General features: G+C 44.3%; 1 protein-coding gene and 1 pseudogene across 2 annotated transcripts; both read left to right on the forward strand.

The window, feature by feature from the left end:
- The first annotated feature begins 14,283 nt into the window (after window positions 1-14,283).
- WDR86 (WD repeat domain 86) lies at window positions 14,284-237,181 on the forward strand. Of its 2 annotated transcripts, none has more exons than XM_085632021.1 (7): window positions 14,284-14,677; window positions 30,590-30,939; window positions 31,801-31,942; window positions 55,221-55,641; window positions 164,022-164,157; window positions 198,459-198,562; window positions 235,535-237,181. In XM_085632021.1, exons 2-7 carry the CDS (start codon window positions 30,684-30,686, stop codon window positions 235,748-235,750), a joined length of 1,275 nt encoding a protein of 424 aa, XP_085488147.1. In that variant the 5' UTR covers window positions 14,284-14,677; window positions 30,590-30,683; the 3' UTR covers window positions 235,751-237,181. The 2 variants fall into 2 exon arrangements, with proteins under 2 accessions (XP_085488147.1, XP_085488146.1); XM_085632020.1 differs by lacking the exon at window positions 14,284-14,677 and adding an exon at window positions 24,771-24,792.
- On the forward strand, window positions 162,700-162,971 carry LOC146789696 (high mobility group nucleosome-binding domain-containing protein 3 pseudogene; annotated as a pseudogene).
- Window positions 237,182-243,793: the final 6,612 nt, after the last annotated feature.

A 243,793-nucleotide genomic window follows, 5' to 3' on the forward strand; every position in this document is an offset into this window, starting at 1 on the left:
GCCACACCTCTAGGGTGGCCACAGGAGCTCTGCAGAAGGAAAGGAAGGTTCTGCCATCTGGGGTTTAAGTTAAGAGGGACGCTCTGGGATTGTTTCCAGAAGGGAACACCGGAACCACAGATTACTTCTGGGAACTTTTTTACTATTGGTTACGGAGGGGCCAGGAGCGTCCACAGGCTGAAACAATCATGTGGGGTGGACTATCCACAGGCTAGTGGCAATCATAAATGTGCCACCTCTGCCATCCTCTTTAGAACACTACTGGACCTGTGGAAGACAGAAGACGGACTGCACCTGCTGTTGAGACCTATGAGGAGAACCCTAAGGGCTGACCTACTCCCACTTGTACTCAGGACAAAGAAGTGGACTCCAAGATCAGTTTCGCTGACCTCCATTAAACCTACAGAGACACAAAACTCCAAGAAGCCCACTTTCTCTAAAGCCCAGCTGACCAGTTTCAAATCGACATGCTCTGGACCTGCTGGTGTTTTCTGTAGAGTGAGTTCTAACCCCTAAGTGCTGGTCCCGAGGTCCTGGAACCATTGGCTGGTGTCAGAGTGTATTCCTCCTGCCTAAATGAAATTTCTGGGACTTAGAAATGTTTAGCTAACTTTTTGCCAGGAGAACGTTGTGGTACTGGGACCAATCCGACAGTCGATGCACCGAGGGTGCATCACTGGTGGACATGACTTCACTGCATCTCCTGTTATATTGTTTGCTGCAGTAGCAAATCCAAGTCAGCGGGCCCAATGCTGACCGGCATCTGATGATGTTGAACCCTTTTCAACTTCAGCCTGTAGGCTTGCTCAGTGAAGGAAATCTGACTTCCAGATGCCAGCAGCATCCGATCGACATTGAAAGCTTCCTTGGTTGAAACTCCAGACTTTCCTGACTTCACCGTGACCGCGTCCTTCATCAACCCGCAGTCAACAAGCCTGTCTTCTGAACTAGCCCACAGCCTTGCCCGCTCAGGACTCCTGCTCCTTGAAAATGTTCTATGTCGGAAGGTAACTCTTTGACCAGGACCAACCTGGTCTTCGTATTCGACCCACACTCCATCACGGTCCACCTCAAAGTTTTGTGCTATTTTTATTTGAAACTTTAAAATTTCATATCTCTGGTTCCCTTTATACGATTTTTGTCATTTTGGTGTCTTTTTTCTCATTAAAATAGTCACTATTTTTATAAATTTGAGTGGAATTTTTATTTTGTTGTGTTTTCAACTTTTTAACTGTTTTGGTACTTCTAAATGCTTGACACGTTTTCTTAGGGTAACCTCTCCCCAAGTTAAAAGCTGATCACCTGAGATGACACGTGCTGCCTATATTGACAATTCACACGTATTTCGGGGCTGAGAGGGAGTTCAAAATTCATGGCAGTGCCACTTCAAAAGTAGCTCTGACAGACAAAGGAGGGTATCGCTCAAGGACGTTAAACAATTACAGGGGGAACGTGTCCGTGGTTCTCAGCGAGATGCAGTTGGCATGGCATGTGCATGGAAGTTTCGAAGTGGCCAATACTCGCTTAAAACAGGAAGGATTAATAGAAGCTTGTCGACAGTGTGACGAGGGCCATTGAGATAAAGAGTTACTCTTCCACATATCCAGTTTCAAACAGGGTCGGATTGGTAAGGCGGGCACTTGGGCAATGGCTGAGGGGACGGTATCCAAGTTCTAGCTGTGGGCTGCTTTTTTGGGCAGCCGGGGGGGCGATTTGAGCAGTGTCTGTGTTGTTCAGCTGCCACCAGCTGCCCAGTGGGTGCCTGAGTGGCCTTTCTGGAGGCAGATGGGCATCCATTACCTCCCTTTTATCAACGGGCAGAGGTGTCACTCCCTTTCTCTTGCTGGGCCGGCCCATTACTGTATGCAGATTGCCCGGGGCAGGGGGGACTGGGCAGAAGTGGCCTCACTTGTATTCAGGGCACAAGTCAAGGGTACACGCGGGTGGACGGCGTCCACCCACTATTTTCACAGGGTGGATGCCGTCCACCCTGCCAAGAAGTTGGGCCCCACTGAAAAATATTCTGAATTCGTCCCTGTGTAATTTGCAAACACCAGGACACATTCAGCAGTGCCTGCACATTTTTGTCTGCTTTCGATCCACAACAATGTGCAGGCGGGGAGGGGCTTTCTTAGTTCAGACTCCTGCTGGGCCCATAACAAAGGTCAAATCTGAGGGGTCATCAGGCCTCCTTTTTTAGGTCTCGCCTGGGCCAGCGCTTTAGCGCTGCTCTGGCCAGAGCTTTAGTAAACGGGGGATTTGGAAGTGCAAACTAGTGCTTTTCAGGCCTCCAAATACAGTGCATGTGCACCGGGCGCGCGCACCATTTGTCAGCCTGCTGATCACTTTCGCGGCCGCTTTGATGTTCTCAGTGAGCCGCACGGCCACTGAGAACATCAAAGCGGCCGCGAAAGTGCTCACCATATGCCAGCCTTCCCTGTGTTGCTTTAGCACTCACCGCCCCCCTCCTCCCCCCTTCCATGTTACCCGTGTGGCTCACTTTCTCTTTCATGGCCGCGCGGCATTAATTTCTCGGCCGCGCGGCCATTGCTTGTTTCTCAAGAGGCCCGTTCTCTCCTCCTTCGCGTGAATGCAAACGGCTGCTGTCTGTCCCCAGTCTCCCACTATACAATGCAAACCGTGCAAATCTAAAGTCTGCCGGGGGTTGCTGCCTCCCAGAGGAAGGGAACAGGCCATTCCCACTGCAGTCTCATGTTTTCTGACTTTTCAAAATATGATGAGCAATTACCACAGGCCACAGACCCATCACTGTTGATAACTACATCCTTGAAATCATGAAGTGCATGGCACTTGCTAAGAACTCTGTCCTAAAGCCCTCTGGTACCCTCTGTGGTGAAATGAGAAATACTTTTCCCGCCAAGACGCCTCAGTGAATTAAATGCTCAATGCTGTCAGCTAGTACTTTGCTGGTAATTAATTTGAATCCAGTCAGGGCAATCCAGGCTTCCCTACCTCCTAAATCGGTAAAATGAGGACCATTAAATTGGATAATACCTAAATCTGTTTTTCCCTCGCAGAGAATTTACAGCAGTGTGGTAAGAATCACTACATAAAAAGGCTATTATTTTCAGTTAACACGCGCAGAAACAAATTTTCTTCGGTCCACGTTATGAAAAGGTTTCTTCATAATGGCGAATTCGAGGTAATTGATACATTAATTTTTTAATAGGAAAACGAAACTTGTTCTGCCTATATATCGCTCGTTTAAGAAATACATCAATGTCAAAAACAATCTTTGGTCCGAAAAATTGAGAAAAATGTATTTGCGCTATTTTTGTTAGCGAATACAGCAATGTTGTAGAATGTTAGTTCACTTTTAAAAGTGACAAAATGATGTACCCATTTCTTGTTATGCAAGAACATTGTTTAATTTTGAGAGAAGCTTGTGTGTGTCCCATTCCATTCTGTGGAAGCACCAGAAACCATGCCTCATGGGAAGATGATGTGGCTAACAACCAGAGCGCCGAATTTAGGAATTGGGGAACAGGGTCTCGAATCGGCGTCGGCTCAACATCCTGTTATTCTGGGCAAATCACTTAATCTCCCCGTGCCTACAAAATATGAATCTGTTATTGTGTAATGTAACTGGTGCTAGTACAACTTCTGGGAGCTGTTGTTATGCAAATCGGTTAACTGGTATAGCGAGCCGCTGAGCGTGGTATATTGACTAGCAAAGGCGTCACAGCATACCCACTGGTAATTCCAACATCATTAGTAAGGACAGACTGGTTACTCTAGCGACAACTCCTTGAATACAAACACACAACCTCATTCGCCACCTGTTTTATCGTGGCAGCACTGGGAGGATGGCAGGCGCGTGCAAACAGAAACACACATCGATGAGACTAGGCAGATAGCGCCACTATTCAGGCTCCTAAAAAGAGACATGTAAGTCACACCCTGAAGATTGTCAAAATTCCAAAGCTGGACCAACCTCTTTGCTTGAAGATCTGTATTTACATCTGATTTACTTTTCAGAGGCCATTTTGGCAACCCGTGACTTTGGCCAGTTAACACCCAGCAGAGTCCAGAGCCTGATTACACACACTAGCCAGGTGGCGCTGTTTTTGTTTGGTCTCAGCTGAATTGCGCAGTTTTTATATCTAGCAGTATATTAAATATTTGAAACTGTGTGCTATTTTGTCCTATTTTTATCTCCAATAATCAGTGCTGGGAAGCAGCAGAAAAAGTAGTGCTCGTATTTGGTCTATGGTTCATCAAATATAAGAATAATGTATTGTGCAACCGCAAAACACGGTGTCCTAAAACTAGTTGATATCTTTAAAATGAATAAATGAACAGTAAAAGGAAGGGCATTGTCAGTCACCTCATTTAGAAGGAGGCAGAGAGAAGAAGGGACAGAGATTGATGGAAAGTAGATTCAAAAGGCCTTCTATGCTCGGGATATATACCTAAAGGCTGAACATGCCTATGGAGAGCCATTTTGGATAATGCTACCTATGCGCCTGGTCCGGATCACAAGGTGTATTTGCACTCCAGTGTTAGCTACTTGGCCAACATTGTCTAAATAGGTAGATATGGCTTTAAAAAAATCTATTTTTCATTGCCCGCATTTCAAAATGTCTGCATACTTTCTGCACCAGTTAAAAAATGACAACAAAGTAATGCCCAGGAGTAGGATGGCCTGCTCTTATAAGTGGAAATAACTCTTCTGATGGCCATGGATAAAAGTCTATTTCTTCCTAAAGTTACTTCCCCAACTTCTCAAACAAGACACTGTTGTTGCTTTTTGTAAATTCAGTGATAGCTTTCGATGTCTTAGGATAATTGGTGCTAGGGTATGTGAAACATTTAACTCGGATCACAAACCAGTGACAAATACATTTTTTTCTGACTGATGTAGGTGAGGAATTATCTGGGCATCGACCACATTTATGAATATTCGATTTCACAAAATACCACAGATATAAATTCACCAAACCCACAACTCTGGAGACTGCAGCTTGATATCTCGTTAGCAGGTGGAGGCTAAAATGTGTTAGATTTTGTTATGCTCCTCTTCATACTAACAGGGTCAGGCAAATAAAGAGCCTAAGACTTGCAGATGCCAAACTTGCTGTATTTGACCAAAATCTGGTACTGCCCACATATGAAATCACATGGCAGTTTAGTCTTTTATTTCTTATGCTTAAAATCCTGGATTTAGCATTTCACATTTTTTACAGCTGATAATTCGGCAAATCTGAGGGGATGACCTGGAAATTAGCCCCGGCAAAAATGGTCAGACCACCTTCACCACTCAGGATTCCACAGCTAAAGTGGGAGGAATGTGGGCATGGGGGCATGTCAGTTATTAGAGTCCCCCCTGCTCTAAAACCAGCCACTAGCCAGCAGCCCACAGACTGCCAGCGTTGCCAGTCCTGATTACCATATCAACAAGCATTGGCATAGCCAATAGGTCTCGCCTTTGGGACCTTATAAGTGCTTAGTTATCCAGCACAATAGCCTTCGTGCAACAACATCAACTGTTGCATGGCTAAACACTTATAAGGTCCCAAAGGCGAGACCTATTGGCTATGCCAATGCTTGTTTTTAAGAGTCTCCTGTCTGGCAGCAGTCAGGAGCCTCACACCTAGACACAAATGCAGCAGAGGGGAAACAAAGGCTCACACATTGTTAGCACTTCACACATCACACATACTTAAGAGAGGCAGCTTTTCACTTTGTTCAGGCTCTGTTTAGGAGAAATGCATGCACTGTAAGAATGTCAAATGTGTGGGTCTTTCCCAGAATTTACACAAAATAAATAGTATTTATATAGTGCTTACTACCCCTAAGTCGCTGTTGTTTTAATTTAAATATCACTATTTTTTCTTGTAAAACACTGTGGGTAGAGGAAGTTTACCCTGACAAAAGGCAATATTGTTCTATGTGTAGCTTACAAAAGTATGAATCTTCAGGAGGGTTTCTCTATATACTGGAAATGTGCTCCAATGTACTCATGATAGACATGTTAAACATGTATGTGAGGGCTTAAGATCTGATGTCAATTCTTAAGTTGCCACTTCCTGTGATGTCACGCGCCGTGATGTCACTAACTTACTAATTAACTAGGTTAGTTCCCCCACTTCTTTTTTTAGGACTTGTGCCCTGCTTGTAAGCAGGTGTGTTTCACCAGTGTGAACTAAGTGCATTTTTTTAAATCTAAGTAAAGTTTAGGAAACATGCCTCTGTCAGAGGCCCGCCCCCCCTTCTTTTTATAAAAAAAAACTTCGCCGAAGCAGTGTTTTGCGTATAGGCAAAATGCAAATGTGGGCCACTGTTCTTTTAGCGTGCCCGGGCCGATTTTTAATCCCAGTCCAAACCTGGTTTTTAGAAATGAGGGAAGACAGTCTGTCTTCCCTCATTTCTAAACAGAACATCTCCTACGATGAACTGTACCCTACATCCCGTGATGTCACGGGACATGAAGATGAGCTCGGGAAACGTAGTTGTTTTTCTTGGGGGAAATAAAGGAGCTGCTGAGAAAGGAAGCGGAGTACTTGCTACGTCATCAGAGGCTAAAAATTATTCTAAAAGTGATGCAACTTAGGAATGTGCAAGTCTAGCAACCCGTGCAATGTAAACCCAGAAGGAACGGCAATAAAGCATTACTGTTTTATTAGAAGAAATTCAAAAGTGATTGGGGAGGAGCCGAGGAGGGTTCTTAGGGGAACCTTTAGTTTCTTCTGTCCGCTACTTTAAAAGAGCTGCTGGCCAAAGGTCGCCATAGCAACGAGCACTCTAAAGGCGAGGTGTAATTTTCAGGTGTGAGAATGCGCGAGGACAAGAACCCGTCCTTTACAACACGCAGCTGTACTGGTGTGAAAAGGGCGGGGGTGTGACGCAATCACTTGTTATCCCCCTCAAACACATACCATGACTGGCCGTATGTACATAGACCGGGGAAATGGGCATGCATGTCAATGAGGGGTTACTGCGTCATTCTAACTATTAGGTAAGACATTTATTTCTGCGGTTTATTCGTCGCTTAAGGATCGTGCCATTCTGCTGTCCTGGTTTTCTCATGTTCTTGACCAAAATGATGAATAATTTTTTTCGAACAGAAAGAAGTGATATATCTTTAATAAGAAGGTAAAGTACTCTTTATTGAGACGTTATAATAATTAATAGGCAATACAATTGCTTCTAAGCAGGCGATTAATGCTTTTAATGAAGCAATGCTTCTAATTCTCAGCAGAGCTGCTCTCATGTTAATGGAGGGCACTAACACACTAGGAGGAGCCGGGCTGCTTTACTTTTTAATGGGGCCGCACCAGCACTTCAGGCCACAGCTATAGTTGTATATGTGTCAGCAAAGGCTGGTTTACTTTTAATGGGACTGTGACAGAACTTGACACCGGGGCTGCATTATTTTATTGGTGCAGGGCAACACTTTCGAAGGGACAGGGATACTTTTAAAGTGCCCGCACAATCACTTCTCAGCAGGGCACAAGTCCTAAAAAAAGAAGTGGGGGGACACTCCAAGTTAGGTGGTGTCACCGGAAGTGACCTCACAGCCGGAAGTGACGTCACGAGATGGAGTCCCCACTAATTAACAAAGGTTAGAAGGCGATGGGGGCAGGTTCAAAGGGAAAAGGAGAATGTTTACGTTGGAATTAGTCACCTTATTGACACTCAAAGGAACGGGGAAATTAAAGATGCGCTTGTTCGGTGCGTATTTATTGCCCACAGTAAATTTGCCGGTCTCCGTCTGAAATGCATAAACACATACTGACCTTTTCTAATATACGGCCACGAGCGCCCGTCTGTCATACTGAACGGCTCCATCAACGTGAAACAACTTAAAGAGCTCTGTTCGCCCTCTCTCGACAATAAAAGGTTAGGTTTGGTGAGTGCTGAGCGCGCGCGCAGGCTCGGGTACCGGCTCCATCTTTTGGGCAGGGTGGACGGCGTCCACCCGGTAAAAACCCGGTAAAATAAGCGGGGGGATGCCGTCCACCCGCGTGGTACCCCGACTCGAGCCCTGCTTCTCAGCAAGGCTGGTTCACTTTATGTGATAGTGACAGAACGTATAGTGTGGAGTACTATATTTTGGTGAGACATTCACAAGAGATCGCAGCAGGGATTCTGTACTTTAAATAGCAGAGCACATCACTTTTCGAGCAAGTGGGTGTGCATTTAATGTGCCACCACAGTCATTTCCCATCAAGGCGAGTTCACTTTTAAGGAAGGGTGGCTGAACTTCTAAGAAGGGCTTGTATACTCTTTACTGGGCATTCCCAGAAGCTGGCTGTAGTATCCAGCCGGATACGTTCCTAGTGTTCCACCGAGGATGTAACCCACACTATTCACCCACCCACCACAGGCGTCACCGGTCAGGTGACCCTGTCAATAAAAGGGGCCGGGCGCACGTGCCCTGGGCCAGTTATCACACCATGTAACGGAGTGTCTGTGTCCCTACTTCAATTACCATGTGGTCCTGAGGCCCAACATCACACTGGCGACGAGGCAGGCAACCTACCCCACGTGCCCATCACTCAGCGCTCCCTCGTCCCTCGAGGAGGAAGGATATGCGACCCCGCCCGCGGCTGCAGCGAGGGGCAAGCTCCGCATCGTAACACAGCCCCGCCTTTGGGGATGAGAGCACAGATGGTGGCTGTCTCCCGACCACATCGGGTCCGAGAATAAAGGAGGGCACAATCACCCCGACAACAACAGCCACCTGCACGTCATCGGAAAATGTGAGTCTCCCACCATGCATACGACATAGCCACCGCAGTACCCAGGCACGGACAGCCGCACCTAGGGAGACCAGCCAATCTCACTACACCGCAACCGTGAGTGACCCCACTACGTTGAAGCTAGACACAGCTCTGCTGGCGGCGCTCCTGCAATTTGCCGCAGTAAAGAAAGGCGCCGCGTCAGCCCCAGCCCTGCGCACTCCGCGGACCCTGCAAGAGCTATTAGACGGCAGGATACCTGAGTCTACGCCGTGCCGATGGCGTTGTGACCAGCTAGAGAAGGCCCGCAGGAGGCACACCATTAACCACGGTGCGAGACCAATTCACACCAACAACGCGAGCGTGCTAGCTGCCCGGAAGCGAGGGGAGAGTACGTCGGCTCTGCAGCTGCGCCTGCCCGTCCCACAAGTGTCCTGCGCACCGGCGCGGTACAGAGTCACCGCACTCACCGAGGCATCTGAAAAAAAAAACCCTATCCGCCAGGCACTCCCGCCCCACCTCCTGTAAGGCTGCATCAATCCCTCGGACACGCCCAGACAAAAGCACCCGCAGATCAAATACAAAAGGAGGCACTTGCCACCATCACAACACCACCACCCGGACCAAGTGGTCTCCCGGCCCCTCTGCCACGCGCTGCCCTGGACGACCACTCATTGCCCCCTGAGGGAGTGAGACATCGAAGTACCGCCAGCAGCGTGAGGGCGTGACATCCGCCAGCACAAGTGCATTCATCGGACGGCTGCCTCCCGCTGTGTCTCCCTCCCTGTCAACAAACCCCCAGCTGGCTGCCCACAGCAGGAGGAAAAGGAAGGGAGCACCTTCCTTGCCCCTAGCGGATCTTCGCACCACCTCGCCGGCCTTCAGACGCCCGTGAGAGCGGCTCAGCAAGTGCCGTAGGACAGGCCGGTATCGTCACAAAGTGGTGCGCCATCTGGCGGCCCAACGGCTCACCACACCGATCAGCACTTCCCGCATGAGTTCGCAGCTCTGAGAGCAAAGGAAACTATACATGAGGAGGGACCACAGCACCACCTTGCGGCCGCGTTGTGCACCACACCCTGCAAAATGACTGCCACGAGCATGCGCAAGCCTGAAAGAGTCTTACACAGCTGAGGACATGAGCCTGGCAGCATTACAGGCCCATGCTAGAGAGGCCTTAATGCAGAAAACATAGTTTGACCACACACCTGAGGATCCAACCAGAGGCCACAAAGACTGCCACCAGCCCAAGACTGAATGCCACAAATGCTCACCGTCTCACTCGCCACCTCCCAGAGTCAACACACAAAGCTGACCAAGGGCGAGCTGCACTGAAAGGCCTAGGACCCCCACACAGTCTTCCCAGCTCCTCCACAGTGACCTCTGACAGACAGCCACTACAAGGAGCTGTACACCTTCTCGTCCAGGTCCCAAAGTCTGCAGAAATCAGGGCAAGCCACTACGACGACCTCAGCACCACCTGGCAGCTTCCAAGATGCCACGCACTGAGGGATAGATATACGGCCCGGCCAAAGCGGACAGCTGGCGTACCCCTCGACCGTCAGTCCTAGCAGCACCGGAGGAGGCACCCTGACACCACACTACCACGCAGGGAGTGACCGGATCAGTGAGGGAAAATTGCTAAGTGATCCAAGTAAGGGAATACACACCGGCACACCCAAAGAGCGGTCTGGCACCCCAACTGCCGCACCACAACAGATGGCAGCAATCCAGGGACAAGTGTAGCTGTACTGCACCCCCACGGGCTAGCAGCAACAGCAGTCAACAGATCCCAGAGTGCGCACCGCCACCACCAGGAAGACTGCCTGCCCACATCCAGTGACCGAGGCGAACTACACCAGGCACAGCAAGACGGGCCCTCAGAGAAGAATGTTCACAGAGCTGCCCTCTGCACCCAGCAAGCGAGGGCAGGAAGGACAGTAATGCAGGACAGCAACGTCTCAACGTGGCTACCCATGCCAAGCGGTAAAGGAAACCTGGGGTAGACCACTCACCACACGTGGCTGCCCAACGCCTCCACCGGCGAAGAGGTCAAGCCCTTTGCCCCTCCCGGTGTACAGCCATAACCACAAGTTACGGCACAGGCACGCCCAATGCCAGAAGGGGGTGCCCAAGGAGAAGACGGAGCGCACCACGTGATATGTGCGCAGAAAGCATTGCCAAGGAAGCCGACGCACGGGCAATCGCCCAGTAGACAGATATATCTCCACAAGGAAGCACTGCTAAACGCAGGTAAGGGAGCGTCCACGTCTCCACCGCCCAGCGAAGCTCTGCAGTGGGCCGAAGACCACACAGTGTCCTCCCTCGCACTGCCTCAAGACGGAGTCGTCAGGGTCCCAAGACAGCAAGAGAGGAGTCGCACACCCCACGTAGCAGGCCGCCACAGCAACAGATGCTCCAACTGCACAGCGACACGTGACCGGACGTCACAGCGCACAGCAACAAAGGAGCCTTTCACGCAGAGTGAACAGTCCGGACGAGCGCACCAGAAGACAGGAAGAAGCAGCCGCCAAGACAGCGCAAGCACGTAGCTCCTCAAGCGAAGAGAAGAGGGACCCCGCGAAATCCCTAAGAAGGGGATGGTGCCACGGGAAGTCCCCAAGAGGTACACGCAAGTCCTACTAACAGGACAGGCCGGCAAAAGGCCCGCGACAGAAAAGAAGACCGTCACAAGAGCGACGCGACCAGATAGATGTCCATGTGGAGCAAGCATGAGGCAGGTGGCAGGACGCCACACCCAAGAGAAAAAACTTGGTCGGAAGAAGGAGAAGAGCGTGGCACAATGCCATTCCGGGAAGGAGGAAAGAACAGTGGCAGGACGCCACAAGGTAGACAACCACCACAGGCACGCAAGATGGAGAAGAGCGACAAGACCAAGGACTCGCACCAGCACTGAGGAAGGTGTTCATCCACACAAGCCAGCCACCGGGGTGCAGAGACATCACTGGAGACAGCTCCGCTGAAGGACCTACCGTAAGCCGCTAGCAGCGCAATCTGCGTCCTAGCCCCATGCTTCGCAGTTCGACTGTCCTCTCACCTGTCACCGGCTGCTTGGTATCGATAGCACCACACCTCGCAGTGCACCTGCCTGCAGACAACGGAGCAGTGCCATGAAGTCCCTCAAGTCCTCCTCACTCCCTAATGTCATCCCGACAGAAGATCGCCGCCGGTCTGCCCACTGAAGAAAACGAAAATCCTGTTGCCACCTTCCAGGTGCATCATCACCAAGGAGCATCACACCACCCGAGTGAATCCACACACACACCCTGAACAGCCGGAGTTCAAGGAGGCGAATCACACAGGGACAGTCTGTGCACCCCGTCAACCTACAGCTGGCCGAAGTCGAGCACACCCAGCCATTGGAAGATCCGCCCTTGGGGACTACACAAGACTTGGCCATGGCCCTGTCGGGAGTTCTGCAGCAACCCCTAAGCGTGGCCTACGCAACGTCCTGCACAGCCCACGCAGTCATGTGGCAGTCCAGGGGACAAGGGCCTCAACGGAGTTCCCGTGCGAAGGGAGTCCGAGTAGGAGACATGCGTTGGCCGCAGCTCCACGTCATGTGCAGGAAACACGAAGGTCATGGCTGAAGACTGGTCACCCACAAGATCGACAGAGGAAGGCGCAGAACCCGAGTCCAGACGGCGAGGACGCCCAGACAATGACACCACCCTCGGAGGCTACATGAGCGACTTGGCTGTGAGTCCGTTGGCAGTCCCCCAGCGACACCTTCGCGCGGTTCACACGAAGCCCCGCACGGTCCACACGGTCCCATGGCAGCCAGCAGGAAAAGCCCTCCAAGAGGCTCCAGTGGCAGAGGAGTCCAGGCGAGAGAGGCAAGTCGGACGTCGCCCAGTAGTCAGGAGTAAGGAGAGTCACCAAGCACGCCACCTCCGAAGGAAGGCCTCACTCACAAAGATCGTCTCCGACACCAAAGTGGATTTCACCACAGCCCTAGATGCACCAGCACTGAAACTCTGTACACAGACTTCAACACTGCTAAACCAGGCCGGTCTGAACCATACCGCTGAAGTGGAGTTGAGCGTCTTCACCTTGCGGTCCAGAACTCTAACACTGCTCAGCAGACGGCCTGAAGAGACTCATTTGGTGGTGATTTTGCTTAGTTGTTTTTCTTACAGGTTGGACTTTTGTTTGGTTCTTTTCATTAAAATTTGGGAGGGATGTAGTATCCAGCCGGATATGTTCTAGTGTTCCACCGACGATGTAACCCACACTATTCACCCACCCACCACAGGCGTCACCGGTCAGGTGACCCTGTCAATAAAAGGGGCCGGGCGCACGTGCCCTGGGCCAGTTATCACACCATGTAACGGAGTGTCTGTGTCCCTACTTTAATTACCATGTGGGCCTGAGGCCCAACATCACACTGGCAGCAGCGCTTCTACACTTTAATAGGACATTAACTTCACTTACTTGGAACTGAGCATTTCAAACACAGTTTTGAATATGGCAGAAGTGGCACTCTGAGGAGGTGCAGCTGAAACTGCTGAGGATTGGAACATTCTATTATCAGGACGTTCCCTCAAGTTCACTAGCATTATAGGGCCTGTACTTACCTTTAATGGAATTGTACTGGAGGTGGCTGAGCCACTGAAGGCTCTGGCCTGGCTCTGTCTCAGCTCGAGGTCCTGTTTGACCCCGAGCCCAAAACGAGCTAAGTTTTTATGTGGCTTATGACTGCCACCTACTCCTAAACCTCCTGCACTAATAATTAAAGACAGACATTAACATTTGATGTTAAACAGGTGAGAGAAAGAGATTCCCATGTAGGGGCTGCATTGCACAATGTGAGACCAGAAGGCCTGTGATCAATCCCAGCTTCCCTGCTTGACCTAGCTGTTTGATCCTAGGCAAATGTTTTATTTCACTGTGCCTCCATTATCTTCGTTATTGCATATGAGAACATCTTGAAATACCTGAATTCAGACTGTGCGCTGCACAAAAACGTCTCTTGTCTTTAACATAATAGACTATTGAGGGTTCACGTTTACAAGTGACTTGCCTATTAGTTAACTAATTACATTTTCGTTGGATGCACATATGTTTCAAGTTAATGTTAAACAAACATCACTTTTAATAAATCCCTATGAATGCAGTGATACAATCTGATGTATTAAGGTGAATCGCCTCCACTTGATAAGGAAATACTCATTATTTTGTTTCTTAATAGATTTTATCGTATTTCCACATGATTTACATGCCAACACATTCTCATGGCTCAGCTAATGCTCGGTCACTTGGAGTCAGTTGGATCAGACCCATAACTTGGGTTTAAATCGACTCTTCCTGTTAATTTGTTGGCTCGCCCACCTGTGGATTGTACAACTAGTTGCATTGATGCAACACTATGCTACATGTAAATACACCAATGTCTCGGCGGGGCGTCTGAAACCTCTCCACCCCACCCCCTGCTTCCAGCACTGAACCACTCGACTTATTTTAGGACCCAGTGGAGGTCCGGGGGGTGTGGTCGGTCCCCAGCACAGATGACTGACAGGCCGGCCAGGCTCTGCGGCACAGCCATTTAATGAGAACCAGGGAACATCCTCAGGGAAGTTTCAACAGGGGAGAGAAAGTATGTGCAGCGCGAGCAGAGTGAACCGGGACTGCTGACGGCCAGACCCCAGCCGGAGCCCTCAGCTGAAAGCAGCACTCGGACCAGACAAAGGCCGTCCCTGGGAGGGGTGCTGGCGCGTGGGCCGCTTTTATTCTTTAATATTGACCGTGGAGTGAGCTGGATTTTTTAACGATGCCGATAAGCCTCGGGATGATTTACCCCCCAGAGTACCCCCTGCAGCGCCCCTTCGGATCCTTGGTTCCGTTGTACCTCGGGTGAGCAGCAGAGCGCGTCCTGAGGCTGGAGCTAAACCCCTCCACGCACACCTTTATATCTCCAAGACACATGCTCTATGATCCGGACAGGGACGCAGGTAAGGGAAACGTGTTTGATATCATCAGTAGCGTTTAAATGTATAGTATGCTATTGCTGTGCATTGTCACGGCAAGTTAAGCTGTGTTCATATGGAAAAGAAATGAATGTGTCCGTCCGTAATGTAACTGGTGCTCATGTAAAGCGCTCTGATACCTTCGGGTCGTGTTCGCGCTATATAAAACTTTTTTTTTTTACTAGCCTTTTTATAGCACATTGATGGCAATTTTAGGGCTCGAAGCGTCTTGTTATAAAGTTATGGTACCAGAATCCATCTAGTCTGAGTAACAGAGATATCAGAATTATTAGACCCCACAGGGCTGACGCAGTCTTTCATCCTATCAGTGCATGTTAAATTCATATCTTTGCGTTTGATAATCGTTGGGTAAAGTCGAGCCGCTTATAGCAGCAGCACTTGGTGGTCAAAGCTTGTCAGTGTAATATAAAACATATTGCCGTTTTTGGAGCTTATATGCCAGTTAAGGTCACACCGGAGTGTTGGGAGTCAGTGAAATCTTCGAAGCGGGAAGGAGACGGGCTCTCTGTGAGGCTGGATTTGAACTGCGACAAAATGGCACGAGGCAACTTCGGGCCACTGCAGGGAGTAGAGTCCAGAGGAGCGGGGCTGATGTATTTATTAATAGCGAGTATTTAAACGCACATTTTGGGCGACTTTGGAGCTGGGGAACCAGGTTCGAGTCTCTGCGTCAGCTCAACATCCAGTGATTCTAAGCAAATCACTTAGGGGCATATCAGCAACAACCGGCGATAATTATCGCTAAGCGCACTTAGCGCTAGGATAATTATCGCCGGCTAGCGTGGATTTTTATCGTTGAGATAGCGTGCTATTAGCAACGCTTATCTCAAAAGCGATAAAAATCCTCACGCTAACTGCCTAACGTGAGATTATCGCTGGAAACCCAGTGATAATTTCACGCAATGTGGTGTTAGTTTGATGATAGGGACTCACAAACTTAGCCATGATATCCACCTTCCATAGGATATCATGGCTAAGTCAGTCCTGAAGCAGGCGTAAGGAAAGTAGCGATAACAGGGGTTATTGCTACTTTTCTTACCGCTATGCTCCATAGCGTGGGACTTGATGATAGGAGAAATGTCGCTTAGCGACATTTCTCCTGTCACGTCAGGTCAGGAACGCCCACTTTGCATCTCATTAGAGATGCAAAGCTGGGCGTTAGGAATTCCTACGCTAACACAAGTTTTCACGCGTTAGCGTGCTAATTAGGCGATAAAATTATCGCTGCTTTTCGGCCGAACACGCCCCATAATCTCCCTGTGCCTACCAAAACATGAATATATCCTTGTGTAATGAAACTGGTGCTCATGTAAAGCGCTCCAATACCTTCGGTTAGAGTTCGAACAATGGGGGAGGGGGGGGGGGGCGCAAACTCCGCAATCACTTAATTGGACACTAGAGGTGGGCAAGCCAAAAAATGTACAGGGCAAGCCGAGACAGATCCGAGCCAAGAGTGTGGCTTGGCTCTAAGAGCCAGTGCATGAGTTGGCATGTATATTATGCAACAAACATCGTATAAAAATATGATAAAGTCAATTCGCTATATTTCATTAACATGCGGAAGCGTTTCCCCTTAGTAAATCGGATTATATCAATACATCGACAGGCAATTAATAAAAGTGATAGGTTTCATGTTTACCCACCCTGACATCAATGGCACTAGTGCACTAAGAGACAACTCAATTACTATTTGAACCCTATATGTGGCCTAGATTCTGTTTGCCCCAAACCAACTCTTTAGTGTATTAAATCAAACACACACAAGAGGTTTTTGTAGGCTGCACAACCCTAACTCACGTATTTGAAGGTGTTCTCATAAGTGACAATGAAGAAAAAGAAGACTTGGTGAAGTGAAATAGTTGTGAAGGATCACACAGTTTGGTGAGGAGAGGAAACCAGGTTTGATCCCAGGTTTTTTGGTTGCACATTGTGGAGTTCAGTCTCTAAACTGATATCTCTGTCCAGTTCTTGATGCAGTAAGGTTAGAGCATGGTCACAGGCAGAAGCCACACAAGGGTTTGTTTCGTTTTGGGGTCGACGATCAAACAGAACCTCAAGCTGAGCCAGAGCCAGGAATCTGGCCCGAGCATGACTCGAGCTTCCACTGTCTTGCCTACCTCTAGTGGGCACCAGACACTGGCTACAGGCCAAATCCCAACACAGTCATTAAAACTGAGGGGGTTTGAGCATTTTAGTTATAGGTGACGTGATACCCAGGGCCCTTCAACAAGTTATATGTTGGGCCAGTCACTGGTTAAATCATCAGAACTCCTCTGTCTATCATATTCATGTATAATATTTCCCCTCCCCAGAGTACTGTCAGTGAAATAAGTATATCTCTCAGTCTTTTGAGTCTTAAAGGAGTGTGAGATAGAGTGATTTTGCAGAGTGACCCCATTGATATCATTAGAGAATACACCATTTAAGGATGGTGAGGAACGTCTTCAGGGTGGGTGATCCCATTCAAGTCAATACGTAGCATTTGGTTATTTTGAGGGTGAAGATGAGTCCTCAGAAGGTGACTCATACTAAATGTACAACATCTATTTTAGGACATCCTCCATCCTCATCTCTACTTGCCATCCCTATTTCTCATCCATCATCCCTACTTCTCTGCCTTCATCCCTTCCTCTCATCCATCATCCCTACTTCTTGTCCATTATCTCTGCTTCTCATCCATCATCCCTGCTTCTCATCCATCATCCCTACTTCTTATCCATCATCCCCACTTCTCACCCATCATCCCCACTTCTCACCCATCATCCCTACTTCTAATCCATAATCCCTACTTCTCATCCATCATCCCTACTTCTCTTTCACCATCCCTACGTTTCATCCCTACTTCCCATTCATCATGCCTACTTCTCTTCCATCATCCCTACTTCTCTTCCATCATCTCTACTTCTTATCACTGCTTCTCATCCCTACTTCTCATATATCTGTACATCTCATCCCTGCTTCTCATCCATCATCCCTACTTCTAATCCACCATCTATACTTCTTGTCCACACTAATCATCCCTCACCCCTACTTCTCACCCCACTCCTACTTCTCATCCATCTTCCTTACTTCTGAACCATAATCCATACTTCTCATCCATCTTTCCTACTTCTTATCTATAGTCCTTACTTCTCAAGCATCATCCATTATCCTTACTTCTCACCCATCAATTATCATCCCTACTTCTCATCCTACAGCCCTACTTCTCATTTATTTTCCTTACTTCTCATCCATCATCTATACTTCTCATCCCTACTTCTCACCCATCATTCATCATCCGTATGTATTATCCCCACTTCTCATGAATTATCCATCATGCCTACTTCTCAGCCATCATCCCTAAATCTCATCCATACTTCTAATACCTCATCTGTCATCCCTGCTTCTCTTTCCTCATCCCTCAATCCTACCAACACACTTTCAATGTTGTGAAGCACACCTTAACACTGATTGGTTGGTAACAGCCAATCAGAGTTAACAGAGAGGGCTGCATTCTATTGGTCTAGCCACTGAAAAAACTGCTTTCTCATTGCACACTGAGCGGTTTGCTTACAGTGAATCAAAGGCTGTACAGAATTTCCTTTTATTTAAGTGCTTTGCTATTTCCATAGGCCTCTGCAGAAAGCTGATGGTCTGGGGGAGACAAAGGGCTTTAAATCATCCTTGGAGACAGGGGTATACAGGCCATCAGAAACCATGTCTGGGTTCAGTTTAATGTTGTAACAAATAAAATGTTTAAAATCAAATCTTGGAGACAAGGTAACACGTTCATCAGAAACCTTTTCTGGTTGCAGTTTTATTTTGCAACAAAGACAATTTATTAGTCTGAGTCTGCCTTTAGATCTGAGACCTGCAAGATTTTCTTTCCTTGCGGTTTCTAGATTTCCGGGGCTGGACTTCAGTTGTGTAGGAAACCAGGAAGAGCAATGACTGGACAGAGTTGTTACACATGAAATTGAAACCAGAAAAGGTTTCCCAATGAATTATATAGCCCTCTTTCCAAGTGTTGATTTATGGCCCAGGCTGGAGGCCCTGTGTCTTCTCAAACCCCTCAGAGAGCTTTCCACAGAGGCCTGGGCAAACAGAAAAGCACTTACTTTAATAAAATGAAATGCTGTACAGTGCAGATTCACTGGAAGCAAACACCCTTTGTATTTCCTCTACTCTGACCTGAACCACCAAGTGTATTGAGAAGGCTATTTTTTTAGTTGCTAGACCATTAGAATGCAGCCCTCTCTGTTTACGCTGATTTGCTGTTAACAACCAATCAGTGTGAAGGGGTGTTTCACAACAGTGAAAGTGTGTTGGTATGACTGAGGAATGAAGAATGAGAAGTAGGGGTGATGGATGATGGATGAGGAGTAGGAATGATGGATGAGAAGTAAAGATGATGATGAGAAGAAGGGTTGAGAAGTAGGGGTGATGGTTGAGAAGTAGGGATGCAAAGTACGGATGATGAATGAGAAGTAAGGATGATGGATGAGAAGTAGGGATGAGAAGTAAAGATGATAGGTCAGAAATAGGAATTATGGATGAGAAGCAGGGATTAGGGGTAGGGATGATGGAAGAGAGGTATGAATGATGGATGAGAAGCGGGGTTGATGAATGAGAAGTATGGGTGATGGATAAGAAGTAGGGATGAGAAGCAGTAAAAATGGATGAGAAGTAGGGAAGATGGATTAGAAGTACGGATGATGGATGAGAAGTAGGCATGAGAACTAGGAATGAAAATTAGGTATGCTGAATGAGAATTAGAGATGAGAAGTAGGGAAGATGGATAAGAAGTAGGAATGATGGAGGAGAAGCAGGGATGAGAAGTGAAGATGATGGGTGAGAAGTAGGGATTATGGATGAGAAGTAGGGATGATGGATGAGAAGTAGGAATGAGAAGCAGGAATGAGAAGTAGAGATAATGGAAGAGAATTAGGAATTATGGATGAGAAGTAGGGATGATGGATGAGATGCAGGGATGATGGGTGAGAAGTAGGGATGATGGGTGAGAAGTAGGGATGATATATGAGAAGTAGGTTTGATGGATGAGAAGGAGGGATGAGGAATGAGAAGTAGAGATGCAAAGTAAGGATGATGGAAGAGCAGCAGGAATGATGGAGGAGAAGTAGGTATGATGAATGAAAAGTAAGGATGATGAATGAGAAGTTGGGATGAGAAGCAGGGAAGATGGATGAGACGTAAGGATGATGGATGAGAAATAGGAATGAGAATCAAGAATTTGAAGTAGGGATAATGGATGAGAAGTAAAGATGATGGATGAGAAGTAGGGATGATAGATGAGAAATAGGAATGAGAAGTAGATATGATGAGTGATAAACGAGGATGTCCTCAAATGCATATTGCACAAATGGTGTGACTTGGGAGGCATAACAATGTGGCAATTTCAAGCTGGTCACCTATGATCAGGGCCACTTGAATTATGCAGAAGGGAGGACCAAATTATGTAGCAGGGTTGACTAATTTATGTGTCACGAAAAGGCAAATTATGCAGTGAAATGCAGCACATTTTGTGCTAGTATTTTTTCAGTATTTTATCATTTTTACACACTGTTTGGGCAAATGGTCCACCTCTTTAGTACCAGTTTGACACCCAATAAAAGCAATAAGCAGCAGGAAAGTGATCAGTTAACCTTTGCGAAAGACCTTCCACTTGGAGGCAACATGTCGCTTTGTTTTCAGTAACCTTTTTTGATCAATTTGAGCTAGAAACAACATTTCTTTTGTTAAAATCAACAGATTATGCATCAGAAGATGGAGTTGGTGGCAAATGCGGCAAATGTATGATTGTGCAGCAAACACCCTTTCTCTGACCATAATGCCACCCAATGTTGTCTCGCTGGTTGTGTCATGCTGCTGTTCAGAATGTTGTGATGTTCATTTCTGAGCTCCATCTGTATGACAAGTGGCGAGTACATGAATCCATAAGATAGTTCAGTGGAGTGAGATTCCAGTGCACCTATGTCCACAACATGCAGGTCATGTTCAAAAGCTTTGTTTCATTCTTGTGAAGTAGGTAGCAGGTATTGGAATTTGCTTTTGCGTTGTAGTTAAAGGTGTACCTGCGTATTTGGTAATATTAGCATCTATTATTTAAGCACCTAGAGGCAACTCAGATTGTTGTGTATGGTACACGAATGGCCCCTAACTCAGTGAAATATTAATGTTAGACCAGCAGAACATGCAATATTTATTTTGCACTAATCACATTGCTGCATTTGTATGCAGACATAGACACAGTACTTTTGTTTAACTCAATAACACTACCCAACTCTGAAGACCACACAAACAGAATTTCTAGTTGGCATTCAATTGATTAAGCAGGTGATCTCATGATACAACACAACTGTTCTATTTTTTTAATCAGGCTCAGAACGACGAAAAGCCTATTCAATCTCTCTGTATTAGGAGTACATCCTGTTGAATTATGTTAGTAACGAAATAACTTGCGCACTCCATTAATCATCAGCAGAAAATTGCAGTCATTATTAATTTCCCACAGTTTCATGGTTGAAATTCAGTTTTCAACTGAATATTATATTTAATATTTGTGCTGTGCACTGAATACTTTTGAATGATGCACAGTTATTTTGTAAGACAAAAAGTGTTCACATTTGTCAAAGGAGTATATTGCTCCCTATGGAAGAACAGACTTTCAGATCCACTAAAATCCACCAAAAATTGAAAACATCTTCCCTTGTCAAACAACCCTTCACGAGGGAAAGATCTAAAACATGGATGCCCGCAAATATTTTACTTGGGCCCATAAAGGTCTGTGGTGTGCCCAAGGGCCACATTGATGCCAGTTGGTGGGAGTGGTGCTTCTGGGGGAGGAGAGTGTAAGGTGAGTGTAGCATGAACATGATGTGTGCAGAGAGTCATGGAGCTATTTTAAGGGTTTGGTTTCACACTGCCTTCTAAATTAAGCCCATAGTCTCTCAAAGTGTCATAGATCAGACAATATATGCTGCATCTGAATCGCTATCCGTCCACCGCATCTTGGGGCAAGGCCTCTCTGCTTGTAATTACTTCCCTGGGAGAGGCAAGTGTAGAAAAGGAATTAACATGATTATTGAATTGGAATGAAATAGAATTGCAGAATGTGAAACCAGAAAGCACGGATCAACCCCTGCTTCCCCACTTGTCCAAATATTGTGATCCTAGGCAATTGCTTTCTTTCACTTTCCCTCCTTTTTCTTCATTATCACATATGAGAGCACCTTGAAATATGTGAGTTCAGGATGTTTTGTGTCTTGTCTTTGATTTAACAAACTATATTTTTGCCCCTCTATAACAACAACCCAAAGGAGTACACTTGACAACTGACTTGCCTCTTAGGTCACTATTATTGTCAATGTGGAAGTAGGCATTTGCTAAGTTCATATTTGAAAAAAAATGACTTTTAAAACATACTTCTCAATGCACTGATATAATCTGATGTACTAGGATGAAACGCTTCTGCATGCTAAGGAAATACACCTTTTTGAATTTTGAAGAGACTTTATCAAATTTTACATGTTTGTTTGCTTCTTTTCTTTTACTACAGTTTACATGGTAATAAATGCTTCACCATATATTTTTCTTTCTGCATATGTGTGCTCTCAAGTAAACAGCAGCTCAGCGCTGGTAATCACATGTGAAGGTCAGGAGGGCCGCAAGCCACCCTCAGGCGCACTTTGAGTATTACTGATATACACTCATGACCAGTTAAAACATTTTTCTTCACAAAATACATACATTTAGTAAACTAATTTTGCTATGCAAACATTCAAGTAGGCCTCCTGCAAAGGGGAAACTTGTTTGAACAAGTTTCAGCAAAACTATTAGGTCTGGGTTTAATGTGCTATCGCATGCCATGCCTCGTTGGAGCATGCATCATTAGAGCATCACTGGAATGCTTTGGGTGAATTAGAGCAAATAGCATGAGAGGGAGATAGCAGGTGCAGCAGAGATGGCTATGTCCATAAAGTAGTCCTCCATGCATATTAATTCAAGCATTGAAGAGTAGGTAGAAGGATACACTCAAACAGCCAATAACGTTAGGTGAGAGATGAATTGTCCATTAGGCTGAACCTAGACAGGATTGAAAGCCTTAAACTAATGGCTAAAGAGGTTGGTCGAAGAAAGTCAATGGTTGACAGGGACCCAAAGCCGCTCTCTTTGTTTATTGTCAGCAATAACTATTTTTGACAGCTGCATTACCAAAGCCCAGACCGAAAAATACACTTTTAACGTTTCAACACCCACCTAGTGGTGAAACGTATACTTATGTATTACAGTATTTGCTTACAATGAGAAAAACACCAGAATACCTCACAACTTAATCAAACTTTCATTTTACAGCCTGATGCATTTTGGGAGATGTAGTCCATGTTAACCTAAAGTACGCTTCATTTTCGATGACAGTGGTTTGTCTGAGCAAATCTTTCATTTTATTAGTGCCAGTTTAACACTGAATACAGCTTTCAGCAACTGAAAGGTGACCAGTGAAACTTTACAAGCATGTGGTCACTGTGTGTCACCATGGTTGGAACTTTTATTTTAGTACATTTCTATCCATTTAAGATAGAACCCCTTGAATTGTGCAAATTATGCAGCAGACGACGGAGTAGTGGAAAGTGCATTAAATCGTTAATTATGCAGAAACACAGCAGCCTCAGATTTGCATAGTTCCAGTTCAGCTAGTGTGGGTGAGGGAGATGCAAAAGTGTATGAGGCAACACCAGACGGATTGGGACACAGAGCGTCCAGGGAATCCGTGTTTGCTGGAGTGTAGAGTAGATGGAAGAATACGAATTGGGTGAGGAGGCCCTAAATGTGTGAGGGGGCACATAGTGTCTGGGCAAAGAGCAACCGAGGCGCACAGTGTGCAAGGGAATGCTGTGGGCCGGTATCGGAGTGCCTCACTTGAGCACCAGTTATAATTTGGAGTGGGAGACGGTTCCAAGAAGGGTGAAATGAGAGTGGGTAGAGGGACATGTTAGTTACTGAGTGGCACTAAATGGGTGAGGTTCACAGAGTTGGTGAGGTGAAGGCACATAATGAGTGAGGGGGCACATGGGGTATGGTGTCAAAGACTGAGTGAAGGGTTTAAAGGGAGTGAGGAGTATAGAGCTGGTCAGGTCGCACAAGTGTATAAAGGGACACATAGCAAATGTGGTCATGAGGCACAGAGCAGGGGGGACACAGAGTGAGCTGAACACATAAAAAGTGGGGATAGAGTAGTTAGGGGTACAACGTGAGCATCTTTGAAGTCATAAGCAGAGATTGGTGATCAGAAGTACTGAAGCCAGCAGGCGTGAGACCAAATGGGTAAACGGGCAGCGTTGCACCCTTGACGAATGTGTGGCCACAGGGACACAACCCCGTCCTCCTGCCATGTCGCTCAATGAGCCTTGACATAGGGGAGCAAAAGGTCTTCCTTAAGCAGCAGGATAGTATACCTGTTTGTTTCACATGCTTTATAGTATATGTTAAATGTTTTGTCTGTCTACAAAAGTTGATCTAGTTAGGGGTACGGATGATCCGGGCCATCTTTCTCGTCCTGATGAAAGCACTAGAACCCTTAATGGCTGAAATCCATTGGCTGAAACATGTCAACAAATGAATAGGGTAAGAGGGTCATTGTTCCCCATTGTTACCCATCATATACCCTTTTAATCAAACCTGAGCAACCACCAATAAAGGGGATACCTGGGTTCCTTAAGGTATTTTTAGTCTTCACAGACCCCGGCTGCTATTCTCCAAAGTGCTCCCTGGTTGAGCCCATCCTTGTTTTTAGGGACCAGGATGGGACCCAATGATGAAGCAAGCCACTACTAGAGTGATTGAGGGTTTTAAAAAAGAAATACTCCTATTTCTGAGCAGGCAGTGACTGGTCCGATTGGCCTGACTTAAGATAGCAGGTGAGGATACCCTTGTGTATAGATATTTGACATTGTTGTGAGAACGTATCATTTTCCCCTAATCGAATTCTCTTGCCCCTCCTGTGGGACACCCACGTTTTGGTCTGCTGTGTTTGTTCTAGGTACTGGAGAGAGGGGCGAGAGCTCAAGAAGGAAGAAGATCAGGTAACAATAGCAATGTTCCGCCACATTAGAAAGTGAACAATAGGGACGTTTGTGTCAGTTGGGACCAGCTTATCAGTTTCTACTGCAGTGTTTTTGGCACTATAATTTTATGTGAGGGGCAATAATAATAGTGCATTCAAAGCTTCTGCTCTCAGATTAGGCTTGATTGAAGCGAGGATTTTGTGTGGAGGGTTTGGAGAACAACTACAGTAAAGGAGAGAGTGAGAGACGGAAGAAGAAAGAAGAGAGCAACTGAGAGCGAGAAGTAGAAAGAGGGAAAATAAACAAGCAAGAAAGAGACAGACATAAATGCCAACCAGATTGGATAAAATATGCTAAAAGAGTGGCTGTTAAGATTGTTGATTTCAAAGAAAAACGACATAGACTTAACTTAGTACATATCTTTGAATTAAAGTTACTTTTATAGTGAAAATACAACTATGTGCCTCTGTTAATGTCTAATTTATGAAGCCATCTAAGGGGTTTAAAATGCACTGTTTTTTCTAGTTTATAAGTATGATATACTTTAGTAGGTAATTGTAGTCGACACCAACACTCATTTGTGAGGAGCGAACATTATTTTGTATGTATAGTCTTGGACCCAGAGCCAGAGAGAGGGGAAGGAAGAAAGAAAGAAACAGGAAGAGAAATATAGGAAAAAAGTGACAGCGGGAGAAATCGGGAATGAAAACTAACCTGCAAGAGCATGAAAGAGACAGAAAGTGAACAGTGGTGGAAGGAAGAGGCAGGAGGTGGAATCGAATCTAGGCATTCTTGACATTCTGCAATCATGATTCTCGTCCCCTAAGAACCTCTGGGCACCGGTATGCATTTATTTTAGCCAGTGAAGCACCGCCTAATGGTAAACATGGGTGTAGTTTTAAGGTGAGATGGTGCACTTTTGCTTTAGTTAGCAGATCCACTTTTACATATTTGTGTATGATGGAATTGAGAGGATTCACTCCTCGTGGTGTATTTGGAAGTGGGAATAGAACCATTTCCTCATAGGGTTTGTTAGAGTTTGAGGTTTTTTTCCCCATTAAGGCCCTGATTACGATGTCGGTCGGAGTTGCCTCCAACTGATACCATTTTGTTTAGGGAACCCCCCGACCATAGGTCGGCGGTTATGAACAACTGATTACAATGTGACCACACATGGTGCGGTGTCAAACTCCCATTTTTCTATGGGAGCTTGTGCGGCAGGCAAAAACCACCCGCAGCACAAGTTCCCATTGAAAAACGGAAGTTTGTGAAAATCCTTGCACCGTATGGCAGGCACAGTGCAGGGATTTTCAGGGGCGCCTCATAGGAGGCAGATGTGGAGGGCCAGGGAGCAAGAGGTCCCTGCTGTGGTCCCCCAGTGTCGCTTTCTGACCGCCTTTCCATGTCGGAAAGGCCGACATGGAAAGGCTGTCGGAAACAGACATCATAATCCCGACAGCGGAAATGCCGTCCTTAAGGGATTATGAGGAGCTTCCGACAGACCAACGGGCTCCATGAGCCCATAGGATGGCGTCACTTGGTCCTTTAGACTGCTACCTCTGACCACACACATCCTAATGCGCTGTTCGGACAGCAGCAGTAGATGCAGTTTGGACCGGTTGTGGTCCGAACCGCATCTTAATGAGGCCTTAAGTGTAGATAAGGGGTCGGAAATTTGTCTATCCCAAATAATTATGTGTAAGGTAAGAGTATTCACTTTATCTAAAGGTGTCTTTTGGATACAGTCGAATTTAGTTGTAGCAAAAGGATCTATGTGAAAATGAAAACATTTTATAATGAAGAAATGCATCCATGAAGAATACAGAATTCATAAATGATAGTGACAGTTTTACCACTTTGCATAAGGTCAACCCCATTAGTGAACCCAAAACAAATAATGACATAATGGCGAAAATATGACATCCCTCCTAACCATAACTCTACCATTCGCTCTCATCCTAACTCTTACACTAAGAATATTATTACAACTCCCATGGTAATTTGACTGAGGCGCTAAGAGGAGTCTGTGTCTGAAGTTGGATCATGAATTTTGCGAAATTACCATTCTCCAGTGTTGTTTTGACCGGGCACTTTTTGCCCAAAACAAGCCTGGTGAAATTTGCATGTGGAAAAGAAGTCAGAAAAAGGAAAAAAGAGTCATAATTAGGTACACAAACTCAGATACCGCATGTTACGACCTTTTACCAAATTCACAACTCTTAATGCAGCAGTGATACCGCACTTAAAAAAATCCTTACCTTGCATCAGTTTCCACAAGAGTTCTAATAAATTAATTACCCTAATTTTTGGGTTGAAATTCTTTTGTACAACTCTAACCCAGACTGTTACCCCGACTCTTACTTTATCCTAACATCACCTCTAAACCTAATCCTAACCCTATTTATAAACTTTACCCAAACCCTAATTTCACCCATTACCTCTTTTTTTTAAAATGTAATGTCACATTGCTGGTTGAGAGATTTAAATTATTTCAATATTACATTGTGTGCATTATCGCACAAAAAAATATTCATTTTCCGGGTTCTGCATTTTAAACTTGTTGTTTATAGCATTTCAATTGTATTCCTCCTTATTTTCAGATAATGCCACTTTCATGACATATGTTGTCAGAAATCCTTAGCCTTATGCCCTGATATGATGGAAGGTGGAAGATTACATCCCCCTGATGGTGTATTTAAGTAGTGATAGAATTTCTTGTCGTAATGATTTTTGTTGGAGTAGAAGGACTCCTTTTCCCTTATATGTTTTGTATGAAGATTGGTGGGAGGATTGACTTTTTGTAATGGTGTATGTTTGAGGTACAATAATACGTTTTTATGTATGGAGTGTGCTCGAGGAAGAAATAGTCACTTGTACATTTTTGTACATTGAGGCAGAATTTTCGCTTTCTTTCATTGCGTATATTTGAGGTAATAGAATGAACTTGAACTATTGGTGTTTGTTGAAGGTGGGATGGATTCTTACTCCACCAGCCACATGCTATTGTATTAGTTCATTTTTCTCTGTTTGCTTTGGTAGAGTCATTTGAGGAGTAATCAGGGTACACCTAGCGTGGTTCCATGATTAGCCATAAGGAAAGTAGGGTTCTAGGACCACGACGTATGGAAATGCAGTTTGTGTTAGATTGATGAAAGTTGTAAGGCAAGGTGGCTCATCTGATTATCAATGTTGTTGTCGTGTTTAATTGCATATAAGTCTGAAGTACAGTGATGGGTGGTGAAGAGCTTCCTATTAAATGCTTTATGAGGGTTGAGAGTTTATTTGATGGTGTTTGATGATGGAAATGAAGAAAAGGATTCCTCAAGGTAGTGGTGGTTCAAAGAGAGGTTAATCATATAGGTACAGTGTAGGGTACTCCCCAGCCCGAGTACTCACCAATGACTATGCCACACATGGAGCTTAGTTTAATGCATCCTTATTCTTCTGCTTGTAACCGTGAACTCAACATTCTAAACCTGCATTCACTTAACTACACTCTAATGTTTACGTCACAATTCTACAGAGTCCATCAGGAGCCACTCGGGTTCCGTCATTACAAACTCACATGACACTACACGTCTTAAATACTAACCTGCATTGAGGGACTGATCTCTAGGTGGTCTGTGGGTTTACAAAACATCCTTTAATTTTCATGACTTATTGCTCCACCTATGGGTTCTGTAGAGGTCAGTTCCAAGGGGAAGAGGGAGATTTTCCTCTATCAGTTCATTTTCCTAGATTTTATTGTACACAAATGGATTTAGGTAACCCACAGCTCTACCAGTATCCCAGAAAGCTCTATGTAGTTTGCCTCTGAACTAGGGCATGTCACACTCCTAGGGAAGTTTGCCTCACACTTAGTGTTCACTTCTGTAGAGTAGAGGCATAACTAAGAGGAGTCCAGAAGTTGACCCATGCACTAAAGAGAGCGTGCCGGTGGTCATATACTGCTCCTGTTTCCATTCAAGGAGGATGGCACAGGGTCCTGTGTAGGAAAGGTCCCTTGGCTGATAGGAAGACAATCTTAGGCCTTGGTTTCAAACAGGATGAAATCCAAAATAGAAAGAAAGAAGGTAGGTCAGTCAGTTCTGATTTGTGTTTGATGTTAGGTGATCTCCCCTGATGTCACTGGATCACCCATCACCCGAAAAATCCATGCAAGGAGCTTATTTAGTTTAACACTTCTATCACTGGACAAGGTATGCTGCCTTGAACTGAAAATGGTGCCTTGACAGGGCTGAAAAAGTGTGCATCTCCTCTGGAGGCCTGAATGCTTCCCTTGCCTGCGCCAAGAGCCCATAAGTCTGTCTAGAGGAGTGAAAGTGGCTGGGACGGTGCTAAGATGATGGCCACTGCTCCTGCATCTCTCAAATTATCCAAAACCCACCAGGTTCCCCCATACAGCATGTACTGTTGTGTATACTGCCTTGCACACCCTACCTGCAGCCTGAGCACATTACTAGAAACGAAGGGCCTGATTACGAGTTATGGAAGGTCGGACCATGAGGGGACCGCTGCAATTGTTGGGGATCCGTGATCCCTGGCGGTGACGCGGTGGTCCTGAGGCTGCAATATGCTTGGCGGTGCCGCTGCGGCACCGCCAAGCATATTACAAGTTTCCTCCCCTTCTCATTTTTCATGGCGGTGAGCCCACAGTGAAAAGGGAGGCGGGGAGGAAACAAAAGGGGCCCTAAAGGGCCCCCTTGTGCCTCTGGGCTTGGGGATACATTCGGGGGGCACATGTTGTGCCTCCCTGTGTACATGCACCCCCTGTTCCTGCACGGCATGGACTTAACAGTCCATGCCGTGCAGGAGCAGCCTTTGATGTTCCCATTGCGGTGCCTTTTTGAAAGGCACTGCTGTGGGAATGCCAAAGGATTGACCGCCAGACTACAAAAATATTAGTAACCTGGCGGCCGGCTGGCAGTGACCTTTGGCAGTGCGGGCATCATAAACAGGCCCTAAGCTTTATGATGCCCTTTTCCTCACCTGCAGTTCATAAAGGCTGGCTTGTGTTTGTCAGCCTGATCAATCCGTCATTATTGCAAAGGTTACTGGCTGACTCCTCTTAACAGGGCGGGATTCACTCTAAGTCACAGTCTGCAACACTGCTGTACAGTCGTTCTCATCTGACTCAAGGGGTCTCAAGTTCTACATATAAGCCCAGTAAATCTCCTCTCTCACCAATTGGCACAAATGGGCATCAACATGCCTTGCCCATTAGTGCAGGACTGAGTACACTGGAAACATATTTATTGTGTGATTGACAGCTATAACAATTTTACCCTTAGGTATAGGGTTTGAAAACGTGTGTTTTTATCCCCCTGTTCATAGTATTTCTATACTGCAAAGTTCATAAAGTGCTGAATATTTTAATGGACCATTATGTTATCTGTGTTTCTCCTAAATCCCTGCTGCAGATGCCTACCTCAAGTCCTTATTCTATACCACTGAACCATGAGGATCAGAGCCCAAAGGTATCAGCACACTCATCCCACGCCAGGGTGGGGAATCCTCTTTAAACTTTCCTAGACGCATTGCCGTCATCCCTCTAATAAAGAACCACCTCTTCTATTACACAGCTCACCCTCAGCATAGCAGGATTCATCAACCCCATGAGACTAATAAGAGAGGATGCCTATTCAATTACTTCCTTTCCTCCCAGTGCCAAAAACCCAGCTACTGGTCTAAATCATGGTTTGGTTCATCAATGACTATTGTCGATGAGGTAGATAGAGGGTATTTCCACAGTGTTCTATGGTGCTGCTGATGAATGCCAATTCTGATTTTCTTCACCATTTCTTGTATGTTGCAGACACAGCAGATATGATGTCCCAGTGCAAATGGTAAGAAGAAGTGATAGTGGTCCAAATCCTCAGTGCTCCTGTGGGTAGCTCTGCTCTCGTCTCATGCATCCACCTCCATCCTCAGCCCATTTTTCTCCTTCTCCTGCTGCCGCTCATGCCGGGCCCCGGAGGATGGGGAGCGGCGGCTCCACCTGTCACTCTACCCGCTCCCCCCTGCTCAAGGTGTGCTCTGACCACCGTGGAGGCATCAACTGGCTGAGCCTGAGCCCGGACGGGCACCACTTGTTGACTGCCAGCGAGGACTGCACAGCGAGACTGTGGAGGACATCAGACAGTCAGAGCTGTAGGCTCCTGCAAGGTATGGCACCACCTACCGTCACACCTCTTCCTTATTGAACTGAAAGCTAGTAGTAATATCAATATTTTTAATCCTACTCACGAAGGTTCTCTTTGTATGCCTGCATTCTTCCTTTGGCACTGTTTTTGTATGTTTTCCTGCCTCTTTCTCCCGTTTCTGCCTTTCTCTCTATTGCTCTGGGCCGAAGTCTGACGATGAAAAATAAATCCTGGTCTCCATAAAACAGTGCAGGTGTTAGCCACCTGTAACCACTCACAGAAATTGAGCACTAATTAAGCATAGTGGTGTAAAAAGTCCTCCTAGCAAGGACTGCCTCCAGTGTCCTGGAACATAACTAGCTAGGTTATGGCATGCCGGATGAGATGGGAAAAGGAATCTTCAATTTTCAGCTCTATAATGGGTAACCGGTTTAGAGTGGATTATTTAGGGTGGAGAAGGCAGGATTGGAGGTCTACCACTAAATGGCACTGTTGAAATATCAGACAACAAGGATATCACATCCACTCTATCGCCCTTACCACTAGATCGCAATATGAGTCTAAATAAGAGAGCTATACATTTACCTTGATGATGTAGTGGTAGCTGATATAATGGGCACAATATTTTTGGAGGCCGGTGATTCAACGGCGATAAACCACCATTCGACTTTTGGGAAGCTGGCATGCTTCATATAATCCAAAATGTCGGCTTCTGTTTATCCTATACTCATATAATAATTAGAAACAATTAAATTACAATCCAATAAAATAAAACATAACATATTACCATGGTAACGATTAAGCCTGAATTACAAATGTGATGCGTTGCTGTCCAATCCCATTATAACAAATTGTTTCTTTGTCTGGACTCGTTTGTTCCCAGGCCATGGAAGCTACATCACCTTCTGTCACTTGGAGAACGAGGCAGCTTTCACATGCAGCGCCGATCACACTGTCAGGAAGTGGGACGTGACGACAGGCCAGTGCTTAGAAGTTTACAGGGGGCACACATCAATAGTGAACAGGTAGGTAGCACTAAGGCGTCTTTCACAGCTGCATGCATGTTTGCAAACATAACTAAAGCACTTACGTCGCTGTGTTGTATGTCAGCATATAGAGGGCAAAAAGACGAATATGCCGCAATATTGGGCCCAAAATATCAAACATCACTATATTGCCCGGCGGTACTTTAACAATATATATATATATATATATATATATATATATATATATATATATATATATATATATATATATATACTCCACACTGTCCCCTTAAAGCCAAGGAAACACTCGGACACTCCGTAGAAAGCAAATGTTTAATCCAGCAAGCAGAACGACGCGTTTCACCTTTACGGCTTTGTCACGCTCGTAAAGTCAACATTACACCATGTTTAAATACACCATGAAAGTAAGTTAACCATAAAAATAAAAAACGGACTTCTCATACACATATGGCTAAATCAAAGCGCTAATGCAGCGGCCATTGTGCAATGTAGTATAGCCTGAAAATAACAGTGCGATAATCGCCAATTCCATTCATATTAAGAAAATTTGATGGTAGTTACTATACATTCATAAAAATAGAATACCAAAAAATTTAATTTAGTAAATATGCCTTCAAAGACGAGCCATAACAATTCATAAACGGAAATGATATAACATTGCCGAATGTAAACTGAAAAGAATGGAAGAGGGGAGAAGCACCACATGGTCTACGTCCGAGTGGACAGTGAGGTATGAATACAAATCGCAATTGAAACATAACAGGCAGTGGCCACATTAGCTGCATGTGAGGGTAACAACTCAAAATAGTGTAAATCTAATTTAAGAAAACCACTTGTACAACTCCAATAGGAGACAAGAAAACATATTCACAGGTTATTCAGTCAACATCGTACATGTACAAAAATACGAGACAAAGTGCATGCCTCTGAAAATTACGCCCAAGTGGGCTATTGTGTTTGACCAGAATGACAAGAGTCCACATATAAATAGATGTTCTTCAACTAAATAGTCCACAAGTGAGAGAAGTATCTGGAAATGAAAAAGAATTAGGGTTAAAACCTGAAAAACTCTTTACAGCAGACAATACATGTTCAATTCAATTGTGCAAATGTACTGCCAATTCTTCACTTAAATTCAACCCCATGGGGGCCAGACTACCCAAATCAATGATGTATCGAGATTCCAACTTTCTGAGTGACAATTCTCTATTGCCACCTCTTACACCCAGATCAACAGTGTCAATTACCACCATTCGAACCAGTGTGTCATCTTGCATGTGATTGTCAAAGAAATGTCGTGCCAAAGAATATTGTTTGTTATTATTGCGTATGGCACGGAGATGTTCCAAGACTCTTTTCTTTGCCTCATGTTTCGTACTCCCAATGTACCACATGTTACACGGGCAGATCAGAACATAGACACAGTGCGTGGTATTACAGGTGAGTTTTTTCTTAATAACAAACTCCCTATTGGTGTTAGGTACCAGTAATGTGTTACAGTCACTGCTGTTTTTACATGCTTTGCATTTACGACAACACCTAAAACCTGGTATCCCCTTAGAGAAATTACTCTCACGTTCAGTAATGTGATTGTGACTTAATAAGTCTCGTGATGAACGTCCTCTCTTGAAAGTAATTTGGGGATTGCTAGCCAGGTCCTTTTTAAGATGATCGTCAGTAAGCAACACATGCCAATGTTTTTTGAGGATCTGACGTACTTCAGTTGCCTGACCTGAAAATGTGGTGATGAATCTGAGACTTTCTTCTTGTTCGTTCTTACATTGGGGATACAAAAGATCATTCCTAGATTTAAGTTCTACTCTAGAAATAGCTTCCTGAATTGTTTTGTTCGTGTATCCCCGTTCTCTGAATCTCTGGCACATAGTTTTCTTTTCGTGCATGTATGCCTCACTAGAGCTACAGTTTCTTTTAGCTCTTAGTAGCTCTCCGTAGGGGATGCTGTATATCAGATTGCGTGGATGGCTACTATTGGCACTCAATATACTGTTCCCCGATGTTTTCTTACGGAAAAGTTTGGTGCATAGTTGGTTATCTACTACCTCCAAACAAACATCCAGAAATTCTAAAGATTTTTCACTGACATGTTCAGTGAACTGAAGGTTCAGTTCATTGTCATTCAGTTTATCAATAAAGTTTCTGACAGACTTTTCATCACCACACCAAATAAAAAAGATGTCATCAATGTAGCGCAGCCACAGGGCCACATTGATGAATTCCGCCATTTCCATGACAACCTGCTCCTCCCACCAGCCCATGAACAAATTGGCATAGCTGGGGGCGAAGCAGGTTCCCATGGCTGTGCCCTGTGACTGCCTGTATATGGTGTCATCAAAAATAAAAAAATTATTTTTGAGACAGATCTCAATCATCTTCAAAATCATCTGTGAATGGTTGGTCAGTGAAATGGATCTAGATTTGAAGAAATGATTCACAGCCTGCACACCCAGATCATGTTGGATACTGGTGTACAAACTGCTAACGTCAAGGGAGACCAAGAGGTAATCTTTCTCCCAATGTATACCATCAACAGTTGTGAGGAAATGGGTGGTATCTTTCAGGTAGGAAGGTAGAGCCACTACATAAGGTCTTAGAAAATAATCAATGAATTTGGATGTATTTTCTAGCAATGACCCCATAGAAGACACGATGGGTCTACCCGGTGGGTCATTGATACTCTTGTGCAGTTTGGGGAGTAGGTATAGAATAGGTATTCTAGGATGAGCACAATATAAATAATTGAATTCCTCCCATTCAATCAAACCTCTCTCTCTCCATTCGACAAGTGTTTCTCTATACATGATGTTGGATTGTAAAACCTCAGCCATGCTGGATTGACAATAGCAGGTAGTATCATTGAGTTGTCTCAAACCTTCAGCCAAATACTTCTGTTTGTCTAAGACAACAATATTACCACCTTTATCAGATTGTCTGATAACAATGCTCTTGTCCCCCACCAACTGATCAATGGATGCAATTTGTGCAGCTGTAAGGTTCTTTTTAGTTCTTTGAATCTTTTTGAATCTAAGTTTATGTAGATCATGTAGGACACCCTTTTCAAAGACCTCTATGGCGTCACATTGAATGTTGGGCAAAAATACTGACTTGGGTTTGAACTGACTCCCGGGATTATGATCAAGGTCTATGCCCCAAGTATCCAACTCAGGACTGACATCCTCACTAATGGTACTAGTCTCAGTAGTAGTATACAGGTTATGTAACAATTGAATATCACTCAAATCTAAGTTACTATTACTCACTGTGTTGCTCACTGTACCATGTTGCGTAGGTTTAGTCATAAACCACTTTTTCAGTTTTAATTTTCTAGAGAACAGGAACAGGTCAATTCTAGTTTGTGCAAAGTTCATATTGGAAGAAGGGCAAAAAGACATACCAAAGGAGAGAGTCTCAATTTCATCACTGGAAAGAGACCGCTGGGAAAGGTTGATGACAGTCATATTTTCTGTTTCCTGCCCCTTGTTTCCATTCCCATGGGAGCTTTGTCTGCGTTTGTTCCTCCTCTTTTTGGCTTGCTGGTTCCTCCTGTTCTTCCTCTGTTTCCTCGTCCCCGTCCTCTGTACGTGCCTCCATCCTGTTGGAACTCTGACCTGTTTTGATTTATCAGTTGAAATTGTAATAAAAAATTACTCGCTTTTTTCTGAGAATCTTGTTGTACTTCTTGATTTGCTCCTGAGACAGATACATCCGACAAGTTACCATCAGATACATCGCTTTCACTGATATCTTTAGATGTGGCGGTAAAGCTGGGTACTGTAACCATCGTTGCCGTTTTCGGTTGGCTCTTTTCAAACAAATGATCATATTTCCTTTGAAAAGTTAGTGTTCGTCCAGTCTGATAGTCTTTGAAATCACGTAGGAATTTCCTTTGTTTTTTGGCAGTGATTTCCTCCTCCAATTTCTCCATTTTTACCATCAGTTTTTTCATATGTTCTTCAAGCGCTTCTTTGGACATCAGTTGACTAATCTCCAATGTTATTCTGTCAATTTCTTTCAGGAGCTTAGCACGATCCTTCAAAGCGTATTTCACTAGAATCCTCATCATAGTCATAGAACACGCTGAAGAATTATCAGACCATTCTTCCAACATATCAGTGTCTGGATCTTCATATGTAGGTATCGTGAAAATTCGCAGCCCTCTAGGTACCCTTTTCACTTCAATATAACGTTGTAGGGACTCAGCTTCCCACCACTTGGATAGCTCCTTCCTGTGCAATTTCTCCAAAGTATTTAATAGTGTTTGTAGATTGATTTCATCAGTGATACTGGATGTCGAAATCGATGCGTCACTGCTAGGTCCAGTCTGGCTAAAAAATAGTTTGTCTGCTGTTTGTTTTCTACGAGCATCAAGGCTGCTTGCCATCTTTTCGTATCGCTTTCCACTGGTGCGTGCGTGTAGAGACCCGATTGTCTCGTGTTCAGTCACACGCTCCCTTGCCCCCTGGGTACCACGTAACGATTGGTGGGTCCACCGTACTCCAAGCACCCCCTACGTGTAACAGGAGATCCTGCTAGCACTCGGGAGCACTCACAACACACGATGGCACTCACCCGAACGTGTGTAATTAGCGATGTGTACGCTGGTGGTAGTGGTATTACAATACCCGAATGGAGAGAGAGAGGTTTGATTGAATGGGAGGAATTCAATTATTTATATTGTGCTCATCCTAGAATACCTATTCTATACCTACTCCCCAAACTGCACAAGAGTATCAATGACCCACCGGGTAGACCCATCGTGTCTTCTATGGGGTCATTGCTAGAAAATACATCCAAATTCATTGATTATTTTCTAAGACCTTATGTAGTGGCTCTACCTTCCTACCTGAAAGATACCACCCATTTCCTCACAACTGTTGATGGTATACATTGGGAGAAAGATTACCTCTTGGTCTCCCTTGACGTTAGCAGTTTGTACACCAGTATCCAACATGATCTGGGTGTGCAGGCTGTGAATCATTTCTTCAAATCTAGATCCATTTCACTGACCAACCATTCACAGATGATTTTGAAGATGATTGAGATCTGTCTCAAAAATAATTTTTTTATTTTTGATGACACCATATACAGGCAGTCACAGGGCACAGCCATGGGAACCTGCTTCGCCCCCAGCTATGCCAATTTGTTCATGGGCTGGTGGGAGGAGCAGGTTGTCATGGAAATGGCGGAATTCATCAATGTGGCCCTGTGGCTGCGCTACATTGATGACATCTTTTTTATTTGGTGTGGTGATGAAAAGTCTGTCAGAAACTTTATTGATAAACTGAATGACAATGAACTGAACCTTCAGTTCACTGAACATGTCAGTGAAAAATCTTTAGAATTTCTGGATGTTTGTTTGGAGGTAGTAGATAACCAACTATGCACCAAACTTTTCCGTAAGAAAACATCGGGGAACAGTATATTGAGTGCCAATAGTAGCCATCCACGCAATCTGATATACAGCATCCCCTACGGAGAGCTACTAAGAGCTAAAAGAAACTGTAGCTCTAGTGAGGCATACATGCACGAAAAGAAAACTATGTGCCAGAGATTCAGAGAACGGGGATACACGAACAAAACAATTCAGGAAGCTATTTCTAGAGTAGAACTTAAATCTAGGAATGATCTTTTGTATCCCCAATGTAAGAACGAACAAGAAGAAAGTCTCAGATTCATCACCACATTTTCAGGTCAGGCAACTGAAGTACGTCAGATCCTCAAAAAACATTGGCATGTGTTGCTTACTGACGATCATCTTAAAAAGGACCTGGCTAGCAATCCCCAAATTACTTTCAAGAGAGGACGTTCATTACGAGACTTATTAAGTCACAATCACATTACTGAACGTGAGAGTAATTTCTCTAAGGGGATACCAGGTTTTAGGTGTTGTCGTAAATGCAAAGCATGTAAAAACAGCAGTGACTGTAACACATTACTGGTACCTAACACCAATAGGGAGTTTGTTATTAAGAAAAAACTCACCTGTAATACCACGCACTGTGTCTATGTTCTGATCTGCCCGTGTAACATGTGGTACATTGGGAGTACGAAACATGAGGCAAAGAAAAGAGTCTTGGAACATCTCCGTGCCATACGCAATAATAACAAACAATATTCTTTGGCACGACATTTCTTTGACAATCACATGCAAGATGACACACTGGTTCGAATGGTGGTAATTGACACTGTTGATCTGGGTGTAAGAGGTGGCAATAGAGAATTGTCACTCAGAAAGTTGGAATCTCGATACATCATTGATTTGGGTAGTCTGGCCCCCATGGGGTTGAATTTAAGTGAAGAATTGGCAGTACATTTGCACAATTGAATTGAACATGTATTGTCTGCTGTAAAGAGTTTTTCAGGTTTTAACCCTAATTCTTTTTCATTTCCAGATACTTCTCTCACTTGTGGACTATTTAGTTGAAGAACATCTATTTATATGTGGACTCTTGTCATTCTGGTCAAACACAATAGCCCACTTGGGCGTAATTTTCAGAGGCATGCACTTTGTCTCGTATTTTTGTACATGTACGATGTTGACTGAATAACCTGTGAATATGTTTTCTTGTCTCCTATTGGAGTTGTACAAGTGGTTTTCTTAAATTAGATTTACACTATTTTGAGTTGTTACCCTCACATGCAGCTAATGTGGCCACTGCCTGTTATGTTTCAATTGCGATTTGTATTCATACCTCACTGTCCACTCGGACGTAGACCATGTGGTGCTTCTCCCCTCTTCCATTCTTTTCAGTTTACATTCGGCAATGTTATATCATTTCCGTTTATGAATTGTTATGGCTCGTCTTTGAAGGCATATTTACTAAATTATATTTTTTGGTATTCTATTTTTATGAATGTATAGTAACTACCATCAAATTTTCTTAATATGAATGGAATTGGCGATTATCGCACTGTTATTTTCAGGCTATACTACATTGCACAATGGCCGCTGCATTAGCGCTTTGATTTAGCCATATGTGTATGAGAAGTCCGTTTTTTATTTTTATGGTTAACTTACTTTCATGGTGTATTTAAACATGGTGTAATGTTGACTTTACGAGCGTGACAAAGCCGTAAAGGTGAAACGCGTCGTTCTGCTTGCTGGATTAAACATTTGCTTTCTACGGAGTGTCCGAGTGTTTCCTTGGCTTTAAGGGGACAGTGTGGAGTATTTACGAGGAGTTCCGGTATCCTGACTCGGACCGCCCGCGACAGCCCTTGGTTCATTACCGGAGTTGGTGGAGTGTATATATATATATATATATATATATATATTTTTTTTTTTTAATTAATATTACAATATAGAAAAAGGAATAGGTCTGAAAAGTTTTGTGGAGATTCATCAACCGGGTGCGAAGCTATTAATGGTAAAAAATCTGAAGAATTCCTACCGCTAGTAAAACACACACACACACACACACATATATATATATATATATATATTTTTTTATGTTTGTTGTGTACGTATTTAGATGTACATGCCCCAAAAAATATGTGGGAAGCATGATCTTGAAAGTCCACATGAGGATCCTCCATCAAGTCAGGGCTATAAAAAATATAAAAACAAAGACCACAGTTACCCTGTGGTCTTTGAAGAGGTGCACAATAGTAACGAAACAGATATCAGTTACTTTGTGATTAAGTCAGTGCCCAGCAACATCAAGAGATGGCAACAGAGAACAGTGACTAAGGAGGCTTGAATCACGCTATATACTCAACCTGAACAGAAATATACCTATAGGGTTGAACACTGAAGAAGAGCTAGATGGTCATTTTTAAAATTCATGTTCTGTACTCTTTCTATTGTCTAGTTATAATAAGATCAGGGCACCATGTGAAATTAAGTTATTTTATTTTTTTAAATTCATATTTAGTGGTGAAGCACTAGTGGAAAGATTAGCTGTTTCTACTTCCTGCCGTTTGTTTAGAACAATTATATTGAAATTTGAAGATGACTTTATACTGTCATGCCAATTGATTATGTGATTTGAGGCCCAGTTAATAATACTCAAACCCCAAATATACAAGAGATACATTGCTTCCATTTTGAAAAGCCATGGTTTTATTTTGTCTTATATCAAATGAAACAATATTGGCATTCAAAGGCTTAATAAGGTGGGTGCATGTACGCATTAATCCACTTGGGTTTGTGACACACATGACCTTTCCCTGGAAATTACCACACTGCCATAAGCACATTCTGACATAGCCCACTTGAGCTCCATACCAAAAAACTGTGGTGTAAACTGTACTCCTTATCTGTGTCAAGAATTTGAGTAGGCCATGTGATTTGTTCGACATTGCACTTCCGCACTTTATGGAATAATGTATTTTTTGACAATTTGATTTTAGTTTGAGCTATTGGAGTCATTATGATTTTCTGGTATGGCATTGTATGTGAGCATTGTCCAATCAACTTGAATTCGCTGTAATTTACAATTTTTGGAGGATTTAACACGTGGTGGTTGCCAATTTAGAAATGTTTCTCTAAAAATTCTTAGTTTTGATCGGAACGGGGACTGAATGTACTTTGCAATGATTTGGCAGACATGAATGAATTATAGAAGTCACAAAGACTGATTCACAATGCGTCACTTCCCGGACAGTGTGTCTTCTACGTTCTCTAAAAAGTATGTCATTGTTTAAATGCAATTCACAAGAGGGCGCCCTGTGTGTAAGAGAGGCCAGCAACACAGCCAAAATATGTTACAGAGTGGTCACAATGAAATGAAGACATTTTGTGTATATGGATCCTATGCTGTGTCAGAGCCTGTTTAATGTTCTTTTGAAGCAGGTGGTGGGCAATATATATATATTATCTACTGGCGGTCGCCATAGATAGTTATAGTTAGGACCGTGTTTCCATAGGAAATCTGAAAATTCTATTTTGAACAACTTTGGCGCCGGTTGACGAATCTTCGCGAAATTTTCAAAACTAATGGGGCGCTCCGCTCAGCTCCTACCCTGAAAGTCTCGGGGGGATTCGTCAAGCGGGGGCCGAGAAAAAGGGGGGTCCCAAAACGCGTTTTCCCCATGCATTTTCCCATAGGACCTTTAGTCGAAGGTACAGCCCGAACGGCTGAACAGAATTACTTGAAATTTGGCAGAGAGGTAGTCCTCAGGTCAGGGATGTGCCTTTTGCATATATGGAGTCAATCTGTTCAGTAGTTCCTGAGAAAATTGCAGTTAAAAGCACATACATATCTATAGCCGCGCACCGTGCGCGCACCGTGCGAGCACCCTAACGTGCGCGAGCGTAATTCTGATTGGTGGTTACATGTTAGTCAACGTTCAAATCGGTCGAAATCAGGAAGTGTCTGCCGCCATTTTGTTTGTTTTCAGTGCGAGAGTGAAAAAGGAAGGTGGCGAACGTGAAAAGGGGGCAGGGTAGAGAGTTCCTGACCCCCTAGCCTTTGTCAGGGGGTCCCTGAAGGACCCCGAAGGCAGAATTTTTTTAATTTTTATTTTGTTTTAAATCGCGGGGTGCGCGCATCGTGCGCGCACGGTGAAAAACCAAAAAAAAATAATAATAATTTTTAATACGTAGTTTATTGTAAAATAAATATATAAAAAATAATAATACATACACAACTTAGCATTTAAAAAACCGTACAAATTCACTGAAAATACCATAGGTTTCACACACGTTATAGTTAGGAATTAGCATTTAAAAAACCTTGCAAATTCACTTAAAAAACCATAGGTTTCACACATGTTATAGTTAGGTGGATATTTCACTCGTAAAAAACCAATGAAATTCCCCCGTTATAGTTACTTCAGATAACTATAACTCGCGCGACCGCCACTCTATCACAAGGATGATGTCATCAGTGATGTCAAGAGTGATGCCACTGACCATGTCATGAGTGATGTAATATGTGACGTCATGAGCAGAGAATTGCGGGTGCGCGAGTTATAGTTATCTGAAGTAACTATAACGGGGGAATTTCATTGGTTTTTTACGAGTGAAATATCCACCTAACTATAACATGTGTGAAACCTATGTTTTTTTAAGTGAATATATATATATATATATATATATATATATATATATATATATTCACTGAAAAAACCATAGGTTTTAGGCATGTTATAGTTAGAAATTGGCATTTAAAAAACCTTTCAAATTCACTGAAAAACCATAAGTTTCAGGCACGGTATAGTTAGAAATTAGCATTTAAAAAACCTTAGAAATACACTGAAAAAACCATAGGTTTTAGGGAAAGTTATAGTTAGTTGGATATTGCACTCGTACAAAACCCGTGAAATTCCCCCATTATAGTTAGTTCAGCTAACTATAACTCGTGCCCCCGCAATGCACTGCTGATGACATCACATATTACATCACTCATGAAATGGTCAGTGACATCACTGATGACATCTCAAATGACATCACTGATGACATCACTGATGACATCATCCATGTGAAAATTTCATGCATCTTCTCACACCCTAATATAACTTTCGATACACCCACTATAAATTACAGACTGCCTTTCTCAAAACCATTGACACTCCAACACCAATAACTACATAACCACTCACTGATTCTTACGTCTACACACACATCCACTCACTCACCTGTACAATAACTCATACTTACGGTCACTCAGTATAGGGCTATCATATGAACTGATACACCTATATATTATGCAAATAATTATTCACACTCCCATTTACTCACCTATACAGTTATACACACACCAGCTCACTTACTCATACAAATACTAGCACATTCTTACGTTCTTATACAAGCAAACACTCATCCATGCAGCCAATCTCGCAATCACACACTCTCACTTATAGCCATTTATATATTCTAACACACATATATACTGCCTTTCATATATGTAGTTACTTACACATGTACCAATGACATACACATTCACTCACTAACACACCCATACACACACTCACCCACCCATACAGTCCTTCACAGATGCACACTTCAAACTATGCACCCAGTGTATCATCCACTCACACATCTATACACAGAGTCACACACACCCCACCCACACAAACACTCAGGCACCCATACAGACACTCAGACAACCAATCAATAACTCATATAGACACTTATGTAGTTATTCACAAACCCATGCAGTCGCTTACACACCAACAGACAGACGGATATAGAGATTCACACAGTTTAGTCATTAACCCGTGCATTCAGTAAGATATGTTTAACCACTCACTTATAGAGTCAGTCACGCACCTAGTAAAACATCCATTCAGACACTTATACATCCACTCATTCTTCAATATGCCTTTCCCTATATATATTAAACATATTTAAACTTTACAGAAACACACAGTCACTGGATGATGTCATCAGTGATGTCATTTGAGATGTCATCAGTGATGTCATCTACATTTGAATGTGCTTGGTTTAGAAGCTATTTTTTATCTGTGTGTGTGTGTTTGTGTGTGTGTGTGTGTGTATATATATATATATATCCAAACCAAAGATTGCCTGTGAAGGAGTTGCCACACGACAGGTGCGTATCAGCCAAAGTTCTTTTTATTGCAGGTTCAGGGAGAGCAATACCGCACAGCAAGCAATATATAAATTGGGGGATCAAGTCCCCTTCAATCCTGAGGGTCCCTGGGGTCCAACTAGCCCACCAGGTACCTCCAGTTAGCACCACAGGGCTGCGTTGCAGAGAGATGGTCTGAGGCCATGCCCCTTTTTACACCTCTCTGCGACGCAGCCCTGTGGCGCTTACTGGTGGTACCTGGTGGGCTAGTTGGCCCACAGGGACCCTCGGGATTGAAGGGGAATTAATTCCCCACCTTAAAACGCGCCACAGGGCCTATTTGCACACATGTCACATCAGGCCCTGTGGCGCGTTTTAAGTTGGGGGATTAAGTCCCCTTGAATCCTAAGGGTCCCTGGGGTCCAACTAGCCCACCAGGTACCTCCAGTAAGCGCCACAGAGCTGCGTTGCAAAAAGGTGTAAAAAGGGGCGTGGCCTGGACCACGTCTCTGCAGCGCAGCCCTGTGGGGCTTACTGGAGGTTCCTGGTGGGCTAGTTGGTTCCCAGGGACCCCCAGTATTGAAGGGGAATTAATTCCCCAGCTTAAAATGCACCACAGGTCGCATTTGCAGAGTGTTGCTGGAGGGGGCGGGGCCTCTGGCACAATCGCGTGTTTTTCTTTTTCAAAAGTTTTTAAGAAGGGGGCTGTGTGGCCCCCCTTCCTTTTCTATTTTATGGGCCCTGGGAACCCCATCCCCCAGGGCCTGACCCCCTTTTTTTTTTTTTTTAAATGGAAGGGGGCCGTGTGGCTCCCCTCCCGAGGCCATATTTTGCCCCGGGGACCCCATCCACGGGGCATGGCCAGTGGTTTTGTTTTTTTAAAAAAAAATTGGGACTCTCTCAAACCCCAGCTGCATTGCTGGGTTGGAAAGAGCAGGCACAGGCTCCCAGCCTGCGTGGGAGCGCAAATCATTGGTGCTCAGGCCAATCCTGATGATGCTTTCAGCAGCCTGAAAGCAGCATCAGGATTGGCCGCAGTGCACTCTGGGAGCCTGTGTCTGGAGAAGCGAGGAGGGCGATGTGGCGAGCAGGTAAGTGTTTTTTTTACTTGTCTCCCCCATGTCCCTATTCCCCACCTCCACTCCGCCCCGCCACTCTGTCCACTTGCCAGCCGCTACTGTCAAGGATACGTGCAACAAGCAACGGCCTGCCTTTGCGTATTTTTTTTTTTTATTATGGGGGGGGGGGGGGACTGTGTGGCCCCCCTCCCTGGCCACTTCTGGCCCCGGGGACCCTATCCCCCAGGGCCTGGCCACATTGTTGGGGACCATGGGGGGGTCCCCAATTCCCCCATGGTCCCGCCGGCTCCCTGCCTTCTGTGGGAGCCGGCATTGCTTTTCCACACGGGGAGCTGCTAAGATGCAGCTCCCCGTGTGGAAAAGCAATCTGGTTTGGTTTTTGGAAGAGAGAGCAGGTTCCCTGCTCTCTCTTCCAAAAATCAAACCAGAGTTTGCTATGACAGGGCGGGAGCCGCGAGGCTCCTGCCCTGTCATGGCAAACTGCAGTGTCCCGGGGATGGGCACCCCGGGACACTGCAGGAGCCGGCCCTGCGGGGTGGCGGTCCCCAGGGCCATCATTGGCTCCTGGAGGGGGGGCCGCGCGGCCCCCTCCCAACATTGTGAAAGCCCCGGGGGGCTCGGGGGTCCGTTATGGACCCCAGCATTTAAAAATTAGTGCCCCGGGGAGGTGGTGGTCACCGTGGCGTGTGGGGGGATGAGCCCTCCCGCACAGGTCTTTTTATTTTAAAAACAAAATCCCTGGGGGTGGCGGTCCCCTGGGCAGCGGGGGGGCTGTGCCCCGCTAATTAATAAATAAAAGCCCCGGGGTGGCGGTCCCTGGGGCTTGGGGGACCTCCAAGGCCCTCCACAGATTTCATAACAAGCCCCTGGGGGTGGCAGTCCCAGGGGCTGCGGGGGGTGGCATGTGCCCCCGCAAATATTCATGCTTTGCCCCGGGGGGTGGCGGTCTCCGGGGCAGTGTGGGGGGGATTGGGCCCCCCACACATTTTTTCACATGCCCCCGTGACCTGGCCCACCCGGAGGCTTTAATTAAATGAAGCGCGGGAGCCCGTGCTTCATTTTTTTTTTTTCTGGCCGAAATTCGCGCTGGGTGCGCGAATCTCGGCGATTTATTTTATTATTTTTTTTCTCAAAAAAATGCTTTTTCTGGCCCTGTGGGTCCTTGTGGGACCCCCTGAGCAGGCCTAGGTTGTCAGGGTGTTTCTACCCTGCCCCCTTTTCTTGTTTTGCACCTTTGTTTTTCTCTTTTCTTGTGCCTCGGTTCTACCGAGGCAAAAGATGGCTGCCACAACTTCCTGGTTTGGAGTGTTGACAGCCAATTAGAATAAAACGCATGGTCGGGAGGGTGCGCGGATCCACCGCGTCCATAGATATCATCATCTTTATTTCTTATTTTCTCAAAAACTACTGAACGGATTTACACCATTTTTAAAAAGGACGCTTTCTGAACCAAGCAGTACCTTTTTGCCAAATTTGGTGTAATTCCGTTCAGCAGTTTTTGCTATAACTGTGTCTAAACTTTCCTATGGGAAATGGATTTTTTGACCTCTATTTTTTGATTTTCTCAGGAACTACTGAAAGGATTTACACCATTAAAAAAAAAAGGTCTCTTGCTGAGCCAAGGACTACCTTTTTGCAAAATTTGGTGTAATTCCGTTCAGCAGTTCGGGCTGTAGCCTGTTCCAAAATTTCCTATGGGAAATAACATGGAGAAAACACGTTTTGGGACCCTCCCTTTTTTCTCGGCCCCTGCTTGACGAATAACCCCCAAACGTTCAGGATAGGAGCTGACTGGAACACCCCACCTGTTTTGAAAAATTCGCGAAGATACGTCATCCGGCGCCAAAGTTATTGGGAAAAGAATGTTACGAATTTCCTATGCATAATAGGTCCTAACTAGAACTACCTACTGGCGACAGCCAATAGGTAATATATATCACAAAACTCACTGTAATATTCCAGAAGAAACAACAGCAACCACGGACTTCAATTTCCTTCTTAAGCAGTGATTTGTTAGCAAGAATTTGGCATCTCGACGCGTTTCGGGACCCTGTCCCTTGATCACGAGTGCCGTTAGTGAAGATACGTTTCTTTAAATATACACGTGACTTTAGCAAAACAAATAACAATTAAGACAGACTTCAACACACTTATACATTTTTACGAATTTAAGCGATATTCAACAATTAATATTGCCGCTTCTGTCAGAGATAAATTGTTCACATTAAAGAAACCGCAAAAATAAATGTCACAAAGATAAATCAACATTGCACCTACGGGTTTTGGAAAGGATGTTTCCCGGTTAGTTAACGCGAGCGTGAATTGCGGTGCAGTTCAAGTGGCTTTTGCCTCTACACTACGGATATGGTCGAGCATGACCACAGTGTCAATTGAAACGCTGCAATACTTAAGTAATCTTTGCTGAACCTACATATATATGTACACATCTGTATACCTAATCTGTACAACTTGATGGTAATCTTTGCTGAACCTACATACATATGTACACATCTGTATACCTAATCTGTACAACTTGATGCCCTGACGAAGTTCCATAAATTGGAACGAAACGCGTTGGCTGTTGTCCTGTGTGTGTTTACCATTATCTGAAGATGAATAAAAGACTTTCTGGAAAAATGATGAATTTTTCGGATATGTGACTTCATTCCTGGTGCCGCTTCTACTTTTCTTCACAAGTGGTTTTATGAGTAGCCTGGGGTTGCACACGAACCTGACTAAGATGTTTCTGATGCCATGTGGGCAGAAGTGAGCTAAACCTCGCTGCTTTGCACTCCAGGGTACCCCCTTGGGTCGAAATTATGACTTCCCCTACTCGACTCACATGGGTCTTGGGGACCCTACTTAAAAGACGGAGGCCTGAAGTATTGCAGCTCTGCATGATTCCTCTTCAGCCTGGTGTCCAAAACAGGCAGCAAGTCATTGACAGCCCTTGCAGATATTTACACCAAGAAATTTGCTCCGACCCTCACTTAGGTGCTGGTTTGTGGGGGATAAAGTTATTAAAGGCCTTCAAGCCAAGTAGAACAAGATTTGTAGACGATTACTTGGCATACCACCAGGGTCACCTAGCTATGCTATCCATGAAGAACTAGGTCTGCAGTTTGTGGCGGATGTCATTAAACTGGCACCCCTGATGCTATGGTGCTCCATCTGGCGCAATCAGGAGGCCTCGCTGAATAGCGACATCATTTCGGAATGTCTTGTCTGTGATATGGGTCTTCATATTCCACGGCTCAGGTATGTCAAGGATCGGCAGCCGCTCCTCCACTTTAGCGGAGGAGCGTCGCCCCACCTCCCTTCGGACGAAAAAATGAAAAACAATATGATTATAAACTCTTCTTTATTATCGTTTTATTTTTCTCTAGAAGCCGATGCTTGGGGGCGGGGCCAGGATTGTGACAGACTGGAGGGGGAGTATTGGGCACTGCCTTCACTGCGCATGTGGGTTTGTCCAGCTGTCTCAGGCCAGTGAAGCTCTCTCAAACCCCAGCTGCATTGCTGGGTTGGAAAGAGCAGGCACAGGCTCCCAGTCTGCGTGGGAGCGCAAATCATTGGTGCTCAGGCCAATCCTGATGATGCTTTCAGCAGCCTGAAAGCAGCATCAGGATTAGCCGCAGTGCACTCTGGGAGCCTGTGTCTGGAGAAGCGAGGAGCGCGATGTGGCGAGCAGGTAAGTGTTTTTTTTACTTGTCTACCTACCCCCAAGTCCCCATTCCCCACCTCCACCCCGCCCCGCCACTCTGTCCACTTGCCAGCCGCTACTGTCAAGGATACGTGCAACAAGCTGGGTAGACAAGATATATTTACCTTGTCTGGTCAACTTGTGGCAAAGGACAAAAAATGGCTCAAAGATGCTTTTAGGGAACACCTTTCCAAGGAAAGGGAGGCCCATGAATTGCAGAAACCCACAAAAAGAGATTTATGTATTGGTACAAACTACCCTCCGCATGGAATCCTATTTGGCCAGGGTTCCGAGTGGAAGGGACAGGGCCCTCCTCACCAGGTTCAGGTTGGGACTGATCAGGTGCTAACTTTCTTTTCCACTGGGCCAGTTCAACCCAAGGGAAATCCTGATCTGTCCCTGTGATGAGCGTTCTCTGCAAACTCTTGCCCATTTCAGCTTCTTTTGCAGGTTCTGTAACAGTTATGCTGTATGTTTCTGTTCCCCCTATTGAATGGTACCTCAATTTCGGACACATCCCGGCCCTTCTGTATTTACAGTCCCTCCCGAACCCCAAGGTTTGCCTTGGGTGTTGTCACCTTCCTCAAACATGCTTTACAGCTCAGGCAATCTTTAATGTTTTAAATGACTTATGCTTTGTACTGTATGTCCCCAGCCTTCTGTTCTGTTTTTATCATACTTATGGTAATGTGTTTCTACTTCCCAGTATGCACTTTATATTCATGGCTGCTTAATTTGTTTGTGTTTTGCTGTATGATTGGGGAGATATAGTGCCAGCATTCGGCCCGATTGTCGTTGCGTTTTTATTTGATGGTATTGCCTGAAATCTCATTTTTCTCCATTTTTAATAGTAAATAGGCCCCTTATGTTTAAATGTTTAACAGGCGCAAGGATGGGACCATGGGAAGAATTAACAATATGCGTGGGGGAAGGTCTAATGGCAGTAGAAATGGAAAAGGGACATCGTTAGAGTGTAGCAGGCCTCACGATAAACTAGCACAGCCTCCACGACAGAGGGCTGAGAAGCCAGTGTTTGAAGGTCTTGTGTGTTAACTTGAATGAGGGTCAAGATGGATTCTACTTGAAACATCTGTAGCAGATTATGTCTTCTTGCTGCGAGAACTGTCAAGATGAGTATATATTGGAGCGGGAGTTGTCAAAGAAGGATCAGACAGCTACAGCCATAACACGAGCCATTTTCCCCTGAAAAACAGCCTTTTCTTGGCATTCAATGGAATTTGCATACATCTACCTCAGCGCTCCCTTGTAGCATCGTAAAAGTCTGAGCTCTTGGCTCACGACCTACTTTTGTTCCGCAGCCATGATGTGGCGATTTTACATGTTGAAAGCAAAGCCTCGCCTCTCAGCAAGAGTCGGTATTTAGCCACATTCAACAGTCGCGTTGTTTTGAGTGGATTCCGTGCTCGGCTGTGAATGTTTGTTTTCTCTTGAAGCTGTGGCGGCCCGCAGGCGGCGCTGCCGAACTGCTGACTCAGCAGCCCGTCCTGCCAGCAGGAAAGAAAGACCCCAGACGAGATTCCTCGACTCACCGACTGTTAGGGAGAGAGATAATACTTAGATTTGTTTTAATTCCTTGCTTATGTCAAGGGGCATATGTGATTTCTCGACATTACCGCCTTTCATAGTTCATTAGGGCTAGAAAGAGAATGAGAAGTGTCTGACTCATTTATCTAGCAGTAGACTTAACAATCAATCAAAAAATCAATCATAGCATTTGTAAAGCGCACTACATACCCATGAGGGTCTCAAGGCGCTAGGGGGGGCGAAGCTGCTACTGTTCGAATAGCCAGGTCTTGAGAAGTCTTCTGAAGGTCAGAGGGTCTTCGCTCTTCGGTCTGCCGTAATTTGACTTCACAATCCACTTCACTTCACGATTTGCACTAATTTGTTGGAGAAAAAATAATCTAGAACACAAAATGCTCAACAGGAGTTGTAAAATAACTAATACGGAGACAGGGAACAGAGACAGCGGATGTGGATGTGGTGGAAGCTGCTGGGAAGACTGAAATCCACCGTTATTCTAGGACATGGAACGACTTCCGGCTAAAACGTGTTACTTTACTGGAGATTAAACTATCCATCCCCTTTCCCAAAGCTTATGTTTAAAAGGTCACATGACCCAAACCTATATTAGTCTACCTCAACACAAGTCATCACTGTTGTGAAAATGTCACATTGCGCACAGCATTTTCTTTTTAATGTTTCTATTGTCTTATTTTTATTGCATGTTGTAGATGTATGTTAATGTCGATGTTAAAAAGGTTTAAATTAAAACTTGATAAATGCGTCACAGAAGCATGAAAGTGCCCTTTACAACTGAAGAGATGAGGAAATATTAACATAATCTCTGTGAGGAAAGTGGTTTGATTTGTTATATGGTATGGTTGTGCAACCTTACTGTGTAATAATGATATCATTTTGTACCAGGTCCAGTCAGGTTTATTGGTAAAACCTTAGCTCGGTCCTGAGTAGCTGTGGCTCAGAGCATTCGGGATTTATAAAGGGAAAAGTGCAAAGCACTTACAATTACCAAAACAGTTGCATAAAAATCAAATACAATAGAAGTCCAGCACCAATTTCTAAAACTAGGTTGTATTTTTAATTGGCACCTCAACAGCAAAAATCCACTGGCGTGTTCCAGATACATGAATGTGTAAAGAAACAATAAATTAAAGATTTTCTCTTAGCGCAATAAATCGTAATCTACTGCGACTCGCAGTTTAGGTTTAGCCACAATAACTTGAAAACGGCTATAAGGTGAGTCTTGTGGCAATGAACTCCGGCAGGGAGCCAGCCATAGAGACCAAAAAGGTCCAGTTGAATTGTTGATTTGCAGTTAAATCAGTCTTTAGTCTAGTTCCAGGGTGTAAGAAAGTGGCATATTATTTGGTATGGCTGGGTAGCCTTACCATGTAATATGATCACAATACCCAAAAGATGGTTCTTGGATTCACACTAATAACTCCTTAGCTCAGTCCTGGTATTGTGGCAAAGAGCAGTTAAGCTTTACTAGAGGAACATGTGTTAAGCATTTCAAAGTATCAACATGGACGATAAGTAATTGACACAGCTCAAGAGAAATCCAACACTAATATATAGAAATAGAGTGTATTGTTATCTTAGTGTAGACACCCAAACAAACAAAATTGTGTACATACACCCAGAGTTATATTTTTTCAAGGCAATAAAAATAAATGCAGTAAATGCATTAGACATTTAATATTGCGGTCAATGTCAAAAACTACTAGTGGTCACCTAGGGGTCAAGTTGCCTTGTACCCTTGCAGGGTAAAGGTGGTGCAGATGCCAGGACCAGGCCCCAACAGTCAGTTCAATTTTACCTAACCCGTGGTGTCCATGTCTAGAGTTGTCCTGGCTGTCCTTGGTGCTGAAAGGGACCCGTGGTAAAGCTGCTTTTTACCACTGGAACGGTGCTGCTAAAAAGAAAATGCAAAATCACAAGAGCGGGGTCGTTTTCAATATCAATCGCAGGTGTTGTGGAATGCCTTCCTAATACAGCATCGAGTTAAGGGGTCGGTTACTGGGCTGGTGACCAACAAGCCTTGGTAGTGGTAAGCACAGCGAAAATCTTCTGGTACTTCCCTGGGTCTGGGGGAGTGACGTAGTGGCCTGAAAAATTAGAGCAGGTGAGACTGCAACTCCCACAATACACTGGACCAACTGGATTTGGGCGATCCCTTGGAGGGTTTGGTGTCCAGTGAATCTTTGGATCCAATGAGGGTTCTTTACCTACAGTTTGCAGGGGACTAGTCCCACCAGTAAAAGGGAGACTGAATGTGTCTCTGGCTTCTACCGAGGCCCCCCTGCCAGGGAGTGCCGGCATAGGGGCCCTCCCCCTTGCCGGCACTCCCGGCAGGTTTGTTCACTCAATTTTAAGTATGTTGCCTCAGGGACAAATAATCCCTCTTTTACATTGTGCAGGCGGGCAAAGTCCTTTTGTCGGTGACATAGGTCTTCTCTTGGTTCTTCTTAGAAGTACGTTGTTCAGATCTGAGTTTCTGGTGTCGTGGGACTCCCTTAAATTCTAGATTTGGAGTAGTTAGGGGTGTGGGAGCTAGAGACAAGGGGCAGCTAGTCCCTGCAGTTAGTCTACCCCTGAGGTAACCACATCCAGTTGTGTAGGTCACCTTTTTTCTACCCAAAACCCACTATTTATGCCCTCCTAAAGATGGCAGAATTACCTGTTATGTGTACAGATTGGGCTGCTCACCCTGGAGGTGTGGCCAGCCTTCCTGGATGTGTACACTGCCTGAATACCTAATTTCCTGCCACGCACGGGTGCAAGCGTGCCTGGAACCAGAGTAGGGCTGGATCCTCCTCAGGGGGACAGCCCAGATACATATCGGAGATGGTGCTGCCTTTGAAGCTCACCACTCTAATGTGCCATTTCAGTAGCCTGCAGGAGATGAGGAAGGTGTGACCTCCTTCCTGCCCATCCTTTGTTCCTTACTGTTGGGAGAGATCACACTGCCTGGCAGGAGGTCAGAATCCTGTCTTGGTGGCAGCAGGTGCAGGAAAGTGCGGACTGGTCAGCCAGAGCACAGTGAAGCTGGGGCAAGCAGGTGGGCAACTTCTAAAGGGCCACCCGGGTGCATGCCAGCCTTCCCTTGGCACCAGATTCATGTCAAGGGAGAGAAGGCTTGATGTTTGACACAAAACTCAATATATTTAGGTGGTACCATAATGGAGCTCGCAACCTGGGTCTGCCCGGGTGCAAGTCCTATGTTATCCTATGGAACACCTATCACTTATGGAGTACTTTAATCGTAAAGACACTGTAGTGACATATAAGCATGCCCTTACATGTTCACACTCTTAATACTGCACCCTGCCTCCTGGGCACAGGAGGCCTTCTCTAGGGTTGACTGACATATACTAATAGCAGTGCATTTGATTGTGCCGCAGATGGTGAAGGCACATACCAGTTTGAGTGGTTTGTACAGCTCCTGCAATCTGCAAAAGAAGGACTACTGTCAGTAGTTTGCTTGGGTCACCCCGGGAAGCACAAAACTGTGCTGCAGCCATGGGAACCCCTGTACCACCTATGCCCTGGGTACCCCCTCATACCATATACTAGGGACTTATAAGGGGTAAAGTCTCTTTCACTTGGGATTGCCAATTCACACGTGACAGTTTTAGGGAAAGAGCACAATCAATGGAGTGGTCCTCATGCAAGGGACACAGGATGCTGAAGAAGCTCCAGGATGCTGAGCTGGTGTCGGGGGTTTTCCTGGGGCCACCCCTTGGTCCACAAACACGGTGGGACGACTTTGGCCCCAGGGTTGATGTCCCTTGAAGTCTAGGTGAGATCCAGACAAAAACAAGTTGCCTCTGGTCTACTGGTTACAGCAAAACCAGAGGTTCCATTTAACTGGCAGTAACTTCCTTCCTGGGCAACCACACTGCACTCCAATGACTCTCCCAAGTTCAGTAGACTCAGGTGCACCTTTAGAGGGTCAGAGCGTGCTGGCCCAGGCTGCACTTTGGCAGTCAGCGGTGGTCTGGCATTCTTGGCAACTCGCCAAGGCAGGCTTCTTCAGTTTTGTGGTCCTGTGACTGTAACAGGTAGTCAGTCAACTGAGTATTGGAGTCACCTTCTCTGTCTGGGACTCGGGGATGACTTATCCTCAAATGGGGCACACTCCTCTCCTGGCTAACCCAAGGTGCAGCAGGTGCAGTCCAGTCTTTGGTTAAGCCACTTTTTGCTGCATCCAGAGAGCAGCAGGGCAGTCATTTGGTGACATGATCTGAGGTCTGGGTGCCAGGGGTGCCACTTTTATACCCATTACAAGCCCAGGGGGATTGAGGGGCTAACTTGAACTAACTCTTGGACAGGCACACATATGACATATTGCTGCAATTTCAGAATTGCTAAAACACTGGTGTTCTAATGTTGCTTTTTGTCTGTATGAAAAGTTACAGGATGCCACCCGTGGAAAGGCCTAGATTGACCTATAGATGCAAGCAACTAATCTGGTTCACGGGTGCTAAGTTAATAACAAGAATTATCAGACACTATCCAAATTCTAATTTTCCTTCCTGCTGTTCTCGTCGTCTCCTCGTGTGCTCCTTGCTTATCTCGTAGGATCATGCACTACTTTCTTCCTTGCACTCTTACTCTTTGTCCATCAAACAGGAGCTAGACATACATGAATCATGCCAGAGTCTCACTGCAAAAAAGGTTGAGGCAGTGAAGGGATGGCTGAGAGGGAGAGAAGGGGTTCCGACTCTCAGCAGATTATGTGTTCATCATGTTATTGGATTAGGATGTGGTCAGTACCGCTACTTACTGTACCTTAGCCACCCTCAGTTTGACTTGGGCCTATCTTTTAGCATGTGTCTGGCATTTAGTAAAGCAACAGTAGGATCGTATACCTTTTGATCTGTCTTCACTGTTACCCATGTGAAGAAGCAATGAAAAGTGCCTATGGCAATAAGTATAGACTAGATGTGTCTAGCTGTACCGTGTGCTTTATGACTATGCTGCCTTTATTTGGTGTTGCCTTTCTAACCAGATCCATCCTGTTTTAACTTGATATCTGATAAACGCCTAAACTTTTCTTCTAACAGCAGCCTTAGATCAACAGCACCAGGAGAACCCAAGGGGTTTGATTGTGCTACAGAAGTGTTATTAGTCAGTCAATATAGTCTAGTGTAACAAACTTGCCTTAATCTGCTGTCTTAAATCACAAAATTATGCAATCATAGAACAATAAAAAAATATGGGAAAAAATATGGGAAAGAATCATTTTTCCAAATGATTTTTCAAATATAGTGAAAGCCGATCGAGAAAACAAAAAGGTAACAAACGATAACACTTGTGTTGATGCGAACCAGCTGCATTTAAGAATTCATTCTTACCGAAAGTGTTATAACATATACCTTTGTTATCTTTCTTTCATGTTGATGGATGTGGACCAGTGAACCAACATAGGATATCAGATTGCAGCATTTAAAACCATCTTTTTTTGTCAACAGGATCCTGGTTGTCAAAGACTATTTGCTTAGTGGATCCTATGATAGGACTGCACGCTGTTGGAGTGTGGACACCGGCAAGCAGATCCAAGCATTCCGCGGTCATCGGAATAGTGTCTTGACCCTGGCTAACTTTTCCTTAAACGAGGTACTGGAAGACTCAGAACTGGAGGGTAAACAAAGCAAAGAATTTCTAGTAACGGGCAGCACGGACTGCACAATCAAAATATGGGAAATTTCCAGCGGGTGTTGTTATCAGACTTTGCGAGGACACTTGGGGGCAGTCCTGTGTGTGGCTCTTGATAAATCGAGTAAAGAGCTGTTCTCCGGCAGCACAGACTACACTATTCGGAGGTGGAACATGCTGACCGGTGACCAACTAAAAGTATTCAGTGACCATCAGGGATCTGTCATCTGCCTGGAGGTAAGAGCGTGGAAATTTATGTGCAAGCTCAAGTGGGTAATACATTTTGATCTTTTGTTTTGATGAATAAAATAAATCAACAAAGAAGGAGTATTACAAAATAAACCAGGCACAGGAGGTTGGTCCTTCTGTTAAAGGCACTGAGTGGCTGCTGTGTTGTCAATGTGTTTAGGTCTTCGGTCCATATCTTGCACTCACATGTGATCATTCGTCTCTCTACTGTAATGTGTCGCTTGGCTTAAAATGGGTCTTGTATAAATGAAGCCTTATGTTCATCATTTCATTTCAATGATTTCCTAACCGATAGACATGGCTGCAAACTAGATTTCCCATCACGTCACATTAGGATCTTAATAAATTTATGTGAAAGTTACAATTAAAAAAGCTGCAGGTAAGGTTGGATAAACATGTACCTAAAAGAGTGTGAATGCTTTCCATCTTTATGCAGATTTGTACTATAGGTTAAAAACGTGCAGTTTATTTGTTAAACCCAGATTGGCACCTGATGTGTCCCTCTTGTATAACATTGTGCACAATTTGAGATTACTTGCAGAGGCTGACATTGTGTTTCCTGCAGCTCAGTGTTCAATAGCCATCCCCAGCATGCTCATGTTATGCTGATTTTCTCTTCCTTAAATGCGTCCTTGAAATCATGCAGGTGCATTCCTGCTTCCTGTTCATGTGGGCACCATTTCACAAAGCAGTGACCTTCTGCCAGCACAGAAATGGGGTATTTCCGTGCACTACAGTTTTAGCTGTTCCAAGCGGATAACTGGTTAAATTTGTCTCTGGAGGGAGTTGATGGTGCCTTCTTAATTTCAGATTCATAACCATTTTGGATTAGGATTTAGAGCCTTTTTGTCGGCAATCGATCAACATTGTAAATTCATTTACTTCGTATTTGTGTGTGCAAAATGGACATTGTTGACTCACATCGATTGTTTGTGATTTGAGGTGGTTACTATGATTTGTTTTGAGAGGAGAATGTCTCTCATGGGAAAATTGTCCGTGGTCAATGAATGAGCATCGGGTCAGTCCTGAGTCGGGAATCATCTGATTTACAGGCCACCCTACAGGATTATGGCTACTTATCCGTGTGGAGAATGTTAACCGAACCGGTTTGAATCACCAATCGAATGGCAGCCCCCAAAACTCAATCTCTTTGACGCTTATTTTGACAACTCCTGAAATTGGATGTTGTAAGTCTCCTTGAAAAAGAATGTCAGGAAGTGCACTGACTGTGTGCCGCAAAGAGGTGGCAACTCTTGCAAGGGGGAAAAAAGGATCCCATTGACCATTGAGACATCCCCCTGCAGGTGGGTATAGGGTGTGGTCATTCATCTCACCGGCCTGCAGGGGGAACTCTGTCCATCGTAGGAAGTGGAGGGGGGGTACCACTTGCGCTGAGAAAGATGGACTGGCAGCTTCAATCGGTGATCCACCTTTCACTAATGCATTGCTCTCAGGGCAGCGCATGTTTGCGGCTGCCCACAGGGTAGTAAATTTGTTTTTGTAATAGAGCACACTATGCCTGTTTGGGCCTGCCGCATCCGTTTAAAGGTGCACTGTGGCTGAAACATGGGCAGTACACCCGTTCAATGGTTATTTGTTTGTCAATATTTACGGCAGGCCTATGCTTTAAAAAAACGAAAAACAAAAACGTGCTGCTGTTTAAACGTGGATGCTAAATGCATGCAATAAAATGTATTTAAAAAAAAAAAGTTTATTCGTTTTATAGAACAGTATTTGTGCTTCATAGCAGGCATGCGCACTTAGAACAGTTTTAGTTCTAAAAGCCATCACAGGAAAATATGATTCTTGTTCAAATACAATTTTATAAGCATTTCAGTCTGCATGTAAAAAGCACTACACAAAAGATCCCCATATCTCATCAGTGCACCTGGAAGGAAGTCAGTGGTGGCTGGCATGTACGGAGGGGGGTGAGGTGGGTGGGAGAAAAGGAATAGTAATAAAAAAAGTCAAAAATAACTACAGTTACCTTCCTGGCGCGACGTCCTCTTTGCTCCAGTCTTCTCCAGGTAGACAGGCTCTGATGCAGGACCCAGGAAACTGCACTAACCATTCCTAGCGCTGCTATCATGCAGCATGAATGCAGTGCCAGGCCTGGAGGGAACAACCTCCTTTGGCGCTTCATTTATTTAATCGCAAACGGCTGGCCAAAGAGACATCCGCACTTTAAACTTAAAGTGTCCTGCCCATCCCTGCTTTTTGCTGCTGCCTGACTGGCAGCAGCAGAAAGCCCCTCCTTCTGTCCTGACACTCGTCTCGAGACAGGTTTATAAAAAATAAAATGGTAATAAATTAACTTCATACCCTTATTTTCCATCTCTGGGGGCAATTTGATTGGGCGACGCTCCTCCGCCTTAACGAAGAGCTGCCCCTGAAGGCAGTACACAGATGGAATAGGAGATTCATCTCCGCAGTACTCCCTTCAGGGTCCCAAGATTTTGACAGATTTTTTTAGGAAATCCTCAACCTTTATACTCAAACCTTTCTGCCAGTGGACAACAATGCATATTGGATCGCCAGTGCATCAGGGTCAGAATCTGAATGCCACCACACCTCCAGCTGTATCCAAGGTGCAACAGGAGCCCTAGGCTATGAGAGAGTTTATTGTATTTTGGCAGTGTGGTATCCCCCATAATGCTCAGTTCTGTAAGTCTGTCTGTCAGTGGCAGTTGTGTTCCCAGTGAGTTGCTCAGGCATTCGAGAATGTCTTCCAAGTAATTAATCACTTTGTGTGAAAAGGTTGTGTGAAAAGGTTTCCCACCTGTGCACATCCTTGCAGTCAAGCATCGGATTCTGTTTTCTCTATCTTCTTTAGTCTAGTCCAAGTGTAAAAGATACGGTGTAGCACTTTTAATTGGTATAGCCTAATGCATGCTTGAATGACACCCTCTTTTGGGTATTGTAGTGAGTCTTTTCAGTCCAGGTCATTTAGGGTCCACAGGTTTGCCTCCTACTTTTTCTTCAGTTAACATAGGTTCCTTGGAGTGTTGTTGATATGTGTTTTATAAATAAGGAAGACCGCTTTTTGGACTAGCTATTGAGTAAAACGTCCGTGTTACAGCAGGCCCCTTCTGCCATCTGGGTGTATCCTGTAGCATGAGCCCTCAAGGTGTGGCAGAGCCTCTGATATCTGAGTCACTACATACGTTCGAGGTAGAGTGGTTCTAACCCCAAGGTATCCCCCAACGTAGAGCTTCCCATTATATTATTAGAGATGCCTATTTTATACCAGCCACGCAACCCATGCAGCTAATTTACTTCCTTCAATCTGTTTACCTTCCATAGACGTGAATAACTAGTCAGTGTATTTTACCATCCCAGCCTTCTAGTAGCCACCCTCCTTGTTCCAGTCCCTGTGGCTTCCTCGTCCACAGCCTGCCTCCTGGATCAGACTTCCACCATGGCAAGTCTGTCTATTCTGACTAGAGGGTCCTGTTGGGGGGCAAATGGCCATTCATTTATTACCACTAAGGGCTCAATTACGAGTCTGGTGGTCGAAGGACCTCCAGACTCATGGTGGCGTGGTGGTGGCAGTCCAGCCACCGGCGCACCAGTGGTCTGACTGCCCCATTATGACTTGGGGGGTCGGACTGCCATAGGACTGCTGCTGCCACCAGGGAACCGCATTCCCTGGAGGTGGCGTGGCAGTCCAGAAGCCGCAACATGCTTCATGGGACTGCCGTGGCCCCACCAAGCATATTACGAGATTCCTCTCCACCATGGTTTTCATGGCGGTGGAACCGCCATGAAAACTGTGGTGGAGAAGAAACAAAGGTGGCCCTACAGGGTCCCCTGGGGCCTTGCAGCATGTGGATGCACACCAGTTCCTGCACGCCATGGACGTTACAGTCCATGCCGTGCAGGAACCTTGTGTGGCGTTCCCATTAAAGTGCCTTTTTCAAAGGCACAGCCACCTTTGATAGAGGTACCGCAATGGGAACCGCCACGCTGCCTGCCAGACCACTTTTAAGTTCTAATCTGGTGGGCAGGTGGCAGCAACTCTTGGTGGTGTGGGAGCATGGCGTTGGAGGGTCACCCACCTCACACCGTCAAAAGTCATAATTGGGCCTTAAATTGGTGACCCAGTAGTATTTTTGTAGGTCAGGAATTAGTGCTTAATTTATAAACCGTGCTCCCGGTTTTATGGTATGTATATTTTTGTCATTTCCGTCTGTATTTATCCATATTTAATTTTTGCTAATTTTACCTGTATTTATCCATATTTTTTTTAGGTTTTGTGCAAATATGAAGCTGAAATGTGTATATTTCTGTATTTATTTAACCAGTTATTGTGCACTCGTGTCCGAATGCCTGACAGGTTTCAATGATATATACACACTCAGTTGATAAAATATGCACTTGTAAGAAAATATGTTCATTTTAGTATCAAGGTTATGCAAATGTACCTCTGTTTAAGTCTCATTACTAAAATCACTATATATTTTTATTCTCCTTGCCTGTCAATAGAACTATTGTCCTGGCTGTCATGATTGACAGCATTTAGAATCACTCAAAAACAGCCCAATTTCCGTATTTATTCACATTTAAAAATAAATACAGACAGGCAAATAAATGGTTTTCTGTCTGTATTTATCTGTAACAATCAGTAAAAACAGAAAACAGGGAGCCTTATTTATAAAATAGTAAGTGCTGGTGCCGCAACCAGCGCTGACAAATGTTGGGATTGACGTATACAAAGTCTTCTTCCTTCTTCTGTGTTTTTCTATCTCATTGTCTGGATTATAGTCTGATGAGTAAAGGTAAGTGCTGGGTCCCAACAATAAGTGGCAGTGGGCACCACCTGCAACAACCGTCTCAAATTAAGCACTGTCTGGGAATTATATTTCCCCTTGGTAAACACCTCTAGGCAGTTTTTTTTAAGTGCAATGCATAGGCACCTCTGTTCCATAACAATGTACAAAGTGAAGAGTCTGGCTTGTGAGAGATGGTTTTTTGGACCCAATATGGCATTCTGTGCAGCACATATAGAAATAAATCTTGGGAGCACTACCAATTTATACAGAGCAAGAAACCCCAATAGCAATGACTTCCAATATTGGGCTTCTCTCTAGGAATTGGAAAGAATCCCATAAAAAGGTATTTCTATGGAAGTCACCCACTCACCTTGTGACCTACATTTCCAGATACCTGAAACTGTCAATTTCGACTCGAAAGGGGTAAATATATCCAACCATTCATCCAATGCCGATAAAGGACATAACCCAGACTTGTATAATAATTCATAATAACACTGTAGCTAGAGTCTTTCCCAAACAGCTTGAAGACTGAATGGTCCCTATCTAATGTTGTCACCAGGTCTGCGACAAAGATCAGGCTATCATTCATGTATAATAATATTCATTCATCCAAATCAGCACTCAAATCAGTGTCAATTTCAATTGTACTAAATAGGGTGCACACTAAAGTGTTCAAGGCAAGAGCCAGGCCTGAAAGGATCTCCTAAAGGAAGACATCTCCATCTCAGTCCTAAGCGTATTATCCTTTTCACACTTTCAGTCACGCAGAAACAATTTTAGACTAATCAGTAGGCTTGTCAGCAACCAAATCATTCGCTAAAAATGGAGCTCAGTTGAAACGGAAGGTGAAGTGCCTGGGGGTCGCTTGTGTGTGATGTTTATTTTACAGCACTTCATAAATCCTGCTCCTGACTTTTGCCTCTCCCAATACCATCCGGGCTTCTCTTTGTTTCCAAATGGACTCTTTAGTTGCATGCTTTATATTTTCCTGTCACTCTACAGTGTCCCTAACACTCTCCAAGAAATTGATCTAGACATTTCAAAGATAGAAAATTACCTTAAGGTGGCAACACCACACTAACACATGACCCAAACAACACAGAAAGAGGTAAAAGCGATATTCCTGCACTACATACTTTCAATGCCCTCTAAGAAAAAGATTTTCTCAACATTATCATCGCAAGCAAACCATCAGGATCACATTCAGATTCAGTATATCCAAACATCTTTAAAGATATCCTTTGCACAACCTTTGCAGGGGAGGGAGCTAGATGCTTATTCAAATAGTCCCTGGAACTAGGTTCATTCCCACCCGAGCTTGAAGCCTTCTACCGTAGACCATTTCTCAAAAAGAAAAAACTTCAACCCATCTTATCAATCAAACAAAAGGCTGATATCAAATGGACCACTCTTAGGAAACATATTTGAAAGAGTAGTGTTTACCAAACGTTCACATTTTATGGAAGATAATGACAATGTCAGACCAACAGTCTGGCTTCAGCTGCTGGGTAGCAGAAGCACAGAGTCAGCCACTAAATCCACTTGGGATGATCTAAAACTCAACAGTGGTCAAGAACAGAGCGGCTGCCCTATTGCTTCTGGGTTTATCAGCTGCATTTGACACTGTCCACCACCACACGCTACCACAAAGATCCCACCATCTCAGACTTTGAAACTTGCTTTAAAATGTATTGCTTTTTATCCTGGACACAAACAGGGTATAGATTACCTACCATCTTTGCCGTCAGATCCTCGCAACTAACACTGTGGCATCCATTATGGATTTATCATATCCCACGGTTATTCAACTTTTACCTAATCCCCTTCGCAAACCTGATTAAATCATTCAACCTCACCTGTAACAACTAAACAGAAGACACCCAAATCATTCTAAAAATGAATGGCCCAGAAAACCTCCAACTTAAAACATGGTGACTGTCTTTGCGTTATAAATATTTGGATGATCAATAATCATCTAAAGCTCAACACTGCAAAGGCCGAGATCATGACTTGTGGTCAATGGCAAACATACCAACCTACGGCAATATGGCTCAAGGTATTGAGGCCCTGCCAACAACATCAAGAGAAGTCCGAAACCTAGGAGTAACCATGGATTCACACCTACCCTTGATTCCACATGTTAATAGTATCACATAGAGTGATATCTACACAATGAAAACAATGTATCATATCTTCCGATACCTTGAATACTAACAGAAAATGCAAGCCATTGTCAGCACGCAAACCCATAAATGACATTTCCTCCTAAGCGCACGGGCATCGGATTGGGAGCATTGTACTCCCTGTCAAACTTTGGTGCTCCCCTCTGGACCAGTCTCTCTTAGTAAACTTTTATCCAGCACTAGTATGTGTGTGTGTGTATGTATATATATATATACATATATGTTTGTGTATATACAGGGAGAGAGAGGGAGAGAAAGGAGGATAGTGTAACATAATCAATACAATTATTTCTTTTACATATATAAACAAATATCTTTTGCATTCATTACTACCATATGTATGTGTGTGTGTATATATATATACACACACATATATATCATTAATTCCGTTGTTTTCTTGGAATTCCTCCTACAAGCAGGCACGGACCACAAAATCAGTGCATAAAGTTCTTTATTCAAATGCAGCAATCATGCGTTTCGGATCTTGCGAGCCTTGATCACATGACAAGCGCCGCGGCTTCGATTTGATCTTTTTAAAGTGATAAGTGCAAAGTGCAAAAAAAATGCATTCATAGACATGGAAGAAACATTTGTGCATCATTAATTCATTACTATCTTTACACTAATATTGTAAAAATCTAAAAGCATGAACAGTATATTAAAATATCTGTAACATGTTATTGTTCACTATTTGCCGTCTGCAAATCGGCTCGAAGGATAAGACATCACTCAAATTGCATTTTGGAGTATCCGTAAAATACGATAATTCCCTAGATGTCTTTGCTATTACAAATACCAAATTCAGTGTCCGTGGTTTGCACTTGTCCTGTAGTCCGTCTGGTTTGCTGTACATGTGCAAAATGAGTGCATAAAGAGCAAGTGCATATAACATAGTTTCATAAAAGTGCCTCTCTTATTGTCACCCTCTAGCATTGTGTCAAAGTGCATAAGTGCAATGTATAATATCTTTAAAAAGTCACTGTTACTAAATAAGATCCTATAAAAATAACAGTTCCTGTTCCTTTGCTTATTTTTAAAATATTTTCTTGTATTTGCGTGTTCCGTTTTGGCAGTTTAATAACTAGTTTGTACGTGACTCAATGTTGGTATGAATACCTGTTTTTCACCATCAATAAATAACTTTATAGCTTAATATTGCGATCTGTTATATTTGACACTATTGTTGTTGAGTGTGAGAACCTAGCTTTATTCTCATTCAATGCCGTCGTCTAATGTTTCCCTTTGTATGTGGTTGTTTCTCTCTACTCCCATGATTAAGACTAATACCAAAGATTCTGAAACTGGAGTTCTCTCTATCATTCTGGGATAGAATTGATTTGTCGTATTTCCATTGATTTTAGAGGCATGTATAAAGATCCTCCGATGTAATGAGCCCCCCTGGGTGTTTGGAGTCAAGCTCTAAGATATAACGTGTCTCCAATTTTCTAAGCTTGGTTTCTCTGTTGCCCCCTCTTCTGCTAGGTGGGACAGCGTCAATGAGGTAATAACTAAGGTCTTGAATTTTCAAACTATGATAATCCTTTAAATGAAGCACTACTGGATATGTATTATCTTGATTCGTTATTGCCCTCATGTGTTGGAGTATCCTTTTGTGTGCTTGGAGTTTAGTACTCCCTATATATTGTAAGCCACACGGGCACTGTAGCACATAAATGACGTGGTCTGTTTTACATCACAAGATTTTGGTGATCTTACGTTCTTTATTACAAAACGGGGTCTGATAGGTTGTTTTAGTCAGACCTTGTTGGCAAGCTTTACATGTTTTACATTTATAGAAGCCTTTGTGTAACGTCAGCCAACTTGTCTCCTCAATTGTTTCTGGGCTGGTTTTGACAAGGCTTTCTCTCAGAGAGAGTCCCCTTCTATGGGTAATTGATTCTTCATGCGGTAATAAATGTCCTATCATTGGATCACTAAGCACTCGAGGCCAGTTACGTTTAATTATGGACCTCGGACTTTGTTCCTGTTTGCTGAAGCGCAGGATAATTCTAAAATCATTGACCACTTAGTTCTCTTTTCTGGGGTTGCTATTATCTGTAGGCTGCTCAGGATTGCTTATAGAGTTGCTTAATTTGTCCCTGAGTAATTCTGCCCTCTCTAGTGCCATAGACTTAGTGATTGGCCTGGTTATTGTTTTGTGCGAGTAACCACGTTCTATAAATCTTGATTTACTAGCTGCTTGGGCAACCATGAGGTCCTCATTATTGCTGCAGACTCTTCTCAATCTTAACATCTCCCCATTGAGAATGCTGTTAACTAAGTGCCTAGGGTGAGCGCTGCTGGCGTGCAGGATTGAATTGCCTGCAGTTTCCTTGCGGTTAACCCTGGTTTCAATTTTCTCATTTAATACATACACTTGAGCATCAAGAAAGTTCACAGATGTGTCACTAATTGTAGCAGTGAAGTGCAGATTAATATCATTGTTGTTAATAGCTGTCACAAATTCAGTGGCTAATTCTTTTGTGCCTTTCCAAATTATAAATAAATCATCAATAAAACGGAGCCATAACATGACACTGTTGTTCAGATCCATACTGTGTGTGGTGCCAAGAACCAGCTCCTCCCACCAGCCCATGTGTAAACACGCATAGCTGGGGGAGAAGCTGGCTCCCATGGCTACCCCATGCGTTTGTTGGTAAATTGTTAAACATAAAGACGTTGTTGAGACCGAAATTGACCATATGAACCAACATTTTGCTGTGTTGTAGCATTTGTGCCGGTCTCTTACACAAGTAATGTTCAAATGCCTTCACTCCATCTTTGTGATTTAAACTTGTGTATAATGACGTTGCATCAAGACCTATGAGAAGATAATCACTTTTCCACTCAAAGTTGCTCAGCTTGCTTAAAAATTCACTAGTGTCCTTAATGTACGATGGTAGTGACTGTACATATTCCTGCAAAAAGTAGTGCACGTACTGCAAGGTATGTTCCAGTAGGCTGTCTCTTGCGGAGATCATTTGTCTCCCAGGTGGCTTCAATGGGTTTTTGTGTACTTATGGGATAAAAAAAAACACTTTATATATATATATGTATATATATATATATATATATTTTTTTTTTTTTTCATGTGGTGGTTGAGTTAGTTGTAAACATGGCTGGTGAAGAAGAGCGCTTGCTCGAAACGCGTTGCCATTAAAATTCTCTTTGAAACGAGCCTTGGAGTGCGAGAAGTTTCCTTTGTTGATTTACGGTGGATTTTCTACAAAATATATATATATATATATACACACACACACACACACACACACACATGGTAGTAATAAATTCAATTTTTTTTATATAATATAAAAGAAAATATTTTATTGAATATGTTGCACTATCCTCCTTTCTCTGTGTGTGTGTGTGTGTGTGTATATATATATATATATATATATATATTACCTACTGGCGGTCGCCAGTAGGTAGTTATAGTTAGGACCCTGTTTCCATAGGAAAACCGCAACATTCTATTTTGAATAACTTTGGCGCCGGTCGATGAATCCTCGCGAAATTTTCAAAACTAATGGGGCGCTACGCTCCGCTCCTACCCTGAAAGTCTCGGGGGGATTCGTCAAGCGGGGGCTGAGAAAAAAGGGGGGTCCCAAACGCGTTTTCCCCATGCATTTTTCCATAGGACCTTTAGACACAGCTACAGCCCGAACGGCTGAGCAGAGTTAATTGAAATTTGGCAGAGAGGTAGTCTACAGGTCAAGGAAGTGCCTTTTGTAGGTCTGGTGTAAATCTGTTCAGTAGTTCCTGAGAAAATAGCCTTTAAATCAATATATATATCTGTGGCAGCTTACGGTGCGCTTACCGTGCGCTTACGGTAAGCTTACCGTACGCGTACGGTGCCGTGCGCGAGCGCGATTCTGATTGGCTGTTAGATCTTAGTAAACATTCGAATCGGTCGAAACCAGGAAGTGTCGGCCGCCATTTTCTCTCTCGCACTCTGAGGGGAGTGGAGGAAAATCAAAGTCGGAAAACAATAAAAGAGGCTTGCTAGACAGCTCCCAACCACCCAGTCATGATTATGGTGTCCCCAAAGAACCCACAAGGGCAAAAATTAAATTTTTAGAATTTTCGGAAAATCGCCGATTACGCTTACCGTACGCGTACGGTAAAAAATAATAAAATAAAAAAAAAACAATGTCCACGTTTTCCACACCCCGTGTGCAAAAGGTGGCCGAAGACCACTTTTTGTACATGGCATATCTTATAGTTACAGAATAAACAATAATTAACATTTAACAACGATGCGCCTAATACGGCCTCCGTGTGCGCACGATGCGCGAAGCGCATCGCGCGTACATGGCCCATTTAGTGTAACGGCACTAACTGCGTAAAGTGGGCGCGCGGTGCGCGAAGCGCACCGTGTGCTCACTGTGCGCGCACGGTGCGCGAAGCGCATCGTGCGTACATGGCCCATTTAGTGTAACGGCACTAACTGCGTAAAGTGGGCGCGCGGTGCGCGAAGCGCACCGTGTGCTCACTGTGCGCGCACGGTGCGCGAAGCACACCGTGCGCGCACGGAACGAACTACGTAAAGTGGGCGCGCACGCCACGAACGGCATAAAATAACTTAGCATTTAAAAAAACGTACAAATTCACTGAAAAAACCATAGGTTTCACACACGTTATAGTTAGGAATTAGCATTTAAAAAACCTTGCAAATTAACTGAAAAAACCATAGGTTTCACACAAGTTATAGTTAGCGGACATTTTACTGATAAAAAACCATTGAAATTCCCCCGTTATAGTTAGTGCAGGCAACTATAACTCACGCGACCGCAATCCTCTGCTGATGACATATGTGTCTTTATGAAAAAAAAATATTTGTAATATATGTATAGCTAAACATTTATGGAAGAAGACATGGGTAAATAAGTGTCTAAATACAGTATTAGCATCAGCAGAGGATTGCGGTCGCGTGAGTTATAGTTGCCTGCACTAACTATAACGGGGGAATTTCAATGGTTTTTTATCAGTAAAATGTCCGCTAACTATAACTTGTGTGAAACCTATGGTTTTTTCAGTGAATATATATATATACATACACACGCACATATTTATTTATAGAATTACAAGCATATACTTATATAAACACAAATATATGCGTTATATAAGTATACATTTACATATAGTATGAAATATTAGTGAATTTATTCAGATTACATTATATTACATGTATATATTAAAATATTTAAGACGTACTACTTTAAACTATTTATATTACAAAATTGACATTTGTGTATGTTTTTGGATGATATTAGTGTCTACATTATTTTTTCTGATACTTTGGTTCTTACCATTATAAGTATAGGAACACAATATTATGGTAAACACAATAATTTTGTCAACGATATTATTTACCACAAATCTGTGTTGATATTTATAAAGTGCAAACCTAGCTGAGAAGCAATAGGACTTCCTACTTCATTTATAGGGTATTATTTGCAATTTTGTACAACAAACAGGGAGATGGGCATAAGATGCTCCACTATATTAAACCTCCCTGGGCACTGGGAGCTTCCTTATGAATAAAGTGTTCCTTTGAGAGATGTGCATACAACGTTTTCTGAACTCCAGTTGAAATGGAGTAACCTTGGTCTGTGGAGGGATGATGTTCCATGTTCTGGCCACATAGTTGGGCAAGGCTTACTTCTAGACTTTTTCTTTTTGCCTTTCGTCATCTCTGCTCTGGCAGTGACCTAGCTCCTTGTATTGTGTTGGCTCCAGAAGTATTCACAATATTCATCAGGTAAGGTGAAGCACTGATTACTAATGTTGTGTAGGTGATGCAACAGGTCTTGATGGAGGTATAGGTTTGAGGGGTAGACATGGAAATGTACCAACATGGGAAAGAAGTGATCATATTTCTCAGTCCTTTGAAAAACTTGCTACGGTGTGGTTGAAAGTTTTAAGTTGCATCTGGATGGCATCAGAAAAGTTGAAGAACAAAATTGTGCTCAAGTCAAGATCTTAGACATGATTCTACAGTCTACTTTTGGAGGAGTGGCTTGATTCTGCATAGGAGTGATACTTGATACCAATCATTCATGATTTTCTTGAGAAGGTTAATTGTGAAAGAGTTGGTAATGGGGCATTCAAGTGATATTTTGTTCTTTGTAAGTTGTGAAGTGAGTCTACCCCATGTTTGAGAGTTAGGCCTACATTTGGATGTGTCTGGTGCTCTTGGCTATGAGCAGTTATTCCGTCTTGTGCAGGTTCAGCTTGAGGTAGCTGCTTGACATTCATGCCTCAGTACAGAAGAGACCTTTTTAAGTAGTCGATGCCCTTGATGTCGGGGGAGTATGGGTAAAGTGACGTTACATGTAACTACTAATGATCTTTGATTCTCTGGTTCACAAGTAGGACTCTTAGTGAGCCCACATCCAGGTTGAAGCACAGTGGGAGAGGGTAGCTCCTTGTGGGACTCTTAAGGTTGCTGTCATACGCTTTGATCTGCAAATGCCCCTCTGGATGAGCTCAGGTTGTTCATATAGGTAGGACAAGTACAAGGGGTGCATGGCCTCAGCTTAATCTATTCATTTTGACAAGATGTTGGTGATGGCTTACTAGTCAATGAAATCAAAAGCTCCTTGTGAGATGATGTAGGATGCGAAGGCAGATGATGCCATTGACTGAGATGAGGGGTTTCTGTGCCTGTGCACTCCACCATTACAAGCAGCTCATTTTTGGGATCACTGTCAGTGTATCTAGTCACTTCACTTACATTATGCACCCTTGTATTGAGGTCCTGCTTACTCACTTTGCTGCCGCACCTAGGTTTGCTCCTCTGCTCTGTTTGGATCAGCTACACAAGTGGTCGATTTTCTGCAACTAAGGATAGATAAATCAAGACCTCATATCATGGATTGGAGGCTATACTGTCTAGCTGTAGATCCTCCATACCAATAGATGACTTATTCAATTTCTGGCTCTATATCTCCACTGCCTTATAGATAATGAAACTCACATGCATCAAATGATGATTTCTTTAAACATTTCTGCTGAACTACGCTTACAATGCCATCATTTGCCTAGAACCTTTTTTTGTCCAGAGATAGAATCTTCCCTAGCCAAGACACTTTATTTGAAATTTCGGCAAGGGATCCTGCCACTCTATTAAAGCAGAATAGCAGAGTGCTCCTAAAGAGCCTGATGGGTTCGGTCCCATCTGTACCCAGGTGACTGAAACCATTGAACATCTTTCGTCCCGACTTCGATGTTTTGCCCTCTGACCGCCGTATTACAATACTGGTGGTTGGAGGAAAACCCGTTGGGGAATTCTGCTACACTTCTGACGAGCTCAATGAGCCTGTCGGAGCATTGGAAGGACTGATAATCCCCAAATGGTGTTGGTGCCTGCTCAGGCACAGCCGTTGGGATTATGAGATCAGTTTCCCATAGCCTTTCCATGTTGGCATTTCCGAAATGGAAAGGCTGTGAGAAAGTGACTTTGGGGGCCCTTAGCCACACCTTTCCCCGGTGGCCTCCGCTATGAGGCCTAGGGCACCACTAAACATCCCTGCACTGTGTGGCAGGCACCGCATAATGCCTGCCACATGGTGCAGGAATGTTTTAGAAGTGTATATTTTCTATTAAGTCTAGTGCACAAGCCTCAATAGAAAATATACACTTTGCGACTCCATGAAGGCGGTTGCATCCAGGGCCAGGCTGGGAACCGAACCCAGCCCAAGCAAACTGCTCAGCCGCCCCATCCCCCCTCCCTGGCGTGAGGGGGGGTTCAGCCGAGCAGTTTGCGAGGGCCGGTTTTGGCTGATTTTGCCACCGGGGGCCGATATTGCCGACTCCCGGTAACAAAAACGGCCCTTCAGGGGCACAGAACTGGCCCCCAACCAAGCGGCCCATCGGGTAAACGCCCGGTGCCCACTACTGCCAGTCCGGCCCTGGTTGCATCCTAATTGTGGAAGCGGAACCACTGACTCTTTGTTGGGCAGTCCGTTTCCACTATGGTGACGGTTGGACGCTTGTCTGCCCGACCGACATCATAATTAGGCCCTGTATTTTTCTGTCCAGTTTACCTTGGGTACAGAAGAAAGTGAATTCTACCTTCATGCCGTAACCTTGGAAAAAGGGATTACAGAGTTGTGACAAGGATCCTGAGGATTGACATCAGACAGTCGACTGTGTTCGCTGGTTATCATTTTTTGCTATATATCTGGAGGCTCAGGATTGTATCTTAAAGGGTCATCCTTGTGGCCTGCTTTTATTTACGTAAGATTGTACTGTTTTTAGACTGGATTTACCACAGACACTGGCGGACAGTTTTTGTGAGACTTTGTCTTAACCTTTTTATTCAGTCATCAGCTTTTTGGGCTTACTGTTTTTTTTTCGATTTAAGCGGGGTGCTATCTTTCCATATGGATTACTGTTTGGGATTTGCACCCTGTACTGTTATCAAATGTTTCCTATTGTTTTTTATTCAATTTCATTTGAAATCAAATGATTTTATGTACCTTTTTATGTTGTGTTGATTTTATGAGCTTTCAAGGCTGTAAAGCCGTGTAAGGATTTATGATGATGATTTATGCACAGTCTCAAAATCACTCTTTCGGTGGCATCCGCGGAGAGCTGTGGAAACTTCTGGGGCCTCAAAGACAATCTGCCATTCTCTGCTCATGTCCCAGTTCCAAACCTTTTTCTCTATTCCATATTGGATATATTATTAAATATAACTCCACACAGTCAAATAGTAATAAAATGCATACCCCCTGTGGCCGCGTGGGCAGTCTTAAGGGTATGAGGGATCAAAAAGACGTAGTGCAGTGGAGTACTTGATTTTTAATGCTACTTTTATAATAAAGAGGAGGTCCAGGAATCTCATAAAGGAACTCAAAAAGGTTCAATCAGAGGGTAACACATAAAGAAAGAAAAGTCTTCTTTGTGACGTTTGGTTCTGATCCGTTATAGTCAGGGTCTTCTCAGTCTCTCTCTTTCGCTCTTGTAACCGGTGGGCAGGGAAGGGAAAAGAAAACAAACCGGTTGAGGTCAATTCCTGGTCTCGTGTTGTGGGATTTGTGCTGCCGTCACCAAAGAATCAAAGTGTGATAAAGTGTGATATAAGGGTAAGGTGGCTGTCGTGTTTTTTCTTTTAAACTAGATACACCTGTGTGCTCTACCTTACCAGACCTCCCCACCACCCCCACCAGAATGATCCCCCAAGAGGTACTCGCCTTAGACCACGACCCCTCTCCAGTGCCGTGGCGTTGGGACCCAGTGCGTCCTCTCCCTCCTCTAGCCTGCCGGGTATGTTCGCTGTACACAATATTTCTCTTGTATCCTGCTTTGTTGGCTCCTTCGCGCCTCCGCCGTCCCCCTCCTCACTCTGCTCTGTACTCTCCGTCCGCTCTCTTCCTCCGATGTTGCCTTCCGCCTCCTCACTCCGCTCTGCTTTCGACGCCTGCTCTCCTTCTCCGATGCTGCCTTCCGCCTCCTCACTCCGCTCTGCTTTCGCCGCCTGCTCTCCTCCTCTGATGCTGTCGCACGCCGTCTCCTCTCCTCTCGCCCTATTTGAGAGTCTTGGTTCCACGTTCGTCACTGGCTCCTCCCTCCTGGCTCGATCCGCCACTAGACCGCTGTACGCTTCCTGTGGGGACAGGTTTGGCACGCTCTCCTCCCACTTCCAGTCCGCCTCGATCAGGTCCTCATTACACCCCCCCTTGAAAGACGTCTGTCTGGTGAACACCAGAAAAACAGACAGAAATAATTAAACATCATCTTTGGTTGTAAATTGGGGGCTAGTGGGTCTACCACCAAACATGGAGTCTTCAACAGAGTAATTGATTTGTTATTGGCTGATGTAACAAGATGCTAGTGAGGAATGTTACCCTTAATAAAATCACTTACCATCTCTGAATTAAGCCTACGAGAGTGAGAGAGGGACCAGGATACAGGTGAAAGGCGGGCAATGTTCATAAAGTTGTAGACTGACACAGAACAGGGTATGTTTTTAAAAACAGCTGAAAGGAAATTCCTTTTTAGTGTTCCACATGTATTGACTCTCTGGCACAAGCAAGATGGCTGAGTGCAGAAGAAGGACCTTAAAATCAGTGGCACTGGAAGTTCAGGAGTACTGAGCAAAAGCACAAATGCCTTTGCGGCCAAACTCAATATTAAGCATGAGAACAAATCCAATTATTTCTATGAACCAATGAGGGTCTTTTTGTGTATGTATCACATTTCTAGAGCTAATCCTACAAAAAATTAACCAGTGAGAGGCAATGAAAATCTTATCTGTCTATAATGTTTCCTAACTATGTAGAAGAAGCTAATGGTACAGTATAAATGAGATATTTTTGTTTAAACAGAAACCAATAGTCAAGGATGATACCTGAGTAAACTTAAGTTACAAATTATAAAGGCATCAAATGTCTAAATCTAGTGTGGAAATGTTGCAAACCCTGGTTTTCTTCCAAGACGCAGTAAGTAGAAGTCTGCTCTTAACATCTGTGATTCTTGCCATGCCATGGTAGGTATCCTTCACTCAACATAAGACGCAGTTACCTAAATGTCCAAAACAAAGTTCTCTTTGAGCATAGATGGCACTTACATTGGTCAATTATGAGAACAAATAGATTGCGAGCCCTTCAGCTCCCCGACATCCATTCTGTTCGCCGATTCTCGGCTGTCCATAGATTGTTCCCACCAGGTTTTAGATTTTCCCCTCGATTTTTGAAAGCCTCTTGAGTTATGATGTAATACTTTAACAAAGAACTTTATTTTTCTAACATATAAACGTAGACACTGCTCAATAGATTGAGGGGAACCGAGGTCTTTTTGCACAGTGTTAACTCTATAACTTGAATACTTGGGTCCAGGGTGCGAGTGCCCTCCTGGTATTCTTCCTGAATCAGTAGAAGAAATGTTGGAAATCCTGGGTTTTTTAGATTGCGTCTTCAAGAGTGTCTCTTGAATTTTGAAGACATTTTGAAAGATGGATGGTATTGGCTATGTAGCATCCCAACACAAAATATTCCTAAGTGATTTTCCTAAGTGATTTTCCAAATAGCTATCAGTGATCTATCTTTCTTCCCAATTACATAAAAAGGCAACTTCAGATAGTGAAGTCGTTAACGGTCTGTCAGCATACTGTCTGTATGCTGTGTCCAAAATACGGTCCCAGATGTTGCATGACATGATCAAACATGGATGGTGAGAATGAGCGATTTTGCCTGACGGTGGCCAGCGTGCAGCAGTCTTTCATTGAGGACCTTATTCCCGACCAGAGCTTGAATAGGGCTTACTCTAATAGGAGCCCTATGTGCCCTCTGTCCTACTGTCCTCCCTTCCCACCTGTGAGTGTCGCAGAAGGCTGACAGACCAATGGCAGATGCTCCACCCCCTTTAACATCAGGCTAACTGGATGCCAGTGAGGTTCATATACCATTCTCTACATATTGTGTTAGTAATTTCACCTCGTGGCACAGGCATTGTGTAATTCCTGCCACGGCCAGGCTTTGTCTTCCGTGGCGGCAGAAGCTACATCAGGGAAAAAGTCCTTCTGACTCACTCGGTGGTCACCTCTAAATATCCTGTATTTTGCCCCTCCACAGTCCCAGAAGTGTTATGTCTTCACACCATGGGATGACACAAATGTCACAGAAATCTTTAGATGAGGCACCAATCTTTGACGTCTGGTTGGCGTGCTTCAAGGATTTTTCCCTAACCTCATCTGGAATGAGGATTCTGGAAACAATTTCTCTTTGAAAAATTAGAGAAAACATTTCGTATCATAAAAACGACTTCCTCCTCCCTTCAATCCCTGTCACTCTTCTTGCTTCAATGTTCCTTGCACCCTCCTCTCCTCCCACTTCCCAACTACTCGTCTCCCAAAAGAAAGTGAGTTAATATTTAATAAAAATGACCTGGGTTAGGGCATTTCCTGACTGTTGTGACTGCCTCTACTCATCGCGTCGTATCATTCATTTGCCCGTAAGTGCCCTCCCCGCAAGGCTATCACACACTTTTGTTTGGGCTAGGTTAGCGTTCCTTGTTTGCTCACGTGTGTAATGTTTCGGAAAACTTTGCAGCATAAATTTTTTTTTGCCCCACTGCTGATCTTGTGTTTTAAATTCCATAATGATATATTAACTTAAACAAAAAATTGCAGTAGCTGATTGGTCACATTTTATCGATATATTAAAAAATAAACCCACTTTTGTCTTTACAGTGTTTTCTGCAGAAGGGTTGTGCCTTCACCTTACATCAGTTTGAAAGAGCTGGTTTTGCAGCTAAGATGTTACAACTATTCATTATAAGCGAATGCAAGATAATTGACCAAATTTACTAAAAGTTGGGCAGCACTGAATGAAACAATGCGTTGTGCCATGTTTTCAAATAATCTCACAGTCAATGATGTTGGTTGCGCTCAGGTAACAAAATGCTATATTAGTACAGCTCCAGCCGCAGTAGGAGGGTGAGCAATTTGGGCCTTGCGTGACATTTGCACTCGAGGTGCATCCTCTAGTACAAATTTCTAAGTAATGAACTCTATCCATGGTAAGCCACGAAAAATATGTAATTTAATGTTATGTGTAGGAGTATCTCAAGATATTCTGCTTGCACCTAGATTCATTTTGTGCTGGGATTTCACGAAAAGGCAGACCATGCTATGTTAGGCTTTGTGTGAAATCCTAAATGCTGTTTCTCCACTGCTACATATTCCCTTTCCATTCACAATTAGGGGGGATGCCGTTCTATAGCTCTAATGTTGTATGTCATGGCAAACTGAGCATTCTCTATGTTGAGGACTATATTAGTACCCGCCCATTGATTTTATGGCTCGCAATCTGGAATAATACGGAGAGAGGTCTTACAAAAGACATCAAACAAGATTGGCTCTCTTGTGAGAAAGGCAGACATATCCCTGGGTTGGCGTATACTGAGTCTTGCATGCACAAGATAGGTTGTCAACAACTGTTTGAGAATATAGGCGGTCCTCACACCATCAATAAAGAACAGTTGCAGACCATCTGGTTTAAACTTATGTATGCGGAGAAACTGAAGAAGGAGTCTGGTAAATCAAGAGTGATAGCTTACCTGGATATAAATCTTGAAGGCATGTTTTACCTCAAAGATATCTGATAAGCCCTAAGAGCCATTGGGAGCGTAGTTTGTTGTTCCGTTTCAGGGAAGACACGGTTAAATACCAGTTAAGGTTCTCATTAGGTTACCAAGCAAAATCCAAAAGGAAGACCTGTAAGTCAGAAAACTAACACGGACTGGCCCAGATCAAAAGTAGGGGCAGCGGACACCTGCCAAAAATCAGCCCCAACCAGTGGCTCAACAGGGGCTGACAGGGAACGTCACCCCTCAGGAGAAAGGCATAAAACAAATGAGGTGTAAAGCGTCCGTGCACCCAAGGGCATATAGGTGCTGAATAATAGATGTGAATAGTTATCCAACTCAACAATACCCAATTTTTCGGCCATAGCAGGACGAAAGGCAGATCAGACCTGCCGAGATTCGAACCCGTGACCATGAGGTCACACAAAGGCCCCCACAATTGAAGCAGTAGTCCAACAAGCCACCACACCCAGATTTGGGAAAGAGCAACAGTGGCAGCCCAAACAAACAAGCATTGGCATAGCCAATAGGTCTCGCCTTTGGGACCTTATAAGTGTTTAACCATGCAACAGTTAATGTTGTTGTACCAAGGATATTGTGCTGCATAACTAAATACTTTTAAGGTCCCAAAGGCGAGACCTATTGGCTATGCCAATGCTTGTTTAATATTTATGCTATAGTTAGATAAAAAATGTAAAATGTAAAAGAAAAGGTATATTTATGGAAAGAAAGTATGAAAAAGAAACAAAATACACAATCCGTTAACAGTGCCATGTTTTAAATAAAACATCAGCCTTTGCCATATATAGTCTATTTTGTTTAGACATTACTCAAAAAAAAGTTTCGACATTTTTGAAATAGCAGTTCAGTTGATGCTCACTATCTTTGGCTAACAAGTGGGTAGAGATGGCGAGGAATTTGAACTTGCTTAGGCAGGGCACGAGTCGGAGGGTACACGCGGGTGGACAGCTTCCACCCACTATTTTTACAAGGTGGACGCCGTCCACCCTGCCAAGAAGTTGGGCCCCACTGAAAAATATGCTGAATTTGTCCCGGCGTAATTTGCCAACACTGGGACGCATTCAGCAGCACCTGCACGTTGTTTGCTTTGATCGGCAACAACAACGTGCAGGCGCGTGGGGGCTTTCTTATTGCAGACTCCTGCTGGGCTTATAACAAAGGTCGAATCTGAGGGGTCATCAGGCCTCCTTCTGTAGGAGTTTCCTGGCTGGCAGCATTCAGGAGCCTCACACCTAGATGCAAATGCGGCAGAAGAGACACAAAGGCTCACACCTTGGTAGCACTTCACACATTTTAAGAGAGGCAGCATTTCACTTTATTCAGGCTCTGTTTAGAAGATATGCACGCACTGTAAGAATGTCAGATGTGTTGGTCTTTCCTAGTATTTACACAAATTACATAGCATTTATATAGAGCCTACTTTCTCTAAGGAGGCAGTGTATTAATGTAAATATCACTTATTTCTTGTAAAGCACTATGGGTAGATGAAGTTTATGCTGACAAAAGGCAACATTATTTTATGTGTTGGCCTAAGGGTTAGGGCGCTCGACCTCGGACCTGGGGGAACTGGGTTCAAGTCTCGATAACGACGCTAAACTTCCTGTGATTCTGGGCAAATCACTTAATCTCCCCCTGCCTAACAAAAAAAAAATGAATGCGTGTCCTCATGTAACGTAAATGGGGCTATGTAAAGCGCTCTGATACCTGATTGGATTCGGGTCAAGTTCGCGCTATATAAAACTCTGCTTAAAAACTCTGCTTATGTGTAGCTTACAAAAGTGTGAGTCTTCTCCCATTCTCAGGAGGGTTTGCATGTTTACTCGAAATGTGCTCCAATGTACTCATGATAGACCAGGTAAACATTTATGTGAGGGCTTAAGATCTCGTCACTTCTTATGATGCCACTTCCTGTGATGTCACGCGCCGAGATATCACTTGCACACTGATTAACTAGGTTAGTCCCCCCCCCCACTTATTTTTTAGGACCTGTGCTCTGTGCTTAGGTGAGAAGAGGATGTACACACGTATGACTAAAGTGGCAATTCTAAGCTGGGAGCACTTACACTTAAATCTGAGAAAACCATCTGAACTACGAAGGACTCCTAGTAACCCAACTCTCTTGTGCTCAGCAGAGGCGACGCCGTCTCATCTGACCTGCGATTATTGCAGACACGCATAAAAAAAAAAATCAGGACAATAAAATCTTCCCTTCATCTCTTACCGGTTAGGATAGTTATGAAGATATATCGCCCATCCGTGGCGTGGATTGGATTAGAGCAGTGGGTCACAGTTCTGGAGACTACGACCAGAATCCCACTTCACCAGAACTAGAGGGCTGGCGATTGTCTGTAAAGCAGCTCCAGACAACGAAAACACATGTGCAGACGCATTTAAAGTACCTGCTGCAATGAGATACTGAAGACACAGCAGCCTGTCCTATGGTGCGGCCTAGGAGCAAGTCATGGGCTAAGCCAAGCTAAGGGCCTGACTGTAGGTGACTGGCGGGAACGGGTGTGGGGGGGAGAAAATCGCCTTAGAAGCCACAAACACCCGCACTTTAGCGAGTGGAGTCTGAGAGCTGTGTGGCAGGCCAACCCTTCCACTTGAGGGCCCGGCCACTGCTGGAAGCTGGGTTGAGTTAGGGTGGGGCTGCAGACGACGACCGGACGCTGTGAACTTCACCAGTGTTGCCAGATTTTTTCATAACTTTAAAGCCCAAAAGCAACCAAATACTAACCCAAACTAGCCCAACGTTACCACTCCATTAACTTGTGTAGCCTGCCCACAATATTCAACAATGCAGCCACTGTGTTCTCTGCATTTTAACATTTTTAGTATGGCGATACTGGCAGGGATGATGTCACCCTCTGGATGTTAACAATTTAGCAACAATTAAGGAGCGGATGGAAGGTTAGCAGCCACAGCCCCTCTGTAGTCAGAGCTACAGTAGCAGCAACCAACAGGGGAGGAGTTGTATGGGCCCGTGCAGCTCTGCTCCTTAAATCTAAAGTCAAAGCAGCGCAGTTTTTAAATAAAGGTGTGTGTAAAATCTTGAACTATTACGAACAGATGCTTCCTAAGCAGAAACCTAGAGGTTTTGACATAAAATTTAAAACAAGCGTTGGCCGCTTTCGCAGCGATCACCCGGGAGTGGTGCGTGCGTGTGTGTAGCAGGAAGTGGGATAAGGGAGGGGGGTAGCATGGTGTGCACTTTCGCGGCCGCTTTGATGTTCTCGGTGGCCGCGCGGCTCACTGAGAACATAAAAGCAGCCGCGAAAGTGATCACGATGGATGACAAATGGTGCGCACGCCCGGTGCACATGTACTGTAGCTGGAGGCCTCAAAGAAGCACTAGTTTTCACTTCCAAATGCCGCTTACTCTTGCCAGAGCAGCGCTAAAGCGCTGGTTCAGGGGAGACCTAAAAACAGGAAACGCAATGGGCAATCAGCCAGCGCAAAGGACAAAAAAACATGCAGACAAGGGGAACTGCCTGTGCAGGACCACCATGCACCGGAAATGGGCCCACAGGGGAGAAGACACCACACCATCCACATCCCCAACCCTAACCCCCTGGTGGCAAGAGCCAGAAAGGGAGCTAAAACATGACCATCGGACACATTGCCACCGATGGAGGGACGCAAACCACTGAAAAGAAGGGGCCAGCGACAGCAATGGCACAAGACACACTCACGAACGAAAGTTCCAGGCTGGAGAGTCCTACAACACCTGCAACGCTGCCATTGCAGCTGAACCAGGCGCAAGCGAGGACACACCAGCAAGGCTCCATTGCATCGACCCAGGGTGCCGGCCTGCCAAACCAAAAGGCAACAGTGCAAAAAGCACAATCGCAAAAGTACCTACCCCCATGAAACAGGACACTGAGAGCCCTCAAAAATGGGCTGCAGCCTTCCCCACAGCTGCGTACACAGGAGACGCAGCCCCTGGTGATCAGGTGCTGCTGGAACTACTCTGCACTCGACTGGCCACCCTGTGGACTGCATAAAATGCTCCCCGCCCCAGCTCAGCACATGCACGAGGAGCGCGGCCATGGGGGAAAGCGGCCAATGTAGAACACACAAAACACCCACCTCTGTAAGTGAAATGCGGCAGAACAAAGAACAAAAAATGTGAAAACACAAGCAACAGAGAAACAGAAAAACTATCTCTAACTCTTACCTTTTGCAGGACAGGAAAAAACGCAGGCATGAAGGTGGGTGGGAGGGCCCTTTATTCTATGGAAATAAAAAAAATACTAGTGTGTTAGAGTGCCTGTCTGGAGGCGGGGCCGCCTCATATTGTAATGACTGGCACGAGGTGGACCTATGAGGGGGTAATAGAAATGGCTGTTGAAACAGAACACGAGTGATCAATTGCTAAGCTATCACATCAACACTATTGTTATATCCAACTGCAAAGCTATGTGAAAGTAGCAGTAAGTGTTTTGCTTTAGAGTTTGGTGTAAACAGGAGAGCCCTTTTCACTGCCCCGGCAGAGAATGGAGTTTCCTGCAGAGGTTAAATGGCCATATCATCTACCATTTAAAGGTAAATTGCAGAGGGCCTCCAAAGGTACTTTACAGATCTTCACACATCTGCACCTCTGCACCCTAACCCAGAGGAGAATGTTAAAATATACAACTGAGGAATGGCAGTCTGTCTCTGATGGCACACACTTCTAACTCATCACCCCTTAAATTAGCCCCAAATTGGTTGACGCCAAGGGCCCAAGAAGAGAGACTCATGACACAACAGATATTAAAAGCCATGGAAAAGTTTGGGAAGCACACACAAGACTTCAGAAATCAGCAGCAGGAATTAAGGGATGTGGTTACCATAACTGCACTATCACTCTGCCAGTTGGTAAGCCAGAAATATTTTGGGGACATTATTCTATTCAGAAGACTCCTACTGCTTCTATACTTAGTGACCCTACAGATTTAGGTGGTAGGCTGCAGGTTTTTGGGATTTCTATCACACACAGACCAGGCCAACGACCGGCCAACAAACAGATCTGGGCATACAGTCCTGAGAGACAACACATGCTGTTAGATTCTCTCAATTGTAAACACAAACAAGCTTGCTCAGCTGGCATGTATAATGTGATTTGTTTCTACACCATCCTCGAGTCAAAGGTAGTGATGTCATTCACACTGACACCATCAGTATGCTAATGAATGTGTGTGTGTGTATGCAAAAAAGAAGCAGAGAACTCTGGGTAGTTCCCAAGTCTAGGTGGAAGGCAGCTCCTGTATAGAGCACCCTCAACACCAGCGGCACTGTAAATTTGTTCACCTCAAATGTCTCCTTTTCTATCAAAGTTTTTAAGCATAGGATTAGCACAGTGCTATCCACACCGAGATAGAAAGATACAAAGTATTTTGCCATTTCTACAGCAAAGTCTTTAAGTATAGGTTTGCACAGTGCTATCCATACCGAGCTGTAAAATGACAAAAGCCATACCACTCAAGGCACAGTATTACAGCTTTAGATTGGTACTGTGCTAATCGTCAAGTTGGCGAGCGCGAGTGAGGAAAATCCACCTCCCAACGAGATTTTTCCTCGTCCGCGATCGTCAAAATCAAATGGCGAGTGTGTGCGTAAAAATCAACCTCCCGTCGAGATTTCTGAACGCAGGTGGTCAGATTTCTCATTGTGAGTGGTCATGTATGCTTGCGACCGCTCGTGTTGACAAACTGTCCGTTCACGTTGAGAAAGCTGCCGCTTGAGTAAACATCTACTCGAGCAGCCGCGCTTGCTTGAGTTGTGCATGGTGCTGTTCGCGATGATTGCACAGTGCAGACAAGCACCGGGCACTGAAAATCACTGCGAACAGCATTTATCCAACGCACTCCGCCGCTTGCGGAGCTCCGGGTAGTGCAGCGGAGTTTTTTTTACATGTAGCAGAACTCCGCGAACTCTGCCTAGGCTTAGTTTCTGGTGCTCAGCACCGGCACTTAATTACGGCACCAGCACTTAATTGCCTGAAGTTGGACTTCTGACAGCTGCAACATGATGGTGTTATTTGTGTAATTTAAAGATGAGCAGAAAAACAGTTGTTTGTTAATTCAGTATACATTAAAAACAACTAATACCCGCCACCCAAGCCATTCTTAGAGCTTTGGCACCTCAAACAGTCTCAATTGTCACACATCAGTGTGAAGGGTAGTAGTTGTGTAAGTACAGTGGCAATTTGTGGTGCAAACTGCGTTGTCCTCCTAACGAGGACCCTGGCACTTATGTTTTTTACAAATTAAGCACTGTTACTATCCCTGGCGACGCGTCAAAGCGCAATCTTCACCTACACACATCTATTATAGTAAATCGTTTTCTGTTAATACAGCCTGACGAAGTCGTAGCTCTTTTTAGTTCATTTAAGAATACCATACAGGTATGCTCCCAAAAGGGAAAAAAAGCCTATTGATCTGGTTGCCTCACGTTTTTTTGTTTAATCCACAATCGATTTAAACATGTATATTTCTACAATATATAGCATGAGGTATTCTACTTCAGAGTCTGCCTATCGTCAAGAGAACCCAATCTGTTTGGGATACTGGAATTTTGCTGGTATATTTTTTTCCCATTCTTTTTTGAGTATTGTGGCTTCAGTGATTTCTTTGTCAAATAAAAACATTTAAAAAATTTAGGAAATTAAGTTTGCGATGTGCACGGTATTTATTTTGTGTGTTATTTTCAACTTGACTTGTGCCGGAGTCCTGCTTACATTGCTTCGTGACATTAGGGAGGTAAGATGTTTGTGCCAAAGCAGAGGGAACAAGCTGCGACTTGTGACTGGGAGCGCTGCGCGTGGCCCGTGTCAGCGCAGCACGAGAACGGTAAAGGTTCAAGCCTCACACGGTTAAGGAAATATTACAACTTCAATGGAGCGAAGAAGGATTCCCCGAAAAGTGGAACGAGTTGTCATTTGTTACGTGCTCGTTCAAAAATAATTTACGCTACGTTGTTTTGTGATGGAGCTGGAATGCGGAGCGGAGCTGCTTGGTTGCAGGATAATCGCTCACCTCACCCTTTTACGAGTGCCCGTGGGGGCCACTCTCTTCATTTGCGGTCATTATCCATAATCTAGGGGTTACAATTCTATTTCCGTGCAATGGAGAATAACATGCGGACCTGGAAATATACCAATTCCAATTCTGCATGTGTTTCTGTCTTCTGGGGGGAACAAAATAACCCAATCCGCATCTATTTCCAATTCCTTCGACCAGCTGGGGAAAGGGAGCAGGGTCTATTTTCAGGCGGAAACTGGGGATGGAAGGAGGGGGAAGAGTAGATAAGGTGAGACTCAGGGTGCATTTGCTGCACCTACTGCCGGCTCTAGGGCGGTGCGATCGGTGCCACTGCACCCGGCGCTGACTTGGGGTTGGAGCGCCCTGTTTGCAAGTATATTTTCCTTTTAAAAGCACCTGCTCCTGCGTTCCTTGCTTCCAGCAATTTTCACGCATCAATAAAAACGTCAAGATCACTCCAGTGATTAATGTTCCTGCTGGAGAGAGATCGAGGTTTGTCTAGTGGAAGATTTAACTCATCCTAAGGTAGTGCAGTGGGTTAATGTGCCTATTGCAAAGAATCTGTACCATGCAGATTACAAAGTACATAGAATGCAAACAGGCCAGTGGGTTACTGCTTGTGTCCCAGGGATCCTTGCTGTTTATAAGTTAAAACCCTAATAGAGCATAGTGAGCTAGTCATCAAAGAGCTGCATGCGAATATGTATTCGCGCTATATGTCTTTTTGCCCTGTCTTTCATTATCCTAAACTTGCAAAAAGGGTTCCTTTGGGTAGAAGAAATGAATTTTTATTATTAAGGAAAAACCCCTAACAATGATGTTATGTTTTAAATTCTGAATTTGTGCTTTTCCAGACCAAGGACTCTCAAACTATACTGCCTACCAGTATAGATGACACGTGACTCCTACACCTGTCTTATGTAACATTTCCTATACACTGATTTACACACGTATGATTGTCTCTGTGCCAATGTGTGTGTGATTTAAAGTGCTCTGACACCCTACGCTGGTATGAGTGGCACTATAAAACTAAATCCGTCTGAGAGAGAGTGGCTATAAAGACTTCAGGAGCACTGTTAAATGGTATAAGAGGGAATCCGAGGTAGATGTGGTCATTGGGAGGGCACCAACAAACACTGTCGCACAGGTTGCCACTAGTGCTAAAGCCGGCCCTGCCAGCAGCTGCCCATAGGCCCCACAGTGCTCCACAAGCCCAAGTATCTTGTCTCCAGGGATTACCGAGTGCATTTGTTTCAGATTAAATAATCCTAGGACCAGAAACATGTAGGGACATATTTATAAGGCCCATGCGTCACCGCAGCGTCACTTTTTGAAATGCTCCGGTAGGGTTGTTCCCTGCTCCATATTTTCCGTGGCTTAACACAGCCTTGCAAATATGGTCCTCCTTGAGACAGTCTTCTGCAGCAAATGGGTGTGCAGTGGGTGTTGCTGTTGACGTTCCCATGCAACACCCATTGCTGTTTGACACTACTCCAGATTTACAAGGATCTGTAAAATGGAGGCAACGGAAAATCTTACGCAACGAGGAGAAATATTTTTATTTCTCCTCGTCTTCTGTCCTTTCTATGTGTGCTGCATTTTGCAGGACAAATGGAAGGAACAAAATGCCATTGAGGATTGTTTTTGTGCAGGAAGGTGTCATCCCTGCAACACAGGCACCCTTGCAGAAATCTATTGTATACTTCTCCCTAACTCATTAATTCATGGATTAAGTTAAGTGTTTTATATAGAGCTTTAAGATGTCACTTTACAGTCACTTCAGGATGCTTACTGGTGTAGTGTTCCAGCCAGGAATCGCAGGCCACTGGGAACTTGCATATAGTTTTCCTGGGAGCAGTCTCTGATAGGGCCCAATCCATGAAATAGGATGTGGGGGAAGGGCATAGGTGTCTCGTTCAGGGGAGTGCAATGCCAATTTGAATAGGTAGGTTTTAAAGTGTTTCATAAGCTTAAGGTAGGTTGGTTGAGCTCTTAAAGGCTTGCACTCAGCTGGTTGGCTGTCATACTAAAGTCTTAATTCACAAGTGTAATACAGATCATTATGGATCTTCTTAACGCTTCCTTACAGGAGGGTTCTGTTCCTCCAGAATGGAAACATGCCATGGTACTCCCTCTTTTAAAGAAAGCTAATGCTGACCCAACTAAGCCATCGAATTTCCGCCCAAGTTCGTTGCTTCTGGCTTTTTCCAAAATCCTTGGAATACATGTTAACTCCCAGTTGACCTCCTTTGTTGAGTCTCAGAACTTCCGTCACACCTCTCAATCAGGTTTCAGAGCTGGATTCTCCACTGAATCCACTCTACTAGGAGTCACCAAAATGTTGCAGCACCGACTTGACCAAGCCAACATGGTGGTCCTCATTCTACTTGACCTTCGTGCCACATTTGATGCGGTGTCTCACACTGTTCTGCTGAGATTGCAGTCCTTGGGTCTTGGGGGCTTAGCCCTACAGTGTCTCCACTCTTTTCTAACTAACCGTACATTTCAGGTTTTTTCTTCCACACAAAACCCATTTGTCACCCTATGGAGTGCCCCAAGGTTCTGTTCTGAGTCCTTTGTTGTTTAATATCTATGTTTGCCCTCTGGCAGATGTTGCCGAAGAGGCTGGGTTGTCCCTATTCTCCTATGCTGATGACACGCAGATAATTTTTTCTCTCTCTTCATCTAAGGAATCTGAATTATCTGCTTTTCAGTCTGGTCAAAGGAAAATTGCGTCTTGGATGCAAAATAATTTACTCAAACTTAATGAGACAAAACTGAAGTCAAGATCTTGGGGGAAACAAGAAGATCTTTGGGGTCCCCAACATTGGCCACTGGAAATGGGTGCCTTACCTCGGCCTGTTCATCAGGTTCGTAACCTGGGCATCATCATTGACGGCCAGTTGCCAATGAAACAACAAGTCACTAAGGTGGCTTCAACTTGTTTCATCATTTTAAAGTGGTTAAAGAAAATTCTATGGATAATGCCCATCTCTGCTCAGAGAACAGTAGTCCATGCCCTTGTTACTTCCATGCTGGACTACGGTAATGTTCTTTATTTGGGCTCCAACAAAGCTATGATACAAAGACTGCAGGTGGTATAAAACGCGGCTGCCAGGCTGCTCTATCATATTCCAAAGACTATGTCAATCTCTGGCTCTCTCCGTGATCTTCACTGGCTAAAGGTATAGAATCAAATCAAATTTAAAGCCTTGAGCTACATGTTCAAAATCAAAACTGGTTTGGCTCTGCAATATTTGCAATCTAGTTCAACTTTATATACCTCCCCATTCTCTACGCTCTACTGCACAGTCTAAATTCACAAACCCCAGATTCAAACTCACTCGTATGCACGGTCGGTCCTTCTCATACTTAGGTCCTTCCCTCTGGAACTCTCTCCCCATTTCTCTTCGAGAGGAAACCATGTATGGGAGGTTTTGCAGAAGTCTGAAAACATGGCTGTTTAATCTGTAAGTTCCATTTTCATTTTCTGTCCCTACCAGGCAGGCGCCAGGAAAACCCCCGGGGCAGCTGTGCACCCTATAAATTTAAATAACATAACAATAACATGACAACATATTGCTTTCTAGCCAGCCTTGAAGGTGTTTGTAAGCCATCTCAGCACAAGTGGATCCACGATTATATAGATCACTTCAGGTATCTGGGTGGCCGAGTCACACACAGATTATATAGCACAATCAGGGAAACATACGTTACATCTTTCTCTCTGCCCTTGTAGCTCTGTATTATTGAGACAATGATGTGGCATACTTCTTGTGTCCCTGTTCCTTGCCTCTGTATTGGGTCAATCATTAGACTTCCTAGTACCCACCCAGGTATATCCTTCACCTTTTAGGAGGTATCATACAATAAGCAGGGAGTGAGGTTGCAGGGACATGTGAGTCGATTTTAGGATCTAACCCTCATATGTCCCCTAATGGTTCACCTAAAATTGGGTTTGCTTAAAGGCCCTGGCAGGAAACATGCAGCTTCAACTTATTTGAGGATAATGCCTCTCATCGGAGGTCATTAGCCAAGTGTCCCTGGAGGACTTCCACCACCATATTTAGAGATCTTCATCATGTGGCAGAGATCTCTGTACCTTCTAAGGAACTCCCACCAATGTGACTTCTCTGAATGTACTACAAGTTTGCAGAGCTGTAGCCATGTTTCATGCGACAACCCAGGAAACTATTTTGATTTTTAAAAATAAACTCCTAAAGGGGGAATTATTTTTGTCAGATAAGATACTAATGGCTGTGATACCCTGGGAGTTTTATATAGGGTGTGGAGGTATGTTTCTTTTTGGGTACAGCCAGGCTTTCCCTGGCAGTACAAAAAGAAAAAAACATCAGACTGTCCACTCTAAATAGGGTTGGCAGTCTGGTGTATTAGCATCAACATCTTCAGGTCTGGTCTAAAGGCTCTGCTGGTGGATGCACCACCAGTGAACATTTTTGTCTTTCCGACTCTAAATTAAGTAGACAGACAATGAGTTTGGCATACAGGGTACTCCCATCATGTTTGTTGTAAAGTACCTTGTCTGCCAAACTCGAGATAACCCCAAAAGTCTGGAAAAAGGGCCTACCGTCTGGACAAGGAAGGGTCGTCCCACATGTGCACATATGCACTTTTGTACCCATTGGGGTTATTTGCCCTAAGAGCCAGTGACCACCAACTCATCTGCTTACTGTCACATAGGAGTTACTAGTTCCAGGCTCCCTTTCAAACTCTTCGTGGTCTGTGATTCTTGGTGCCTCAGGAAGAAGAGCTGGGGACCATGGTGAGCTCCTGGAGTCTGCCTGCTGGTGGATTTGATCTAGCCTTCTGACAGATCATACAGTCCTTGCACCACTATGGATCTGCATAGAACTGTCCTGTTGGCAACTCTCATGTAGCTCTCCTAATCAGAACCAAAGTAGAATCTTCCAGAGCGCTTATGATCCGCTCATACTAAAAACTCCTTTGCAGGTTCGCAAACATCTGTGCTCCAGCAGACAATGTTAGTCATCCATATCAACCCAAATTACTCAGTGACCCACCCTTCCTTTTTCAGAAACAATACACAAATGAAGTGGTCCTCTTCATTTCCAGGGCATGACATCCCAGAGGGCCTGCATGGAGTGAGGGTGGAGAATGGGTCTGATGTGTGGATGTGTTTGCACAAACACATCAAAACATGAGACCCAATCTCCAGTCTCCGTGAAACCCTCCCACAATCAAGGGAAGAGGATCTTATATATGTTTTTGTTATGTTGTGCTATGTTATGATTTGGGTTAATCTGAGTTATATTTTGTGTCATGTTATAGTATATTATGTTTTGTGATATCTTTCAAAACACCTCAATGAGTGTGTCTGTGCCTTTTAGGGGCGAGATGATACATATAAGGAAGCCTATAGGTATTAGACTACCTCAGTTTTACACCGCATGCTCTCTAAATGTATGTAAAAGTAGCTGCATGGATCACTTTCTGCTCATTATATAGGGCAGGCGGGTATGCAACTGAGTGAGTGCTTCTGTGATGCCTGGATAGCTAACAGATCTGTGCTTCTGGGACTGAATGCTGAAGTAGCTCTGACAAGATTTGTGCACAAGTATGAAAGACTGTATCATTTTTAAGTTAGCGTCCTCAGCTGCACCACACATGCCAGACTACACGTAGAAGTACAGACATACCCGAGACATGGTAGCAGTCAGATATTCTAACTTGACAGAGTACACTTTCAGTTTAAAGCACACACCTCACTATCTACGGCATACCTGAAGTGTACCTTTGTAGAGACTTATATGGACTAAGATAGAGGTTAATACATCTACCGACATGTTTTAAACTTCATTGTTCTCTACCAGTTTCATTAGAGACTCAGGGCTCACAATGCCAGGCCTACACCAAAATAAAAAGCTGACTCCTGTCATGCCACTCTTGTGAGTCTCAGCATCTTTTTAAAGACCTCAATGAGTGTGTCTGTGTGTTTTTAGGGGTGAGATGACATGTGTAAAGAAGCCTACAGGTACTAGACTACCTCTGTTTCACACCACGTGCTCTCTAAATGTGTGTAGAAGAAGCTGCATGGATTACTTTCTGCTCATTATACAGGGCAGGTGGCCATGGAACTGTGTATTCAGGAGTCCATCAGGCATTTTCGAAAATGGTATGCCCAGTTTGATAAACATTTTCAATATTGTACTAAGATCCCATGAAATATTATAATCTTTAAAAAAATATTCCATGAATATTATTTTGAGACCAGACAAATATCAGAGGAAAAGCCTGCCTTGTCGACTGATTTCACCCATAAGCTGCAACTCTAAGATATATACACCAATATTTGTTAAATGATTTGATTACTATTGCCCTGATTTAAGATCGAGTTCAGCAGGGACTTTTGCCATCAGTGGTACAATTTGGGAAGACCTCTGAAGTTATGGCGCAATAGCAAAGTGATTATGACTCGTGCTGGGGTTATATGACAGAACATCTAGGACAAAATTATTGTGGGATCAAAATATAGAGTCCTAAACATCGAGTACAAAATATGGAGAAGGTAAATGCACATAGATAAGTAAAGATTTACTGTTCTTAACTACACATCTGTGTATATCATCAAAGTATACATTTGTAGAGTTAAGTACAGGAAACCTGTGCTTATCTACATATACTTACCTTCACAATATTTTTGTCCTAAATATTTTTGCCACAATATTCTGGCGCCATGACACTCTGTTTTGGATATTCTGGTGGAATACCAGATCTTTTAGATGTCAATGCGATTAATAAAACAATTCATAGTTGGCTTCATAATACACTAGAAGAAATAGCTCAAATGAAAACAACTTATTTTCACCATACAAAGCCATCTTTACCCTGGTTAATCAGGCAAACTATGTCACCTAATAAAAACTTGAATGTAAGTGGCATTATGACTATAACTCATAAACAAAACCAGAGTATCTAGCAGCCTTCCACCATTACAAAACAAAGGATTAGGCTCACTAAATCCAAGATTTTTACAGGCAAAATAATATCCGCCTCTAATCTTTCATGCGATTTCTTCAACATGGCCAATACGTTTTTAAGCCTACTTGTGTTCGAAACAGTCCCAAATCTCTCAAGGGATGTGGTGTACTTTTGCAAACTATATTCAAGAGAAAATAGGGACCTTTGTCAAAAGCCACAATGCTCTCTATGTGGTAACCAACAGGACAAGATGACCTGTACATCTTTCTCTCATTTTCTAACTAAGTTTGAACCTTTTCCACCAGTACGATTCATTGGATTATCTCTCAACAAAATTAGAAGCTTCTCCTAACCCTTGCCTGGCTTAGATTCTACATGGAATCCTTGATATAATTGGCTCTACTTTTGTTAAATTCTGCAACCCTCTCTATTCATGGCAGGAGATCCATTATTTTGGAAATGCACAGATATATCCCTGATCTTAAAGAAACCACAAGCAGAACTGTCTGATCCCTGTAATTATCATCCCATAGCACTACTTCTGTTTCCGGTCAAAAGTTAGAAAGAATTCTATTTACATATTTCTTTCTATGTACTTAGAGTCACATGATATCCTGGATCTAGTGTAATTGGGCTCTAGGTCATTTTAGAGTACTGAATCTACCCTGGGGAAAGAAACATTTCAGGAGATAAATGTCTGAGATCCTCAAAAGGCAGATAATGTGCCTCATTTGCCAATATGATAATAGATAACAGAGTTAGCTAAACTAACCATTATGGAGATGAAGGTGCGGTCTACTCTGCAGAGAAAAGGACCAGCTAGTTTTCTTCATCTAAGCCCTAGAAAATTAGGTCCTGCTGACAGACTAATAGCTTACGGAGAAATCTATAGTCTTTTGATACTGGAGGAACAGTGTAGTACACAACGAAACTTGATGAAAATAAAGTTATTGTCTTGCAAAATGGAAGTGGAGAAAAATACACTAGAGTACAGTGTGACAGTAAGTGACTAATTTCTACAAATATGTGCAAGGTTGGGTGCTGGCACTTATTTCTGTGAAGTGAGGAGCTTATTTTTCATCATCCGACTTTGACCCAGAACAAGAGAGAAATGCAGAACAGGGAGAAAGGCAAAGAAACATATGAAAATAGCACTAAAGGGTGGAAGCAGTGGTAAAAAAGTCCCGTCTGTGAGCAAAAAAGCAAGTTGGAGATGAACTCTAACCTTCCTTTCACCCCATTCTCTTGCCTGAGATGCACACAGCTGAGGATACAGGAATTAGGGAGAAAATAGGGAAAAGGAGAAATAAAAATACTCAACTGGTGTCCTATTTTGGTGTCTGAAACACTCTACATAGTCTAAGGTAAAAAATGTCAATGCCAACAGGACCCACTTTCTGAGGGACTGAACAGGCTGTCATCACAGTAGTATGGATAACAGGTGCCCACATGCTACTGAAATTACTACAATTGGACTCTACCTTTGCCAGCTGTAATCAATGCAGGCTCGACAACAATGGTGTCTTGCCTCCTCCTGCAGATCCTGTTCCAAACCATCAACATGTTTGAAATTCGACCCAGCAAAGTTGTACTCGTGTAGCGTTGGTACTATGATGAGCACCCAGTGAGTTCTTTGTCCTCTATCTGTACTTTTACCCTCTTCCTATGCCACCCTTCTCTTCCAAAGACTCACAAGACATATCATTTGGATGGCCAATTCAATATACACAGTGCAAGTGATGGATTGAAAATTCTTCAGTCAAGCACGAAAAACCCAATATGGGACCTGCAGAGTAATTTATAACACTGGCAAACCTTAACATCGCAGCCCAAGTAAAAAATTTGATCAGTCCCCTGATGTTTCACCAATTGTCTCGTCCACATTCCCTTGTAGCGGAATTGCCAAAATAACTTCTGTACTTCTAGTGTTAGAGAAAAGGCCTTCCTGGAGTTACGGGGACTTCTTTATTTAAGCCCAGGTGAGCATTCCAGCCTTCACATCTAATTTAATAAAGCACTTCTTGTTAGTGGTAAGTTTCAGTCTCGTTTTTGCAATTTTCTGCATCATGTCAGCAAAGATAAAGATGTTGTGTCCATAAAAGAGTAAGTCCCTGTTGTGTTTGACCGCAGTTAGAGCTCGATTTCTTTCTCCATGAACTCAGAATTGTGCAGATCAACATTGACCTCCCCACTCTGATTTTTTGTCAGTCACTGAAGCGCTGTTTCTCATATAGTATACCTTCTCCCAAATTAAAATCCAAAGTCTCACATATTCCGCCAGAGATGATACACCTTAGACTATCCCCTCTGTCTCAGCTGGAAGGCCCAGGATTCTGTGGTGGCATTTTTGATTCAGTTCTGTAGGTATTCTATTTTGACGATCAAGCTCTGTTTTATTTAATTAGGGCATTCTTTTTCAATAACATCTTCTGAATTTGGGTGACCTCTGTTTTTGTCACCCAGTACTGAAAGACTACATCCTCTTCTGGAGCACCTTTTCTCCAGGGTAGCCAATGTCTCATTGAAGTTCATTCTCAAAGAGGTTAATGGAACTCTATATTCTTCTGAAGGCCTCAAGTGCAGGGTCCTTCGCAGATGTTGACTATGCTGAAATATCCTACACAATCTGTCCTTTTTGAGAGCTTATGGAAAAAAAGTACCGTTCTTTGCTCTCCTTAAACTACTTTCTTTCACCTTTTTACCTCCATTGCTATCACTGCAGAGAATGCATGCAAGTCCACTAGCTATTTTCTGTCTCCTGTTGGCGTGGTTTTGGGTTGGATGGAACTGGCGGCTTTAAATTGTTGGTAGGTGGTTGATTTGTTTGTATACTGGATAGTTGTGTTCCGACAAGATGGGTGCAAGGTTGCTGTGGTTGACACCCATAAAAATTGACCTCATGCTGTGTGAAAAGTTGACCTGGCCCTTTGCTTGGTGGAGCTGGCCTGACGCGCTGATGGTATTTTGGTGTGGTCAGGGGCTTGGTAGAGTTTTCATGGTATGCTATGCAGTGTGAATAGCTTTGAGTCTAACGGCCTGTGCTTAGTTTCCCAGACATACTGAAAAAATGCATAATGGCAGGCGCTTGAGAAATAAAATGCTCAAGCATCGTTTATAGCTTCTTTCCTGTGGTTTTATTCTTAAGGTTTAATGTTATTGATATACTAGCTTATGTCTTGCTGACGTTTTCAATTAAATTATTAATTTTTCAGTTTTCACAGTTTCACTTAAATTCGTCGTTCCGCTTTTAATACACAGTCTGTTGTTGTTCTAGATTGCGTATTCCCTGTATACAAATTAAAGCCCAAAGTAGTGGGTGATGGAAAAGACAAGACTTTAGTCGGCTACTGAATTTTCACTCTTGATTTTTCTATTGAAGATTAAGGGGCTGATTAAGAGTGCCCCGAAATGAGCATCGGCATTTTCTGTAACTTGTTTTATCCAAGGCCGCAGAGTTCAGAATTTACCTCCTGCAGAATTTGGCACCTAACACAAGTTTGTAAAATGTGAAAATAAATATAGATTTTGGTTTTGCCTGCACCAAATTCTGCATAAAATAGATATTTACCGAGCATTTTTCACAGATAAATTTCGGCAGGAATGACTTTGCAGAAATACCTGGGTGAAAAAAGTTTGGTGGATGCGATAATTACCTAAAAATTTGCAATTCTGATCATTGTACAAAAGCTCAAACAGGAAAGAAAAATATTGGGACGCTCTTAATGGGAGCCTTAGTAACAACGTATCCAACAGGGTACTTCTGCTACCAGAGAGTACTTCCCCTTTCAGAACATTTTGATTTTATGTTGCAATATTTTTCCAGTGCTTTTCGGAGGCTTGAGTAAGGTGATTTATTTTTTGATGGCAACCACAACTCACTTCGTAGCAAAAAAGTGTCTGCAGTGCAGATTTAGGGCCTCATTTACGAGGCCCTAGTGGCACTTTTGCGCTGCCGGAGCGCCACTTTTTTGACGCTTCGGTGGCGCAATGTGCCACAGCATATTTACTTGGCCACGCAAAGCCTCTTTATGGCGCTTTTCATGACCTTGTAAATATGTGCCCCTTTCATGCAGAACACTGCGTGAAAGTTGTGTTCCATGGTTGTTGCTGTGGGTGTTCGCATGCAACACCCATGGAATCCGAAGCATTCCCAGATTTACGAGGAATGCATCAGATTCTAACGCCACCCCAGGGAGGCGAAATGGGGAGAAATAACCTTATATCTCCTCATTTTTTTCTCCTTCTGTGTGTGCTGCATTCTGCTGTACCAGCGCTGGGGTCAGTATAGGAATGCACCGTATTCTTGTAAATACTGTGCCTTCCTGCACTTTTAGAATGATGCAGCCCGGCGCTGTAAGATTGTTTGCAGCACAGTCCTACGCCATTCTATTGTAAATGAGGCCCTGAGTGTTTTCTCCTGAGCAAGGCGTCAGTTTTCAGTAGAGCTGCCTTTATATTGTGAAGAAAAATTTGAGGCCAATCACTAGCCTCTTAAATACTCAAAGGAATGACATCCTAATGGAATAGCAGAAGAAATGATGAAAAGAAGTGCTGAAAAAGAAACAAAGCAGGCCCGTGCTCTGCTTATAATCAGGCATCACTTGGAGCAGGCGCGCAACACCCATTGGACTCACAGGGCTTCAGCCCCCCCCAGTCGCGTGTGGCAGCCCGGGATGAGACAGCTTCCCGGCGCACACACACAGCCGCACCCGAGCACTTCACAGGTCTTTAAAAGACCATTTGCATGTTAATGAGGCCTCGCTGTTGTTTCACCCCTTCTAAGAGCCCCTGCAGCCCCACTCTGCCTATGGCTTAAAAGATTCAGCCCCCCCCGAAATTTTTCTTAGCCCCCCCCCCCCCCCCCCCCCCCCGAAATTTGGCTCTAGTTGCGCCTCTGACTTGGTGTGAGTAGGTCTATTTTATGATTATGTTTATGGTGCCTTTGATTATGCTGTGTTTTAGTTCTTGTTAGAAACTATTAAAAAAACCTCAGCTGTCTTGGATGGTCATGAATTTTGCAGTGTGATAGCGGGAGGGAAGGATGGTGTTTGCACCGTGAATGTGTAGTGCAAATTCGAAACTCTGCTATACCTACTTGAATGAGTCTTTGTCTCAAACTGAGGCTTTAATCATCAATTTCAGTAAAACATCAATGACAGTGAAGGATAATTTGCCCCACAATGACAACAGAGAGGAGTAGAGTTGCAAACCAAGAAGGGTTTATTAATACATTACTAAAGTTAGAAACTCAAATCAATCAGTTTAGTTGTAAGTCAATAATCACCTGGTTACAGCATAAGTGAATATAGTAGTCCAGGCAATTCAAACCAAGAACTCCTTAATGCTAAAGGAAAATTCCAGGCAAAGTTGAGAAAATTCATAAGCAGCAGGTGTCAGCAAATACAGTATCTCAGATAGAACTACCTTAAGGTTCCAATGAGGAAGAGAGGAAATGTGCTCGCTCTGGAAATTAACTCTAGGAGCAGAAATAAAAGGAACATTGAGTCTCAGGAAGGCAAAGGGATTGCTGCCTGCAGAGGCGGACAGAAGCAAATCTGACTAATATCAAAGTGCACAATTAAATCATGAAATTTAGTGGAAAGGTACAACTCCTACAATTCCCACAAAGGAAAGAACCAATCAGAATTAATGTTTGCAATGTGATAGTTGCCGGCCCACTTCTCACAATTGTTACAATGCAGACTTTTCCATCAAACTGGCCTTCATAGATATCACGCAAGGAAGTTTACTTCTTTTTGGTCTCCCTTCTCATGCAGGTGCAGAAATTATTCTTGTAAGTTGTTAAAATGCAACAGCAATGACCTTCACTAAGACCTCTAACAATAACAATACAGTTAGCAAGATCACAGACCTCCTTGGTGCCTGGAACAATGGAAAGATTATGTACAGTATGCAAAAAATACATTACTTAATTTAATGCGGAGTCTGTCGTCTGAGACCTATCATGACTCCTGCTAAGTTAACATGGACACCCTCTAGCTATGGTTAACTGTGAATGTAAAAATCACTCATTATAATTAGTGTAATTATAAAATAATATGTGCATACTAGTAAGCAATGATTACACCGGCTATACAGCACTGTCGCTAAATTCAAGTGAAAAATAATGACACATTGTATATAGCACAGTCGCTAAAATCAAGTGAAAAATAGTGAACATTGTATATAGCACAGTCGCTAAAATCAAGTGAAAAATAGTGACACATTGTCTCCAAGAGCATGCACACACATAACAGCAGACAAATTCATATTTGCCCTCTCACCTCCTCCAACAGCAGCCAAGATTATCCCACATTAGGGAAACGAGCACTTGTGTGTCCACACATTTTGTAAATGGTGAAGTCACACTGTCTGCACCTGATCACAATATATACAAGCATCTGCAATGCAATAGATCTCGCATTTACGTAAGTGTGAACTATTGGCATTGTAAATGACAATGCCTTTTATTTATGTTTCGTTTTTTAAAACATAAATAAAAGGCATTGTCATTTACAATGCCAATAGCTTGAACTCTCACAAATGCGAGACCTCGGGGGCGTGGCCAGGCGCCGTGAGGAATGGCCGCCTGATCCCGGAGCTCCGCCGGGACCGTTGGTGTCCCCTTACATCTGAGCTGTGGGGGTCGCCTGTGATGGCCCCCGACTCCCTCTGGCCCAGCGACCTGAAATCATGGCTCGGAGCGCTCCTGCGACCTGCGGACGGCTTGGGACGGCGGCCGCGGCGGGTGATGGCGGCCCGGCGCTTTGCCCCTGGAGCCCCGTGACTGCTCCCAGCTTCACCCGAGGCCCCGGCTTCGGGCCTGCAAATTGACGTGCCCCGGGTGGCGGCAGCGAGGAAGGGCGCGGCCTCGCCTGAGGCGCCGGGCCGCCGCTGGACTCGCGCGGCCCGTATACACTGGCGGCAGGACCCAGACGCCTAAGGGCAGGCGAACTATCAGGATGGCGGAGGCGGCCAGCAGACACACCTGGTAGTGCGACGGACGGCCATCTTGTGTTTAGCGGCGGCCGGAGCGAGGGGAAGGGACCGGCTGGGGCAGCTGCTGTGGAGTGCCCTGCATCACAGGTGGGGGCCTGCGATCGTGGATGGGAGTGAGCCTACAGTTGGGAGCTGGTGGCGTGGGACGGCGCGACTCGCTCCCGGAGAATAGGCTGATCGACTGCTGACGAGAGGCCCCCCTCCCCCCCCGAGCTGATCCCTGGATAGCGCCGAGGGGACAGGACACGCCATACGGGCGGGATTGGAGCTGGCGCGGACCCGGGGTGCCCGGGCGGTACTACGGACGGAGGCACAATCGGCCCCAGACGCATCCGGAACGCCATGCGGCCTAAGGGTGGCGCCGCGACCCAGACCAACAAGCTGGACCAGTATACAGTAGCCAAGGCGATGCCGCAGCCGGGAGGGGCCGCGAAGGAGGCTGCAGGTCCGGCGGAGCATACCCTGACGTCCATAATGGCCGCAATCCAAACCCTGGGTACAAACTTGGAGACCAAAATGGACAAGATTACGATCGAGGTGAACCTGTGTCGCGCCGACCTGGGGAAGACCACAGACAGGTCCAAGACCAATGCGGTAGACATAAAGGCCCTGCAGGACTCGGAGAAGCGGCTCGAGGGCAGGGTCAATGAACTCGTACACCAACACCGGCTGATGGCCCTACGGCTCGACGACCAGGAAGGTAGGGCCCGTAGAAGCAACATCCGCGTGGTGGGGGTGGCGGAAGGACATGAAGGGGACTGTGTGGAGCTCTTTCTGGAGGACTTGATTCTCACCCACCTGAAACCCAAGCGCCTATCTAAGCTCTTCACTATCGAGCGGGCGCACAGAGCCCCGATCCCAAGGCCCAAGCCGGGGGCCCCGCCACGGACAATTATAGCAAAAATACTGAATTACCGGGACCGTGACGCTATCCTCCAGGCGGCGAGACAACACGGTGATCTACAGTATGAGGGGGCCACGATCCGGTTCTTTCCTGATTTCACGCTCCAGGTCCAGCAGGAAAGACGCTCATTTCAAGGGGTCAAGGCTGCGTTGCGTGAACGTGGGATCAAGTACATGATGTTCTTTCCCGCCAAACTGAAGATTATAACCGGCGGTAGGTCCCTCCTCTTCACCTCACCGGCGGCGGTGCAGGAGTGGCTAGACGCGGGTGAGACGGCGGAGGCTCCCCGGCGGGACGACGCCCAGTGGAGGGGCACAGGGCAGCCCTCTCCGGGCTCAGCGACAGGACGAGCGGATGGGGGTGAGCTGTCTCAGCGGTCCTGGCGTTCCAGGTCGAACAGTCCCCGTTGGGACTCACCCAGAAACGGTGCAGCAAGATGAGCCCGCGAAAGCACTGATGAGAAGACGTCGGACAGTAAAGTATAACGTATGGTTTGACTGTGAGACTTGATGGCCCTCGGGGCGGTGGGACTGCCTGCCCACGCACGGGACTGGCTCCCTGTTTAGATGTGGCACCATGGGTCTGAGGGACTTACCGACTTGGGGCACCACGGACGGGCGGTCAGGAGGGGGCTGGCCCACGGACTACCCAAGTAGAGTTACTCGGAGGCTCCTCCGGGGTGGGGTTGGGCGACAGGCGCTCTGCTAATTGGGGTGGTGGGTAGTTCAGAGACCACGGAGCAGGGGGCAGGGAGGGGGGGTCTGTTCTTTGCAGGGGGGGGTAGGGATGTTGGGGTCAGACCCGCCAGGGGGGAAATGGCCTGGTCTGTTTGTCACTTCTTTTGTTCTGTACACTCTATGCAATTGCGGGGTGGGAACCAGGGAGGGGCGGGAGTTGGGGATCTTTTACGGTCACACGAACTGTGGTAGCACGAATGCAGCTGGGGTGGTGGGACGAGGCACCCTGATAAGCGACAGCTATGGCTAGGAGATGGGAAAAAAGCTTGAAGGTCCTCAGTTGGAATGTAAATGGACTAGGGGACAAACTCAAACGCACTATTGTTCTACAATTCCTTAAACGGCACCAGCCAGATGTGGTGCTCATGCAAGAGACACACTTGATGGGGAATGTCTGTAAGGCACTGAATAGATATGGCTACACACTGGCAGCACACTCAGGTTTTACCTCCGGGTCGAGGGGGGTGGGGATACTCCTGCGTCGCTCGCTGCCCCTCCATGTAGACCTCACCAAGACGGACCCACAGGGTCGCTTCACGGCTGTGTCTGGACGTTGGGAGGGCCGCACGCTTAACCTACTCTCGGTCTATGTCCCGCCGGGCCTCCAGGCCCGGGCCTTTACAGACCTGGGCACGTTTCTCCTCTCCCTTCCCGAGGGTCAGCTAGTGCTGGGAGGGGACTTTAACGCAGTAGCATCGGGAACCCGAGATAGGCAGCCCCCTAGGGACCTGCCCCAGGGACAGGGGTGGTTGGCGGACTTTCTGGAGGCCTTCGGGCTTACGGACGTCTGGCGCCTGCTCCATCCCACCGACAGTCAGTTTTCTTTCTTTTCGGGGGCGCATCATTCCTTCTCACGACTGGATTACATCCTCACCCTGCTGCAACAAGACATGCTTGTGCTGGAGACAGAGCTCCTGCCCAGAGGAATTTCTGACCACTCACCGGTTCGTACACACATTACATTTGGGGCTAGCCGTGAGGGCTGCATGGCGCCAATTAACCCTTGGCACCTAAAACAGGAAGACACTAGGAAGCATGTATCCAATTACATCTCACACTACTTCGAGGAGAATGTTGGGTCGGTTGAGTCCCCTGTCATCCTGTGGGAGGCATTCAAGCCTGTGGTAAGGGGTGAGGCGCTTTTGGCTATAGCGGCGAGAAGGCGGGAGCGATGGCGACAGGTCGCGACACTGGAGGCAGATTTGGAGGTGTTGGAAAGGGAGGCGCCGACCAGTGGGGACCGGGAGGCTAGGCACGCGCTGCAGTTAAAGGCGGCAGAGTACAAGGCACTGGTGACCCACGAGGCTCAGATCATGGCTCGGCACAAGTTGGGAAGAATATACGACCAGGGCGATAAAGCCGGGAAACTTATTGCCTGGCTCGAGAGGAAGCAACGGGCCAGCAGGGTGGTGCCAGAGTTACGCACCGAGTCCGGGAGAGTAATTACTGAGCCCCGAGAAATAGTCAATCAATTTGCTAGGCACTACCAGCAGGTCTACAGGCGTGGGTCGGACCGGCCGGAGGAGGATTCCGTGAACCTCCTCACCGACATACGCATGCCCATCCTGTCGGCTGCAGACCGGGAGGCTCTGGACAGCCCGATTACCGAGATCGAGCTGCAGCGTGCGATAGGGGACCTCCGCCCCGGGAAGGCGCTCGGCCCAAACGGCATCCCGATAGAGATATACAAGCTCCGGCCGGACGTCACTAGTCAGCACCTGAAACTCATGTTCGACCATAGCAGGGAAGTGGGGATGCTACCCCGGGGTCAGCGTATAGCGACCATAGTGGCAATACCGAAGGAGGGGAAACCCACTGACGCCTGTTCATCATACAGACCGATCTCGCTTCTAAACGCAGAGCCCAAAATACTGGCAAAGACGCTGGCCAATAGGCTTCAGTCGGTGCTCCTTTCATTAGTCCACCCCGACCAGTCGGGATTCATGCCCCACCGCGACACGGCCCTCAACATCAGGAGACTGAATGGGGTATTGGGGCAGCGCCACAGATTGCAGGAGGACGCGGTGGTGGTCTCCTTGGACGCCACCATGGCCTTCGACACCCTGGAATGGCAGTATATGTTTGCAGTCCTGCGCAAACTGGGCTTCGGACCTCAATTCACAGCTTGGGTGCGCCTACTATATGCTGAACCCCTGGCGCAGGTGCTGGTGAACAATAGGCTGTCAGAGGTTTTCACGCTGGGAAGAGGGACGCGGCAGGGCTGCCCCCTTTCTCCCCTTCATTTCGCCCTCTCCCTGGAACCACTAGCGGCCTGGATACGGCAAGATCCCGCCTTGAGGGGCATAGCATGGGCGGAGGGGTGGGAGGATAGGATATCCCTCTACGCCGACGGCATACTCCTTTATCTCTGTAAGCCGTGAGGATCGATAATCGTGGCGCTCGACATACTGGCTAGTTTCGGGCTCAATTCTGGGTTCCGGGTCAACTGGGCCAAATCACATCTGTACGTCTTGCGAGGGGACCCCCGGCGGCTACCAGACACCTGTCCTATTAAGGTGGCAGAGGACGGATTTAAGTACCTGGGAGTGTACATCACAGCTAACAAGGCACTGCTGTATGAGCATAACCTTAAGCCGCCGCTACTTCGGCTCCAACGGGAAGCCAAGTCATGGCAGCACCTACCGCTGTCCTTGCTGGGCCGGGTGGTATTATTTAAGATGCTAGCGCTCCCACGGTTTCTTTATGCGCTACAAAACTACCCGGACTTGGTTCCAAACGGCTAGTTCATGGCTATCGAGGCCGCACTGCGCGACCTCCTCTGGGCCGGGCTGCCCCGTATCTCGCTCGCCAAGCTCACACTGGGCTGGTACGACGGCGGAATAGCCCTCCCCGACATCCGCAAGTATTACTGGGCAGCCCATCTAGCCGCGATCAACCAAGGGACATATGGAGATGGTAACGATCCAGCCTACGGCATGGACAGATGGTTGCGTCGCCTCACAGGACCCACACTCCACTCGGTCCAGATCTGGCACATCGCACAGAAGAAGCTCGGTTGGTCGGGAGTCCTCACGTTGGCCACGCCACTCTGGGCCTCTGAAAAATTGGGTAACCTGGGGCGAACCAAGGGATTCCGCCACTGGGACTTGATCGGCATCTCCCAAATTAAGGACATCTGGGGCCCGACGGGGATCCGCACGTTTGCCCAAATGCATGATGCATATGAGCTGGTGCAAACCGAATACTTTAGATATTTGCAGGTGCGTCACTCCCTACAGGCCAATATTCCACCTGAGACCAAACTGCCACAAGCCTCCCCGCTTGAAGATAGACTGCTAGATGGTCACCTCACGGAACACGGTAGCCGAAGGGCTGGAGATAGATGAGGAGTGGCTATATGCCCTGGCTTCCCCGCGCGAGGTCGCGATATCAGCCCGACTGAGACTTATCCAACTGAAGGTTTTACACAGAGTTTACATCTCCTGCACGAGACTCCACTCGATGGGGAGGGCAGACACGGCACTCTGTAGGAGGGGGTGTGGTGGCACGGGTACCTTCTTCCATGTGTTGTGGGGCTGCCCCAAGATTCAGAGGTACTGGCGAAGGGTGGTGCGGTGCATGGAGGAGGTGTGGGAGGTGGAAATCCGCCCGGAGGCTAAGAGGTGCCTCCTCAATATATGGGAGCCATCGGACCTGCCACCGAAGGGGAGACTCTGGGTGACGCTTGGGCAAGTGGTAGCGAAGAGAAACATAGCCAGGCTTTGGGGAAGTCCTACGCCACCTAAGCTGTCAGACTGGAACACTGATATGGACTGGTGCATGCTGCAGGAAAAGACTGTTTACGTGGCGAGAGGGTGCCCACGTAAGTGGGTCGAGGTGTGGTCCAAGTGGAATGAGTACAGGGGGGGCATTTGTGAGCCTCCCTCAGTCGCAAAGGAGGACCCCGGGGATGTGTAACATCCTGCTGCTCTTGTTGCTTCGAGTGCTCAGAGAAAGGCGTGAAGATACACTACCTGGACATGCAATACAGAGGGGCTCTGAGTGTTGACCGTAGTTTGGGGGGGGGGAAGGGGGGGAGTTTGAATGTTAGACCTCTTTACGCCTGTTGGGGCACTATGCTCATGATGTATAGTGGTGTTAAAACACAAAATGAGACCTTCAACTTCCTCCACTTCAGCAGGATACACTTGCATCCGTTAACGCCGCCGTACCCCCGGGTTGACGGCACAGGGCTGTGTGATCATATTACCTGCAAAACTATAACCTTCGTGGCCGGCCTGTAGGGTTGTAGGCTTTAAAGCTGTGTACTGTGTAACTCTGAAATAAAGGTCTTTAAAAAAAACAAAAAAAACAAAAACAAATGCGAGACCTATTGCATTCCAACTGCTTGAAGGCATTGCTGAGTTGCCCCCTTCTATCTCCCATGGACCCTGAAGAGCTCCCCGTTAGCTACGAGTTAAATAAACAAGCCAGTGGTCACAAATGCTCACGAAAGACACTCCTGCAGTAAGAGAAATAGTGCTTACAGCCTAAAGAAGACATACCATGTAACAACCGAAGTAAAAGGGCCTGTCCTCATGGGAGGTTACAAATGAAGACGAGGCGGTATTAAGGAGGGACTAACAAGCCTAATAATGAATCAGAAGCCAGCATTTATGAAGGACAATGACACAAGCCAATGACAAATAGGGGCGGAGAGTGGGCTGGGCTTTAAGTACATACTCCAATACAGCATGGCTCGCAATGCGCTGTCAGGCTTGACCGAACAAGCGTTGTCAATGCCAATAGGTATGGCATATAACTGAAAGCGCCTTTTGAGTCACTGGTGAGATTAGGCACTAAATATCTCATCATACATGCATTCTGTTCCTTATCTTTGTAGCCATGCATCCATTCATCCACCAATTGAATTATTTTCAAATTCAACTTTTCACTCATCTACAATAAAACATGCACATAAACAACAAACATATGCTAGTAAATTAAACAATAAAAGAGCAACAAAAGGAAAAAAAGCAATGGGTGGCATTGTTGCACTGATCTAAGATGGCAAACAGGTTGCTTCTAAACATCGGCCATCTTGGGCTGGTTAACACAATGATACACTTTGAGCAATACCATTCCTAGATGGGTGCCTTATTTAGGGAGTGGCCACAAGGGATTTGGTGTAATGCAGATGAAAAAAGTGACAAACAGACGGCTGTCTTGGGAGTACTACTGAATTTAACATATGGGTTTCACAATAAATATGGCAGGCCTACTACCTTTGTCATAACATTGCATGATAAACTTGTTGGACTGATGGCACATGACGTTTTTATCAAAAGTCTAGCTGTAATATGCACTCTATCATTGGTTTGTTACTCTAACTAAATAGGGCCTATTGTATTTAGCATAAACTATACCACAAGGCAGCCGTGAGACATAAGGCATGCTGTCATAAAATTACCTTTATGTACAAAATTACTTTTGATAAAGTGATGTGCAACAAGGTGAGCAAACCAAAACCCTTACTTACTACAACAATCTGTGAGATTGCATGTAGCAAACTATCTCTCTACAGGCTTTAGTATAGTGTAATAGTAATCCACCCTTAAAGGCCTATTGGCTTTAACATATGCTTTCCTCAATAAATAAGTCAGCATTTACTCTCTTTTTTATAGCTTTTCATAATAAACATGTCTATGATATCTGATATAAGGTTGCATAGTGGACCGATATGGCCTCTAGACTTTACCATTGTTTGCCTCCAGGTGTTGTTCAAAAGGGTAACCGGTATTCTAGCCTACTGCAGTAATCTGTGAGATTCTTTGTAACAAAAAAACTGTGTACAGGCTTTATCACATGAAATAACAATCCATCCATAAAGGCCTGTTGTTTGTAACATATGCTTTTCACAATTAAAAAGTCAGACCTATTGTAGTTGTCATAACGTTTCATAATAGCATAATAAACAGATCTGACATATTGCATCTGATTCAATCTTTCACAAGAAACAACAAGGGCCGTAATATTTACTGTTTACTTGTCACTGTAATACATTCAAGCCTACTATACTGAGCATAAGCTTCTCCCACAAGGCAACCATTCGGCATACAGTTATATAATTAACAATAATACAAAATAATAGTTGGAAAGACAATATACAATGCCTACCAAGTGGGCTAACAAGGATTATCACAGGGCATATCTACTAACCCCCATGTTTGTCAGAGGTGTAATCGGCACCAAAATCCTTCCCGAATGTGGTAATCTGTGAGCTTCTATGTTATAATATGCCTGAGTGAGAGGATGAGCTGTGTGTCAGCTGCGTAGGATATTATGTTGAGACCGTGGGATCTGACGATGTTGACCAGCAGGTTCATATATTCATTGACGAGCACGGGCCTGAGGGATGAACATTGGGAGACACTGCACATGATCTCCTTGGGTTCGGAGGTGAAAGGTGGGAGGTGGATTCTTTGGGTTCTTACGGTGAGGAAGGAGATGATCCATCTGAGCACTTCTCCTTGGATGATGAGGATGTGGTGGTGTCTTTTGATTAGCGTGTAGTGAGTTACGGTGTTGAAGGCTGCTGAAAGGTCGAAGAGGATCAGAGCTGCTGTTTCTCCATGGCTGAGGAGGGTTTGGATGTTGTTGGTGGCTGCGATCAGGGCACTTTCTGTGCTGTGATTGCTGCAGATGCCGGATTGGGAGGTATCAACATATGAAATCATTTGCTTGTCACCATTAAAGTTTCAAGACTACTGTACTGAGCAGAAACTTTACAACAAGGCATCTCATCGCAAGCATACATTTTCTGCCCAGTCCAATGATATAGTTAAGTAGAATAATATGTAAACAAAGTCAAATCCCCCTTCTCAGCTGTCATTCTTTAAGCTCCTATTTGTTGATGACATAAGGTATAGTGACACCTGTGTTGTCACGGTGGACCTAAAAGTTTCTCTTAAAGAACAGTCTCACCCCTCTTATTTTAAAGGACTTGGTTCCCAGGCCTCTAATGAGAATTTTCTTCCCTGTCCTCTTCCTTATATTTTAACCTATCAATGCCCACCTGAATTCACTCATGCCTCCATCCTTCCCTACCTCAAGACCTGGACTGGAAATAAAACTATCAGTGGCAAAGCCAATTGGTCTCAGGTGGGGGGTGGATGGGGAAGGTGTGAGAAGTTGGCCTGGTATATGCTGACCACTAATTAAAGTTGGCAGCTTGTACCAGTCCAAACAACCCTTATTGATGATTAGGTTAAAGACAACCTTTATTGAAAGCTATCCTGGTGGTAGCTATGGAGAGCAGCCTTCAGGCTAAGTCTCGAAGGAATGTAAAGCAGCTTGTTTTACCAGATTAGAACCTCCTGAATCACCAAATGAAAGGAGAACCACACAAGGAATATATAAAATATATGTATTTATTACTAAACACTCTCTACTAACCTCTTTATGAGATTAGAGAACAAGGCACACAATATTGAATCACTAGAACGACAGTAAATAGCACAATACACAGTGGGCTCCAGGGGGAGACCGAACCATTTACTAAGAAAGTGGTATAACAACCACGACTTGACTAGACACGGTGTCTAGAGCATGTAGAATCACTGGGACCCCAAGGAACCACCCAAAGTAGTGACACAGGGGACCCACGGAGGATGGGTGCAGTGTGTAAACACAGGCACGAGCTCCGTACAATCCTATGAGAAAGTCACGTTTGGAATTTTAAAGATTAAGGACACTTCGGAGAGGATTTTAAGCAAACCCAGTTAAACGTAGAAGGTTCTAAGGCCAGCACCCTTGAGAGTACTGAGATACCCGTGTTACCTATCCCAGAGGAGCCAGGTGCATAGGGGTTAAGTGATGTCGGGAACCTTCGTCGTTTTCAATGGTGTGATGGCGGAAAAGTACTGCTGCCGGGAAGATGAAGTGTCCAGTGGAATACAAGCTTGGATCCAAGGTGAAAAGGATCTGAAAGCAGAGGGGCAGGGTCTGGGTCACTTCCCAGTGACCAGGGGCACGATAGACGAATGCCCACCAATGTCGGGTGCTTCAGGTGAGAAGATGCGATGCTTGACTCTGCAGCCATGGCGACCAGGAGACGTTGACGATGACCAAAGTTTGGAGGTGAACTGTCCCACAAAGGATGTCGAGTGCTTTGGAGGGGGGGTTCAGTGTCCGGCTGGAACACCAACAAGACTTGGCAACTGGAACCGACGCGAGCAGAGGCAATAAACTTCGATGAGGACCAGCAAGGTCCTGGGGACTCTCCAAGCTGTGGAGAGTCAGGGCACGTCTGGAGCAACCAGGAAAGCCCACTGGAAGTCAAAGTTACCTTCACAGAGATCCAAAGGCTAATGGACCAGGGATCGCGAAAGGACCTTGAGCTGAATCACGAAATACCAGCCCACAGAACACTCGTGGAGTGCAGGCCGGAAATCTTCAGTGCAATTACTGCTCGGGGTCAGGACTACAAGTAGCCCAAAGTACAGCCTCCTGGATTGCTTGAAAAGCATATGCTGCTGCAAAAGTACACAGTGCACAGGGGTTGGGGTTGCACGGTCCCCACGAGGGATACTGGTCTCAGAGTTGCTGAGAGGTCAGATCAACCTCGGGGACGCTTGGGGACCCACTTCTTGTGTTGCAGAAATCTTCGGAGTCCTCAGGAGCTCGGGAGATGCAAACCGGTCGGATGCATTAAAGGTGCCTGCCTTGCATGGGAGTAACTCCTTTACTCCAAGGGAGATTCTTCAGTCATCCAGCATAGTGTAGATCGTCGAAGTACTTGGTTTCTGTAGCAGAGTTTAGTCCAGGTAAAATCTAAAGTCCTGTAGCCTGGAGTTCCTACTTCATACCCAAGTAAGCGGTGGGACAAACTCTGGTGACCCACCTATGGAAGTGTCAGGACAAAGGGGTGGCTACACCCATGTCCTTTGTCCAGTTGCACCCCAGAGAAGGAGCAAATGGCTCATGCAACCGGTTTGAGCTGGACTATGCACAGGGACACCAAATGTACCCCCAGTGCAGACTTCAAAACACTCTGAGTGCACCCACCCAGCCCCAATACACTAAAGCCTGTTTGGGAGGTGGTCACACCTCCCTGTGACAGGAAACCTACCTTCCCCTGCTCTAGCTTGGCTCAGCAGCAGGAGGGCAGACTCGTGTCTGTGGCTGGCAGCAACCATTTTGTGATGCCCAGGTCGAGAAAGCTGGTACCGGGTAGCCCGGTGTGTCACATGTGTCCCTCTAGAAGGGTGGAAGCATACCTCCCCCGCCAATTATTGGTGGGGAGGTATGATTTCAAGGTGTTTGACACCAAACACAACATGTTTCTATCCAGCCATTTTAAAGTTAGCATTTATCGCGAGGTTATAATGCACTTAAATGTATATGGTTGGCTGCATCACAAATAACCCCGGAAAATAGGTTCCGAAGGCTGCAGAGGGGCTCTGCTCATGCAGTGGCACCCTCTCACATAAAACCCAGCACCCTACCTTCAGGATTGATAAGGCCTGCCATAGGGGTGACTGATAGGTTTATATGTGCAGTGATATAGAATAGATATAGTGCACCTATATCTAAGTAAGGGGTGCATGCACCACCTTACACAGGCTGCAGTAGCAGACCTGCGGTGTCATTTTGAATGGCAGGGGTGGCACAATACATGCTACAGCCCCTGGGATGCCTCTGGGGTACCTTGGCCCTGGGTACATAGTATACCATATACTAGGGACTTGTAAGGGTACCCTTTAGAGGAGAAAGCAGCTAGACTGGGGTCCTGGATAGCAGGATCCCAGTCAGACTAAGTCGAAAACAGTGATACATCAGCCAAAAGTGGGGGTAACTATAAGAAGCATATCCTATTCTCCTACAGAAGGTAAAAAAACACAGACTACAAACTAAAAGCACAGGATCTGCGAAATCCCCGACATACACATCACAACAAGTGGCTTAAACGTCTCTCGTTTCAAATAATGGTGAAATGTTACTGGATATGAATGAATTACTTTCTTAAATCACTCTGCACCATGAGGGGGTGCCATACAAAATGTACCGCTCTCACAGCTGCTTTTTTTGCTGCTGTGAGCATTTGAAAACTCACACAGGCTGATTTAGGGGAGTCTGCTGCCTTACTGCTGTGCAGCACATTAAGAAAATGATGTTACACACTGCACACATTCTGCCAGTAATCCAAAAAGTCTCTGTGCCCTTAATTGGCAGTGTTCTGTGATCTCGGAATGGGGCTGGGTAATGGAGGGGAGCGAATAGGGGTGGGTAATGGGACAGAAAAAAGAGCAATATGAAGCGGTCAGAGCAGTAGGAAGGGAAGAAGAAACACAGATGGGAGGGAGGGTGGGTGGTTGTAGGAGGAAGAAGAAACGGACGGAAGGGCAGGTGGAAGATGGAAGAAGAAACAGGATGAGGGGGTGGTGGAAGGTAACGAAAAGCCCTATGATGCAGCCAGTGTTAACCGCATCATATCACTTATAAAAAAAAGAAATAGCATGTGAAACACCACGCGAGCAGCATAGGGACACAAATTAAACCTAATTAATATGTGGTCAGTCCATGCTTCACTGAAAGAAAAGGAAGAGACGCATGGCAAGCGCTGCCCAATTTGAAGGCAGCAAAAAAGTGTGACAACGCTGCAAACAAATGGTAAGTAATGGGTGGGTTCCAAGCCCATTATAGAACACAAGAGTCTTGCAAGCTAGAGCGCATGCTCATGCAGACGAGAGCAAAACTAGACACATCTGCAGAAGAGGAGAATGGACTGGGCCATGGGGGCTTTCATTGTTAGTTAAAGCTGCCCATTCTGCTCTTGAAAAGCGCTCCAATGCCTGCAGCCCATTGAAAAAATGCCACAGTAGAGAATGTCCAGTATGGCTCCTGCCTCATCATCATTCTCCTGCTCTCGAATGAACAAAATCCACTTTTTTCATAGTGTATGACCTGTTATTAACATTCTCCTATCTATTCACACCTCTTAGTTTGTCATGTTTTTCATGCCATGTGATATTTATTCTCAGTGTTTTAAAAATTGTGTTGTGATCCCAGTAGTATAAAAAAGTACCCGTCGACCCATCCACTACCCCATCTGTCTTCCTCCTTTCCTTCTCCAAGACCCTCAAAAGCCTGCTCACTGGCAGATTGCACCTCAACCTACAACCTGTGCCTCAGTATATGAGTTCACACTAAATGCAGTCTGCCGAGACAGCACTCACCCCCATCTCTAACTCACAGCCTCTTCCCTTCATTACTTCCTCTTATACTCTTTACTTTCACTATCACCTTTCATAAAATGCATAACATACGTTTAGCAACAATAACTGCACACTCCTGGTTCTCCTGCTACTTGTTTTGTATTATTTGCCCTGCTGTTGGCTGTTTTCATCTCTCTACCAGAAGCCAATACGCTGGAGCCCTTGTCTCAGAGGCGTAGCTAGAGCTTGTGGCGCCCGGGGCTATCCCTCAGATTGCCGCCCATGGCATCCGCAGCCTTGTGATTGTGTGAGCTTAATTCTCGGACTCGAATTTTGAATCTCACCTCACTGTCAAATTTTATTTCGGGCACAAATATTTCTCACATGTATCATTGGAATGCTAGTTTTACATTGGTCTATTAACTAGTGCAAGTCAGTGTTAACTATCTGAACTCGCAGTTGTAGAGGGCTGCGCACAGCCCCCCGGGGCCACTCGCTTAATTATACTGGTGTGATTTTTTTTAAATACTTTTAAACATATTTGTCATCCTTCCTGACTGTGACTGCTATGTGTATCTCACAGGCTGTCCCGAGGCTTGCTCAGAAATCATGCTATCACACACATGCTCATTGTGTCGGCCGGAGTTCATAAGTCAGCTGACTCTAATGAATTTATGGTATAGGCCTGAGGCAATTGAGATTTGTGTTAGGGCCTCTCACACCATGTTATAGTCTGGTCCCAGGTCCCATGTGGGACAGAGAGAGCATCATGGAGTTTAGTGATTCTTCTCTCCTGGTTTATTATTTGAGCTCTCTCCAAATAGCCGCAATGCCACATGTTCACAGACAGGTACTCTCATTAGCGTGCGTCGTGACTGTCACTCGAGACAGTCTACTTTTGCACTTACCTGCGTGAATCTGGATCTGAAGGTGGGGTGTTGGATTTAGGGGTCTTTCGACACTTGCTGTGCTTAAGGCTTTAAACAGCAATGAAGGGTGGACTAAATACCCGACTGAAGACCAAGCTGCTTCTGTGCCACGGGCAGAAAACAAAATGTCAATCTTTGCTTGAAGTGTCATCTGGTGTATTTACACTTGGTGTGTAACTTGTCACTCGCTGTGCGACACTAGAGATATTTATGCCAGGACATCAGGGCAGGCTCTGGTGAAGCTCATGCCACTACAAATCTGAATGCCTCGTGTGCACCCAGCAATACCCCTTCTACATTGGTGGGGTCCAGTAAAGATCTGTGTTCTCTACTAAACTGTTGTCTTGTATTGTCAGTGGCCCTAACTTCGCTCCAGTGGTTCTACAGCCTAACCGCAGGTCCTTGCTCTTTTTGGTATTAATTCTTAGCGAAGCATGTGACCTGCTTTCTAGATGTCCATAGCTGTCATTTTAATTATAGTCCGCTGCAGCAGGCATTTGCAGCAGTGTTAGATCTTCTGAGAGTTTCTCGTTGCTCAAATGAGTCTAATTTCTGATATTTATTTTTCCTCATCTTCATTGCTTGATTTTTACTTGCAAGAAAGTGTCAAATGTCACTCATAACCACACTGAAATTATGAACATGTCACACATAGCAATCTGAAACCTTGGCAGCTATGGATTGCACGTGTCATGATGTCATTTGCTGACTGCCTAACTTGGCTAGTCCCCCCCACTTCTTTTTATAGGACTTGTGCCCACTGCCCTGCCACCCACCAAAGATCCTTTCCTCCCCTCGTGACAACCGTTTAGCTCTTACCTTCCTCAGGCTCCAGTACTCCACAGTGGTGGCAGGGTCTTTACCGTAGGGGTTGGTTCTGCTGCAGCCTATCGCCCTGCACTGCCACTGCCCCAGATGCAACTCATAAATGCCAAGGTTTCAGATTGCTATGTGTGACATTTTCATAATTTTAGTGTAATTATGAGTGACATTTCAATGTGTATGAGTGACACTTTCTCCTGAGCAAAATTAAGCAATGAAGACGAGGGAATCATAAATATCAGAAATTACTCCCATTTGAGCAAAGAGAAACTCTAACAGCTGCAAAGCACCAGAAATGGAAGGGAACTACTACCTTAGTGCCCATGTAACCTGATTGGACAGTGGCTTCAGACACTCTGCATCGGGGAAGGCTCAGGGGAGTGAGGGTGAGGCACACATAAGTAACAGCCAGCCAGGACGGTGTTGTGTGTAAAATGCTATGTCCAGTTATGAGAAAATCCAAACATGGCAGACGCTGACACACCAAAAGAAGACAGGTTTATGTTTGAGATAGGCAACAATAGGTGTGTGCAGTTTCATTTTTTTTTAATTAATCCACCATACGTTTTGGCAGGAGGAGCACTTTTTTATCAGTTTCCCTGCTGACAACGGATGTCCCATTAATGTTAAACACAAAAGCCTGGAACAACTATTAAAGTCAGAAAGACTAATGGTAATAATGTGGAAAGTGTCAAGACTAATGGCCATTCAGAAAATGACATTCCCCATTTGTAACGTTGAAGAGACGTCGCGTCATGAGCACAAAGAAAGCTATATATATATATATATATATATATATACACACTGTAGTACATAAACAGGTAAGCGCTTTCAGCCAAACAGAGATGGAATAAAAGAGCTGCATTGGAGAGACAGTGAGTTCAGGTGCCTAATGTCTGTGGACTGATGCTGGGCTGCATCAGTTGTATTAGGTGATAAAATATAATGTGCACTGTTTTAAATCGCTTTCTGAGCATGTATTTGACAAGAATAACTTTCTGAATTATGTTGCTCAACAACACTAATGTATGTTGTGATTTTCAGTGCTACAGGATGGTGAATGCAAAAGCAGAAGAGCTAATAAAACATAATGCAGATCGTACTTTAAATTAATTTAGGAAGCAGTCACTATATGGGACATCTATTAAGGAAAAACACAAACCTTTCCCTCCCAAAGCTCGAGGATAGCACCTCTCAGTATGTAAGTCACAGTATCAATTTATGAAAAAAGTGTCTTATCATGAAGTATACAAGTCAAGTGCCTGCTGACGAGACCCTAAACACCTTCCATAGCTGCCAAGGTTTCAGATTGCTTATGTGTGACATTTTCATAATTTCAATGTAAATATGAGTGACATTTCAATGACTATGAGTGACATTTCAATGACTATGAGTGACACTTCCGCGCGAGCCAAATCAAGCAATGAAGATGACTGAAGCATATAAATATAGGAAATTGCACCCATTTGAGAAAGAAGAAACTCTAAGAAGATCTGAAAACTGCTGCAAATTACCTGTGGCTTTGCTGTTACTAAATATTTGTGACTGCTGTAATTTCTATTTTTATGCTCTTTGTCTATCATATATGGCCCAACGCTATTGTGTGGTATCATTTATATGCCGTATATCTTTATTTGTAAAGCAGTCTATTATCTTTCAGGCAGCCCCTCTCACAAAATGTTCATTTGTTTTCTAGTGGTGCTCATACCAATGTAGGGTGCCAGAGCAGTTTACATCAGACAAACATCACACCAACACAATGACTCTCGTGGGTATTCCAGTCTAGCAAAATTTTATTTGTAGCACATCTCCCCTGACAACAGCTGAAATGGTTTAATAGGTAGTTAATTAATTAATACAAAAACGGAAGTGATTTGCAGTATTCACAAGCATTTTGCCTGGTGTACTGCAAGAAATAGAGCACGCATTTCAAAATAGCAACTAGGGGCCCAAGCCAGCAGGATATTTGAAACTGAAAATATCCCGCAGTGTCACCTTAGTACAAACACAGGCAGGCACGCACAGGCTTTAACCCACCGAGCTATCTCACCCATACTATTTTTTGTGTCTAAATCTAGATGCTTATATGGCATGAGGGTTAGATGCTGATTGAAGAGATTTGTGTGTTGTGTTGTCATGGTTACGCGTTTGTAATGTACAAAGGTCAATTCCAATGATATCATCAGTATCCTAATGACCATTATTAAAACTTCAAAAAGCCTTTCTATAGGACATTTTGAACGTGACATGTACAAAAGGGCGCCAGATATCACACACTGACTGAGAAAGAGTTCAAACATGTGCCACGGCACAATGATCTCGCTGCCTGACCACGCGCTGCAAATCAAAGAGGCTGGTGGCACTTACTTGGGTGATTGCAGAGTCCGGAGGAGTGTGGCGGTGACGCTCCAAGAATTGCTTGACGGCCGTCTCTCAAGGCAGTGGCTGCAGGCTCAATTAGGTGTGCGCGCTGAGGTAATTAGGGTTTGCCGGCGAGTCCCTGGGCGGGCAGGGCCATCTAGTGACACGAAGGCTATGTCCTGGCGGCCACTGTCCCTTGTTAATCACTCACTTGATTTCGCTCCGGTCTGGCTACTAAATTGAGGGGGTTTAAGGAAAAAAGGTGATAGCACCCGGCGGGGCCGGTGCGAGTGGCATGCAGCAGGCGTGACGCTGCAAGCACCATATTTGAATACATTTGCGGAGCCGTGCAGCAGGTTGGTTGCCGGGCCCCCATAACGGTTAATCGACGCTACTCAACAAGTTCTGGCCTTGCACTTTCAGCCTTCAATAATTGAAGGCATCGACTCCGGTCTGCAGAGGTGCAAGCAAGGCAGGTTCAGGCCGTTGAGTTACTGTTACAGCGGGCCGCGGCAATTTGAGTTTGCCGCCCAGGTCCGGCCCGCCTCCAGAGATAGTCGTGCGCAGTGGCGGCCGCTCACGAGAGGCGAGCGCGCCGCGTGGTGATGCAGCGCGTGACTCATCACTCGTCACTGCTGCGCTTCTTTTCAGAAAGGGCTGACCAAACATTATGCCCAGGGCCGTCATTGGTAGCGCTTTCGCGCGCTACAAGATTGACGGCCCTGGGACGGGACCCAAAAGCTACCACAAACGGGTTACGTAGCGCATGCTGCATTTGCAAGCAGGTGCGCTTGCTCTCTACACGGGGGCCGCCGCCGCGCGGCACGGGCGGCGGCCTTTATAATTTATTTGGGGACACTGACACTACTGCAGTGACTGACAGTATCAGTGAGTGTCCCCAAATAAATTATAAAGGCCGCCGCCACCAAAATAGTGCCGCCTGGGGCGGACCGCCCCCCCCCGCCCCTCCCTAGCTACGCCAGTGCGCTTTTCTTGTATACCTCATATCTCTATACTCAGCCTTTTCGCCTTCTTCCTTATTGCCAATATGATATACAAATCTTCTCCTTTTTTCATAAAGCTTGCTACCAAACATCTATGGTCCTCTCTATCAGTGCTATCCCATTCTGGATCAATACACGCTGCTTACTGTTCATACACAGTAAGACAAGGATCATCAATGTAGTCTCATCCACTGCAGTCAAATCTACAGCACCTTCCATCCTTTCCTACCTGGCTGGGGACACTAACATGGCGACAGGAAGAGAGGAATGTCTATATTAGATCTTTAGCAGCAATTGTGGAGTCATTGGGTCTGCCCTTAATATTATATGCTGATGACACCCAACTGATTCTATCGCTGTCCTCCTCTGTGGAGAAGGGATGGGCATCCTTTAAAAGCTGCATGGAAGACAGAATTTCTTCTGCTAGGCAAACAGTTTGTGAATGGAGGCCCCTGTGATGATTGGAAATGTTATGGTCATTTCCTGACGAAATCTGGGATTGTGGGTAGATAACAAATTGCCCTTTGGGCCTCTAGTCGAAGCACTCACCTCTTGCTACTTCAGTTTGTGAAAAAAGTGGTGCCCTTTTTTCAAAAGATGATCATTCAGGCCTTGATCATCTCTTGTTTAGATGACTGCTATACCTGGGTTTGCCTAGATATGCCAAGAAAAGACTACAAATCATACAGAATGCAGCTGCAAGATTTCTTTGCAATGTGCCATGTACACAATTGATGACTGAGCAGGTTAGGACCTTAAAATGCGTTTAATTGGGCGTGCGCAGAATAACAAAGTCCAGATTGAAGAGAAATTTTTGCTTAGGTTTCTTTATTTTTCAATCAGTATCAAAAGTGCTTTAAATTCCAGCCAACACGTTTCGTTCTCTTTGGGAGAACTTCATCAGGGCTCCTATAGAATTTCGCCGACCAATGCAATGCCAGGTTCCCAATTTCATAAAAATTCCTGAGTTCTACTCAAGATCTGTCCCAGTAAGAATATAGATTCCAGCTGGTGATTCTCGTTTTCAAAGAATATCAAGAGCAAATGCCACGAGCTCAAAGGTGAATATATATCAAACCCTGCACCCAATTGGAGTCTGTATATAAGGTCAGTCGTTACCGTTATGCTCCCCACTCGAGAGACTGCGGCAATCCATATAATTTGCCCATTTTTTCGCAAAATTTCAAATAACTGAGATCAATAAATCAGAGCCATTGGATGTAATGAGATCTCCAGGCAGTATTCTGGAGTCTTAAGGAGGGAAAACGTTCCCACAGCTGTATTGTGCCCGTTCGTACGACCAGTAGTTCAGAATGCCGACATTCTGAACTACTGGTCGTATGAACGGGCGCAAGCACAACGGGCACAAGCTGGAACCTATATTCTTACTGGGACAGATCTTGAGTAGAGCTCAGGAATTTTTATGAGATTGGGAACCTGGCATTGCATTGGTCGGCGAAATTCTATAGGAGCCCTGATGAAGTTCTCCCAAAGAGAACGAAACGCGTTGGCTGGAATTTAAAGCACTTTTGATACTGATTGAAAAATAAAGAAACCTAAGCAAAAATGTATCTCTTCAACCTGGACTTTGTTATTCTGCGCATGCCCAATAAAACGTAGTTTAAGGATCTGGAGCACAGAGGCATTAATAGACGGTTGATGCCAGGGCATGTTGCATGGGAATTGTATATATATCAGAACTGGTATGAGGTGCAGAAATTTGTAGTCTACCGTCTTTTCTATTTTTTTAGGACCTTAAAATGGCTTGTGAAGAGGCTTCATTTTAAGGCCCTTTTGTTTACTGCATCGCATCGTTTGTGAAACTCGCGCCCTGGGTTTGTGTCCCCTTATTCAATCATACAGCACAGTCAGGCCACTAAGATAATCAATCAATCAATCATAGGCATTTGTATAGCGCACTGCTCACCCGGAGGGTCTGAAGGCGCTGGGGGGGGGGGGGAACGCTACTGCTCGAACAGCCAGGTCTTGAGTTGCTTTCTGAAGGCGAGATGGTCTTGCGTTGTCCGGAGGTGGATGGGGAGGGAGTTCCATGTCTTGGCTGCCAGGTAGGAGAAGGATCTTCCTCCAGCGGTGGCTCTGCGGATGGGGGGGACGGTGGCGAGAGCGAGGCTGGCGGAGCGAGGCTGGCGGAGCGGAGCTGGCAGGAGGGCTTGTGGAAGGTCAGGCGGCTGTTGAGGAACTTGGGGCCCAGGTCGTGGAGGGCCTTGTGTGCGTGGGTGAGGAGTCGGAACGTGATTCTTTTGTTGACGGGGAGCCAGTGCAGGTCTCTCAGGTGTCCGGAGATGTGACTGTGTCGGGGGATGTCCAGGATGAGTCGTGCTGAGGCGTTCTGGATCCGTTGGAGTTTCTTCTGGAGTTTGGCGGCGGTGCCGGCGTAGAGGGCGTTCCCGTAGTCCAGCCGACTGGTGACGAGGCCCTGGATGACCGTCTTCCTGGTCTCGGTGGGGATCCACCGGAAGATCTTTCGAAGCATGCGCAGGGTGTTGAAGCATGAAGACGAGACGGTGTTGACTTGTCTGGTCATCGAGAGGGAGGAGTCCAGGATGAAGCCTAGGTTGCGTGCGTGGTCCGTTGGCTTGGGGGTGGCTCCCAGGGCGGGGGGCCACCAGGAGTCGTCCCAGGCAGAGGGTGATGATCCCAGGATGAGGACCTCCGTCTTGTCTGAGTTCAGTTTCAGGCGGCTGTTCTTCATCCATTCGGCGACGTCTTTCATCCCTTCGTGTAGGCTGGCTCTCGCGGCGTCCGGGTCGCTGGTGAGGGAGAGGATCAGCTGGGTGTCGTCGGCGTAGGTGATGATCTTGAGGTTGTGTTGACGTGCGATGGTTGCGGAGCTTAATCTAGTGATGATCCTTACGAAAGGCAAGACAGGGAGGACGGTCATTCCATGTACTGGCACCCACTCTATAGAACAAACTCCCTGGTCATTTAGGAAAGGGTCTAATCACTTTAGCTTTAGAAAGCAGCTCAAGACTTGGTTGTTCCAGCTATAAAAGTCGCTATATTCCCCTGGCTCTGCTACGCGCTGGGGAGTCCAGCCATAGGGCAGCCAAGAGGGCTATAAATCCTTTTAACAAAAACATAACACTTCGTTAGGCAAACACTGACATTGGCTTCTCTTCCTGGGTATAACTATTCACTGCCTTCATTTTCAGAGGGTGCTTTAGAGTCAAGTAGGCTATTGGGATGTCTGCTGCACTGTCTGCAATCGCAACTGTCCAGTCTCCGCTCTTCAAGAGAACCCTCCTTTTGCGTTACATCCATTCTCTTTGTAGTGACTACTTTCTTCTTTTTGTCCTGATCCTTTTCTGTCACCTTTCCCTTGTTAGTGGGTGTGTATTTTCTCGATTCCCTGGGATCTACACTCTCGTGTAGATCAGATTTTGTATCCTCTCTATCCTGTGAAACGTGAGAGTAGCACCTATCAGAGGGCTGATATCTCTCAGGGGCTTTAATATCTTTTATATCCCTCAACTCATAATTCTCCTAAGTTTCCTTTGTGTGGGACCTAATCAGGGTTTTGGTATTATTGGGATTTCTGTCGTTAATGCATTTTTACCTTGAGTACCCCACATTATCAGTCTTTTAAGATTTTAACTGTGAGGCTTCAGCAGTTTAGTTCCCAGAGTACATGTAAACAACAAGAGAGGAAGGGAACAACACGACTACTCCCCTCAAGGGAATATATTCGTAACAACAAAGTCAGTGTGATGTAAACAAAGCACTTCGCATCAAAAGAGCATGGGTCTACAGGCTCAGAACAAACATGTATGTTGTTAAGAGGAACACAGACCTACACAGATAATACAAGTTATGTATAAAGCCCTCACTCGCCAACCTGGTTGGTGACATGCTTCATCATCGGGCTCCACTGGGTATGGCCGAATGCCATCTCAGTGTGCTGCAACGCCAGGTTACTGCGGAGCGGGGTTCATGTGAGGTGACAGTGAATTTAAAAACTTCCAATTGAGTCAAAAAGTAAATTTATTAGTTTTGCTAATCGGAAATATTAAAAATGAGTGAAGGTCAAAAAATAGAAGACCTGTTTCACTCAATGGCGGTCAACATGTTTCTGCCTAAATGAATGTTCAACAGGCTTTCGTCAGGACCAGAGTGGGGGTGCAGAGTCCCGGTGGTGTGAGCGCGCTAAGGTTCACCCTACCGTGGACTACTGTGTGAAAAATATATACAGTGAAAAAGTCCGCCAAATATTATCGTGGTGGAGAGAAACGAGTTTATTCTGAAGTTAGGAAGATACACAAACAAAAGACAAAACATGAAAGAGTTGTAAATGTTGATGGTCAACTCGTAATCAAACGCTGTAGAGTCAGGCGAAAGACTTTGTGCTCAAATGAAGAAGTGCCAATAACATATACCTCAGGTGCAAAAATGGTGAAAACAGTGCACCTAAGACTATCCGGATATCGGTGTCAGGTAAGTGAATTACAACTTATCCTGAATAGCGTGTCTAATAATGTATATCGGAACACACGTGGAATTTAAACTCTGTGAGAGATTCTCAATTCACATATGGGCTGAGGCACGACAAAGCGTGCCCCTGTGAAAGTCATCGTAGACTTATAATGCAAGGAGAAACCATCTTACTAAGAGGCATATCCATTTGAAGCCTCAGGGATCCCGGGAGGGGGGTGGGAGCAATATGGCACACCCTGCAGGAGAAAAAGAAGAGGATGACGACCTCGAGCAGAGAAACTCTAGGACCGCTTACCGTAGAAAACGGGAAAGAAACAGAGGAGGTTACTCACGCCCTCGCTACTCGGCACCCGTTCAGAACCTAGAGCGCCTCTTGCAACCGGGTCCAGGGTGTGAGAGACCATGGCGAGGGGCTCGTATAAGAGAAGGTATCCCGTGAAACGAGGAGGCTAGGAAAAAGAAAGAGTCACGGGGATTGGGCAGACTCTGCCACTGCTATGCTGTGATTGGTTAGAATGGCGGCTGTAAAGCCAATAGTATCTTGGGTAAAGAAAGAAGTCGTCCAAAATAATGAGCGATGTTTTTAAAGGGAAAAACTTTATTAAGCGTGGGAGTCAGACTCAGGGATCGCAGATATCGCCAGGACAGGGAACCAGCATAGGGAACATGGAAAGGGAAAGGGAAAGGGTGCCCTCGCCAAAAGCGAATACGCTGTGTATTGATGTGTAGTTAAAAGGCCAGAAGCAAAATAAAGAAAACGAGCAAAAAGATATCTCGTAAAAGTGGGGTCTGATGAAAAAGGTAATGGGGACTTCCATATGTGGGGTTAGGCACGTATGGTACATCAGACACGCAGGTGTATGAAATGTATACAATGTAGAGCCAGTCCATGTATACAATGTAGAGCCAGCTATTAAACAACATTACATGCTCAGAGGACACCATCCTGGTCACGATGGACATTGAAAGCCTATACACGAGCATCCCCCAGGATGAGACCATCAGGGTCCTAGAGGAGTCCCTTAACTCCCACCCATGGGATTACAGAACTTTCTTTTTCCTAGCCTCCTCGTTTCACGGGACACCTTCTCTTATACGAGCCCCTCGCCATGGTCTCTCACACCCTGGACCCGGTTGCAAGAGGCGCTCTAGGTTCTGAACGGGTGCCGAGCAGCGAGGGCGTGAGTAACCTCCTCTTTTTCTTTCCCGTTTTCTACGGTAAGCGGTCCTAGAGTTTCTCTGCTCGAGGTCGTCATCCTCTTCTTTTTCTCCTGCAGGGTGTGCCATATTGCTCCCACCCCCCTCCCGGGATCCCTGAGGCTTCAAATGGATATGCCTCTTAGTAAGATGGTTTCTCCTTGCATTATAAGTCTACGATGACTTTCACAGGGGCACGCTTTGTCGTGCCTCAGCCCATATGTTAATTGAGAATCTCTCACAGAGTTTAAATTCCACGTGTGTTCCGATATACATTATTAGACACGCTATTCAGGATAAGTTGTAATTCACTTACCTGACACCGATATCCGGATAGTCTTAGGTGCACTGTTTTCACCATTTTTGCACCTGAGGTATATGTTATTGGCACTTCTTCATTTGAGCACAAAGTCTTTCGCCTGACTCTACAGCGTTTGATTACGAGTTGACCATCAACATTTACAACTCTTTCATGTTTTGTCTTTTGTTTGTGTGTCTTCCTAACTTCAGAATAAACTCGTTTCTCTCCACCACGATAATATTTGGCGGACTTTTTCACTGTATATATTTTTCACACAGTAGTCCACGGTAGGGTGAACCTTAGCGCGCTCACACCACCGGGACTCTGCACCCCCACTCTGGTCCTGACGAAAGCCTGTTGAACATTCATTTAGGCAGAAACATGTTGACCGCCATTGAGTGAAACAGGTCTTCTATTTTTTTACCTTCACTCATTTTTAATATTTCCGATTAGCAAAACTAATAAATTTACTTTTTGACTCAATTGGAAGTTTTTAAATTCACTGTCACCTCACATGAACCCCGCTCCGCAGTAACCTGGCGTTGCAGCACACTGGGATGGCATTCGGCCATACCCAGTGGAGCCCGATGATGAAGCATGTCACCAACCAGGTTGGCGAGTGAGGGCTTTATACATAACTTGTATTATCTGTGTAGGTCTGTGTTCCTCTTAACAACATACATGTTTGTTCTGAGCCTGTAGACCCATGCTCTTTTGATGCGAAGTGCTTTGTTTACATCACACTGACTTTGTTGTTACGAATATAGTTCCCAGAGTATCCTTACCCATTGAAACATAAACTTGAGAAATACTCTGTGTTACTTCTGCTTCTTTAGATCAGGTGGAGTTGTACACAGTCCTACGATCAACACTCTAAGCCATCAGTTTAATTAATGGATGTGTTCAAACTTCTGGCAGACGGCTACAAATGCTGCATCACTTCTTACATTGCCAAGAACGATCTCCGTGATGGTGTCTAATTCCCAATTCATTTCATGCCAGGATGAACTGCTGTGGAGGGACGGTGCATTTCCCGGATGTTTCTGGGAACTTCTGGTAAAACCCTATTGATGGGCTACCGTGAGTGGCAGTATATAAGGTATCACATATACTTCTCTTAGTTTGGCATTATTAAGGGCTAGACCCCATTCCCACAAGGAGAAACATGGCCATTATTCTATATGTGTTCTGTGGTGTGCCATGATGGTGCACCACTTAAGGCTGGTAAGGTTTTTGAAAGATTAAAAACAGATAGACAATCTAATTTGATGGACCCCCCCCCGTTAACACATACATAGTGGCACGGTTGAAAGTAGGGGCTTGTGGTACTTTGGGGGATGGGCCAAAACATCTGTTCCCCTCTTTGGTAACGCTATCTATACTGGTGATAGATCCCTATCGCTTCTCTAGCAAAGCTGAGCGCTGCTGCGGAGGTGCTGGCTACGCCTTGATTGCATTATTTGCACATACCTTCATATTTTAAAATTTTAATCATTACTTACTCGCTGTCTGTTGTTGGAGACGCCCTGCACCCCGGTCCGTCACGGCTTGTGCCGATTGCACGGAGGGTGGACCTAGGGCCTGACTCCTCCACCTCCCCCCACCACTTCCGGGGCACTGGGGTTTAAAATCAACGCCTGGCGATCGCGCTGCGGACAAAGCTGAGCGCTGCTGCTGAGGTGCTGGCTACGCCTTGATTGCATTATTTGCACATACCTTCATATTTTAAAATTTTAATCATTACTTACTCGCTGTCTGTTGTTGGAGACGCCCTGCACCCCGGTCCGTCACGGCTTGTGCCGATTGCACGGAGGGTGGACCTAGGGCCTGACTCCTCCCCCTCCCCCCACCACTTCCGGGGCACTGGGGTTTAAAATCAATGGCCTGGCGAACGCGCAGCGGGCGCGCCGGCGGCGCGCCGAAGGCGCGCCAAAGGCAAGCCCGTCTGCGCCCGTCCGCGCCAGGACGCTGCCAGTGGCCAGTACCCCTACAAATGCTACCTTGGAACCACATGTAAAGACTCCAGTACGCATAAAATATTCCAGCTCTGATCTCACAGCCATCAGAATTCAGAGCCATCAAAGGAATCCTCATAAACTTACATGTATATTCCTAGCTGTTCTAGATGGTCCCGTCTCATGCAGACACTGCAGATTTCAATGCTTAACTTACAATAATACCGATCGGAAGACACCACCTTCCCAATTAAAGCCTCCAAATGCGATAGTTAAATCAATTTTAACCTGGAATTGCTTCCTGGCCAATGTGCGCTCACTACCCAAACATGCCATTAATATTTGGGATTTGTTGGCCTCCAATCATTCCCACATTGGATTTCTAACTGAGACATGGACTAAGCCTCATTCCAATCCCGATATTGCTATCGCTCTCCCTGAGGGCTACAGCATTCTAAGGCAGGACAGGCCTATCAGGGCAGGCGGAGGCCTGGCTCTTATATTTAAGGACCCTATTAAAATAACTATTATAGAACAGCATTGCACTAATCTGATGGAGATAATGATCTTCAGAATTGACTTACATTCACAACTCTGCTGGAAAGGCGCCTTGGTCTATCGACCACCTGGACCTTTAACTAATTTCTCATGTCGATTATTGGAAATAATCTCTCCGCATGCAATTTCCACGAATAATTTCCTATTACTTGGGGACTTTAATGTCCAGGGAGAAAACACTTGCAACAAGGAAACTCTCTCCTTATTAGCAGACCTATCTACTCTAAGTTTAAGCATTATAAACACAAATATCACTCATCAGGCCGGGCACATGCTCGACCTCATTTTAACCAACTCCTCGGACATCCGCTACAATGCGACTACTCCTCTTGAGTGGTCTGACCATTATTTGGTGGACTTCTCAATCCTAAGCAAACAGGAGCTGGGAGGACATGAAACCAGACTCACCAGAGTCTTCAGACAGTGGCGTAAAGTTACTCCTCAATCTTTTCAGGACCTCTTTATCCCGCCATGTTTCAATGAGTTGGATGATATTGAGGACCATGTAACAGCTTTTAATGCCAACCTTGAAGCAGCCATTAACCAATTAGCTCCATCTAAATCACAACGGAACCCTCTTAAACGTGTGCAAGCCCCATGGTACACACCTACTCTGAAAACAGAGAAATCCCGTTGCAGAAAGTTGGAGCGGACCTGGCGCCTCTCACACAATCAAAATGATAAAGTCCTATTCAAAAATGCTCTTACAACTTATCACAAAAATTTGAGGCTCGCCCGTAAAATGCATATCGCGACTGAGATTGACAATGCTGAAAATTCCTCTCGTACACTCTACCAAATATTAAACACGTTTACTAATCCTAAAGCTTGCAATACAGATGCTGCTCCCTCACAACACCTCTGTGACAATATAGCAAATTATTTGTCTCAGAAAATTGAAAACATATATAAAAAAATTACCTCGACTAGTAGACCTTGCCCCAGTCAGCCCCTAAATTCCATCACCGTCAAAGAGATATTACACACCCTAGACACCTTCCCTACATGCACCTTATTGGAAGTTGCTGATCTCCTAAAAAGCACCAAAACTGGCTCGCCGCTAGACCCTATGCCTGCCAAAATTACAGCTACTTTGTCAGATTCGCTCGCCAGTCCTATTTGCGCCATCCTTAATAAATCACTAAAGGATGGTGTTCTTGCGGCAGAGTGGAAGGCAGCCCAGGTCGTTCCTATTAAGAAAAATGTGAAGCTGTCACCGGAAGACTTTACCAACTACAGACCCATTTCGCTGCTCCCCCTCCTCAGTAAACTCCTCGAAAAACACATCAATAAACACCTATCCACGTTTATTGAATCTTCCCAATGCTTAGACGAATCACAATCCGGTTTCCGTCCAAAACATAGTACGGAGACTACATTAGTGGAGGTCATAGACAACATCAGAATGGCAGCAGATAAGGGTCAGGCAGTGTTATTGGTCCTGCTTGACCTGTCTGCTGCCTTCGACACCATATCTCATCGGGTCCTCATCACCAGACTTGAAGAGATGGGTGTAAGAGGTAAAGCGCTAAGTTGGCTGACTGATTTTCTGTCCAACAGGACGCAAACTGTCAATCTAGGTCCCTTTAGCTCGCCAACCACCTGTATCAGCAAGGGGGTTCCTCAGGGCTCTTGTTTGAGCCCTACATTGTTTAACATCTATGTAGCCCCCTTGGCAGGATACCTCAGACGGCTTGGGTTTGACCCCATATCCTATGCCGATGATACGCAACTTCTGATGTCTTTCGACAAAGCAAATCCTCTTACCCTGGACTTGTTCTCTGAGGGCATGAAAGGAGTTGCGCATTGGATGAGGGAAAATTATTTACAACTAAATTCTGACAAATCAGAAATCATGTTGTTTGGAGAGGCAAAACTAACATGGTCCCCTAGCTGGTGGCCAGAGGAATTGGGCTCCGCCCCGTCCCCTAAAGATGTTGTAAAGGACCTGGGTGTGCGCCTGGACAATGATCTTACTTTGGAAGAACATGTTAACAGTACCGCCAACACCTGCTTTCATACTCTCCGCATGTTGCGTAGGGTCTGCCCCTTTCTTCCCTTATCTACCCGCAAATCTTTGGTCCAATCACTGATTATCAGTAGATTGGACTACTGCAATGCCTTGTTAATTGCAGCGAAAGAAAAATCTCTATGCAAACTACAGGTGGTCCAGAATACCGCTGCCCGATTAGTAAATAACGCGCTTCCCAGGACCCCCTCAGCTCCCTTGCTTCACGACCTACATTGGCTCCCTATAAAAAAGAGGGTCAGATTCAAAATCTGTTGCATGGTTTTTAAATCCCTGCACAACTTGGGTCCTGGCTACTTTGCTCGGAAACTTGTCAGATACATTCCCACTAGAATACTGAGATCCAGCCAACTTGCATATCTGCAAATCCCTCGCATCAAATTTGCCCGGATGGGAGGCAAGGCGTTCTCCTATCTGGCACCCCGTTACTGGAATCTCCTCCCATTACATCTTCGCCAATGTACCAATTTAGGGGTCTTCAGGAAATTACTGAAAACTCATCTTTTCTAATCATATTTCCCTCAGTGGCCAATCAGCAGTCTAAAGCGCAGAGATACCCCGTATGGGGTGATTCGGGCGCTATATAAAACCCGTAAATAAATAAATAAATAAATAAAATATTCCTGGTGAGAGCTACATTCTGCATTCTGCCTGTTTCTTTCAGGGTGTGGAGTGTAAGTGGCTAACAATGGCCATGTCTTTCCCGCTAATGTCAATGGGCCTAAAATTGTAGCCCTTGTGGAATGTGGAAGTTTACCTTGGGAAAATGGTGTGTTATTTGCACGTTAAAGGTACCTCATTATACCTATAAAGGATCATGCAGTACAGGAGGATCCATTGGGGCACATTTAGTAAAGAATCTTATCTGTGGAATCCTTGACCAAGAATAAAATCAAGATTCCTATGTCTTGGATGTGCTCCAATAACAAATGTAATTTCCCACCTGTTAGTGGTAATCACCTTCCTGCTAAGTGCTATAAGGACCAGGTGTGCATTGTCGAATCTCTACTTCATCAGCTATCACAGCTTCCAACATGGAGAGATGAAAGCATCCGTGTCTTAACCGATCCCCTGCTGGGTGCAATCCTTAGCATGGGTTAATTTGTAAAAAAAATAAGTGGTAGGGCTTGTGTAAGGAGGCAGCTTGCAGCAACTAATTTCTTCTGTTAGCACCGCCTAAAACAGAACCAACTACTAACCATGAAAGTGCGGAGAGAATGTGGCATAATGGCCAGAGCTGCCGATTTCGGAGCTGGGGCACCAGATTCGAGTCTCGCGTTGGCTCAACATCGTGTGATTCTGGGCAAATCACTTAATCTCCCGGTACCTATCATGAATTAATGTGTCTTTAACTCCTTAACTGGTGCTCATGAAAAGCGCCGGTGTTGATGGTTAAGTACCGGAAACCACCAACTCAAATTAAGCACTGAAGTAGTGTAAGGTTAAGGCTGCCAGCTTGTTCTTTATCCCTTGGCATAATTAGCTGCATTTCGGGACATGGATGCTGTGCACACGCGTCTCACTGTAGCCAAAGGCCTCCTCCCTGAACATGTTACGGGGATTTGATGGTAATTTCTGTTTTGTTGTTTCTGGGTTTTTTTAAGTTCTCTTCCTATGACCTCAAACTCCTTTGACTTGCCTACTAAAGAACATTCTCTTGCCCACTTAAGTGTCACATTACCAGGGCCGGACTGGAAATGCAAACCAGCCCGGGCAATTACGTCAGACCGACACCAGGAGGGGGGAGTTTTGAGGGGGGGTGCTGGTGGGAAACACTGCTGCTGCGCTTTTGTTACAGGGGGCCGATATTACAGCACTGCTGCAAAGCCAGCCCCAGTAACAAAAACGCCCCCATCCAGTCCAAAACTGGCCCCCACCCTTCCGGCCCACCGGAAAAATGCCCGGTGCCCGCTACGGCCAGTCCGGCCCTGCCAGTTACCATCCCAGTCCTGATGATGACCTTTCTGTTTTAGACAAGGTCGAAACGTCATTAACACCACCGCAAACAAACAAATCATCTTTTGTATTAACTGATAAAATGCTGTGGCAGCAGATTTATTGTGATACCCAGCATCCTGTTGTTTATTTATTCTGCTATGCACTTTAATCATTTTCGTTCTTCTGGCTTGTGTGAACTCTGGGAACCCTAAGCACTTCTCTGTTATTTTATATGTAAACGTTACAAACAACTGTGTAACTTTTTTGAAAAATGTTATAAAGTTCAGGAAATCTATGTGTAACTAATATGCTGGTTTCTAATTTTATGATCTGAAGTATTTATTTTAAGGTCTTGTTCAATTGGTTTTTAATGTTTTTATGTAACTGTATCACATACGTGCCTTTATGGTTTACTTTTAAATCGAATAAAGCTACTTTTTGACTTTGACTGTGTTAATACAACCATTAAGATGTATTAAAATCATTAGATTTTCAAGTGACTAATACCATTTTTTGTAGTCCTGTTTTGACCTCACACAGTGCAACCTGCAATGCCTGAAAAATGTTTTTGCATATTTAAATAAGTCACTAGTGAACCGTTGTTCTGTAGACTACTGTATACACCCAAGTTGCTGTTGGGTATCTATTGCATTGCATAGTACGGTTAAAATCCTTGCATTATCCTTGAAACTATTGAATTACAGAGAGAAGTGACTCCAGCCATGTCAGGAGCCATTGTGACTTGCAGTATCTTTCCGACTCGACTTGGGGTGGGAAACTACACAGACCATGGAGGCTTCCCAGAACCAGCCAAGGAAAATAAAGCTCAGGTCCTTTCAATTATCCCGCAGGCCCTTGCAGATTAGAATTCGTAATTCTATCCCTCTGTTGGTTTTAAACAAAGAACGATTAGCTGGCAGGTCCTAGACATGCTGAGGAAAGATGTTAAAGAAAGTTTTCTTTTTCAGGTCAGTGCAAAGTAAATGCATAGTCAGCCAAACACGGCTGCCTATAAGCTTATTGTGTGTTCTGTCTTGATTAGTGAATTGGCACAAAGGCTGGTTCTGCACGGGTATCCTGGCATATGGACAAGTAGAATGTTTGGCCCCCCACAGACACGTTATATATGTATCTCAGGTTTTTCATGGTCTTAATAAAGTGATTTTATTGCCATCTGTATACTTTCCAAATCCCAAATAATATAAATTAGCCAAGTGTAATGTTATATCCAGGGGAAAGCCATTAAATATGACAGAACACTACAAGTAGGAATCCATTTTAAAGTGACTACAGCTGATGGTTTTCCTGTCAGTTTCACTGCTTCTGGATAACACAAGCCAAAGGCCATCCATAGTTTACATTAACAGTCATGTATGTTAGGTTGGACATAGCAAATATACATTAGCTAGTATATTATTCAAGGTTTAATTCTCATTAGTGCTTGCATCAGGGTAAAAAAGGAAAATCCTTTTGATATATTTTATACAGGAAAAAGTAATTTTCTGTACTCTGCACAGTGTCAGAAAGCCCACTTACTCATAGGGCCTTTCCCATGGGGCTGGAGGCACTGGCAGCTGTTTTTAGGTTTTGTCTACAGCATGCATAAACTTTCAGTGAAAGCTATAGTTCTTTTAAAAAAAAAAAAAAGATTAAAAGGGGCTTAGAGCTCACCCATTACTAACTTTTATTTACCATTGGTTGGCTCCCACATCATTTTTGTTTCTTGCTTCCTATTGGTCGGTGCCTCCTCCTCCCCTCGGCATCCTCTTGGTCTTCAGCTTTCCTCCCTGCTGTGGAGCATAGACAAAGGACTGCTTCCTGTGGCCAGTGTCCTTCCACTGGCCACAGGCTCTTTCTCTTTTTTATTTTTCGAGACCTCCCCCCCTTTTGGTTCTCTTTTTCTCACTCACCCCTCCACCTGTTTCCCACCCTCCTCACTCTTATTAATTTTTTTTCAAGGCTTATATAGAGAAAATGCGACCTGAAGGTATTGGAGCTCTTTGCATAAGTAACAATTACATTACGCAAGGACACATTCAATTTTGATTTATTACACAAGGACACATTTCTTTTAGTTTTTTAGGCACTGGGAGATTAAGTGATTTGCCCAGAATCACAGAATGCTGAGACTAGAACTTGGTTCCCCAGTTTCACAATCGGCAGCTCTTGCCATAACACCACATCCTCTTCCCACGGGAGAAGGGTGCTTACTACCCCCTAGCCCCCTTGCTATTTAAATAAATACAAAAAAGCGGTATAAAGTGGGCAAAGCTAGCTGCATCATAGTGCTTTTTTAAAAATGTACTTTGAGTCATGTTGCACAACAGCTCTCCCTCCTGTGCAACAGCTTTAAAAAAACATTAACAAAGCCAAATAGCTCCTCTAGAGCTATTTGGTTTTAGTAATGTATTTTAAAGATGAAGGGAGGAGGAGCCTAGCGCGCATCCAAGATGGTCGCGTGAGCACAGGGCTCCCCGGACCCTTGCTGCTCCTCGGAATTTATCCTGAGAATATCCTGATGTGGTTTATGGAATCTGGCAGATGAAGACCGGCTGGGCACGTATCTCTTTTCAGAACTCGAATCGGACCTGGGAATCCTGAGTTGTCGTTGTTCGAACTTTTGGGACCCACCCGACGGAGGTGCCCGGGGCGAAGGTGAACCGTGGAGCCGTGTCGTAATTGAACAACAGCGGCTGCAGTGCGGTGCCAGTGGCCGCTCTACCACTTTCGGTTTCACTTTCGGACTTCAGGGGGCTGGCCTGCGAACGCACTTGATGTGGCGGGGTGTTTCCTTGGCCTCTGCACGAGGCCTTGTCTCCACCTGCCACTAGTGTGCCCATCGCCTTGGGTCCCCCCGCACCGCTATATTGTGGTCCCTGGTGAGGCGCTGGTCTGCGGTGCCGGTGCCCCTACGACTCTTGATCGGCGGTCCCCTTCGGTGTCCGTGACCACATGGGGGGCAAGGGGGGGCCCGAGGGGCGTAAGACTAAGGCCTCCCTCCGCGGGGGACCGGTCCAGGCCAACAACATGGACCGCTACACTCAGGGCAGAGGGTCCCCTGGAGCGACCGGCCCCCCCCCGGATGCCGCCGGCGGTGGCACGACCGTCTCTCCGGAGCTTTCCCTGCAGGACATCATGGGCGCCATTGATGGCATCAGGGAAACCATCGCCACGCAATACGAGGCCCTGGCCCGTAAAATCGACACGGTGGCAATCGATGTCACCTTAATTCGGGCAGATCTCTCCAAAACTAACGAGAGGGTTCAGGCTCTCGATGCGCGGACCTCCACCCTTGGTGCGGATGTGTCGGACCTGCAGGCCGCGCTGGGTGACATTAAGGCGGTCAACGATCAGATGGCTCGGCGGCTGGAGGACTTCGAGGGACGGGCCCGACGCAACAACATCCGTGTCATAGGCGTACCGGAGTCCTCCGACAGCCGCCCGGCTGACCTCCTGGTCGAGGAACTCATCCTCCAACAGTTGGCCCCTGCAGGCCTAAGCAAGTTCTTTGCCGTGGAGCGGGCCCATCGAGTTCCGGGCGGTCGGCCGCGGCCGGGGGCCCCCCCGAGGCCTATCGTGGCCAAACTGTTCCACTATAGAGACCGAGATGCGATTCTGCAGGCCTCACGGGTCCACGGCCCGGTTCGTCATGAGAACTCATCCATTAACTTTTATCCGGACTTTACCCAACTTGTCCAGAAACAGCGGATGGGATTCCAGGGGGTGAAGCGTCGTCTCCGTGAACTGGGCCTAAAGTACTCTATGCTCTACCCTGCAAAACTCCGAGTGGAACATGAGGATCGGACTGCCTTTTTTGACTCTCCTGTGGCCGTGAGTGACTGGCTGGACTCGCTGCCGGACAGAGGTGGCCGTCCCGGGCCCTCTGCAGGCGCCGAAGGTGACGGGTCCCCTTTGGAGTGACTTTTGGTCCTTGATTTTGCCATTTTGCACTGTTCAGCTGGGTTTTACTTCTTTTGTTCATTTTGTCTCACTAGGACCTGTGTGGGGGGCGGGCGGGGACGGGTCCCTTTCCTCCTCCGGGGTCTTCTCGTAGAATGGGGTTAGGAGGGCGACAGGCACACTGCAAGTTGGGGGGGTTTTCTGTCCCGCAGGGGTGCAGGGTGGGGGGAGTTGGATTTGGGGGGGGGTTGGGGGGAGGGAGGGGTTGTTTTGCTGTGTGTTTTTTGTTTGCAGGGCGAGGTACTGATTTTTGTCCAGATTCGGGAACTGTGCTACTGAATGGGGGGCCTTTGATCTATTGTAGGGGATGGGGGGGGACGGGTTGAGGCTGATGTCATGGAACGTCAATGGGTTGGGGGACCGTATCAAACGGGGTGTAGTACTGCAGTATTTGCGCCGTCTGACTCCTGATGTGGTGTTTATCCAGGAGACGCATCTGGTTGGTAATGTTTGTCATGCAATGAACAGGGGGGGATACCGCCTCGTGGCCCATTCTGGTTTCACAACTGGTTCCAGGGGGGTGGGCATTCTCCTGCGATCCTCACTTCCGTTGGATATCACCAGGGTAATCTCGGATGACAGAGGGCGCTATGTGTGTCTGACTGGGAGGTGGGAGGGGCAGCCCCTTTCCCTGGTCTCAGTTTACGTCCCCCCGGGCCTCCAGAACTCCACCTTTGCGGACTTGGGTCGAATGCTGCTTGAACTTCCGGATAGTCTTTTGCTTATGGGCGGGGGCTTTAATTCGGTGGTTTCGGGTGACCTGGATCGTCACCCACCCAGGGCCCTCCCCGCTGCCCAGGCATGGCTTGGTGGACTGCTGGAGACCTTCGGTCTGGTAGATAGTTGGAGATTAATGCATCCGACCCAATGTCAGTACACCTTTCACTCTGGGGCGCATGGGAGTCTTTCTAGGTTAGACTATTTCCTTATGCCCGCGGCACAGACTGGTCGGATACGAGAGGTTAGGCACCTGGCGCGGGGTATCTCCGATCATTCCCCGCTGTGGCTACTCTTTGACACCGAGTCGCGGTCTGCAGGGCGGATCGCCCCCATCAACCCGTGGTACCTGCGAGACCCTACGACTCGCGACAGTCTGGTTAAGGCTATGGACCAATACTTCCTTGAAAACGAGGGGTCGGTGTCGTCCGCAAGGTCCCTGTGGGAAGCCTTTAAAACCGTAATCCGCGGACACGCCCTCTCCCAGATAGTGGTGGCTAAGAAGCATAAGAGTGAGGCAGTGGTGAAGCTGGAGACTGACATCTCGGGGCTGGAGTCGGCCTTGGAGACGGGTGTCACTCCGGACGGGCTCCATGCCCTCAGCCTGAAACAGTTTGAATACAGGTCTCTTGTCACTGACGCTGCCAAAACGATGTATAGGGAGCAGCAGGGTCGATTGTATGATGCCGGGGACAAGGCGGGAAAGTTGATTGCGTGGCTGGATAAGAAGGAGAGAGTGAATCGTGTGGTCCCGGAGCTGCGTGTCTCGGATGGAGTGTGTGTGACTGAGCCTGGTGAGATTGTGGAATGTTTTGCTGACCACCTCCGGGCCGTGTACTCCCCGGTGACTGATAGGGATGAGGAAGACTCTTGCCTTCTGCTGAGGGATATTGCTTTGCCCTGCCTGTCCGTCGAAGACCGTGAGCAGCTGGACGCCCCCTTGTCTGTAGATGAAATTGCATCTGCGATTCGGTCCCTTCGTTCGGGCAAGGCAATGGGTCCCAACGGTCTGCCTATTGAATTATATAAGTTGCGCCCGGATAAACTCGCGCCCTTCCTCCGTCGTATGTTTCAGGAGTCCCTTGAGGCAGGCTCCCTTCCTGACGACCAGCGTCTGGCTACGATAGTCGTGATCCCCAAGGACGGTAAGCCACGAGACCGCTGTGCCTCCTATAGGCCTATTTCACTGCTAAACGCAGAGCCTAAAATCCTGGCCAAAGTCCTTGCCAATCGTTTGTTGAGCCTCATCTGCGATCTGATTCATCCTGATCAATGCGGCTTCATCCCTCACCGTAACACCGCCCTTAACTTGCGGCGTCTTCACGGCGCCCTCGCCAGGGCGGAGTACCTCTCCGAACCGGCCGTGCTGGTTTCTTTAGACGCCACGATGGCCTTTGACACCATCGAGTGGCCATTCCTCTGGGCTGTCTTGACCAAATTCGGCTTTGGGGAAGGATTTCTTGGCTGGGTGAAGCTTCTTTACACGGGACCCATGGCTCAGGTGGTGGTTAATGGTCGGGTCTCTCGGCCCTTCGCTCTCGGTAGGGGTACGAGGCAGGGGTGCCCGTTGTCCCCTCTGCTCTTTGCTCTTGCCCTGGAGCCGCTCGCTGCTTGGCTCCGCTGGGAGCCCTCGATCAGAGGGATCCGGTGGGCCCCGGGCTTCGAGGATCGGGTCTCGTTGTATGCGGACGATATTCTCCTGTATCTCACCTCGCCGCGGCAGTCGCTTAATGTTCTCTTTGATGTTCTGACTTCCTTTGGGAGAAATTCGGGTCTAACGATCAACTGGTCTAAATCCTGTGTCTATCCTATCTCCGGCGACCCTCCTCTCTTGCCGCCTCGGCTTCCGATCCAATTATCTCTGTCCGGCTTTAAATACTTGGGAATATACGTCTCGATGGACCCGGTGGCTCGCTATGAGCAGAATCTCCTGCTTCCACTTCGGCGTTTGAGGGAGGACACGGCTCGGTGGTGTAAGCTGCCCTTGTCCCCGCTGGGTCGGGCAGCACTGTTTAAAATGATGTCCCTTCCCAGATTCCTCTATGCACTTCAGAACTCCTTCGATGTCATTCCTGTGTCCTACTTTCGGGAGGTGGAGAGCCTGCAGAGGAGACTGGTGTGGGACGGACGGGCTCGTATCGCTCTGGCAAAGCTTACTCTCCCCTGGTACGACGGGGGCATCGCGCTTCCCGACATTCGCAGGTATTATTGGGCCTCACAGCTATCGGCCATTAACCATGCCACGTATGCGCCTGGCTTGAATCCGGCGTATGAGATGGATAAATTCCTGCTTCCCGGCGGAAACTATAACAGGGCACTTTACTCCAGCTCGGCTGGACGGACCCTTACGGGCCCTACTAAGATTGCGGTACGGATCTGGAAGGCGGCCAATGTAGCCATGGGCTGGAGTGAGCGATTAACATGTGCTACTCCCCTGTTTGCCTCCGACCGACTGGGAAGCCTCTGGACAACGAAGGGGTTTGAACGTTGGGACACGATTGGTATTAGTAGAGTGGGAGACTTATGGATTAAGGGTGCGGTTAAAACATTCGCGGCGCTCCAGAGCGAATACGAACTTACGGAAAGGGAGTTCTTTCGCTACGCCCAGGTTCGGCATGCCCTGCTCTCTGTTTTTGGGGAGGGGACCAAGATCCCGGCTTCTTCGCCCCTCGAGGACCGCATACTCGATGGTCATGTCCCCGACAGTACTATCTCTTTAATTTATAAAAAACTTATCAATAATCGGGCTGACCTCTTGGTGCGCCTCCGGGAGGCGTGGACGGGGGATGGGGTGGAACTGGACGACGAGGACTGGCAGTCCGCACTGTCGTCCCCCAAGGAAGTGGCCATTCCAGCCCGTCTCCGCCTGGTCCAGCTTAAGATTCTCCACCGGGTGTATGTGACGGGTCCCCGTTTGGTCTCGATGGGATTTTCTGAAGACGGGCTCTGTAAGCGGGGATGTGGGCTCAGTGCCACCTTTCTCCATATCCTTTGGGAGTGCCGCGAGGTGGCTGAATACTGGCGCCGGGTTCATGTGGTCATGGGACAAGTCACCGGGGTTGCGCTGTTGCCAGAGGTGCGTCGCTGTGTCCTGAATGTGTGGGAGCCCAATGATTATAACGCGGCTCAGACTCGGTGGGCGGCCCTGGGGAACATGATTGCCAAGAGAGATATAGCGCAGCTATGGGGTTCCCAGCGGCCTCCCACCGTGTCCGTATGGAAGGAGAACATGGACTGGTGCATGTTCAGGGAGAAGACTGTGTATGTGGCTCGTGGTAAACCGGGGGCATGGGGTAGAATCTGGGGGCAATGGAACGCGTATCGTGGGGGTATCTGTACTCCCCCCCTAGTGGACACCGATATTGCTTTGTCCCCCTGACCCTTGATGGTTCCTTGCGACTTTTGGAATAACCGAATATAGACGTTCCTCTCCCGTGACCCCCCCCGACCTATCAGTACTCCTTCCTCTTGATAGCTATTTGAAGGTCTGAAGTAGAGTCCCCCGGAGGTAGCCTGACCCACACTTTTTGCCCTTATGCCTCGCCTTTTGTTTTTATTTGTTATTTATGTTAAACCTATGTATCCTGCTTCCCTAGGACTATCCGGAGCCACGTACGGGGCTGGGCCCCGGGAGTCGACTACTGCCTTAATAACTGTATGATCCTTTCTGAATCTAGCGGCCGGCCCTGGTGGTTGTAGGCCCATGCTTGTAATTGATTTATTGTTCAATAAAATTTTCAAAAAAAAAAAAAATGAAGGGTCATGCCTTTTTCTTTCTTTATTTATTAGACAAAATCAAGCAGGCTAGTGTATTGATTCAACTGAGATTTGATTACGGAACCTCAGTTATCTGTTGGGAGCCCTAAACAAAACCATTGTTCAATTACAAAGAATAGAAAATTATTTAATAAGTCATTTTTAACCTAAAGACATTTTACTAAATGTCCCATTGACTCCATCAACTCCACAAGCTCCCAGTACCTAAACGTATCTTACTAAAATCCTGGCCATGACCCAAATTGTTTGATGGAAAAATTCAATACGTATTCTCCTTCCAGAATCCCTAGCTACAATTCCCAAGTACTTTTGTATTACAGTTAACAAAGATTTCTAGATGGGGCGGTCCTGCTTTAGGGTAGAGGGTACCCTTCTCCAGGATAAAATTCCTCCGATTATCATTAATATCCAGCACTTACTGACCTTCAGGAAAGCCATTAAAACCTGGCTCTTCTGCAAACCTTAACCCTTTGATCTTATCCTCTAATTGCATCAGGTACACCCGGAGACTTCTTTGGACTGGCACTGCACTGTCAATAGATATCCCAGAAATAAATGAATACTTAACACATATATTCAATATTAATTCTGTGTGAATTAAAGTGCTTTTCCTTTTTAGAAGTAGAGACTACTGACTGGACATTGATTTTGTTAAGTGTTATTATTTATGTACTTTGTAGAGTTTTTAATTTATTTTATTCTATTGTACGCTAGATAATCCAGTGTGAATGTATGGCAGTAGTTGCATGCTCATGCCTACCTTTTCTTCAGGAAATGGGTGGGCTGGTGCTTGTCGTGCTCACTGTACCACACATTCACCCTGTGAATGAAGGGTGCCTCACTGCACCTGTGATGCACGAATATGACACGTTATTTCGCATGCCATTAATTCTCATGCCATTACTATGCGGTTATATCTTAGCAATAACCGTTACTACGCAAGTTTTTAGTTTGCACACCATTACATTGAAAGTGTTAATGTATACGAAGTAAAAACTTGCCTAGTAATAAAAATGGTATGCGGATTAATGTGTCATGTTAAAAAAAGACATTTAACCCCTTTTTTAAAATGTTTAAAACACAACACTACAATAAATAATAAATAGAACTACACTACCATACACATCTAAAAATGGAAAACACAACCAAAACACTACACTACCCTACACTACTGAAACACCACTACACTACCCTAAATCACTACCCCCTGCACTAACATACGCATTCCCCCACTCCGGTCCCTACACTCATTCACTACCCATCACTACCCCCGACACTACACTAAACACTAAAACAGTAACCTACACTACACTAACACCACAACACAACCCTAAAATACTACCCCCAGCACGACCCTGTCCTATGCCTCAGTCCTGTCCCTACTCCCAAATACTACCCTACAGGACCCCCTACAGTACCCTAAACCCTACAACAGTACCCTACACTACACAAACACTACCATAATCCCTAAAACACTACCCCCAGCATGACCCTACCCCTACTCCCAGTCCACCCCTTCACTTAAACACTACCCTGCATGACCCCCTGACAATACCCTAAACCCTAAAACACTACCGTACACTACACAAACACTACTACACTACCCTTACCCCTAAAACACTAACCCCAGCACGACCATGCCCCTACCCATTCCATCCCCTACACTGAAATACTACCCTGCGCAACCCCCGACACTACCCTAACCCCTAAAACACTACCCTACACTACACAAACACTACATCACTACTCTAAAGCTTAAAACACTACCGTAAGCACGACCCTGCCCCTACTGCCAGCCAGTCCTACCCCTACACGCAAACACTTCCCTACACGACCCCCTGACACTACCCTGAACCCTAAAACATTATCCTACACTACTCAAACAATACATCACTACCCTAAACCCTAAAACAAAACCCCAAGAACGACCCTGCCCCTACCCCCAATCCACTCCCTACACTTAAACACTACCCTGCACTACACAAACACCACAATACTAATCCCTAAAACACTAACCCCTGCACGACCCTCCCCATCCCCCACTCCTGTACCTACACACAAACACTACCCTACACGCCCCACAACACTACCCTTAAACTAAAAACACTACTCCTCAAACACAAACCCTCCAAAATTAAACAGTCCCTCTTACCTCTCTCTCCTCGGTGGGTGCCCAGAGCCAATCGTGCCCCTCCTTCGATGCTGTTGTCACCTGTTCTCCTTCCACCACGCTGTCTTTCTGGCCTCCTCCTCACTGCAATTCCGTGAATTCAATTCAATTCCGTCATCGCTGCCTCCTCGATCCATACCCTGACTCCCGTCATCCATACACGCATTACAACGCATGCGAAGTAATAACATGCGTAGTAAAGGCTATTGCGTTATTACAGCGCATACGTTGTAACGCTTGCGTAGTAATGGGACGCGGTGTAATGACCGCATATAAAAGGATGTTTACTGTGATGCACACCTTGTGCGTGCACTCGCAGGGGAACTGGAGTGCCTGTGAGGCAGTGACCTGCTACTAGCATCAGTGAGGTAGAGCTACTTCTAGAAGCGGCTGGAAAGCTGTTCTCGTGAGACCAGAGGTAGAGTACCGGAGAAGAAGGTCAATATCTGAGAGCACTAAAGGGTGCAAGGGGAGGGAGATGAGGCTCCATTAATTGATGTAAGTAGGGCTTGATGCAGTGCTTAATTTGTGCCGGTGGTTTCCGGTGCTCGGCACACTTAATTGTCAGCACTGGCTCTAGTGACATTCCACCAAATGTAGCCACTGTCTTTTTAATTTTGAGATGAGAACACCAACCATGTTTATTAAGTCAATATGCATTGAAAATGAATAATACCAGCCTCTCATGCCATTATTATAGCTTTGCGTGGCCTGAAATAGTCTGAATTGTCATACTTGTAGGAGTGTGATGGTTAGGCGTTATGTTGGTACTGTCATTGGCAGCTGGCAGGGTACGGGTGGTGCAGACTGCCGTGTCCTTTCGAGAAAGGCCCTGGTACTACATTTTTTACAAATTGAGCACTGGTTTGATGATGATAGTAAACACAACAAGTAGTGCACATAATCTGGGGGTCAGTTATCTGTCTGCAGACCAGTATAGGGGGACGCGCCCCAGTGGTCACGCCATAAGGGTCCTCGAAAGGAAGTAAATGGACAGCCTGTGTCATTAATGCCTCACCCAATGATTGGGCAGCCCCATTAGAAAAAGCAGACCGCCAAGGCTCCCACCTGGATACAAAGCACTACGCTTGCGTATGATTGCTGCACCTTTGTTTCAAGAGTAAGACTTGTTCATTGTTAGATAAGTGCACAGTGTGCCTTCAGCCCCATCTTTATGAAAAACACGAGGGTACCCACTAATGCTCTTATAGGGGAAAAATAAAATACCAAAAATGCAGATCCCATCAATGACTAGCAGTCTCACGGTCCCAGAAGCATGATTTTCCTCTCACAAATTAGTATTCGCACGCTACTGGCAGCTTTTCCGTCCCTCTCAGGCCAGGAGCCACACGCTGCCAATAGTATTGTTCCACCCTTCACAAACTCGCATTTGCGTGCTACTGATAGTGCTCTGACACCCCTCAAAAAGCAGCAGCCGCACACCACCACCAGGACTCACACCTTTTAGAGACTAGGGGGCATATTTACAAGAGGATTGCGCCACCAGAGAATCACTTTTTACGACTCTCCGGTGGCACAATGCGCTTCTCTATATTTACAAAGCAGCGCTAAGCCACTTTGCATGGCTTAATGCTACCTTGTAAATATCGTGCCCTTTGATACAGTTTTCTGCGTCAAAAGAGCATGCAATGGGTGTTGCTGTGGGCGTTCCCATGCAACATCCACTGCATTTTGACACTGCTCCAGATATACATGAAATAGTAAATCTGAGGCAGCTCCAAAAACTGACTCCATCGAAAGGCTGGGGTTAGAATGTTGCAGTGAGGAGAAATACTTTTATTTCTCCTCGTTTTATGCTCATCCTATGTGTGCTGCATTCTGCAGCACACATGAAAGGAGCAAAGCGCCATTTAAGATTGTTTATGCACAGGAAGGTGTCCGTTCCTGCACAGAAACAATAATTCTGCAATGCAGGCACCCTTGCACCATGGTGCTAGGGTGCCTGTGCCAGGCAGCTTTTTCAGCTCCAGCGTAAGGGAAAATACAGGCATGCACTTTATTTGTGTTAATATGGCGCATGCCTGCGTTTTTTAAATGACGCAGCACTGCTCTGCTGAATTGCTTGCAGCGCCCCGCAGCGACATTTCTTCGTACATATGTCCCCTAGAAGTCACACACTACCAAAAGCACTCTCACAACATTCACACACCAACAGTTACTTACTACTGACCACAGTTTTGCAGGCCTCAAAGACGAGCCGTTGCACTCGAACATGACTGCATGAATGAAAGCATCTGGGGTCTTTCCCTTCTAGGCTAGACCTTTAGGGGTTGCCAATGCTTGTTTGATCCATGTGCCCACTGTGCCTTCAGCACAAAAAGGCGATTTCTTCTGTATTTTTCACTTAAAAAAAGTATTTTGCTAACCCACTCATTCACACATTCATGCAAAACACTAATGCACCCACACAGGCCCTCACTCAACAGGTTAAAGCAGTGTTAGAAAAAGCTGTGGTGCCACTACAACTTGTGCAATAAAGAATCTCTGTGCGCGCACGAACAGATTTGCTTCATGTGCGATGCTCGAAAACAGGGTACTTTCGGGGCCATGGGCCCAAGTTATTTTGGGGGCCCTTGTTCGGAAAAGCTTTGAATTTATGATCCAATTTCACCTCTATCATGCTGTCTTTGGCCAGGTCACTGACCGCGCACAGGCACACTGGTCCAAATTCTAAATATGTTTACATCTAATATTCAGGGATAGTGATGAGGTGTGTTTTCAAAATTTTAACACAGCAGCAGCTCACTAATATTACTGCTAATAATCTCTTTGACACCCTCCCATTTCACATATGTGATGTCCTGTTATGATCTAATAGAAACTTTTTTATGGATGTAGTATGAAACATAAATACATTTCTTTGCAAAATGTCTGTAATAGACGCTCACATATAACCCACATTAAAAAAAGATGAAGGAAAACTGTATTTAAAACAATCTCTTCAAGAATGATGAAAGGTCCTCGGGGCAAGACTCTGCAGAACAGAGGTGGCTCTATGTGAGGGGGGTGGGGGTGTCTGAAAGGCTTGGGCCCTGAGCCAAAGCCCACTTTGCCCATGCCTTAAAACGTCTCTGAACACGGCTGTGGCTTGTAGAGCCAGTTTCTATGCGCTTGATAGATATTCAAACTACTGCGGGAGAAGATCTTGATTTCAAATTTACGTCAATAACCGGGGCGGCTCCTCCATTAGGGCGGAGGAGCGTCGCCCCACTGCTTTTTTGCAGTGCGGCAAAGCAGAAACATAAAATGGTATTTTAAATACCATTTTATGTTTCCGCTTCTCGCGCTGCGAGAAAGCAGAAAGCAGGGTATTCCTGGTTGGGGGCAGGCGGGAGGGTAGACCTGGTTGGGGGTGGGCTAGTTGCAGCGTTGTGATTGGCTTAGGGGAGGGGAGGGAGGCTGCCTTCTTCATGTTCCAGCACTGCAGCCGGACCCGGCCAGGAGTGGAGGCAGCGCGGGACCCGGTAAGATAATTTAATTTTTTTTTATTTTTACCACCCCCCGCGAGAACTCACGCGTGACGACCCTACCCGCCCCCCACCCGTGAGTCATCCGAGCCTCAATTGGTCAATAAATTAAAAATGTGAGGCCATATTGTACAGATGAGAGGGAGTCCAGTCACTTGAAGGAATGCATAAATGAGGACCTTGATCTTGTAACACTATATTGCATAAGTTGGAGGCTGAAAGTCCTGATGTCTGCATAGGCCGTCAGAAAATTGATGCTATGATATTGAAGCTGTTGGAGTTCTGCAAGCCTGTCCACGATCCACTCTGCCACCCGCTGCTAAAGCCTGCAGCTTAGGAAGGGCTCCTGCCTCAGTGCACGTGTGTATCCAGGACACTCTCCGAGGTGCAGTAAGCCAAGCATTAGCAATTGGCAGTGAACCAGAGGCAGAGTCATGACGGCAGATATCCATTCTCGTTAATCATTACTCATCTGGTTTCAATATTTACCAGCCTGGTTCAGTTAAGTTAACAATGAAATTGGATGAGTGGTCCCCGGATGCTTGGTCACAGCAGGAGACGAAAAAGCTCCTTGCTCGTAGGTAAGGCCACTAGAATTATGCTGCAATAGAAGATCAAATTATGCAGCATGGTAGACCAACTTACATTATCTGTAACCTCTTGGCAGTATTTATCAAGCTTCACCCTCCTAACACTCAACTGCTTTTATTCTGCAGGACAGGCTACCCAAGCTAGTTCTGGGCACAATTCATCTTCACTAGTGGGCCAGTCGGTAATTTGTATAAAAATAAGTGCCGGGGCTCTCGTCAAGAGGCAGCTTGCACCAGCCCATTTCTGCTGCTAGTGCCGCCCAAAGCAGAACCAACTACTAACCCTCAAAGCGGGAAGAGAATGTGACATAATGGCCAGAGCTGCTGACTTCGGAGCCTTTTATCCAGGTTCAAGTCTCAGTGATGGCTCAACGTCCTGTGCTTCTGGGCAAATCACTTAATCTCCTGGTAAATGAATGTGTCCTTAACTGATGCTCATGAAAAGCACCGGTGTTGGTGATTAAGTGCCGGTGCTAAGCACTGGGAACCACTGGCTCAAATTAAGCACCACTAGTGGCACTTAATTTCTGGAGGACGTTTTCCTCCACTACCCCTATCTAGGGGTGCATGTCCTACTCTCTAATTAAATCACAGCTTAAAAAGCAATCAATCTGTTTTTGATCCCTTGATGCAGAAAGGTACTCTTGAGAAGGGTGACCTTTTCTGTTCTTGCTTCTCAACTCTGGAACTCCCTACCAAATGGCCTACATGCTATAGTTAGCCAAATTGTTTTTAGGAAGTCCCTGAGAACCTACCTTTACAATTAGGTTCTGCTGGGGATGTCTCAGTAGCCCAGTCCTAGCACTAAGGTGCCTTAGCGTGCATGTGCGCTGATAAATATTCTCATTCGTTCATTTTTTCAATTTCTGAAAAATAGTTGGGTACAGGTGCTTACGGTTGGATATTGTGAGATGTCAGTCGGATTTCACCAAGGTGTTTTATATACACAGAGAAAACGCACAGACACTCTTCCCTCTTTGTATTGAAAGTCCTAAGAATATTGGTTATTTTACAAAATATTGTGTTTTTTTCTCTTAGTACCACCCCTCCATTCCCACTGCCTTTTAGACCCACGCTCCTTGCTTGTCCCATAATGTATTTAAACATTATATACCAGCCTGATTGTTGGAAAATCTGAAGCTCTCCTCCATCCCCCCCTCTTATTGACCAAGCTACGTCCCTTCTGGACAAACTGTGTATCAGAATATTGCCTTGGTGCAAATTCTCTATTGCTTTGCAACACTTTGAGGAGTCGAGTTTGACCTTTGTACTCTGCCTTTGTCACTGGTTTCTTATCAGTCTCATCCTCCTTCTTTCCCCCTTTTATTTTTTTTGCTCTGGGTCATAGTCTGATGATTTAAAACAGGTCCCTGTGCCCAGAAATGGTTGTGGGTGCCCACCACCACCAACCACCGACACAAATTAAACACAGCACAATGCTGTAGGGAAACATTAAGGGGGTTAATAATGTTAAGTCTTACTGGTAGAGGGGTAATCGTTCAGCCAGACAAGTGGTGAAGTTTCATTGGTGGTCTGTGTGCCAATACTAAAGACTCATAGCTTAACATAGTAAAAAATGGATCCAAAATCAAGATATATGAAAATATAGGCATTATTCATTCCTTTTATGATGATTAAGCAAAACAATGAACTGAAAAACATCCTTTTAATTGTACTCACATCCTTCACCTCCCCTATTTGTGCAAACACAGAGTAATCCGATTTCTACCACTATAGTTTCTAAACCTGCAATAATCTACAAACTGCTCAGAATGCCCAATTGTGGCAGAGCTACATCTTAAAATAAGGTTTTGTGAGACTCTGAACTACAATGTACATGCTCAGTCTTAGTCTGGAACAAAATATACAAATATGTGGGCACAGATCGTTCGGCCAACCTGACGCAAATTTTATTTTTCTTCTACAATAGAATATTTAATTCTACAATAAACTTATTTAAACTCAAGCTCCCTAAACAAGATACTTATTGGCATCATAACGCTCATTCGGGTACATATATAAATATATTTTGCTGGATCTGATTTGTAGGCTCAGTTGTGGACGAGAACTTTGGTTATTACTGATGTTTTTATTCCTTTTTCACTGGATGAACTGTTTTTGGGCAGACTACATTGTATATAGTCACATAGTAGGATGCTTGGGTAGTTAGTAGCTCTTCTAAAAGCAATTGCTTTGCCGGTTATTACTTCCAACTGGAAGTCTACAGACAATATTATCATTCAACATTGGTGGAATTTAGTAGGCCATAGCCACAGATTGAACATATATAATTTACACTGTCTTCAATGAAATGTTGAAAGTGATAAATTGTGGTTACCATTACCAATTACTTGTCCCATAATGCTGTTAATAACGCACCCTTGATTTACAGGCAATAGTTGCATATGTCACGCATAGCAGTTCTTATAATTTCATATTCTTGTTTATTCTCTCCTTTGTTTATAGCCTATTTTGTTATATTGTATACTATAATATATGTTTGGTGCTTTATTTATTCCCCCCTCTGTTTGTCATCCTTTATATCCTTCTTTTCTTTCCCTTTACTTTTCTCCATTCTCTTTCTTTCTTTTTTCTCTTTTCTATTTACGTACTTCTCTTCAGTATTCATCTCTGCAATTTACCCATTCTTTGCTTTACTAAATTGAGAAATTGTTATCTCTTATATGTTCATAATTACAAGAACCTATGTCACGGATTGGAAGTTTTTGTATCTCGAACTTGTTATTCAATAAACATATTAAAAGTATGGGCATTTTCTATGCATTTTCTATGCCTTAACCTGTATTCTCCTGGAGGTAATTGTCAGGGACACATTGACCATGCTTCTTTGCAACAAACATCAGCTATTATATCCCCGTAAAATAGAATTATTCAAATTACGAGACTGGCTAAATATCCACATTTATTTTATTTCTTTAAACAATAACGAGGACTGGTTGGTTTTTCTCTTCGATAGAAATATTATACACTTTGTTGGAAGAAATAATTTTTTGTAGATTAAATGTTGTGGCAGACACATTCCAGAAGGGAGGAAATTCTGGGTCTCATTTAATTTTGGTTCATTCGGTAGTGGTTTCTGAAATATCTGATCCTATAAAGCTTAACATAAAAAGCCAGCTCATTGGGTCTTTCTTGGTGAAATAACAAGTAATTTGCAATGGCCAATTTGACAACGTAAAAATCTATACGTAGAATGTACCATATCTATTTCTCCGACCCTAACATTTGTATTTCATTAACTGCGGTATTCTGGGTAGTTATTATTAAAAGTGTGTCTGTGTGTGTGTATATTAAGTGTGTTTATGTGTATTAAGCATGTATACGGTGAACCTTTAGAGTTCTGGGGTGTAAACACTCAGGCCAATGGGAAATCGTGGCATAATGGGGCATTTTACAGCACAGTTTACATATAAATTGACTAAAAAGACTTATGCCTCACTGCCAGTTCAAAAATATAGTAGTAGTAGTATTCAAAGAGGGGACAAAGGCCGGGCCCGGGTGGAGTGGGTAGGTCTACAGACTTCGTGCTACTTGCACCAAATACATGAGGAACCCCTTGTGTTGATTACCTACCGGGTACTGTGGAACCTGGTTAGTCCACTGTTCTGGGTAGTTCCAGTACTACCAGGTATCCAACGAGTTAGTCTTATGGTTGATGTGAGTGTGCAGCCACATCATCTTTCTTAGTTTTAATTGTAGATAGTATACCCCTTGTTTTGGTCCTGACAAATTGCCCACAGACTATTCATTTGGTGAGAAACATGTTGACCTACCACATATAAGAGCGCCACAACCTGAGACATAACCTCAGCTTAGCACCTTATACCTTTTGTTTTTACCTAGGGTAGGAGACCCCTTGATTAAAATTGTTTTCGTAGGTACTCCCAACCCTATTTTACATTCACTCCAAATACACCCATACACACTCATCTACACACACCAGGCCCCTCACCCCCACTTCACCAAACGGCTGTTGAAAAAGATCTCCGTTAAAGTGCCCCTACTATAGGGAGCCTGTCGGGTATTGCACCGCCGACCCGATGAGGAGCAGCCCGATGATGAAGCATGACACCCGACAGGGTGTGTGAGGGCATTATAATCCTATAAAATGGATTCCCAACTTCGAACTACCCTGGTCAGGTTGGTTTATATTCCCTGTTTATTGACTCTCATCTCAGAGGAACAGCATATTTCTTTTGTTTAGTTAAAAAATATAGGCAATTCCACGTGGCGTAGCACTTTTGAAAATATATGTAGTATATTTCTTGACTTGTACTTTCAACATCTTTTAATTTTACATCTTTCCTTTTCTAAGAAGCTTTTCATGACCATGCTATTACTAAGATTCTACTTGGATGGGCAAGGTGGAAACATTAAAAGTACCAAAGTTCACACACTCACTGGATGTAGACAGCACAGTTTGACTTATTTTTAAATCTCACTCAGTAGCGCCACCACTCAGTTTACAGAGACCTCAGTTTCAGACGGCACGCCGTTCACATAAATATGTCACACTTAAGGCTCGGACAGCATTAGCGATAGTGGATTTAACAATATGTATATATGATCAAATTATAACGGCCAAAGCAACACCTGTCTTCGGGGACCAGAACCGACATCAGCGATAAACCAACTTATTTTAGCATCAATTATCAATCAGATGTTAGCTCATAACATGTTTTAGAAGTGCAGTTATTTTGTCAATTTCTAAAAAGATTTTTTTTTTTCCATTAATGGAAAAACGTGTGCTAATTTCGTGAAAAAAACTAGTTCTGTCACAAAAATATCAGCTTTGCATTTGTTGTTCATACAGGTTTGTCAAACGTGAGCTTGTCGTTTTTTATTAAGTACTCACATATACTACTACCACACATTGACATTTTTAGCCTTACATGTCTATGTTTAAATACCACTTGTCAGGTGTTTCCATCATTATGCAAGAGATGGCCACAGGTATGTCAGGAATGTCCTTGATACGTCAAGGATCAACACCCATTAAGATAGGACCTGCATCATTTAAGTTTTACCAAGGCCAGCAACATTACCAAGGATGGCCACTATTTTAATAAGACGGGCATTAAACCAGGGGTAGGCTACATCATATACAGTGAATGCCCTCACTATGTAAAAAAAGAACTCCATCATACTAGGACGAAAATTATGCCAGGTTTGGGCCCCATCGTGCCAGAGATGCCTCCTGTGTTCTCGGAACACATGTGCCCCCATCAGCTCAAAGATCGGCAACCTTATGCCAGGGCCAACATTATTCCATGGGTGAACTTTATCTTGAAAATAAATCACACTATATGGCAAGATGGACCACCATTATGTCAGGGCATGCATTGTGACAGAGGTGGTCTTCATAGAATGTCACAATATGCCAGGAATGATTTCCATGATACCAGATCGAGGAACATTGCAGTAGCACATAACATAGTGCTAGCACTATGAACACCTATTGGATTATGGGACTGTTAGCACATCGTTTGTTTTTACTATTTCCAGTGTTCCATGGGAAATGTGGGTTTGTTTAAGAAATAAAAAAAGGGCTGTTGTTAAATAAAGTGAGGAAAGTAAAGCATAATCCTCGCCTCCGGTCCTGACATAGAATTACTAATCAGCAATGCAAATCATATATTTAAAATAAATATTACAGTGGGCTGCTAACTCCATAAATATAGTCTGTTCCTATTAATTGTGAGGCACAATGTGACAATTTGATCACCATTGACCTAGTGCAAAAGCATTAAGCATTTCACAAACAACGAAGCTAGGTTTAAAGGCATTATCAAGTTGTTCACAATGTATAATGAGAGGCCTAGTGCATTTGCCTCCACATCAAATAACTGATTAATCAAACTTGTTGACTTTAACATGAACATAAATAAATATAGACTGGTCTATTCTTAGAAAGATCCATCCAACATTTTAGGAAGACCCAAAGTACACATTGACATAGACTTTAAAACTCCACCTGGAGATTTAATGCCACACACACATTGAGAAACATTCATAGCATTTCAGGTAGAATTCAAAATTAGTCCGCTCTCTCTCTCTCTCGCTCTCTCTGTGATATTAAGTGGCATGTATACCAACAGGACCTAAACCTAAAAACAAGCATTGGCATAGCCAATAGGTCTCGCCTTTGGGACCGAATAGGTGTTTAGTTAGTGGTGATTAAGTGCTTTGGGATGGGTGAAGCGTGCAGGTGAAAGGAGGAGAATAGTGTGCAAATTGAGAGCTTAACAGGAAAAGGGTGGGGATGAGATCTGGCTTAAGGGCTACAGCTGCCGCTTTTGGAACCGGGTTGGAGTCCCGACATTGGTTTAACTTCCTGTGATCCTGGGCAAGTCACTTAATCTCTTTGCGCCTAAAGCAAAGTTAACGTGCCCTTGTATAATATAAGTGTTGATCTTGTAAAGCGCTCCAAATCCTTCCGATTGAGTTCAGGCTATATAAAAACTGAGAGAAAGTAGTAAACATCACCAGAAAACAGACAGAAAACCCAGAATAGTTTGACATACAGATGTCACTTGCCTTGAAACGCTGGCTCTGTAATTAGGTACTCATACCTGTATGTGACTTAGAATGAATGGGAAAGGAAAGAGAGCAAAAGAAATTGAAGAGAGAAAAGAGAAGAGAGCGAGGCAGGCATGGAGCAAGAGAGGGAAGAAAAGGGGAGAGGACAGAGAATGGTTGAGCGAGGAAGAGAGGAGACAGATGGGGGAATGAGAAAAAAGGGAGAGGGGAAGGTGAGAATAAAAGAGAGAGTGAGACATAGCAACAATTGATTGAAAAGCGAGAAGAGGCCGAAAAGGAAGAAAGGAAGAAGAGTGTGCAGAAGAAGAGGGAAGCAAGATAAGAGAAAAGGTTAAAGAGAGCTAGAGGAGAAAATAAGAGAAAAGAGATTAAGAGAGGGAGGAAGAAACGGAGAGAGGAAGGCATGGAGCAAGAGGGGGGATTAGAGAGCAACTACAAAGAGTGAGACAGAGCGAGAGACCTGAGAGAGAGAGAGAGACTAGAGAGAGACAAGGGAGAAACTAGAGAGAGACCAGAGAGAGACAAGAGAGAGACTAGAGAGACACAAGGGAGAGACTAGAGAGTGAGAGAGAGTGGCAGGGAGAGAGACCAGAGAGAGAAGGCGAGTGAGAGAGTGTGAGAGAATACAGCGACAGAAAGCGAGAGAGAGCGCATGGGGCTTTGGTTAACAGAGGGGCTGAAAAACATTTCAAAACGTTAATCATCATCATTTATGGCGGGATTCAAGTGCCCTCCAGCGCAGACCTTTATTGTGGCTCAGTAAGCCTCAGAGTGGGCCAGTTGGAGGGGATAAGTTCAGTGCGCCTTGTTAAAGCTGGGATAGAGTAGTAGAGGATTCCGTCCGTGGCAGGCTCCAGCGGCCTCCACGGAGTCCGCCTTCCCAGACTGGCAGGGACAAGCCACGTCGGTGCACGGAAAATGCTAAAAATAGACAATTGAGCAATGGTCGGGAGCATGAGGCAAAGTTTAGCAGAAAGCAGTTTCCGCCATGCAGAAGAGACTCATGGTCGAGGCACGTCGGCTGTGCAGCCCCCACTTATGTGAGGGAGTAGGAGGCACCGTGAGTTAGCACATCTCCTCCCCCTCAGGGAGGGCCAAGGAAGAGGCTCCACAAGGGTGCAGCGGCCGGGCACACAAAGCAAAGGGATTCCCCGGCAGGGCTGCCCTCCCCTCGTCCAATGGGACGCGGGGCTGCACAATAGGGGCACCCGGCAACAGTCAGCGAGGCTCTGCACTGGGCCTCACACTCCAATACACACGTATATACATACACACACTGCTGCGCTCTGTAAAGCGCTATGTATTTTTGTGAACTGTAACTACCTAAAAACATAGAAATACAAATGCGTGTGTTTGTTACCTCTAAAGCCATCACAGGAGGGGGAAGTGCAGGGAACAGGCACCCTCGGAATACGTCTGATGAGCAGGAAACGTGTGTTAGCTCAAAAGCGAAAGTCAACAAAAACAAGAAAAAACGCGAGCGCCATCTGTTTCCAATTAACGCGATAATTGGAAACAGATGGCGCTGCTGCTTGCTCCCGAGCACCCTAGGCCAGGGGACAGAGAAGGCGGGACATTCACCCGCATTGGACCAATTGCGTGCTGTCTATCTTTGAAAGACTCATGCACAGGCCAATTGCGAGTTAATAAAAAAAAACACATGCACGAGCGTGTGTTCAGAGTTCAAAAGCCCTTACTAAATGCCTCGCAGTGCAGCGCTGGCTCAGGCGAGACCTAACCAGTAAAGTCCCTATACAGGCCTCTTGCAACACATATGGCTTTCCACGATCAGCAAGGTTAAGCCTACAGGCTTTGTTAAGTCATTAATAGTCTAAAATGAGAAGCCTGCTTTTGTCAGCACATTTAATAATGAATAAAGTAAATCTATTGTCACTAATATACAAATAATGATGACCTACCGACAATTTAGGCACACCCAAAGTATACATTGACATGAACATTAACTCTCTCTTCAAGGAAACAAACATATACTATGGCCAGACCTAAAAATTGATTTTTGAACTATATCCCTTTGTATTCCAATTGTAGAGAGTTCACAATGTGAAACCCATTCCTTTCTCCATTTGTCATATAATTCAACAAGGAAAGCCTCTTCCTTTGGTGTTTGTTATTGAGTTCACTATGGAAAACACCATTTTAGGTCGCGGTAAGACGTGGTTGAACACGATAGGTATTTCCCATAAGGAGAACGTTTTTAAGACGGAGATGGAGGTAAAGAAGACAGACACTCGTCCCAGTAAAGGGGCCAAACAAGAAAAGGGCAAAGATAAGACGGAGGCTATTAAAGGCTCAAAAATTGCAGATTTGAAAGGTATGTTGCCGGGAGGGTCGGGGGAGAAAAAACAAACTGCAATAACTTCCATGTTTACCCCTATTGACAGCAACAAAGGGGTGAGGGCGCCAGGTGCACCACAGAAGGACAGAGATTTGGCTACCCAGGAAGTAATCCTTACTGAAAACCCCCAGAACCTCCCCCTAGAGCATATGGAGGAGGGGCGACCATCTTGGGGGTCATGCGACGAAAACACAGTCCTGGGATCACCTGCGGAGGACCCCGAGAGAGAGAATACCGAAAGGGATTCAGCAATCGGTAAGCCAAGGGAAACAGGACTTGAACAGCTTCACCGGATAGCCAATGAAGAGGGGGCTATTCCCAAAAAAAAGACTTATGAGGCAGGTTATCTCTCCCCAGACTCTATGGAAATGTTTTATTCCTTGAATAGGGAATCGGCAGAGTCAGTAGACTCAGAATCCGGGCTCTCCGGCAGCAGTGATGGGATGGAAGAAGAGGATACCTCCGCGAGTAACCTCAGCCAACCAGAGGAAAAAAGGATACAGAAAAGAACTAAACGGGGGTCAGAAGGGAAGAGACATAGCCACAAGAAAAACCTAGACCCGAAAAACCTAGATGAAGAAGCAGAGCTTGGATGGGATTATTCAGCAACTCAAATGCTACTTCTCAATAGCCCTAAAGGAGCAGGGAAATTTCCAAAAGAACAACAACCTGACCAGAGGGTGCAGACGATCCGGGATGAAGCCCCTTGCAGTCATTGAGGTCCTTTCAGGATGAGATAAAGACAGAAAATCGCCAAGCACGGCTTGCCTCAAAGAAACTGCAAGGCACTATGCGCAAGGTTGGGAAAACCTGCACAGAGATCGCAGAGAGGCTGGGCATGGTGGAGAAACGTACAGAAGATCTAGAAAACACAGTGGACACACTAAAAAAAGCAGACATCCTCACAAGACAGTATGCTAATAGACGTAATGTGGAAGCTAGAGGAAGCAGAAAATCGCCAACGCCGGAATAACCTGAGACTGCTGGGAGTTCCGGAAAATATTGAAGGAGACGATATTAGGGGGTTCACAATTAACTTATTGAAAAATTCATTACCAGAACTAACACATTGGGACTGGGATAAGGAAGTCCAGCGGGTACATAGGTTTCCCCTGCCAGCCCCCAAGCGCCCTGCAAATTCACAAGGATATCCACGTGTGATTCTGATATACTTTGGAAACTTTTTACTCCGACAGGCCGTTTATGATCTGGCCAGACCCAACATGAAAAGGAAGGGGGAAACTTTCTCCTATTTTGCTAAACCGTACTTCGCACATGCCACCGTAGAAAGGAGATGGAGACTTAGGCAGCTCATAACCCCTTTTCAAAAAATCGGTGTATCAGCTTTTTTACAAAATCCGGCTAAACTAAAAATTATTCATCAAGAACGGAATTTTTTTTCACATCCGAAATACAAGCACAGAAAATGTTAGATGAAATTATAGCAGGAGGGAAGAAACCTACTGAGACTAAATGAGGGAATGGAATAGTAACTAATTTCCTCCCTTACATATAAACTGGATTGAGCATTTGGTGAAGTAGCGGGCGGATGGAGGGAGTGGGGGACAACTCAGATGCTATCACACAGGCTCAGGATTGAGCTTGACTGCCTCAATAGGGGGGGGGAGGGGGGCGGGAGGCGGGAGTGAATATACAGCTTGGTAGCGGGGTGGAGTATCAGGGGAATAAGTATTCAATAGATATAAAACATGCAATCAGGATAAACAAACTGGGAGGCATTAAACAGTATAAAGGTCAAGCTCGGTATGAATGGCACAAAGGGGAGATAAGATTGAGGAAAGGGGAGCTAGAATCTTAAATGGCTAAATTCAAAATTTTGTCTATCAATATCTGTGGCCTTAATGACCCGAAAAAAAGACAAAGAGTGGCGGTTGGAATAAGAGCTATAGGGGCTGATATTATTTGTCTCCAAGAGACACATATGGCGGGGTTGGAACGCCATCTTCTTAAAACTCTAGGATATAGGCTGGTTATAGCCACTACGCAAGCGACAAAAACATGGGGGTAGCCATCCTTTCTACAGGGAGGGGAATGCAATTCGTTAGATCTGCAGCCGATAAATGTGGTCAATGGACAATCACGGAATGCCAGCTTAACAATGGGAAAAAATTAACTATATGTTCCATATATGGTAACATCACGGATGACCCAGCTGTATTTGAATATATTACTAATGAACTGGCTCACTGGCCACTTCCACTGATGTGTGTGGAGATTTTAATCTGAATTCGCCATGTGATTGGTCATTAGAGCCGGGATTTATATATAAAGGGAGGAAACCTAAGGTATATCAGGCCCTTAAAGAACTATGTAACACACACGGTCTGAGGGACTGTTGGCAGGCAAAATACCCCAAAGATCCAGGTTATACCTTCTTCTCCAATCCACATACTAAATTTGCCAGATTAGACTATGTGTTTGTAACTAACGCTATCATTTCAGACTGCATAATAGACAAACTACCGCGAGTTTTATCCGACCATAATCCCCTAATCATGAGCTTTGACAGTGGGAAAAGGAATGACGAACAGAATATGTGGATATTCGAAAGGGCCTTGCTTTTAAATAAAGAGTACTGTCAACATATAAACAAGTGGATACCTGAATTTATAGAGGATAACTTGGGTAGTACCTCAATAGACATAGTCTGGGATACTCTCAAGGCAGGAATTAGAGGAGAAACTCTACGGTTTTCATTAAAACTTAACTATGAGGCTAAATTAAAAATGGAGAGGCTACAAAAAAAGCTGGCTGAAGTAGAGGAGGGACTGATAAGGGAAGTACAAGAAGGCCAGAATGTTGAGGGGGCACTGAGTAGGGCAGCGGTGGCTAAAAATAACATTACTGACATATTTATAGAAAAGGCTATATGTAAGGCTGCAATGAATAGGGAGAATATGTATGAGCTGAGCGAACAAGTGGGGCACCAACTTGCAGTGCGTACGAGACAACAAAATACAGCCAATATGATTATGGAGATTAGAGACCCAAAATATGGCCTCAGAACTGACCCCAAAGAGATAAGAGCAGCATTCCAGAGTTATTACCAAGAATTATATGAGGAAAGCGATATTCAACAGAAAGAGATTGAGGAATATCTTGATCAGACATCAAAACCAAAGTTGTCACAAGAGGATCAAGTCAGTCTGGATGTAACACCACAGTGGGAGGAAATATTATTGTCGATAAACAGTCTAGCTAAAGGGAAGGCAGCCGGGTTGGATGGTATACCAGCAGAGTTTTACGTTAAATTCCATAAATCATTAAAAACGGATTTTGAGTGATTTATTTAAACACATTTTTCAGGGAGGACATCCTCTGGGAGCCTGGGCCCGAGCTAAAATTGTAGTCTTTTTGAAGAAAAATAAAGACGCGATAGAACTTGGATCCTATCGCCCTATCACTCTAATAAATTGCGATTCTAAAATATATGCAAAATTATTAGCCAGCAGATTAGCCCCAATCATCCACAAAATCGTATCGAACCGACAACATGGATTTATCCCAGGAAGATCTACCACCGTCCATGTACAGAGAGTGATCACACTGTTTGACATTACCGAGATAGCAGGAGACCCTATGGCACTTATATTATCAGACGCAGAGAAAGCCTTTGATAGGGTCTCCTGGCGATATCTTTGGTCAGCAATGTCAAAGAGCGGTATAGGGGAACCATTTATCCAAGCTATTCAAATGTTATATATAAATCCAGAAGCAGTAGTAATGGTGAATGGGGCAGTATCAGGAAAAATAGATGTAACCAGAGGGACAAGGCAGGGATGCCCATGCTCCCCCCTATTGTTCGCAATTTTTATTGATTCCTTTATCCGTAGACTTGAAAATAATCCGGCAATCCCACCAATAAAGTCCCCAAATGGCGACACAAAGACCTTAGCTTATGCAGATGATATTGCACTGGTTACAAGTGACCCAGGCACTGCAATAAATGCGATGGAAGAGGAGGCAAAAAACTTTGGGAAGGTATCGGGGTATAAGTTGAATCAGGATAAAACCCAGATAGTTCTTAATGAGAAATCTGTGAGCAACGACGATCGGGTGGTAGAGAGTGCCATCTATCTGGGGGTAAATATAACAGCCAATCTGGAAAATCTGGTGAAGATTAATCTAGATCCACTTTTAAAACAAACTGAAAAAGACATAAATAGATTAAACAACCTGCATTTAACGATTGGAGGTAGATGTAATGTGATAAAGATGATCTTCCCAAAATTTCTATATTTTTTCAGGACAATATGCTTGGAGTTCAGACCACAAATATTTAAAGACATAGACAACATGTTTTCCCGTTTCATATGGGGATATAGAAGACCTCGCAGGGCGCTTAGATACATCGCACTTCCGAAAGAAAGAGGCGGTCTCGCCTTGCCCAACCTCAGAGTATATTGATGGGCTACGATCCTGAAATACTGTAAAGTGCTATTAATCTCAAATAGGGATAACAGGCCAAACAGGGATATACCAACACCACAAGAGCTAATCTTAGGTGATGAGGCTAGCGGGTACCTATGGCGACATATATATAACTGTTACTTCAAAAGAGTGTGATTGATTCAAAACCTTAGCAGGCATACATACAGGCCCGGACTGGCAATGCCGGGCACCGGGCAATCCCCCGGTAGGCTGCCAGGGGTGGGGGCCGGTTTTTGGGCCGGGGGCCGGTTTTTGGGCCGGGGGCCGGTTTTGTTGCTCACTGTTTGCTCTGTACTGTCTCTGCTGCGTGACTGCGTCTCCCTCGCTCGGTGCGGAAAAAAGCAAAATTTATGAACACAATTAATGAATTTAGTGCTGACTGTAGGTCAGTGCTGGATAAATAGCGCGGTGCGCTGAAGTCTCCACCGCCGCGTCTGCGCTGCCTGCTCTTAGTCGCAGACTCGCAGTTCACCCACCTTAGGGGGGTGGGGCGGGTGCGGCTGTTGGTGGTGAGTTGACACATGCGCATTGGAGCTCACGCAATAAAAAGTGCGCGTGATCCCCAGGTTCCAGAACGCAGGCTGCAGCAGAGACTGAGACCTTGACGAGTCGACCAGAGGCCCTCTCTCGCCACCCCATAATTTAATTTATTTATAGCCCCCTAGCCCCTGCCTGTCCCAGTGTGTCCCAGTGCCGCCCGCCGCCAAGTGAGTGTTGTTTTTGCATTTTTGCTAATTGCATTTTCAATCAGATAATGCACAGCAGTAGGAGCGCGGGGTCAACGGGTAGGGATCGACCTGGTATTCTCTGATTGTCGTGTTCACCGAGCTCAGGTTTGTGTATGTAAGTTACGTAACAGAGCAACAGGAGAATCCAGATCAGAGTCTGATCTGGATTTTCCTTTTGCTCTGTTACATAACTTACATACACAAACCTGAGCTCGGTGAACACGACATATGGGCAACTGCGTGCATTGTTCCGTCCTATGGTGTGGTGGCACTGTAGTGTCAGGGCAGTGTTCCTGGTGCGGGGGAGTCGCGACTCAAGACCGGGCTGGAGCGGGCCAGAAATTTCAAAAGCAAAAGGGGCCTAAGGAAGTAAGGGGCAAGGGGGCTACTACTAGGCACAGGGAGCGAGGTGGTGGCTGGCCTCAGGCCTGGCACTGCAGCCAGCACGGGTTTAGGATTATCGCCTACTGCCTTACACGCGACGCTGCTCCCTGACACTAAAAGCCGCAGGACTGGGTGACTGTCCAGCGCTGATTGACAGTCTAGTTCACGGTGCGATGTGCGTCCCCTGTCTCATTCCTCTCCTTTCTTTTATTTGCTCCCCTGTGAAATGGATCCAAAAAAAAAAACACTTTTGTTGGAAATGTCGTATTTTTCTGTTATTTTATTTCCAAGGTGCAGCTTCGGGAATAAAAGGTTAAAATATGATAAAATAACTAAATAAAGTAAGACAGAGTGGTAGCAAGCTGGCCAGATTGATTTTATTAACACCCAAACACATTAGCGTCACTTTTACAGAGTTTGCCAGTGAAGCGCTATTTTTGTTTTCTTGTCTTTGTTTTTCCTGGGCTTGCACCTAGTGCACCAATCCTGGAGGTGCTGCAATGTGTGGATTGGAGAAAAGAAATGTGTACTGCGGCTCTGCGTCCAGGGATGTGGTCTTTTTTACCCTACTACTGCTTACATTTTGTAAGGATATAAGCAATGGACGTTAAAATGGGTCCATTCAGGGCCTTGTTGTCATGTCCTCAACTTTTCAGGCAAAAGCACTCACTGATTTCTGAATAGTGAGTGTAAAAGCGCTAAGCTAACCATGTTGTTCCTGCTTACATTTCACATGGTTTGCTAATTTTGCATTCCCTTTGAGTGTTTGCTTTTCCAGGATGTTGTTACTATTTTTTGTAGGCCACATATTGCTCTTGTCTAGTGCGTCATTTAAATTGAGCCACATCCAGGTGTTTATAGCCGGCAACAATTGGGTTGTAATTGAAGGTAGTGTGAGTTTTTCTCAGTGGGGCAGTATGGTTTTCAGTGGGGGAGAGGATGTGGCACTATGGCCAGAGCTGCTGAATTTGGAACTGGTGAACCAGGTTCAGCCTTAATAACCAGTCCATTAGACCACTCTCCTGAGTGAGCACAACCCATGCTAGACCTTAGAAGGCTTCGCAAGACCTTAGAAACTCTGGTGTCTTAGCACCAGCAGGCGGATCCTAGCAGTGGCAAGTGTGGTTTAACCTTCAAGGCTTGTCCACCACAATCCATACTGAAGTTCACCTCCAGTCTTGCGGGCAGGCCTATGAAGCAGCACACCCTAGAACAGTGACTGTCATTGAGGTCACAGGACCCTTGAAGGGCCAGCTCTAGGGCAGTGCAACCGGTGTGACCGCACCGGGTGCTGACTTTGGGTGGAGGCATTATGTTTGCAAGTATATTAAGATTTTAAAAGCGCTTGCTGCCTCCTTCCTGGCCTCCAGCAATTTTCGGCATCAATAAAAATGGCATGATGAATCTGGTGTTGAATGTTCTTCCTAGAGAGAGATCTGCATATTGTTTAGTGGAAGTTTTGACTTATGGAAAGGTAGCTCAGAGTGTTAATGTGCCTGCTGCAAAGAACATGTACCATGCAGATCACAAAGTGCACATAATGTAAATAGGTCAGTGGGCTACTGCTTTTGTCAGAGAGATCCTATTGTTACTTGCAGTTAATAAGTTAAAATCCTAACATAGAACAGTGAGCTATTAATGCAAAGGGCACCACCAGTGCTAAGGCCGTCCCTGGCCTTGAGGGCAGTCTTCCTCACTGATCTGCCTGTGCCTGAGGCTGCGAGCAAGACTCCGGCTATGCTAGCAGGCTGCACCACTACCTACCAGGCCCGGTTCTAGAGGGTGGGCCAGGCCCACCAAACATGAGCCTCCTTAGCCCTCGCAGTCGCAGTGAATCTGCCACCGATGTACAACAACAATAAAAACTGTTAACTTGTGATTTACGATCCTGCTGCAGAGCAACCATTTGTCGGTTGGTAGTTCGTAAATGCAGATAAACTGAATTTTATGGGAATAGCTCAGTGGGTTACTACCTCTGTCACAGATATCCTTGTGTTACTTGCAGTTCAGAAGTTAACATAAGACAGTGACCAATGAACTGTCATAAAAAAACTGCATACAAACTTCGCTTTTTTGTGTTGTGATGTAGTTAGAACTTCTCCATTCTTTCATTATTCTAATGTTACTAATAAGAGTTTGTTTGGGCAGTTATACATTTTTATCAGTAAAGCCAACCCTGACCACTGGAGTACTCTTTAAATCCTGACTTTGTGCTTCTCCGAGTCCCGACCAAACCCCTGTAAAATATACTGCCCACCAGAATGGATGAAGTGATTTCTACACCTTGTAATCCTCATTAGCTTATGTGACATTTCGCGTAAACTGATTTTGATTTATTGTCTCTGTATAATGTGTGCTGCTGTTATGTAAAGTACTGTGACACCTTACACTGATATGAGTAGTGCTATACAACGAATGGAATGGGTATGAGAGGGGCAACGGAGAGATAAGGGGCACTAGTGGAGGGTGGCAGTGAGGGAATACCAGGAAGAGGTCATGGGGTGGGGGGAGCTACAGAGAGATGAAGGGTGTGGGTGGCAGACAGTGAGGGAGGGTGGCAGTGAGGGAGTCAGAGGAGGAGGTCCCGGGGTGGGGGGGAACTACAGAGAGCTGAGGGGCACTAGTGGAGAGTGGGAGTGAGGGAAACCGAGGTGGAGGTCATGAGGTGGGGGAACTACAGGAGAGATGAGGGGTACTAATGGAGGGTGGCAGTGAGGGAAGCCAACGAGGATGTCATGGGGCAGGGGGAACTACAGAGCGATGAGGGGCAATAGTGGAGGGTGGCAGTGAGGGAATCTTATGAGGAGGTGGGTCACAGGCTGGAAGGGAACTACAGAGAGATGAGGGGCACTGGTGGGGGTGGCAGTGAGGGAATCCGAGGAGGAGGTCACGGGGTAGGGGGGGAACTACAGACAGATGAGGGGCGCTGGTGGAGGGAGCGGTGAGGGAATCTGAGTAGGTCATGGGGTGGGGGGCTACAGAGAAATGAGGGGCACTAGTGGAGGATGGAAGTGAGGGAATCTGAGGAGGAGGTCATGGGGTGGGGGGGCTACAGAGAAATGAGGGGCACTAGTGGAGGATGGCAGTGAGGGAATCCGATGAGGGGGTCATGGGGTGGGGGGAAACTACGGAGTGATGAGGGGTGCTGGTGAAGGTTGGCAGTGAGGGAATCTGAGGAGGAGGTCATGGGGTGTGGGAGCTACGGAGAGATGAGGGGCACTGGTGGAGGGTGGTAGTTAGGGTGTCTGAGGAGGAGGCCATGAGGGGGAGTGGCTACGGAGAGATGCTTTATTTTAGCACTATTTACAAAACTCAGGATATAAAAATCATTTAATGTTTGCACATTGTCTTGTACACTTTTTACTCTGAACCTTTGCACAATTGTTTGAAGTTAAGTGCGTTTTTAAATGTCTTTATGCTATTTTATATGAAGAATAAATTGTTTATATTTATATTCATGTTTTGTGCTCGACATTTCATTTTTTAGTGTTCTCTGTAGGAATGTCTATGTTTTATGACTGTGTATCTTGGTGCTCCTTAAGGTAATCATTTACTATGCTTTAAAAGTTAATACAATCCAATATAATATGTAATGAAAAATGTGTTGAAAAATACTTTTTTTTTTTGGCCTTTCTGTCTCCCAAATTTCTTGTGTGGGGGGGACAAGTTCAACCCCCCCAAACTCCCCCTAATAGTGGTTGCTCACTGCGCTTGCTCGTTACACACCATGTGGGGGCTGGTCTCACTTTTATTTCTCTCTGATTTACTACTCGTGCCTATTTTTGGTGCTCTCTGAAAGAATGTCTATGGGTACATATGACTGGGTGGGTAACCTGGTGCTCTTGAAGGTCATCATCTACTATTTACTGTGGTTTGAAAGTTGATACAATTGAATATGTAATGAAAAATGTGCTGTAAAATTCACCATTTTGGTCGGTTGTTTTCCAAAATTTTCTTGGGGGGAGAACCCCCCCAAACCCCCCTAGTAGCGGTCGGGCTCGCTCGCTGCGCTCGCTCGCTACGCGCTGGACGGAGGCTGGTCTGCAAAATTTGACGGGGGCTGGTCTGCCAAATTTTGCCAGGGCTGATTTCAGTTCCCAGTCCGGCCCTGCATACATATAGCCTGGAATAATATGCGTAAACTGCTTGGAATCGGTAGGTTTTCCTATTACACTCCTTTATCGGAAAACAGCAATCTCCCAGAGATCTTTAATGATACGTATATGAATAACTGGCTAAAGGCTGGGATCACTCAAATTGGTTGCTTCTACTCTTCGTTGGGGCTCAAATCATTTGAAGACCTAAGAAATGAGTATATGCTAGAACATAGAGACTTTTTAAAATTTCTTCAGGTTAGAGATTTTTTAATAAAGAAAGGGGGCGGACGCTCAAAATTTCAGAGAATTCAGACAGTTGAAATAATAAAGGGGAATAAAGCAATAAAGATTGGTGAAATTTACGATAGCATGGTTACCATACTCCCCGATGATATGAATAAATTTGTCGCAAAATGGCAGGAAAAACTGGGGACAACGTTACAGTCATGCGTGAGATCGTACGAACTATCTCAATCTATATTAATGTCTGCAAGACTGCAAGCCCAATATTATAAAACGTTTTTTCAATTATACTATACACCAAATAAGATAGCCAAATGGGGGTTGGGTAAAGGTACAGAATGCCCACGATGTTCATTGTATGAGGCCGACATTGTACATATATTTGCAACCTGTGACACATTACAAAGCCTGATCAGGGATATCTCCGGCTTTTTATCCGAAATTTTCAACGTAAGAATCGAAATTACAACAGGAGAAATAATGCTAGGTACAGATGGAAATATTTGACCAAATAACATGCAAGGGTTGATATTTATATCTATGGCAATCCTTAGTATATGTCTGGCTTCGGTCTGGTTGGACTCAAACCCACCCGCTTTTCAACAGTGGCGGGCACAATTATTGGCGTCTTATAACCTCGAGATAGCTATCTACAGAAGGAAGAGGCGGAATAAAAAGAAACAAGGGCTAAGAATCTGGGATCCCTTGTCGCAGTGGATGCAAAATCTTGAGTGACGAGATTAGGTTTTAAACTGTCTAAACTATGAAATGTAACGGAAAGGCTCTGATAATGCACGGCCAAAAAGTCTCTGGCATGGCAAACCCTCGACATATTATAATATACTTGCTTGACGGTCGAAGTATAATGTAATGCTTATGTTATTATAAGTGTACCTGATTTCATGTGTGTACCAAGGATAATAATGTTCAGGATAGGCAGGGGGGTGGATAAGGGGGGATGTATGTATATGGAAAAATGTAATAATACAAATTTTTAAAAAAAAAAAAAAGGAAAACACCATTTTATTTGTCCAAAATCCCCTATTGTATTTGTCCTGGAGTTCACATTGTAAAATACCTTCCTATGACATTTGTCAGAGAATTCCCACTGTGAAGCCCCTTCGTACTGTATTGATCATGGGGTTATCCCCATGCAAAGCCCCTTCTTGACGTTATGGGCTTTGGGTCCACGTTAAAAAGTTCCCTATCGATTATGAGTAGTAGTGCTACTTCATAGGAGAACTAACCCAACTATTTTCCAATCAAATGCCATGTAAAGAAGAATCTCTATATATGGGCAGAACCACGTCCTCCATCCTAATATAGCTTCTTATGGCTCTTTTTTGGTCATTTCATAAGCACTAGCAGACAGGCCTAAAAATAATATAATGACAAAAAGCAGGATTTGACAGACATCGTAACCAACACCTAACTATTTTCCTACCACAGAAATCTTTCAACGTTCATTTCACAAAATGCATATCAACAGGCTTTAATAAAATATAATACCAATGTACCTTTAAAAACCTATAGGTTTTAAGATATGCTTTTCATGATTAACAAAAACCAGGCTTACTGCTTTTCATGTAACTTTGTATAATAATCACACCAGACCTATGGCATCTGAAATAACATTTCCCAATTGACCTATTAAGCATATATCCTTTATCACTGGCTTGTCGCCATAACCAACTCAGGCCAGCTGTATTCAGCAGAAGTTTTTCAGGCATACCATCATAACATTACAAAAATATTCTAAATGAAATTTGGCCAAACAATAGATGCAACTCATCCTAAGGCAGTGCATTGTCAAGCCAGGCATTAAATTAGCAATGGGGAAGGGAGAGACGCACCTCCAGGTATACCTACACCCGGCGGAATGAGGAAATACAGAAATGTAGCCAACTAATGAAAAGTGAATAGGTCTTTCAAGGACTCAGTGGTCATAGGAGGCTGACTCATTGCCCGAAAGTGAATGATATAGTTCTTCATTATGACGGTGCACATGGTGTTCAGTGTTTACTTTCTGCACTTTGCAGCTTTTCAGATTTTTTGGTTGTGAACATCTGCAAGTGCGTTAACTTTTTACCAGGATGAGAGCCCACTTGGTGCCCACAGCAGCATCAGCACCATTCATGCAGCAGCGGCGCAGCGGTCACCATCATGCCTAAGAGGAAGACTCCAGAGGGTGCTGTAGGAAAGCATGCATCAAAAACCAGTAAACAAGAGCCTACCAGGAGGTCTGAAAGATTGTCTGCGAAACCTGCTGCACCAAAGCCTGAAGTGAAACCGAAAAAAACATCAGCAAAAAAGGAACCTGCAGCAAAGGGTAATCATAGTGCAAAAGGCAAGAAAGATGCTGGAAAGAAAGCAGAAAAGTGAATCTGGCAAAGACAAAGATTGACTTCACCTTCAAGATTTTAAATTGGTTTTAATTACCTCTTAAATATGTAAAATATTTCTTAGCAAATTTTGTAAATGCAAAAATATTGACTAGTGTCACGTTTAATCATGATCATGCTTTCTGATAGTTTCCATTGAACTGCCTTCAGTTGGTTGTTAATTTGTTTTTGACATTACTCTGACCATTACTTTGTGTTTTCACATTGGTCTTTGCATTCCCTCTTCATCTTGTAAAAAAACAATGATGTTTTTATATGTGATAAAAAAAATAAGATAGGTGTGACCACTTGTTATGGTTTCCTTTTAATAGTCTTAATTAAAGTCTAGATGGATTAAAAAACAACAACTTTTTAACAGGATCCTGTGGTGTGAATGGGTAAATTAAGTTTTTAATCGGTGAACCTAAAATGACAGCCTTACCAAGCAGAGCACTCCGCCTCCCTGAAGACAAATGTGTTTTCAGTAGCGAGGTAGTCAATTGTGAACCATGAGACATGAATTCTAGTTGTGATCCTGGAAAGTCACCTCCCCATCATGTGCCTCAAGTTTGTTATCTATCAAATAGTGATCCTTTTAGAGTAGTCCAAAATGACGGCACTCAAAGCACTGTAAAAACACATACAAAAGATCTGCAGCCATAGCTTGCAAGAAGTCACTGATTGCCAGTGCTTAATTTGTGAAATAATAAGCGCCAGGGCCCTGACCAAGTTCACTGCAGCTTGCACCAACCATCGCACCTGTCATCGCTGCTAAAATAACTACTAAACATCTCTCTCGTCTGTGTGGAGGTCCAGATTATTCCAGGTGCCCCAAACTAAAGGAATGGCTGGGGAGACAAATATAAGTAATTTTTAATGTAGATTATATTCATAAGCAACCACTGTTCTGCTCATCTCTAAATTAGATGAGCAGTGCCACCATGTGGAGTGTTGACAATTAAGCGCTGGTGTCGATCACGGAAACCAACTAAGTGCCGGTGCTGAGCACCGGAAACCACAGGCTCAAATTAAGCACTGCTGATTGCGTTTTCTCTTTTTATTGCAGTTAGTCAACCGGCACCTGTACTCAGGGAGTGTGGACAGGACAGTGAAGTGCTGGTCTGTGGATACCGGGGAATGTGTCCGAACATATGCAGCTCACAAGCACAGCGTCAGCACTTTGAAGTACCACGCCGGGATCTGTAAGTTACATGTGCAACAGCTGCTATTTCAACTTCATTAAGTTACTCACAGTGAGCTGTTCGTAAAATTGTAGTTGTTGTTATAAAATGTTTTATTGTCACTTTTGAGCGCTGCGGAGTACTGTGGCTCATAAGTGGCCTAGTTATAGGTCAGTCACTGCAACCTCTCCTTTCATTTTAAAGCGGTTAAACACTGAATGCTGTTTTATCTGGGAAGAAGCCTTTACACTGCGGCTCGAACCCCATTGTGCCTTAACAGCACTGTCTGAACCACGGATGCGTCTTTGCAACGCATTCCTTTACCACGCAAGTTGTTACAACAACCTCCCTTAAGGAAAGCGTTGTTGGATTGATGTTGGACTTTAAGTCCAACACTTTCCCTACTTTTGCAAGGACTGGAGTTGGAATAGTAAATTATACTATTCCAACTCTAGCGCAAGTCATTCTAGAGACTAGCGTGCAAACAGAATGTGTTGTAAAGACGCATTCGTTGTTCGAACTGCGTTATTAAGGTAGGCGTGATCAACGCCTTCCGTGGTTCCGACATACAACTGGTACTCTGTATGTAGAGTGTTTAACTGATTGTTCCACCTGTTGGTAAATGCTAGGGTGCAGCCAGCTGTTACTGTCTGAATTTCACTTAGCCTACCTAACCCAGACAAGAGTACAGCAAACCCAGCTACTGCAACTGACTTATTGTGATACCATACCTGCCATTCAACCAGCCAAACCCTTTTGCTGAACTCTCTTACTGTTTCTGTACCCAAAGAAAGATGAAAACTACACTTTTCATAGTGGGCGGTTTTTCTGAATGCTTGAAGAGTGAACCGTAGTAAGGAAAAATGACCATCGGTTGGAAGGCAGGACCGGACCGGGAACCCAAAGCAGCACTGGAAAATTTTGTCAGAGCAGCCACCGTATGGTACGTTAATCACTGGAGTCATCTCATCATTTTTACTGTTGCCTGAAAACTTCTGGATATACAAACGACACCCAGTAACAAACCGGTCCCTTCACCTTTCCAGCCTCGCGGTCCGGCCAGTCTGACCATGTTGGAAGGGGACCTTTTCTGTCCGATATTGTTGAGTGGGATATCAACTTCATTCTGACAGGAACTCACTGTGCAGTGAGATTCATGGTTTTTTAGGTCTCTGAAGAAGTGGGTGTGGGGTCTGGCTGTGCCAAAATAGTCATCTTTCTTCATCATGCACAGAACTGTACTCAGTGCGGGCACAACTAAGCATCTTCCTTTGTTGTTGTCTGAAACATGTTCACCCAGTTCTTCTGTAAATCCCTGTTTTGATTTCAGTAACTGGAACTGAGATAACATAACACTTAACATGACACGTGTATTTGTAAAGCGCACGATTACCCGTAGGCGTCTTGGCGCTGAATAACAGATGTTTATTGTTACCCAACTCAATGGTACTCATTTTATCGACCTCAGATGGATGAAAGGCTGAGTGGACCCGCTGGGATTTAAACCTGTGACCATGAGGTTGAACACAGGCCCCTGCAGAGATTGCATTAGCCCACTGAGACACCAGACCCTAAATGGTTCTAGTCCAACAGTTGAGGAACATATTATGCAGAAAGGTCAGGAAAGGCCCAGGATGGCAGGGTGATTAGGTGAGGCGATTTAATCAAAGCGTAATCTTTCTTGATTGTTAAATATGGTCATTGCTGTGCAAGTGGAGCATTCCACAACGGGGCCAGTCCCCAATGGTGTACTTCAACAGTATGAATGGCTACAGCCTTTTCCTACAGGTAACTGGAAATTTGACCACAGGGAATGGGAAACTGAACTACTTGCCCTGCTTTTGCTTCCACCGTTCCTTTACGCAGAATTCAGTTTGTAAGACTGTTTCAATGGCTTCCTCCAATAAGGTAGGTTGAAGACCATGCACAAGCTTATCCTTGATTTCCTCTGTTAGTCCTCGCCTAAACAAGCTAAGAATCGTTAGTTAAACCCACTGCGTCTCAGTTGTCGATCACCTACAACAGTTGACATAGACAATAACTTCTTGGGAGGCCTGCTGGGTATTGCACAGGGCCTCTTCTGCGGAGCATTCCAAATTGCTTCTACAGAACATCCTTTTGAATTTCTTCATAACAATGCTTAAACAAAGATCAGAAGCGGTCACCAGTAGCATTGCCCAGTATAAGACATATCTGGAAAGGCAGATAAGATATATCTGGAAAGGCAGCTAATCATATTGCCTACCTTAAATGACCTCTATTTCCTCCCATCTAAATCAGGTGGGTTGGATTGCAGATCTGCCTCCGCTGGCCCTTCTTCCACAGGGCTGTTGGAGGGGTTTAATCATGGAAGACGGCATAGTCTCAGCTGAGATTAAATCAAAGGTCTGCTTGCATCAAAATTCAGCGGGCGGACCACATTCTTGGCAGTAAGGATACTCCGGGTGCATTGCAATGGAGTATCCCTGCCGTCAAGAAAGAAATCATCCCCTAATTTATTACAGAAGATTGAAAACAGTTACCAGTCATATTTACTAAAACAAAAAACAAAACAGACAACCCTCCCCCCCCCCAGTGTTAAAACATCACATGATGATAACACACAAATCAATCTATAGTATTGCACCACATAAAATCAAGAATATATTATGCGGCCCCAATCTAAAATGGAATTGTGCTCCAAATTCCATTTTCTCCAAATCGCATTGGAATGGACAATGTTTCCATCAGCTATACATAGTCAACTAGAATGCATAGCAACACAAAATATTTTATTTTGGCTGCTTGTATTTCTGCTTATATCACCCAAAGGGTGCCTAAGAACACTGAAGGAGTACAGTATTTTATCTATAAGGTTTGATTGGAACTAGTAATTTTCCTCCTTCATCCTCCTACTCCTCTGCCTCATGCTGGAAGGAGCTTCTTTTTTTGTCCTCATCCCATGACCAGAACTTTACCCCTGAACAGCTGTGTCTGAATCAAACTGGTGCAACTAGGTGTGACAGGGCTGCATGACAGTATCTTGCTGCTAATCTCACATTTGTGTTTTGTCACTGGTGTACTTCAGCATTTCTGGTTATTAGTTGTGTTTGCCAAATCAGCAAAAAAAAGGTAAGGCAAGCCTATCTGTTCCCATCCACTGCCAGGATCACTAGATTCTATGACACCTGGTTGTCCTGCCTGCCAGTTCTTTTATCCCCTTTCCGCAATTTCTCTTGCCCTATATCTGCTATTTGTCTTTCCCTATACTCAAAACTTTCTGTTTCCATTTTTCACCCACAACATGTTTTTGAAAATATTGGCAATTGGCCCTTGGCAGAAAAACATCTCCTCCATTCTCTTTCACTAAGACAGCCGTCATCTATTTTTGAAAGTATCCACCCAGTCTCCAATACCATTTCATTTGTTTTGATCTTTTAAAATTATTAAACGTCAAGCTATTGGCCCAGATTTTAAAACGCGTTCTGCCTGTGCTATGGTGATGCAAAGCAGGGGCACTAATTTACTTTAAAGCAAAAAAGGTTTTTGTGCTGGAAAGGAGCATTTTTCACAGATCCAAATCCACTTCACACTGCTTTGTTTCAAGAGGGTGTTACTGGACACAAATCATGGCAAACAATCATAGGCTTTTACACAAAGACCAATCTGCTAGGGCAACATGCCTGGATTTTGCATCAAAAACGAATGCCTAGGGGTAGCATGCTCAAACAAAGGGGAATGTGTTGATTTGCCCCAGAAAACGACACATTTAATGTTTGCTGCAGTGGATAGCACGGTTCAATGAGTATGACTTTTCTGCAGTTGTCTATGCATAGGAATTAGTGCTGGAAGGGTATGCTTGCAGAATATCCTACACAAAACAGGCTCTCATCTGCACCATAGACTGTCTGTACACCAGTGCAGTGGGCGGCACCAGCAGCAGAGCAACCTTTGTAGATGTAGCTGTGCGCTATTTTCATCTTTGGACAACGCAGAGCAACAAATTTGGAAGCTGTGTTGCTTGAAATCTTAGTAAAACTGTATTGTAATTTCTTGGTCCTTTTTTGATAACTTTGAGGTTTTTTTTAGGGGGAATTTGTAGTAATTTGAAGGCCTCTGGTAAAGTCTCTCTAGACTGTTGTTCAGCCTAAATTCTTAAACAAATTGTCTCAACAGTTGTCCGGGTGTTATGCCATTTTCTACATACAGTGCTTTGTACCCACCTTCCTCAAGTTGGCTGTGGGATCATTTTTGCTAAAGAGTAGTCCTTTGACCCTTGGGATTGAGTCAGCGTCTGTCCCATTTCCACGTGTCACTTCCTTACTTGAACCTCTGGGAAAATCCTGAGCCTCTCATCTTTAATACTATGCTGAAACTTTGCACAGCCTTGACCCACCTCAGGCCAGCTTCTGTCTAGTCCACCGCACTAACGCTGATGATGAAGGTATCAGAGCCTTGAATTTATTAGATATTTTGACCTCACATGCCAATGGCGCTGATCCTCTCTACCTGGTCTGATGAATCTGTATCGAAAGACACCACCCTCCATGGGTTGCTTCATTTCTTGGTAACATATTTTGAGTGTAAGTAAGTGAGTAATAACTTTATTCGATTTTCTTTCAAATCATAAAAGTACATAAAAAATACATTGAGCAGTTTAAGGATCAAAATTCCAAGTCTCTCACCATTTAATACAATATACACAGAAAATCAGAAAAAAAGATAAAATTATATAAAAGAAAGATAAACCTTCTCATCAATTAATTAAGACAGCTCTCCTGTTAAAACCAGCACTCTATAATACGCTGTCAGCGCCCATTAACAACCCCTGATAAAAAACGGGACAAATAATAGAAAACAGTGGGTGTTTTTAACATCTGGAGACAATAAAAAGCCAGCCAAACCGGATTAAAATTCTGGTTCAACAGAAGAGGCCGGACTAGAATATGGCGCAACTGGTTGAATCTGAGGCATCACATAATATGGAGAAATGTTTCCCTTTTATCTACTGAGTCTCCAAGTAGCCGTTTTGTGGACAGCTCTCTTGTTTCTGCCATCTCTTCTGTTGGGTTTTGTGCATATTGGGATGAATATGTTATGTATATTTTAACACAAAAATACTGAAATAAACATGCATCTCAAAAACTAAGATATTGACCCTAGTTATACTTTTTATCATCTCTGTTGAGCTCACCCACAATGTTGTGAATGCCAGGTAGTTTTTAAACGGTATTCTGGTATTTCTGCTTTCTAAAAGGACATGACCTCTGTGGAATCCCCCCTACCTTTGGTTTGCCACAGTGGACAATGTCCTTCCTCTGTGTGCCTTGTTATAAATTTGGGAATCCTGCACTCTGGTTCGCTCTTACCACTCAAATCTCAATCATGTAAAAAACCTGCTGTTTGTCCTTTCCTCATTGGACCAAAGAAGTAAACTCTTTCATTGTTGCATGCCTGGACCATGCTAAAAGCGTGCATCTTGGTCTTTCAGATTGCACAATCAATAGTTTTCAGTGAATGCAGTCTGCTGGTGAAAGATTGTTTTCCACAGGTTCAGGTCTTTTTCGGTTTTTCATAAAGCATTTTATTTTTCCTAGTCTATTTTTCGTAAAGCAAATTTAATAAATAATTTCCTCCCAGAAAGCAGTGATCAGCAGCAGTGTTTTTTTCTGGAAATTCATCTTGCCACAGTGGCATTGCTTTAGTGTTCAAGCAGCTCGGTTACGGAAAACATTAACTTTTCAGCTCCATAACAGGTCTGGTCACTTTCAAAACCTTAAGGCCCTCAGGACATGGCTATGCATACAACAGTACTCTGTGATTTGTCTTTTTGGCCGCCAATACTATTGCATTGATACTGTAAGATAAAGGGCCATATAACAGGATGTTAGAGAAAGCTGACTAACCGCTCTCCCACTGCCTTGCAAGCCCAACAAAGTGTCCGTTGCTGTTTGCTTGTAGTAGTAGCTTTTCTATGCAAATAGGCACCAGCTTGGAGCAGGAGATACTTATTCCTGGAATTATTAGCAGTTCACTGTGTATTCAGAAAGCATCCTGTAGTAATGAAGTTCCATGGGTAGAGGTGATGAAGTAGACGTAGCTGAGTAGTGTCTTTGTAAAACAGCACCCTCATGTTGAAAAACTTCGAGTGAAAATTCATCTTGTACATACATGAATGTCCAAGAAGACGCAAGAATTCCGCACTTGTAAAGACTGCTAGACTTTATGATAATCTTCTAATTTAAGAAGACTGAAAACTAGAGGCTCATGCTGTGAAGAAAAATGTACCATAGATCAAATTGTTATCAATACTTGAGCTCGCCGTTTAACAGACACAAACTAAAATCCTTTGGAGCAAAAGTAGCTGCCCATACTAGTTGTGCTGCGCATACACCTGACGGTTGTAACTTTCCTTGAATGTTACATAAACGTTGGAGAGTGCAGCACGCCTGGGCGGGGGCTGTCCGGTGTGAAAAGACACTGGTGGGGCTGCGAGGCATGCTGCTCCAATTTCTCTTGTTTCTTGTGGGTCTTGATTCTTTTGTTTCAACACTTCCCCCAGGAAGTGTATAAGCGCTGTCTGTGTGGTCATTTGTGAACCACTTCCTCTTGGTACTGTACCTTGTGCTGTCCACGCTTGACGTTTCTGTGTATTCCTTCCAACATGAAAACGTTTCTGGGATGTGATCTATATCTTTCTTGAAAGGACACATAGGGCATGAGTTTGTCTCCAGATCGTCGCCATAATGTAGTAATGAAGTTCCATGCATAGAGGTGATGAAGTAGACGTAGTCGAGTAGTGTCTTTGTAAGATATTTATTAAGTCCATAACATCAGTGGTAGCAGCCCCACCAGGAGCAGTCTGCCTGCTGCTCAGCCCATCTTCAACTGTCAACACTCACACCAGGCACCCAAGCATTCCACTCATGTCCATCACACCAACAATCCACACAGAACACTTACACTGGCTGAGCAGCTAGGAACGAGGAAACAGGGAGATACTACACATCCATATTCCGAAACACTTGACCTCCAGCAAATCAGCCTTTTCCTCATCACCCTTCACTTTTCAATATCACCCTCTTTCTTCCTCTACCTACCACCATCTTCCTCACCCCCTTCACCCTACATGTCACCCTATCAACCCCTCTACATCTCTCATGCCCTCTAGCATCGCTCTTCCACCAAGGACCACCATCTACCTTCTCCTCCTAACCTCTCTTGTCACTCTCTAACCCAACACACATGCACGCATGCAAACACACATACACACACACATACACTCTTCAATGGAACGTGAGGCATGCGGCCAAGCTCACATGCTGACAGAGAAGGTTGCGCACTGACTGCAGGTAGAGAACCAGCTGGGGCTGTCTAAAGAGAAGACCAGCCCTCAGGCCAAGCAAGTGCTGCGTGGAGCAGTGAGGAGACCTCTCTGCACCTGCCTGACACTGTGCATTCTATCATGGCTCCTGTAATGCACATGAAGTGAGCAACACAGCAGCCATCACCATATTTGCTTGTATTCGTAGTTCCCTCAAACACAAATCCCTTGAGTACCATGCGCGACACTGCCAAAGCTAGGCTAATCTATGCTTGCATCACCTGGCTGATCTAACCCAGTTTTTGTCCTCAAAGTCATCCTTTTCCAGTACCTCTTTTCTAGAGAGTCACCATCTGGTTTATCGTCTCTCTCCCTCCATCCACAGTTCAAGCCAGCCACTCTTCCTTTTCAGGACTCCATATCTCCCAAACATCATCCTCTTCCTCCCCCGTCAGGTCACCCTCGCCTTTACTCCGCTCACCTGCAGTTATTCTCTCTTGTCTGCCATCGGGCGCCCATTACAGCAGCCCTTGCATAGGACCAGTCAGTTCCTTGACCCCTCCCTCTGCGAGCCCTTCTCTTCCTCATCTTCTTCCATCCAGACCGTCTCTCTCTTCCTCTTTACCTTTAACTTGCACCTTCACCCAGAGGTCACCCTCTCACCTTTATCCTGTGAAGGTCATACATTCACTTACTATTGCCCTGCAAGTCTTCCTTTACATGATTACTTTCACCAAATGTGCAAACCAGCGTTTCATAATAGTGCTTTTCATGTTACGCATGTACAGGTTTTGTGAATGAAATATGAGTCACTACTGTCTGTGCTAATCCTATCATTTGCCTGTTATTTGTGTTTAAGGGACTTGTGCTCCACTGCTATATGTGCTGCAGCTGTTCTGTGTCGGATTTTGCAGTCTGTGTCTATGCAATATCTTTGGGGCAGATTTACAAGCCCCGTACGCCACATTTGCGCCGCCGTTGCGTCACTTTTGTGATGCAGTGGCGGCGCAAAGCCAGTGCCATGCTGCGGGGTATTTATAACGTGACGCATCTAGGGAGATGCGTCACGTTGTAAAGCCCTGTGCCACATGTGGGCGTTCCGGCGCAGGGGGCGGGGGCGTTCTGGCGCAGGAACACCTCCTAAAAGTGGCTGAGTGAAATCTACAAGATTTTACTCAGTCACTTTTACGGCCATGCTGCGTCAAAACCCTGCGCCTGCTTGAAGCAGGTGTAAGGATTGACGCAGCATGTTAGGCATAAGGGCACCCCGAGCCTTGCTGTAGCTGCGTTGCACTTGCAACGCGACTCCAGCAATGCGTCACCTTTACGGCAGCAGATGCGTCACGCATCTGTCTATTCTTGCCCCATGGTGTGCCGCATTGTAAATGGTGGCGCAAGAGGTGTCTGCCGTGACGCAAAATAACTGGCGCATCCCTGCTGATATGCAGGGATGCGCCAGTTATTGTAAATCTGCCCCTTTGTGTTTAGAAAGTGAAAATCAGCTTTTTCAGTTGTGAAATAGGTACTAGATTTTGCTTTGACCTGACTTATTAAAGATAGGGATGGAACTAGCCAGGACCCTAAGATCTTCTTGTATTACGCCACGGTCTGCCTGTGCATTAAATGATGTTGCATATACTGTTATGTTGTGCATGTTGTGAGATAGCATACATTTGCTAGGTGTCAAAATCAGGTCTCAGAATTAACATAAGGGTTTTCTTCCTTTACTCTGTGCAAGCTGACAGGGTGTCTGTTCGTGCAAAATTGCTAGATGTATTCTGTTTCACATCGGTTCTGCAGGAAGGGGGATTTTGCTTATCTTACTAAATATTTGAGGTGGCTGCGGTGCAGCAAGTCTTGAAATTCGCTGTGTATGGTTCAATGCTGACAGAGCTCGAAAATAACAAAGAACAAATGCTTCTGTGCTTCTCAATGCTTTGGATGAGGACATTTTTAGGTCTTGCCGACAGACAGCTTTTATTGTCGCCAATACCAGTTCCTCACAGTAGTGAGTTTAGTTCAGAGTCATCCTATTCCTTACTACCGGTTGGCTTTCTTGTCAATCTGATTTTCTTGCTTTTTATTTAGTGTCTTTCTTCTCTTCTTGTGTTTGCCCCCCCCCCCATCACTGCATCTATACCGTCCTTGCTCTCTCCCTTGTGTTCTGCCTCCCCACTCAAGCCCCCATGCTCTCTGTGTTGCATCCCATCTACCCAGCATCTTTTGCTGTTTCCTGACCCTACCCGCCTCGTAAGATTTTGTCCCTATTTATTTTTTACACCTCAATGCACCTCCTCAATTTGTCCGCATCCCCGCTGTTTCTGCCATTCATCGGCACTTACAATATGCCCACCCTTTGCCCATTCTACAGTTATTTCCCCTTTATCTTCGATCAATTTCTATAGGCATCTTGCTGGTAGGACAGTTGAAAACCCATGGTTAAGATGCTCCCCACTGTATGAGTTGAATTAAAATATTAGGATACAGCACCCATTCCATGATCGGATGGGATTGGGTTGCTGAGGTGTGTGGCAATGAATGTCATGATGGTGTCACACAGTGAGTCAGACATAGCTATTGCTAGTGATCTAACAAGATTACTTTTTTGTCCTGGAGCTCAACTGTGTAGGCCAAAGCACCCCCTGCGACTTGTCCATGACTCATGATTTGTCTGCAAGAAAATAAGGAGTGTGCTAGTGTTACAGACATTTCCTTCCACATCAGAGTTGCACCTGCCTGCACAGGCAAATATTCATGTGAACTCCAATGGAGACACAGGTGTGCACTCAGGTCACATGTATTGCTGCAATGATTCATATGCACGGGCTGCTGTGGGGGCTGTACCTGGGTATTCCTTCGGTCATGGCATCACAGGAAAGTGCCTAACCCCTAATCCTTGGCACCAGTGCTGTACTTGGTGCCGGGGTGAAGACACCCATTGCTAAGCCATGGTATTAATTCTTCTACAATATTTTTTTATGTCTGTGCCATTTAAGTAGGATTAATTGAGTGGCCTTAGGTAGGGGTGCTATGGTTAGGACTCTCCCACATTTTCTCCATTGCTCTTTCCTCTGAGTCCCTAGTATTCATACAATGATATGTTTTTAGATCATGCCGGCACTCACTTGATCAGTCTGTGTCAGATTCAGTGATTCCTCCAGTGTGTTTCTTTCACCTGTATGGAAGACACAATTTCTTGCCCTTCAATCATTTTTTAAAGGAATTGATAGTGAAACCCTAGAGGCCATTCTCTAAGACCATCTTAGTGCTACAGGCTTTTTTTCCAGAACTTTAGACTGGTCCTTGTGCAAATGTGTAGTGATTGGGTATATAATTACCTGCAAAGGGCATCCCTCCTGGCTCCCTACAAGGCTCTAGGATTTTGGTCTGATGCTCCACCTAAGTCACCATGTCATGTGCGTGCACGTGTGTTATCTTTGATACATTTCAGCTTCTTGTCAGCTGACACCTATCTTGCAGCGTCTATAAGATCTACATGGCAGGCAATGGTTGACTTCACTGTTTCTGAAGGCGCAGTGAGGCAGCTTCCGGATTTAGACCGCTTGGATATCTGCCTTTTCGGCTCACTGTTAATGCAGGAGAGCTACAGATCGTGGGAAGTTTAATTTCTTTGTGTGCTTTTGTGACCTTTTTAGTCCTCTGTCATGCTATCTTCCTATGGGCGACACTGCTGGTATTTAGCGTTGGGTTGTCTCGCTGGAGGCAGGTGTGTTTCATAGTTACTGAGATGGAGCACTGTTGTTGTTTGAAATCTATCCTGGATTGGGAGTGGAAGGACTGCAGCTATATGCCCTGTTTGTGCTTTGTGCCCTTTTGATTGCTACGTCTCGCACAGTTGGGTAAATAATGTAGGGTAAAGCTGAAGGTGATGCTGGTCCCTGCCCTTTTTGGAGTGTTGTTCATCCCTTGGGCAAAGTCGACTTGCTTTTGCAACAGTAAGTGCCTTCAATGGTAGACTAATTCATCTTGGCCATGGTACAAGGGCCTGCAATCGTTGAAATGCACGTTTGACCTTGCTTGCTGGCATGTTGTAATGCAGGCCAGGACTGTATAACGTTGGGTAGATAGGTGATCCATGGAATCCGTGCTGCCTATACAACCGATTGCGTGGGTATTGTTGTATGACGATTTGTCTGGACGGTGGTGATTCATTTGATCCTGGGAGCTATTTCATGGTTGATCGCCCATCGGTCGGAGCATATGGTAGTAAGGGCCACTATTCTGTCCAATGATCTGTGCCCTACGTGGATAGGATTTTGTGTTGAGGGTGGGGGCGGATTTCTACCTTCTCTTTAAAACAGGTAAGTGCTATGACCTTTTTTTGCGGTATTCATGTGTATTTCTCATGGACTTTATCACCCAAACCCTTTCATCGACTCCTACATGCCAGATTTTGTACTTGGATTTCTTTTTGTCAGTATCAAGTTTGCAATTTCCAGATTGACGTGAATGTACGCTTCTGCCTTCTCAGTCGTTCCCCTCATTATGTCACAGTTGAAGCTTACGGTCCAGCTAAAAACGAGCGATACCACAAGCTCGAGCATTGATCCACTGAATCTAGAAAGTAGAATGACACTCAACCACAGGTCCTCCTTGCGGTCACCCTGACTCTGTCAGATTCTTATTGTTTAGTTATTTATTTTGGGGTTTTGTGAAGAGCAAACTACGTCCCTACAGACGTCGTGGCAATATCGTAAAACATACAAAAAGAGGCAAAAAGAAGTACATTGCAAATAATAAAAAAGTAAAAAATGAATCCCCGACTGGAGCACACGAGTGAAGCACTACATTTCTATTAATGGAAAGATGCGCATTCTAAAGGTTGAAGTGCAAGAGGAAGCGCAATGTACTTATAATTTAAAAACAATTTGAAAAGTATCAGGCCAGCTGCCTTTTGTTCCCTAATATGAAGTGCTAGCCTAAGCCTACTTTTTCCTCAAAGACAAGTTAAACGGTAACTGCAGAAGCTCAGAATCATTGACGTGTTGCTCTTCGCTTCATGGTTCCTCAGCATCTTGGTGTCGGGCACTGGGTTGTTATCAGCGTCGGCTTCTCCGCTAAGGCGGAGGAGTATCGCCCCACTGCTTTCCGAGCAGTGTGAAAGCAAAAATATAATGATAATAACAAAAGTTATTTCTGTTATTATCATTTTATTTTCATGATTGGTCAGGTTGGGCGGGGCTGGGCTCCCGTGAGCTCCGGGAGAAGGAGTGGTTGCTGCTCTCCAAAGTGGGCATGACTGCTTGGCCGTCCCTCTCTGGCTGGCCAATCAGTCCTGAGCACTTGGCCTGTTCCCCAGCAGGCTGCATCACACAGTCTGGTGGGGAACATGCCCAGCCTTGCATTCTCCGTCTGAGCGCCGAGCTACGGCACTCAGACCAATCACAATTCTGCACTGCAGCATTGTGATTGGCTTAGGGGAGGGAGCCTGTGTGCTTCCTGGTCCCGGCAGCCACAGAGACTATGAGGGACAGTGAGGCAGCAAGAAGGTAAATGTTGTATTTTTTTATTTGGTAGACCCCTGTAACCTCCCCCCGTCCCTCCACTCTCGTTTCCTGCCAGTAGCTACTGTTGCTAATGTGAAAATGTAGATTTAGAAGTGCCATTCAGACAATGCAGCTTAGTGCACTGGCAGCAATGACTGATGCTTCGGGGGTTCGCTTCTAGCCAGAAGCATCGGTTAAATAATTAAAACACGATGGTGCACTGTTAAAACTAAAGCACACATTACTAGCTCTCATATGGTTGATAAGCAGTCGTAAAATGAGCACAGGTCGTCACTGTGTCTAAATTTAATTGCATTAAATATAAACTTCCATTTACTCATAAAGTTTTCAGCATTTTAGGCGCTCCTAATGTGGGCAAAGGAGCGAGCAAAGAAACAGGGACATTTAGGGCCTGATCGAGCAGTGTCCAGTCGTGTCAGAGGAGAAGTCTCAGGGCCAGATTTAGAGTTTGGCTGACAGGTTACTCGTCGCAAGCGTGACCTATATAGCTCTCGCCTTATTACAAGTGCCATAGGGCATAATGCACTTGCAGTAAGTTGCATGGGCTATCTTTCAAAATTGTGATGGAGTAATCCATCTGCCAAACTCTAAATCATACTATTAATCAGCAAAATTACCTTCATCTTTACAAAATACGAGTCAAAACTCATCAAGCAATACACAACACTTTATATGGGTATGAGTGTACCGAAATGATTACATAAACAAATGCAGAATGCAGCACACATAGAAAAAGGAAGGAACAAGGAGAAATAAAGATATTTCCCTTTATTACGCCTCTCTGGGAAGGCATATCTTTTTCTTGGAATGCACAAAAAACCATGGGAGTTGTGTGGAAACACTCACGCAACACCCATGGAATGCCTCCCTATTGTAGAGTAAGGCAACGCAGCGATTGCACTGTGTTGCTTTACTTCAGATTTATGGAGCCACTCAGGGCCACTTAAAGTGGCCTTGCGTGGCTTCATAAATCTCATTTAGGATTTGCGTCGCTCTTGCACCACCTTGCATGGTGCAAGAGCGACGTAACTCCACTTATAAATAAGTCCCGCCAATATTTAGGAACGCCAGTGAAGACTGAAATCATATTGTTTCAGAGCAATGTACACATTATACTCACACACAAAGAAAACCATGAGAAATTGCTTGGAGATACACCTCCAGGGAACAGTTACCATGAGTGAGGGCGGATAAAAGAGCTCATGGCACACATGAAGGTATAAGCCACATAAAGAGCCCGCACAGACCAGCTAAAATGGAGGGAAACAATTAACCCTTGTAAACGAAACCATTTTAAGGGAAAAGGACCTGTCTCAGGTAATAGATTCTTTGGATGTATGCAAATGAATAGCAATTGGATGTCCAATAATTGCTTGAAGTTTAATTCCAGTAAAACCAAAGTACTTGTTGGGCAACAATACTTCCATCCGGTCCCCTGCTTGGTGGCCACAAGAATCAGGCGTTCTGCCCAACCCAGTGTCCAAAGCGAAGAACCTTTGATGATAAACTGACCTTCAAGAAAAACATCAATGCTTTGACCTCCTCTTCCTTATTCATTCTAAAAATGCTGAGGAAGATTTCCCCCTTCATTTCCCAAGATCTTCAAAAACTGGTGGTTACTGCTCTTGTGCTCTCGAAACTCGACTGTTGCTAATCACTTTGTCATCTTACAGCAGAAACTTCCAAATAGGCTGCAAGTCTTGCAATCTGCTTCTCATTTGGTACTAAGAATCTCTAAATACCATTCCGGCTCACTCGCCCTAGCCCAGTTTCACTGGTTGCTGATACGTAAGCAGATATGTTTTAAATCTTTGTTTCACCTCCAAAGCTCTTAATGGTATCGACCCTGACTACCTGCAACAAAATTGTATTCAGTACCATCCTTCCAGAAACTTACGTTCCTCATCAGCATGCAATGTCATGGTCCCCAAAATCAAAAATGTTCATTGGGGTGGCAGAAGTTTTATCTACTCTACAGCAAAAAGATGGAACTCCATGCCATTCTCGCTTAAGGCCTGTATAAGCTTTTATGCTTTCATAGAAGGCCTGAAAAATTGGCTTTTATAATCAATGATCTCTTTTTGGGACTGGTTTCTCTGCTTGGCACTGTTGTCTTTTCATATGTCTCCTCTACAGCAGGCAGTGACTATACGCCCTCGGACAGTAGTTGTGCTTCATAAACATTTAATTTCACAGCTCATCCTATAGATCAAGACACAATATGTGCACGTCATGACTGTCAAATCCCTGCTGTCCCATCATTCCCTCAACACAGACAGTCTGGCGCCCACACCTGCAACACACTACCATTGGCACTTAAGTCAGAGATGGCATGGAAACTGGATTGCCAGAGTAACCAATAAACTTCTCCAGAACCCCTAACACAAATATATTGCACACCCATTACTGCTGCCTGCATCGCCACAGAATGCAGCCCAAACAGAATCCATCCACTAAGGAGGACATATGAGTCCAATCCACATGTTCCTCAAAAAATTACCAGTACACAATGTTCGGCTTGCACACCGACTACACAGTCCTGGCAAGCTGAATAGCAAATAATTATTAAATGCATATTATCAATGAGAGACACCTGCAGGTAATAAAACCACCTTTACAAATAGACCCCACAGCATCATGCACCTACCATGCAATCTGAGTCAACTTGTCAGATATCTACAAGCTTACACTCAATTACTCAAGCCATTGACACCGTCTCCCGTCACATCTTGATCAACAGACTCCACTACATCGGAATCCAGGGAGAGGCTCTCAAATGGATCTCCTCATACCTCACAGGAAGAACTCAGAGAATCCATCTCCCACCGGTCACCTCGGAACCCAAGAAGATCATCTGCAGTGTGCCTCAGCCCCACCCTCTTCAACAAGTACATGATCCCCCCCCGGCCAACACCATCAGATCTCATGGACTCAACATTATCTCCTTCGCTAACGACACCCAGCTCATCCTCTTGAGGTCAGAAGACCCCTTCACCACCAGAGCCAACTTCCACAGATGTATGATTAATCTTGCCGACTGGATGAAGGACGACTGTCTCAAGCTCAACACAGAGAAGACGGAAGTCCTTATCTTTAGGAACAACACCTCGCCAAGGACCAACGCATGGTAGCCTGCTGAACTTGCCCCATCCCCCACACCGACAGACCACACCCACAAACCCAGCATCATCTTGGACAGCAAGCTTTCTATGAAGAAAAAGGTAAACTCAGTCTCATCTGTCTGCTTCCATACCCTATGCATGCTCCTCAAGATCCTCAGGTGGCTCCCAGTCAACAGCAGAAGGGCAGTCATGCAGGCCCTCATCACCAGCAGGCTGGACTATGGGAACACACTCTACATAGGAATCCCTGCATGCCTCCTGAAGTGACTACAGAATATACAAAACTCAGTGGCAAGACTCATCCTCGACCTCCCCAGACGGACCCACATCACACCACACCTCAAACTACACTGGCTCCCAATCCAGAAGAGACACTAGTTAAAGATGTTGTCCCACTCATACAAAGCCCTTGGAGGACTTGGGCTTTTTGGCTAAAGTTCCCTAAACGTTTTGCTTTCCCCCTAGACCGTTTTCCTGACATAGAGTTGCCAATTTAGATGCTTTGGGTACTTTGCCACTGCTGATCAGTATCAAAGTACAAGGGTTCCCTGTGTAAAGTGTAATGGTAATTGGTTGGCTATGATTAGGATGTTTGCCTTACTAGTAAAGTCCCTAGTGATGTGCACTGTGTGTGCCAGGGCTAGTAATGCAAAGGTGCGCGGAGAAGGGAACTCAGGCCTGCAGAGTAGGGTCTGCGCGCAGTTTGCTAAGGTAACATGTTGTCCTGACAAGTGCAACCACTTGTCAGGCTTTACTTTCCCTTTTGCGTACACAGTGGGTACCCCTGTGGTTGGTCCCGGGTATCCCCTGGGCAGGGTGCAGTGTAAGTAAAAGGCAGGACATATACTGAGGTGTGTGTTATGTCCTGACAGTGAAAAACACTCCATTTCGTTTTTCACTGGTGAAAGGCCATCCTGCCCATAGGACAGAATGGGGGAGGCTGGGTATTATGTTTGTTAGCCTAGTTTTCTATAAGATTAAAATGGAGAGGTGAAGTTTTGTATGTATGAACTCACAGTGTCATAACACGTCTTTCTATGAAAGTGGTTTTGTCACTGTGTTCAGAAACCACTCTTTTAGGAAGTGGCGGAGTTTTGTGCTTTAAGCCTTTCTGTGCGTCTCTGCTAAATGTGGATTGACTGTCTGGATCTGAGAAGGGAGGGGTTAAGATGGCACCAGGCTGACCTGCATCTGGAGAGGGGGCGTAGGAGAAACCCCAGGAGGTGAAGAGGCCTGGGTTGCAGCTATAAAACAATAGACCCATCTCCTGCTGAGTGATTAAGCATCCAGACCCCTAGTATCAAGGGGAGAAAGGTGACACTGGGAGGGAGACACCCAGAACTGATTTAGGCAGGGGTCAGGGACCCCTGAGCACAACAAACTTCAAAGACATTTAGGGGTATAACTATGAGAGCTGAGCCCCCTGAACATTGGAATAGAAATGGATTGAGACTGAAAAGGTTTGGACCCATTTTGTGGTCAAGAGGAACCTCTGCTAAGGAAGGAACAACTGAAGAGACTGCTGGGAAGGACCAACCCTTGCTTCATGATATGGGGCTGGTCTGCAGTTTGCTGTTTTAACCAAGGAAGAGGCTGTTTGGACTGTGATTTGTGCGCCTGGGTCCCTCTGCTTGAAGAAGACTGTGCTGTGTCTTGTAACCCCAAGGGCCCGAGGTGAGCTGGCTCATCAGAGTTGTGTGTGTGGCTTCGTGCCAGAGGAGACCCGGAGGGTGCTGTGGTGAACGTTCCCCCGGAATAACGTAATCTCAGGGGTGTGGGGTACATGTTTCCTGCGGCCGCCTGAGACCTTCCTAACAGTCGCGGCCCGGACCGGCAGCCCCGGAGGAGCTGAGCTGCCAGACCGAGTCGCTGAGGCCCATTGAGGAAGTTCTACACGGAACGCTCAGTTCGTTGAAGGAAGAGAGGAGAGTGGGGTCGCGCCCCCATGTATCATGGATCACTGCCTGGGCGGGGTGCGGACTTGGAGAGACATTCTCTCTGCCTCTCAGTTCTTCTGGCGACGTGAACCTTTGCTTTGGCTCAGAGTGGGGCCCGTACTGACCAAAGGAGTGGCAGTACTGGGGTCAGAGTGAGAAACTGTGCTTTATGTCATCGTTGATCCGTGTGGGGGGGCAACTGTTATCGAAGAGGCTGACTGTCATAATACACATTGCCGATATTGCTGCTAACGAACTGCCGGACTGTCTTATGATGCTTGACATTATTTCTACATAACGAAGTACACGATTATAGCGCTATGCATTGCATTATTTCTCCATTGCAAAGTACAGGATTGTAGCAGCCCGCATTGCATTATTTCTTCATTGCAAAGTACATGATTGTAGCTACACATTGCCTTATTCCTTAATTGCAAAGTATATGATTGTAGCGGTGTGCATTGCATTATTTCTTAATTGCAAAGTACGTGATTGAGGTGTGACGCATTGCCTTATTCCTTCATTGCGCAGTACATGAATGTAGCGGTACGCATTGCATTATTTCTCCCATTGCAAGGTACCGGGGTGTATTGTTACGCATTGTATTATTTCTCCTTTGCCCAGCACAGGATTGTATCGTTATGCAGTGCACTATTGTTTGTTCATTGCAACGTATGTAATCCTAGCATTGCGACCAGCATAGCATTGTGAAAGCGGTGGTTGGGATTTGAACCTACCAGCCAGCCGGAACGAATATTGCCCTTTATTATATGTTGGCTTTTGTATTGTGTGGTCTGATCATATATCTTTTGATATAAATGTTATACTTGTTTTATCAAACTCTTGTGGAGTCCATTTGTGGTGTCACCAGTGGGTTGCTGTGAGCGTGGTTACACATACTGTACATTTGTGCCTTGGAGATAGGCCTGGCTGCTCGTGCCAAGCTACTAAGGGGGTGAGCAGGAATATCTCAAACAGTGTCCTTACTCGGCCTAACATCGAGTGGGGAGTCCAGGGTCGCGCACTTGGTGACAGTGGTGCGGGACTGGGACTCTGGCTTCTAACAGCCCTGCACAACGAAGGGCCAGCAAACATCCACAGATGTATGACCTCCCACCAACCAACTAGACAGCTACTATCCTTGTCCTCCTTCCTCTCAGAAATCCTCGGATCCGCAGAAGGAACAGCAGAGGAAGCTCCCTCACATCTGGCAGGCAAAGCTTGGAATGACCTTCACCTGCAGCTCAGGGTCACCTCATTGCTCATGGAATTAAGGAGAGGACTCAAGACCTGGCTGTTCAAATGAACAGATCACCATGAAGAAGCTAGCAACTCCAGCGCCCTGAGACCCTTATGGGGTGATATCCTGCACTTTATAAATCCTTGACTAATTGATTGATTGGATACCTTCCTGAAGCCACATTTAACACCTACTTCAAATATTTTATTTTGCCTCCCATTACTAAGCATCTTGCCTTGGATCCTTTCTTCACCAACAGATGCAGCCATTCTGCCCATATAACCAAACTTCTCAAGCAGGTTGTCACCACTCGGATCATAACCGTGCCATTCATTATTCCCTTCTCAATGTATTCCAATCTGGAGTTTATCCACATCATGAAACCAGACGTGCTGTACTAGGTGCATGGGACTGCTTTAAAGCAGCAGAATAAGGCACTATTGTCCTTATGTGCCCTGTAGAACTCAAGGCCACCTTCATTATAGTGGACTATGAACTCCTCAATTATTGGATTCACTCATTGGCCCAACATTATTCCATCCTATGTTCAACATTTATCTTTGTAATCTTTTCTTCCCCATCAATGAGTCTGTGGTCACTTTACAGTTTTAAATTAATGGCATATATCTTTATTTATGTATCCACTATTTTCTTCCAAGATGGCACTCCAGCAAATGTTCTTAACACAATTAAAGACAGAGAGGCTGGCAGTTGCATTCCTCTGTACCAGGACAAGACAGGGATTCCCTTGTTTAAGCCCCCTCAACTTGTTCAGAATCTTTTTAGCTTTCTCTATCTTCTGCCACTTCTGTTTGCTGTGGCCTTGGCAGACAGGCATGGCTAGATACATTGCCCCACTACCCCTAATTTCCATATATGCCAGAGTGCCCATAAAAGATCTATTGCTGCACTTGAAATAGAGAGCCTGCTTCAACATAGTGACCGCACCTGCCCATGGAAGGGTATCTGTGTCCATGACGGGCTCTTTAAGAGCTCTTTTTCTGTTTATGGATGCTTGTTATGGGCCTTTATCCTGGATGTTGGAAATTTGCCCTTTCTGTAGGGGTTTTTTGCCTTTCTGCTGAACCCTATTTTTGCTGGCTATAGAACTCTGTGTAAACCAGTAGTAAAGTACTTGTGCCTCTCATTTCAACATGGTAAAATTAGTATCCTCATGATTGACAGATTTAATTTACTCATCAGTCCCTGTATATGGTATCAAGTGAACCCAGGGCCAATAAAATAAATGTTACCTGTGGGCTGCAGCCATCATCGCTCCACCCACTGGAATAGCACTGTAAAACCTGTCTTTAGGTCTACCATTGCAGCTTGGCTGAGCAGTTTTAAAACCAAATTCTGACCTGTTTAAAAGATACTCTTTTGACAGGCCTAACCCTTCTTTTTACTTATTTATAAGCCACCCCTAAGTAAACTTTATTGCCTATAAGGCAGGGTGCATGGTATTTAAAATGAGGACATGTACAATTAATTGTTAAATGTGTCCCTACAGTGAGAAATCTATTTCCAATGTAGCAGTGCTGGCTGTTCTATAGGAAAGCATTGGGATACAACATTAGGTTTAATAAATGTTATCCCCAGCTAGGAAACAGCTACCAATGTGTTTATTTTTGACTTTTTGAAATATTTATTACAATCCCCAATTCACTGGTTAAGTCAGATTTGTAATAAATATTTTGGAAAGGGAACTTTTAGAAAGTTACCTTTGCAATGCCTGTAGTCCCTGGAAGCTACACCTGGATTTTGCTCTTCCATTTCTGCCACCTAGTAATTGGCATTTGAACAGGCATGAATTAGATGCAAACTTGCTTTCAGAAGCAAACAATTGTCTGACCTGAATGGGATAGATGACCCATCTGAACCTTACAAGTTAGGGTTCTGAGGACCTTTTTGACATTAAAGTGTCAGATCCTGCTTGACAGGTCTGCTAGGGTTTTCATATGGCACTGAGGACACACTTCGAAGAGACCTCCCCATGTCACAGGCAAATGTTAGCTGAAGTTTGGGCAGTGTCCTTTTGTACCCCCAGGTAGACACGCCCCAATCACAGTGATCCTCTTTTTGACATTAGTGTCAAAGCCTGTTTAGCAGGTATGCTGGGTTTGTATATAACAGTTGGAGCACAATTTAATGGAGGAAGACAAGATTCCAAAACAACTCTTGTGTATCCCCTATCTGGATGCTGAAAACCTAGCTTGCTCTACCAAACTTCTGTCTCAAATTTTATTGTGGCCACTGGGACGGCCTCAAAATGGATTCTAGTGTTCTAATGTGGGAGGACACCAGGTTTACCATAGTACATTGCTGACAGACACACCGCCCTCAGAGCCCACATTTAGTGTGGCCAAAGACTTCGGCCATCTTGAAAGTGCCCAAAGTGGGTAGGGTTAGCCCAGGTTACCCCATTGGTTAGGCCATCTCCAGGGGTCATTCTCATCAACTAGCTCATGCCAGGCATAAAGGTGGCATCTCCAGGCACCCACCTCAGTACACTCCTGGACCTGAGAAAGATCGGGAGAGGACTGAACCTGCTGTCTGCATCCCAGGAAGACCCTTGGAGGATTCAACCTACTCTCTCTCTTCTACCCAGGTCAAAAAAGTATTTCCTTTCCTGCAGCAGATCAGTTGCAACTAGACTGGACTCTGCCGGACACCTAGCAAGTCTTTAAGTGCCTCCCCTGAGGTTCTGGGGGCGGGGGGTTTAGAAGTGATCTCCTGCAGTGGATTGGGACTTAAAGGAATAAAGTCGGAAGGAAACATTTTAGACCAGGGTGAACCTGGTTAGTGTATCCGACCCACGCTCTATCACGGTCCACCTCAAATTGTGCCTAGGTCCTGGTCGACCAAGACCATTGACTATCATTGGCACTTTGTGCTTTTTGACGTTATTTCTACTTAAAACTTTAAACAATCAGATTTTGGTTCCCCTTATTGTTTTTTTTGTCATTTTGGTGTTGTGTTGTTTATTAAATAGTACTCTATCTTTCTGATTTATTTAGGGATTTCTGTTGTGTTGCATTTAAACTTTATTACTGTTTTCGTAATAAATAAATACTTTACACATTGCCTCTAAGTTAAGCTGTCTGCACTTTGCCATTTCTACCAGGGGGTTGAGTCTAGGTTTATTTAGTGACTTTAGTGGTTCATCCTGACTAGGATTATGATTATTCCTTGAGGCGGGTACTCATCCCCCTCAATTAAAACCCAATTTCGTACACTGGATTTAAGGGAGTGTGTCACCTAATTGAACCTCCTTACCCCCACCACTTGTGTTCAATTCGACTTTCTGTTGGGCCATAAATAAATTGTGTCATGGTCATTCTATTGAGCCATAAATTAATTGTGCCATTTCATTTTATTACTACCAACTTCCACAAATTTAAAAACAAAATGGTTAGTTTGGACACCTTGCGTGCAATGCTAGTAGATATATTTCGGCCTCTGGCTCTACCTAAAGTGGCAAGGGCATTCTTGAGGATTATGCCGCACTGTCCTTATTCTCACAACTCTGTGCCATGCAAAAAGATGAGGTGTGGAGTTGTCGAAGAAAAGGACAGGAAAATGATACTCCTGCCAGCAGGATAGATAGGTGTAGGTTAAGAATGTCTTCTATGTCAATCAGGTCACCTTTAGATTTTAAAATGACAAGAGCAGGTCATGACGAATTATATTATCGGCTACCATGCATTTGTTTGGTAAACTGATTTTGTGGCCAAGAAATGTGTCAGTTCCCAAAGATGCATTTTAATAACACATCTCATATGTTTCACATTTTTCTAAACAAAGCAGAAGGGTTGATTATTCAACCAACTTTTGTGACAGAACCCTTAACTTAAATCATCCAGCTCTCTCATCAACACAGACGCCACAGCACAACGTAAAGTACTGTCTTGTTTCTGTTTGTTGTTTATGGTGTCTTTTGTGGAACAAACTAATAGTTCCTCAATATGCTAATCAGTATTGCTGGTGGGACTCGGCCCCAAATGTTCAGACACTATTTTTATAAGTGTACTCACTGTTTCCTATTTTGTAGATATTTCCCTGGAGGAGCGGGGAAGAGCGGATATTTCCCTGGAGGAGTGGGGTATCCTCTGGCACTCATGTTATATTTTCCAAGTAAGCTTGAGTACAGTCGCCCCAATTAAAAAGGGCCAATCCCAGGACACAACATACCTTGATGCATAGATCCTTACATTGTTGCTGTCGGCTCTTCTCTGCTCACCCAAAAGTGGGACAGTGTATCGCAGATCCTGACTCTGTAGGATGCGGGGCCATGGCATTGGCAGCATGCATGAGTGGACATTGTCAGGTGATGTAGCTAGATGTGCTAAGATACCATAAAGGTTGTTTGGAAATGTAATGTTATTACTTTTTGTGTGTGTGTTTTTGTCATTCTTAATCCCTGATTCCGTACAATACCATCCTCATAAGGCTATGCCTGATAACAAGTTTCCTCTCTCTGCTAAGTAGGTCATAAATGAGGAATTGCCTCATCGAAAGCCAAGTACAATGTATGCCTATGATTTATGAAATGCTATAAACCCTGATAGGAATCTGGCTTAACGTTCTACACCCGTATGTTGTTATGTTCATTGGATCAGTTGTCTACAGTGTATCTTATTATTCTGAGCGGGGTTCTATCCCATATTTTGTGGTCTTCCCACAACACAGCCAGTCTGTCGTTTGTTTGGACAACCTGGTTGTAGAATCTCTATTACTGTTTGGTGTGTAAGTCTACTTTGGAAAAGAAGCCTACATGTTGCGATCTTTCACATCATTCAAGCCTGTTGTCAAAGTACCCAGTTGTAAAACGTTGCTTCTTCAACTCAGGAGCATTTGTTGTGGTTTTGGTATTTTTGCTTGGTCTCACCTGGTCTGAGGTTTTCTCTCCAAATTGTCTGTGTGTCAGCAACACAATTTGTGGGTGTTAGAAATGGGGGTCTCTAGTTGGCAAGGGCTTGCACCTTTGCTCAAGTAGGGACCCTTCTTCCTAGTCAGGATAAGGGAGTTGCACTCCTAAAATAACCCCTGCTCACCCCCTTGGTAGCTTGGCACGAGCAGTCAGGTTTATCTTAGAGGCAGTGTGCAAAGCATTTACTCATAACCAACAGTAATACAGTGTAAGCCCTAAAAACGGACACCACACCAGTTTAGAAAAATAGCCAATATTTTTATATACTTTAAATTCTTTAAATTGCGAAAATACGTTGAAAACACAGTTCGTGCGAGTCAGTAGCTCGTTCCCGCTGACCGCGTCGGTACGGGCCAGCAACAGCGTGAACAGACTCGTTAACAGTACATTTCTTAGTGCGGCTCACACAGGCGTGCGAGTCGATCTTGGCATATGTCACGGTTGCGATGCAAAGCGCGATGTCCTCTCGATGCGGTGCGAGCAGCGGCTCGGTGACGATCGTCCAGATGGCATCGGTGAGACCAAGGCTTGCGGTGCAGGGCGAGACGGTGCTCGATGCGGTGCTGTCAGGTTGCGATGCAAGCGACAGAGCCGGTTGGCGGGAATGGGTGTTGGCAGAGTCGGACAGCTGTGCGTGATGAGGCGGTCACGGGTGTCGAGCCATCGGCGACCGTGTCGATGAGACCAGGCCAGCGAAGTAAAGTGAGGCGGTGCGGGCTGCGGTGTCTTCTCGATGCGGTGCTGGCAGCGGCTCGGTGACGATCGTGCAGACGGCATCGGTGAGACCAAGGCTTGGGGTGCAGGGAGAGACGGTGCGGCCTGCGGTGCCTTCGGGACACAAGGCCAGTGACGGAGTCGGTGACAGTCGGTCGTGGTTCCCTCTTCTCTGTGGCAACTGAAACAGCAGTCCCAGGAGCGGTACCCAGAGGTTGGTGAAGTCTTTGCAGTCCCTGAGTCTTCTTAACAGGAGGCCAGCTCGGTTTCAGACCCTTGGAGATACTCAGCACAAGTAGAGAAAGTTCAGTCCAGTCCTTTCACTGCCCAAGGCAGAAGCAGCAGCTGCAGGCCAACCCAACAAAGCAACAACACAGCAAAGGGGCACTACTCCTCCTGGCAGCTCTTCCTGCTCTTCTTCTTGGCAGGTTCCTTGATTTGAATTTAATTTGAATTTAAAAACATTTATTAAGCGCACTTATACCATGCGGTTTCATGGCGCTTTAAGTGGTGCAGTAGCAGTCGGCAGTAGAGGCTAGACAATGTAGGCTTGCTCAAATAACAGGGTTTTAAGATCTTTCCGAAACTGTATATATGAGGGAGAAGTACGGAGAGCGGCAGGAAGAGAGTTCCAGAAGAGCGGGGCGAGAGAAGCGAATTTCGCTCCGCCAGATTTCTTTTTCTTGAAGCGAGGAGTGGTCAGGAGAGCCATGTGGGCAGAGCGGAGTTCGCGACCTGGGAGGTACGGTTTTATGGCAGCGCAGATGAACTCGGGGGCTGTACCCGATCTTGCCTGAAAAGTGAGGCAACCGAGTTTAAAAAGAGCACGCTCCCTCACCGGGAGCCAATGCAAAGCTTTAAGCAGGGGAGTGGCACGATGGTATTTGGGTAAGCCATAAATCAAACGAGCCGCTTGATTCTGAATGAGCTGCAAGCGATAAAACGCATAGGCTGGAGCTCCATTGTAGATGATGTTACCATAGTCAACTCGCGACAACACCATGGCCAACACAATAATTTTTAAGGCAGAAAGGGAGAAAAAGCGGGATACTTTCCTAATTAGTCTTAGTGAAAAAAAACAAGCAGAAACCACTGAACCAACTTGTGAGTGGATAGAGAGTTGTGAGTTAAGAAAAATCCCAAGAGTTTTGACCTTAGGGACGGGAAGAGGGGGAACACCAAGTGACAAGGGCCAGTGGGAGGAGGTCCATGGACTGCAACCACCTCCGGTCAGGACTAGCTCAGTCTTGTCCGGATTGAGTTTGAGGTGGTTGCAGTTCATCCAGTCCTGAATGAATGTCATTACAGTCTGAACATTGGAGGCAGATGAAGGGGAATTAGAAAGGTTAAAGATTAGCTGGAGATCATCGGCGTAATTGAACACCGTGACCTCCATCTGCTGTAACGAAAAAATGAGGGGGTGGATGTATAAATTAAATAAAAGGGGGGAAAGTGATGAGCCTTGAGGGACCCCGCATTCCACCTTACGAAAGTCCGCGGTGAAATTGGCCAGATGGACAGCTTGGGCCCTCCCTGTGAGGAAGGACTCAATCCACGAGAAGGCTAGGCCTTCTATGCCCGCCGCCCTGACACGATTGAGGAGAATGGAGTGATCCACCGTGTCAAAGGCGGCGGACAGATCTAATAAAATCAAGGCTTGCGGGAGGTTGGTGTCAATGCCTTCACGTAGCGCATCCATTACCGAGATCACCACTTTCTCGGTGGAGTGCAATGGGCGAAAACCGGCTTGACGGGGGGAGAGACAATGATTGATTTTGACATGAGTACTTAGGGTGGTTGTGACATGAGTTTCCAGAATTTTTGCTAGGTAAGGCAGTAGGGATATAGGACGATAATTGGAGGGGGAGGAAGGATCAGCGTCAGATTTTTTAATAATGGGTATTACAACCGCTGATTTGTGTATGCCAGGAACATTTCCTTTCCTTAACGAGTCATTAAGGAGGGTCAGAGGGGGAATGGGGGAGGTTAAGTAGATTTCCCTAAGGATATGGGCTGGGGCAAAATCTAAGGGGGAACCAGATTTGACTCGGTGAAGTAATGGGAAGAAAGTGTCCTCAGTTAGTAGTGGGATGAGATTGAGTTTAGGGACAGTGGGCGGAGGGGAAGGATTGACGAATGTGAGGGAGGGTGGGGGAATGTTAAGTTTAATTTTGGCTACTTTGTCAATAAAAAACTCATTGAGCGAGTTACAGAGGGACTGAGAGGGGGGAATGGTAGCCTTGGTTCTACTGGATAGCGCTAGTTCATGGACCGTGGTAAAGATTTCCTTTGAGCGAGACTCAGCTGCCATAATCCTGCTGGTGTAGAATTCAGTTTTAGCCGCAAGAATGCCCTTTTTATAAGTTTTTAAAACAGACAAATACATTGTCTTTAGCTCTGGACTATAGTTTTTCCTCCAGGCTCGCTCGGCTCTTCTGGCTGCTAATTTCTGTTCTTTTAGTTCTGAAGTGAACCATCGATTGGCTGCATGGGCCCGCTTAACAGTGAGTCGCCTCAGGGGGGCGAATTCGTCGCCCGCCAAAGTCAGCCAGTTGTCAATGGCGGCCAGTTGAGAGGTAGCAGTGAGGTCTGTAAGATCGGGAGCGGTTTTGGCCAGGGTAGAACAAAAAGAGGGCATATCCGTTTTTCCCCATTTCCTGACCCAGATGTTTTTGGGAAGTGGAGGTTTGACCAACACGGTCAGTGCAAGGGAAAAGGAAATGATAGAATGGTCGGACCAGGAACACGGGGAAATTATAGGGGATGTAAATGGAATGTTTAATGCCCAGATTTGATCCAACATGTGACCGTGTGTATGTGTGGGGCCATGAGTGAGCAGTGAGAAATTTAAAGAAATCATAAAGTCTGTAAATTCTTTGGATTGAGCGAGTTCTAAAGTTCTGGGGTTTGGGTCCTCCTTTTTATCCTCAATTACTTTGTTCTCTGAAGGCAGAGAGGCCTTTGCCTAGTCCAAACCAGTTCTGGTCAGTCCTGGAGCACTTTGTTGACAAGACTCCTTCTTTCCTTTCACAGTGTAGGCCAGAGACATCAGACGCACCACAGGAGGTGGAGCCAGCATTGTGGAGAGAAGGCACAGCCCTATTCATGTCCCAGGTACAACTCCTCCCACCCATCTACATGTAGATCTTGCTATTCAGCCCTGTGCTGACTCACCCTGTCTCCTGGAATCCCCCAGCCCCTGTCACTCAAACTTCAGACAAGGAATACACAACCTAGCAGAGGCAGGCTTGGATGGTTAGACAAGAAAATACCTACTTTCTAAAAAGTGGTATTTTCAAACACAGAATGTTAAAACCAACTTCACAAAAAGATGTATTTTATCATTCTGAGTTCAGGCATACTAAACTCGAATTTATACCATGTTCCCTGGGTCAGTTAGGATTATAGGATGTTATAATCAAACAACCCATTCTGGCCTATGGGGAACAGGTAGCCTTGCAACAGTAAAAAACAAAGTAGGCTGTAATTCACTATCAGGACATACCACACACACCAGGACATGTACAATGCACCCTGCCCACAGGGGTACCTTGGGCATACCTTAGTGGTGACTAACATGTAGAAAAGGGAAGGTTTATGTACTTGGAATGTGTGTGCACTTTCCATGTCGACATGTCAGCCCCAGGCTGCGCACATGCTCTGCAAGGGCAGGCCAGAGTTACACTTTACGGGCTGTTTGCGTGGGTGGCACAATCCAGTGCTGCAGCCCACCAACAGCATTTGATTTATAGGCCCTGGCACTCGCAGTGCACTTTACAATCAAATAGGCCAATCATGGAATCCATAACACAGTTTATACAGGAGCACTTGCACTTTACCACTGGACACCTAGGAGGAAAGTGCGCAGAATCATTACGCCAGCAAAAACAGAGTCAAAAACGGGAGGTCAGAAAGCAAAACGTCAGGGGAAACACGCCAAAAGATGACAAGTCTAACAGTGGGCATTTACCAATTTGCAACAAGTTTGTTTTGGCAATAGAGGCCCTCCCTCTTGCCTGAATAGGTGTAGTTTTGGCCCTTATGCAGGTTGTCCATGACCAATCAAGATGGGGAATCATCTTTTGGTCAATATTATGAAGGACGACTGAGCCACATCTGAAGGAGAGCTCTGCTTGCAGTCAGTGGATGCAAATGGCACCTACAGAAAAGACACATTAAACATTATTTCTGCAAGCTCTCCCTAAGGTGTATTGCATGCTTGAGGGTGTGTGCATGTATCTCATTGTTACATGTTGGCTGAATTGTAGTAAGGTGTAATCACCCATGTGGTTGTAGGTGTACATCTGTGGAGGGAAGGTAGAACACAGTTCCTGTCGCTGTATTTCTGCATATGTCAGGAGACTGCACAAGTGTCTAGGATGTCAGTGTCATGCCACAACACATGTTTGGAGTGTGCCATGAACTAAATACTGGAATCACATATCAGCTGGATGTTGAGGCAGGTGTATTTCTTGCAGTTGTACTATATGAATAGGCATCTGTGAAGGTTCATAATGGTGAGATGTACACAATCAGTGGCCCTTACAGCAAAGGAAAATCCTTTTTATGGCACAAACATCCCTTGGTGCTGGGTGATCTTCTGTCAAGTCTAGGTGATGAAACATGATAAGGGGTTTGAATCTATAAGATGCCACATTGTTCTACAGACATATATTGTCAAATAGAAGTTGTGCCTCCTGTGACTCTCTGGAGGGAAAAGGGGTGGGCCATTTTCGTTATGGACTTATTGTGGTGTTTTGTGAGCTCAGTATGTGGATGATGTCCTTGGTGAGGATGGATCTCTCTAGAAATGTGTGGGTTGTGAAGAAAAAGTGCCTCCTTTAGTGTTATCTCCTTCTGTGGGTATCCTCCTACACAGATTCCTTGCACCTGGCATGTGTATGTAGGAGATCAGCGCTTCTTCAGGGTCTCAGTATCACTATAATCTATAGCAAGCAGCTTCCTCTCTCTTTGGGTTTGGACGTTTGACTGCAAACCTTTCATGAAGTATGTGCAGCATGGGGATCAGGGCAAGTATGTTCTTTCATACTGTGACAGTGATGTTCCAGGTGCTTACATTAGAATGCCATGTTCTTGTTAGTGGACAATGACGAATTATTTGAAAGTGTTTTTCTTCTCTTGTTTTTCTGTTTCGTTTCATTCCATAAACACTTTTCTTTGACTCTGTATAGATGTTAGGCTGTTCGTCTTCCTTGTAAATCGCTTTAGTCCGTCCCCTTCTCTTCTCCTAGGCAGCAGGAAGCACATAGCCTCCCAGACTCACCTCACCAATCACAACGCTGCCGTACAGTAACGTTGTGATTGGACTGAGCGCCTTGGTTCAGCGCTCAGACAGGGGCTGGGAAGCTGTGCATGTTCTCCACGCAGGCAGTAGTGCTGCCTGGGTGGAGAACATGCAAAGTGAGCATGACTGTTTGGCCAGCCCGAGCCAGCCAGCCAAAAATCCCTGTGCACTTAAGAAGTGCCTACCACTCCTCCATCAGCTCTAAACACCTCAGCCCGCCTCACCCCCCAACCAACTGAGCCAGTACGGTTAAATAAAATGATATAACATTGAGTTATTATCATTTTATTTTTTAATTTTGAATTGCTCAGTGAGCAGTGGGGCGACGCTCCTCCGCCTTGGTGGAGGAGCCGCTACTGGTTTTCCCACGGCAACAGAAATGAATAACCAGTGGCAGCCACAGAGAAGTTTCTATACAGACAATGTTAGTGCATCAGTACATTAATGGATGGTCGGGCTGCTCCCCTCCTCACTCCACTATTCACCCATTCTCAAGTGCCGGGACGTTAGTAGTCAATTTTAATGGCACGCCTACCTGCCTGAAGCCAGAGGGTATGTCATTGTGCTTAGTCAGAAAGGTTGTTAAAAGTCAGTCGCAGATGTGTATTCAGTCTCTAGAGCAGGACTTGGAGGCAAACCAGATCTAAACCAGTTAACTCTTAAACAGCACAACATACACTTCTCTAGGTTACCTTTTCATTAAGTTTATCAAAATTCTAGTTAGACCAATGAATTAGATTTTTTACAGCTTCAATCTATGAGATTGTTGTAACCTTTCTGCACCAATCTATACATTCACTCTGCTGGGAATGTATTAATGCCTCACCTAGTCATCCAGCCATCTATCCATTCATACACTTACTAGTTCAACCATTCATGTATACACTCACACATTAATGTATCCTTCAATGCCCTCACACACTCAATGATTATCAGTGTACTCAGACATTCGCTAATTTATCTATCCTCCCATTTGCTAATCATCCAGTCGTTTTCTCATTCTCAAATTCACTCGCTCATCAATTTCCACAATAGGACATACAAGGTTGCAAATCAGTGAATAAGCACTTTCACACACAAAATATCCAGACCTATTAGCTTTGCCAGTGGTTATTAAAGCAAGTTAACTTCATGTATATGAAGGTTATCTATTATTCAAAGGGACCACTCTTAGTAGACCAGCAAGAGCACAAACAGCCAGTTACATCTCTGAGAATTATCCCCTGCTCACAAATAACTTTGAAGCTGAATACATTTTCACAGAACTGCGTGGACAGCGGGGCCGGACTGGCCATGGCGGGCATCGGGCATTTGCCCGGGAGGCTGGAAGGGCGGGGGCCTGTTATGGAGCAGAGGGAGCCAATTTTGTTACTGGGGGCCGGTTTTGTAGCGATGCTGCAATATCACCCCCAGTAACAAAAGCATCAGTGCTGGGGGGTGGTTTTGTTATTAAGTAGCAATGCTTCACGCTTGCCCCCCCCTCCCACGGGTGGGGGCTAGCCCGACAATATTGGCTGGGCTTCTTTGTGTTCCCAGTCCGTCCCTGGTGGACAGAGACATAACCTGATAAATGGTGCATTGATTTTCTGTACACTGTGAACAGAATACATTACTGTACATGGACCCTTGTACTTACATGTATGTGCGACCAGTGCCACTGCACCAAGCGCTAACTTCAGAGGGCGCTGTGTTGTTACATGTATAGTGGATTTGAGAGCACCTGCTGCAGCATTCCTAGTCTCCAGAAATTTTCAAGCAACAATAAAAATTTCTAGAAAACTCTGGTGATTAAAAGTCCTGCTGGGGATCGATCAAGTTTTGTATAGTGTAAGTTTTGACTCAAAGTAGGACAGAGGGTTAATATGCCTGCTACAAAGCATATGTACCATGCAGATCACAGAAGTGCATATAATGTGAATAGTTCAGTGGGTTACAGCTTTTGTCAGAGAGAGCCTTTTATTACTTGCAATTTATTTATTGGGAGAGGAGTTGGCCTAACGGCTAGGGCGGTCGACCTTGAATCTGGGGAACTCGGCTCGAGTCTTGGCAATGACACTGTACATCCTGTGATTCTGGGCAAATCACTTAATCTCCCCGTGCCTAACCAAAAATTGTGTGTCCTCATGTAACGATGTAACGTAACTGGTGCCATGTAAAGCGCTCCGATACCCGAATCGGGTCAAGTTCGCGCCATATAAAACTCTGCAAAAAGCAAACAAACAAAAAATTATTTTTAAATCCTAATATAGAACAGTGAGCTATTAACTGTCAGAAAAGAGCTGCGTGCAAACAGAAAGGTATGGGTTAAAGCGTTGGTTACTCCCCCAGACTTTCATTATCCTAATGTTGCATAAAGGATTAATGTGGGTAGAAAATCAATTTTTATTAGTAAAAACAACCCCCAACCATGGTGGTATGTTTTAAATTCTGAGATGGTGCTTCTCCAGACCATCCACTCCTTGATACTGTCTACTAGTATGGATGACACTTCTATACCTTGCAGTCCTCTTTCTTATTTAACATTTCCTATACACTGATTTACACACGTGTGAGTCATTGTCTCTGTGTAAGCGTGTGTGAGATGTAAAGTGCTCTGATACCCTACACTGGCATGAGTGGAGGCGAGCTATAAGACAAACGAAAAGCATGTGAGAGAGACAGTGGTTATGGAGACTTGAGGAGCACTGTTAAAGTGTGGTAAGTGAGAGAATTCATGGAGATGAAAGTCATTAGGGGGGTGCCAACAAACACACTGGGCTCCACCAACGCTAAAGCCGGCCCTGTATGTATTTTTATTTTATGTATTAAAAAAAAAAAATTGGAGCTTCTGATGTAGCACGAGCTATAACCCATGTGAGGGACATCAACAACTTAAATGCAGTAGTACAAAAACAATACAAATAAAAACAAAAATAGCGTACTTCTCGCTCGTTTTTCTGCACTACATGCCCAAGGCGCAGTGGCAAAAGCATGGCAAAGCACAACTCTTGTCCTCACATGCAACATTAAAACACTAGTGGCATAACGCACCCTTCCACCAATGCACTCCTTCTGAAAAGAGTACTTGCTGTGCTATCCATCAACAACTAATACGCCTTAACAATGCAACTCCACTATATTGCAATAAATTAAGGAGATCTGTTCCAAGATTATTTTTTAAAAGATTGAAAGGTGAAGCAGTCTTGAAGTGAGCTCGATGAGCGGTCCGAATTCTAGGAGCATTGCCATGGACGTCAGTTCACCAAAATGCCATTGGTAGCAGAAGTGACAATGCACACCATTTGACCTTTACTTTAACTCACACACACATGCTTACACATATTAACACATTCACACACTCTTACGCACATAAACACACTCTCACCCGCAAGCATGCCTATAACATACATTTAACAGCATTTTTTATTTACCTTAGCTTCCAGATAGGGTCATATTCCAGCTATCGTGCTCCATTTTGTATTACTCTAATAGTGAATAATATTATTCACTATTTGTACAATAAAAAAATTGAAAGAAACCAGACAAGTGGGGCTCCAACCAGCATCCATTAGGAAGAGCTGCCCCTTATTCCAGGCACTGATTTTGCCACATCTGAGGCCAGAGGTCGCTAAATCAGCGCCAGGCGCAGCCGCGACCCCTAAATGACGTCCATGAGCTTTGCCCAAGAAAAAGGAGCTCAAAATGCGCTAAGTATTGACATTGCCTTCTTAAGACGGCATGGAGTATTGAGGCATATTACGTGCATATGTGTGTGAATGTTGTTCTAGACCAATTAAATTAATCTAAAATCAAACTGTTTACATGAATCTGGATTTCATAATCTAGGCATGCTCCCTAATCCAAATCTTGCTCTACTGTGCTCTACCAATAATTGCCTTTGTTCATTACTTCTGTTACCCTGCACTTTAACCTTGACTCTTGCACACAGATGCCTAATTTGTGAGCAATGTAGTTTTCTGAGTGTCTGGCTTATGTATGCAGTCCTTCTGCAGTGCTGTTCTGGTTATGTCACTTTCCCTTGTGTCTTTGCTGGTCACCTCTGTCCTGTGAGTAAAGCTTTAGCTATGCAGGGTGTACTCATTACACCTCTTGTTTAGAATGTACTGATGTAAGCATTCTAATGATCATCACATTACAAGGAAATGTGTAACATGCTGTCATAACAAAAAACATTTTTTTATTTTTAATAGAAATTGCTTACTTGGCCGGTATTGAACCTAATTATTTTTTGTTGTCCCTCTAGTATTTACAGGAAGCGGTGATGCCTGTGCCAGAGCATTTAATACAAAATCGGGAGTTCTCCAAAGCGTTTTCCAAGGGCATTCATTCATTATAAATTGTATTCAGGTAAGGCACATAAGTTAGCTTTCAAAAAGAAGTATGTTGACAACCAAAACTAATGAGTGGGTACAGCAGATGTGATTTCTTTAGACATGACCTCCCAAGATATTAGCACAAATAGAGCCCTATTCTAAGAGGTGTATCAGCCAAAACATGGTTATGGTAAAAAAAAAAATACCTCCATTTATGCCTACCAGAAATTCACAAAAGGATTCCTATGAGGCTTAGATGAGGAGAAATCTGCAGTCGTAAATCCCATGTAGGTGGTGTTCCAAGGCATGGTTTACCATGCAAGTTTTAGAAAAAGCATGTACTTTTGTGAGCCTTCTCAAATTCCAATTCCACCATTTCCCACCCTGGAAATGCTCATAACGTTTTTTTCATGCAAGAGCTGGAGTATCTCTCATTGCGAGATGGAAGGCGAATATGTCACCCCTCATTTAAACATGGTCTGTTGAAGAGAGTAGTGCGGGAACAGTATGGAGAAATGTTTTTTCGTAGGAGAAAAAGAGAAAAAGTGTGCATTTACACATGGGGTCCTATTGCTCCTGTACATGTTTCTGAGCTGTGTAGACTTCCACACAGCATAGAATCTCACAGGATATGTCACATGGCATTCCCATCTAGAAACCCAGGGAAATAGGGAGCCCGCACTTCATCTTTTTACAGAATTTCGGCGGAATTCGCGACCCCAACGCAAATTACGCCGAAATTATGTAAAAAAATGTTTTTCTTGGCCCTGGGAGTCCTTGTGGGACCCCCTGACCAGGCCTAGGGGGTCAGGGTGTTTCTACCCTGCCCCCTTTTCTTATTTTTAAACATTTTTTTCACTGTTTTCTTGTGACTCGGTTCAGCCAGGCTAGCTTGAACGATGGATTTAGGCCCAGATCTCTGTACTGGGGGTAAATGTTTGCAATGTCCAGCATTCCGTCCATCAATTGTTTCTTTTGCATATGTCGCCCTAAGTGGGAAGGGTATGCCCAGACGTGGGTCCCGTGCTCGCTACACCACTGGATTCAAGCTAGCCTGGCTGAAGAAGGGTGATGCCCTGAAACCAGTCCCAGGATGCTTGTTTCCGGTCCAGGGAGGACTTAGGTTGGCAGTTCGGGCTGGACTGTTCCCACAAGGAACAGGGTCAAGACTGATTTGCATATGGCTGGGTCCAAACTTGGGTGGTGTGGCGAGCAAAAGAATGATGGATTAAACCCAGATCCTTGTGACTGGGAGTGAATGTTTGCATTGTCCAGCATTCCATAAGTCAATTGTTTCTTTTGCATATGTTGCCCTAAGTGGGAAGGGTATGCCAAGACGGCACCAGTGTATTCCGGCCCCGTCCTCTACTGACCACAGGCTCACCCGCCTCTCTGCGGGCATTTAAACCGTCCACCGCCACTCGGCATTTTGACCCGGCCTCTCCGCCAGACACTGGATCCACTTTCTCTGCAACCTTTCAGGCCCTGAAGAGTCACAGGACTATTCCTAGTGACGAAACACGTGTCGGCTGGTTGTTTGGTTCAACACAGTCGTTGCTTCATGATAAAAAACCTTTTCAAACTTACCCAGTGTAAGTTTGAAAAGGTTTTTTATCATCGACCACTGTACTTATATAACGCATAAAACTTGTAATAACATTGTGATATCCCCACCACTTGTGCCCAGGACTGTACTCACTTTCCAGTGTGGATTCTGTGATTCACACAACTCCAGGGATTATCGGGTAAATCCCCCGACCTGGCAGCACCGTACCGACACAGGTCCGTAGAAGACAATACGCGCATTAGTCTGAGCGCCATTCTTCCTGACTTCACTAAAAACCCTATTCCAGGACAGTTGTCACAGACTAATTCACTTCAAATGTATTCAAAGCTGTTATCACAGAACTAATAAGCTGAAGCCTTCGGCCTTGTCACTCAAGACACATGGCAGATGTTTTTCAAATGGGGCGGATTTAAAACATTTGGCATGGAAAGGACAGGGAATGTTGGAATATAATTACCAAAATTTAAAATGTGGCTTGTTCTCCACTGCTAGCATTGCTGTGATACGTTAAGGAAACCCTCCTTTGTTAGAAGGTTTACCACGCTGGTACCCCCTATCACTAAGCACAGAGTGGTGATGAGGTGGGGTAATGTCCCACTCCATAAGTTAAAGACTATACAAGAAATTATATTTTGTAATGAAGCCTCCAATACCGACTCATCACTTCTCCTGTCAGAATCCAGACTCAGAAATATCTGGTCCCTACTTCTCGAATACAAACTGAGCATGAAGAAATTTGTTGAACCTTTGTAGTTATGTGAATCTAAATCATATGTAGTAATTCATACATTGGAAAAATGATTGCAGGACACGCGGGATAATTGACTATTAACTGTCTGACTCAATTGTTTAAAAAGTTTATGGTTTATTTCAACAACAAGTGACGGATATGGCCGCATCTTTGTAAGTTCAGTAACCTTTTTTAAGAAGTATGGCTAATGAATTCAAATAAGAGTAAAAAAAGAAGAGTGCCTGTCCCCTTTGAGAATACCAGTCATTCAGGTTAGCAAGAAGCAAACACTACTGTCATCCAGCACTTCCTTACATCCCTTGGTATTGCAGAAATAAGAATAATTGACAAGGCTCTAGCTGTTTACCATCCGAATGGTCCCACTATTAAGTGTGGGTTGCTCCAACACAAAAACCTGTCAAAATACTTCTCATTCCACCTCCAAAATTGAGGGCACACAAAGAAAAGAGAAAGCTGCGCCCTGCTTTTGCCATAACTGACAGAGATGACCAAGCTACTCTTAGGTTAGTAATCCTGAACACTCATCTTGATACCAAGTTCCTCTGAAGTCATAGACAGCACCCTTAATTTGTATGAGAAACAGCAGCTTAACCAAAGGGCTTTAGTTATCTAGAATCTGGAAATCTCAAATAGGTCTTACAATGTTAACCATGCCTTTCTTCTTGTTAGTGGAGAAGGCCACCCACTACTGGGGCTACATGGCTCATACCAAACATGTGCGTAAAGGCCCATCATAACACACTACATGGGTCCACATCCAGCCCCTTCGCTGCTAGGCCTTTCCCCCCCCTGTGCTAAGCCTTTTTTGGGCTATTTGGGGTAGTGTGCGCTTAGGCCCCTGTAACTTTTTGACCACATAAGGTATCCATGCCACATTTGCGTCCTTTTCTTCCAGCATCATGGGGATTCTAAAGGTACCCAGGGTTTGTGGATTCCCCTGGAAGGGTCCCAGAAATTAGCCAAAATACAGCAAAGTGTTTTTTTTGTGAAAAATGGGAAAAACGGGCTGCAAATGAAAGTGTCTGAGTTTTTCTCTGCAAATGGTATCCAAAAAGGGTTTGTGGGGCTGAAATCACAATTTTCTCAGCTTTTAGGGAATGACAGACTTTTGTCAGAAAACCAAACATTTTTACACAGTTTTGGCATTTTTCTGGGACATAGCCTATTGTTGCTATTTTTTGTGCTTTCAACCTCCTTCCAGTTAATGGTAGAAATGGGTGTGAAAGCAATAATGGATCCTGGAAAGCTGTACATTTGTGACAAGTAGACAAAATTCTGAATTCAGCAAGGGGTCATTTGTGTAGATCCATCAAGGTTTCTTTATAGAAACTAACAGTTAAATATAGGAAAAATTGAAAATTAGTTGTAAAAAAATAGCCTTTTGTGTCAACATTTTCACCTGTAATGTCTTCTAATTATGACAGCTCTTTGAAAGCAATATACCGTTACATCCGCTGGACCTTCCTGGTTGTGGGGATATATAGGACTTGTAGGTTCACCAAGAACCCGACGAACCCAGAGTCAAGAACCGAGCAGCAATTTGCAATGGTTTTTAATTATGTTCCCGGGTATATAGCAATTATTGTGGGAAAAGGAATACATGGAAAAATCGGTATGAAAGACACCTATGTATTTCTGAAATGGGAACAAATTATAGAGTTTAGAAACAGTACATATTTGCACATTTTCGAAATTGGGAATACTCATACTAGCATGAGAATTATCGGTCATTTTTCAAAATGACTTTTCTTTTACACAATGTCTTTCATTTGGAAGGCAGAAATGCATCAAAAATCAATAGGTAATAACAGTTGCTTTACAAATCTGAATTACCCTAAGTCTCTCGATACAAATGGTACCTCACTTGTGTCGGTAGGCATAGTGCCCACGACAGGAAATGGCTCAAAACCCAACGTGAACACACCACATTTTCACAATGAAAATTTACCCTTTTTTTGCGAAGTGTCTAGCTGTAGTTTTTTAACACTAGCTCTGCCGGCACCTAGGAAAACCTACCAAGCCAATACATTTTTTAAAATTAGACACCCAGGGGAACAGGTGACTTGACTGCCTCCCACCGGGTTCTGTTACCCAGAATCCCTAGCAAACCTAAAGAAATTGACAAAAAAAACACATTTTCCCCACATTTCTGTGGTGGAAAGTTCTGGAATCTGCGTGGATCCACAAATTTCCACCCACCACGCATTCCCCAAAGTCTTACGAGAAAAATGGTACCTCACTTGTGTGGGTCGGCCTAGTGTGCGTGACAGGAAATGGCGCAAAACGCAACATGGTCACACCTCAATTTCGCAGGGAAACATGACCCTTTTTTGGCAAAGTGCCCAGCTGTAGTTTTTTAACCTTAGCTCTGCCGGCACCTAGGGAAACCTAGCAAACCTATACATTTTTTAAAACTAGACACCCAGGGGATTCCAGGATGGGGAGACCTGACTGCCTCCCACCAGGTTTTGTTACCCAGAATCCCTTGCAAACCTAAAAAATTGTCAAACCACATTTTCCCCACATTTTTGTGGTGGAAAGTTCTGGAATTTGCGTGGATCCACAATTTTCGACCCACCCCGCGTTCCCCAAAGTCTTATGAGAAAAATGGTACCTCACTTGTGCAGTTCGGCCTAGTGCCCGCGACAGGAAACAGCGCAAAATGCAACATGATCACACCTCAATTTCGCAGTGAAAAATGACCCTTTTTTGGCAAAGTGCCGTGCTGTAGTTTGTGTAGCTCTGCCGGCACCTAGGGAAACCTAGCAAACCTATACATTTTTGAACACTAGACACCCAGGGGAATCCAGGATCGGGTCACTTGACTGGCTCCCACCAGGTTCTGTTACCCAGAATCCCTTGCAAACCTAAAAAATTGTCCAAAAAAAACACATTTTTCCCACATTTCTGTGGTGGAAAGTTCTGGACTCTGCGTGGATCCACAAATTTCCACCCACCCCGCGTTCCCCAAAGTCTTACGAGAAAAATGGTACCTCACTTGTGTGGGTCAGCCTAGAACCCGCGACAGGAAACTGCAAAACGCGTGGTCACACCTCAATTTCGCAGTGAAAAATGACCCTTTTTTGGCAAAGTGCCTAGCTGTAGTTTTTGAACCATAGGCCGGCACCTAGGTAAACCTAGCAAACCTATACATTTTCGAAAAATAGACACCCAGGGGAATCCAGGATGGGGTGACTCTGCTGCCTCCCACCAGGTTCTGTTACCCAGAATCCCTTGCAAACCTAAAATGCAACGTAGTCACACCTCAATTTCGCAGTGAAAAATGACCCTTTTTTGGCAAAGTGCCTAACTGTAGTTTTTTAACCCTAGCTCTGCCGGCACCTTGGGAAACCTAGTAAACCTATACATTTTTTAAAACTAGAAACCCGGGGGAATCTAGGATGGGGGTGACTTGACTGCCTCCCCCCTGGTTCTGTTACCCAGAATCCCTTGCAAACCTAAAAAATTGACAAAAAAAGCTAATTTTCCCCACATTTCTGTGGTGGAAAGTTCTGGTATCTGCGTGGATCCACAAATTTCCACCCACCCCACGTTCCCCAAAGTCTTACGAGAAAAATGGTGCCTCACTTGTGCGGTTCGGCCTAGTGCCCGCGACAGGAAACAGCGCAAAACGCAACATGATCACACCTCAATTTCGCAGTGAAAAATGACCCTTTTTTGGCAAAGTGCCGTGCTGTAGTTTGTGTAGCTCTGCCGGCACCTAGGGAAACCTAGTAAACCTATACATTTTTGAACACTAGACACCCAGGGGAATCCAGGATCGGGTCACTTGACTGGCTCCCACCAGGTTCTGTTACCCAGAATCCCTTGCAAACCTAAAAAACTGTCAAAAAAACCCACATTTTTCCCACATTTCTGTGGTGGAAAGTTCTGGACTCTGCGTGGATCCACAAATTTCCACCCACCCCGCGTTCCCCAAAGTCTTACGAGAAAAATGGTACCTCACTTGTGTGGGTCAGCCTAGAACCCGCGACAGGAAACTGCAAAACGCGTGGTCACACCTCAATTTCGCAGTGAAAAATGACCCTTTTTTGGCAAAGTGCCTAGCTGTAGTTTTTGAACCATAGGCCGGCACCTAGGTAAACCTAGCAAACCTATACATTTTCGAAAAATAGACACCCAGGGGAATCCAGGATGGGGTGACTCTGCTGCCTCTCACCAGGTTCTGTTACCCAGAATCCCTTGCAAACCTAAAATGCAACGTAGTCACACCTCAATTTCGCAGTGAAAAATGACCCTTTTTTGGCAAAGTGCCTAACTGTAGTTTTTTAACCCTAGCTCTGCCGGCACCTTGGGAAACCTAGTAAACCTATACATTTTTGAAAACTAGAAACCCGGGGGAATCTAGGATGGGGGTGACTTGACTGCCTCCCCCCTGGTTCTGTTACCCAGAATCCCTTGCAAACCTAAAAAATTGACAAAAAAAGCTAATTTTCCCCACATTTCTGTGGTGGAAAGTTCTGGTATCTGCGTGGATCCACAAATTTCCACCCACCCCACGTTCCCCAAAGTCTTACGAGAAAAATGGTGCCTCACTTGTGCGGTTCGGCCTAGTGCCCGCGACAGGAAACAGCGCAAAACGCAACATGATCACACCTCAATTTCGCAGTGAAAAATGACCCTTTTTTGGCAAAGTGCCGTGCTGTAGTTTGTGTAGCTCTGCCGGCACCTAGGGAAACCTAGTAAACCTATACATTTTTTAACACTAGACACCCAGGGGAATCCAGGATCGGGTCACTTGACTGGCTCCCACCAGGTTCTGTTACCCAGAATCCCTTGCAAACCTAAAAAACTGTCAAAAAAACCCACATTTTTCCCACATTTCTGTGGTGGAAAGTTCTGGACTCTGCGTGGATCCACAAATTTCCACCCACCCCGCGTTCCCCAAAGTCTTACGAGAAAAATGGTACCTCACTTGTGTGGGTCAGCCTAGAACCCGCGACAGGAAACTGTGCAAAACGCGTGGTCACACCTCAATTTCGCAGTGAAAAATGACCCTTTTTTGGCAAAGTGCCTAGCTGTAGTTTTTGCACCATAGGCCGGCACCTAGGTAAACCTAGCAAACCTATACATTTTCGAAAAATAGACACCCAGGGGAATCCAGGATGGGGTGACTCTGCTGCCTCCCACCAGGTTCTGTTACCCAGAATCCCTTGCAAACCTAAAACATTGTCCAAAAAAACACATTTTCCCCATATTTCGGTGGTGGAAAGTTCTGGAATCTGCATGGATCCACAAATTTCCACCCACCCCGCGTTCCCCATAGTCTTACGAGAAAAATGGTACCTCACTTGTGTGGGTTGGCCTAGTGCCCGCGACAGGAAACGGCGCAAAACGCAATGTGGTCACACCTCCATTTCGCTTTGAAAAACGACCCCTTTTTGGCAAAGTGCCTAGCTGTAGTTTGTGAACCCTAGCTCTGCCGGCACCTAGGGAAACCTACCAAACCCACACATTGCTGAAAACTAGACACCCGGGGGCTTCCAGGGAGGTATGGTTTGCGTGGATCCTCCAACGTTTCCTTACGCAGAATCCCCTGCAAACCTCAATTTTAGCTTAAAAAATCTCTTTTTTCACACATTTGTGTGTGTGAAAGTTGTGGCATCACCGGGCTCACACAAATTTCCCACCACCCAGCGTTCCCCCAGGTCTCCCGATAAAAATGATGCATCACTTGTGTGGGAGGCCCAAGTACCTGCGACAGGCAAGGGCCCAAAACGTAGTGAGGCGACATCAAAATTTCCTATCTCCAAACCACCTGATTTTGCAAGGTGGGTCACCTGGGTTTTTGGCCCCGTGCTCGGCGGCCATCTAGAGAAACCTACCAAACCCACACATTTCTGAAATCTAGACACCCGGGGGCCTCCAGGGAGGTATGGCTTGCGTGGATCCCCCAACGTTTCCTTACCCAGAATCCCCTGCAAACCTCAATTTTAGCTGAAAAAAATCACTTTTTTCACACATTTTTGTGTGGGAAAGTTGAGGCATCACCGGACTCACACAAATTTCCCACCACCCAGCGTTCCCCAAGGTCTCCCGATAAAAATGGTACCTCACTTGTGTGGGAGGCCCAAGTACCCGCGACAGGCAAAAAAGTAAATATCCCTGGTGTCTAGTGGGCTTTTTGCCCCCCCGGGGGGGGGCAGATTGGGGGCTACTGCCCCCATCTGCCCCCGAGGGGGGGGGCAAAAAGACTAAGTGACACGTAAAATATTTGGGGGGAGCAAAAGCCCTTGCCCAAGGGGCCGCTACCCCCTCCCTGGTGTCTAGTGGGTGGATCCCTGCTTGGGGATCGCCCTCCTGGGGCGATCCCCAAGCAGGGATCCACTGGCGAGGGGTACCATTGGAAAGGGGGGATTCTCCCCTTTCCAATGATACCTCTCCCGTCTTTCTACATGCCCGGGGGGCTGAGATAGCCCCCTGAGCACATAGAAAGTGAAACTGAAATGAGCCTAAAGGCTCATTTCAGTTTCGGTTTCTGTGCAATGAAGACAGTGCGACGTGCGCGCTGATTTTCATTGCACAGGAACCAAGGAGGGGGCCTCGGGAGCAGCTCTCAAGGTCAAAGGGATTAAATAGAAATCCCTCTGCTGTCTGCAGCAGAGGGATTTCGTGCCCCTGGCCTCATGACGGAATGGTTCCGTCATGAGCACAGGGGCACCGATGCTCATGACGGAACCATTCCGTCATGAGCATTAAAGGGGTTAATGAATATGTATGTCATACATAGCAAACACAACAGGATGATGGACGGAGTGCTGAAACTTTTCAACCACTCACCCCCAGTCTGGGTTTACTGCATTGGTCATTTACTCACTATGCCACCCTAGTTTGGACCCAGCTATATGAAAATCACTCGTGACCCTGCTCCTCATGGGAAAGGTCCAGCCCAAACTGCCAGGCCAGGTCCTTCCTGGACCGGAAACAAGCATCCTGGGATTGCATAGTGAGCAAAGGAACTAACGTAACCCAATCCAAAACAAAGTTTGAGCATAACAGGATTTTAATGGCTATATTTAGGTGAATGCGCCGAAGTGCCGATGTAACACAGCCTGAGGCAATCACTTCTCATGCAGGGAGCCCAGACTCCATTTCCCAGCATCCCTGTGCAATGGCGTTAGGAAACGCATGTGTAACAGATGCCCAAATGGGCAGGAAGTGCATCACTGATGTGCGTGCTTCACAATAATTGCTCCAGTACCTACTTAAAAGCAGGAGTTCCTTAACTAGCCAGCAACATGCTTGGATCAGAGGTTACTGCATAGGTACCATACAGGGCGTGGACTCTTGACTAAGTATGTCTTCAGGACATATCTCATGGGGGGAGCTTTTATTTTATTACTAAACCGGTGAGAATCCAAAACCTCTATTGATTGCATTACAGTGTGTGACTACAGAGCCTGCCCTCCACCCGAGTCCTTATGGAGCCTGGAATCTTAACTGGGCAGTGTAGGTCTAGATCCTGAATCAGCTTGCATGCAAGTGTTTTAACAACTCACAATGCACTATGTGTGAATTGTTTCTGCACAATATATTGATTTTCACTCGATAGCAATGTGTTGTGGAGTGTAGAGAAGACAAGAGTGTGCATGCCTGTCCACAATCATATTGAAGGATTTAACATATGTAACACTGTACATAGTAACAGAGTAATGCTAAATGTGTCTTGTTTTTTTTCTTCTCCAAAATACAGCCAAACATAGGGAAATAACCATTTAAAATTTGTACAAGCATGTTTCTATGAGTGTGACAATTTCACACCACTTTACTGTAATGTGGTGAATTACCATTGTGAAATAAGGGATTATAGATAATAGGGGTCCTGAAGAAAGCCCAGTGACCCGGGTGGGCAGTGGATAGGGCTGAAACATGTCGACCTGTGACATTTGGGTCATAATACACCCCAACAACGCCACCTTTTAAACGTGTTTTTAAAGATGCCAAAGGTACTCCTAAGAAAGAAAAGAGTTGGGGAACCTGCAGCCAATTTTAATTAGTAGATTCCTTAAGAGTAAGTGCTCCGCTTACAAACTGCGCTATGACGGCCCACCCACACTAGGTTTAGTGGCTGAGGATCCGATGGTGAAACATGCCACGGGTGGTACCTGTGGGTGAGAATCCTTGAAAATAATCTAAGAGATTACTAGGGTCCCTTAAATAACCACCCATCGGGAACATAAAGGTTAGGAGCTCCATCTCATTGTTATAGGATTGATATATATTGGGAAGTCAAAGTCATCCTAAATTGAATTGCTTCTCTCTCCTTCTTAGTGTAAATGAAAACTCATCTCCGAATTAGGCGAAACAGCGCCACCATGTGGTGGACTGTCCTTAGTGCCGGTGTTGAGAATTAAGTGCCGGTGCCAAGCACCAGAAACGACTGGCTCAAATTAAGCAGTGCTGATAGCTGGATTGTTTCTGTATTGTGGTGATGCTGTGTACATAGGTCTGGCCCATCCGAATCTTCCTCAAAATTAGTTGGGTTAAGTAAATCTTTTGACAAAGATGCAGGAGCAGTTGTGTGTTGGGTTCCTTATATCTGTTCTTCTATGAGCGATACTGACAGTCATTTGTTTCTTTTGCCATTTGCTGTAAGAATGGAGGAAGGAAGAATTTACTTCAGCACGGTTGGATAATGGAGCTTTTGAAATGTTCATGGATCTAGATTGCGCTGTCAAGAATAAGTTTCCTAATAGAATTAAGACACCTAAGGTAGTTCAAACTGTTGATGGTTTGCCATTGGCTTCAGATCGAGTAGGGGAGGCTCCTTTACCATACAGGGTTCTTTTGGAATCCAAATAGAAGTGCTTTCTTTTGATATCATAACATCTCCTGTCATATTTTTGGAAATCGCTGGCTGAAGAGATACAGTCCATACATCAGTTAGGCTTCCAAAACCAATTTGATTATCATCACAGATTTGTCATGATTATTTTTATAGTTCAGAAGGCCATTGGTTATCAATTGAAGTTGGACTGTGGCTAATATTTAGGTTGAACCTTACCTGGCAGCACAGCTGTCTGGTTGCGAAAGACTTCTTGGGGATATGCTGAAAGATGATCTAGGAATGCATTCCACCTATTGTTTACCATTAGCTCTTTGTTTTGTCATTTCACTTTTCTTGAATTGTGCTCTCAGGCTTTATTAGTTTTAGTCGATCTGGCTTGTGTTTGCCCCTCTGTGGAACATAGACGTTCTACCATCTCTCTGATTGGCTGCTCATATGCTTCACCAGTGTCTGTTTTTGGGCACTACTTTTTTCTCTTTATGAAAAACTCCATGAGAGTGTATCTATTTTCCACCCGTCATCTCCGCAGTGTGCTTTTCTTCCCACCACTATCCACTTTCCTCTGGTAGTGTGCATGCAGTGGAGCATGAATTTAGATGATGCCATGTTGTGTGGGCTGTTGTCTGCTTCTAATGTGTGATGGTGCGAATCGGTAACATGTCTGTCAGCCTGATTTATGTGCGTCTCAGGATATGTGAAAGGCGGCACTGTTGCATCCAAGTTATTTTAAAAGAAGTTGTTTTGAGTGCTCACCTTAACAAATGAATTCAGCCTCACGTGCATTTAACGATTCTTTTTGACTTCGTGTTGCAGCAAAGGACTCAGACTGTATTCCAGTCCGGTTTTTCTTGTTTGCAAATAGTATGTATGATGAGTACTTTAGCAACAAATACAGTCTTTACCGATTGCAGGAATGATGCTCAGTGGCACTGTCTTGGCATTATCTTGGAGTTAACTCATTTAAGAGTGCACTGTTCATCGCTATTAATACTGAGTAGCTCCAGCAATGTTGAAATATTTTAAATGTTTTACGTGTCCCTACATGTCTGGTATCTGGCTGCAAATGAAAGTGCATTGTTTATTTCTATTATTTATAATGTTTTAAATAGAGCACCAACATGGCGCACTTTAGATTGAGAAAGGCAGTGATACTGCCGAAACGCGTCTCTTTTATGTTCCAGTGTCTGAGATGATTTGATTTAATAAACAGATGTAATTTCCCTGACTTCAAGTGCCCACTCCCTTACTCATATTAGGGAGATGTTTTCAAGTACTAGCACTTGTGGGAGTGCTGTTCCCCGAGCACCACCAGCGATTTGGCAGCCCGCCAGCATAACTTCTCTTTTTTGTGATATATATCTATCTATATATATTCACTAAAAAAAACATAGATTTCAGGGACATTATAGTTAGTTGGACATTTCATTCGTACAAAACCAAAGAAATTCAGCCGTTATAGTTAGTTCAGCTAACTATAACTCGCGCCCCTGCAATGCACTGCTGATGATGTCACATATTACATCATTCATGACATGGTCAGTGACATCACTGATGACATCTCAAATGACATCACTGATGACATCCTCTAGTGAATGTGTGTTTCTGTAAAGTTTAAATATGTTTTATATATTTGCCAAGGTGTATTGAAGAATGGGTGGGTGTATAAGTGCCTGAATAGATGATCTAGTAGGTGCATGACTGACTGTATAAGTGAGTGATTAAACGTGTCTTACTGAATGCATGGGTTAGTGACTAAACTGTGTAAATGTCAGTATCAGTCTGTTAGTTGGGTGTAAGTGGTTGCATTGGTTGGTGAGTAGCTACATGAGTATGTATATGGGTTATTGATTGGTCATCTGAGTATCTGTATGGGTGCCTGAGTGTCTGTGTGGATGGGTGGGAGGTGTGTGACTCTGTGCATAGATATGCGAGTGGTTGATTCACTGGGTGCATGGTTTCAAGAGTGCATGTGGAAACAGCTGTATGGGTGGGTGAGTGTGTGTATGGGTGAGTTGGTGAGTGAATGGCTGTCTCAGTGGTACATGTCAGAGTAACTACATATGTAAAAGGCAGTGTATGTGAAAGTTGGAGTATATAAATTACTATACATGAGAGTGAGTAATTGTGAGAGTGGCTGTATGGATGAGTATGTACTTGTATCAGTGATTGTATAAGAGAGTAAGTATGTGTTAGTATCTGTATGAATAAGTGAGGTGGTGTGTGTATAACTGTATAGGTGAGTAAATGGAAGTGTGATTATTATTTGCATGACTGACTAGGTGTGTGAGTAACTCTGGATGAGTCGCGGTGTGTGAGTGTCTGTATAGGTGTATGAGTGCATATGATAATGTTGTATTGATGTGTGACTGCATGTATGAGTGACTGTAAGGGTGAATGAGTGGATGTGTGTGTAGACCTAGGAATCAGTGAGTGGGTATGTAGTTACTGGTATTGGTGAGTCTATGGTTTTGAAAATGGTTGTCTGTATTTTAGAGTGGGTGTATCAAAGGTTATGTTATGGTGTGAGGAGGTGCATCAGATTTTCACATGGATGATGTTATCAGTGATGTCATTTGAGATGTCATCAGTGATGTCACTGACCATGTCATGAATGATGCACTATGTGACATCATCAGCAGTGCATTGCGGGGGTGCGAGTTATAGTTAGCTGAACTAACTATAATGGCCGAATTTCTCTGGTTTTGTACGAGTGAAATGTCCAACTAACTATAACGTCCATGAAACCTCTGGTTTTTTCAGAGAATTTCACAGTTTTTTTAAATGCTAATTTCTAACTATAACGTCCCCGAAACCTACTTTTTCTCAGTGAATTTCTAAGGTTTTTAAAATGCTAATTTCTAACTATAACATCCCTGAAACATATGGTTTTTTCAATGAATTTCATATGTTTTTTAAATGCTAATTTGTAAGTTTATTATTTATAAAACCTTTCTTTTTTCCTGGAAATTACAAGTTTTTTAAAATGATATTTTGTAACTGTAATATCCTATAATTATTTTCTCTTATTTTTTTTCATTTTACTTTAAATATGTAATGTCTTTTAAAATAAAAGTATATTTTTTTTTCCCAAAAATAATGGAGTCGCGTTCCCATCGTGTACCTATCACAGTGGGTGCGTGAATTCAAGCCGCCATATTGCTAAAGTTGTGAAGGAGCCGCGCTTGATATGCGTCGGGTGCGTGGTGCGTGGCCCTGCATAACGTCATATATGTATGGGATCGCCTCATGTACGCGTTTCGTAAGCGACGGGTGTGCGGTGCTTGGCCCCGTGTAACGTGATATACGTATGGGATTGTGTCATTTGCGTGTTTGGTATGTGACGTTAGTGCGGTGCCGGGACCCGCGTGATGTCATATACGTGCTGGGTCGCATCCTGTGCACGACTCCCGTAAAAAAATGTATGTTTTAAAACTATATGTATATAACTTTAATGTACATATGAGGGCAAGAGATTATCTAAACTATTTATAAAAATAATATATATGTACTTGTAATAAACTTATATTATTGTTAAATATATTTTCACAAAGTCGCGTTGGGTGCGCGCGACTCCCATGTGACTTTGAAAAAAAACATTTTATTAGTTCACAGGGTTTTCCATTCTAGAACTTGAAGGATCCCACCCTTTTTAGGTCTTGCGTGAGCCAGCGCACATGTGCTGCTCTGCGAGGCTTTTAGTAAAGGCTTTAAACTCGAAACACACGCTTGTGGGTTTTTTTTTATCTCCCGCAATTGGCCTTTGCATGCGTCTTTCTAAGCAAGATAGCACGCAATTAGCCCAAGGTGGGTGCATGTCCCGCCTTCTCTCTCCCCTGACCTAGGGTGTTCGGGAGCGAGCAGCAGCGCGGCCGTGTGCCATCTGTTTTTAATTATCATTGGCAGCGCGCAGTGTGCCAGATGGAGGGCAGGCTGCATTCCAGTCTCAGGTTACTTGTTTGTCTTCTCAGAAGCGACAAAGATGCCACACTGGCACGAGGGACCTGCCAAAGCAGTCCCCGCTTCTAGAGCTGTTTTCGGATGTTGCTGCTGCAGCGCTAATGATGCATTTCTGGGAAGCAGTCATTATGCGTCCTTCCATCAAGAGGCTGTATTAAAGCATGGAGGGCAGCCACCGTCCATTTCCTTCTTTTTATGGCTTGTTGTTTATTGTTGTCATTAGAATGCATTGTAATGTATATTTGGAATGCACTGTAATGCTTATAGTGGCGCGCCACATCATATTTCTCTGTGTGCACAGCTGCAATTCTGTTTTTGGCTTTTGCGTTCTATGTAAATGCCAATCTAAGAAAAATGGGGGTGCACTTTGCTGAAGCTGATCCCCCCCACCCCATCTCAGGCCTCCTGCACTGCCCACGTGTGTGTCTTTGAAGACTAAAACCATGCACAGCGTGATTACACACTTACAATTCTCAAGGAATTGTGGGATTCAAACATTTAGCTCCGTGAGAATATGTCTCTAAATGCGCCATCTCCCCATGCGGTGCTCCTGGAATACAGTCCAGTACATTCCATTGTCAGATAATTAATGAGTCCGCGTGTTTCCTCGCTGCATAATGTGTGCCACCGCCCGCCTCAGCCGAGATCCCAGACTCGTTCTTATTTGCGATGTGAGGCTGGTGTGGAGCTGAGGCAGTCAAGCAGAGAGAACAAGATGGAGAGCTGCTTAAAAACAACAAGCAGACGAGCTGTGCAAATGCACAAAATCTCCTTTCAACAAGGTCTCCGACACGAAGGATTAGGAGTAAACTGTGAGCGAAAATAGAGGTGCGTGTTTATTTGGCTTTAGCGCCGCTATTTTGACACCTATCGAGGTATAAGTAACCTTTTGCACTGGAGGGATTCGGTGAAGCCAATCGAAAACTAGGGCAGGCCTTTGGTCACCTCACGTCCCTTTATCTCGGATTTTGGGTTCCGGAGTAGCATGCTACTCGCCGAAAATGCGTTTCAACTCCTCGTGAAGGGTAGTAAGTGCTATATAAATGCAATTACTAATAGCTCTTAATGCTCCTCAAAGCAGATGAAGATTCAACTGTTAGTTGTGAGCTACACACACCACTCTAAATGTAGTTCTAGTAACCATGCATTTCCAGAAGACATTATTTACAATTTTATTTTTTAAGTAAATGTGCTGGTTTATTTGACGCATGCTTTGATTGTTTCGCTGTCAAATGTATGCTCTTCTAACCCTTTTCGATGGTACTCCTTTTATCTATTTCGAAAGGCTGAAGCGTTGTGTCGGAGCTGCCAGATTCGAAGTTGTAACAGCTTAAACACAGGCCATCGCAGATGTGGTGCAAGTCAAAGTGGGTGTTGTAACAGGCGATCTTGCGACTCTTCTCATGGCACTCCTTTTATCTACCGGCTTGAAGGGCTGTACTTTACTTATGATCTCTTGGTTACTCCGAGGTCTGCACAGAATCTATACTTGTGTTTCAAATGAAACTTAAGGTTCTTTTTGAGCTAAAACAGGTGTTCCTATTATCCCTCTCACTCGTACTCCTTTTATCTACATCAAAGGGTGAAGCGCTTAGACGGCCCTGCTGAGTTTCGAAGCTATGACGTATGACCTCATTGTTATTCACAGAGCTTCAAAGCCGCGGCTCGATCAAGCGGAGTAAACTCTCTGTGCTAAAATGCATTCATCTCGCCCTGGTACAATTCCCAAAGGCGAGACCTATTGGCTATGCGCCAATGTCAGTAATTCTCTCTGCTGCATCGCAGGAGAGACACCTGTTGTGTTTTTGGGAGCAAAATTGTGGTTCTTTTTGGTGTTTACTAGAAGACTTTTATAATGGCTTCTTCAAATCCACCAATAGACCTTCCATCTGATGATGAAGACTTGGTACCACCTCCCAAGAAAAGACCGGATTCTATTGTGTGGATGTTTTTCACAATCCCAGAGGGTGAAAGAAAAGTAAATGCGAGAAAGGTGAGCTCCACGCTTTGTCCCAGAGTTCTTTCAAGAGGCAGCGAGAAGAAGTATTTGTGTGGGACTTCCAGTATGTATAAGCATGTACAGACTATACATCCAAGACAACTTGCACGGGAACAGCTGCGACGTGCTCAAGAAGCCACACCACAAACTGACCAGGGAGCTGGTCCCAGCACTTCTGGAGCCTCAAGCTCTGCATCTTGTGGTCTGGACATTCGTCCAGAGTTTGCGACGCTCAAACTGCATTGCATGAAATGCAATGCAATTTTATGTTGTGGGAAGCAGTCAGTTGACGCCGTTTGTTCAGCAGCAAGAAACCATTGCTGCTAAAAAAATAAATCAGTTGGAATGACTATATAATTCCAAAAGTTACGTTTTTGTCTGTTGGTTTTTCCATTTTTCAAAAAACACCAAACAAATTCACAAAATTGTTTAAAAAACACACAAAAAAATAAAAAGAAAAAAGAAGAAAAAAAAGAGTTCTTTTCAGTACTACCTTATTTGGTTAAAAAAGAGAAATAACTGCATGCTAATATCTGGGTGATTGCTTGAGTACATGTGTAGAGCATGGTTGATTTAAAGAGTGCATGGGTAGTGACAGGGAGATGGCTGGACTGCATGAGTAATGCACAGGTTATTGTAGCTCTGCATGTGTCAGTGCCTGGGTCATTGCATGAGTACATAGGTAGTGACTGGATGATTAGAGTGCTGCAAGGACAGTGCATGGTGATTTTATAACTGCTTGGGTTTTGGCGGAGTGATTGGATAAGTACATAGTGCTGGCTGGTAGATTGGAGGAGTGCATGGGTAGTGTACAAGGATTGTAGCAGTGCATGTGTTAGTGCCTGGATCCTTGCATGAGTACATGGGTAGTGACTGGATGATTAGAGTACTGCAAAGAGAATGCACAGTGAATTTATAAGTGCTTGGGTATTGGCAGAGTGTTTGGATTAGTACATGGTACTGGCTGGGTGACTGAAGGAGAGCACAGGGAGTGACAGTATGATTGCAGGACTGCATGGGTACTACCAGGGGAATTGAAATAGCGAATGAGAAGTGTGTAGGTAGTTAGAAGACTACATGGGTAGTACACAGCGATTGTAGCAGTGCACGTGTTAGTACCTGGATCATTGCATGAGTACATCGTTAGTGAATGAGAGAGAGAGAAAACTTTGTTTATTTAGACCATAGTCTTTAAAACAGTACAAAGCACAATTGGGATCCAATAGTAGGGACAATATGAATTCTATACCAAATAAATAATTAAAATTCCATCAAAGTAAGAAGAAGCTAACACCCTCAAACAATCACAGTTCATTAAGCACAATTTATAAAAATCTCTAGGTTTCTAAAAATTCACATTGATGGGAGAGCCCTAAAAACATTTAAGATCAATGCCCCTCCTTTAATTTCTCCCTTACAAATTCTCTTGTTGCCTTCAGAAATTTTCCCAATCCGTTTGCAATTTCTAATGATGGCATATCTTTAAGAAAGCAAACCGCTTGGGCTCGCAGATTTAATTTGTGTGATAAGAATATTGGGCGTAAAAACAATTTCTGTATGGCTAAGACAAATGTGCAATCAAGCAATATGTGCAAAATGTCATTTATTATTCCTAGACCACACTTACACATACCATCTGAGCCAATCAATGCAGCCTTTACTTTTTTTTCTTCCGACTTCCAAGGATTAATCCCAACTCGGGTCCTTAGGATTTCATGTCTTAAACCTTGGTTGGGCAAATTATCTAAATACGGAAACCAGGCTTCGTTTTCCCATGAGCTTTTTAACCACTGGACCGATTTTTTTCCCTATCATATAATGTAGGTCCTGTGATCTTGAGTAAGCCTGCCCTTGTCTCCTAAGCATTCTCTTTGTAAAATCGACTACCAGGGATTGCTGAGAGAGTCTCACATTAAGGCGCACTGCTATTCTCTGGAGATTTCTTCTCACCTCCTTTGCCCAACTAAGGCTACTTGTTTGAATCTCCTCTCTGCACCACTGTGGGACCTTGTGTACATCCCCTGGGTCCTGACGTTTCCAAAATCTTAACAAAGACATTTGGGTCTGCACACTCCATGATGTTAACCCTAGCTCCATTCTGATTGCTTGGATCATTGTGCTGCTAGGTAGTAACATTAATATTTTTAAAATATTAGAATCGAAGATTCTTACAATTTGTTCAATATACGGGTCCAATTTAGATGAGGTCGGAGTTTTGGAGGAGCTCAATCTTGAAATTGCCTCATGGCCGACTCCCTTGATACTCTGTGGGGATTTCAAAATCCATTTGGAGCCACAAGGGTTACAAGCAGGGATAAATAACTATAGGGGAAGGAAGCCAAAGCGTGGGCTGTATTACATCAATCGGAACCAGGCTATACGTTCTTCTCACACCCCCATCAGAAACTGGTTAGATTGGATTATTTCTTTCTTCCCCCTTCATTGTTAAATCAGGCTTCAATGAAAGTAGCGCCAAGGATCTCAGCGGACCATGGCCCAGTAGTACTAAATATCGCAGCAGTGAGAACAGTGGTTAAAGTTAGAAACTTCACATTTGACAGAAAGCTCCTGTTAGACGATGCATTTGTATCACATATGAAGGAATGGATTTTACAATATCTGTCTATTAATCGCAACTCCGCCCCAGCTGGAATGGTCTGGGATTCGCTGAAAGCGGGTATACGATGGGAATGCGTGAGTGTAGGGTTGTATAAACAAAAATAGATTAGACAAATAGCGCAGGAGCTTTATGCCAAGTTAGTATTGGCAGAAGAGAGATTGGCACATGGGATCGGGGTTGGATTCGATATAACGGCTTTACAGACAGAAGTTGCTCGATGCAAAGCTAAAATGAATTACCACTGGAGTAAGGATATAGCTGTTAAACATAGGTTAAATCGCGAGAATAGCTATGAATATGGGGAGGCTGTGGGGCGTCGTCTGGCGCAAAGATTACGGACCAAGGAAGGAGCACAACGGATAGACCAGATGATCGATAATGAAGGTATCTCCAGGGAAACTCCCGCAGAAATCCTTATGGTGTTCTATGATTTTTTTAGCAAACTATTCAGCTGAAACTACAGATAGGCTCAGAGGAGATGTATTATTACAAGAATACTGTACCGCTAAACTGGATATGCAAACGGCCTCGGCTCTGGATAGACACATAACTATGGAAGAGCTAGAAAGTGTGGTTAATAGTTTGCCTAGTGGCAAGGCTGCCGGGCCGGATAGTTTGCCTCTGGAGTTTTATAAAATCTTCTTTAATGAAATAAAAAGAGATTTACTGGACACAATGCTCTGTGCTCAACAGGGGACACCTCCCCCATCCTGGAAAGAAGCAAACATTATAGTTTTTAGAAAGAAAGATAAACCCTCCAATCTTCCAGGATATTACAGGCCGATCTCACTGTTAAATGCCGATGGCAAAGAATATGCAAAGATATTGGCCAATCGGCTGTCGAAAGTCATCTCATCATTGGTATCAATTAGGCAACACGGGTTTATACCCGGTCGTGGTACTACTAACCATATAAACAGGGTAGTTACAATGATCGATTGGGCCAATGCAAAACATTCTAAAGTTGGCCTTGTTCTGTTAGATGCCGAGAAGGCTTTTGATCGGGTGGGATGGGACTTTCTTTGGGCGGTCCTTTTCAATCTAGGCTTTAATCCAGGTTTTATTAGAGCAATTCAGGCTTTGTATCTACTTCCTACAGCCAAAGTATGTATATCAGGTTCTGAATCAAAGCCGATCTCTATAGCCAGAGGCACCAGGCAGGGATGTCCCTGATCACCACTTCTCTTTGCATTATACATAAATCCGTTTTTAAATATGCTAGAAGACACCCCTAGGATTGATCCTATGGTATGTGGGCAAGAACGATGTCAGGTATTAGCTTACGCAGACGACATTGCGGTTGTAACATCTAACCCAATGGTAGCTATGCATGAGATAGAACACCTGGCAACAAATTATGGAATAGTTTCAGGGTATAAATTAAACTTAGCGAAAACACAGATCTTGACTCTCAATTTACCAGATAATATGGATCCTAGAATTATGACGGAGGTTCATTATCTAGGGATAAAGCTTCGTACTTGTTTGAAATCATTAGTAGACACTAACTGGATAGGCATTACCAGCAGTGTTAAAGAACAGTTAGATCGCTATGAGTGTCTTCATTTATCTTTCGTGGGCCGTTGCAATATTATAAAAATGGTAATTTTGCCAAAAGTGTTATATTTTTTTAGATCAGTACCACTGGAAGTAACCCGGGTCCAACTACAAAAGCTACAATCAATATGCGCACGATTTATATGGGCACAAGGGAAACCTCGTAGAGCCATGCGATACATGATGCTCCCTCGAGAAAAAGGTGGCTGGGCCGTTCCAGACTTCACCCTGTATTATTATGCTTGTATGCTGCAAAACACGAGAATACTTTTATCTGGAGAGGAGGTTATGAATAGTGCGGAATTTCCATCCATTTATCAAATTTTGCTTGGTTTTGAGGTTAAAAACCGCTTCTTTTTGTCATTTGATCTTAATTACTATAAAAGAACCCAATTCAAGGGATTTTATGCTGCTTATAATATTTGGAGAGTAGTAAGGAAATCTTATATGCTTGGGAGAATTACAACTTATACACCAACGGCAGGAACTACACTACTCCCGGTGATATTTTGGGACAGTGTGGTAGATAGCTGGCTCAGGAAAGTAATAGTATTTATTGGGGATTTTTATATGTGTGGTGTAATGTCATCATTCTCGATATTAGCGGAAAAAAATGGTCTGCCTAGTAGGGAATTCTTTAAATATTTACAAATACGCTCTTTTCTTATGAAACAAAAGTTGGAATTCAAATCTAACCCCTTGGTAGAAGCAATAAGGAAGAATGGACGTATTGGGATGATTTATAGTCTATTACAACTCCCACAGCTAAACGACCTAGAAAAACAATCAGAAATGGAATAATAGGCTGGGGACTACAGTTATTAATCTCGAAGATTGTATTGAGGTGGCCGCTAAAGTGTTTTTGTCTGCTAACTTGAAAGCACAATATTATAAGACAATGTTCAACTTATATCATACTCCGGCTAAATTGGCTAAATGGGGAGTTGGAAACGATGGAAAATGTTTTTGATGTAATAGTGAAGATGCAGATATTGTCCATATTTTTTACTCATGTAAGGAACTAACTAACCTCTTTCTACATATTGAAAGGTTTCTCTATGAAATTTCCAAGATTCATGTTAAATTTTCAATGAGTGACCTTTATTAGGAATGGATTTTGGAGTAACAAATGTAATGACAAGATATAAAATACGGTACCTAATCTTTTTATTAACAGCAACTGCTAGACTATGTATTGCATCTATGTGGTTGCAAAAAGAGGCCCCGACTTTTGAACAATGGAGAGCTAGATTTTTTAGTATATTTCAACTGGAACATAGCTTGTATACTCTGAAAGGTATAAAGAAGAAAAAATGGGGTTTAGAAATATGGGGTATTGTGAAGGATTATATGAATGGCTAAAGTAAACTACCTCTCGTTTTAAGGCCACATTCATAGGTGTTTTTTGACCGGATGGAGATCTATCAATTTTATATTTTGCACTTTCTCAATTGTGGTTAAAATCATCTTTGCTGCTACAAATGTTCCTAGAGGTACTGTAATACATCGATACCTGTTTTGTATGTCATTTTATACATTTTATACGCTACCTGAATTGAATAAAAAAAAAATATATATATATTTTTAAAATATTTCCTTCTTCCCAATCCCACCTGCATTTATCACTCAGGTAAAGGACCTCTGCCCCGTATAGTACTTGCGGGGGGGATCATTGCTTCGAATGCTTTTTGCATGGTTCTGTTTGACATATCACCATATTCTTTGTTAAATTTTTTAAGTCCACATACTGACAAAAAAGCTTTTGCTTTTTGTGCCTCCAGGTGGGTGCGCCATTTTAGCTCACTATCAAACCAGAGGCCTAAGTATCTATATTCTTTGACTATATCCAATTTGTCTTGACCTAAAAACCAGTTAAAATTCATATGACACTTCCCAAAGCATAAAACCTTAGTTTTTTCCATATTTACAGTTAAGAACTTTCTATCACAATAATTTTTAAAAACATTTAATTTCCTTTGGAGTCCTATTTCTGCTTGATCAAGGATTACAAGATCATCTGCATATAGAAGGCAGGGCACTTTATTACCATTCATTCTTGGGCTTGCACTTCTTTCTACTTCTAATACTACAGGGAGGTCTGCCAAAAAATTTGCAAATAACAGGGGTGCCAAAACGCACCCCTGTCTAAGACCATTCCCTACAGATATCTTGTGAGTTAATGACCCCTGTGTATCTCTAATAACCTGGGCCCAATTCCCTCTATATAACTCTTTTAAAATCATCAATATACCATCCGGTATTCCATATTTTGACATGTCTTCCCAGAGGCTATTACGGTCCACAGAGTCGAAGGCTGCCCGAAAATCGACAAAGCAACAGTGCAGCTTCCCATTTTGCTCCATCGATTTCCGGGCCAGTGCCCATAGGGCAAAACAATGATCTATTGTAGAATGGCCTTCTTTAAATCCACCCTGTTCAACTGGAATAATTAATCCCCGTTCTGCCAGGTCTTTTAACTTACCTAGAATTATTTTAGCAAAGATCTTTTCACCAATATCAAGTAAGTTAATTAATCTATAGTTCGTTAGTGACTCAAAGATTAGAGTAGTGCGAGGAGAGTGCATAATGAATTTATAAGTGCTTTGGTTTTGGCACAGTGACTGGATAAAGATATAGGACTGGCTGGGTGATTGGAGGAGTGCAAGGGGAGTGACAGCGTGATTGCTGGAGTGCATGGTTAGTACCTTGGAAAATGAAGGTGTGAATGAGCAGTATGTAGGTGGTTAGAGGACTGCATGGGTAGTGCACATGTAATTGTAGCACTGCATATGTTAGTGCCTGGGTCATTGTATGAGTACATGGGTAGTGACCGGATGAATAGATTACTGTAAGGAAAGTGCATGGTGAATTTATAAGTGCTTGGGTTTGGCAGAGTGATTGGATAAGTACATGGTGCTGGATGGGTGATTGGAAGAGTGCATGTTAAGTGACAGGGAGATTGCTGGACTGCATGGGTACTACCTGGGTAATTGGAGGAGTAAATCAGTAGTGTGTAGGTGGTTAGAGGTCTACATGGGAAGTGCACAGGTGATTGTAGCAGTGCACATGTTAGTGCCTGGGTCATTGCATGAGTACATGGGTAGTGACCAGATGATTACAGTGGTGCAAGGAGAGTACATGGTGAATTTATAAGTGCTTTGGTATTGGCGGAGTGATTGGATAAGTACATGGTGCAGGCTGGGTGATTGGAGGAGTGCATAGTTAGTACCTGGTAAAATGAAGGTGTGAATGAGCAGTATGTAGGTGGTTAGAGGTCTGCATGTGTTAGTGCCTGGGTCATTGCATGAATACATGGGTAGTGACTGGATGATTAGAGTACTGTAAGGAAAGTGCATGGTGAATTTATAAGTGCTTGGGTTTTGGCGGTGTGATTGGATAAGTACATGGTGCTGGATGGGTGATTGGAGGAGTGCATGTGAAGTGACAGGGGGATTGCTGGACTGCATGGGTACTACCTGGGTAATTGGAGGAGTAAATCAATAATGTGTAGTTGGTTAGAGGTCTGCGTGGGAAGTGCACAGGTGATTGTAGCAGTGCACGTGTTAGTGCCTGGGTCATTGCATGAGTACATGGGTAGTGACTGGATGATTACAGTGCAGCAAGGAGAGTACATGGTGAATTTATAAGTGCTTTGGTATTGGCGGAGTGATTGGATAAGTACATGGTGCAGGCTGGGTGATTGGAGGAGTGCATGGGAAGTGACAGGGGGATTGCTGGAGTGCATGGGTACTACCTGGGTAATTGGAGGAGTGCATGAGCAGTGTCTAGGTGGTTAGAGGACTGCATGGGTAGTGCATGAGTTAGTGTGTGGGTCATTGCATGAGTACATGGGTAGTGACTGGATACTTAGAGTGCTGCAAGGAGACTGCATAGTGAATTTATAAGTGCTTGGGTTTTGGTAGAGTGATTGGATAAGTATAGGGTGCTGACTGGGTGATTGGAGGAGTGCATGAGGAGTGACAGGGGGATTGCTGGACTGCATGGGTACTACATGGGTAATTAAAGGTGTGAATGACCAGTGTCTAGGTGGTTAGAGGACTGTATGGATAGTGCAGAAGTAAATGCAGTAGTGCATGGATAGTGTTTTGGTTACTTCATCTTACCTTTCCGATAGTAGATATGAAAGTCTTTGAAACAATTTTTTCACTTGTTTTTTTATAATCTTATATTTATAAAAGTTTCAAACTTAAGAATTTGGGTCTGTAAAAGAAAAGAAAAATACAGTTATAATATATAATGTTATAGTTTTAAGAACACAATATAATTATACCATTACATAACATATTCATTGTGCCTTTTATGCTGTTCTCCGAATCTATTGAATTTTACCATACACAGTAATTTCAATGTTGCTCATCATGTAACAGCGGGCAAAAAAATACAATCAATAAGATTGTTAAAAAAAACAAATCTGTTTTCAAAATATTTACAACAAACTGAACTATCTCTTTACAATTCCTAAAATAAACATCCTCAATAACATTGCATATAATACAAAGATCAAATGTATGAAATATTTCTTTCTAAAACTATTTTGTAGATACAATACGAAAGAACAGAAACAATAATTGAATCAGCAATTCTAGATATCTTCTTTATAGGCCGAATGATGTTTCCGAAATCATTTGTATTGAGAATATCCAAAATAAACTTAATTCATATTCACATCTTCCCAATAGGCTGAATGATCTTTCTGAATTTGTTTGTATTGAAAATTTCTAAAATAACCTCATTAATTCCTGTTGACATCTTCCCAATAGGCCGAATGATGTTCTCAGAACTTTGGAATCAAAAATATTGGATATGAATTTGGTCATTCATAGGGCAACCGATATTTGAATTGCAAATGGACATCTGTTCTGCTTGGGTTTTCGGATCGGGTGGAACCCGCTCTACAGAGCCCTTCTGACCCAAAACAGAACGTTACCCCCTCCCTAGGGTCTTTTTACACCCAAACAACCACATATATACGTACCACCTAAGGACAGGGAATTCCTATTATATATATATATATATATATATATCAAGACCTCACAGCCTCGCAATCTCAGCAACCACAGTCTCGCGGCCTTAGGCAGACCCAGAATCTCCTACCCATTCGGCAGCGACACACACACGATCTCGCGACCTCAGTCAGGTCCAGAATCTCCTACCCATTCGGCAGCGACATACAAAGTCTCGCGACCTCAGTCAGGTCCAGAATCTCCTACCCATTCGGCAGCAACACACAAAGTCTCGCGACCTCAGTCAGGTCCAGAATCTCCTACCCATTCGGCAGCGACACACACACGATCTCGCGGCCTCAGTCAGACCCAGAATCTCCTACCCATCCGGTAGCAACACACAAAGTCTCGCGACCTCAGTCAGGTCCAGAATCTCCTACCCATTCGGCAGCGACACACACGATCTCGCGGCCTCAGTCAGACCCAGAATCTCCTACCCATCCGGTAGCAACACACAAAGTCTCGCGACCTCAGTCAGGTCCAGAATCTCCTACCCATTCGGCAGCGATACACACACGATCCCGCGGCCTCAGTCAGACCCAGAATCTCCTACCTACACGGCAGCCTTGGCACGAGCTCATCCTATTATCACTGTAGTACACGACAGGGGAATTGGGATTACTATATATCAGATCACACAAAGACTATTAGTTGAGCACAACCTGTTCTCTAGTTCGAGGGGCTTGTTTTCCCCCTCATCCAGTTACCACTTACCTGACCAGGATTAACCTCTGTTCATTTTAAGGCAACTCTGACTAAAGAATAGGCTATCCTCCTATACAAAAGTACACAACACATGCTAACGTACAACAAGCTAAATACTTTATTTAAATGCCACATGCACATTCGCAGAATACATTATATATATATAGACAACCTGCAAGGAAAGTGAAAGGTTAAGTTGTATACTCTAAAGAAAAAGGGGTCGACTTCACCTTTATGGTACGTAGCCCGTGCTCAATGGTCATCTAGGTTCCCTTCTCGTCTATGCCTCGGCTTCGCCTGGAAGTCACCCCTCTACAGTTGTGGGTCTGCTCCCTTCTCCCTCTCCGAGTCCTTGGAACCTCTTCCCTGTCGGCTACTCTGTCCTCTTTAGATTCGAGTTCGTCATCCGTCTTCCCTGGAATAAGTAATAGCTTTTCTGCTAACGGCCAGATGCCACCTATGGTCTAGAAGCAAGTGCCCTTATCTCACTCAGACTTTCACTAATATAGAAGTGCATTCCCTCATGGAAATTTCCAGCTCGAAACCTGCCGCCCACCAAATTCCTGTACCTCCCCGTACCAAGGACACTTTCCCAGCCGGCCGGCCTGATGTAGTGTCTTCGGCATGAAGAAAAATACAATCCTTCGATAAGGGCCGGCCTGAACCGGTTCTCTCCGAGCGAATAACACCTCATAACTAAAACATCCCCCTCCCTCTGGAAAGGTCCCGGGCTGCCGGAGCAGAAAGAAAGATGGAGTCTCTCCCGTTTGAGGCCTACCAGGCCTGAATTCAACACAGCTCCATGAAACAACCTCACTATAGGGCAAATTATCCTCAAGGCTAACGAATCTATCCCCTAGGCTATGTGTGTAGGCCCTGAGCTAAGGGTATGAGCACGGGATTGTGTCACAAGTGTCTAATAGATAGGCCCTACTCACTACTCCAGTCCTTAGACTCGGATGGAAAGAGACTGAAGTCATATGGATTGCCCTGCAACACCGGAAGACCGGGAAAATCGAGCAGTACAACATCATTACAATGTGTCCATCTTTTATTGCACTTTAAATACACAGTGTAGTGTCCAAATGTTGTAGAAGCCCCATCATGGAAAATAATTGCTACTGCTTTTAAAGTTCTTCCTGAAATTGGCAGTTGACTTGCCACAAAATCTTTAATATTAGTTTCCAGTTTTCCTCCATCTGGTCTGCAATGTTGTATCATTAAAATCACATATTGTCCAAATCTTTCTATAAATAATGTTGATAACAATTCTGATTTGCACTGACTACATTCCATAATTTGATTTGCTGATTTTTACTAATTTATTAAAAGACACTGTTTTACAATCTGGTATTGTCAAATATATGAATCTTTCAGTGTCTATTTCAGTGGTAGAAGTAAATGTACAGTCTTCACATTCATGTTTCCATCTGTAACGAAGTCCAAACAGATTTTCAATTTGTATTCCTTCATCTTCCAATACTGCAAACATAAACATGAGAAATTCCCTGAGCATCTTGTTGAACATTCTGGGTAAATTGTGAAGAGCCAGAACATATATCCAGAAGATTCTGAATGCCAGAAACACTTTGGATTTTAGTTTCATCAGTTCTCAAGTTTTCAAAAATAGAATGCAACACGGAACAAAACCTTTTTTCTCGATTCTCCATAACTTGCTGTTGGATATTTTCTAGAAAAAATACGACGTTCACCACTACATTAGCATAGCAGTTGATGCCTGAACTATTTTCTGATATCCTACAATCTCTTCAACATTGTCCTTTTTCTTTTTGTCTGGAATTTCAACATTGTCTTGATTTTTTTTCTTCTTTACAACTTCACTACAGAGATTCTCATATCTTCGTTTTCGACCTACTACACGCTTTTCATATACAGGATATTCACCTAAATTGGGAGCATACAGACTTCTTAACCGATTATACTCTCTTACACAATTTGCATCTGCACTAATCTTTCTCTCATCAAAATCAATCAAATACAATCCAGATAAAGTTCTGACTCAGGACAATCCAACATATGCCATTCCCTCTTTAAACACGGTACTTCCAATGTTTACCAAAGCGCTGTCTACACTTAAACCTTGAGATTTATGAATGGTCACCGCATATGCTAAAGAAAGAGGAAACTGTTTTCTACGAACATACAAATCTTTAGCAAGCAAAAAACAAACAGAACAATGTCCAATCTGTTTTACTTCTTCAATCTAATCAAATTTAATCTTGAAAAATTCAATTCCATCTCTATTTTGATAGTTAACAAAATCAACAACTTTTCCCATTGCTCCATTTACTAAACCTTTTTCCACATCCAAATTACGCCGTAAAAGTACCCGACAGTTTTCACATACATATAAATTATTTTCTAAACCAGCAGTTTTAGATATAGTTTTTTCCAAAGAATCCAATTTTTTAAAAAAAATTCTGACAAAATAGTAATTCCTTCGTGCTAAATTTTATCAATGACTTCCATTTTTATTATTTGTTGTTTTTCCAGCTTTAAAAGTTTTTCATTGAATGTAGAACACTCTCGCAGTGTTGGCATTAGGCAGATTATAGATTTATTTTCTCCAATTTTTTTGTATATTCTTTCCGGAGCAATATTTTCATTTGGAAACAAGTTTGTAAGTAGCCAAATTTGCAAAGCTTCTTTTCCATGTTCTGTCAATACACCAATTCTTATATCTTGGAGAATGCTTCCATAATCTTCATCACTTGCTTGTAGCATATTTTTAATAAGTTCTTTGTATTCAAAATATGACCAAATGTTGACATTTCCAATACTTCCCAAAGATTTTCTGGTGTCTTCATGCACAAGTGTTTTAAAAACTGGTTGCCCTTGTACAGGAGTAAGTTGCAGTAGATCACCAAAAACTATCATGTTTTCCTCCAAATAACACATCATATTCTGTTTTTAAAATTTGCTGCATTCTTAAATGCACAAAGGCAAGCATTAAGTTTGAGACTATGCTCACCTCATCAATAACCAAAAGTTTAATTTTCTTTAGTACTCTTGAAACTTCCAAACAAGCTTCTCTAGAAAGCTTGTGATATTCCAACGTGTTTTCATGTTCAACAGGTAGCATTAGTAAATGATGTAAAGTAATCCCTTTAATGTTGGTGCTGCTAACCCAGTTGGAGGGGTTACAACACAAGATAAATGTGATTCAGTGGTTTTCTGTAAATAACTGGTCAAAACTTTTGTTTTCCTGTACCAGCTTGACCACTGATATACATTTGAATAGGTTTAAAAGATGTGCAGTTGCATTCTTTTTTTTCATGAAGTAAACCATGGTCGATCTGTTGTGTCACTTGCTGATATATTTCTTTCTGTTCAATATTTAGCTGCTCTTCCAAATTTCCTAAGTCCATAATATTGTGTTGTGCTTGATGCATTGCTGTTTCCACTTCACTCGTGGCAATTGCGGCTTCATTTTCAAGAATTGGTTCTCCTAGTGGATCTTGCCTCAGTGGATCAGAACTTTGACTATCTTGAGAACTGTCTCTAGCAATCTCAGCTGCAATACTAGCTTCCTGTTCAATTTCTTCATTCAACATTTGGAGATAATTTGGAAAAACTGTGCATTCAATGCTATCTTTACATGCATTAAAAGAATCTTCATTGCACTGAAAATCTCCAAGAAATTCCAGTTCCGTACGCCAAGGCTTGAAGAATTGCAGAAGTGCTAAATAGTAAAATTCCTTTTTATCAGGAGTATCACAACTCAGTTTCCTTTGATTAATCAGATTTCCTTTACTATGTTTCACCATCCTTCTGAACCAATCACTGCATATTTTTCTTCATTTATGTTCTCTGTGATATTTCTCTTAAAACTGTAATATTGCAGCACTTCATAGAGACATATGTTTTCAAGATGAGGACTTCTATTTGGATAGTACATATCCAACATGTTTGTTTTAACAATATCTGTGCTTTCCGGTTCATTTAATGCTAAATATTCAATTTCTTGTATAGATTTCAGTACTCTATTTTGTGTTGCAGCAAGACTTAGACTAACCCAAATGATTCCTCTTGACTTTGAATATAAACTTGCAGAGGACAAACGATCCGAACATTCGTAGGATCCAATCTCTCGATGGGACAGCATCTTCAAACTAAAACTGTACAATTTCTTACTAATACTCTTCTCATGGAAAATTTCTTCCCACATTTCTTTCAACTCTATCTTTTCTGAATTTGTTATGTATGACCTTACATACCGAGCAACAGCAATGGAATTATCTGCAACATACTGGATATCCATATTAGCATTCCACATCGACAAAATAACTAGATTATAATCATGAATATACTTTGATTGTTCACTTCTTTTTTTAAATTGTAAGTATTTTTGGGGGATTTTCTAGTGATGGTATGTCTCACTGCTGACATGAAACTGTTGACTCTTCCTTTGGATATTACTGGACATGGAAATCCAAAACGACATTTGGTGTAAAACTTTTCCTTCGACTTGTATTTCTGTCTACAGTATTTGCCACATCGATGAGTTTGAAACCGTAAAACTTGTTGCCTTAAGGTGTTTTCTTCTCTTGTTTTTGGTATAGCTCATGTAACATAGTCTTCCATAAAAGATAAAACAGTCTCATCCGAATCAGTTCCAAATTTGAGTGCTTCCTTGATCCATAAAAGCATATGTATATGAGGAGCTTGATACTCCTTTCTCCAAAAGAAATCAATAACTTCTCCAAGAGGAGGATTGTTTTTTATTGCAGATAAAAGACATCATCGCTTGAAACCTATGATTAAAATATATGCACCCATTTACAGGATCCAAGGAACACAGTTCTCCAGGTGTCTTGAATTCAATGTTTTTAATATTTGAATTTGCTTCTCGAAGAAATTCAAGTAAATCGTCCCATGCGTATTCAGCACAGTTTAGCGTAACAAACCACGTAGGAGTTCCTAAGTTCCTTAAGATACATTTAAGTTCTCCATGACGACGATACCAATACTCATTAGTACCACGTTGACACGCCATCAAATTAATCAATAGAGATTCTAAATGATCATCTCTCTGATGTACTTTGTCCAGGAGTTTCTTTGCAGAAACATTTTGAAGATGAACTCCTGTCTTTAATATCTGGTTCACTGCATATGAAAGTCCAGACAAGTCACTTTCAAACAAAAGATGAAATATATATGGGATACATTGTCGAAATCTTAGATCTTCTGAGTACAATCTTGTTGTCCGATATTCTGATGCGGGAATCTGTACTGGTAGTTCATCATATCGTCCACCTTTTCCAGTGGGGAAGAGCTGTGGAAAACAACGAGCTTCCAAACTTTTTTCCAAACACTCATGGGAGTCCCCTTTGCTTTCTTCATTTGGAATAATATAATAGTATTTCCCGTCACTTCTTTGGAATGTAAAGGATGTACTATACAATGTTCATAAATTTCTTCAGTTTTGGACATGTCCACTTTTTTAATTTGGCCACTTGAAATTTCGCTATCATCTCCTAAAACTATTTCTTCTTCTTCCACATACACATTTTTATAGTAATCATTGTTTTTTGTGAGATATAACGTAGCCTTTTGCACTTTGCTCACATATACTAATTCTTGGCATATTTTCCGACTCTTCGTAGGAACACCATTAACTAGAATAACTACAGGTTCAGTTTCCTCTTTCTCTAAACCAATAGTTTCAATATTATTCTTTAACCCCCTGTGTGCCCATGACGAGCTGGACTCGTCATGGGCCGCGGTTGCGCTGTGCCCATGACGAGTCCAGCTCGTCATGAACCCCGCCCGCTAATGCAACGGCCGGCACAGGGCGGGGAAAGGGCGTGGCACACAAGGGGTTAAATCTAAAGGTAAATACACAACTCTTCCTTTTAATCCTCTTTGTAAATCTGTGGGAGGCAACTTACCTGTTTTAGGCTCCATATGAATAATAGACTGAAACGGGTGCACAGATTGAATAAGAATGGACTCATAAGGATTTGAATCTACCAGCTCTGGAGGAATAGCTATCAACTCTAGGTCCTTATGTACAGCTCTAGTTGGCATTTCGTATCCTCTAATTTGGTAGAACAATATTTACAACTACGTTGATCACTACCCAAATCAAAGCAATCTTCTTCCAACAAATAAGTTGCAAATTCCTTCCACTTATCATTGTTTTCTGTTTCACTTTTTAAATACAGATCAACATTCCTAGTTTGATTTTTATAATGCGTTCGTCGACAACAAATACAAACATAATTTGGTCTTTCACAACAAATTACCTTAAACTTTGTCATTTCTTCTTGAAACTTCTCAGTACTACTATCTTACACGTCTTCTTCAACACCTACTTCTATGACTGTCTCACTTTCTCCACACTCATGTTCAGGACCAAAGTAACGAAACTCTATTTCATCACAAACTTTTTTTACATACGATACTGACCCACGCAAAAGAGCACTGTTTAAGTCACTTAAAATTATTGCTGGACTTTTTGCGTAATACAATCTTCTGACTAACTTCCTCATTTGAGTGATGTACTGCTAACATTCTGAAAAACACTTCGACACACTTTTCTAGAAAGACAAGCCAGAGAATGACCTTGCAAACCAGTATTCACTTTGCAAGGATCTAGTCCTTGCAGCATCTTAATCTTTTGTTTAACACTTTTTTTTACTATACTCTCGTAAGAAATTGCGTAAAATATCAATAGACTCCTGTTGTATACGACAAATACTACTACAATCCCAAGTATACACTGGGGCTTTACGACGTCTCCCTAGTACTTCATCAGCTATCACTTCTTCTACATTTCTAGGAACCATCTTTTCTTTTTCAATTGGAAAACCGTTCTTCACTTCATAAGCACGACCACTGGTACCAACTGTGTGCACTAATGTATTGGTTTGAAAATAGCTCTCTTCATTAAAAAAAAAGACTCTGAACTTGAACCGTGCTTCCATTCATCCCAAAAAATATCACAAAAGTTAGTTCTGTTGATAAGTCTCTTCTTTTTACTCTTGGCCTTCATAAAATGTATTGGCTTATCTAATGATTGAATTCCATTTAAAACTAAAATGAATAATTTCCTTTTTAATTCAAAAGCCTTTTCAACAATAGTTTTAATCTTTTTCTTATTTTTATGAAATGCTGATCTATTTTTACATTTCTTGCCCTCTTTTAATAAATTAAGTACCACTCTATTGTGAAACATTCTTTTCCTTATTTCATCAAATTGATTCTTTCTCCTTTTACCATAGATTGTTTTTTGAAAACGTGATTTGCCATTAATTTCTCCTTTTTCATCTCATTCTTCTTTGTTGTTGATGTATTCTTTCTACTTTCTACATTGTGCAAACTGTTTCTAGTCTTTGAAAGTCTTTTAATAAATGATTTTGTTCTCTTACCGCAAGACTTTTTTTTCCCACATGTTGTAGTTCATCTAATTCTTGCTGTTGTCTTTTCTTTAAATAATACTTTTTCTTTTGTTGTTTCCTCTTTACTGTTTTTTTTTAGTCATGGTAAGTCTTTTTTAATGATGATGAAGAATATCTGTAAAAAAAAAAAAGTAATATTAATATAAATCTATAAAATATACCATTCTATTAATAAACAAACACGTTCTGCATAAAAAACATTTAAATGCTTTGATTTGAAATCACAATGCATTTCCTGCAGTACACAGGTACTACCTGGATAATTGTAGGAGTGAATGAGAAGTGGTTAGGTGTTTAGAGGACTGCATGGCAGTGGTTAGGGTATTTTAATAGTGCATGTATTAGTACCTGGGTCATTGAATGAGTACATGGGTAGTGACCGGGTGATTAGAGTGCTGCAAAGAGAGTACGTGGTGAATTTATAAGTACTTGGGTATTGGCACAGTAATTGGATAAGTACATGGTGCTGGCAGGACTGATTGGAGGACTGCATAGGTAGAAACAGGGAGATTACTGAACTGTATAGGTAGTGCGAAAGGGACTGTAGAAGTGCATGAGTTAGTGCCTGACTCATTGCATGGGTACTAACTGGATGATTAGAGTACTGCAAGGTGAGTGCATGGTGAATTTATAAGTGCTTGGATTTTGGCGCAGTGATTAGATAAGGACATGGGACTGGCTGGGTGATTGGAGGAATGCATAGGTAGTAACAAGGAGATTACTGAACTGTACAGGTAGTGCTCAAGGGATTGTAGAAGTGCATGAGTTAGTGCCTGGGTCATTCCATGAGTACATGGATAGTGAGTGGATAATTAGAGTACTGCAAGGTGAGTGCATGGTGAATTTATAAGTGCTTGGATTTTGGCACAATGATTAGATAAAGACATGGGACTGGCTGTGTGATTGGAGGAGTGCATAGGTAGTAACAGGGAGATTACTGAACTGTATATGTAGTGCTCAAGGGATTGTAGAAGTGCATGAGTTAGTGCCTGGGTCATTGCATGGGTAATAACTGGATGATTAGAGTACTACTGAGTCACAAAGTTCCTGGTTTGGAGTGTTGGCAGCCAATTAGAATGAAGCTCATGATCGGGAGGGTTCGCGAACCCACCGCTGCCCTAGATATTGATATTTTTGATTTTCAAATTTCTCAGTAACTACTGAACAGATTTACACAATTTAACAAAAAGGACTCTTTCTATACCAAGACCTACCTTTTTGCCAAATTTGGTGTAATTCCGTTCAGCAGTTCGGGCTGTAGATTTGTCTAAAATTTCCTAGGGAAAAATATATGGGGAAAACACGTTTTCGGCCCCCCCTTTTTTCTCGGCCCCCGCTTGACAAATCACCCCGAAACTTTTAAGACAGGAGCTGACTGGAGCCCCCCACTCGTTTTGAAAATTTCGTGAAGATTCATCAAACAGCGCAAAAGTTATTGGCACATCAAAAAACACTTTTCCTATGGAATCTAGATCCTAACTATAACTACCTACTGGCGACTGCCAGTAGGAAGGAGATATATATATGTATATAGCTGAGACCCATTGGCTTTGTCAACACTTGTACTTCTGTGCCACCTGATTACCACTACATTTCTTCAGTTTTTGCTAAGCCTTAGGTCAGTTTGCTTCTCCCTCATTGAGAATAGGACTGAGCTATAACAATTAGGAGCCTCATTTAAGAGGCCCCTTGCGGCACTTCTGCCCCGCCGGAGCATCACTTTTTTGACACTCCAGAGGCGTAATGTGCCGCAGCATATTTACAAGGCCACGCAAAGGCACTTTTCATGGCTCTTCATGGACTTGTGAATATGTGCCACTTTCATGCAGAAAACTGCGTGAAAGGGGCTCTCCATGGGTATTGCTGTGGGTGTTCCCACGTAACACCCATGGAATCTGAAGCATCCCCCGATTTATGAGGAATCTTAATCCTGGGACTGCGTCAGATTCTAACTCCACCCCAGGGGTGGCATTAGGGAGGCACACCGAGGAGAAATGTTGGCTTAAAAAACATCAGGAGTACCACACCTGAATTACGTTTTTTGCCATGTAAGACACTTTAAAAACATTACAATGTCATGTGTGTGCTCCTGAAAGTTCAAGCTCAGACAGCTGGATAAATAAACAAAATTATCACAGATGTGAGTAGTTCAAGCGCTTTTTTATATTTCTGCCCTATCCAAACATGTACTCCTGGCACCTACCATGTCGTTGGAGCAAGAACCCCTCTCCTGGTGATTCTCGCATAATTGTCCGTGGACAGTTGCACTGTCAAGCCAGACTATAAACATGTGGTGCTTACAATGTAGGAAATGGGGGATTTTGGGTCAGCATCTTCATAAACCTTGCAGACTCTAGCTATTGTTCATTTCTAAAACGTTTTTCAGGTTAAAAAAGACTCTTTTCCAAGCCCATCTACTAGATTGTGGTAGAATAGCCTCATGCTGCAAAACCATTGTTACAGGTAAGTAGATTTTTCCTTTCTGGGCGTCGTGTATTATAGACTGTCTTACTCTGATGGAAATAAAACAAATGTGTCTTGTCAACATGATTAAAAAGAAAGCTATTAATGAAGCACAAACCTGTTCTTGCAGATCCACAACAATTCATTGTACACCGCTTCCCACGATGGCACCCTCAGAATCTGGGATATACATGACCTCTGCAAGCAAAACAAGCGCCACAAAAAGAAAGAGAAACCGGCGCAGAGCAAGACATCCCAGAAGGGAAGTCTGCCACATCTCTTCCATAATAAAGTGGGCTGCTCGATGGAGGTGGACAGGGAGTGTGAAACTATAGAAATCACATAACTGAAAGGACCAACTTCAGTATTTCAAACTACTTGACTCGCCAAACAAGTGACGGCACCAGCGTCTGCTAATGGGATCAAACCTTGACATGGTTTGTCATCGTAGTTATAGGACGGACATTGATTGTATCATTATGGATTACAGGCCACAAACATTAATGTGACAAGTTCCTATGACAAAAGTGGCTAATTTATAGCTCATTATAGAATGTGATAGTGCAATCTTTTCTGGTACTCACACCTAATACAAGACAAAGTAAAGAAATGCCTGTCTGGTGTGGTGCAACGTGAAAATGTTATATTTTTGATGTAGAAAATGTGAAAATTAACATTCCCCTACAATTGCCTTCACTTTTACATAAGATCAGATGGGGTACCTTTTCATGAGTATAATCTCGGCATAACAGGTGAAAACCCTTCAAGATGGATGGCATTTAGGGAATCTAATCATTTTGTTAGTGGGTTTTTCCCCAGTTTGCATGGTTGCTCTGTAATACAGCAGGCCCAAGTAAGTGAGGAGACCACAATGGGAACATTTGCAGGCCCCCCCAAAATACTTTTATGGTTCCAAAAGTGCACACGTGTTTAATACCACTTTTGCTTGTACTTAGTAGGTAATTAAGCAAACAAGTCTTGCCAATGGGGCATAGGTATATCAAAAAATATAACCCCAACTGACAATTGTAATTGCCACAAAGAGGTCTATATTATATGAAGCAGCAGGCCACAAACACAGAAGACAGAACGGATTTATAATACGCTTACAATCTACTTGATGGGAGTACATTACTCCATAAAATACCTAAATTGTAGTTTCGAATTTTGATTTAGTATTTTGAAGTTTGGAATGTTTAGAAAGCCTGAGCCCAATTCCTAAAAAAATGTGAAAATCCGCACCTCCAGGTTCATGACCTAGCAGTGGTGCAGATTCAACCATTTAATTATGTTTGGAAACTAGCAGCATTCGCATTTCCAGAAAATTATTTGTGTATTCCTTCTTTTTTTCCTTTTGTTATCCTAGGGAAAATATTTTTCCCCCTGAGAAAACCCTTCCCTTACACCCCCACCAATTTTTGAGGAGTTTGCATTCCGCACTGCAAAAGGCTTGACTGTCTGTTGGATGGTTCCTAATAAGCCATGCGTAACTCATGCAATCACCTATCAATATAGGACTTCCTTGCCGTACGCTGTAAGATGCAACGGGATAGATAACCACTCAACCATGCACTTTGGTGTTATATTTGTGAACAACTTCCAATGTTGAGAATTTGTGACCACTACTAAACCTTTCAATTTTACTTGTATTTACATGTATTTATTGTGTACTTCATCAACCTTGGTTACTTAGTCTAACAGTTGCAACGTACATACATTGAAATCTGTAAATGAAACATCAGATCAATAAAGTAACTCGGTTACTGATTAAATATGATACTTAGTGCAGAATGTTTCTTCCAATTTTTTTTAAATTCTTTTAATAAAAATATAGCCAAAATGATACGTGATTTGCCATCTTTTAGGGAGTAATTGACAACCAATTTCATGGTTCATGAAAAACCATGCTAAAGGTCCTCGCTGTTATTGTCTCTCATGAAAGGAGGAGGATTGGTTGATTATTACAATCCTTGTAACCACTAAGTTACCCAAAGGTGTTTTGCCACAAGATAGTACTGTTGAAACAGAAGCTATTGAACTTGGAATTAGGCAGGTTTTAAGTTGTTTCTGGAAAGAGAGATGATCATAACTGAAGAGCACAGAGTGAATCAAAAGGTTCCACAGAGCTAGCTTGTTTTGTGAAATGGGTCTCCTGCCAAGCGGACATGCAAAAGCTTGGGATGGTCAAGGTGGCCCTAGAGGGAGATTTCCTGGTACAATTAAGGGCTTAAGGCACAAAGATACTATGCAGATACATTGGGACATATGCATTAAGGGCATGATGTACCAAGCTGATACATTTGAAAATTATTCTCTTTTCAAAAGGTAGAAATTTAATGTTGGCCAGGTGAGTGGTAACTGAGGTCTAACTGTTTAGTATAAACAAGAGGACGGCCACTATATTCTGCAGCCTGGAAAGAAGACATTTAGAGCGGTCTGCTGCCTAGCTGTGATATTTCTGCCTCAATAACTATGCACCTGTCCCCCAAGTTCAAGAATAGCACTGTTTTACTTGAGGTTTCAAGTAGAAGAAAGCATCTGAAACTCATCATGTTTATTTAGAAATACATGGAAATGTCTTCAGAAATACACTAGCATTAAAAACTTTGGTGGCAGAAGTTGTGGTGCAAGGACTGTAGGCCAGCAGACTGAGGTCCAGATTGTAGGAGAGCCACCCAAAACTAGATCTTCAGCCTTGATCAAATTTGCCTTCAATGTGTTTCTGCCATTGAGGCTTTCACAGATAAAATTATTTGCTGGAAGGCAGGTGGTTTTAGAGTTTAAGGCCAAAGATTTGACACCCATCTCGTGCAGTATATGAATTAGCCTTGGATGGGCACTGTTATCAAAGGCTTCGGAAATATATAAAAGGAGAAAAGTGGTGACAGGGCCTCCATTTAAGGTCATCAGAATTTCTTCTGTTGCTGTCATGAAAACAAGGTTGGTGCCACTGGACAGGCGAAAGCCAGATTGAGGTGGGTCAAAGATCAAAACAGATTTAGGAAAATGAGATAGCTGCTGGCTACCAAATGTTTCAACAATTGTAGCCTTTAGAGGGTCCGAGGAGCTGGACAGAACATATTTAATAGAAAAAGAAATCTGAAAAGGCACCCCCCTACACATATCTTCTTTGAAAGTCTGGAAGAAGGGGGGAAAAAGAGACAAAATTGACAAAGCAGCCTCCCACACGACCTATATTCCTTTACTGATGGCTTTCCCAAGCTCAGAACTAGGGCCTCAAAGGAGCTTGGGAAAGCCATCAGTAAAAGAATATAGGTCGTGTGGGAGGCTGCTTTGTCAATTTTGTCCCTTTTTCCTGTCACCACTTTTCTCCTTTTATATATTTCCGAAGCCTTTGATAACAGTGCCCATCCAAGGCTAATTCATATACTGCACGAGATGGGTGTCAAATCTTTGGCCTCAACAGAACATATTTAATGTCCTTGGTGGTCTTCTCCCAGTTCCTTTAAAATGAGTAACACACATTAAGGTTCTTTGGAACCATTGCAGTTGTTAAAGAACAACTGAGGCTGTGACAGATCACAGTGACAATTACAGATGTAGCCCTTCCAATCTAGGCAGGAGAACATAAATCTAGACAGTAACCTGATATAACTAAGAGCAAGCCCTAGGTCAGTACCGCAGGTGAGAATAACTGAAAACTCTGGAGTAGAGCTTCAAACTTAGGTGTAAACAGTTCCAGGGACTAAAAGGCATGAGTGAAATATAACATTTTTTGATGCTCTATGCTTTTGAGTGGAAGAGAGAGGATGACTGCAAAATTTAATTTAAGGGGATGAAAGCATTGCTGCAAAGGATTTGAGGGTAGCTATAAGTTCCTGAGCAATCTCAAAGACCGCTTTAGTGGCGCATGCATGTGCGCTCACAATAATAGGAACTATGAGCAATAAAAATTGCCGTTCTCTATGCCCAAGGTTTAACCATTGTACCATTTTATCGTCTGGGTCATAGTGTTTACACCAAAGGCAATCCATCTGATTGCAAGCTGGCTTCATGATAGCTGGATTTAGAAATACCAGGGGTCTGTGTTACAGTCTCTTAAAGGTTGTCTGTCTCATAAGGATAAGGTCATCCATAGCTTCAGAGAGTCATTCATAAGTCTTCATAAGACCAGTCGATGAATCGTATACTAGTGAGATCCTTGTGTTGACAAATTGGTAGTAAATACTGAAGTAAGTATTGTTTACCATGGACTGAAAAGTTGCTGTGAAAGACTTCGGAAAGTTATAGGGGGATGTTATAGTAATAGAGATGTGCATGATATAATGATTGCTCCCGGGAAAAGAAAAGTATCATATGTGGTGATGAGTTTAGGTAAGGATGAGAAAATTGGATCCAGGATATGCTCTGTATTTTTTGTAGAGCCAATAGCACACAACTGAAGGTTAAGATTGGAGTGGGGGTGCGCATGGGCCATGGAATATTCTCTGACTCTTGAGATCCCCCGTTAATAAATCCAGAGGATGTCCCCAAAAGCATATCTAAGTAGGGGAGATTGGATGCACTACTGGGGAACCAGGTTGGAGATGGAACAGAGCTTGGAATACATTTTGTGAACCTGAGTGTTTTCCTGCATAAAATAGATACATGAATGACATGTGGGTAGATAGTACCGCAAGAGATGTGATATTGCACTGGGAACTGTCATTTTCTCCTCATACTATGATTACATGCTAATGCAGTAACACAAAAGCTAACTATATGTATTAAATATCAATAAAATTGTTTAAAAAATAAGGCTAGAGTAGGAGTTTCTCTAGGAACATATCTCGCTTCCCATATACTGACATCTCCCAAAATAATAATTTTGGAGGGAGACTCAAAAGGAGGATAACAGGCTTTCATTCAGTCCACCAACAACACAATCGCTCTGAAGCCTCCATTAAGTAGACCACATATGGTTTTCTGGATTTTCTAGAAGATGGTCCAGATAACAGGCGTTTTAGACTCCCTGGTACTAAGGACTTTGTCCATCTGCCAACTCAAGACAGAAAGACAGTTGGACTGCAATCACCCTGCAACCCACTGAGCAATACTTAAGTGAGATTTGTTTCAAGTAATAATCCTTTCTATGAAATATACACAGGGATGATTAGTGGAACCCAAACCCTCTTTCATAATAGACAAACACACTCAAGAACACTAGGAAACATAGGATATATTTTAAAGATTGATTTTAAAATAAAATCCCAGTGCACACATTATGAGTGGTAAGTATAATGCAACCAAACAGAACAGTAGGTGCAAGTTTAGCAAGTAATGTGAAGAGCAGAATAAATTGCAATATATTGGTTGTGTAGCATCACATCAATCTCACCCTCATACATTTGGCATACTAAGCTAAATCCGCACCAGAAGAATAGCTTAATTTGAGTTTCAAAGTTGGTTCACCCCTGAATATCTGCTTTGAATAATTAGTATACTGTTCAGTCCAAAAGCTTTGTCTGCTATTCTCTGTGTTGGAAGGCAGGCTGATAATCCCAGCAAGGTAAGGCTGGGTACACCTCCCTTTAGCCTTCAGAAAAAAAAGGTGATATGATTCTGCATGACCTATGTCGTCTCAGTCTCCTGGCACAAAGTACCTTTCTCGCTCTTCACACTGTGTTGCGTGAAAGAAAAAGTGCTGAACTGTGCCATATTTACAAAGATATGGCAATGTTCAGCGTTCTCTCTGTGTTAGCGCAAATGTTGCTGCCTAGCACCAATGCAGACACCCTTGCACCATGGTGCAAGAGTGCCTGCGTTGTGGTCAGGATTATTTATGTGGAGAAAGACATACCTACCTGCACAAAAAAAATCCTTTGAGGCATATTCTACTTATGAAGTATGTTGCAGAATGCAGCTGACTTGCTGCGAAGAAGTAACAAGGTGAAAGTAAGTTATTTTCCCTTGTTACACCAGCCTCTGGTAGGCACACCATTTTGGTGCAAACCCAGGTTTACAAACTTTAGTAAATCTGGATTTGCGTCAAAATTCATGGGTGGATGCACGGAACGCTAATGGCTCAGCCGTGGAACGCTTCCCTGAAATAAGGAAATGCAAGGTAGTGCTATGCACTGCGTTACTTTAAAAAAAAAAAATACTAAGCGATGCAAAACTACACAAATAGGGCTTTGGGGGGCTTAATAAATCATGACATACATTTTGCGTTGGGCTGTGTAAAAAAATGATGTTACGGCGATGCAAAATGTTAGGAAATCTGGGCTCCAGTTCTTAACTTATATAAATTATTTGGGCAATATAGAATAAACAATTAGCAGAAACTAGCTCCATTCTTTTTTATATATTTTCATTACACAAAACCATGCCCTTTAATAATAATAATAATAATAAACAAGAAATGCAGTTGTTAGCTTTCTTGTAACTTTTTTCACAATTCAATAATTAATATTTTACAACAGAGAATGCAATTCAGGTTACATACTCTGAATATATTTCAACAGACATGATTAACATGTTGCCTTGAAAAAATTATGTTAAACAAACATGGATTCTACATTTGTCACTCATACCTAAATGATTAACATGTGTAACCTAAACAAGGGGAAACCCTAGAGGAGAAAAGTCATGATAATTATAACCGGAGGATGGATTCAGCTGGCACCAGGGAGGCACCTCAAAGTAAGAGAAAGTTGAAGAGTGAAATAAAATCAAAAGAAAGAGGAATATTCTTTCAAACAAAAAGTCACAGAGGAAGGTATATTCACTTCAGAGGAAAGTGATTTGCTGTAACTGTTAAGTAAGTTCTGATACCCTGATAAAGAGTGTTAACATTCAGCATCTCTAAAATTAAGAGAAAGGGTGGAACATGGGAGTGACTTGATAAAAAGACTTGCAATAGCAAATAAAATATCCACAGTTGAATCAGGAAAAGGTCTATGACCCAGGACGAAGAATCAGGCTATAATAATTCCCGATGCAAACATCAAAATATTATAAAATAATATAGTATACATGATGACTGTAAGGAAAGGCCTCTTTTTGCATTTGCACCCCTATATTTTTGGACTGATGCTGCTGGTTTTTCGACTCTGAGAGTACACTGAGGTCTACTAACCAGGATGGCCACTCAGGGTGTTAGCCCACTAGGCAGGCATCAAAGGTGAAGCCACCTTTGAAGGGCCACTTGTGACAACATCCCTGAGCAGGATGCCTTTTGTTCCTGCAGACAATTAAGAACCAGAGCTAAGGGAGGGAAAACTGTGTCCAAACCGGGATTCATCTCCAAAGGAGGGATAGGGGCTCGGTAGGTCCAACATACAGGCTCCAGACAGCTATGAAAAGAGCAGGGGTATGCAGTTTCTAAGGGGAAGGGGGAAGAGGGGGAGGGGGAATTTATATGTTAATACCAGGTGTTCGTAATGAGAAAAAAGGTGGAGATGGAATAGCTCCAATTAGAGCAAGAGCCCTCACACAACCCGAAGGGTGTTGTTCTTCATCATCGGGCAGCTCCTCATCGGGCTGGCGCTGCAATGCCCAACGGATGTCTCCTGTGGTTGCCGACGTGAAGCTAAAAAGTAGTGGTGGGGTGTATGTGTGGTGAGTAGAGATGGGAAAAGGTGAGTGTGGTTTAAAAATAGCCACCAGAATCCCCAAAAATAATTTTATTCACTGGGATTCTGTGCTATGAGTAAAAGACAACCGACTGAAGAGTCATGGCTGAAGAGAGAAAATTATACTTGATCTCAGGGTGATGTATATGGTGTGAAGGTGGTCGACATGCTTAATGCCTTACATCTTCCAGAGGGATCTATGCATTTCAACAAGACTGGGGGATTCTCATCTACTCTAAAGGGGATGGTATGGTTTTATGTAATGGAGGTCCGGTCCCCTACAGTCTGGACTCATGCGGTAAGGAAATGAAAAAATTAAAACGAGGTAAAGTGATGTATACCTACTGGAAAACACCTGGAGGGGAAAGAACTAAAAAATGGTTAAACAACCACAATTAAAATTAGTTGGGAAACTAAGGTGCCCGAGGGGGAAGACGCCGTCATAGGACATCATATAAAAATGGGTGCAAATTCAAAAACTGGAGAGAATCTCCAAATATATGCAATTCCACACTTCAATCAATCATGCATGTCGTAGGTAATTCAGTGGCAATGCCAAATAACAATGTGCCCAGTAACACTGGACTGGCCTGCGGTGGGTGGTGTTGTTCCACCGCAGGAGTGTCCCAAAGCATGTGTCCCTTTCAGGCCAGCCGAGGACTGGAGAGTGCAGGATTTGGATGGACTCACCTAGAAGGGGGGGGGGGGGGTCTATTGGCCCAAACTGACGTCCAGGGTACTCGCAATATGGCGAGAGAAGAGGAACCTGTAACATAGTAGACAGCAAAGTTATTCAGGAAGGGGGGGAGAAAGGC

The sequence above is a fragment of the Triturus cristatus genome, chromosome 10 (assembly GCF_964204655.1).
Source record: "Triturus cristatus chromosome 10, aTriCri1.1, whole genome shotgun sequence".
In the NCBI taxonomy this organism is placed as follows: domain Eukaryota; kingdom Metazoa; phylum Chordata; class Amphibia; order Caudata; family Salamandridae; genus Triturus; species Triturus cristatus.

Bases quoted from the DNA above. Each gene is read 5' to 3' on its own strand.
- WDR86 (XM_085632021.1), top strand. From the start codon at position 30,684: ATGCATCCACCTCCATCCTCAGCCCATTTTTCTCCTTCTCCTGCTGCC. The intron at 30,940-31,800 runs GTATGGCACCAC...GTTTGTTCCCAG, and splicing joins GAGCTGTAGGCTCCTGCAAG to GCCATGGAAGCTACATCACC. The intron at 31,943-55,220 runs GTAGGTAGCACT...TTTTGTCAACAG, and splicing joins CACACATCAATAGTGAACAG to GATCCTGGTTGTCAAAGACT.